The following is a 243,767-nucleotide window of genomic DNA, read 5'->3' on the forward strand; positions in this document are numbered from 1 at the left end:
AACAAGGGACTATGTACCCTCGGGGCAGGAGACCATTTGCCCTCCTTACGTCGGGCAAATGGTCACCTACCCTCGGGCACATAGTCCCATGTTTGGGCTATAATATATATTATCAATATTTTTATGCGAAATTTTCCAAAAACCATATTTTCTGTGCAAAACATGCAATTTCAAGACTTTATGTCGAAAAGTTTTCAAATTGAAAATAGTTCCGGTTCACTTTCAGTCCAGTGATGACTATGCGGCCCGCGACGTCATCGGCGAGTTACCATTGAATCCTATGGAGCGCGCGACGTTCGATATACGAGGCATGTATAAATAAATAACGGGCGACGCGCTGACCATTAACGTTTATTTGTGGGCAAGGGCGAGAGGAAAGCCAAAAATTAACGGGCGAGGCTTGCCGAGCCCGTTAATTTGGCTTTCCTCGAGCCCGCGCCCACAAATAAACGTTAATGGTCAGAGCGGAGTCTGTTATTTCCATTATATTATCAGCAAACCCAAGAAAACCGTCAAAATTTCCGAAAATTTCAGGAGCGAACGACAACTGGGCCCCAGAAACTGAGCAATACGCGACGCACTGTCACGCGCGCTGTAAAAAATTGGCAAATCCGGGGATGTTTTTCAGAAAAAGTATCTCAACTTGACCTACAAGTGCTCTATTTTATTTTGTGATTGATTTTGATTTACGTTTCAGCTGTAAAGTTACGATACTTTGAGTTGTTAATCTTATTCATATTCACGGGCATGTAAACAGACCATAACTGTGTATTTGTGGTCAGTCAAGTGGTTCAGCTCGACCAATCAAAATGCGACGGGCAGCGCATGGTAATATAGTTTGTAAATGACGCATCATTCAACATCCACCGACGCACAACAATGAAATACTACCCTACTAGTATGCTATACCATGTCCCGGAAGAGAATATGTCCTCAAGTATGATGTCGGATGGCGACACTTACCATGAAGGATCAAAACGGCACCCTGTGTGTTCATGATACAAGACCTATCAGTTGCACAACACGATTGTAACTTTATTATGTCATTACATAATTCGAAAAAAAATTACGGCTGGTAGTTTAGAAGCAAACAAGAATATTTGCCGAATAATAACTTCCTTCAAAAACATGAACGAAAAATCTTGATATTTTAAGAGAAAGAGAAAATAAATCTAGCAAATTTGTTTCGTTTCATATCACCATGACATTGTCCCGAAATAGTTCAAATCGTGTTTTGAATGTTATAAGCATGAGACTATGTTCGTCTTTTTATCCTGTTATATCCGTGTTTTCATATTATCGCATACTTTTGTGGTGATCTCTAAGTAATATATCATAGACTTCTCTGAACGGTTCACATGCACACAATACCTGCACAACGTTCACGCTCACGTGAGCTTTGAACCCGGAAAAATCAGAAAATTCAGGCGAAACAAAGAACTGGCGTAATGTGCGATGACTACTGCGTATATAAAACTGCAAAACTGTCAACGCTTTGAAATATTGTCAAACTTTTCAAATATTTATAAATTTCAAAGGTATCTGCGCCGAGAGAGTAATCCTGCCTACCTTACTTCAATACCAGCCGGCTTTCGTATTATATTGCGAGTTATCAATTTTTATAAATTCAGAGTGCACCGCCAACTAATATATATTCAACAGACAGGAAGGAGAAAAAAGTCTTCCCTCGCCAATAACATGCGATTTTTCATTTTTACGACCTATAAGCAACGGGCGTAAATGATAGGTAAGCGTCAAGGTGGCTTCCATCAAATGGGGTAACCTATGTGTGTAGAAGGAAATACTACATGCACAATAAATGAAATAAACAGAAAGTCCCAGATTTGTTTACTAAGAAGTAGGGAAACTAGTAAAAAATGGTAATTAAGGAAATGATGGCGAGCAAGGCTGAGGGCCAAGGGAAACAGACTGTTTGTGGGTAACACTCATACGCAGGGGGAAATAAACATAGCTGTTACCTGGATATGGCAAAACTAAGATGTGTTGTATAACATACCTCATGAAATTTCTCATTAAAAAATCAAGAAAAATCCCCCCCCCCCCAGTAGTGGTCTTGGTTAAACTTCAAGACGATACCATCTCTTTGTGGAGGAGATAGAATAACAACTTTAAGAATTAGTTTGGGAAATTCAAGGCAAATGACTTTTGAATAAGCCGAGTTTCTTTGAATATTTCGACCCAAATGTTTTAGGTATACAACATATGTTTCGATTCAGTCATTTTAACACTGTCCATGTCGTGTCGCATGTATTGCATCTCGCTCATTGTGTATTTTTAAAGATTGTTTCAGAAATAAAAAAGTCATTTACATGTAAGTTACGTGATAGACCAAACAATCCCCTCTGAATGATTGCAAGTTCCTTTATATAAATCTTCTAATATGATATTTTATTACCATCTTGCAACAAGAACATCTAGATTTTCAACTACAAGTGAATTATGACAAAATAATGTCCTGTCTGCTTAAAATCAACGAAAACCATAGCTAGTCATAACGATAACGTTACCAATCATGTATGCCTGGTATATCGACTCATATGTTTAAGAAGTGTTGCCACATGCTGACCACACCGATCTGTTCAACTTGTTTATCAATTCCATGCCACACTGAGCCTCAGTAGAAGAATTTTACTCCAAGAATATCATCGATCAGCACAGGCTGTATTGTCGTATCCTGCATTTATGCCTTAAAAGTTTGCAAAGTAATCCATTAATTTGTATATAAACATTTCGTTCTCAAACTTACACATTCCATACGCTCCCGGAAAGTCCTTGAAAGTCTTTGAAATGTAAAGCATTTTGGAACGTCCTGAAAATTCATTGAAAATGACATTGAGTCCTAGAAACTCCTGGAAAATTTAAAATCCACCGATAATTTTCAAAATTTTACAAGATGATCAGTCATGATATTCTAAAAATTATATAAAAAGAGATAATACCAAATGATATGTCGTAAAAACGATATCTTGAAATGTTATTTGGGACCTCAAAATTTATTGAAAATTATTGAAACTTCCTTGAATTTTAGGGAACTTTGAGTGTATTGACCCAAAACGTACATGACTTGGGCCTACATAGATTTAACATAAGCGTAGGTACGGATAAGTCAGAGAACATATCGCAATGGGTCCCAAAGTGTACATGTATAAGTACACTGAGGCCAATTTAGTGGTGTGAATGTCATTGATTTCTTCAAAATTCTAGAAAATCTCATTGAGTCAAAACAAATCCTAATCAACTGAGTGTCGATCACCATCAAGGGTTTAATTTAAGTTTTCCTTAACGGAAACATATCTTAGGGTAACGACTGATTCTCCTTAATCCTCTTAAATGAAGAGGTAAACTGTTAAAATCTTTGGCATCTGTGGCTTGGAATGATTTTCTGAAAACATCTGTTCTCGCTCTGAATAATATTGAAACCGCCTATTTCCTCATCGTGTAACTTTTTACTTGCGCAAATTTCCATTCAAGTAATTCGACTAATAATAAAAATATGAAATACGCGGTAAGTGTAGATTGAAATTGATACACAATGGTCTCTCGTAAGATTCCATGCTGATATTGCAAACTAGTACAATACCATCTTTGTACACCGTAAACTCTCATGAACGGGTAATATCCGCAAAAATCTACTCTCTACATCTGATTCTTTTTCACTCTAGGTGACAACAGGAGAAAGGGGTGTCTCAGAATGAATACCCTCTACTTTACCGCCAGTTTAACCAAATATCTTTGCCCATTCTTCCTGCAATGGTTTTATTAGCTGTTCACATAAAAAAGCATTCAGTTTGTTCTTATCTCTGAACATCCAGTATATCTAGCCCATTGAATAGAAGACGTGACCTGATTTCATAAATACAATCAAACAGCTGGGTGTCAAAGGTCTTCCCATTATTCTCCAGCGAACAACAACTTACTCTGACCACTGACACCAGCTGGTCTTAACGAACTGAGAATAATATTTGAAAGGTGTGCTCCAAATGTCACATTTTTGATACTCATCATTGGCAATATTGAAAGCTGAAGATACACCGAATATACAGCGGGGCCACGTGTTGTACTTTGGAAATTGTGCACGTTCTGTATACAGTTACTTGTCGATACAATGCGACCACTCAGTGGAATCGTTTCATGTTACTGTCTCTGTTCGGTTTTCCGTACTTTGATGACACAAGAACCAACATTTGTTAATACTCCAAGCGGCTCTACGACCATATTTAAGTATGGGGAAACGCGAACAGTAAACATTACTATGTACTGTAAGGTAAGCAACCTACAGCCTGGTCAGAAAGTGTCATGGCTGAAGGGTATGGAAGATGTAGTTATAAGTGACAATTACACGCTTCGTACAGCGCATGTTAGTCATTTGGTTGACAATGCTAGATACTCTATCATCGGAGACGAGACCAGCGGAGAATTCGACTTAAGCATAAAGATGGTCAGTTACCAAACTGCAGAGTTTGACGATGGACGTTATCAATGTGCAGTCTTCTATGATGATCCGACTATTCTACCAGCTGTCTTACGATCTAACGCTGTACAACAAAACATCTACGTTGTTCCTCGTATGATCTACCCACAATGTTTCGTAAACAACACTGGTGCTACCCTTGTAAGCGACGCCATTGAAGGTGTGGCTACGACACTTTCATGTCAGTCTGACGCTGGTTATCCTACAGTTACCATGGCATGGTACCATGGTAATCCTGCTGTACTTGTAGCTAATAGTGTCAGCGTACATGATAATGTTGCATCTGTTGAATACGTATGGATTCCTACTGTAAATGACGCATCGGTAACTTTCACATGTTCAATAGGCCATCCGGCTTTCACTACTCCTGGGGGTGAAAGATCACGCAAGACCTGCTCTGTTGGGCCATTCAACATCCATCGACGCTCAACAGAGGAATACCACCCTGCTAGTACGGTAAACCATGTTCCTGAGGCGAAGATGTCCACAAGTATGATGTCCATTGGCGACAAAGACCATGAGAATACAAACCCTACCCTCCCAACCATGAACACTATTAGCATTATTCACGACAAAAGTAACCGATGTTTTTGTTCTGGCGAAAGCTTCTCTCGATCTATTATTGCGGGAGCTTTCATTGGTGGGTTACTGCTAGGCGTTGCAATGACTATCATTTCCGTACTAGTTTGCAATTATTTGCGTCATAGGAACACGGAAAAATCTGACAAACAGGCAAGCGCCTCAACAGCAGCTCCCGAAGCAAATCCTATGGTAGAGACGCGTTGTGCACAGTAATCATCAACCATAGAGAACACAGCATACACACTGTCAACGTTTGACTGGCAGACCGCACTTTTCTCTAAAAGGCATCACCTTAATATGGCTCGTATATACATGTCCTATATTCAATGGATTATAACTTTCAGTTACCACAGAGCAATGATGCGCAAAACCCATCTGGCATAAACCTGCTCAGTATTAACACTGAGTTCGAGCTCTGCTTCCTGTTTCAGAATGTCTGTTGACATGTAAATTTGCGAGGTTCGTCAGAGAATGGAGTGACTAAGGACGGGCCGGCATTAAAGATAGTCATGCTTATATTTGTAACATATGCATTGTACGCAGGAAATGTAATGGGCAGATGTACAACCTGATAACTCGACAGAGTATGGAAGTAAACTGTATCGATGCACAGACACTATACAACTCATTTCAACACTGCGATGTTAGTCTGTCGACTTTCTCGTTGATTTGAGTAGAGTCGTGTCAAAATTTAACAAGGATAGTTTTCTAGGTTTAAACGCAAAACAAATTCTCACTTAAAAATTTTGATAAGTTAGTTCGATGTTGTTAATATCTGGCAACAACTTACATTTAGATTGCAGATTCATAAAATGATAGAATTACTAAATAAGAAAGTCTTAACTTTAATGCATTTCCGGTAGCGATGTTCTATAGTATTGTACAGTAAAATCAAGGGAAAGAAGAGAATAGATTTGTTATGACAAAGGAAGAAACGAAAGGTAGGCGAAAAAACTTGATTGATAGCATTTTAGTGTGGTCATAATCAACCGTAACGACCATAGACATAACAGAACGCTGCAACTGCATAGTTCTTCAAACTTAACAAACGATGTATGAATGAAATTTGCTCATCTGCGGATGACGAATGCAGCCATTTTGGTAAGGGAGCCTTCAGTAATTACAGGGGGTGGGTCGGGGGAATTCCGAGCGCACCTGTACAATATATTATAGCTCAAACATGGGACTATGTGCCCGAGGGTAGGTGACCATTTGCCTGACGTCAGGAGGACAAATAGTCTCCTGCCCCGAGGGTACACAGTCCCTTGTTTGGGCTATAATGTTTTTATTACATGCCTCTCTTACACAGTTTTCATTCCAAACATTGGGGTCTATTGGTAATATGCTTATTCCCGTCTTAGACAAAAATCCGTTAAAATGGAACTATTTTCATCATCGAATGACGCATTGATCTATTTAAATTACTGTTATGCGGTTTATCAAATTTTATATGCAAAATTTTCCCCAAACCGGATTTTCTATGCAAAACATGAAATTTCAACATATTTATATCCAAAAGTTGTAAAGTTGAAAATAGTTCCGGTTCACTTTCAGTCAAATGATGACTATGCGGCCCGCAACGTCATCGACGAGTTACCATTGAATCCTGTTGAGTTCGTGATTCGTGTTGTCAGTTATTTCTTTTAAAGTTTTAGAAAGTCAATCCTTTTGTTTTGAGCCCTAGCTGATAAACAGCCCTCTGTAAGTTTAATCATTGTTTGAACTTTTTTCTTTTATTGCATTCTATGATGTATTCAAACACTCCATTACAAAACAAATAAGCTTGAGAATTCTGTTGCATTGTTTCCAAAAGTCGTACAGAAATATCACATTCAGTTCAGTTCAGTTTATTTCGCTAGAAATATAAACGTACATTCACTCAAAAGACACACGAAAAAAAATAAAGATAGAGAATTGGTACAATATTGCTAAATGTATGTTCTATAATTTAGCAGGTATTTCTAGCGGGACAACAATATAGTTCTTCTGAACTAGTCGAGTTGTGGCCCCTAATGTTTATACTATATAAATAACATAAGGTGTACATCAGCGGATATGGACAGAAAATTTATGGTAATAATTGCAAACTATATTTCATATCAGGTACAGATCAAAAAATATATTACGGGAAACAAATGATATGAGACAGATAATAAAACAACAAGACAACGTGACCAGAAAACCCCACGACTTTTGGGGAAAATAGTATCAACAGGCAAGTAGCCAGTCTTTTAAATGGCGTTTGAAATGCTTCTTTGACTTAACTTTTTTATAGAATCTGGAAGTTTGTTCCATAGCATAGTTGCAGCATATTTCAAATTATGTTGGCTCAAAGTAAGATTAACATTACGGGGCTACATGTTTTTGAAGAATAGAGACTTATAGAAATATATTGGTTTTTCTGCAGCTTATTGATGGACACATATTAGAGTTTTAACCCAAAAATAATCTCATGCGAGGTTTACAAATGTAACGCAAAAACAAATCTGTGTCCTTATTTGTTAGACAATGCACAATTTTAGGCCAATGAGTGCTCTCTATTCATGAGAATCATTACATGTTTGTTTGCATACTCAAACAATAATGGCAATTGAACTAATTTACTTAAATAAATGGATAGATAAATTAATTGATTGATTGATTATATAATTAATATAAATCAATACATATATGAAAGGAATCAAGCATCAGATAGATGTTGTATTTTCTGTAGACCGAATATTTGTCGACTGTGTTTTCAATGCAGTTAAAGTCACTTATAGTGCTTTTAAAGTTTTGAAAGTTGCATTTTATATTTCGACAAAACTGTTAAACATACGATTTCTCAAAAGTAAAGGCCTTTTGTACAGATGTCGTCAATAGTTGTATATTTTAATTTGTTTTATAACAAATCTTTGATGTCACTGTTGCAGAATCGCGCCTTACCTCTTTGCTAAAAGCTCGGATTTACTAGTCCAGACAGTGATTTAAAAAACCTAGTCACAGCATCGCATTTTCCTATCAGTATTTATTGAAGTATCTTTTTGACCAAGCAACGGTGACAACAATGATATAACGACAAAATAAATCAACTTGTCGTCTACAACACTAAATGAAGTGTTTGAAGTGTTTTCCGTCGTTCTTCGGTGAGAAGCCATAAAGTATTGATTGCAATGTTGTCAAGGAGAGAAAGGACAGGTTTTCAATATCGACCGTCTTGCAATCCAGCACCAGGTAGTCAACTCGCAGAAGTTAATGTTTCGACTCATGAATTTGATCCGCAGACGGTATTAATCGACTCACTAACGTTACTTATTAGATAAAATGCGCCTATTTCCAGCTGTTGTTTTGCATGGACGAATGGCCGGCAGCCTGTGGTCTGACGTCGCAAGAAATGACTCCCATCTTCTCGATCGAACCAACGGATAGTACGACAATATTTGAGTACGGCGATGGTACAGTGACGACCGTTGAGCTGAAGTGTCAGGTGGACAACTTACAGCCTGGTCAGAATGTGTCGTGGATAAAGGGAGTTCATGATGTTGCCATCAGTGACAATAGCGTAATTCGTGATCAAGCGGATGTCGGTACTTTGGTTGACAGTTGTAGATACTTGATCGTTGGTAACCAAACATACGGAAACTTCAATTTGCAAATACGGAAAGCCAGTTACTCAACGGCTGCGTTTGACAGTGGACGATATCAATGCGTCGTCTTCAACGAATATTCAACCTTAAGATCCAGAGTAGCTAGAGTGAACAACTACGCTGCCCCCAGTACGATATACCCACAGTGTTCTGTCACTAATACCGAAGGTATGTTCACAACTAGCCCCACGGAAGGTGAAGCAGTGACGGTTTCGTGTCGGTCAGATGTGGGCCATCCTACTGTTAGCATGATGATTTTTTCGGGTAATTCTTCGACTATTTTAAATGATAGTTTATCGATTCAGGATGGCATCGCTATTGTAAGCTATGTATGGATTGCAAATGCGAGTCAGGAGTCAAATATATTCACATGTACAATATATCATCCCGTTTTCTCCATACCTGGAGTGGGAAAGCCGCGCAAGAATTGTTCCGTCGGACCGTTCAACATCTTGCGAACTAGAACACCGAGCACGGATATGGTGGCAATTTGTATGCGACAACAGACTCCACCTACCCAACCGTGACAGATACCTACAACACAGAGAATCGCGAATACAGGGAAGTTTTCCACGTCTGTACTTGCAGGGACTTTCATTGGTGGGATTCTCCTCGGGGTGGCACTCGCCGCCGTTTCTGGGAAAATTAGTATATCCTTGTACCGGCAGTGTGGGAGAAAACCGACAGAACCACCTTACGTAGACATGCAACCGATACAACCGATACATAATTTCCTACTTGCTCGTGCCAGTCGGAACACAGAGGAAACACAGTATGAGAATTTGTGTGATATACCAAGAAGCCCGAATACTTCTCTCCAAAGGGATCAAAACGGCGCCGTTCGTGTTCATGATACAACAACACGTACAACCGATGTCTAACAATCATTACACCATTATAACTCTATTATACGATAGTATTACATAATTCGGAAGAAAATACTACTGCTAATTTAGAAGCAAACAAAAATAATCGCTGCATAATAACTTCCTTCAAAACTTAAGGGAAAATAATTGGTATTGAGAGCACTGTATTTTGAATTCTTTGTCTCATATAGGTCCAATAAGAAAACTTCTCGTCCTTGTCTTACCTTACATCTTACATCGTGTTCCATAATTATGACTTAACGTAGCCCTGACCTTTCGCTCTCTTCTTGGAGGGAGTGAGATACTTGAACTAAACGGGCATGCCTGACAAATTTCTCGCATACCGATTGAAGAAAACTGTCAAGAATTCAAAGTAATTGAAGCTTTCACTTGCTGATTGCACACCGGTTGCTTTATCCATTCTCGCAAAGGTGCCGTTTTGCTGCATGAAGATTGCGATTGGAAATGTTTAATACTGTTAAATGTATTATGGTAGAATGCACCTGGGGGACAGATATACTCTATGACCTACCATTTGTGAGGGTTCATTTTGAAGCTTATGGAGTAAATAAAGTTTTTAGCTAGTTAGTTTTGAGAAAATCGGGAATTTTTCGCCAACAGAATTGAATTTCAAATATCGTTAAATATTGGGTAATTTTTTTCTCTTGTACCAAAATTTGCACGGTCACCACGATTGTATTCTTGATTTTGAACGAAAATGGCTGAAAGTTTGCTTGTGGAAAGTGTGAACAAAAGTTTCAGGCTGTCATTGTCTATGCGCGAACTATCTTAAAGTGACCAGGAACGCTGATTTTTGAAATAATTTTACGCAAAGTTTCTGGTAGGTCTCCGTTTGACGACACTTACTGTCTGTTCACAGCAAACACAGCATCGTTACCACCAATTTCAAGTTGGCGCAGTAAGATTAAAACTCAACGAGTCAGCGATGAGGGATATAGATAAAAGTGCCAAGTCTTATATCACAGAAATATAGGAAACTGGCTGTGTTCATCAGGGAAAACGATCTATATTATACACTTTTGACAAATGCCAATGTTTAAAACTGGACGGCACAGGCGTGAAGTGTTCCGTGTATTTATGGTGACCGTAAATTTTAGGTGATCCTCCTCAATGGTAGTAAGTACACAACAACAAGATAAGAAATCTCTGCAGAGTAGCTTGTAAACGTTACTCAGAACAATGCATCGCCGACAACAGAAAAGCTCGGCCAAAGGCAAGTGTTATTCATGATGTCAAAGGTTTTCCCATAATTGTAAAACAAACAAACCACCCCTCTGACCATTGACAGCAGTGGTAACAAAGTAGGGAATTTGACTTCAGAGACAGTGTGCCTTTCACACAATGCCAGAACTCTGATGTAAGTTACATGGAATACGCTACGTGCTAAGTAATTCGAACATTCCATACTTTCTTTCACCGACACCTTTCGATGAAATGCGACTACTGGGCGTCATCGGTTTACTTTCCCTTTTTTGTATCGACCATTTCTGGGTTTGTCGTGCTTTGATAACACAGTCACCGACGCCTACTTTTCTCAAAGAACCTAGTGGTCCTACGGTAATATTTGAGCATGGAGAAACGAGTTCAGTGACAACTACGATGGTCTGCAAGGTAAGCAACCTACAGCCTGGTCAAACAGTGTCCTGGCTGAAGGGAATGGATGATACAATTATCAGTGACAATCACACCGTTCGTACAGAGCATGTTATTCATGTAGTTGACAATGATAGATACTCTATTTACGGTGATGAAACTCGTGGAGAATACAACTTAAAGATAGAAATGGTTAGCTACCGAACAGCTGCGTTTGACAGTGGACGTTATAATCCGTGACAAATTACGTCCACTCCTTCTGATGTCGTGATTCTTGATATATCATATTCTAAAACACTTGTTTTGACATTTTCGATTTGAAATTTCGATAATCTAAGTCATGACAATGCCCCAGTCCTCAAACGTTCACAGTGAATAAAACAGAAGGCAGATGCACGACATCCTTCTTTTTATATATATCAATACAACGGCACCAGACTTTAAATCAAATAAGTCAAAACGTCTTTTTAGCGTGACCAATCACGTCCAGGTGATGTGTCATCTTTCAGCTGTTCTGGGCTATCATCGTGCCAACTATATCATTGGGCACATTGCTTTTATTCCTTCTGGCCTATACAAATTTAATATTCGATAAGGTACACTTCTTGCATATGAGTTTGACCCCAGGTTTGACCCACAGCGCCCTCTATCGTTAGTTTGATGGAAACGGGGCAGAATATACAGGGCAATCATGAAAAGGTTTTGCTAGAGAGTGAGATTGTTTAATGTTTCTTGTACCGTGGACGAAAACGACAATTCTCCGCACTGTGTCAATATCTTCGCACTGTGTAATAATCTCCGCGCTGTGGGAAATTTATCTCCGTGCTGTGTAATCTCCCCGATGTCGGAAATTCTCCGCGCTGTTGAAGGGAAACCTAAGTCTAGGGAGTGCCACCATTTATCCCTTGTAAAATCCACCTTGAATAAAATGCAGCTCAAATTTGCCACATGTTTGCACCCGCCAGCGACTGCGGCGCGACGAAGGAGACTTTGAAGTAGACGACATTTACGAAAATAACTCGAAATCCCATGGGGAAGGGCTCATGGGAGGAGCGTGCGTGACGTCATCGGCGATACATGAGCGTGTGTGACAGTAAAAAAACAGAGGATAAAACTGCAACAAGTTAAAACAAATGCAGTAAAATACTGACCGACCAGCGGGAAATATAACACTTGCAAAGCACAGAGAATAAAACGCAGACGTTTCGAGTGCGACACTGACGAAGGCACCCGAAACGTCTGCGTTTTTATTCTCTGTGCTTTGCAAGTGTTTTACTTCCCGCCGGTCGGTCAGTATTTTACTGCATTTGTTTTAACTTGTTGCAGTTTTTATCCTCTGCGTTTTAGCAAGTATTATCTCTCGCTGGTCGACCTAATTTTTTACTGTATTATTTTTCACTTGCTGCAGTTTTAGCCCTCTTTTGAGGTCGTTTGTAATTTTTATCGTGTGTGACAGCTTACCGTAGCATTGGAGTCTATGACTGTCTAGTATAGTTCTGCATGTTACAACTTTTTAATGCTCAGTGGAATGAAGAATGAATTAAGTGCAGTTGGGTGCAAATACGACTAAAGACAGAACAAAAACGGTGTTAGTTTTTACCGTTTTCCCACAGAGCAGCTCCTTCGAAGACAGTGGCTAAAGAAAGTCCGGCGAGTCGGAGGTAATAGGGCCTAAAATGTTAAAAACTGTCAAGATACTAAGTTATTTTCTACACCTTTCAAAGGTCTGCAAAATCGCCGATATAAACCGATAAATATGGGCAATTTCGGGACTACACCTCAGCCTAGAACGACTTCTTGCCTATCGTTTCTTGGCACGCTGAGAAATAGCTGATATTTACCCTATAAATATCGGCAATTCCGAGACTCTAATATCGATACCAGATTTTATTTATTTTTTTATTTTTTATTTGGCTTTATTTAATGAGGGTAGCCTGGTAAACTCTAGAGAGAGTTTATCTCCCCCAGGGCCCTCGACATTACAACAAATATATACCAACCACAAAAACATTTTCAAGAGGGAAAATACAAATAACCACATATAACAACTGCCACATTTAACAGGAAAAGCAAGAAAAAATTAAATTCTGCCCAATATTGTTTTAAATAATTTCTTTTAAAAGAGACAAGTGTCTCAGAAGATTTGACTTCTGTTTTCAACTTATTCCATTCCATAGCTCCCTGTACTGACCATGTGTTTTTAAAAACATTCAATTTGGCTCTAGGGATATCAAGCTTATTTTGGGAGCTAGCTCTGGTCACACGGCTATGACACTGACTGACATATTGGAACATTTCCGTCATATACAATGGGGCTATACCTTTCAAGGATTTAAAACTAAACACATATTTTTGTATAAAATTCTATCAGGTAAAGGCATAATATGTAATGATCTAAAAGTCCATTGGTCGGATAATTATACTTAGTGCCCATCATAACACGCACAGCGCGTTTCTGTAATTTGAATAACTTGTTTATATTTGCACTAGTTCCCCATGCACTACAACAATAGTCCAAATGGGAAGTATATATGCATTATAATATGTTCGTCTAGTAATTAATGGTAAATATTGTATTATACGTCTAAGTAGAGCTATACGTGAATTGACCTTTTTATAATTGAATCAGTATTTGACTTCCAGTTCAAGTGTTGATCTACCACTATACCCAGAAGTCTTTCTTCATTTACAGACTCTAAATATTCTGACCAAGTTTACAATGAAGAACATTTCTTGGTAGACGTGACAATCTCTGATGTGTGGTCATAAGCATGGTCTTTGTTTTACTTGTATTTATAACCATTTTATTTTGCATACACCAATGCCTTACTGATTCAAGATCATCATTGAGTGTTTTTTTCAATTTCTGCCAGGTTCTTTCCTTTGCCATGATTGTAGAATCATCGGCATACATTTCAATGGTGTTGTTGACAGCTAAAGGTAATCATTAATAAACAATATGAAAAAAAGGGGCCCAAGTATGCTACCTTGAGGAACCCCAGTAGATATCGGTAAAGCATCAGAAATTTGAACTTGAAAACACAAACTTGTTTCCTATTTGAGAGATATGAATGAAACCAGACGATCATACTAGATTTCCTTGCACTGAACTCGGCACGCCGTGTCTTCAAAATCACCAATATTAACCCGATAAATATAGGCGATTTCGGACTTTAACTCTGATACTAGACGATACTTTGTCAAATCGTGGTAAATATCCAATGTATATCGGAGATTTAACCACCTAAGGGAGCATTGGTTTTTACGGGGAGGGGGTCGGTGGAATTTGAGGGACAAATGAAAATGTAAGCTACCCCCCTCCAAATCAAATTTCTAAAATTTAACCCCCCCCCCCTCAATTCATCAATTGTAAAATGTGACCCCTCAAAAAATCATCAGATTTGATTCATTAAACCTTCGCACCCTATGGCCCTGGGCTGAAAAAATTAGGCCCTTCAAAAGTGTTTGCAAGAAAAAGAGTTACCCACCCCTTGAATTTTCATGCACAAAAAAACAGCGACCATCCCCCAGATGTCACAGTCCGTATCAATAATATCTTAATTGAATTATAATTTCCCATTTGACCTTTGACCTTTCAAAGAATCCTTTTTGAACTTTACAAATAATCACTGGGTTAAATTGTCATATTGGTTTTTCAGATCTTCTCCTTTAAATATAATATTCTCGTCACGTACATTTATATCAATTGTCAAACTTTTTTAAAACACTGATTTTAATAGCTAGTTTTGTATAATTGTAAAAAATATATTAAAAGTTTCCTCACATACCACAATTTAAAGAGAATCAACATTTTTGGTGACGTTCCAAAATCAAATTTCTTGCACACACATGAACTTGTAATCGCCCTAGTCTAATCAAGAACGTTAATATCAATAATCAAGAGTCTATAAAAACACAGATTTAGCTAGTTTTGTATTTAAAGGAAATTATTCATAGCTTCTCATAGACTACTCATAGATTTTGTATGAAGGACCAAGTAACATTTCTGTGAAATTCAAAAGTCAAATTTTTTCCATAACTCCATACAAACCTTTGTAAAATTTGACCCCCTTCCAATCATTGATTGCAAAATTTGACCCCCCCTTAAAAACGGTTTCGTAAAAGTCAACCCCCCTGATTTCCACCGACCCCCTCCCTGTAAAAAACGAATGCTCCCTAACAGATCTGACCACCCGACTACCTCTGTCCGACTCTTAGTTCAAAAATAGCATCCATGGCCGGTAGTCAAGAATCCTGCATGTTTTACATTATTAAATTTATTCATGCAAGAAATACATTTTTACATTTAAAGCATTTGTTCATTAAATGTCCACACGAAACTTCCTACACATAATTACTAGCGGGACTTCGTTGAAAGGACCGATCGGATAACATCGTGAGTTTCCGGGAGGGCCTTGCACGAAATACATTCTTTACAATTAGGCTTTAAAAAAATTTACTTGATGATCGGGACTTGGACAGAGGACCGATTGGACATCATCGGGAGTTATGGCTGGTCTTCCACGAAATACAGTATTACAGCGATAGACGATACTCATTACTGGATTGTCCATATCGCGGGTAAATATCCAATATATGATTATATCGAAGATTTCATCACTTTACAGATCTGAGCAAGCACGACTTCCTCAGTTCGACCCCAACTTCGAAAAACGAACGATACTACAGTTTTTTCAAATCGCGGTAAATACTTTCCGATATATATCGGGGATTTCGCAACCTTAAAGATCTGGCCAAGCTCGCGCGAAAACCAGCCTTGCAAACAAATGAACATCGCGATGTAACAGTCTATAGTTAACATTATTTCTAACAACCACTCGGCTATTTACTATCGACGATGAACATTTTCTATCCTGTAAATATTTTTTTTTTTCTCATCAGATTTGTTACATATTTCATAATTTTTTCTGGTTGCACTCCTCGATGAACGTCGACTTTAGAAGTTCGATATCGCGATGCTCTTTTGTTCATGTTGTTTGCAGGGCTGGTTTTCGCCCGAGTGCTCATGGGTTGAATCAGATTACAACCATTTTCAGTAATAGATATCGAAGCCACTGCAGTGAACTGCAATAAAACTGCTCGCACTAATTACGAACGCTTCCCCCGCATAAAAGCCTAGAGAGAAAATTGGGCTCTGCGTAAATTTACAAGCGCAGCTAAGCACATCATGTACCTAAGCGAGGTGGGTGTGCTCGAAAAAGTAGATCAACGCAAGTTTTGGATTCAAAATCGGCTGTTTCGGCGGAGAAACTGCGGGCCGTATTTCCGAGGTGCTACCAGCGATTTTGTCTATGGCAGTCAGCCGGGCTATGGTGGGAGGCCGTAGCCATGCAGAGCTACGTTAAATGCGGCCGTAAGCTTATCCTCTTTATATACACCCGTCGTCCTGACATTTGTTTAGCAGTGCTGTTTCGTTTATGAGTGTTTTCTTTCGCTGTTTTCGCATTCTGGTAGCTAGCAAGCATATAAAAACTGGAAACAACACCGACCGCACAACAACTCCGTGGATACGTACAGCTACCCTGTATCCCGCACGCGAGTACGCGGGTGCTGCCAATGAAAGCCGGTCAACAGCTGCAGCTGCGACCGGCCGCCCGTGCTGGGTGATCTCATTACCGTGCTCGAGCTTGACTGGTACATTTTATAACTAGCGAAATTTTAGTTTTTTCAAAATCTTGATGGTCGTAATGTGACGTTCATAAAATAATTTGTATATATATGACATCTTAACAATTTGAAAAAATGAAAGATTAAAGTTGGTGCTGTAGCAAAACCTTTTTAGCAACATGAAGTTGCCATGTATTCTGCCCCGTTTCCATCAAATTAACGATAGAGGGCGCTGTGGGTCAAACTCTGGGTCAAACCAGGGTCAAACTCACATGCAAGAAGGGTACCTTATCGAATATTAAATTTGTATAGGCCAGAAGGAATAAAAGCAATGTGCCCAATGATATAGTTGGCACGATGATAGCCCAGAACAGCTGAAAGATGACACATCACCTGGACGTGATTGGTCACGCTAAAAAGACGTTTTGACTTATTTGATTTAAAGACTGGTGCCGTTGTATTGATATATATATAAAGAAGGATGTCGTGCATCTGCCTTCTATTTTATTCACTGTGAACGTTTGAGGACTGGGGCATTGTCATGACTTAGATCATCAAATTTCAAATCGAAAATGTCAAAACAAGTGTTTTAGAATATGATATATCAAGAATCACGACATCAGAAGGAGTGGACGTAATTTGTCACGGATTGTTATGGATGTGCTGTCTTCTATGATGATTCAATTAGTCGAGCACCTGTCATACGTTCAAGAGATGTGCAACAACACATCTTTGTTGTTCCTCGCATGATGTATCCACAATGTTTCGTCGTCAACGCCAATGTCACCCTTTCAAATGACATCATTGAAGGTGAAGCTGTGACACTGATATGTCAGTCAGACATTGGCTATCCTACCGTTACCATGGCATGGTACCAAGGTAACCCTTCTTCAATTATAACTCATGATGCGTTGGTAAACGATAGCTTGGCATTCATTCGATATGTATGGACCCCCAAAGTAAACGACGGGTCAGTGATTTTTAAATGTGCATTAGATCATCCTGCCTTCACCATTTCTGGTGGTCAAAGGTTACGCACCTGTTCCGTTGGACCGTTCAACGTCCGTCAACGTACAACAGCGGAATACGGTGACTATATTTCGGAAGAGGAAACATCAAGTACAACATCGGATAGTGGTAATGACCTCGACGATATAAACACAACCGAGAAAACTGCTACAACATCCGAGATCAAAAGACAACAATATTTGCCTTCAAGCGAGAAGTGTTCTGCGTCCGTTATTGGGGGAACTTTCATCGGTGGTTTAATGCTTGGCACGGCAATAACTATCATTTCAGGGGGAGCTTATATCACTTTGCGGCGATTGAAGGTAAACAAACCTGGCGAACGAAATACGACGAGCGTCATAGCAGCAGGCGGTAATGCGAATGCCATAGAAATGGAGAGGACATGTAGACATCAGAATGATACAGAGTATGAAGATATACTGGAGATTGTACTGGGTGCACACTATGAGACTCTGACCGACAGACCACAAACCGTGTACACGTCTCTCCAATAACCATCGTAATATTGCTCGCATGCTTCACAATTTATTCCCTATAACCATCAATAATCATTTTAGAGTTTATGTTGACGGTAGTAAGCGGCGTAATCCGTGACAAATTACGTCCACTCCTTCTGATGTCGTGATTCTTGATATATCATATTCTAAAACACTTGTTTTGACATTTTCGATTTGAAATTTTGATGATCTGAGTCGTGACAATGCCCCAGTCCTCAAACGTTCACAGTGAATAAAACAGAAGGCAGATGCACGACATCCTTCTTTATATATATATCAATACAACGGCACCAGTCTTTAAATCAAATAAGTCCAAACGTCTTTATAGCGTGACCAATCACGTCCAGGTGATGTGTCATCTTTCAGCTGTTCTGGGCTATCATCGTGCCAACTTTATCATTGGGCACATTGCTTTTATTCCTTTTGGCCTATACCAATTTAATATTTGATAAGGTACCCGTTTTGCATTTGAGTTTGACCCAGAGTTTGACCCAAAGCGCCCTCTATCGTTAATTTGATGGAAACGGGGCAGAATACATGGCAATCATGTTGCTAAAAAGGCTTTGCTACAGCACCAACTTTAATCTTTCATATTTTCAAATTGTTAAAGATGTCATATATATACAAATTATTTTATGAACGTCACATTACGACCATCAAGATTTTAAAAAAACTAAAATTTCGCTAGTTATAAAATGTACCAGTCAAGCTCGAGCACGGTAATGAGATCACCCAGCACGGGCGGCCGGTCGCAGCTGTATACCGGCTTTCATTGGCAGCACCCGCGTACTCTTGTGCGGGATACGGGGTAGCTGTACGTATCCACGGAGTTGTTGTGCGGTAGGTGTTAGTTTCCAGTTTTTATATGCTTGCTAGCTACCAGAATGTTAAAACAGCGAAAGCAAACACTCATAAACGAAACAGCACTGCTAAACAAATGTCAGTACGACGGGTGTGTATAAAGAAGGGTAAGCTTACGGCCGCATTTAACGTAGCTCTGCATGGCTGTGTGTTACGGCGTTATACGGCCTCCCACCATAGCCCGGCTGACTGCCATAGACAAAATCGCTGGTAGCACCTCGGAAATACGGCCCGCAGTTTCTCCGCCGAAACAGCCGATTTTGAATCCAAAACTTGCGTTGATCTACTTTTTCGAGCACACCCACCTCGCTTAGGTACATGATGTGCTTAGCGGCACTTGTAAATTTACGCAGAGCCCAATTTTCTCTCTAGGCCTATATGCGGGGGAAGCGTTCGTAATTAGTGCGAGCAGTTTTATTGCAGTTCACTGCAGTGGCAATTCGCTATCTATTACTGAAAATGGTTGTAATCTGATTCAACCCATGAGCACTCGGGCGAAAACCAGCCCTGCAAACAACATGAACAAAAGAGCATCGCGATATCGAACTTCTAAAGTCGACGTTCATCGAGGAGTGCAACCAGAGACAATTATGAAATATGTAACAAATCTGATGAGCAAAAAGAAAAATATTTACAGGATAGAAAATCTTCATCGTCGATAGTAAATAGCCGAGTGGTTGTTAGAAATAATGTTAATTATAGACTGGTACATCGCGATGTTCATTTGTTTGCAAGGCTGGTTTTCGTGCGAGCTTGGCCAGATCTTTAAGGTTGCGAAATCCTCGATATATATCGGAAAGTATTTACCGCGATTTGAAAAATCTGTAGTATCGTCCGTTTTTCGAAGTTGGGGTCGAACTGAGGAAGTCGTGCTTGCTCAGATCTGTAAAGTGATGAAATCTTCGATATAAGCTTATATCGGATATTTACCCGCGATATGGACAATCCAGTTATGAGTATCGTCTATCACTGTAAATAATGTATTTCGTGGAAGACCAGCCAAAACTCCCGATGATGTCCGATCGGTTCTCTGTCCAAGTCCCGATCGTCAAGTAAATTTTTTTTAAAGCCTACATGTAAAGAATGTATTTCGTGCAAGGCCCTCCCGGAAACTCCCGATGATATCCGATCGATTCTTTCAACGAAGTCCCGCTAGTAATTATGTGTATGAAGTTTCGTGTGGACATTTAATGAAAAATTGCTTTAAATGTAAAAATGTATTTCTTGCTTGAATAAATTTAATAATGTAAAACATGCAGGATTCTTAACTACCGGCCATTGATGCTATTTTTGAACTAAGAGTCGGACAGAGGTAGTCGGGTGGTCAGATCTGTTAGGGAGCATTCGTTTTTTACAGGGAGGGGGGTCGGTGGAAATCAGGGGGTGACTTTTACGAAACTGTTTTTAAGGGGGTCAAATTTTGCAATCAATGATTGGAAGGGGGTCAAATTTTACAAAGGTTTGTATGGAGTTATGGAAAAAAATTGACTTTTGAATTTCACAGAAATGTTACTTGGTCCTTCATACAAAATTTATGTGTAGTCTATGAGAAGCTATGAATAATTTCCTTTAAATACAAAACTAGCTAAATCTGTGTTTTTATAGAATCTTGATTATTGACATTAACGTTCTTGATTAGACTAGGGCGATTACAAGTTCATGTGTGTGCAAGAAATTTGATTTTGGAACGTCACCAAAAATTTTGATTCTCTTTAAATTGTGGTAGGTGAGGAAACTTTGAATATATTTTTTACAATTATACAAAACTAGCTATTAAAATCAGTGTTTTAAAAAAGTTTGACAATTGATATAAATGTACGTGACGAGAATATTATATTTAAAGGAGCAGATCTGAAAAACCAATATGACAATTTAACCCAGTGATTATTTGTAAAGTTAAAAGAGGACTCTTTGAAAGGTCAAAGGTCAAATGGGAAATTATAATTCAATTAAGCTATTATTGATACGGACTGTGACATCTGGGGGATGGTCGCTGTTTTTTGTGCATGAAATTCAAGGGATGGGTAGCTCTTTTTCTTGCAAACACTTTTGAAGGGCCTAATTTTTTCAGGCCAGGGCCATGGGGTGCGAAGGTTTAATGAATCAAATCTGATGATTTTTTGAGGGGTCACATTTTACAATTGATAATTGAGGGGGGGGTTAAATTTTAGAAATTTGATTTGGAGGGGGTAGCTTACATTTTCATTTGTCCCTCAAATTCCACCGACCCCCTCCCCGTAAAAACGAATGCTCCCTTAGGTGGTTAAATCTCCGATATACATTGGATATTTACCCACGATTTGACAAAGTAGTAGTATCAGAGTTAAAGTCCGAAATCGCCTATATTTATCGGGTTAATATTGGTGATTTTGAAGACTCGGCGTGTCGAGACACAGTGCAAGGAAATCAAGTATGATCGTCTGGTATCGATATTAGAGTCTCGGAATTGCCGATATTTATAGGGTAAATATCAGCTATTTCTCAGCGTGCCAAGAAACGATAGGCAAGAAGTCGTTCTAGGCTGAGGTGTAGTCCCGAAATTGCCCATATTTATCGGTTTATATCGGCGATTTTGCAGACCTTTGAAAGGTGCAGAACATAACTTAGTATCTTGACAGTTTTTAACACTTTAGACCCTATTACCTCCGACTCGCCGGACTTTCTTTAGCCACTGTCTTCGAAGAAGCTGCTCTGTGGGAAAACGGTAAAAACTAACACCGTTTTTGCTCTGTCTTTAGTCGTTTTTGCACCCAACTGCACTTAATTCATTTTTTCATTCTACTGAGCATTAAAAAGTTGTAACATGCAGAACTATACTAGACAGTCATAGACTCCAATGCTACGGTAAGCTGTCACACACGATAAAAATTACAAACGACCTCAAAAGAGGGCTAAAACTGCAGCAAGTGAAAAATAATACAGTAAAAAATTAGGTCGACCAGCGAGAGATAATACTTGCTAAAACGAAGAGGATAAAAACTGCAACAAGTTAAAACAAATACAGTAAAATACTGACCGACCAGCGGGAAATAAAACACTTGCAAAGCACAGAGAATAAAAACGCAGACGTTTCGGGTGCGACCCTTCGTCAGTGTCGCACTCGAAACGTCTGCGTTTTTATTCTCTGTGCTTTGCAAGTGTTTTATTTCCCGTTGGTCGGTCAGTATTTTCCTGCATTTATTTTAACTTTTGCAGTTTTTATCCTCTGTTTTTTTACTGTCACACACGCTCATGTATCGCCGATGACGTCACGCACGCTCCTCCCATGAGCCCTGGGATTTCGAGTTTATTTTCGTAAATGTCGTCTACTTCAAAGTCTCCTTCGTCGCGCCGCAGTCGCTGGCGGGTGCAAAGATGTGGCAAATTTGAGCTGCATTTTATTCAAGGTGGATTTTACAAGGGATAAATGGTGACACTCCCTAGACCTAGGTTTCCCTTCAACAGTGCGGAGAATTTCCGACATCGGGGAGATTACACAGCACGGAGATAAATTTCCCACAGCGCGGAGATTTTTACACAGCGCGAAGATATTGACACAGCGCGGAAAATTGTCGTTTTCGTCCACGGTACAAGAAACATTAAACAATCTCACTCTCTAGCAAAACGTTTTTAGCAATGATGATTGCCCTGTATATTCTGTCCCGTTTCCATCAAACTAACGATAGAGGGCGCTGTGGGTCAAACTCTGGGTCAAACCTGGGGTCAAACTCACATGCAAGAAGTGTACCTTATCGAATATTAAATTTGTATAGGCCAGAAGGAATAAAAGCAATGTGCCCAATGATATAGTTGGCACGATGATAGCCCAGAACAGCTGAAAGATGACACATCACCAGGACGTGATTGGTCACGCTAAAAAGACGTTTTGACTTATTTGATTTAAAGACTGGTGCCGTTGTAGTGATATATATAAAAAGAAGGATGTCTTGCATCTGCCTTCTGTTTTATTCACTGTGAACGTTTGAGGACTGGGGCATTGTCATGACTTAGATTATCGAAATTTCAAATCGAAAATGTCAAAACAAGTGTTTTAGAATATGATATATCAAGAATCACGACATCAGAAGGAGTGGACGTAATTTGTCACGGATTTAAGCGGCGTAATATTGGCGATTTACTTTGTCTTGTTTATGGTTTTACAATTTCTTACACTTTGTGTACCGCTGCTGGCACGTATATTCTTCAACCCGAAGATTGAGTGCGGCAAAGGTGGCCGAAGATGATGACCAGCAAACGTGCATGTGTGGAGAATCCGTGACAAATTACGTCCACTCCTTCTGATGTCGTGATTCTTGATATATCATATTCTAAAACACTTGTTTTGACATTTTCGATTTGAAATTTTGATGATCTGAGTCGTGACAATGCCCCAGTCCTCAAACGTTCACAGTGAATAAAACAGAAGGCAGATGCACGACATCCTTCTTTTTATATATATCAATACAACGGCACCAGTCTTTAAATCAAATAAGTCAAAACGTCTTTATAGCGTGACCAATCACGTCCAGGTGATGTCATCTTTCAGCTGTTCTGGGCTATCATCGTGCCAACTATATCATTGGGCACATTGCTTTTATTCCTTTTGGCCTATACAAATTTAATATTCGATAAGGTACACTTCTTGCATGTGAGTTTGACCCAGAGTTTGACCCAAAGCGCCCTCTATCGTTAATTTGATGGAAACGGGGCAGAATACATGGCAATCATGTTGCTAAAAAGGCTTTGCTACAGCACCAACTTTAATCTTTCATATTTTCAAATTGTTAAAGATGTCATATATATACAAATTATTTTATGAACGTCACATTACGACCATCAAGATTTAAAAAAAACTAAAATTTCGCTAGTTATAAAATGTACCAGTCAAGCTCGAGCACGGTAATGAGATCACCCAGCACGGGCGGCCGGTCGCAGCTGTATACCGGCTTTCATTGGCAGCACCCGCGTACTCGTGTGCGGGATACGGGGTAGCTGTACGTATCCACGGAGTTGTTGTGCGGTCGGTGTTAGTTTCCAGTTTTTATATGCTTGTTAGCTACCAGAATGCGAAAACAGCGAAAGCAAACACTCATAAACGAAACAGCACTGCTAAACAAATGTCAGTACGACGGGTGTGTATAAAGAAGGGTAAGCTTACGGCCGCATTTAACGTAGCTCTGCATGGCTGTGTGTTACGGCGTTATACGGCCTCCCACCATAGCCCGGCTGACTGCCATAGACATAGCACCTCGGAAATACGGCCCGCAGTTTCTCCGCCGAAACAGCCGATTTTGAATACAAAACTTGCGTTGATCTACTTTTTCGAGCACACCCACCTCGCTTAGGTACATGATGTGCTTAGCTGCGCTTGTAAATTTACGCAGAGCCCAATTTTCTCTCTAGGCCTATATGCGGGGGAAGCGTTCGTAATTAGTGTGAGCAGTTTTATCGCAGTTCACTGCAGTGGCTTCGCTATCTATTACTGAAAATGGTTGTAATCTGATTCAACCCATGAGCACTCGGGCGAAAACCAGCCCTGCAAACAACATGAACAAAAGAGCATCGCGATATCGAACTTCTAAAGTCGACGTTCATCGAGGAGTGAAACCAGAGAAAATTATGAAATATGTAACAAATCTGATGAGCAAAAAGAAAAATATTTACAGGATAGAAAATCTTCATCGTCGATAGTAAATAGCCGAGTGGTTGTTAGAAATAATGTTAATTATAGACTGTTACATCGCGATGTTCATTTGTTTGCAAGGCTGGTTTTCGCGCGAGCTTGGCCAGATCTTTAAGGTTGCGAAATCCTCGATATATATCGGAAAGTATTTACCGCGATTTGAAAAATCTGTAGTATCGTCCGTTTTTCGAAGTTGGGGTCGAACTGAGGAAGTCGTGCTTGCTCAGATCTGTAAAGTGATGAAATCTTCGATATAAGCTTATATTGGATATTTACCCGCGATATGGACAATCCAGTTATGAGTATCGTCTATCGCTGTAAATAATGTATTTCGTGGAAGACCAGCCAAAACTCCCGATGATGTCCGATCGGTCCTCTGTCCAAGTCCCGATCGTCAAGTAATTTTTTTTAAAGCCTACATGTAAAGAATGTATTTCGTGCAAGGCCCTCCCGGAAACTCCCGATGATATCCGATCGATCCTTTCAACGAAGTCCCGCTAGTAATTATGTGTATGAAGTTTCGTGTGGACATTTAATGAAAAATTGCTTTAAATGTAAAAATGTATTTCTTGCTTGAATAAATTTAATAATGTAAAACATGCAGGATTCTTAACTACCGGCCATGGATGCTATTTTTGAACTAAGAGTCGGACAGAGGTAGTCGGGTGGTCAGATCTGTTAGGGAGCATTCGTTTTTTACAGGGAGGGGGGTCGGTGGAAATCAGGGGGGTTGACTTTTACGAAACTGTTTTTAAGGGGGTCAAATTTTGCAATCAATGATTGGAAGGGGGTCAAATTTTACAAAGGTTTGTATGGAGTTATGGAAAAAATTTGACTTTTGAATTTCACAGAAATGTTACTTGGTCCTCCATACAAAATTTATGTGTAGTCTATGAGAAGCTATGAATAATTTCCTTTAGATACAAAACTAGCTAAATCTGTGTTTTTACAGACTCTTGATTATTGACATTAACATTCTTGATTAGACTAGGGCGATTACAAGTTCATGTGTGTGCAAGAAATTTGATTTTGGAACGTCACCAAAAATTTTGATTCTATTTAAATTGTGGTATGTGAGGAAACTTTGAATATATTTTTTACAATTATACAAAACTAGCTATTAAAATCAGTGTTTTAAAAAAGTTTGACAATTGATATAAATGTACGTGACGAGAATATTATATTTAAAGGAGCAGATCTGAAAAACCAATATGACAATTTAACCCAGTGATTATTTGTAAAGTTCAAAAAGGACTCTTTGAAAGGTCAAAGGTCAAATGGGAAATTATAATTCAATTAAGCTATTATTGATACGGACTGTGACATCTGGGGGATGGTCGCTGTTTTTTGTGCATGAAAATTCAAGGGATGGGTAGCTCTTTTTCTTGCAAACACTTTTGAAGGGCCTAATTTTTTCAGGCCAGGGCCATGGGGTGCGAAGGTTTAATGAATCAAATCTGATGATTTTTTGAGGGGTCACATTTTACAATTGATGAATTGAGGGGGGGGTTAAATTTTAGAAATTTGATTTGGAGGGGGGTAGCTTACATTTTCATTTGTCCGTCAAATTCCACCGACCCCTCCCCGTAAAAACGAATACTCCCTTAGGTGGTTAAATCTCCGATATACATTGGATATTTACCCACGATTTGACAAAGTAGTAGTATCAGAGTTAAAGTCCGAAATCGCCTATATTTATCGGGTTAATATTGGTGATTTTGAAGACTCGGCGCGTCGAGACACAGTGCAAGGAAATCTAGTATGATCGTCTGGTATCGATATTAGAGTCTCGGAATTGCTTATATTTATAGGGTAAATATCAGCTATTTCTCAGCGTGCCAAGAAACGATAGGCAAGAAGTCGTTCTAGGCTGAGGTGTAGTCCCGAAATTGCCCATATTTATCGGTTTATATCGGCGATTTTGCAGACCTTTGAAAGGTGCAGAACATAACTTAGTATCTTGACAGTTTTTAACACTTTAGACCCTATTACCTCCGACTCGCCGGACTTTCTTTAGCCACTGTCTTCGAAGAAGCTGCTCTGTGGGAAAATGGTAAAACTAACACCGTTTTTGTTCTGTCTTTAGTCGTTTTTGCACCCAACTGCACTTAATTCATTTTTTCATTCTACTGAGCATTAAAAAGTTGTAACATGCAGAACTATACTAGACAGTCATAGACTCCAATGCTACGGTAAGCTGTCACACACGATAAAAATTACAAACGACCTCAAAAGAGGGCTAAAACTGCAGCAAGTGAAAAATAATACAGTAAAAAATTAGGTCGACCAGCGAGAGATAATACTTGCTAAAACGCAGAGGATAAAAACTGCAACAAGTTAAAACAAATACAGCAAAATACTGACCGACCAGCGGGAAATAAAACACTTGCAAAGCACAGAGAATAAAAACGCAGACGTTTCGGGTGCGACCCTTCGTCAGTGTCGCACTCGAAACGTCTGCGTTTTTATTCTCTGTGCTTTGCAAGTGTTTTATTTCCCGCTGGTGGGTCGGTATTTTCCTGCATTTATTTTAACTTTTGCAGTTTTTATCCTCTGTTTTTTTACTGTCACACACGCTCATGTATCGCCGATGACGTCACGCACGCTCCTCCCATGAGCCCTGGGATTTCGAGTTTATTTTCGTAAATGTCGTCTACTTCAAAGTCTCCTTCGTCGCGCCGCAGTCGCTGGCGGGTGCAAAGATGTGGCAAATTTGAGCTGCATTTTATTCAAGGTGGATTTTACAAGGGATAAATGGTGACACTCCCTAGACCTATGTTTCCCTTCAACAGTGCGGAGAATTTCCGACATCGGGGAGATTACACAGCACGGAGATAAATTTCCCACAGCGCGGAGATTTTTACACAGCGCGAAGATATTGACACAGCGCGGAAAATTGTCGTTTTCGTCCACGGTACAAGAAACATTAAACAATCTCACTCTCTAGCAAAACGTTTTTAGCAATGATGATTGCCCTGTATATTCTGTCCCGTTTCCATCAAACTAACGATAGAGGGCGCTGTGGGTCAAACTCTGGGTCAAACCTGGGGTCAAACTCACATGCAAGAAGTGTACCTTATCGAATATTAAATTTGTATAGGCCAGAAGGAATAAAAGCAATGTGCCCAATGATATAGTTGGCACGATGATAGCCCAGAACAGCTGAAAGATGACACATCACCAGGACGTGATTGGTCACGCTAAAAGACGTTTGGACTTATTTGATTTAAAGACTGGTGCCGTTGTAGTGATATATATAAAAAGAGGATGTCTTGCATCTGCCTTCTGTTTTATTCACTGTGAACGTTTGAGGACTGGGGCATTGTCATGACTTAGATTATCGAAATTTCAAATCGAAAATGTCAAAACAAGTGTTTTAGAATATGATATATCAAGAATCACGACATCAGAAGGAGTGGACGTAATTTGTCACGGATTGTGGACACCCCTTCAATCATCGATGTTTGTTGACCCAAGACATTACACAGCATCAATGTTACATATACTTTCTAAATGTCACAATGGGATGAAGTGTACACTAACCATATATTCGAACAATGTTATACTGAGTCGTAAATCTACATATTTGCATAAAGGCAAAAATCATTTCTAGTTATGGAGCAAAACAACTTAACATAGAAATATTGAGCGTATTTTGGTGTATCGCGAGCCCGCCTAGATGTCAATGTTACCAATGTTTATACTATAATCCAATTGCAATGACTACATGTCCAATATATGACCAATTTGCAGGTTGGCAAGAACTAATACTCACCAGCAATTTAAGTGTCAAAATTATACTGGCCAATTTATCACAATGATCAGAGAGAGAGAGAGAGAGAGAGAGAGAGAGAAGAGAGAGAGGAGAGAGAGACACGGATGTAAACTTCGCAGGGTACTGCCTTACCCACTGTCTTACCTTTGTCTTCATTGTCGCTGCCACAGATGCCCACTAACGAATCAATCTTAATGACAGAACTCGAATTTAGGAGCCCAGTTTTAAGGAGAAAATGTCGGCGACAAATTTATGAACAATATGTTTTGAATTTCACCCTTAGTGTCATTTTACTAGACAAAGTAAGTTATATCTATGCATTTATATATGTTGCACAATTGATATGAATGTACTTCGATAGAATATGGTGATTAGAAGTACATATGTGAACAAGAAATTTGATTTTGGGATAAAACAGACGTTGTCACGCAAAGTTAGTACATATAATTCTGAGATATTATATATCATTACATCGATTCAATACTTATTCATTGAATTTTTCCAAATGGCAAAATACGTGTATTTCGGAATCCCTATAGAAGGAAAGTAATGTATAAAGTATACGACTGTCTGCAAATTTCGGACGAGCAAAACATTGGCAAATCTGAAAAGATCTTGTCGAGGCATTATTGATAACTGCCGGTAATAGAAAGAGCCTTCTTGGCAACCAGTTGTCTTCGTAATGCATCGTCGAATGGTTTAAACATTTCTTATTTCGAAGATTCTCAAAGGCAGCAAAGCAAACAATTATTCAGACTAACTTATGCAAATCAATACTTCGAATCGGCGCAGCCTTAAACTGTCGTCCATTATTCGCAGAGTTTCAAGCAACTCAAGTTGGACCAATCTTTAGAACAGTATGGTGTAACATTGTTACAGGAAGATAGAAGTAAACTAAATACTATGAGAAGGCGATCGTGGCGATAGAGAAATGAAGGTTACTGTGCACAGTAATGCATTAGTGGTTCTCTGTAACGAAGTAATGTTTGCATTTTTCACATCAAACTTTTATGAAGTCATATTTCTCTAGGGTGTTTTCACTGGGATGAATCACTGGGATGAGTCACTGTAATAGTCAAAGCTGGAAATGCTGTCGTTAATAAGTCATGGTCTGTTTCAAGATTGCATGCTGATATTGTTTATTTTGGAGGACACTGTCATAATATGTACCATATAAAATCGCATGAATGAGTGCTATCAGGAAAAACGTCTTTCATTAGTGGAAAGGGTTATCTCAAATTAAATTTTATGACATCTCGATTTAATATACTATACTTTATTTCAAGTTAAATACGGCCAAGTATCTTTGTTATTCTTCCTGTTTGTGGCTGTTGACGTAAGAGACATTCAATTTATTTCGACCTTTTATAGCATTGCTAGGCTATTGAGGTAAACACGTATCCCGATTTCATAAGTACAGGTAATGACCTGGATGTCAAAGGTTTTCCTATCGTATCAAACATAAACAAAACAACTTACACTGACTACAAATAACTTGCCGAATTGAGAACTGTCTTGAAAAAAAAATGCTTCAAAGTATGATGTTGATGATATTCAATATTGACCAGTTACATTCAATAGACGGACCCGGTATTATAATTCGGGCATTGTGTAATCAGGGTAATCGTTTCATGCTGCTATATATCTTTGTTTGCCTTGTCACAGAAACTGGGGTCAATATTTGTTGCTGAACCAAGTAGCTCCTCGACCATATTTGAGTACGGGGAGACGAGAACACCATCAATTGATATGCGGTGTGAGGTACCTACAGGTACCTACAGCCCGGTCAAATAGTGTCACGGCTGAAGGGAATGGATGATACAATTATCAGTGATGACCACACCGTTCGCAGAGAGTTTGTCAGTCATGTGTTTAACAATGATAGATACTTCATTGTAGAGAGTCGTGATGAGTACATACTAAACATAACAATGGTCAGCTACCAGACTGCAGAGTTTGACAATGGACATTATCTGTGTGCTGTCTTATATGACGATTCGACAATTTTATTTTGCTCTCATAAGATTTAAAGTAGTGGGAGTGCGCATCTACGTTGTTTCTCGTATCATTCATCCCAAATGTTTCGTTAACAACGCCCGTGCTACCCTTGCAGCCGACGTCATTGAAGGTGAAGGTGTGATACTTCCATGTGAATTAGAGGCCGGTTATCCTACTGTTACTATGACATGGTACTATGATAATCCTGCTGTACTTGCAGCTGATCGTGTTAGGGTTCAGGGTGGTGTTGCATCTGTTGAATACGTATGGATTCCTACTAATGACGCATCGATAAATTTTACATGTGCAATATTAAAACCACCCCGCACTCACCACTCCTGGAGGTGAAAGATCACGCACTAACTGTTCTGTCGGGCCATTCAACATCCATCGACGTTCAACAGCGGAATATTACCCTGCTAGTACGCTAAACCATGTACAGGAGGAGGAGATGTCCTCAAGTGATGTCCATTGGCGACAATGACCATAAGAATATAAACCCTACCCTCACAACCACTCTTGACGACAAAACTAACCGATGTTTGTGTACTGGCGAAAGATTCTCTCAGTCTATTACTGTAACTTTCACTGGTAGAGACGCGTGGTGTAAAGTAATCATCAAGCAGAGTACGAGGATATATATACACTATCAAAGTTTGACTGACAGACCTCACAACGATGTGACCACTTCTCTACAAAAGGCATCACCTTAATATGGCTCGTGTATACGTGTCCTATATGCCATCGATTATAACTTTCAGTTACCACAGAGCAATGATGCGTAAAACCTATCTGGCATAAACCACGTAAGTCTTTACACTACATGCATGAGCTCTACAACTTGTTTCATGCTGTCTGTTGACATGTAAATTTGCGAGGTTTCTCAGAGAACGGAGTGACTTAGGAGGGATCGGAATTTAAGATAGTCATATTTACATTTGTGACATATCAATTGTACGCAGGAAAAGTAATGGAAAGATGTACAAACTGATATCTTGAGAGGGTATGATGTGCTTTTTTGTTAATTCACAACACAGACAATATACATCTTATTTGAACCTTAAGATGTAAATCTGCTGACATTAAATATTACTCGTTGCTTTGCGTAGAGTCGTGTCAAAAACAAGGATTTAAGTTTTCTAGGTTAATAAGCACAAAACAGCTTCCACACTCAGAAATTTTGATAATTTCTCTGTTTTTAATATTTTTCAACATAATTACAGCGAGATTACAGATTCATCGAATGATAGTAATACTAAATAAGAAGCAGTCTTTACTTATATGCATTTCCAGTAGCCATGATCTATGATATTGCAAAGTAAAATTAAAGGAAGGAAAGAAAATAGACTGGTTATGACAAAGGAAATATCGATAGGTATGTAAAAAAAACTTGATTATTTGCAGTTTTAAATTTATGTGGTCAAAATCAATCGTTACAAACTGTAGAGAGTTACCATAGACATTACAGGACGCTGTAACTGCTAAACTCTTCAAACTTAACAATTGATTGCATGTATGACAATTTGCTAACGTGAGGATTAAGAATACATATTGGTAACAGCTTTGTCGATGTGAAAAGTGCCCAGCGTGGTCTGTATATAGGTGATAAAAAGTGACCCTGATGCAAAAATTTATGCGTCAGTACAGTGAAGGATTTGGAAGAATTCCTGTTGATTTTAAAGTGAAGGCAATCGCTAGTATTTAAAACCGCAGCCATAAATCCGCGGTTCATAGATTAATTATTCATGACACTGAGGTTTTATAGGTTGTCAGATAGTTCTTTTGAAAGTTTTACAAGCCAATCATTTGCTTTGAGACGAAACCGACAGAGAACCAGCCTCAGCAAGTTTCATCCTTGTTTAAACTTTCTTCCTCTATCGTATTCCATGTTGTATTAAAACTTTCCATAACAAAACCAATAGACGCTTCAGTCTTTGTATCAATTGCCGTTGTATTGTGTGAAAAAGCCAAACCAAAAATATCACATCAGGAGGCTACTTAATAGACATATACAAAAAATTGTATCGGATTTTCTTAATGCGGGTGCAGTTTATTAATAGACATCTGTCAAAGTTTCGACAAAAGACAGCCCTTGAGAGAGGTTGAAAATGTCACATAGAAAAGAAACCTTCGTCCCTTTGTATTAGATAATGCACGATTTAAGCCAATGAGTTATCTCCATTATTTCATGACAAGTTTGTTTCATCTTCAAATAATTATGACAATTTCAGTAATTTACATACATAATTATTTTAATTCATTAAAAGTTATTTAATTGTTAATGTAAATCAAAACACGTATTAAAGGATTCGAGTATTGTAGAGATGTATTTTTCTATAAATTTAGTAGTTATCGACTGTGTAACCATAGTTACAGTTACTGTCACTTATTTTACTTTACGGGTTGTTGAAGTAGCATTTTCATATTCCGACAAAGAAAGTGTACAAGCTGCAATTAAGTACGAAGAAGAGAATTTCTCAAAATTAAAGGTCATTTATACAGTTGTAGCTTATAGTTGTACATATTCATTTTTTACACCAAATATTTGATATCACTGTAAGAAATCGCTCTTTGCTTATTAACGTATGTCATCCAGACAGTCTTCACGAGAAGCCAATCTTTACCAGTGTACATTCTGGGAGTAAAAAATCTGATCACAGCATCGTATTTCCCTATTAGTATTTAATGAAGTCAACGATGACAACAAAACATAACGACAAAACAAATGAAACTGTCGTTTAAAGAGATGATTATACAAAAAAATGTTCTTTCAAGAAAGTAATTTCTATCTTATACCGTGTCAAAAGTTTACTCGACTGTCTTTCAGTGAATCTCAGCGCAGCGCAAAGGATATAAATAACATTTTATGTATGTAAGAGAAAGTGCTTTCTTGTTGTTTTGAAGACAAGTACCTTTGCAAACTAAAGTTCACCTCCTTGGTTCATCAAGCTTGTCAATCAGAGTGACGTCATTGACAGCAAAACTTGATTTGTAAGTGTTTCTCGTCGTTCTTCGGTAAGAAGCCATAAACTATTGACTGCAATGTTGTCCAGGAGAGAAAGGACAGGTTTTCAATATCGACTGATGTGAAACCCAGCACCAGGTAATCAATTCGCAGAAGTTGAAATTGCTACTCATAAATTTGATTCGCAGACGGTATACATTGGCTTACTAACGTAACTTCGTGAGATAAAATGTGCATGTTTCCAGCTGTTGTTTGGTTTTTCATATGCATGGACGATTGGCTGGCAGCCAGTGGCGTGACGTCGCAAGAAATGATTCCCACCATCTCGATCGAACCAACGGATAGTACGACAATATTTGAGTACGGCGATGGTACAGTGACGACCGTTGAGCTGAAGTGTCAGGTAGACAACTTACAGCCTGGTCAGAATGTGTCGTGGATAAAGGGAGTTTACGATGTTGTCATTAGCGACAATCGCGTAATTCGTGATCAAGCGGGTGTCGGTATTTTGGTTGACCATTGCAGATACTTCATCGTTGGTAACGAAACATACGGAGAATTCAATTTGCAAATACGGAAAGCCAGTTACTTAACGGCTGCGTTTGACAGTGGACGATATCAATGCGTCGTCTTCAACGAATATTCAACCTTAAGATCCAGAGTAGCTAGAGTGAACAACTACGCTGCCCCCAGTACGATATACCCGCAGTGTTCTGTCACTAATACCGAAGGTATGTTCACAACTAGCCCCACGGAAGGTGAAGCAGTGACGGTTTCGTGTCGGTCAGATGTCGGCTATCCTACTGTTAGCATGATGATTTTTTCGGGTAATTCTTCGACTATTTTAAATGATAGTTTATCGATTCAGGATGGCATCGCTATTGTAAGCTATGTATGGATTGCAAATGCGAGTCAGGAGTCAAATATATTCACATGTACGATAGACCATCCCGTTTTCTCCATACCTGGAGTTGGAAAGCCGCGCAAGAATTGTTCCGTCGGACCGTTCAACATCTTGCGAACTAGAACACCGAGCACGGATAGTGGCAATTCGTATGCGACAACAGACTCCACCTACCCATCCGTGGAATACACTAACAGCACAGAGAATCGCGAAAACAGGGAAAAGTTTTCCACGCCTGTGCTTGCAGGGACTTTCATCGGTGGGATTCTCCTCGGGGTGGCACTCGCCGCCGTTTCTGGGAAAATTAGCATATCCTTGTACCGGCAGAGTAATAGGAAATATGCTATGACAGACCCAGTACAAGAAGACCCAACTTACGTAGAAATGCAACAGATACAGAGATATCAGAATGTCCCACTTCCTAGTGACATGGTTGCGAGTCCGAACACAGAGGAAGCACAGTATCAGAGTTTGTGTGACAGACCAAGGAGCATATATACTTCTCTCCAAAGGGATCAAAACGGTAACCTTCGTTGTCATGATACAACAACCAATGTCTAGTAGTAATTACACCATTATAATTCTGTTATACGATGGGATTACATAATTCGGAAGAAAATACTCCTTCTAATTTAGAAGCAAACAAAAACTATCGCTGCATAATAACTTCCTTCAAAACTTTAAGGAAAATTATTGGTATCGTAAAAGAAAGAAAAAACTTGTCCATTTTTCGTTACTTATCACCGCGACATGGTCTTGAAATAGTTCCAATTATTTTTGAAATTGTTACCATGACACTTTCATCGTTTTTATCCTGTTGTATCCGAGTTTTCATGTTATCGTACGCTTTTGTAGTAATCTCTTAGTTACATCATAAAATTACCTGAACGGTTCACTTGCACGACTCATGCAACAACGTTCACTCTCACGTGAACTTTGAACCCGGAAAAGTCGAAGAAAATTCAGACGAGACAAACAACTGACTATTGGGCTGAGACCAAATTGCGCGAATTCACATGCAAAAGTGTCAATTTAAATATTTACAAAATCCAAAAGGTATTTGTACCAAGACAGCGATCCTGTCTACCTTATTCAATATCAGCCTGCTTCCATACTATATTGAGAGTCGTGGAATCATTAAAAATTCGGAGCGTACCGCCGAGCAACAGACAGAAATAAGCAAAAACGTCTTTCTGACCAATAACACACGATTTCTCATTTCTTACAACATATAAGCAACAGGCGTAAATTATAGGTAAGCGTTAAGGTGGCTTCAATCAAATGGGGTAACCAATAATTGTTTTGAGAGCCCAGTATTTCGAATTCTCTGTTTCATATCGGTCCAATGAGAAAACTTCTCGTCCCTGTCAAGATGTACTACCCTGCATCGTGTTTCATAATTATGACTTTACGTAGGCCTGACCTTTCGCTCTCTTCTCCTAGGGGTTAGATACTTTGAACTAAACGCGCATGCATGACAAATTCTCGCCTACCGAATGAAGAAAACTGTCAATAATACAAAGTGAGTTGAAGTCTTTCACTTGCTGATTGGAGGTCCAGTTAATTGCTTTAGCGATGCTCGCTAAGCTACCTTTTTGCTGCATGAAAATTTCGATTGGAAATGTTTTTTGCCTTTATTTTTTTCAGATGACCAGAATACTGATTTTTTGCAACGTTTTTGCAAAAGTTTCAGGTAGGTCACCGTTTGACGACGCTGGCACTGTATCCACTGTTCATGGCAAAAAAACGTAGTTGCCAGCGGTTTGGCGCAGTAAGGCAAAAATGCAACGACTCGGCAATGAAGGATATCATATTGGATAAAAGTGCCAAGTCTGATCACAAAATATGGGGAACTGACTGTGTTCATCAGGGAACACTATTCAAGTTTATAGATACTTGACATATGCCAATGTTTAACAACAGACGGCACAGACGTGAAGTGTGTCATGCAATTATGGTGACCGTAAACTTTAATCGATCCTCCTCGATGGTAGTAAATACAGTACAACAAGTTTCTTAATCTCTTGAGGGTCGTTTGTAAACGTTAATCGGAACAATGCATCGCCGGCACCTGAAGAGGGCAGCCAACAACGAGTGTTATTTGCAATGGTGTCATCACTTCGACTCGGTCAGTTGGACCACAGTCGCTCGTTTGTCTAACCACTCTGCGCCTACGCCATAGACGTGTGTAGAAGAAAAAACGCTGTTCCTCTTATGGCGCATAGGCGCCGTGGAGCGAAATTACAGAAAACGAGCGACTGTGGTAGGGCAATCTGATATTCGACATCTAGGTAGTGCATCGGCGTAAAGGGAAAAGTAAGCGAATCTTGGTTTGTCAGATATTCAACAACACTATTCCATGCGTAACACAATTTTCAAACATGGCCCTATATAGGAGGACCGAGATTTAAAGAAAGGGCCGCTTTTCATGTATCGCTTTTCATGTATTTGCTCTGCGTTTAGAGGAGTGGTACGGGTGTGCGGCCGCATAAAAAAAACCTGGCCCATTTAGGACCCAACCTCTATGACCTTCGAAAGTTTGCAAAGTGTTATGGGGTAAAAGTCAAGCATTTATATGACTGGTTTACAGGCAAACACTACCGCATATTTGTTATTGCTAGCCAAGCCATGATTTGCCAAAACATTTCTGGAAAATTAAATACTAATTATTTTGGTGAAAGAGCATATCTTTAGCTTCCACTAAATTTGGTCCAGCTTCTGAAAATCATCAGTTACCGTTACAGTCTGGCTGACGTTTTGTTAAATTTTGAACCGCAAGAAGCCCAGCCAAGCATAATATGACAGGTTGTCGGAAAAGGGAAATATACAGTCTATAATGCAGAACGTTACCTCAGACAATGTTTTACTTACTTTACTTTGTACAGGAACTCTGTGCTTGAGAATGGAATTCCTGTCTGAGTCACAATGTTACAATAACCTGATAGATAGACTCTATACAGTCGCTTTTGGCATATTGGCTTTTATCGATTCTCTTTCAAGCGGCGTTATATTTTGGGAGCCTCTTGTACCCGGGAGGCTCTTGTGTCGCCTACGGTCACGGTACTCATGCGAGTAAATACATTGAATTCGCACCTGTTCTATGGCACATCAGTATGACATTGGCTACGTCGTTAAGTTAGGCGTATGACGTGAGTGACAGGAGACAGTCGATCCCAAAGCTGCGTCTTTTTAGTTGCCCGTCCGCATTGTAATTCGATTCATGTGATCTCGTCAAAAACATCTCTCATAAGAGACTATAGATAGATATTACAGGGGAAGGTAAGCGTTTATGGGGGATGGGTCGCGCGTCGTTCACTATACATTTACTGTGCATTTATAGAGGTTTGAGAATTGAAATACATGTACTTATATATGGTTTCGAGTGCTTATGTGTCCAAGAAATTTGATTTTAGAACTTCATCAATAATGTTGATCCACTAACATGGTAGTCTATGAAAAAGCGATGAATAATTTTTCTTGTGAAGAATTCTTTTCCAATATAAGACCAGCAATATCTTTGCATTTATAAAGTTTGATAATTGACATAAATGTACTTAATCAGAGTAGGGTGGTTGCAAATGCATAAGTGTACAAGAAATTTTATTTTGAAATTTGACACAAATTCACACTGTTGATGGTAGTCTACGGAAAAACTGTGAACAATTTTTTCCAATATAAGACTAACAACATCTTTGCATTTATAGTTGTTTAATAATTCATATAAATGTACTTGATTAGAATGGTGGTTACAAATGCATATGTGTACAAGAAATTTGATTTTTGAATTTTACCGAAAATGTTGATTCACTATACACAGCAGTGTATGGTAAAACTATGAATACTTTTTTACAATACTAAACTACCTTAATCTGTGCTTTTATAAGCGTTTATTAAGTGTTTGACACATAAGTACAAATGTACTTGGTTAGAATAGGCTGTTTGAAAGTGCAGATGTGAACAATAAATCTGATATTGGAATGTCACCCTAAAATATCAATTCACTGCTCATGGTAGTCTATTGGTAAACCATTAAACATTTTCCCGACAAAAGATGCTACACCTGTGCATTATGCGTAAATGTTGTTAAATATTGGCTTTTACAGGCTGTAATTAGTGTCTGACAAACAATAATGTAGCTCTCTGTACAATTACGGACCAAATTGAAACTATAAGAGAAGGTAAACATTGCAGCTACGTGTATTGTCCCTTTTGATTTTGAATAGCCAATTGCACTGCAAGTAGTTGATAGAATTATTCATAGTGAAATGTGATCATTTTTCGTCGAATTACTTGAAACCCTGCATATAGGTGACTATTTGTAAATGTTGAAAAGAATTTGCTGAAAGTTCAAAGGGTCAAATGACAAATTATATGCCAATGAAGAGATCGTTTATATGGACTGTGACACGCAGGGTAGGGCCACATTTTTGGGCATCAAAATTAGGGAGTGTCACTTGTTTTATCGCAAACATTTTTTGAAGGGCCACTATTTTTCACGCAGCATCATTTTGAAAACCATCGCCACCACCACTGTAATTTCTGTCCAGTCCCTAAGACGAGCAAAATGCAAAAAAAAAGCTAACGGGACATGAAGATCAACACGTCATAATGTGGTAACGATTAATTCCACACTGTTAAGCGCCTTGCCGTACGCCACCCTCCTCCCTCCGCAAGAGCTCTCATTTCCAAACGTTTGAAAAGATTTCCTGGAAATGGAAATGATGACTTCAATAATATTATAATGAACCCGGATACGGTGTGGATGTGAACGAGGATAATTAGCATATGACAGACTATAAGAATCGTCTCATTCGCTGTCCATCGCGACTTCGAGACGGTCTTATCTATTGCGTTTCATATTCTCATAAAATGGACCCGCTTCATGTTATTGCTGTGTGGTTCGTCCTCTGTGTGGGCTGTTTTCGAGTTTGCTTCGGTGTGACAACACAGATGAGTGCGTCTCCAAGTATTGTTGTCGAACCCGACAACACTCCAATCATACTCGAGCACGGCGAGACGCGGACGATTGACTTTCACTGTAAGGTGAGCAACTTGCAACCTGGTCAAAAAGTATCGTGGTTGAAAGGGTTCGCTGATACCATCATCAGTGACGATTACATAGTCCGTACCGAGCATGTTCGTCATTTGGTCGACAATTACAGATATTTTGTCGTCGGAAACGAGACTAGCGGAGAATACAACTTACGAATAGCAATGGTCAGTTACCAAACCGCTGCGTTTGACAGTGGAAGATACCAGTGCTCTATCTTCCCTATCGACCCACCAATTTCGTTCGCTGTGGTAAAGTCCAGACCCGCATCAGTGTATATCTACATTGTTCCTCGTGTGATCTATCCAAACTGTTTCGTTAACAATGTCAATCCTGCCCTTGCTATTGACGTCTTTGAAGGTGAACCTGTGACACTTCTATGTGAGTCAGATGCCGGCTATCCTACAGTCTCCTTGGCTTGGCACCGTGGTAACACCTCCTCAATACTGTACAATAACGTCTCCGTTAGGAACGATATTGCATCCGTTGAATATAAGTGGGTTCCAACAGAAAGCGACGTCTCAGTGACTTTCACGTGTTCGATAGACTATCCCGCTCTCATTTGGCATGAGAGATCACGCACGAGGTGTTCTGTCGGACCGTTCAACATTCACCGAAGTACGACGGCTCGCTATCCTCCGTCTAGCACCCCCAAATATGTTTCAGAGAAGAAACCGTCGCCGCACACAGTGTCTGACAGTGACAATGACCCGTTCCAGACAACCATGCTCACGACAAGCAGCTCAGAGACCTCTGCACACCAAAACCACCAGTGTCCACTTTGTGGGCAAAATCGCTCTGCTTCTGTTCTTGTGGGCATTTCCATCGGCGGATTATTACTTGGGGTTATAATAACAGTGATTTCTGGGCGAATCTACATAAGTTTATCGAAGCGGCATGTCGAGAAACTGAAGTGCGTATCTCTACTGTAGTGGGTAACACTAATTCGTTACAAATGGAAGACGTGCCCTCATATTACAATGTTGGGCATTATGATGACGTCACGGAGAGAACAACACAGGATAAGCACTATCAAAATTTGACTGACAGTCAGCAAAACCATGTCTACTGTACTCTAGAAAAAGAACCCGAGTAATGCCTACTGTCCACGACCAATCAACTATCATCTTCCTTCCTTCTAATCATGTAAACCTTAAAAGCACTGAGATTCAAACACGAAGTCACTTCTCCAAAACCTTTCCCCATTTTGTAGACCATTACATATATTTCAAATTCATGCTATCCTTTCCACATCAGTTCTTTTCATACCGCAAAGTATTTCAATTACAGTAACTATGCTTCAATTTTTCTGTCACATCTAGTGTGGACATCAAAGAAGAAGAACTCAATTGAAGTATTTTAAATGAATGTATGCTTGTTTACCTAACTTAAGGAAGTGAAGGCAGTCACGATATTTTGCTTGAAACGGTGTAGTGTTATTCATTCACGAGTGACCGCTGAACCGGTAAAATGAATTGAAGAAAATACAGCGAGGAGAGTGTTTATTGTTCTGTTGAAAAATAATTTGTGTACCGACAATGCCATGTTCGCGGAAGAGACCATGTGAATCCAGTCTGAGTTTAACGTCTACCTTGGTTTCGCTCAAGCATGTTTAGTGGGCACAATTACGTCATAGACAATGTAGTAGGAATGAAAGCGCAATCATGTATGAGTCTGGTATCCGTGTCCGGCTTCTGTTTCACGTGTTCTGGCGGCCATCCCACATTCCACACTGGTGGATGACGACCGGTTTTTGCAACTCAATCTCTGATTGATGGAGGTACAACAGAGAGAAGTGCAGTCATGACATCGACATGTTAGAAAACCCAATGAATGAACCCAATGAACGGGCGCAATTTTAGTCTTGCGGCCGCCATGCAGAAATGAAAGATATTTAAATCGCAAACGGGCGTCGTGACAAGAGAACAGAGCCTGAGATGTGTGTAATAATAATAATAATAATAATAATCTTTATTACCCTTAATCATAATAATATTACAATTCAATGATGAATGTACATCTGAGTTGTGCTGTGATAAAGGGTAAATGGAAACGGAAAATAGCAAATGCTAGTCTAGTCCGTTCCCAAAGCCATTTGATGTTAAAGCAAGGAAACGAAGAAGAAAAAAGAAAACTGAAGTATATCGTAACAAAGTAACTAAGTGAATAAAAGAACAACTACATAAATAAATATATAACTAAATAGATACATTACGAGTAAGTAGAAATGCGTAAAAAAGAAAACGATAAGAGAGAGAAAAAAAAACGTATATAAAATATATATATATTTAAATATGATATACATATATGTAAAGTTGAATATAACTCTTCATCACTTAAAAAACAAAAACAAAAAACAATCGTGTAAAAGTAGACTTGAAAGTGCTAAGTAACTAACTAAGTAAATAGAACAACTACATAAAATTCATTACGAATAAGTAGAAAATATGTAAAATAAAATAAAAAAAACAAAACAAAATGTATAGTGAAATATATATATTTATATATCTATGATATACATATTTGTAAAGTTGAATATAACTCTTCGTCATGTAAAACACTAACCGTGTATGAGGAGACTTGAAGGGAGTGTCTGAACGAATTTCTAGTGGTTTTTGTTTTAATTTGTTTAGGTAATGTATTCCAATAGATGCAGCCTGTATATGATATCGAGAATTTACCCAAGGAAGTGTTGACACTTGGGACATAAAGGTTACCATTAATTTTATGACGAGATGAGTGTGTGATAGAAATATCATTCGATAAATAATGCCTGGCTTGGATTCGATAACACTGGTAGCTCAGTAGCTACGTAGAAACGATTACTACTTGATTAAGAACACCAGTCTTTTACGGAGTGACAAAATCAACGTGTTTCAAATGACCAAATATGATAGTTAAGAATTTCATATTAGGATAAGACAAACTGATATTTCTTTATGACTAACTCTCTAATTCTAACGGAAATAAATTACTGAACTTTTATTATTAGTTGTTGCCTATTGTAAGTTTTGCTGTCGCAAAGTCCGATGTTATCGCTTCTAATATTGTAATTTTCATGACTTAAATAATCACGTAATATATTAAAGCACTAGTATATCCGTTTTCATGCAGTATTTTTTCGTTTCACGGGATATCATTCGGTTTTAAATTACACTTTTTAAGAGCTATAAGCTGTGTGGGTGTTGATATATCCGTTACATAGTGACCCATCGACCTTGAAAACTTCATGCAAATTCAAAAACAGACATTTGAGCAGCGATGGTTCCGTGTAATCTGCAAAAAGGTTTTACTTCGAAGTTGAAAGACTTAAAACTTTTATGACTCAGTCTCAGACATTCTAAAATTGGACACGAGATGAAACACGAGTTTGAGGATTTCCTCATCAGTGCATATGTAAGCAAATTAATTGGTCACCGTGTCTAGGCTGACAATAGAACCATCACTACTTTCCATTTTATGTGACAAGATCCGACTCGCAACAGAGCCTATCCTTGCTCGTCAAGATAATGCCATTCAATGCTATGTAGACTTCTGTGGTTTACAATGAGCTATACGAGATTTTGCGTTCCGTTACCCGGATCCTCAATCGATTAACACCTACACTACATCCATTTTTTTTATGGCGCCTTTGCCTTTGCCTCGTCGTAAGGAATACATTGACGTTATAATGACCAACCTACCTCTCTTGTGTTGATCTGGACTCCTCAAACCCCCGCGTTGATTATATGCAAGGTACACGGACAGCTCTTGTCCTGATTTTGGGCTAATAGGGAACAAGCACCATTAACGGCAGGGGGCGGAAGACAAAATGGATGTTCAAGGGAGTCTTGAAGATTCCAGAGTACCATACAGTGGGGTGTCTAACTTTTCACTCAATGCAAATATCATACCAGGACAGAAGACAAATCTTTCATAACCAGTTTTCTGAGGCTATTCAATGAAACAGCTGTGTTTCATTGAATGATGATCATCTACACTTTGTGCTTGTGAACACTGTAACGCTGAATGTAAAAGTGTCGAAATGAGAAATTCCAAAATCAAATTCCTTGTACACAATTGCCCTCACAATCACTATATTCTCGCGAAGTACATTCACAACAGTTTTCAAAGACACCAAAATGCAAAGATATCGCCATTTTTGTATCGAAAGTTCATAGTTCACACCTTAGACAACATGTATAGTGAAATGACACTTTTGGGTGAAATTCTCAAATCAATTTATTGATCAAATATACACCTCTAATAAACAATATCCCCGTATAAAACATTTATATCATTTGTCAAACATGTATAAATGATGTATAAATGCACAGATATATGTAGTTTTGTTGGGGACAACACTGATCATAGTTTTCACCAAAGACTGCCACACAATGAAAATGACCGTGCTTTGTTTGGTGAAATTCAGTGACCAAATTTCTTGTACACGAATGAGCTTAAAATCATCGTTCACTTCACGCAGATTTATGGTTAAAGTAAGATTTCTATAGATAGACAGAGATATATATATATATAGATAGATAGATAGATAGATAGATAGATAGATAGAAGATAGATAGATAGATAGATAGATAGATAGATAGATAGATAGATACTCAAATTTCATGTGTATAGCTTTGTAAGCTCCTGTTGTGTGTCTGTGTAGTGCATACATACATACATACATGCATACATACATACGTTTATCTAGATATCTTTACACACTCATGTCTATCTATCTCTGTCGTGTGATATATATATATATATATATTATATATATATATATATATATATATATATATATATATATATATATATATATATATATATATATGATGAAATTTCTTTTAAGGCCCGCCTGCCATGAATGATGCTCGTTCCCTTAGCATAGACCGGCAAAGCTAGCATGTGTACCGTAGCTGCAGTACTGTAGCTCTAAGTTTTGCCTGCCGTCCGACCCAAATACTCAAAACCTCGAGCTACAGTACTGCAGCTAGTATAACCAGTGCCTGCACGGATTGGTGAAAAAGTCTTGAAATTCGAGGCTGTCCAGCGAACCTTATCGGCCACAGAAGCTTTGAGATACTATTGATAATCGATCACGGAAGATTGCAGTGAGATGTGATTGTATGAACATTTGGTGTAAATTTCGTACTGCATAAATTGTAGTAGCAAGGCTTATACGTTACTGCATATATACAATATACCTACAGTATGCTGTGCAAAAACCTTATACATTTAATATTTTACAATGAAAATGGCTCAATATTTTCGACAAGCATAACCAAATAATACTCTTTAAGGGTCAGTAGCTGTAACTTGTGATGAGTTTTCCTTTAAATTCGTTTCCATGTCACTTGCAAGTACGTGATTTACCGAACAAAGCATGTCAAAACCAATTATCTAGCATGTAATTGCAACATAGTGTGCATACGTGTAAATTTACATTTGAATTCGACCAGAATTCACCCATAAACAAAAAACAATGCAGTCTGCACATGTACAGGCTGCGTTGACAAGCTGAATTCTTTGTATCTCAACATGCTTTGGGCAGAATGAAAACTAGATTGATAGACGCATAGACAAAACACGAAAAGACAAAAACGACCTTTTATTACAACACATTCAAAATAATGATGGTGATATTCTACAACGCACAACATGAAGAATACGACATTGATATCTAGTTCCATACTACAAACTGTACTAGGGAGGATGTAGACGTGTGGAGAATCGATGAATTTGCTGGTCACGTTGCTCGTCATTTTTGACGAGCATGCTACTGAATCTCCACAATTTTTACTTGAACACATCGCATATTTTATGTACGCAGTCACGGAGACGATATCAGGGTATCTTTGCTAGCAAAAAACGTTCACATTCCTTGACAATCAGACGAAAGTTGGTACGATGCGCGAAACGGTATGTAGTCTGATGCAATAATTGCTGCAAAGCGACATAAGAGAAAGATTAATTTTTGCAAACGGATATATGAACTGAATTGTGATATCAGCCTCGACTAATCGACTGCCAAGGTCACTGAAAGATAGAGGATAACTTTGTTATGCTTTAGATCAGTCCGCAGGTGACACTCTGAGAAGTTGACGACCTAGTGCCCTCATGTGATTCTGTAACTACGCGTCCTGTATCTGTGGTGTTGTCCTGATCGCCCTCCACATCATTGACGCTTTTACTACGGCTGTGACCATCCTCCTCCGGTGAGTGTAAATCGATTCCGTCTGTTGTGCTTGTGACGACAGTGTTTCCGTCCTTGTCTGTATGTAGCTCTACAAACTCATCAGAAGCTACACCTTTGTGTCTATCAGACACAACAGAGCGATCTTCGTCAAACTGTCCCTGTTCGGGGCACGCTGCTTTCGATATCGTTGGAGTCAGATAGTAATCTAAATCGCAGAACGTGCGACCAACATTTTGCTGAACTGAATTCTCTATGCCGTCACCTGCAGTTTCGCCCTCCGAAGTGTATCCGTTTTGAGTCGGTAACTTCTGCTGTCCACGTCCATTTACCGTTGCCATGTCATCGCCATGACGTTCAGAATTGAGGAAATGTGTTGTATATCGCACGGCGGACATTGGAAAATCTTTCTGATACACTTCTAAATCTTCCCTGGAAAGACGGCGAACTGGTTCTCCATCACTGTTTGGTGAAAGGAGCGTCCCTCCTTTAATTTCTGGACAAACTTCTGTCATTTTAGCCACAGATCGGGCATTTTGGTGTGGTTTTGGTCGTTCGAATTTCTTTTGAAGCCAGTAAGTTTTCATCTCGCCTTTACTCTGCAAATGAAATTAAATAAAAACTTTATTCACTCATATTTAACATTGTACATTCGATAGACACCGACATATTGTAAGTTGTCTTTTTTTAAGTTGGTAGTTTGAAAGCTACGCGACACTAAAATACATGTAATTGCACACGTAACAAATGATGGATGTCGATACAAGAGCCTAAAATGATCGAAATAACAATCCATGTCAGATTGCGGCATTTTGGTATTAAGATTTCTATTACCAAAATAAAGAGGACAAAAACTGGAGGAAGGAAAGTAATATCGTACTTTAACTTCTCGCATTCCTCTTTCTATTATGAGGTAGGGGGCGTCCTTCAGATAATCTTTCGTCGTTTGACTGATATGTATTTTCATAGCCTCCCCACTGGATTCCATGCGTGATGCTGTGTTCACAGTATCCCCGAACAGGCAGTACCGCGGCATTTTGATTCCAACGACGCCCGCTACGACCATTCCAGAGTGAATACCTGTTCATAACATGTGAAACAACCGAAATATTGAATAATAATATTGTGATGAAAGCCCTAGGGGTGCAACTGAATCTCTGTTCAAAACGGCGGCATATTTAAATTTCGGTCGAGGCAGTACGGGATGCAAGTTCATTCTACTAAAACTGATATAGTCTTGCTGCAATATAATGACTTTTCATAGACAATTGATCACTTTGACAAGTGTATTCACGTGCAGAAAAAGCGTACGTACACGAAATACATACATACATACATACATACATACATACATACATACATACATACATACATGCATACATACATACATACATACATACATACATACATACATACATACATACATACATACATACATACGTACGTACATACATACATACATACATACATACATACATACATACATACATACATACATACATACATACATACATACATACATACCAACCTACATACCTACCTACCTACCAACCTACATACATACATACATACATACATACATACATACATACATACATACATACATACATACATACATACATACATACATACATACATACATACATATCAAAGGTCATAGTGTGAATGAATATACATTACGTCATGCACATTGAGACTTACCAATTCTTATTTTCATGGATTGTCCCGAGGGATCCTTCAGTCCCAGCATGCAATCGACCATATCAATGGCCATGTCGGCTATGTGTAGGGCGTGGTACTTCGATTTGGTTGGAGCACCGGATACTACCATATATGCATCACCAATGGTCTCAACCTACGAACAGGACAAAACAACAAAATTTGGACCGCAAGGATTTGTGTGCAAATCTTCACAATAAGATGAGTACAGATAAGTGTACACTTACCTTGTACACTTTATTTTTCTCGATGAGCTCGTCGAATTTGCTGTAGATTGTGTTCAACATCGACACGACCGCCATGGGCGTGATGGCCGAACAAATCTGCGTGAATCCTACCACGTCGCTGAATAGGATGCTGACGTCTTGGAAAACCTGAGAAATTGACAAATCGTGTCACGCTTCACTCCTAAATGTACAATAATTCAAGATTTCTCATCTTATTCCTAACACACATCATCACGAACATATTCCGGTTGGTGTAGTTCTTGTCAAAAGTTGTGACCATATCAATAGACACATTGGGATTTGAATTCTTCTTCCATAGAATTTTAAATTTTGCAGAAAATCTGGTAAGTTTGGCGTGCAATATTTGAGTGCATGCAATCAAGACAATGCCAGTCTCAGAAGAAACTCTTTGATGGAGTAACGATTATAACTCGTCTTGGAAAATTGTAAAAGTTATTTATTTTGCAGGATTACTTTTCCCATTGATCAAGTGACGTATAAAATAGCGAAGTTCATAAAAGCATGACAAATATCTAGCCTTCGACGTCTGTTGTCTCGAGCTAATACAGGCCAAAATACAAATATGTTTTTTCCTTTATGGGCATAGTTTTGCAGGTTACATTCCCCTTTGGACTCTAATACTTTCTGTTTGGAGAAGTGTATTTATTACTGTAAGGGATGACAGGTAGCCCTTCATTAATGACTCTCAGTTCAGTCTTTTCAGATATAGTTCTACTACCAGTAACATTTAACTTTTTCCATTGATTTTATCCGCTTAATTTAAACAGTTAATAACTGTTCCTTGTCCTACTCAATTAAAACGGAGTATGACTTGCATTCTTCTTGTCAATAGGGCATGTTTAGGCAAAATAAAAAAAAATACGTGTGTTTCTGGTAATCGACCAACGTTAGAAAAAAACCGCCTATACTAGACATTTTTCGTACTTTTAAAATATTTTGGAGTTCTCTAAATTTTACCGAATTTATGTATCTCAAACTACAAAGAGAAAAATAAAAAAATACACCGACCTACCTACCCTAATTTTTGGAGATATGAAACATATTTTCCATGGCCTTAAATGTAATGTCTATTTTCTATTCTTGACAACTAAATTTTAGAAGTTGGTGGAATTCATTTTTCAATCAACAATACATCTTCTCGTCCACACTGCTTGGTTAGGTCGGCAAGGCATAGTTTCAAGGGACCCTGTCCGAGGAAACACTCTTGGATACCGAAGTTGTAGACAATATCACTGCATATTGTAAAAACTGCAATTTGTTTGCCGGACTAATTACTTTGTATTTAAACATATTTTGTTGAGAAGAATTTACACCTAAACATTTTTCTAGAACGAACACGATGAAGGTGTTTTAAAAGTTACAACTGTTGTCTCCGTCCAGTGACCTTTGACCTCACCTCACATGTATTCATCGCAGGTTCTCCTCTACGCAGTCGGTCAGCTACCTGTTTCGGTATCATCTGGTACAAGAGAGAGTCTGTCTTCTTCATCTCATCGTCAAGTTGTTGCATACTCTCCTCCAACTTTGCACTTTTCATTTGTTCCTGTGGTTTTGAACATGGTATCCTCAGTTGTTACTTTTGAAGTTGGTTAATCCATGATTGCTATCGTCTGCAACTCGAAGCTATTCGATGTTTTTCATTTGTTAAACTGTTTTTTTAAGTTTTAACTCTTCATATAAGCTTATCCTTTTTTACGAAATCATCGTGGATGCTTCGGTTATTTATGGAATGTCTGGCTTACTTTGCGAAAATGAGTGTCCAGCGAAATGTGCTTTGACTTTCTTGTTGATAATTTTTCAAAGTAGATAGTATTAATTTTACACCGAGTCTATTTCTTTCTGATCAAAATCGTATTTGGTTTGTTCAGGGTCACAGAGTAACCAGAGTAAATAATTGACGAAATCGATACAACTGTAATGAATTCACAGCTTACTTGATCGAGTGCCAACTTAAGCTGTGCCGATTGTTGAGAGCCGACCAAGGCCAGGGCTCGGCTGGAGTCGTGTAAACTCAAATCGTTGATGAAGATCCCGGTCCTAAACATGGCCTCTAGATTTGGCATGCTTGGAGAAATATACAGGAAAACGTCAATTTTGAGGACAAAATGACAAAACTGTAGACGACTCGGGAATGAAATAAGAATTGTTGAGAGCATGAAAAACGCCTCGAAATTGAAATAATTAAACTTTGGCTCAAACTTTCGTTATGGGAACTTTCAAACATTCTTATTCGAAATTCAGTAGTAAAAATCTGGAGTCACTGCAATTTTGGTTTCAGAAGATTGAAACAAATTTTGGTACATTATCAAATTACGGATATTAGAAATTCAAATTGGCCCTCACCCTGTGTTAACTCTCTGTGTGAACTCTGTGAGAGAATTAAATTTACAAAGACAAGACAGTGAACATTTTATTTACCGTAAGAGCTTGAAAATGAGCCAATACAAGTGGTAGTTCAGAAGTATTGTTAAAATTTGCTACTCCGAATATCGTTTCCTGGGGCGCATTCTGTAATACAAATTGTGGTGCCACATCAACCTGGCATTATCTGCTAAATTTACATGGAATTCTAGTCATTTGCTATTCAATACAGCATTCTCTTAGCATAACACTTGTCTGTGTATCGGGGGAAATGTCTTTTTGGCGTATTACAATAACTTGTCATTCATTAAAAGTAAAAAACACAATGAAATATGTATTTCGGCTGAAGATCGATAGTACGCTTTACAAGTGGCCATTCAGCTCTACTTGTCAGAATCTTAGCTAGAAAGATAAAGCTTGTATTTGTTGGCGAACAAATTATATGCAGAAGAGCGACCCCCCCCCCCCGCCGCCGCCGCCCGCCCCTCCATCGGATTAACACACCTTTTGGTATCCGAAACTGCATTCAGATCATAAACATATCATGACAAATGTCACCGTAATGCAGTAGTGCAAATGCAATGCAATGCTGACGAATAAGCTTACGGCTCCCTTTCAGCCAGTAAGGCAATCACAGAGTCTTTAAAATCATTCAGCGTCTCTGTCATTTCGAGAGATCATTGTTTGCCAATCTAGCTTACTGTAGCTCAAAACATTTTCTGCGTGTAAATTTAGCTGTAAACTTTGTTGTATTTTCCGTTTTGTTCTGTTTGTGAAAACAGGTTTCTTGTCTTCTCTCGAAACCATTAGAAGCGGCTAGTTGTTGATGGTATATGGGGAAAAGTCCATGACATTATTGAAGTGTGAAGTTTAGAATTCTAGCCAGACAAGTGCAGAATTCATTTGTCCACAATAACTTTCAAATTACGTATTGTACACAAAGCGTTGTGCTTGCAACAAAATCATTATCAATAGTTATATTGACCCTGTAGTGCGGTCACCGTCTAAGTATGCGCTCACTTATTAAATTGGTTTGCACGCATACTTACAGCGGTGCACAAAGGTAAACCATACAGTTCCATGTCTCTATGTATTTCATCTGTCCACGCAGAAAAAGACGACGCGGCCTGAGATCGCCCTCATCTTCATCATGAGTATCTGACGTCAGAAAAGTGTGATACCATAATATAAAAATGATTTTTAAGCAATTTCCCACAGTGGTTGATACTTCTCTGTCAAGAATGCATGATTTGTCGAAATAAAAATGATATCAAAGCGTCCTCTATAATAAACAAGTTGTAATTAATTTTTCGATTACAGTAATATTTTTCAAATCATGTTTTTTGGCAAAAATGAACGACATGCATTCAAAAACAAACAGTCCTACCGGCGATCATGTTGTCTATTACATGTGATCTTGTATCATTGCTAATGTGGTCAGGCTGCTTTTCTTTGCTCCTGGTGATTGTAGGATCTTCGGTTTTAGGGATGTTGTCCTGGAGTTCATCACCGCCGCTAGATGGCGCTGTTTGCAGTCGAGCATAAACAGCCTTGGCGCTGACTCTATCGATGGACGCCAGTTCAAATATGTTGTTGGTATGAACAATGATCTGTAAGAGACAACTACAATGACTATTTGATAGAGTATAGAAAATAATAAGCACTCTTGTTTTGAAATTGCATATTTGAGTAATTTTCAGGTATTTCATTCTACGTTTATCAAACCGTTATCCAAGTAAAATGCAATTAGTCCAATCTCATGGCTACTCGGTTTTGCGCTGACGAGAAAACACTGAATCATGTATGTTCATGAAAATACAAAATACCGTCCCATCTACGACATCCTTTTGTTTGCACTGTGAGATGGTTTCAAAACGACGCCATATATTTCTGCATCGTTCATTGCACGTTTTCTTTTCTCTCATCACAGAATCCAGTGAAGTTGCACAATTATATTTACTCCCGTAATAATACCTACTTTCCGCTCTAAATGTTTCCCTCATTCAGTAGAGATCGTAAAAACTGCGTGTACGATATACTGGTGCTGTATTTGCGACGGAAAGACCCGCCAAAAGTTGTAGTGGGTGATCTTTGCATTTTTGATTGGACATATCTTGATGATTGATGCGTTGGAAAGCATAATCGTTAATATTTTTGACGAACGGTTTGGTCTATACCAGTTTACACATAGAAAGTACGCTTTTTGATATGCTCTCTGTAATATCACCGTAGTCTTGCATCAATACCAACATATTAGAGCAATATTGTTCGTAGAAAGAAGGCGTAAAGGAGACGGTCGGGGAGGAGAGGGGAGAGACAGACAGACAGAGACAGAGATAGATAGACAGACAGACACAGAAGAGAAAGGGGGTAGGGGAGAAAAGGGCAAAAGGCGAAAGTGACACGAGATAGGTGAAAGGGGCCTTCTATCGCTTCATATTGAGGGAAGAAACGGTATTAACTCCTATGGATTGAACTCATCCAATGTCGTCTGTCGTCTTACACTTTGCGTTCGGCATCAATGCGTGAGAGACATGCTTGTCTTATGTTGTTTGCTTTGAAAATAGAATGTGAACTTTCTGGGTCAGCAGCTTCACGAAGTCAATTCATTTGGGTGATTTACGATCTTCTAAGTCGTCAAATAACTATAAAATATGTGTCACTTCGACCAGAGTCGGGGTAATTTTAATGTATTCACTGTAATCGAAATCGATCGCTGTTTACATAACAACCGCTTTGTTTACATTCACTCAACCGAGAAACGTAAAAGGAGGTTAGATGTAGAAGTAGTTGTTATCTATTTATAACTGAGATCCTTGTAAGTGTGATGGCCAAGACGAAGGCAAATCTAATAAGAAAAGGAGATGAATACTCCATTACACAGAGAAAAGAGTTATCATGGTACGTTCATATAAAAAGACAGTACAACCCGCAGGACAGAGCTTCCTGCCGTGCCAGATTGACAAATGTGGTGAATTGTGAAACAAGGTCTATGAGTTGGACGGGTACAATCGTTGATTTATCTAATGCACGACGGGACTGTCCACGATACATGTAGTATGTCCAGTGCTCCCGGCACACTACGAACCTGACTGATAACGAATTAACGCGAAGCTTACCGATTGCACTTCCTATCCTAATTGTAGCATTATGACTTTGGTTAACTGTCGATGCAGTTTGATGAATGTGGGCATGAAATCGACCCTTTTTATTGGATCGACGAACTTCACAAGATACATGCCCCGTTCACGCATAAACCAATTTTAATATCGGATACAGATAAATGACAGTTGTCTGGTAACAAGGATGTTCGAAACAATTATATTACATAAGTTTGAAAATGCGAAGCGCTGAGATTAGCAGTGAAATTTCCCGGCGTTCGATATATGTGCGGAACAACTGATCAGTCACCGTCATTCGAGCCACTTTCCGAAACGATGGCATAAAATATCAACCTGGTGAATAGTTTACGGAAGAAGTATTCACATTTTAAAAATATTTTCCTGCTTTTTCCTGTTTTTTTCTGCTGGTTGTGTGAACTCATTTTGTTGTGGAGACAGTAAATTTTTCACCGCCTTGTATTTGGAAAAGTTGAAAATTTAATTTTTGCCAATAAAGTTAATGTAACTCTATTTTACAAACTTTGAATGGGTGACCCATGATTATGCTTGACCATGAAAGAGAAAGCTTCGAGGTTTTTCGGGAGCAAAGTGGGAGCAAAAGCTTAAATTTTCTGGTTTTGCGATTAATTTTTATTTTTACCAGAAACAATCAAAGTGGTACGTCACGACAACCAATGAAGTGAGAAAATTCTTGACTCGTTCTGGCGAGGACCATGCATGGAAATTCAAAACGAAACTAGTATACTCAAGTCTACGACCCTGACAAAGTAGATATACGGTGGCAGTGAATTCAGATTCCGAATGTGTGAGTGGTCAGGAGACAATCGTCCTTGGCTACATGACAAATACGAAAAAAATGTATGTCCAGGTACAAATCGTACGCAATACATTGGTTTCTTGTTGAGTAAGTATGGCTTCATAATTGCGACAAACATGGATCGTATCATCTTATCACATATAGTATTAAAGCTTTGTCAATGCCAGTGAATTTTGCGATGTCATCCCCCAGATTATTACTGATAATTTTATCCGATTATCCATCATTGTATCCCCAGATGTTTTCTACATCTTTAAATTCACTGTCATTGCCAAAACTATAAAATAATAGTGATAATGTACCTCCTCCCGGCCCACAATGGATTCAGGCAAACTTTTCACTCCATAATGTACTCTACTTAGCCGTGTACGTGCTGTGGGTCGAGAGGGGGTACATTTTTGCTTAAATAATTGGTCGCTTACCAATATACAAGAGTAACCAAAGGGCTGATATGTATAGGTATTCTTTTGCGAGCTAAATCGTTGGGTAACTGGTATGGTGTAGTTTGGTGGTAGGTTGGGTTGATGGGTAACTGGTATCATGGTGAAGTTTGGTGGTTGGTTGGGTTTTGACAGAGTGAAATTTGGTTGCAGAGCGAACTTGCGAATTCGCAGTTCTAATAGACCAGAAGGCTTTGCGCATCAGAAAGGGTGCAACATTTTCGTGTCTGTGTTTTCGTGCAGTCGTATCCAGTCAGCGGCGCGTTTCATTTTCTACGCAGGGAAAGCGGGGCTAAACTTACGTCATCCCACGTGAAGGTGACAATCGGCCTTGTCAGGGAGAAAACCTGCGTCATCTTCTTGCCGATGATGTTGGGCAGGACGGCGAAGATCTTTGGACCTATGCACAGAACCAAAAAAGGGTCCACAGTGAGGATAAATTTCAATGCTGCGATTATGTTGTCACGGAGATAGTTTATCTTACACAAAGTTAATGCATCTATAGTTAAATAGTTTCACACAAAGTTAATACACCTAGCTGCTATCGATACCAATAAAATTATCAATTAAAACAAGAAGATCTCAATTACGTACGTCGATATGAGTACAAACCATGTTTGCGACAAATGCACAAGGACGCCAATTACGTTTTACGGGGATGTAGAAGAAGCGTTGATGCAATATATGTTCGAATGATATTAACATGATGAAAATAGCTAATAAGCTAATAAAAGGGCCAGTAATGCTAACTTTTTGGTGATTTTTTCCTTATTTTTTATTTTGTATGTCAATGGCAACTTCTTATTCTACTCCCCAAAGAATGTTGAAACACCCACTATTTAGCTTGTCAACTTATCGTCTATGTGTAAAATGCATGGTTATTGTTTACATTTGAATTCTAGTCCGGACCAGAAGTCACTTTTCAACAATAACAAAGCAGTTTACACGTGTACAGTCTGAGTTGACAAGCTGGATACTGTGTATATCAAATTTCTATTGGGAGAAGAACAAGGAAATATGCTTCACATTCAAAACAAAAATGGTGGAAAAAAAATTAATCAAAAGTTAGCATTACTGGCTCTTTGAGGAACATGATAATTTCGTGTGATGAGTTTGCATCGTGTCAAAGTGACGTTTAAATATTAATTGGGACATGTAAATTTAAGTTCAAGACCTGTATTAATGTTTTTGATTGGATGTATAATTTTATCTTTAATTCATATCTATCGTGTGATCAAAGCTACGCCTGAAAGGTAACATTTATAATCCCATTCTAAAATAATACGAGAGAGATATACAATGAGGGGAATACAGCGGATAATAGAGAAAAATACAACAGACAGGGCAGGAGGACAGAGCGACCAAAGAGCAGTCCAAGATATTTAAACGATGAGAGAATCGTATCTTGGGTGACGGCACCTGTCAAGCTTGTCTATCGAGAAATAAAGTCCATGTAGTACCTATACGAACTCTAAGTGTCTCGTGTAGTTAATACTTTGAAGATTTCCGATGTATCTCGGCAAGCCCAGGCGAGTCAAGAGGAAAACCAACAAGGTTAGGCCAAAAAATAAATAAAATGTGTGGTTCCGATAACATGCTTTTTTTAAAAAATAGGGTAGGAAGTTCGTCATTTTTTTCACCACAAAAAATCAGTAAAGCCTGCAAGTAAATTGCAAGCGTTCGCGCAACTTAATTTTTCCCATATGGAAATGATATTAGAAAACACACTGAGCTTGTTACCGCGTGCAGAATAGCTCGCCATGTCGCTGATGAGAATAGGCTGGCGCAGGCTAGACTTTCTTTGAAGTTTAACGATGACGTCATATCGCTCCAACTCTCGTGAGGTTTTACTTTTTTCCAAGGAATTTTCTAAAAATTATCGCGGAAAGTACATTTTCTGTTACTTCGGTGTTGACGGACCCATAAAAAGTTTAGGGTCGGGCTGTTTAAAATAGGGTAGGTCGGAACCTACATTGGCCTTATAATAACAATGTCACAATGCTAGACGATTGGTTTTAAAAGCAGATTGTAGTAAACGTATACATTATTGGCGCCATAATTAATCAAATTACTCAAATCTCGCCAAATTGTGAGTCGTTTCGCGTGGCAGACATGTCACTATCGCTGGTTGGGCCATGGAATCAATCTCATAGGAATTACAGATATTAGGTCTGATCAAATACCATTAGATCGATGTGAAATTTTCTCTGTTATCAAATTGACACGTGTGTAGTCTATGTGTCAATTGGATGAACCTGGCGACCTGACGAGTTCCGTTTTTAAAAGGGACAGACAATGTGCACGTTTTCCCCATTGACCCCTACGAAGCTGTTACCATGACAACTTTGGCAACCCATACCCTGCGAGAGCGACAACGCAAAATTGAGCATGTGTCCTTGTCCATAGCAGACAGCAGCTGCAAGTTACGACAATTTAACAACTTTTTTTTCAGAAGACCAACTTTACAAGTGGTCTGTGATGATCACTCTGCACAGTTTCTTATCAGTTCGAATCTTATACATGTTATACCAAGTAGACTTTAATTTATGACAATAATAACATCGTACCTTGAACAAATAAAGTTTATTTTCTTTGAATTTGCCGACAACATTTCAGACGGACATTTTAATTAACATTTTAGCGTTACGAAAGTTATGTACTTTTTCACGGAGTAAGACTTACATAAATTACAAATTTTCTGAAAAAAACATGAATATATTGTTAAGCCTTCATTGAACTTAGATACGCTAATCTCTGCAATACGTCACTTTTTTCAAAATTGAGAAAATAAGCGAGAGGAAATGATCGATACTAGGTCAGTTATATCGCTTTCATGTTGCTTTCGATTTGAAAGAAAATTTAAGCAAAGAGGTTAATAAAAGTAACCCATCCGTTTTATTTCGGCTTTTGATTTGTCGAAAACTCGTTATTTACGACTGCCCCCTGCGTAGAAGTCGAGGACCTACATAATGCATGAACGTGATCAAGACGGCATGGACCGGAATTTCAGATTTAAAGTGTTCTTGGCGGCCTGGGGTCGTTATTTAGGGAAGTAGTCGACAACGTTGAAATTAAAAGACATAAATCTAAGACTGTTGATGTCAATGAGTAGCGCTAGTGTTCCGACCAAGGTTTGGCTAGCTCTACAGAGCAAAATCTCTTAGGGAGCGTTCAGTTATTATGGCCGGGGGTGGGCCGGCAAAATCCAGGGGGGGGGGGGGTCACCTCAATTTGAAAACTGCAAAGGGGGTCATGTATTTTTCAAACAGCTCGGGGGGGGGGGGGTCACTTAATTTTCATAAGTATCCGTCCCGTCAAAAAGCAGTTCCAGTGTTCAGAAATATTCTGGGAGATAAAAATGATTCCTTGCATGATTTCATTCTCTGAAGTTATTCACCTGTAAATCTGAACAAAAGTGTAATTATCTGTCACATGAACATCTTGACTTGACAACTCTGAGGCTTGTCTTATTGTAAATCAAGCTCACTGCACTGAGGGCAATGAACAATTCCTATTACTTACATATTAGAAATAGCAAGTTTTGTCAGGGAATTATTTAACAGTTACCTGTACTGAGACTACTAGTACCATGAAAAGTTAAATAATACTTTTAGGTGAAATTCCAATATCATAATTGTTGTCAACATCTGAACTTTTAAATACCCTATTTGAATCAAGTACATTTGTATCAATTATCGAACACCTATAAAAGCACAAATTAATTTAGTTTAGCATTGTAAAAAAATTATTCTTAGTTTTCTCATAGACTCCAATGCATAGTGAATCAACATTTCGGTGAAATTCCAAAATCTAATTTCTTGCACACTATCAACCTTTAACCATCCTAGGCTAACTAAAAAAATGAATTATCAAATGTCTATAAATACACAGATTTTGGAAAAAAATTATTCATATTTTCCTCATAGACTCCTATGTACAGTGAATCTACATTTTGGTATAATTCCAAAATCCAATTTCTGGCGAACACATCCATTTGTTACCACCCTAATCTAATCAAGTACATTGATATCAATAATCGAGAGTACATAAATACATGGGTTTACCTATTTTTGTATTGGAAAAAAGTTATTCATACTTTCCTCATAGACTCCCATGTATAGTGGATGAACATTTTCAGTGAAATTCCATAATCAGATTTTTTGTACACATAATGCACCTTTAACCATCATATTCTAATCAAGTACAATTATGTTGATTATTAAACGTCTGTATATGCACAAGTATATTAAGTTTTTCATTGGAAAAAAAATTATTCACAATTTTATCATTGACTCCCATGTGTAGTGGATGAACATTTTTGTGAAATTCTAAGGTCAAACTTTTTGTCCACATGCCAGTTGTAACAACCCTATTTCATTTAAGTACATTTATGTAAATTATCAAATATCTATAAATGCATAGATATAGTTTTGCATTGAGAAAGTATTACATAGATTCCTCATACATGTATGAGAAAATATATGTATACCATGTATAGTGAATCAACATTATCAACAGCTGATTTTTAATTAAATCCAAATATCAAAATATGTACACACACGCTTGCGCAAAAATATTGCGATCCACCAGTAATTTCTGTCCAACCCCTTTGATGGGTAATTTCAAAATTATAGCAAGTCAGAATGGGAAATCTGAGCATTAACACCTTTTGAGTTTGTAAGGAAGGTTATTTGAAAAAATCTAAGCTCTTTTTGGGGGGGATTCTATCGCTCCATACCCCTGAGGTGTTTGTGTGTGCAGCTAATTTACTCAAGCAATGGGGGGTCATGAAATTTTTGTCATCTTGAAAAGGGGGGGGTCATCAATTTTTTGGTACAATGGGTAGGGGGGTTCACTTATTTTGACTGATGCGCAGGAAGAATTTGCCGGCCCACCCCCGGCCATAATAACTGAACGCTCCCTTATCAAGTTCATGATGCTAGGCGTTGACTGATCTAGATGAAACCACTTTGCATTGCTCTCTCTCTCTCTCTCTCCTCTCTCTCTCTCTCCTCTCTCTCTCTCCTCTCATCTCTCTCTCTCTCTCTCTCCTCTCTATCTCTCTCTCTCTCTCTCTCTCTCTCTCTCTCTCCTCTCTCTCTCTGCCTCTCTGTCTCTGTGTCTCTGTCTCTCTTCCTCTCTCTGCTCTGTCTGTCTCTCTGTCTCTGTCTCTCTGTCTCTCTGTCTCTGTCTCTCTGTCTGTCTGTCTCTGTCTCACTGTCTCTCTCTCTGCCTTGCCCTCTTGTCTCTGTGTCTGTCTGTCTGTCTGTCTGTCGTCTGTCTGTCTGTCTGTCTGTCTGTCTGTCTCTCCCCTCTCTCTCTCTCTCTCTCTCTCTCTCTCTCTCTCTCTCTCTCTCTCTCTCTCTCTCTCTCTCTCTCTCTCTCTCTCTCTCCATAGTATCGTCTTAACACCCTTGAAGATAGGGTCCTCACCAGATCAGATATTTGAACTGAGGAAGTAACAGAGACAACTAAAAAACTCGATGAGCTTACTAAACGAGATGATGTAATAAGGGAGAATTTGTTGTTTTGGGTTTTTTTTTTCCGGGAGGGGGTCGATGGAACTTAAGCGATAAATGAAATGCAAAAAGTGATATCTCTCCAAATTATATTTCTAAAATTTGACTTCCCCCATCGAATTCATTAATTGTAAAATGTGACATCCCTGAAAAGAAAACATCAGAGTTGATCATTAACCCTTTGCACCCTATGGCCCTGGGGTAAATTGAGCCCTTCAAATATGTTTGCAAGAAAAAAGGGTGGCCCTCCCCAATTTTCAGCACAAAAACAGCGACCCTCCCCCAGATGTCACAGTCCGTATCAATAATATCTTAATTGACATATAATTTCTCATTTTACCTTTGAACTTTCAAGGAATCCTTTTTGAGCCTTACAAAGAATCACTTGGGTGAAACTACAATATCATATTTGTATTCCACATCTGATCGACCAAAGATAATATTCTCATCACATACATTTATATCAATTGTCAAACATTTATAAAAGCACAGATTTAGCAAGATTTGTATTGTAAAAAAAAATATTCATAGTTTCCTCAAAGACCACAATGTATAGTGAATCAACATTTTGCTGAAATTCCAAAATCAAATTTCTTACACACCATGCACCTGCAACCACCCAAGTCTAATCAAGTACATTAATATGAATAATCGAGAGTCTATCAATACACAGATTTAGCTAGTTTTGTATTTAAAAATTATTCATAGTTTCCTCATAGACTACAATGTATAGTGAATCAACATTTCGGTGAAGTTCCAAAATCATTTTTTTGCCATAACTCCATATAAACCTTCGTAAAATTTGACCCCCCCCCCAATAATTGATTGCAAAATTTGACCCCTCCTCCTAAAACCAGTTTCGTTAAAGTCAACCCCCCCGATTTCCGCCGACCCTCACCCCCCCGAAAAAAAAACGATCGAATGCTCCCTAACAGGTGATGGCTAGAATGTTCATATCAATTCAGTAATTTCATCGAAACGGTCATTGTGTGTTTCATTAGTTGTTTTGTTTACTGTTACCCGATTAATTTGTAATAAAATATGTTTACTTTACATACTATAAACTAAACCAATATGAAAACTTATCATGATTGATTACGATGTAAGATCAACGATATAATGTATTCGTTATTGTATGAGGATTTTGTGACGTCATTTTTCGTTAAGATAGAACACGCCTCGGGGACGATATTCGGACTCTCAAAATTCTACAATATCCGTTTGATCTGTACAGCTTGTTTTGAAGCTCATAGCCTGAATTAAAAGAAAGTTTTTATCAGCTTAGTTGTCTGAAAATCGGAAATGATTTCGAAAGGGAATAGTTTAATGTTTCCTTGCGGAGATTTTCAGCAAAAGTTAAGAACTTAAATTTCGAGGTGCATACTACCTTAAAGGTATACTGTCACCTGTTCCAATTTTGCCACAGTTACCATGGAAAGAGAAAATCTTACCAATCACAGATTTTAAGCTGGTGGCCGCTTTTTAAAAACAGCGCCCTCACATAGACATTTTCAATACCAAGGAACACCCCTTTGACCATATATGGGCATATTTAGATTACAGGTGACTGTATACCTTTAATAAGTAGTTGATTTGTTCGAAAGTCTATTAGCCAGTTTGATTGATATAACCAATTCGCTTTTAGCTCACATTTGGTTTCCCAATGTGAGTTTATCGTATAGGCTGAAGTCGATGGCGTCTGTATGTATGTGTGTATGTATGTATGTATGTATGTATGTATGTATGTATGTATGTATGTATGTATGTACGTACAGTATGTCCGTCAACATCAAAAACACACAAACCGCTGCATGTTTCAGCTTGGTATTTGGTGTGTGGATGCATCCTGGGCTATAGATGGGATTTTGTTCAAATGAAGTCTGCATTGCCAAAATTATGCAAATGAGCTTACAAAATGTGAAAATGGTTAAGAATTAATAACTCAAGAACCGCTTTTTTGATTGCTTTGAAAATTTGTGTGCAAGTACCTTAGGTGAACCTTATACAGTTTTATGAATATTGTGAAGATATCCTTAATTTTGTATTTTTGCTGAATTTTTTTGTGATTTTCTCATTTTCAGTAAAAATTCTTCTTCTCTGAAACCGCCGGCCCAATCGCTCTCAAATTTGGGTTGTCTCTTTGCAAGGGTGTTACTCTTCTAATTTGTTGAAATTATGACAAAATTGGGAAAATTACTATTTTTGTGCAATTTTGTCATTTTTGGTCAAAAAATCTTAGACAGTGTTTCCTTTTTAAAACCCCTGGACAGACAGCTTTCATATTTGGTACACAGACATACAGAGATGACAATAGTTAGATATGTGGAAATTGTCCTGAAATATAAAAAATTGTATTTTAAGACAATATTGTCATTTTTGGTCAAGAAAACTTTATCTCAACATTACTTGTTTGATAGCTTTGTAATTTGGTATAAAGTCCCTTGTTTGATAGCTTTGTAATTTGGTATAAAGTCCCGAAAGATGTTATTAGATAAATTTTCTGCTCAAAGTGTTGGGAAACCCAAAATTTGTATATTTTAGGTACTTTTCTCAGTTTGTGACCTTAAATGACCTATACCAACCCAGGATATGTTGTGAGACAATTTTGAAGGCTGTGAACATAATTTTGTCATATTTGATACCAATTTGTAGGAAAATTTGATCCAGAAAACAAAGCTGAGGGATTTTTTTCATTTTGGACCAATTTTTGCAACTTTTCTATAAGACATACAAGAACTGATGAGAAATTTGGATCCAGGATAATTCCAGATGTTGTAATCACCACCCACAGTGGAAGGCATTTCACTATCTGTAACTAACTTAAGTGCTGTTTACATTAGAATGATAACACTCATGGCATGAATTAAAAATCTTCAAGGTTGTAAATGTACTTCCTGTCATTTGGTTGAAGTAATACCAAGGGGTGGAACATTTGATATGCAGGAGGGGGTAGGGTTTAGAAGATCAATGATGTAGCATTACTTTTTACCAGATCCCTTGTGCATTTTTTGCCCACTCCCACCTTTTCTTTTTATCAAGCCTTCTCTGTTTTTTGTTGTTGACATTTGCTTATGTATTTAGGATCTGCTTCTCCCATTGCTATAGAAGTTGATATGCATGTTCCTAAAGATGACCTCCAGTACCTAGTTGGAGACCTTATTTGCTTTTGTCATTCTTGATTTTCGTGGTTTAAATATTTCTCGAATGGACCTATTCAAACCGAATGTGAGCACATAGTGTCCTTGACGTATTTTTTTCATTATTATGATTTACACCGTGACTTTCGATATGTATGTATATATGTATGTATGTATGTATGTAGTAATCGAAACAATGGTAATATATATTTATATATATATATATATATATATATATATATATATATATATATATATATATATATATATATAATAACACCAGTAATAATATATGTTACTTAAGTTTCATGCATCCTGTATTCATCAGACAGAAGAAGAGTATGTATGTATGTATGTATGTATGTATGTATGTATGTATGTATGTATGTATGTATGTATGTATGTATGTATGTATGTATGTATGTATGTATGTATGTATGTATGTATGTATGTATGTATGTATGTATGTATGTATGTATGTATGCATGCATGTATGTATGTATATACACACACTCGCACACAGAACGGAGTAATGCTTAAAATGCTAAAAATGCGCGTTACACATACTTTAAATCTACTTTTACAGTTTTACTGTTTCTACGCTCTTGCATCGAGGAACACGGTAGTCATTTAGGGAAAACACTTTCACTGCTTTCAACTCAGTCACACACGGTTCCTATCCAACCATCGAACACTCACTTCAGTCCACTTCATGAACAATATATCTTATATCAAATTTGGGAAGTTCTCACCTCCGTGTTGGATGATCATATCTGGATCAAAGACGAGACTGAAGGGAAATAGGTCAAAAATTCGTTACTCCGGACGCTCAAGTTCTCCCGAATCGTAACCCTTGACCCTAGATCGCACTTGAACGCCGTGTTGTCGAAGTGGAGTCGAAAGACCGCGTAAAATGTGTTGTTGGACTTCATACCCCTGGAAACGATCTCAACATTTATGTTCACGCTGTAGAAAACCCTGCCGACTTCCTTCAGCTGACCGATGATGTATGGTATGAAGCCCTGCCGCTTGCTTCGATAGAGCAGAGTTAGACCGTGACGAGTTTCCTCGCTGGCGAAGAAACTCGGCGGCCTTATAGCAGGGTAGCTGAAACGCATATATTCGTGCAGGTTGTCCAGACCGTTGAGGAAGTCTCGCATATGCCTACCGAGCACGCGTAGAATTTGGCCGTAGCCATATCTGCCGGTAAAACCTACAAAATACACGCCGAATTTTTCAAGCAACTCTCTCTTGTCGACGTCGACGACTTCGCTGGCTGCGGTGGTAATCTGAGGAATGTATTTCTCGTCGTAAACCTTGTGAGTGGAGAAACACAGCGTGTTAATTCCAGCTTTTTGCTGGATCAGTAACCAATACTCCTCGCCAAACCGTTCCCGGAGATACTCACACACTCCTTCGATGAGTAAGCCGTACATTATTTCTAGTATCTGAACATCGTATTACCAGGGGTTACGCGTTGTCAAGAGCTTGCGACAGCGTGTTCGTACAGCGATGCGGCTAACCATGTCTGAGAGTGTTGAGCCTCAAAACACATGCAAATCTAAGTGTTTCGAGCACCATGCGGGTGATGGTAGATAGTCGGCAGTGCATCACACAGGATCTCTCCGACACAGAGCTGAGCAGGCGTCCTTCGATCCTGACTTGAGGCTGCCAACATCCAATCGATATCGACCAAACAGACATATGCAATCATTGGGCTGTAAATTATCTCAAGTCGATGCAACCAGCCGTAACCACCAGTGAATAGACCAATTACTGTCGAGAGGTAGACAAAATGAACATAAGGTGAAATTGCGTTTTTTGTAAGCTTATTTAATGAGTGAGCAAAGTTTGCCAAGAACGAAGTTATTTTTTTAATGTTTTATTCTCTCTCTCTCTCTCTCTCTCTCTCTCTCTCTCTCTCTCTCTCTCTCTCTCTCTCTCTCTCTCTCAATTTATTTACTATATTTTTCATGGCGCACAAACATAAGTGAGCGACAATAGTAACTTTATTAGAATCAACGATTCTCAAACGTTTTAGGGGTTTACCAGACACTTTAAAAATTGCTTGCAGACGATGGCTGTCTTCGAGGGTGCTGAACGAAGGTGGATTAAATATGTGTGAAGAAAAACAGCAGATCTTTTTTGAGTGTGCGTGTTTTAAAAAGCAAATATTTCGTTAAAGTGAGATGAATACTAAAATTCTTGAAAGGAAATCTATAATTTTTCTCACCTGAAACTCGATTATTGGACTCCAGTAGCATCCATATCGGCTACCGAAACGTCACAGTCACCTGAAAAGTGTTCTATAACAGCCTACTTGTAAATTCTGCAGAAATTTACAACTTGTACATCGTGAGTCGAGTCACTGAAACTCATTATTATGTAAAGTAAGTGATTTATTATGCGCTGTTTACATCTTGCTTTTGGCAGAGATACGATATCATCTCGCATACAGTTCGGCTGATATAATCGTCTCGATAGATGACTATATGGAGAGTGATTTGAGTAGACTGAAAGATCCGTCGTTCGAGGGCGCTCTCTACGCCCCCCCCCTCCTCCGGCCCCCCCTCGAGGGACTGATGTTCCAGTCTATGATTTGAGGTGATATTCCTAGAGAGACAAGAGTGGCAACTTTGAAGTTATGTTTTAAAAAACAGACGAACGACAAACAGAGCTAATAAAACACAAACATCGCCGCTGCAATGTCCTGAGGGAGAAAGCTATATTCCACTCGCCTCGTTGGTTTTGTTCAAAGAATGCCGGGCATAAGATCAACTGCCAAGAGTTCATCGTAAAAAGCGCCCCTTTCAAAGTCTAATTGTTTCCTTTGCTCTACCGTGAAGATTTATACATTAATAGTTTGTGTCTTGTCGTCTAATCGTTTCTCTCTTGTCTCCAAACACTGAAACTATCAATTGCCGATTTGAAACGGTTGTAAATTATCAACAATAGCTCTCTTTGAATCGCTTACAGGGACTTAGCTCACCGCCTACGGTTCTAATAATCATTAGTCACTCATCCGGGGTCTAAAGGGGACACTCTATTTTAGGTCTCACTGTTAAGTATTCGGTTGATGATGAAAGGGTTAACGAAGCCCAGGAGAGTTTTGATCTTGGCACTTGGTACTGTAACTGTTCTTGTATAGTGACCAGATTTGCACTGAAGATGACGTCATTAAATAAAGCGCTTCTTTGACACACAGAGACGATTGCACGCAGGTACAAGATATGCGGCAGCTATTAATCTGGTAGATTTGTAAATTTATGTAACGTATAGCTTTTTTTTAAAAAGAAGAATTGATTGTTCCTTAATCATAATGACACGGGCCTGGAACACATACGGCATTGACATTAAGATGCATTCTTCTATCTCTCTGTAATCTTCGTTTATTTTTGACAAAACGGTTAGTCATTATTTCTGATTCACGAGACGGCACTAGCTCTCATTTCTATGCGATATTGTACGCTACAATTATCAAGCGTACTGCCATGCACCGACGACGCGACGTCAAAGTCATTAAAAGCACAGGTTTCAACTATGACCTATATCAAAACAACTTGATTTAAAAACTGAAAGACTGAACATGTAATTCTCGGTGTCATATAGACTACACGCGAGAACCAGATGAGAATAAAGTCTTTAAAGCGTACGAGCCAAGTGAAATGGCAAATTTTAGTCTTTGTAGTTTGTTCTTAGAGCAATTCAAAACCAATCCAGAGCCAAATCAAAAGAGGGTGTAGTTAAAGATGTCATGTGGAGTGGAGACCTTTGTGTTTTGTTTATTTAACAGATACTGACCCCATCAACCATCACAATAAAAAAAACCCCGTAAATCAAGTAATGTGTAATTCAAGGGTCTGTGATTAGATGGTCTATGTACAGACATGTTTACCCTATAAAACAATGTCTGTCATATTTGATTGTCCGCTTTCACCACAAAGAGTTCGTTCGTTCGTTCTTTCGTTCGTTCTTTCGTTCGTTTGTAACTCACAGTAACCACGGAAACATAAACGAACAAAATACCAAGATTTAACTAGCGGATGTACAATGGTTTACAAGGGTGACATGAGATATCAGTGGTTCAAAAAGAATACAATTCAGCATAAGGTTAACACCTCCCAGCCATAAACACAAGTCAGTGTGTCAGTTTATTTTGGGTGGGCTCTATTCGCCCCCTTTTTACACCGTGCTAGTCAAACTGTTTGCGCATTCTCAGCAAACTCCTCTCATCCCCAAGGACACTGCGTACTTGTCGCTGGTTTCCGCGGTTCTTCGGTGGTCGATGTGCCCGTCAAGGTGACGTGCTATCATCCCAGTCGTCCATTTGCCGACAGCAGTGCGAGCAAAGCCATATATTAACCCGAAGCTTGTCCGGATGTACACGTATAACACGTTGTCACCCACGAGAAATGCGGGAGACTTTCGACCCACATTTTTCACTGCCGTCAAGTCACAATGAAAAATTGCAATGCACCGAGGGGAGTAATGGATGTACTTAGATTCGGTAGTTTTTCAATCACAGCAAAGACGGTCAGTATTCTTCTCCGCTCTTTCACCATTTTGATGTATGAGCATGTACGATGAAAAAGGCTGGGTAAATTTTAGAAAGCCTCGTTTTGATATTCCTACGAACCAATAATTATTTTCGTAAAGATGTAAATTATCATCGAAAAAAGTAAAACTGCGAATTGAGAATGTCACACAATGTGATGAAAAATATTTCATTGTTGGGAAGACCATCATGCAAGTCTTAAGACAGTTTTAGAAGTTCTGCTATCTGAACGTTCAATATCTGAAAAGTGAGTGTGCGTATAATTACAATTCTGAGATCCGCAATACTGGGCAAAGACAGCATCATGTGGAGGGACCGTGTTTTAGCGAAAGAAAAGCGATTGATTTATGATATAGAATGAGCAAAAACCGGCAACATTCAGATACATGTACTGACAATATTGTCAGTCAAGTGATTTGTGCGTCAGTTTCGTTTAGAAGGATCGGCTGTTGTCGGTGTGACTGAGTTGGTGTAAACTTTCTGTCAGAAGAAACACTTTGACAGAGTGATTGTTGCCCGATGGCGAAAGACCCATAAGCGTAGGGTAACTGCTGCTTACTTTAAGTCCTAAATGAGGGTCAACTTCCTTGACCCTTACTTAAATTTCTAACTCATTGAACCTGTTTTAACCTCTTTATTGACACTTGTGTATCTTTTTTCGGAGTAAAAGGCCTTTTAACTCAAAGTCAATGACGCTACTATGGTGTCATGTTGATACAAGGTGACCCACGCAGGTACGTGTCTCTCATTAACTCAATGCATTAGTGAGGATAGCCCTAAACACAAAATTGTAATAGCTTCACGGTCAAATTCAAACACTGCGCTGAAGGGTCAGTTAGTAACAAATTATGCCACTTCTTGCAAGAGCATGTTTGACAGATATTTTCAAATGGCATATGCAGATGACAAAGGTGTCATCAGAGGTTTATTTTAAAGCTGTTGTTGTAAGAACACTTTTCACCGGCTTAATTTTCGAAATTCGAAAATGTTATTTTTCTCCTTTGAGTAAATACAGGCATGGCGGCCATTTTGAAGTTTAAATATCGGTAAATCTTGGGTTATCATTTCTCTGTTACCAACATTTGCACGGTGACTCCTATTTTTATTCTTGGTTTGAAAGAGAATGCTTGAAAGATTCCTCAAGGAAAGTTTGAGCCAAAGTTTAAGTCTTTCACTTTCGAGGCGCGAACTACCTTAACTGAAAATTTTCATCTTTTGCCTAGTCTTTCCCTAAGGAAAATTCAACAGTGTCTTTAAACAACAAAAAATGTGGATCACTATGGAAAGATTTTGAATTATAAACACAATGAAAATACTTAGCGATATTTGAAATTCAAAATGTTCCTTGTCCTCATGCTAACTCTATGGGGAAAATTAAATTTTCTATTTACAAATTTGCAGTTGCCCCAGAGACGTTAAATGAGTCTACAGCTGCGGCAGATCTGCACAAATGTTGTAAAATATTTAGCGTCAGAAAATACTCCTCAAAAGCATTCTACTTTAAAGGAATTGGGTCACTGATATTTATAGGGGCCACGCTGAAAAGTGCGCCACCAAGATTGCACGAATCTACCGATGTTCCGTTGGTAAACATTGCTCACTTTCCTACTTATGGATATACGCAAATCCGCTGTAATCTAGTAAATTTGAATACCGTTATCACCCTTTCATATGAACTTCCTATCCTACATCCTTTTTCCTACCTCACCTTATTTTGGATTTATTTAGCCAGCTATGATGATTGATGTCCAAACTCTCAACTCCGCTGACGTCACGAAAGCTCTTTTAAATACCCGCACAGAAACAGTCAGTCGAAGGCAGTTCATATTTTTCTCTCCTTTTCCCGCTGATCAAAGGTATGCAATCAATGTCAACAATTAATGGAGCTGGCCAAGTGACCCAATTATTATGCATTGCCTGTGAAATTTTTTGTATCGAGGGAAACGTAGCACGTTAAAAGACACCGTTTTCTTATTAATACATTCGCACGAGTACATTTAGTATTGTCTCAATATTTGCATTCAGGACATGAATATCCTGGTTTATCTCACAGTTAGCAATGGGCGTGTTAACATTCTGAAATAAAGACAAGCATGTGGTTACAAAAATAATGACTGGAGATAAATACATGTCAACAGTACCAAAAGAGATGACAAGCTAAACATATCCGAATGGATGGTATGCACAAGCTGTTCAATTCTTCATTTGTTTCCGACACTCATTCACTTACAGTATAGAATTTGACGATATTTTTACGTTATTCTTAGAGGAAGGGGCATTTTTGTAATGTGATAATTCAGCTCAAAATTATCACCATATCCCTCTTTATTGATAATAGATTGTCTGCGCTTCAAACCACCTTTTCAATAATTCATTCCACGAATTTATGCAAAATTAATCAAAATAAATAAATAAATGAATAAATGACTTTTCTTTCACGCGTGTAGTCAAATTTTTATCGATGCTAGACAATTTTTTAGGTCAACAATATTATAATTTTATACATGTCTCCTTATCGGAATACTTAGTTTCTCTACTTAATGGTGCATTAAATTGTACTTCCGTTGACTGTTTAACCGTATCGATGCTATAATGCTATTGTAAGATGCAAAAACAACCAGGGTTTCAATGTTGCTTCACACAAATGGCATATCATGGCTGTGCAAAATTGATCAAAATGTTAACAAACATATATCAATCAATCAATCAATCAAATAAATCTAATACTGTTATGAGATTTATCAAGGCCGTATTTTAGAAATTCATCATAGTGAGAATCATGGCCAAGTTTACAAAATTTGACAAGTTTGAGAGTTAAATCTCAGGGGAAAAGACGAATCGAAGGAACTTCCCATTGTATATGATACATATAAACATGATTGGAACAATTTGGGAGAAAATGATTTTTAACTGTTCCAATTTATCGAAAATGTTAGGTGTCTTATAGCTGAAAGTTGCAATATTACAAATTACCAATAAAAACAAGTGAATTGCAAAAAAAGAAAAGTAGTTGAGCTTAAATTTGCTGATTAAACCGATATTACTACAATATTCTTTTCTCCAAAGCGTGTTTCCACTACATTTTCTCCAGCCCTTTCATAAACAGGGATCAGTTAGGGGCTCTCTAGACTTGGTTCAAGTCTGTGATTTGTGAATGTTTTAGTGGACGCGATGAGTAGGGTGAACGCGATGAGTGGAGTGAACGCTATACAGCGGAGTTTCACCTGAATCCGGCAGAAACTAACTCACTACTGCGCAGACTCAAACGTGACGCATTCAATCGCTGGGAAAACCTAGCGTGAGCTGCCAAATTCCGGATAGGTTTGTACGAAGTAGGAGAGACACAAGAGAAACTATTATAAATGACTTTATTTTTTTTAAATTCACCGACTTGAACCAAGTCTAGGGGCTCTCATGAAACTGACAAATACGCCATCTTTAACTATTATGGGATGTTTCACACTCAGTTGCACAGTACTGATGTACGGGTTGGTGGGGATACAAAATATAAATTTTGACAATATTGCCTTTATTTTAAACTGTGAGACAGAAACTTTCCTATTCTGCTCCATAAATCAAATGACTTGTTTCATATCCCGCTACCCACTTGTTTGAATCTTTAAAAATGCAGGAAAAATTCTATGGCGGCTAGCCTTAACCCTTTCACCACCATGGTTTGTCTTGTTTTCTATGGTAAAGTTGGACCTGTATACAGGGAACTGGGGGTGAAAGGGTTAAAGCACATTTTGAAGTTGGTACGTGGTTGTCCTCGTTCACACGCTGTCATAAAAAAATCGAAGACGATTTTTTTCTGCAGCTCAGAATCTGTGGATCTAGTGCACAGCGCTACAGTGTTACATGCGTGATACATCTTGTTGCTTTTAAAGGGAAACAGTCGTCGGAACTGCGCCTGTGCGAGTTTCTTGTTTACAAACAATGTAAATTATGACAGATATGTTTTAACTTTCATCAATCACCATCGTTCGCACCTTGGTTACAGTGTGGGTCCCGTGCGACCTTTGAGCGCAGTTCCGACGGCTGTATCTTATCCCTTTAACATTGTTGCGTGCAGAATTTTCCTCATGCGCCCGTAGGTATGGCTTTCGATCGACATTATTGACTCGAAATAACAATTGATCTTGAACGCTGTTATTTCAAAATTTATGAAAAGTTATGTGTAAGAAGGCAACATCCATAGAACCACAATCTCTCACCTAAACAGAACGCGGTACTTCCATGAGACTGCGCAAAGGGTGCCAGGTATCAACATTAGTATTCTATTTACAATTCTACTTTAAAATTAATCTTACTATTGCTTGTCCAGTGTTTACGGAGAAAGCTGTAAGAGTTATTGAAAAAAAACGTTATCCTGCCAATTGCCGTACTCATCTTGACAGCTTTTATATTTGAAACGACATCTCGACATTTTACTACAGGTATTACCATTTATTTTTAATTGTATTATATTGATGTGTCAGGTACGCAGATGCGTCGTCGGACTGGACGATCGCGCTTTCGCCGACTGTGGTAAATTCAAGCGATAAACTACTAAGGCAACGGATTAGTTACACACGTATACCATGCATGAGCGATAGTGAAAACATAGATGGAGTGAACTGGTCAAAATGTCGTGGTATACCCGTTGCTGAGGTGGTTTATTGGTTGAATACAGTATATCGAAATTCTGAAAAGTGAAAAAGGATGTTCTCTGAGAGAGAGATAGCGCGAGTCCCAGCTATGTGCCATGTGTCAAATACAGTATTATTTTCATGTCTCGACGAATGAGATCGATGTATTTCATAGCATTAAAGTAAGAACATAAGTATATCTGTACCACAACAGGCCCCTCAGCTATCATAGAATGCTAAACAAAGAACACTTTAATAGGAAACGGAAAAAATTGTGTCAGAAGAAAATGAATAATTAAAAACATGGAGATTATTTCAAAGGCAGCGTGGTAATGATTCGCCATACTAGAGTAGTACTTTTTGTCGTTTGCTTCACTTGTCACAGCTGAATATGCAAAAGCGAAGAATCCCCATTCTTTACGATGCTCGGTCTTGGGCTAGGGTGTTCGTCTAACGACGCCCCCAAATTTTCAAATCTGCTCCCTCCCTCCGCGTGCTCGAAATACGGGAGAAACACGCTTTAAAACGCTAGAAACACATATGTCGATCTGTGTTGTAAAAAACCACTTCCGTTGTTGGGTATGCACTATAGCACAGTGTGGAGGGACTGTGGCTATAGACATTGTAGTGGTTCTTGCTATATGTCTCCCATTGTACCAATGCAAATCTCGTGTATACCAGCCTGCGGTAAGGTTTATTGCTAGTACTGTATACAATCATGACAATAGTACATACGTGTGTCCTGTGTTGTAATAAATGCCTCCAAAATGAAAATCTGGACTGTTTTTAACAGTTTTAATGAATTTTTAGAGAAACCGCTGGACTCATGAAAAAGGTCCCGCTAACAAATGTTGGTCAATGTGATCATTCTCATCCTGGTACGGTGAATTGGTATTAAAGATTTTGATAACTATTTGTATAAATTCTATTGACCTTTGAGTTTGATTGAATCAACCGAAATCAAGGAAATGAAAGACTAAACATTTTAATTTCTTTTTAGATGTTCAAATACGCCCGACAAGATGTGGTACAACAAAAATATAGTTTCAAATATCGCTGTCATGACAACGTATCGTGAATAGCTGTCTCTATAGTGTTACTTTTATCGTTTTCCCATCCACGCAATTTTAATGTTTCTCATTGCCTGTTAAAATACAGAGCAGACCATAGACCCTCCAAACACGGGTCTATAGCAGACGAACAGTGTCCCCCAGGTTTTAAGCCCAAGCACATTTCAAATTTTGACCAAAGGTTCGAATTTATTCTATCATTGTAGTGGCAAAAAAAATGACAGAGACGAGCAAAATATAAGTATGATCACGATGAACCTTACTTGCTTTTAATCCAAATGCATTGTTGTGAAGTGAAATTAACTGCTGGCCGCTATTAACATTCCCGCTATAAAAATATAGAGCTGTTCACCCTAGTTGAAGTTACAAATTATTTTTAAATCAACTAATATTTGACAGCAATTTTTCGTCACTCTCTATCCGTCCACCTTCAATGTTCTGTAAAATTTCTGTTCTGTAACCGATAGAAATCGCATCCGGGAACACTACTTGCTTTCCGCCCCTTCCACTTTCCATGTGACTTTCCATCGGTTTGCATCGAGTGTGGCTGATCAGCAGAGCTGTGAGCAGCACGCCGCCAACGCCGACCAGGAGAAAGAGTGCCATTCTGGCGACGACCGGCATGTGGTGGAACTTCTCGCAGATAATTTTGATTAGTCTACAAGCCTTGTTTCCTATCTGTTCCATGTGTTGACAAATCCCCTGCGGAAAGGAAAAATGCGATAAAGCAAGTTACCATCGCATCGTACTTCCCTAGATCAATTAAAGACTTCCTGTCTGTCACTACATCGATGTACTTGGCTCACTGATTTTACTTGGGTGACCAATCAAAAACCATCCTGAAGCGCCGACACAGTAACAGTGTAAAGAACCACCGACTAAAACATTGCCGAAACGCCTCTGTTTACCATATATGGATATATGCTAATTTGTAGTGAACGATTAACTTTGACTGACAGTTCAAAAGGATGTCGTGCAACCAGACAATTACTGAAAACTATGGTGCGTGTATAACTGAAATAGATTTCCAGCATGAAATTTGTAATGGTGTTTAAGAGCTCATAAAAGATTATAAATTATCCTAACTCACTGAATACAATTTTCGGAAATAAGTGCAGCATTGAATTATTCGGCCATTGTGCAAAACCATACAGAACATTGAAAAAACCTTTAAATTTTAAAGTGTCAGGATTTTTCCGAGCAACAATGTTCAGGGTGCTTAAAGAACATGTGAGGGCTTGTATGTTTATCAAGTTATCTTTACAGAAATAACTGTAAAACCTACCATTATAGTTGTTCTTTCAATATCCTCGGCCAGTGTCGGATTCATTTCGGTAAATTTCGGCTGATCACCCGCCAATGTCTCTTGTTGTATCAAAACGTTATCGGGCGACAGCACCGACGTCTCGTGTTCATTGGTTGTGCCTGATCGTGACGTTGACGGCCTGGATTTTGATTGGTCAGGGAGAACATCATCGGTTTGACTTTGCATAAACTGTTTCACCGTCGGTGTTCGGCTCGATTTATTTTTGTTAAATTGTTTTTCAACTCTCGGTGACACGACTGTTGATTCTGTGCTGTAATGTGTCGTGTTTGATGTCTGAAAGTAAACAAATTAAGGCCGTTAAAATATCAACATACACGGTAAGTCGCACAGTGAAGACACGTGCAGGGCTGGAAACTTGCAAGCAAGAATGCAACTCAGCATTAGACATTCGGACACTCTAACCATTCGTTTCTGATATACAACTTGTATGGGCTTATTCGGCGATAAAGTTGTCACCATGTCATTTTGAATTTCAAATAAATTTGTTTCCATAGTAAAAAATTGTTTACGGCGACCCCAAATTTTTATTTTTGATTGTGAAAGAGAATGGTTGAAAGATTTCTTTACGAAGTTTGAGCAAAAGTTTAACTCTTTCACTTTCGAGGTACTTTCTACCTTACATGTAATGTGAAATGCTGCACTCAATTGGCGAAATATGCGAATAAAATGAAACCTTGTAATTTGTCTAATTGTTGTCAATTGCACGTTGATAGTGATCACCTCGAAAACAAGTCGCCAGAATATTTCATTTCCAACAGGTAAATTGTTACCCTCCCCCCGATAATATTTGTATTTATATGCAATAAATAAGACATCTTGTACATCAACAACGTGACCAGCGAAATATTCTTTTCCCACGGCAGGCATCATCACATCGGGGAGTATATTTATGAAATATTGAATCTAGTATGAACAATAAAAAATACATGTCTGATAATAAATACAACACAACATTAAAGCTTGGGTAACATTCAAGAAATCTTAGAGTTGATCAGACACCAACAAATGAACTGGTTTATTACAGTGTGAATGCTAGGTAGGTGAGCGACCAGCGCTCCTATAAGGGTATATGTAGTTTTGTCAAAGGTATCGAGTTATTTTAAGTAATAATAACCCTGTTTCGGTCTTCGGTTTGTGGTGTGTAAAATGCTTCAGCAGAAATATTTTAAACGGAATTGGGGCAGGCCACTACCGCCTATATGCCGTATAGTCAGGTGGCTTAACACAAATATCGTTACACGAATGACAAAAGTACCAAATTTGCTACAGATGTTCGCATATATGTGTAGATCAAAATTAGCTATTGCTCCAAAAATTTGGGCCACCGGAAAGGCTTAATGACGTCATAAATTCAAAATGGCCGCCATTATATCGCTTAAAATGGTAAAACATGGTTTATTCGCGCCAGTTTTCAATATTTTTTTGAATAAACTGACATAAACATTCTCAATTATAAATAAAACATTAAATTGATGCTAATCAATTATTGTGATGACGTCATAAATCCAAAATGGCCAACCAAATTCAAAATATCCCCATAATATCGTGTGATAATATTCAAATACTGTTAATTAAGCCTGTGTCCAGCATTTTAGTCCCTGAACTGAAATTAACACTCAAAATTACGGACAACACATATAATTGATGCAAATTAATTATTGTGATGACGTCATAAAACCAAAATGGCAACCGAAAATTACAAAATGGCCTATTATGAAGTTCACTATGCTCAGTACAATAGCCCATTTACGTGACAAAATGATAGTTTAGAGGGAATGTACTATTTGTCTTGATGATCCATAAACTCAAAATAAATGATAAATGTACCAAAATTTAGCCAACTAGCTCAACACAAGATACAAACTATTATGAAATTATTGATTATTTAACAATGGCCTCTGTCTGAAAAGTGAATCAATGTAGGCTAAAGGAAATGAGGGCAACTTTACCCATCGGATCTACCTTTATACGTGTTACGATATAGTCAGTGGTTCAATAGTAGTATGATTTCATGATAAAGACCCTGGTCATGTAACGTTGGTCCCCGAAAAAAGGTTTTATGTTCGTGATTTGGTCATTTGCTTCCTTTGTTTGAGAAGCCTGTTTCGTTTGTTGAATTTTCTGGTTTTTTATGTCTCGACGTGTCGTGACAGACACATAGTTTTGTGCTACAGTAGTTCTCTTTTTGGAGGATGTGCTGGCCTTAAAAGACCGTTTGGTCAGGGTTTTGTGAACAAAGAGAAGATTTTTTGTCTTTTAATTTGAAGCTAGCTTATCTTGCTTTTTGCAGCTTTCGTGAATTTTATGAAAAGCGTCTTTGCCTTTCGTTTTTGGTCTCGTTTTGCTGTTTGGAAACTAAAGACATAAAAAACGCCAGGAAGAATTTAAACAGAAATTCGAAGATTAAACAAAAACAAGAACTCAGAAAGATTCTCAGATTCATCAAAAATCTTGCAAATCAAACCTTACAAAATGTTGAAATCAAAGCATTAAGCAAAGGCTTGAAATTTTTTCCCATTCCGAAGTTCCTGTACAGACAAATTTATTCGCATCATAAGATTGTGCAATATCATGAGAAACAAACTTTCAATCAATCAATCAATCAATCAATCAATCAATCAGACATCTGTTCTGAGATAAGTCCAATGTCGACACTACTAACAGCGGAAAACCCAAAATTATAAAACTGTCTCGAAGCAACTTAGATCGCTAGAGGAAATTCCATTCGCAACCCACATCAGAAAGAATATAACTCTAACAGAAAAAACTGCTCTGAACAAGCTCTCTGAAAACAAACAAATCACAATAAAACCCATCAATAAAGTAAGAGGCATAGCAATTGTGAATACGACAAATGACATTAAAGAAAGTTATAGACAGCTGCGAAATGTACACTATTACTGTACATTAAGGCAACACTTGGCGACATTAGCTATACGGTGGAAATTGTATATGAAATCATTTATCTGCGACAAGAAGATCACTGACAAGGTGATTTACAGTTACCATTCCCATAAGTAGAATAATTTGTACACCACGATGGTATCTCCTGCCAAAAATACACAAAACCCAAGCAGAAGGAACAATCATCATCCAACGTCTCAATAGAAATGGCTGCTCGAGCCCAATAAACCAAATCTCGGAATTTCTAGACTTTGTCATAAAACCAATCGTGCAAATTAAGACGACTTTCATATGTCAGGGACACAAAAACTTCATTAACTAGTTAGAATCAATAAAAATACAAGCAAACTCTATTCTGGTAACATTAGAAGTAGTATATAATGTAGAAAAACATGCCAAAATTGAAGCCATAAATGAAATCAAATAAAGCGATCGTAGCGTTGGACTCTGAAACAGTACCAGCCAACTGATACGATACAAAAATACCACACACAACGTACATGAAAGCCTTACTGTCGATTATTCTGAAACGCAGTATATTTTAATTCAACTGAGAAAAATACAAACAAATCTATGGATGCAACATGGGGTCACTAGAAACAGCTGATATCACATACCATGAAACGGAGAAAGTTATATTAAATCCCAAACGTCTAAAAGGTGACATTTTCATGATTTACTCAGGAACAAAACATCAACTTATAACATTCAGAACATTTGTCGAGGAGTGCAACACCCTGTACCCTACCTTCAAGTTGGGAATTCATAATTGAACATTCTATCGACAAAATCTCATACCCCCTGACCTTGTGGTCTTCAAATGCCAGAGACGCAATTGAGAGAAAAGGCTCGACCGTAAAACCCACACCAAACCATCTGACGATATTTCTTTGCCACCAACCTTCAAATGCTTCATTAAAGGTGAATTACTCAGATATGTTGGCACATGCAACAACAATATGGACTTCATAAAGAAGGTCAATTTCTCAACGCAAAAACTTCAACTACGAGATTACAAAGTGAAAGACACAGTTTTTATCAAAAAGTAGTTATGTAACAAAACGTCAGCCATCCTTCATTAACAAAAATAAGAGTAATGATGTAACAAAAAACTTGTCAGCACAACCTCATCAAAACCAGCCTAATCAAACCATGTGATAAGAAACTGGAAAATAATAAAGGGCGACTATACGCTGGCCATGGTTTTCTAGAAAACCTATAATAACGTGTAAAAGGAAGAAAAACATACAAGATATCCTCCTTCAAGCAAAATTCAAACACAAGGAGAGTACAAATGAACGGTCTGAGCAACAATTCACGCAACAATCAGACCACAACATAATGATCTTAGCATCTCTCTTTGATGGCTACCATCAAACTAAGCATGTTGGAATACAAGACCATTCAAGTGACTGAAGTAGGACCCAACTTTGGCCCGAAACGCCGCTAGGAGGAATCACCAACGTAAAAGCTTTTTTCTGGGACCAAGGTCACATTACGAGGGTCAAAGCACTATCGATTCACTGGTTTCTCACCATGTTTCCTATCACGAAATCACATTGATCTACTCACTATACCGTATCATAAACAAGGTTGAACCAGTGTGTGAAGTTGCCTTCATTTCCTTTTATATCGATTCGATTTTTCAAACACAGATCATTGTTTAATAATAAATAATGTCATAAGAGTTTGTTACTTGTGTTGAACTTATTGACTAAGTTGGTACATTTATCTTTTATTTGAGTTTATGGTATACTAATACAAATTGTACATTACCTTCAAACTATCATTTTGTCACGTAAATGGGCTATTGTACCAAGCACAGTTAACTTCATAATCGGCCATTTTGTAACATTCGGTTGCCGTATTGGTTTTATGACGTCATCACAATAATTATTTAGCATCAATTATATGTTTTGTCTGTAATTGGGGTGTTAATTTCAGTTCAGGCGATAAAATGCTGAAACAAGCTCAATTAACAGTGCTTTAACATTTTAGAAAATGTTACGGCGGACACTTTGAAATTAGTCGGCCATTTTGGCTTTATGACGTTATTTAATAATTGATTTGCATTAACTTAATGTTTTATTATAATGAGAAGGTTTATGTCAGTTTATTCAAAAAAATATTGAAAACTGGCCGAAATAAACCGTATTTTACCATTTTTAAGCAATATAATGGCGGCCATTTGAATTTATGACGTCATCGAGCCTTTCCGGTGGCCCAAATTTTTGGAGCAATAGCTAATTTTGATCTACACATATATGTGAACCTCTGTAGCAAATTTGGACTTTTGTCATCGTGTAACGATCTTGCTGTTTTTGTTGCTAAGCACCTGACTAGTAGATGGCGTCGGTCTTAAGCGCGCATGCCCACGGTGTTTTAGCTCAAAAAGAGTATGAAATCTCTCCAGAATAGTATAATTCCACTGCAGGGTGATAACGCAGGTTTATTCCACATCTCATAATTTCTCTATTTGTCTCCGTTTACAGTCGTTCGGTCCGTTTGTTCGTTTGTTTGTTTGCTTACCACCATTAACTATCAGTGGTTCAGGATGGTCCTACTTAAATTTGTAAATCAACAATTGTCCCATGGACCTTGAATGGAAATGATTATTGGAGCAGTTTAATGCTTTGTTATTTTCTGTTCCTTTATTTAATTCTCTTTTCGTCTTCCCTTTATGTTTTTGTTTGTTTCTTGTTATTTTGTTTTTACTTGTTTGTTATCCAATCTAAAGGCCGTATGATCATGCAACGGAAACAGATAAGATAAGTTGCAGTACAGAAAGAGCAGACGGTAGCTATCAATGCTAAGACTGAACGCGCCTCCAGGACAGATATTCAGACCCTCAAACTTTTACAATACTTTTTGGTTCTACCGCTCATTGAGGAGGGGGTGGTCATTTTAAATCATAAAGTAAAGTTTTCGTCGACTAATGTAACGAAAATCGAAAATTTTGTGTACCCTATAGAATTAACACAGGGATGGCGGCCATTTTTAATTCTAAGTGTCGGTCTGCAGAATGGCCATTTGTTTCTCTAGGAGTAAATTTTGCACAAAAAACCATGATTTTTATTCTTGATTTGAAAGGAATAATTTAAAGTTTCCTTACGAAAAGTTTGAGCAAAAATTCAAATCTTGCAGTTTCGAGGCGCGAACTACCTTAACTAAAATTAACAGAATATATACAAACATCGACATCAAAATTAATCAAACGGCATAGCATGACAGCAAATACTACGAAACAACCCACCCACATATAAATATACACACGCATTTACACGGCACGGCACGACAGTACTAGTATAAGGCGCGACATGTGCCAAGCGTTATTTAATGAGAACGAAACTATGATGTCGTATGGTGATTATGATGTCGTACTTTCTGATAATGCGATTTTCATACAGCTCTGTCAGGTCAGCGAATACTATCTATCTCTGTCTGTCTGTCTGTCTGTCTGTCTGTCTGTCTGTCTGTCTGTCTGTCTGTCTGTCTGTCTGTCTATCTATCTATCTATCTATCTATCTACTGTCTGTCTGTCTATCTATCTATCTGTCTATTATTTTATTTTTATCCGTCTCTAAATAAAAAATAGATAAATAAATATACTGTTTATATATATTCTTACACTTCATCCTATATATATTTTTTAAGAAGAAAATATATTAATGTATGAATAAGGTGTAAAAATATATATATATATATATATATATATATATATATATATATATATATATATATATATATATTATATATATATATATTATATATATAAGTATACATTTGTCCTCGTTGGCAATTACAGTAATCGATGTGTTTTCGCCGGTTCAAAATTTCTACTTGTACTAGAGCTTATCGTTTCCCTAGCCATAGCCAGTTGATACACGCGACATAAACTTTAAGTACCTGTTGCTTCTTGTGGTTCAATTCAGCAACACAAGGAGAGCTGATAAGCATATTAAACGAGATGCAGTTATATCGGAGCCAGACATTGTGTCATAATGCACAATGCTATTTATTTGCAAATCGTAAATACAATGTAAAAGGTAAAGACATAATTTGCGTCTTGCTATTTTATAATAGTGCAAACAAGTGTAAATGTATGCAAGTGATTCTGCTACCGATGTTACAATATAGGCCCTATTGCATTGCGAAATGCTGGGAATATAAAGAGAGCACAAGAACATTAATCGTTAGGAAAACAAGCAAAAATCGCAATATAAGCTTATAGTGTTAGCAGGGAAAATGACAACGTGTTGCGCTTTCAGGGACGCCAGTGTGTGTCAGAGAGAGAGAGAGAGAGAGAGAGAGAGAGAGAGAGAGAGAGAGAGAGAGAGAGGAGAGAGAGAGAGAGAGAGAGAGAGAGAGGGGGGGGAGGGGCTTGCGACTGGCAAATCGGGTTGTAATTAAGCATTTTGTCGTGAACAGATGTTGACCTTTTTAACGATGGTATGTTAACGATATCGATATTGTCCATGCAAATAAAGAACAACCATGTCCATATATTCGTATTGTGGCTATAAACTAATTTACATTAGACCGACTAAATAAAATTCTCGTAACCTTTTGGTACTTACCTGCCCAAGTATTCCTGGTTTGGCTTCGGTGTTAATTATGACGGCTAGCGCCAACATAATGACGACTGTCACCACCATATTTTCCATTTCATATACTTTAAACCATCATAGCGGTATATGTGTGCGTGCTGCTGGGATAGACTGGCGATTGAAATTATTGAAAGAGGTCGCACAGCTGACTCACGTGTTGCGTGTACAGGTCTCGTTGGATTGTTTTAGTGCGTTTGCACACGTTACGTATGTATATTGTCGTCTACATTGCAACACAATATACGCTGCACTCTAAAATAAATTTAGAAACGTAATAACTCCACAAATTCTCCAACTCGCTCATGTGCAGCAGCACGAGGGAACAAATGCGAAAACACTTAGGGACTGGACATAAAATACAGGGGGGGGTGGGCCGGTGTTTTTCGAAAAACGCTGCGTAAAAAATAGTGACCCTTCAAAAGTTCATGCACAAAAATTAGTGACCCTCCCCCTTATCCGTGCATGAAAATAAGTGACCCTCCCCTGTTACTCAATACCCCCCAAAAAAACCGCAATGTGTTAAAGACCCCCTTCTGACTTGCTATACTTTTTAAGTCGCCCTCCCGAAAGGAAGGCAAAATGTGGCCGATATAACGCGTTGTCCAAAAATATCAAATCATATGTGTTATTCATGTAAATGTACTTTGCTTGAAGTGGCAGGTAAAAAGTGCATGCCTGTACAAAAAATGTAATTTTTAGATTTTATCGATAATGTTGATTCACTATACATGTAGTCGACTATAAGAAAACTACGAACGTGTATTTTCCAGTATAAAACTAGCTATATCTGTTCATATACAGATGTTTAATAACTGATATAGATATACTTGATTAGCATGGGTTGTTACAAGTGCACATGTGAACAAGATATTTGATTTTGGAATCTTCACATTGATCAATAATGTTGATTCACTATACATGGGAGTCTATGACAAAACTGTCAAAAGATTTTCAGAATTAAAAATTTGCACTATTTGTGCATATATGGACCCTGAATAATTGACATAATTGTGCTTGATTAGAAGAGGGTGGTAAAATGTGCATCTGTGTACAATAACTTTGTTTTTGGAATTTCGCATAAAATGTTGATCCACTATACATGGGAGTCTATGACAAAACTGTAAAAAAAATTTTCAGAATTAAAAATATGCACTATTTGTGTATATATGACCCTGAATAATTGACATAATTTGCTTGATTAGAAGAGGGTGGTAACACGTGCATCTGTGTACAATAACTTTGTTTTTGGAATTTCGCTAGTAAAATGTGGATCCATTATACATTGTAGTCTATGAAGAAACTATGAATAATTTTTTTTAAATACAAAACTTGGCAAATCTGTGTATTTATGTATGCTTGATTATTGATATTTATGTTCTTGATTAGACTAGAGTGGTTACAAGTCCATGTGTGCAAGAAATTTGATTTTGGAATTTCACCGAAATGTTGATTCACTATACATGGCAGTCTATGGTGAAACCCTATGAATAATTTTTTTCCAATACAAAAATAGGTAAATCTGTGCATTTATGTACACTCAATTATTGGTACTAATGTTCATGATTAGACTAGAGTGGTTTCAAGTCAATGGTTGTGCAAGAAATTTGATTTTGGCATATCACTTAAATGTCGATTTACTATACATGGCAGTCTATGATGAAACTATGAATAATTTTTTTCCAATACAAAAATAGGAAAATCTGTGCATTTATGTACACTTGATTATTGGTATTAATGTTCATGATTAGACAAGAGTAGTTTCAAGTCAATGGGTGTGCAAAACATTTGATTTTGGAATTTCACTGAAATGTCCATTCACTATACATGGCAGTCTATGATGAAACTATGAATAATTTTTTTCCAATACAAAACTTGGTAAACCTGTGCATTTATGTACACCTAATTATTAGTATTAATATTCATGATTAGACTAGAGTGGTTTCAAGTCAATGGTTGTGCAAGAAATTTGATTTTGGAATTTCACCAAAATGTTGATTCACTATACATTGTAGGCTATGAGGAAACTACAAATAACTCATAGGTTATCTGATCCTAAATTGTTATTCAAAAGTTGTTCGACCTGAAGCTTCCAGTTGTTATTGATGACACTATGCACTATTCTGAACAGTTTGTATTCTGTCAATGTCCTCAAAAAATTAAAAAATGTACATACAGCGACATGAACGTTGACACCGACCTATACCCAATGTATTGTCAATGGGAGAATGATGTCAAATAAGTAATCTCCCAAATTGTTATTGAAAGAGTCATTATAGGGGACAGTTATGCACAACAGTGTTGAATAAGTAGAAATCATGACAACTTAAATCAATGTGGCTGCTTGGATCATCAATACATTGTTTATTATACCTGAAATTTGCGCCCGAAGGGCGCGCCGAAAATGGTAATGGCAGAAAATGAAAGTGCCAGGAGGTATTTTTTCTTTTTTCAGTATTCCATAACGTGCACATGCAATTTCAGCTTTGATGCATGAAAAAAGGTGACCCTCCCCCATAGGCTTGCACAAAATTTTATGACCCTTCAAAAATGCTTGCGCGAAAAATGGCGACCCACCCCAAAAAACACCGGCCCACCCCCCCTGTAATTTGTGTCCAGTCCCTTACTAATCAATGGATCTGTCTCCCACCTTCTCTAATTGTAACTGAGACCAAAGCTTTGAAATTTACAAACAATCTCTCTCTCTCTCTCTCTCTCTCTCTCTCTCTCTCCTCTCTCTCTCTCTCTCTCTCTCACACACACACACACACAAACGCGCACACACATAAGCGCACACTCGGAGCTGCAAACATTTTCACGATATTGCGAACGAATTAGACAAACTGAAGGAATATTTTTTTATCAATCGATCAATCAACCAGTCTGTCCATCTGCTTATCTGCACTTTCAGTTTCTATTCATCATTTTTAATTTCCAAATGTGAAGACGAAACATGGAAATGAAACACAGATGTCACTTTAATTTGTCCATTTGAAATGTCTACGAAGCGACAATAAAATCAAAAAAACGAATTGTATTTTGCGATGAATGTCGACTACAAATTGTCTTTCTCTCTTTGCACCAAAAACTGGGTTACGATAACTTTCGGCTGATTATTAGTACATTTGTGGTACACCATAATTTTTAATCCTCCATGCAACCTTAAAATATGTTCTGTCGACGCTTACTTTTAGCTTGCTTCAAGGCTCAAAACACCTGGAGAACTAACTTCTTAACGATAACCAAAATTACCAAAGAGTAAACTTTCATACAAAATAGAGACATTGCTCAGTTTTCACTACTTGTGTACCGTTCCTTATCCCTGACAACTTATAAAATGTTGCATGTCCCTAACAAAGCCTCTCTATCCTCATATCTGCTTACCTTACCGAACTAAATAAACTTTATTTTACTAACTCGGAACGTTATTTGTTGTTGCTGTCATTCACCATTTCCAGAGACTGAAAGATAGAAAGATCCAGTCGTGTAGGTGTATTCCGCAAACCCAAACACTAATTCCATTGCAACATACCCACACATGACTAAGTCTATTAGTAGTCTACTACTTCCGTGCTGTTTTGCTTCTTTATTTCCATTTCCAAGTTCGATGATCAAGTTTATCACCACGGTAAAAATTTGAGATAAAGCTGATATGCAACCTCCGGCGCCGATGACAATGCTGCAAGATACTGCCAACATTCTGAGTTTAGAGAATTTTTATCATAAAATCGGCAGGAATTAAAACGTGTCTCTGATTTTCAAGCCTTTCTTTGTCAGGTTTTCTTTTGTTACTTGTCGGTGAAATCTTATTTCAGTGAGATTTGCATGGAATATTTGATGGAATATTTCAGATGATCGACCAAAGGAGTGCTATAAAAATCCTGCAAATTACCTTCCAATATCATAATGACATCTTTCTCTGTCGAAACACTTTCAGCCGGAAGCTCTGGTCTTCACACGATAAACAAGAAAGAGCTTGCCAAATTAATATTCTTTGAAATGTCTTTTAATGTGATTCTTTTGTAAATAATAGAAAGTCTGTGTGACATGACTTTTTATATTTCAACAATCTGCATTCATTCTCTGAGCTTCCTTCTTGCTATGGCACGGGAGTCATTTTCCTTGTGGCCAGAATCTGTTTGTTATCTTGCAAGGGGGCTGGACACCCCCGGGGAGCTCCATGTTGCCCGCATTAACGTTCTTTAGAGCTTTTTTCCTCCATTGGAATTAGTCTGGGGTTGTTTTCCATTATTGTGAAACGTCAACATTGATAACGTCAACATGAGTAAAATCTCTGTGATATGCAGGCTTTCCTTACGTGGGCACGTGAGTCTAAATATAGCTCTGGTAGCCCAAGGGTAACCTTTAGTTTTTAGAAAGTTTGCTATTGAGCCTATGGGAAGTACTGGTATCGCAATTCTGTAAGTGCCATTGCATGTCCTTGAAATGTACTGCTGTTTCACTAAACCATTCAAAAGGATTGACGCTAGCAAGCAGTCTAAGGGAAGTGTAAACACTGTGTCCTCCTCACACCGTCTACCCCCCCCCCCCACCCCCCCCCCCCCCCCCCCCCCCCCCCCCCCTCCCGATTTCTGATAAACAGGTCCACATACACGGTTGATAACAATACGTTTGGGCCACACCATTTGAGAGAGGATCGATGTCTTTGCATATCGTCAACACAAAAACCTGCATGTTTTTTGTTAATTCCCACTACATAAAAAGACAGCTGGCAAAGCAGAGGGGTGAATGACCTCACTGACTGCTTTCACCGAGATCTCTGGAAAAAAATTGTTAACAAGAGGTCACTGTTATAGGTACAGTATAAAGGATCTCTGGAGTAATCTTGAAAGCAAAAAGTGGCCACTTTTAGAGGTACAGTATACAGCCCATGCAGTGTCAGCAAACTGCCACGCTGTCCAGTCAGGGTGTTGAGAATTTGTGAAAAAAAAACCCAATAAAACATGATCCAGGTAGCTTATATCAATTCATACACACTTTATTACATTATACAAACAACCTTGTTTTTCCATCCCACAATCAGTTATGTTCAGAGCAGTAACCACACATAGAAATATTACATATCAACACTCAACAGAGAATACTGATTACACTTGGAATGTAGATTTTTTTATCCTTGGTGTTTTCCCATGTAAATGCTTGTTAGTAAATTTTTGCATTTTATCCAATTGTAACGACGGGCACACAAATGACACACAAATGACCCCCAACCCCTTGTGTCTTAAGATGGTGTAATCCAATTTCGGTCGATTTTCTACGGGTGCATGATATCCAACATATCATATCAATATAAAATGGACGGATGAGATAAAATATTTTCAGTACCCTTTTGTTTCATACTGATAATGGTAATATGCTAAAAATAACTCCACTGCATTCCAGGCAAATGGAGTGGCCTGGGAAATGGACCATACAGTAAAAACAAACTCAGTTTTGCTACAAAATGCTGTGGAATGCATCACATCAACTCTGCCACCCCTAGATTTGGGAATGGTTTGATCCGAAAAGAGGGTGAATCCACTATATTCATAGGGGTGGCAGAGCAGCAAACAAAAACAAACAGTGTCACCTAAACACTTCTAGACTTCGCCGTTTCTAATTACCGATAAAAGTTGTTAGGCAAATTGCACACTCTTTTTGTATAACATGATGGGCAGGAATAAATGCCAGGCTAAGCACCACACATGTACTAGTAAAACAAAATAAAACTTATTTTGTTTGCTAGCAGTCTCCGTGCTGCTTTGTCACAACACAGTTTTAGTTAAAACACACATACATAAAAACTAAGAATAGAAACAATATCAAAAAATGAAATTTTAAACCAATATATCATAAATACAATACAATACAACACAGGCAGAACATCAATATGGCAAAAAAATTAACATATGTGCAAATCTTTTGTAAACAAACATGCATATTACGTCAAGAATTTTATGCTCTCATTTCTGACTGAACCATACTGTGTATACACAGGTTCATCTTAAACGGAACCAGCTGGTGGTAAGCCACTGGTTTCCTGGTCTCTCATTCATGTCTCCAATTTCTGTATCAAAAGTGGACGGAGATGATTGTAAAAAACTTACACACAAAAATCTTGTGTTTCTTTCATTCTAAAACCCCACGGTGATAGCAAGTTTGGTGTTATATTCTTGCACAGGAATGGAACGAAGTCCACTTCACAAGTTCATTTTAAAAGTTCATCTCTCAAGTCTCACAGACTAGTATCACTCCAAAATATCAAAATCAAGGTCAGATAAAATCATTGTCTGAAATCTCTCAAGTGCGACTTCTCATGCTGTTACACCACGGATCAAGATATTTCCTACAATGCAGAGACCAGCCTGAAGACTGACACGGAATATCTGTGCTGCTTGAAAATAACACAACATTGACAGACTTTCAAACTTACATGATTAAGTTATACATAACCATAACACAATCAAAAGATCTTTATTTACATCACTACAAGCTGGATTAATGTGTGACTGTAAGTAATTGGAAACTGAAAAATGTAGAAGCCGCCAAGAGTTCAGCGATTTTTTTTTCAAATGGCGCGTGCAAAGAAAGGTTGAAAGTTCCATAACACATCCTGTACCAAGTGAATGCCTTGTCACAGAGTAGGTATTTACTTGGTATCGCATAGCAGCGCGACACCACGTAAGACCCAATGGTCGGGATGCTGAACGGTGCGCAGGTACAGTGGGAAGATGTACGTGAGATCGGTACGCTTGGGTTTCTTGTAGACAGGGCATTCGTACAGTTTGGGGTCCTTGGGTCCGACATTGTTGATTGCGTAGACGTGGGCCACCGGTAGTGGAGTGAACAGCACCTTGGGGGCCGGTTCAATTAGCTTACAGTTACGCCTATCCCAGCCTGCTCCATCTAAGTACAGCCCATGGATGTAGACACCTGGGAATGCAAAGCAGACATTTAAATAAATTAGCATATTTACAGACCACTAGGAGAGCTCTATTTCCCTAATTTGCATATTACGGGAAGTTTCTCATATATATTCTAATAACAAAGTGGAGCTGAATTTGCATGAATTCAGAAATACTGCATGCACCAACTTCCTTTTGAGAGAACAATGCTTTGTTACTATAGAAATTATCATAGCTCACTGTTAAGACAGCTGCAATATTTTTGAAATTTACATGAACTTGCTAAAAGTTTCCTTGAAATTGAACCAGGTTTTTATCAATGTCTTACAGCTTGTCTGAGACTGTGTGGGCTAAGCGGCTTGTTCAAGACAGCTCTTAAAAACATTTTATATGACCAATAAGGTACAGTTTAGAAGTTACTAAAGTGAGATTTGAATTTCTAGGCAATGCAAAACAACCATTTAGCATGAAGCAGATGAGGTAATCATTGTCTTAACCTGTTCACCCCCGATTCCCTGTAAACAGGTCTGCAATCACCATTTATGACAATGGGTTTTGGGGCAAACCATTGTGGTGAAAGGGTTAAACTGATACAAAACTTACCCTCAGCTGGGGGTCCACTGATGTCTTCTTTCATATGTCTTGTCATGTCATTGTGAAGGACGACACTGTCCAGGGCCCATCCTTTGTGAGCTCTGGTGATCTCCTGTCGCATAGCGGTCAAGAAACCCTATGGAAAAGACACAGAAACACACTTTGGAATTAATGCAATGCCCCAAAGCCAAGCAACATTTTCAAAAGAATGATGTGTTTCTTCTATTAGAGCTTGCTGAAATATTGGCATGCTCTTTCATAAAACATTGCTTTTGTATAAGATATTCTTAGAATGAATAATTGCTTTCTGAAATGTGCGTGAACCCAGTTTAAACCACAAAGAATTTCATCACAGCGGTAAATCAAAAACATTTACAATTTACTGTTGACTTTAGTTGACAGAAATCCCCTACATTTATTCATTCTGCATATTTTACATCATGTGTATCTGAAATTTTCCTCATTTGAAAGGGACACTGGCTGTAACATTTCATGAGTTTTTCATTTTTGGTTTTCAGCCAATTCAGCCTGTACATGCCTAAACTGCATTCTTATTGCTGATGATTGAATTTAGGTTTGGACTAGAATTCAAATGTAAACAATAATGGTGCATTCTGCACAGACACAAGCTGCCTTGTCTAGTAGTTGATAGTTTAACAAGCTCTGAGGGGAAAAACAAGAATGTACGAGAAAACACAAATGTTGAAAAAATCATCAGAAGTCATGGCTACTGGCCCCACAACACTCTATTCTGGTATATTTCTTACCTGTGGATTGAAGAATCCGGTCATCCAGAAATAATTAGGACGTCCCTCAAACAGCCAGGAGTGGAATTGGTTATTCCTTTCGATCAAATCAGTAAACCAGAATCCAAGTGTAGTGGATTCCCAGGAAACCTGCATGGCAAAGACATGGAAATAATTTAGTTCCATCAGGAGAAATAGCGCTGATTGCAATTGCAGTTTGTTACTAAATATAGCTGCATGCAAACATCATGGACACTGCTGCTAGTTTTGTAGTTGCGTTGCATGCATGGCTGTCGTTGACGCTTGTAGTCTGAGCCATCAATATATCTTTCACTGTTCATTGTAACATTAGCAGTCTCCCTTCAAGTAGCATTTTTCGCCATTCTGGCATGTGTAATTTCCAAATATGTAATCTAAATATTTATTTTTGCATATTAATGAGAGACCAATGACATCATTTGCAAACAGCCCTATTAGTGTTATATTCTGTTCCATCCCTCTGCGGTAAATAGATATAATAATAGATATTAATTTATTTCTCAACTAACATAATAAGCACTGTGACCCCTACGGTTTAAAATTTTCCGTGGACAAAGTCTGATCATAAGTTTGAATCATTCAGTACGTAATATCATAGCTATTTGACATAAATGATCCTGAAACATCCATATAGGTGTGGTCTTCATTGAAATTAAAGGGCTGCTAGCTGTAACCTTTGATGAGTTTTTTCACTATTTTTCTTTTTTTAAGTCAACTACAGCTTCTTGTTTTACTCCCCAAAGCATGTTGCAACTATTTAGCTTGTCAACACAGCATCTATGCCTATAAAATACACTGTTATTGTTTACTTTGAATTCTAATCAGGACCAGAATTCACTTGTCACCAGTAACAATGCAGTCTGCACACTTACAATCTGAGCTGACAAGCTGAATACTGTGTATCTCAACATGCTGTGGAATTAGAACAAGAACTTGTAGGTGACATTAAACTAAAAATAGTGAAAAAAAATCATTATTTACAGCTCCTGTTCTTTTAATACACTCATCCTTTACTAAAGAATGTTTTTGATTAAATTTCAGCTATCATTGATTGTTAACTTACCTTCTTCCATAGTGCAGGCACCCTGGCATCATACATGTTGTCTAATGCATCTCTGAGATTCTCACTCATGATGATGGTACCGTCGATGGCCAGTTTCAGGTCAGTCAGTGTGTTTCTCACAAGGGTGATCACACGCTGCATACGGTCAATTTCTTGACGCAGGAAGATGTTCATGGAGCTGAGGGCGCCCATCTTCTGGAATCTGGCCTTGACCTAGAAGGTTGAGTGTAGGACAGATGTTGCGATCAGTCTGCTTGTCCTTCGAATGTCTGATTCTCAGAATTCAGGTTTCAATTTTCAAAAGACGTATTCGGAATCCAACACTGACAAAGTCTTGTTTTATAAATTATACCAGTTCATTTGCACTGATTGGTTATTAATAACTGTACATCTTGTTTAAGGATTTTTCATCAAATTGTAACAATTACAACATAAAGGAAACGTTGCAAAAGACTTAAATCAAATCTCTACACAGGCTTTTGTTTTTCATCACAACCGTACGTTGATGTCATGTATTGAAAGGGACTGTAGGACATGAACTGTTTCAAGCTAACAATGACAAGATACACCTGTCCCATCACCACTACACTGAGCTTTCAACAACGCCATGAACTAGATGGTCAAGTCCAATGGGAGACTAAGTACTATCTACATCATACAAATTTTTGTTTAAAATTCTATTAACTAGCAGACATGCATTTTGTTTGGGAAATGATTGTGACAACACAAATAAGATCTGATGTCACTGTTTTTTCACCTGTTAATTGTGGTATACTTACCTCATGTGGTACATAATCTTCTGGCAGTTTTTCTAACATTTCATTGGCTAATCTGGCCACCACTGATTCTCTGGTTTCTCCCGAACCACCACCACTTTCTTTAGGCTGAATGCTGACAATGGTGTCCAAGCACTGTAAATAAAGTACATATTGAAGTAAATTCAACACTTTTGTGGCGTCCAGTATGGCCTTCCTGTTTAGCATCCTCACAACTGAAGAAGTACTGTACATGTTTTATCATAGTAACAGAGAAATCAATCTGAAATCAATCTGATACCTGCTCAGAATGTGAAAACTTTGAGCAAGATCTACCTCTACAGCCTGCACTACTGTGATGGTATATGTGCCACTGGATTCTGACACTTGAACATACATCTATCTGTTCACTCATTTTCCAATGTTGTGCAATTGAAGAACACTGGACCCAATCTTCTAGGTGAAACAATAAGGTTTTCTTAGGGGGCCCTTCAGTAGATTTTTACAGCAGTGACCCCCTAGGATTATGTTGATTTTTGAACTTTTTTAGTGTGGGCCCACTGTTCTGTGGTCTGTTTTGCTAGATTTGTCGACATTACATGTACATAACATTTATAAAATTTGAACAAACATGCCTTTGGAGGCAAAGGAAGGAAAGTACTCTACATAATGTTGTGAAAGTCTTGGAATAATTCAATATGGCTCTGAAGTCAGGAAAAACTTTTATTTTGGGGATGTTGAGATTGAAGCTCTCTGTTAGTTTGGTATCTCATATACACTTATGGGTTGCAGGTTTGATTATTTTGAAGTTGAGGAGTTTCTCACTCACCTCTGTGGCCATGTTGGTCTGGTATGTGATGTCAGCATTAGGATGGAGTCCAAACGCTTCAGGAGAATCCACCAATGGCATGCTCTCTATGGAGTTGCGGTATTCGTCTATGGTACGACACTTTGGAATGATGTAACCTAGGTAACCAAACATAAAATTTGCAGGTCAGAGATCAGAAGTCCGTCACATCATTTCAGTGGGCATTGTGATGAATGAGGAGATAATGAAATTTTTCTGATGTGGGGGTTACTGCTTAATTTTCAGCTTGTATTGCAGTATGCTAAAATGCTTCTAAAGGAATTGATAAATATAATGTATCTTCTGTGAATACATTATTATTTTGTGTGTGAGTTTGAAAGCAGTCAGTCTCTAATTTTGATCATCAAAATGGCATTTTCAAACTGAACTTATCTTTAACCTATTCCAACCCCAATTACCTGTAATCAGGTCCACACTCACCACTGATAACAATGGGTTTGGGCCAAACCATAGTGATGATGGGGTAAAACTTGTCATTGACTTTGATTTGAAGATTTTCACCCTTCCTTGAGGAGTATCACATTACCCACTTGAAAGAAAGTCAAATTGTCTTCAGAGATGCATTACTGATGCAGAGAAATCTTCACGAGTGGCGATGGACAAAACTCACCTGTGTAGAATTTGAATTTGTCACTGAACATGTCTTCAGAGAACCAGACTCTGGCGTATGTGTTCAACAGTCGTTTGTCCAAGTCATCGGTGACACGACCTCCGTACTGCACTTCACCAATCATGTAACGCACTGTGTTCCATGATACACCCTGGTTGACAAATTTGCACAGGAAAATGACAATTATTAATCAGGGGGATGAAACACCACTGCTTGGCATTGCTGAACATGGCTGGGCACTGACTTTATTTCACTAAATTTACTTTTTCATAGTCAAACTACTTACAATGGATTTTTGAATGCTCAGTTGGCTCACAAAACAATCTTGACTGCTGTCATTGCGACTGTATGACATACATTTGCAGGATATAAGAAATCTGACGACTGACAATTTAGCAAGTTTCAGTGAGCAGAACAACATGAGTGGTTGCTCACATGAAACCAATAAACTGAAATCATTTATAAAGATAGAGTCAAATTAATCCTAACAAGGTCAAAAGGTGAGAGGTCAGCAATGAGTCATTTGAGGTCAGATTTGCAACTATGTCAAAACAGATACTCATGATGAACTACAGGGAAAGCTTATACACACCTTCTTGGGGTCCATGTCATCAAGATGATTGTTGACAAACTGTACTGTGGCTGTGAAGTCGGCCTGGTTGAATTCATAGGGAATGTTCCAACCCAGAGGTCCAAACTTACGCCTCTCTTGAACAGTGGTGTGCAGGAATGCCACGGCATACAGCAATGGTCGCCACTGTGGCATGTTACTGATGTCAAGTTGATCCTAGGGGAGGTCAAAAGGTTACAGGTCAGAGATGGGTCATTTGAGGTCAGATGTCTGAAGATAATATCCTGAACACTTTCAAAATATCAAAAACTGTAATATATGTAATCTTCATAACCCCATGTTCCTCAAAATAGGTCAATCCATTCTATCAAACCAGCGGGGGATGCACCAAAGGCTGATATTGAAAGGGATAAAAATTTATTGACAAAGAAAGAGCTATTGCTCGAGTAAACTCTGATAGTATTATGACTGTGAGAACTGAAAATAACACTAGAATATATGGTGACTTTACTGGTCAATAAATTGTTGTTGTATGATAAAGTGATATTCTCAAAGATTTGTAATGCTGGCTGTGAAATGGCAGATATAAATAACTGTGCTGTAGATTCTTGTGTAATCCTTTGCATCATGGCCTTACCTGTGTTATGCCGGCATAGGTTCGTTTGAGACCAGCTTTCACACCCTGTGGAGGCTCATTTGTGAACTTGATGGATGTCTGCAGGAGGTTGATGGGGAACTTGGGATGTACCTCAGTGGTGATCCATACACGGAATGAATCATGCACAGATTCCGTTGTTTGAGTCTGAAAAAAACAATACATGGAAGTGAGCTACGTGTGTGAGATCAGTCCACTATGTGCAAAAGAGTTGATTGATTGATACCAAACCAGACACAAAACGGTGATCAATGTTTCCAACGCTGACAACCTCACGCGAATTTTTAAATATTATCTTGTGTCTATTGTTGAGTAAACATTGTTAGAATATGTCCGTCTCCTATTTTCACATCTCAAAATGCATGATCAATTACAAGTCACCATAAAAATGCAAAGTACAGGAATTTTATCATTTCTACTTCTCGTTCTTCACAAAGTGAATTCTGTCCACTGAAATAACTGATGATTATTTATTTCTTTCTATGTAAGATTTGACTACAAGTTTTCATAAAGTGCTGTATTTCAACAGTACATGTTCCCCAGTGTGTCAGAGTTTTATAGTAACTGTACATTAACAAGCAAAGGTTGCACACAGACGAGCAAAGTCAAAATTGCAAAGTCTGATAATATAGGATAATCCTACGCTGTATTGTGAGTCAGAGGTAGTCTGAAATTTCTGATTATGGCTTTACCTAAACAGTTAGTTGTATTATAATACCTGTATTTCATCAAGTTTTGCGATTGCAAATTCTGAAACAGTTATCCTAAAACTGTAAATATCACGTTATTAACCACATGTAGATAACAGGGTACTGAGAACTAACAAAGAAATTCCTAAAATGCTTTCTATATTAAGCAGCTGTGTCTGGTAGATATTTTCCAGCACTCACCACATCCAGGAGTTCGTCCATGTACTCCAATCCTAAATGACAGTTCTGCAGGAGAACCCATCCACCTTCAGCCATTGAACTGGCTACCAGACGGCGGGCGTGCACCTCCTGTCCCTGGCCCATACTGATGGCACGGCAACGTGTGTTCATCTTCTTGGCCAATCTCTCAATGCTATCTGTAGGATCAGATCCCATAGACAGTAGACAGATCATGGGTGTGCGGTTATCACTCTCATCCCACATGTCATCAAGGTTGAGGATGACACTCTCTGCGTACTGTTGAAGAAACAAAAGACAGGGACCATGTCAACCAGGCATCTATACATGCAGAAAGCACTGTTATTCTTCAAGAGTCACATTTGAATTCCAGACCTGAGCATGGCTCTTATCAACAATAACAGTGCAGTCTACACAGGTACAGGTTGAGTTGACGTGATCAATACTGTATCTCAACATGTGTTGGGAAGTAGAACTAGAACAAGTTGACTTGGTGTTTGATACCTGCCAGGCACACTTAGCCAAAGTGACCATGTGACCAGTCTAATTTGTGAAAGAACAAAGTGTAGAACTCACAGCTTAGGAAGTGCTGGTCCAGTATTTTGAAAACAGTGTCAACACTATGCTCTGCGTATGGCAACTGTCCATATATAGTGATTGTATTTTGACCTGTTCGCCCAAATTCCCTATAAACAGGTCCACACTTCAACATTGATACAATTGCTTTGGACAAAACCATTGTGGTGAAGGGTCAAGTATAACACCAAGTTCATTACAGATAACTGTAATTCCTTGAAACCCTTTGGGTTATCCCTGTGATTGCTGGCAGGGGTTTAGATATTCTGTGAAGAAGCAGACGTGAAGGGATAAGTCTCAAGAAATCTTTGCTTACCCTGGCACCGATAGACTCAGCAATGTAGTGTCTTGCTTGTGCTATAGTTCTATCAGGGCACCAAGACCTCACTAACAGTAGTCTTCGGAACGTGTCCAGGGAAGTGGAATATCCATCCGGAATGATGGCTTCCTCCGGGGCGTCCTCATCAAACCAGTTCTTCCAGGCTTTGTCGTTGCGGGAAATCTGGCCAAGAATTTGAGAGAACTGCGGCAGTTTGCTCAACTGCACCAAGTTCAACCAGGTCATGTCTAGGATCCACTTCTTGGGTTTGGCTTCAACAGAATTCAAATCTAGGGCGGCACCACCTAGATGTAGGGATGGAGAAAAAATGATCAGTATTTTTACTGGTTTGACAACAGATGTTTATTTATTTATTTCTCTTTAAATCGGACATCAATTGTCCATAGAAACACTATTACAGAAATGAAAGAAAAACTTAAAGACACGTGGAATAAAGCACCGGTGAGGGTGCTGACAGCCAACCTTATCTCACTAGAAAGAGAATCAATCCAAAACTTGCGTAATTCAGATGAGAAATTCAAGCACTGATTCACTTGCTAGATGTAAAAGATTATGGACATAAAGTAACATTGTGACCATCATATAATATGCCTGTTTGATAAGACCATACCATATTTATCCATGTAAGCACCATGGGTCTGCAGCATGTAATTTTCTTCAGAAACTGGGGTGGGTGCTTACCTGGACCCCATCCTTACATATTCATTGTCATCAAAAGAAGGCCGAAAAACTTAGGCACTTAGGCTAGGTTGTGCAAAACAATGTTGTCAAATTTGATATCAAAACAGTGCTAACGTTAACAGCCTACTAGTATTCACAAAAATCCGGGTGGGATGCTTGTCAAATTTGGGGTGAGTGCTTACACGTAAAAATATGGTACAAATATTCCTACATGTGGTCTTCTTGCACTGTGTTGAAATGAGGGCGCATCTAAAGAGCACTGGGCCCAACCTTCTATAAAGGCACCAATGGAGTTTTCTTAGGGAGTCCTCCCATAGCTATTTGAAGCAAATGATCCCATAGGATTATGTTGATTTGAAAAATTATTCAGAGTGGGCCCAGCTTTCCTCAGTCTTGCTGTAGAGTATAATTTCATTTATATATCAGTCTCAGCTTTCCTTTGGTCACTAAGGGTGCCTGGTGAGGGACACCTAAGAGTTTGAAAATCAACATGCAGGGCTGCTTAACTTACCCTTGATGAGTGTCTGGAACTCTTCATGTTTGATTTTGCCTCCTTGAAGGTCAACCTTCAAGGTGAGTAATAAGGTGAACAAGAACTTGTGGTTCTCATACAAACCACGGGCAGTGTACTTGAAAACCTCAAAGGTCATGTACTCAATGATGTTCACAATACGTTTACTTGTGATTGGGCTTTTTTGTGACCTAGAGAGACAAAATCATACATTTGACATTAAGTGATGCTCAACAACAAAATTAATAAATTTGATTCAGGGTTGGGCGATCTCTTGCACAGCTGTTGATGGTTGACACTGGAACACAATACTGTAAAATTTGTGTGATCTTTTGCAGGAAATGACTGCAAGTTAACTCAGAGAAGTAATATTTAGAAGCATTGAACACAGACACATGAAATCCAACTGTTTATCCCTTTTGCTTCCAAATTTGATGTGGCTACAATGTTTTGTGTATTGAAATGATGATTTTTTTTTATGAAAGAAAGTATGGGAAAATTTAAAATTTTTTTGTCAGAGGAAGAGTAGAATTAATTTAGGCTTTTGGTGGCTTTGATCTGGCTGCTCCCACACAGCATGCAGAGATTCCATTCAAAACTCTCTGAGCAAAGATGGTGCGATACAGACAAGAGCAATGCATCCTGGGAGCAACTGATCCATGATGTTAATTATCATTTGAGACAAAGTCACAGAAAGTAAAGGTTCAAGGTTTTGATGAAGTGGCTTTCAAAGTTCTATATTGGTAATGATTGGGAATTATGATGGATGAGACTCACAATTGCAGTCTGGGTAACTGAGACTATGTTTGTTGTTGATCAACCATACATGTACATGTCCTAAGTTAGATATGAGAGTTACCAATTTTTTGAAAGACATGACTGTATATACACTATCAGTATCTGGGTTTGGATCCCGTTGATCAGTAGATTAAATGGTCTTACCTTGCCATGGACAACTCAAATATGCCCAAGAATTGTTTGAGCGCTGTTTGGTACATTACGTCCACCATGCTCATCTCAACTATCAAGAAATATAGGATACTGCCACGAGTTGCAACTGTAAGTGATATAAATTAAAACAAAATGAGAATGTAGTAATCAAGTGAATGTCTATCTGTGGTGTAAATTACTTTGAAATCTGCATGTCTGATTATTTGTTTCTGTGTCTTATGATTTCCAATTTTGCTTCTGTTATTGTCTTTGTATATTACTTTCTCTCTTACAGGCTGCTTGTCTTTGTTCTATTTTCCATGTTTAACCTGTTCACCCCAAATTCCCAGTAAACAGGTCGACACTCTCTATTGATATCAAAGGATTAGGGCCAAGCCATTGCAGAAAAAGGGTCAAGATAATGTAACACCAAATATGGTAGTGTTCATTAATATTAATTTTGTTGAAAGATCATGTTGAACTATTTACAAAAGCTACATGTAGTCTCTCAAGGGCAAAATATGACATATGCTTGCCTGTTCATTGTGTTTTTCTGTGTTCCAATTTACACTGCCATAAAAGCTTATGGTTCGTGTTTGTCTTTAGCAGAAACCACTGTTTCTACAACTGTTACATATAATTCCAAAAGATATTGATCCCTACTAATGCTTTCCTTCATGCTCAGAGAATCAGGCTATTCATTTTTGATTGATCTATCTTTACCTCAATTTGAAAGAAGATTATTGATAACAAAGCTGGCATATTTGGCAACAGCTTAAGCTGATTTTACTATATCTGCCCTCTAATAAGCTTCAAAACCACCACAAAATGTCTACGAAAAACAAAATCTCACCAGGTCTGAACTCTTCTCTTGCGGTGTTGATTCTGACTTCTGTCTCGGCTGCGGTGGTCAATTTCTCGCTGACCTCCTCAGCGGTGGTTTTAGTGACCTTCAGCACTTCAATCAGTGATTCGTCCTCCACCAGTGAGCCTTCCGTGCTGGTCAAACGGAACAGTAAGTTGTCTCCAGTTCTTGCATCTTTCTCTTGTTGGCTGTTACCTCTTCCATCAGTTTGACACGCTCTGCCTCCAGTTCCTGTCAGTTCAAGATGTGTAGACGGTAATTTTTGTTCAAAAAAGACATTTAGAAGAAAGTAGCTGTGTAGTAGATGTGACATAATTTTTGTTTCAAAGTGGGAACTGAACCACCCTTGTTCACAAGCGATACATTAATTTTGAGATAAAGGAAACTGCACAACTGACAAAAACTGGACCTAATTATCCTTTAGGAATATGAAAAAACATTCTTAGGGGGTCCTCCTATACCTTTAGAAGAAACTGGACCCCTAGGATAATGTTGATTTGTGACACTGATCAGTGTGGGCTCAATGTTCTCCACCCTGGCCAGTGAAAATACCACCCAGTTATTCTCACCTGTTTCTCTGTAAGGATTACCATGCCAAGCAGCTGATCTTCAAGACCTTTCATGGTGACAGTGAAGTCGATGATTGAGGTTCTAGCACTGACTTCAGGGGTGTATGCTGGGTTGGCTAGCTTTGTCGTGATGAACATCATGAAACCAGTCATAACATCAACCTCCTTGTCACCTACTTTCACCTGGGGAATCAAAAAAATATCACCATCAATCAATCATGGTTACAAAACCGTCAATTATGGTTACTAAACCCCCAATTATGGTTACCGAATCACTCTTTTTTAAGGTTAGGGATTTAGCCGAGCAGTTTTGACTGTGATGTCTTCACTAGGTGACTTGGTGCTGTGTGTTGTGAGTTGAATCTGATTGAGAATTTACTGAATTGCTCAACACATGCAGGGAGTCGAGTAACGCAAATATTGTAAAGCTAAAAGTTAAACAAACAAAGTTGTTTGAGCTGCTGTGTAAGAGAAGGTACTACAAATATATTCCAAAGAGGTAGATAATCCTTATGAGTAAAGATGCAGATGAACTTCTATCTTTCATTCAAGTCAGCAAAACTGAGAGTTTTTTTTTGAATTGATATTCTAACTAATACTATCTGTAAGTTGTGATCAGATATTCTAAGTTTTGTTTGTAACTTCAGAAAGATAATAATTTTTACATCTGAAAATGAAATTCAAAAGTAGTCTTGTATAGTCTCTATGCTTTCAGCTGCTTTCATTTTTAAACTGTTTCCAGAAAAATGCTGATAAGCTCTACAGGGACATGTTGGGATGAAAATAATAACCCAACAAACAAACAAATAAACAAACACACAAACAAGCCAAACAACAAGTCAAATAAACGAAAACAAAACATTACCAACCTTGAACGTACTGCCAGTTTTGATGAAATTCTTCTCCAGGACATTATCCAATGCTGGATCCAGCTCTTCACCGACATCTTCAATCAGGAGTGGTCTGCCCAGGGACAGACTGTCCTCCAGATGGGTACGGAAGTATTTGTGATTCAAGCTTGTCAACTGTGTGAAAGAAGATATTTCATTTTGAGAATTCCTCTTAGAACCAGGAAAACATCATTTTAGGGGATTATTTGAAAATGAAAGGTTCATTTGAAATTTGATTTTGGTCAGATAATGACATCATAAATCCAATATGGCCACTATTATACATTAGATGAGTCCTGCGATTTGACTTTGTCCATTCTCGTTACATAGGAATGTATGTGACTTTGTCATTCTAATATATGTACTCAATGATATATTTCAATGTGATGATAATGGACAATGAGAGAATATGTACGAGAATGAAGTGATTAGATTTTAATTAACAGTTACAATTTTTCAAACATGTACCGGTAACATTTTTAAATACAAAATTATATAGTACAGAAGTGTTTGTCAGAAGACTAATAAAGTTCTGGTATAACTATTATCATCAAGGTTATCCAAGATCACAGCTAGGATTTTAATGATTTCAAACACCATACATTGTACACCATGAATTTGCTTGTGCATTTGATAGTCTGTAAAACAATTAACATACGATCCAAAACTGTCCCATGGGAACATGCAAATTGCACTGTGCTATGGACATATCAAAACAGACAATGTTATGGAACTGGCACTCCAGTATTTCTACACAGGCTCAGCATCTTAGTGAGTGAAAAATTGTACGAGGATGTACAACGATCTGAGTATGTCAAAAACAAAACTAAACAAGACAATTTGACTTACTTGCAGTTCGTTGTCCTTCTCCTTATTTTTCAGCCATGCTTTGCCCTGACCCTGAGGGTCAATCATCAGAGGATATCTGGTGGCCTTGGTAACAATAATACCGTTCTGAATGGAGAGCTCATCGTTGGGCAGGCCTTGTAGATTCCACTCTCCTATAGTGGCAGCATCAGTAAGCATATTCACCAAATTCACATCCTGTAGATAGAGGGCAGTATTTGAATTCATCCTCAATATTTTTGAGCTCTTAAAGGTAGAATGCGCTCAGGGGACAGATATTCAGACTCTCAAACTTTTACAATACATCTTGGCCTACCATTTGTTAGGGCTCATTTTGAAGCCCATGGAGTAAGTGAACTTTCCACTGGCTTCTTTTTGTGAAAATCTAAATTTAATTTTTTCCCGTAGAGTTCAGGTAGGGATGGCAGCCATTTTAAGTTTGCACAATTCGATAAATATTGGGTAAATTATTTCTTAAGTTCCAAGTTTTGCACAGACCCCTGCTTTTCATTCTTGATTTCGAAAGGAAAGCTACCGGAAGTTTGAGCTAAAATTTAAGTCTTTCAATTTTGAAGCACCCACTTGAACACTAGAAATATTAGGCGTCATAATGGATTTCTATATAGGTGTCATAATGGATTACTATACACCTTGAGTGTAAGAAATTTCTGGTGCCCCTTTGCGTGTTCACAATGTTTGGTACATGGTATAATATAGGTTGTATTAGTCAAGGAGTTAAATCAATCGAAAAACTGAAATTAGACAAGTAAAGTCAAATGATGAGTTCCTTGAGAGCTGCACGATTGAGAAAAGTAATTCTTTGATGGTAAAGTTTAAGTATTTATACCCGCTTGAACTGTGTGGTTAAACTTTCCATGTGTTCATCTAAACCATCTATTAACATAGACATATACAAGTTCTGTGACTGATTATCCACCACTTACATCACTGAATGGGATCTTTGCCGATACCATTTCTCTCTTCCAGTTCTTCTGGAGCAAGTTACGGAATTCTTGATTGAAAGGTCCGGAGTAAGACAAGAATCCGGTAGCTAGCAAGACATCACCAACAAGTCTACATAAAAAAGAATGCGATACTTTCAGAATTTTGACAGCATTGTAAGTCTCTCAATATCAGAGTACAATATGGACATTGAGTGGTTCTTTTCCATGTGACCACCTATGCATACTATCTATCTGTACTTGTACTTGTTTTATCGAACAAAAACGATGAAAATATCATTAAAAGTAACAGCTATTGTCACTAATATACGCTATCACATAATTTTCCATTTATCGTGTGGTCTTTTACTTTTATGTCTGAGCTTTCCTTTAAAGGACCAAATAATGCGCATTTGATCCACATGTTGGTATGTTTCAGTCAAAGGTTAAAAGAGCTAGGCTACCTTGAACTTGGCCCATTACCTGTTAATTTGGTCTGCAAATTTTTTGCTAGCTTCAGTCCAACGGATTTTCTCTCCACCCAATCCTTCGATAAGAGCTGTGGCGTTCTGCATCTTGCGCCGACAGCTTTCCGCGTCGTCCAGCAACGTCTGCTTTTCACTCATGGCGGCATCATATTGGGCTTGAACAGCGTCCAACTCTCTCTGTTTGTCGTCCAGTTGGGCTTGAGCTTCCTCTAACTCGGCAGTGGCCTTTTCCAGACGTGCTGCCTGCACTGCCAGATTGGCCTGACAAAAAATTATAGACACATAAAAAATGTATTATTCTGAAAGGAAAACTGTGCTGCCTTCAAGCCAAGCACAAGATGGGCACAACTCTATATATTTTTAACATTTTAAGGACTAGAAGACAGAATACTTAAAAATCCTGTACCTTTCGAGGTGCGCTGGTACAAATTTTTTACACCGATATTGTACTGTGACCTTCTAAGCATATGAGGTGTTTAAAAGGTTCCTTGAACGACACATTTAATCCTATTTGAGTGCAAAAGTCTTTAAAATTGCTAAAAATGTTGCCCTAATATTTTGGTAGGAAAAATTACAGCACTCAAATGCTTAAAGAGAATGAATAAACTGCTGGAAAAAACTCACTTTGACAGCAGAATGAGTGCAAAAAATCCCCCAAAGTTACAGCTACAGGCCTTTTCAAATGACAATATACTTTGTATTTACCTTGAGAGGGAGTACTTCTCTGTTGATTCCGTAGAAGACTGCCATGGCAGCTGTCCAGCTGGCCAGACCAGCAACGTCACCACAGACCTTCCGGGCAGTCTCAATGTTGTAATCTTCCATTTCCAAATATGGGGCCATCAACTCGACTGTCTCTCCAGTGATGCTATCCTGAAAAGCCAAATTAAAAACGGATATTGTTAGTGTGGATCCAGATGGAACAAAGAGTTCACTGGTAAGCTGAGTTCAGGGTTTAAGGTAGTACTAGTACACGCCTTGAAATTGAAAGACTCAAACTTTTGCACAAAGTTTCTGTAAGAAAACTTTAATTCATTCCCTTTTGAAATCAAGGACAAAAATCCGGGGTCACTGTACAAAATTTGTATTAGAGAAACAAATTACCCAAAATTTACAGACATTTGAAATTCAAACAAGACGCCAACGCTGTGTGCAACTCTGGCGAAAAATTAAATTTCTAAATAATAATCCAGTGAAAAGTTTATTACTCTATCAGAGCTTCGAAATTGGATGTCCACAATTGGTTGACTGCAAAAATATTGTAACAGGGACAGACATTCAGACTTTTATTATACTTCTTTGGTCTACCACTTGCGGGGGCTCATTTAGAAGCTTACTGAGTAGACTAAGTTTTCACCTGCTCACTTATATGCAAATCGAAAATATCATTTTCCCATAGAGATAACACAGGGGTGGCAGCCATTATGAATTCCAGTTGTCAGTATATATAGGGTTATTTGTTCCACTAGTACCAGATTTTGCAAAGCGACCCATGATTTTCATTCTTGCGAGGGAACGGTTCCAGTTTCCTTACAGGAAATTTGAGCAAATGTTTAAGCCTTTCCGTTTTGACATGCGTTGTACATTAAGGTAGTATGCACCTCGAAAGTGAAAGACTTAACTTTGGTTTAACTTTCCTCAAGGAATCTTCAATCATTCTCTTTCAAAATCAAGAATAAAAATAGGGGGTCACCGTGCAAATTTTGGTACTAGAGAAACAAAGTACCCAAGATTTACCAATGTGTTAACTCTATTGAGAAAAATGAAACTTTTCGAATTTCGAAAAACTAAGCCGATGAAAAGTTTTCTTTCACCAAGAGCTTTAAAATGAACCCCCACATGTGGTATATCAGAAGAGAATTGTAAAAGTTTGATAGTCCGAATGTCTGTCCCCGAGGTGCATTCTACCTTAACATCCAACATTTGTGAAGCATGACTGACTCTCTGACTGGTGAAAGCAACATCCAAACCCTAGGGATACTCACCTTTGGGAAATTCATCAGACCCTGTAAGAAGCCGGAGCTGCTCATTAACTTCAAGGATTCACTCCATGAAGGTTTGACGCATGGCCTCTCGGGATCCATAGTCACTTGGTCCAACCTCTTTTGGAAGAGAAGGAGCACACAGTCCATGATTCGCATGATGAGATGCGGTGGCTTAGCCAGCTTACGTACTGTGGAAATGTGAGCTGGCTTTATCGTCTCCAGGGCTCGCTCAGCTTCTTCCAAAGCTGGCTTAGCTGCCTCTAATTTGGCCTCTGCGACTGTTTTGTCAGCCTGTGTGAAAAAAAAGGAGCAAAATATCAGTATTACGGCCAAACTTTATTAACTACGACCAATTCAGTCTTTGTTCAGCAAGAGGCATCTTTGATGTACGATATTTGCAAAGTAACTGCTTCATGAGGTTTTAAGTTGTTAGCAATCCTAACCTGTTCACCCTGAATTCCAAGTGAACAGGTCCATAGTCACCTCTGATATGAATGGGTCTGGGCCAAACCATTGAGGTGAAAGGGTTAAAACTGACATTCATATTACAAAATTAACATTTTGGAAGGGAAAACAGGAAAGTCCAAATTAAAATTCATAAATTTAAATGAAAGCAAACTCAGACTCTTGAAATTTTGATCCTTCCACATCATGGACCCTTCATCCCCCCATTTCTGAATACAAATGCTCAAGCCCAGTGATCAAACAATGCAGTTTAGAGTGAACCACAGCAGAGTAGGGGTGTGTGATATTACTTACAGCAATTTCATCCACAATTCCCTGAGCTCTGTCCTTGACTTTCTGCACCTGAGCTTTGACCTTCTCAGCTGCTTGTGCACTGACCGTCACCTCGGCTAGCACAGCGTCGGCCTTCTTTGAGGCCACAGCAAGCTCTTTCTCCTTCACCACCAGTTCTTTGCTCAGTTCGTTGACTGATTCTGTGGCTTCCACCAATTTTGCAAGACCTGGTCACAGTTGTACGGGGTCAAGAAAGCAATAGTGTGTTTAACTGTCGAAACTGTACTTTTTATACTGCACATAAATGAACTATATCATAGACTTTATAGTGCTGATCACAAATGACATAATTTTTTTCTCTAATTAATATGCATAAATAAATATTTGTCTGCATTTTCCGCATAAACAACAAAATTAAATCTGCTACTATTACAATGGCTACATAAAGTCACACTAATTCATATGAATTTATGGATCAGACTACACGCTGCAACAACAGCTGTGCATGCAACACTGGCTGTCCAATGTCGCACGTATGCCGCTATACGTTTAGTAACAAACCTGAACGCTATTGAACCTTTTTTTTCCAAAATCAAGAATAAAAATATGGGTAGTGGAGAAACAAATTACCAAACATTTGCCAACACTTGAAATTAAAAATGGCCACCATCTGTATGTTAACTCTCAATGGAAATTTTTTTTTTATGAAAAAATAATGTCATGGAAAAAAAGTTTCTCTACTCAAAGAGCTTTAAACTGAACATCAAAAAGCATTAGACCAGAAAAGCATTGTAAAAATTTCAGAGTCCGAATATCTGTCCCTGAGGTGACATGCTACCATATAATTATAAACCATGCCTACCGGTGTCCATTCTTTGGGCTAGAACGCCAATAGCATCTTTCTTCTCCTTGTAGATGGTCTTGTACCCCTCTAAGAATGACAGATAAGATTTAGGTGTCACATGGGTCTGGCGTCGGAATCTGTTGAAGTACTCCACGCAGGTTTCTGCCACCATGTCCTAAAAAAGCAGGGGAGAAAATATGTCAGATCTGATTATGTTGCGGTAGTTTTAAGCTGAATTAACACCTTAAAAAATTAAATTCATCAGTTATTTGTTTCTTTAAAATGTTCACGTTCTCATGAATTGGAAAACAAGAATTGGCTTTTTTATTCCTGCCTAGATATCCTTACAAAATAACTCTCAAATTAAGTAAACAGGCTTTATAAATGTGACCAAAGTAGGCTTTATAGATTTTGAAAGTTTAGATTTAAAGGGACAAAGTCGGCCATTTTTCATGAATTTTGTTTGATACGAGATACTACTTATATTGTTTGACATGTTGAAAGATAGTGAATGAATGGGTGACCATGCATATATTCGACCCTGGTTTTAGAGACGATAAACGAAACCATTGCGAAAATGAATTAATGGTCATGACCATTAATTCATTTTCGCGATGGTTTCATTTGTCTAAAACCGGGGTCGAATATACCGGTATGCATGGTCAACCATTCATTCAGTATCTTTCAACATAAGTAGTATCTCGTATCAAACAAAATTCATGAAAAATGGCCGACTTTGTCCCTTTAAAGCCTCATTAGCTGTATCATGAACGATGTATCTAGGGTACATTGGCGACTGATGAAATCTAACAACATGTTTCTTAAGCTACTGAACTTATGTAGCAGACAGGATTGAAGATTCCTCGGCAACAAGCTAACCTATGACCTTTGGAGGATTGAATTGACAAACAATTAAATGCTAGGCAACATTGTTACCTGGAAAACACCCATGGTATTGATCACACTCTTCTTGACGGTATCACTGCATACAATGTCATACTTGGACAGGAAATGGTTGGAAACAGCAATCAGGGCATCCTTTGGCCAACGGCTGAACCAGTCCATTGTACATCCGGATATCAGTCCAGGGAATTTCAAGGAACGGTTTCGGAATTTTTCACCAACCTACAAAGTGAGAAGAGAGAGTATAAGTTGTTCTGAGATGGACTCCTGAAATGAAATAGAGCTCGTTCTTGACAAATGGAAGTTATTGAGGAATCCGAATTACAACCTTTGCAAGTGTCACTTATTTTGATCTCGGGGAGTGAATCAAGCTCCATAATTGTTACTCATATTATAGTTCTGTCTATACCAGTGAATTTCATGACGTCACCCCCCCTCACCCAGCACTATTACTGATAATGTATCTGATTGTCAAGTATTGTGGCCCAGATGTTTTCTACATCTACAAACTCCCTGGCATTGCCAAAACTATGAAATAATAGCAATAATGGACCCCCCCCTCCCTGCCCAAGATGGACTCAAGCAAACTTTGCACTCCATAATGTACTCTTCTCACATTATGTCGTACATTATGTCATGCATTATGCTTTTGTCCATTATGGGCTGCAAGGGAGGTACATTATTGCTTAAATAATATTGTCCAGATACAGGCCGAGTATTTATACACATGTTACCATATATTTAATCTGAAGTGCTATTAATCACATCCATTCTTGCAGAACTATAGTTAGATTTACCTTCAGTGTTTGTACGAATTACTCTCTGAGACTCATTAGCTTTGGTATTGCCAAACATGATTGACACATGCCCTGAAAATTGTTACAATGTGTACACATACTCTGCTCTTGTTGAGGAAAAAAAATTGTAAAATTGATACTTCACATTGACTGAGCACAGCAGAGAGTTGAGTGACTCTGAATTACAGATGATGGGTGTTATATATGGTAAGTATAGAGTGAAACAAGTATATGAACACTCGGTGTCACTCAAAACAGTTACTTACTGGTGAGAAACACAAGACTACATGCAAATTGTTGCGGACTCTTGTCAGGAAGTAGTCATAGAGGTTCTCATTGGTTGGTGGTCTACGTGGGTATTCCTTCTTCATCACCGGGATCAGCTCTCCGTTGATTTCATCAATCTCATCACGAGCGAACAAGTTGGATACCTGTAACACAATCACACGGTCAGAGTAATATACCTTTATCAAAGAACTGCACCTACTTGATAATCATCTTTCGAGGAAACTAATTAAAGCTTATATTTTCTCAATCTCTTATTTTGTTTTCTCTATCTCTCTCTACCAATCTTTCCCCATTTGTCTTACTTCTTCTGTGCAAATCTAGTCTTCTCTTCATGTGTCTGTCTATCTGTGATCACTCAAAATAAGTTTCTCTCCATTTGTTCGACTTCTTATGCAAATCTATCGCTTATCATTCAAATAAGTCTCTCTCTCTCTGTCTGTCTCTTTCTCTCTGTAATCAGCTCAGTTTCTCTCACTCTCTCTCTCTCTCTCTCTCTCTCTCTCTCTCTCTCTGTAATCAGCTCTCTCTCCCTCTCTCTCTCTCTCCCTCCCTCCCTCCCTCCCTCCCTGTGATCCACTCATCAAATCAATGTAAGAATCTGTAATTCAAACTTACTTCTCCGGATGACAAGACATTGTTGAGATATTCCAGGAATGCCTCATCCTTGATCTCATTGTCAGTGAAAATGAAGGTCATGCCCTGACCCTGCTGTCCAGCCACTTTATACAGTATTTTCAGATCCTCCATCAGGTTGGAAACATTGTACGACCTGAAACCATCAAATATCAGCAAATTTGTGTCATTTTTGTATAATAATAAGTTGCACAACAATAAATCAGTATGTTTGTTCTGAGTGTGTATATGGTATTTGATACAGCCACAGCACTGCACTGTGCGATAGCCGGGAAAAGGTCTATTCATGAAGATTACTATGAACAGGACTGACACACTCACCTTGACAGTGTTATTTGAAAGCTCTTGTAGCCAGCAATGTAACTAGCCAGTCTGGTCAGACTCTGCTTTCCCGAACCACCGACACCGACGAGGAGTGCGTTGCCTCGTGGCGTACGGATGATACGGGATATCTTCACCAAGTGAACCATGGCGTCCTTGAAGAACACGAGATCCATATTGGCGCCACGGATACTCTCATTGTACATCTGCATGTACGACAGCAATCGCTCTGACAGCTGCTCGTAGCTCTCGATTGGTTCATAGACTTTCGGAGCTTCCAAATCTGCGTCATCTGGTTCCTCACCTAGGTATCGCATAACAGGAGGAAATTTGTGTGAGTGCTTTTTCCATCAATATTAGAAGATAACAACAAGGGTTACATTTATGGACTTTGCTTATTAATTGCAAAAGCTATTTCAAAATCATGCATTGTTGCTGAATACTGCTTTTAAAATCCTATTGACTAAGTAATAAGGATACAAATATGCATACACATAAAAACTTAGACTGCATAACGATTTAAATCCAGTGACTTTTTCATTCTTATTAAACCGAGGTGGCGGTTTGGGAAATATGTAATATAGATACTAGCTGTCACAATGAAATTTAGCCACATGCAAAAGTTTAATAAGTTGTAACACTGTATCAAAACTTAACACACAAATGACGCAGATTACTATCATTGCAGATAATATTCTGAGATACCCCTGCACTTTGGCAAAGATTGAAAACTTGTATGATAAAGACGATAACTAATATATATAATCAATACACTGCCTCCTGCATCAAGTATACTATGAGGTTTTGACCATATATGGAGTGACTGGTCAAAACCAAATGGCATACGCATGGCTGAGGTGGTTTATTTCAATTACATCATACCAGTAAATTGATATTTTGGTGTGAAATGTTTGAAAAGGGAATTGTCTCTGGCTGAGAAGCTTGTGTGTGTTTCAAGTGTGCTATATCCCACTACATCATGAATACAGCACTGTTATTTTCACTTCTCGACAAATCAGGTCACTAATTATGTGCCATCAATATACTGATATGATATGTTTGATACTTTATAATAAATATATCAAAATCGATAACATATTCCAGGCATACTGTATTAAAATATTTGTGTATTGTAAAGGGAAAAAAAATCAGAGTTGATGATACAGAACCCAAAATATTTTGTCTTGCATTCTGCAAGCGCTGAATAATGTCAAAAATAGACAATAATTCCAGCAAAGATTAACAGAGTGTACTACTAATGAGAAAATATAGCTGAAGAGAAGAAAATTAAAATTAAGAGAAGAGTGATTATAAAAGATGTAGTCAATTTTATCCACTTCTAATTTAAGCAACCCACTGACTGGTGGGTTGCAAACATAGCTACACGTGCGTCATGCAGTGCCTAAAGCAGAATTTGATGTCAAACTAGATGTAAATGTATTTGGAAAATATCGGTATACAGTGTTAAAGGCAAAACACCAAAGATTTTGTCTATGAATTGTCTTGCAATTGAAAAGCTTAGCCAATAAAGTGTATTAAGGTGGAATGCTTTGAATATACCAGAGATAAAAACGGTTGTGGCGTAATTCTTAACAACTGAAAAATATGGTAATTTACGTTTCAAAGGTGTGATGATACAAATACGGTAGATACTAAACTGAACAAAGTTTTGCAATGTTGATTTACAGGAGATTTCTCTATTACACCTGTTGCATCATAATTATGCACGATATACCAGTATTTCATTGAACTCAGTGTTTCCAGGTACATTTGTCAGTATTGGGACAGTTACTCCCCGAGACATCCACTTTTCCGGAAACTTCCGCCCACCGGTAGGGGTAAGTATACAGTGGGAAAGATATCCAGGGAGTGACTATCAAGAATCTTTTATGTCTATAAGCACTAAAATTCTTTATATGATTTTCTCAGAGAAGAGCATCCCACCTTAATGTCAATGATAATGAAATGCGTTATGGTAATTCTGGATGAGAAGTACGGTCATGCAAATCGCCCAGAGTCAATAATTTGAAATTTTTTTTTCAGAGGTAGTAGTGCTTGCGGGGTTTTTTCCAGTAAAGAACCAACGACTCACCAGTGAATGGTAGCAGGTGATAACAGTGTAAAGGATAGACAATGAGTGCAAAAACAAATGCAGATTAGCTTTTTTTTGTGGCATTCATTTTTTTAATACAGCCTGGAGTAGTGTGGTGGTGGGTGGTGTAATGCTGGTGGCAGTGATGGAGGTGATGTTTGATGAACTTTCTGAATGTCTACAACTTTTAATTCAAACAGTTTGTCTCACATTGACGACAAAAATGACATGGAGAAAACTGGTAAAAGGTGAATTTTTTTTGTACTATACGGTACCACACAAGTTTCTTCACTTCACATCTATATTCAACAATATTCCCAGGATGTGAATTGTCCCACATTTCTCTGATAGGATTTGAGAACTTCTGCAAGAATGATGCCTCGGGCAAAGCAAAACATTTTCTGACTGCCAACGCTTCATACTTAATTGAAAAGCGCAGAATTCTAAGAATATTTTGACGTGAATTCATAGACTTTTATTGAGAGTATATTAGCTAGATGACAGGAGGCCCAACATTTCTTGGGTGAAGGCAGTGTAGAAATAGCAGAGGTAAGACTGAAGATGACCAGTAACTCACCAAATTTACAGGCAGAGAGAGAAAAGAGAATAGAAAAACAGCGAGAGTATGACAGGGAAGGGGGACATAAGAGAATAAGAGAATTATCGAAATGTAGGTGATATACTGTGTCTCTATCTGAGGCAATTGAGAGCTGGTTTGGATATACAATGTTCAAAGATGCCTCATTTCTGAAAGGTCACACAAACTGCACACACACAAATTGTAAGAATGTATCATATCTATTAGGACCACCGAAGTTGGGTTGACATACGCAAAAACTGCATTCCCATGTAATCAACATGACTTTTGAAGAACACTAATGAAAAATGATGATAGGGAGAAGAGTACTTCTTTGGCAGACATTGGGACGGCAGCTAAATGTAAATGCTAATTACTCAAAAATACCCTGAAATGATAACCTGATATAAAAAGTGCAAAGTTTCACATTTCCAGCTTAAAGGTATACTGTCACCTGTTCCAATTTTGCCACAGTTACCATGGAAAGATAAAATCTAACCAATCACAGATTTTCAGCGGGTGGCTGCTTTTTAAAAACAGCGCCCTCACATGGGCATTTTGAATACCAAAGAACGCCACTCTGACCATATATGCGCATATTTAGATTACAGGTGACTGTATACCTTTAAAGATCCAGTAACTCTAACTTTTCGGGATTTTTTTCACTATTTTTTTTGTCAACTACAATTTCTTGTTCTACTCCCTACAGCATGTTGAAATAATCTTTACGGCCCTGATACGGCTTTTGCGGCCCGAGGTCGTACGGCGGAAGGGCCCGAGCGTGCGAGGGCCCGTACGCCGTACGACCAAGGGCAGCAAAAGCCGTATCAGGGCCGTAAAGGTTTTATCATATACCTTATGGAATTATAAATGTGTAGTTTACATAATATTCAACATTGTTTAGGCAATAAAAATGCGTGCGATATCAAAAATTCATCATTTGTGTCACTTTTTCATAAATACGATGGCCGCTTCCCCGTCGCGCATTGATATACACGATGACGAAATTTGTTTACCTGCAGAATTCTAGAACGCGCAAAGCAACATTCGTACTATACCGTGACCAACAGAGATCAAGGCTGAAATTGAGGTGTAAGAAGGACAAAAGCGTGATGTCAGTTTCTTGCAATTTATACTGAACAGGCACGCACTTAGTATACATAGTATTTCACTAGAATTTAGAAATAAGAGCTCATGTCACCTGCGCAGCTCCACTTTCGCCACGCGCAACTACTATCTTAGCGAGCAGACGTTTTCCTAATCTCGCGCTGGCTTTGTGTACGAATGGAACGTTTGCGGATAGCAACGCGCGTAGTAACAAGAATCGAGATAGTTCAGAAATGCACGCGATTGCCCATATTTGGGCACCGGGCCGGGGCGTGATACGTAAAAAAAATGCACGGATCTGAGGGCGCTTTCTCCCATAGCTTTACACAGGCACGTGAATGTAGGTATATGATAATAAATAATATTTAACTTGTAAAAATCATCCTGTATGTGTGAAGACGACATTGTTATTGATAAATTCAGGTCTGGATTAGAATTCAGATGTAAACTATAACAATGCAGTTCACACGTCAATACATTTTACATGTGATAGATGCTGTATAGACAAGCTAAATAGTGAGTATTTTAACATGCTATGGGGAGTAGAACAAGAAACTATACATGACATTAAAGTTACAACAATAGTAAACAAATCATTAAAGTTATGGCTGCTGCCCCTTTAAATATTACCATTATTTCAGAAATCATCCACTCAAACTTTCACAGGAAAGCAATGACAAGACCATGCATTTTCAATTGTGAAAAACATAAAAAACAGAAAAAATTGGTGGGCCAAAAAGTTTGGAGCAAACCCTTCACATATTGGCTAATGCTGGATACTCCCTTTCAAGGTTCTGACATCACTACTTTTTGTGTTGACATACTTTGGAGTGACATCACTGGCTCATGTGTAGTGACATCAACATTTCTTGCTAAGATGTCATTAAGTAAGTGGGTGGTCTACATCTTCTTGAGAGAAAGATCAAGTGCTAACAACTCAGAAAAGTAATTTATCAGGCAATCGAAAATGTATTCACCAAACACATGCAGCAAGACCAATGCTGAAGTAACTATTACTTCCCGACTGATTTTGAAAACTGCAGTATCAGCAGAGCTATCAATGGGGTTTATCAAATTGTGACAAAGTCATAGAGGCAGGCATAGAGCGTAATATGCTTCATTCTTGGGGTAACAACAACTCAAACTTGGATTGTAGGCTGCATTCATGGAAGAAAGGTGGACTAGGCTTTCATCTCAGACTTGTCATGATATTACCTTTGCTACGAGCTGCTAATTCCTCCACTGATGTACAGTAAGATATGAGGCAACCAAAAGTAGAAAACTTAATGCTTCAAGATGGTACTGTCTTTGAAAAGTATCAAGTTTCATCTCTAAGAAGCTTGGAATTGGGCACTGATATGTGAAGATACTCAGTGTGTTACATTGTGTTTGAGTGTGTGCTTTTGTGTCTGAAGCCAAAGTTTACATGAACTGTAAGTATGTGTGAACAAAAGTGCGCATGTATATATGTACACAATATAGACTTGTTCAAGATACATGGATTAATGCTACAATATTTGAGTTGCTTTCTGAGTGTATCATTACCTGTAGCTTCTGGTGCTTCACGGAGGAAATCAACAAAGAATGGTTCTTTGTCCATCTGTTCAGTAATCACTGATCCTAGATCTTCTTCTACAAGCTGGTGAAAAATGATGATGAGAAGATAATTACTCTTCCATTTTTGTAGGTCATGAAAGATGTAATGTGAAACATTAATTTTTTTTCAAGACAGTTGGTTCATGGAGAGCTCATAACTGTTGATCTATTTCTCTCTGACCGACAACGAGAAAGAATATATGCAAGACCTAAACTCTCAGCCAATCAGAACTCACCAAAGGCCCCTAACTCAGCACTCATATGCATTAACAAAATTATTATGCAAAACTCTGCTGCCAAGACAAATAAATGTCTTACCTTTACTAAGCTTTTCTCAAACCAATCTTTGTCTTCTTGATTGGTGAATCTGTCTGCAATGACGCGGGTGCACTCGTGTTTCCATAGCGCCATCAGAACTTTGGTGTTTGTGACGACTTCGTCGTTAGTGATCAACATACCCTGGAAAGTGAAAGTTTGTAGACTTGTAATTTCTCATAAATGAAACAAATAAAAACCGTTCAAGTATAGAGACTTTCATAAGCATGAAAGGGGTGTACCAGCCAAATGTATATAATATAGAATAAGCACTGACGATTGTTTTTGGGGACTTATTTTGAGTGTTCTAACCCCTTACACCAATTTTGATATGTTATCAGTGGTGCAGCCATTTCATTAACAAAAGTAATGTAGGAAGCTGGTTAATTCCGATTACAGAATGGAGAATATAAGTTGGTTTCATAACATTGCCCTCAAACAAGAGGAGGGTGTGGTTATCTTGAGGGTTTGAAAGGAACATTGGTAACACTGGGCTTAGGATGCAGCACATGATAAGTGGTAATATTGCCTACGGAACTGAATATGTAAAAGTCTCCATTAATTTGAATTTGATATGCATATGATGAGGCTGTATCAAGCGTGTCTTTTTATGACCAAAGTCTTGCCACCCGTTCATCACACTAGGCCTGGGAATGTGGATATGTCCTGTTCTGATGTCAGTTCTCACCACCCGAATCCCTAATATAGGCCTGGGAATGTGGATAATGTATTCCTCTCATCTCAGAACACACTTTGATACTTAAATGACGATATGAGGTCAGTATTGCTTTCCTACCTGCCAAATTCTACTCAGATCTCTTAAGTTGAAGATGTAATGAAATTTGGCTGGAGTTGGTAACATCTTGACCTTGGTGCGTTGCCATAGCTTCCTGGTGATAGGGACCAGGTTGCCAGCAAGTTCACACACCTCATCAACAAATCCACGCTCCTGTGAATAAATAAACAAATTCAAACAAAAGTAGATAAGATCAAAGTTCAATATCACATGATTGGAAATGTGTTTTAGTCACTCCAATCTTTTAGTCTACACTGCAGTTGTCAGCTGATAGCATCAAGGTATATGACACCGCAATGTCTAGTCTATACACATGATTTATACAATTGAAAGTTGGGTTAGATCAAATGTAATCTGTTGCATGTTTCAGTAGCATTTTCACAATGTTTGAGTGCGATTTTAGGACCAGACTCAGTCAAATTTTTTCACTGTATTCTGTTTACACTTTGTCAGAATTCAGCTCCTCTATCAAATTTTTTTTTTCATTATACGTTTTGTAGTAGAACTTCATCATGATGTAAAAACCAAGTCAGTGATGAAAAGACACACAGACTGATCTAGAAATATATTGCAGCTGGTGGCCAGTCAGCATGGCATAGCAATAAAAGCAGAGTGAGAAAACAAAACAATTGTTACCTTGCAGAAGTGTCCAGTACCAACTGTTCCAAAGATTTTATCAATGGATGCGTTGGATGGCAGAGTACAATTGAAGACGTTGAAATGTCTCTTCAGACGTTGTGGAATGTCGTTTCTACCTCCACCAGGTTGGATCATGGCGGCTAAAAATTGAATGTCTACAATGTTGGTGAATTCACCGGGTTTCTCCAAGTTGTAGAACCCTCTCATCTCAATCAGTTGACGTACAATCTCATTGGTGATCTGTTGGAATGGAAATATAAAAGACAAATGAGTTTTCATATCTACAGTAACAAATTTCTAATACGGAATTATATTGTGCTAGTATGATGGTGCTTTTATAAGCCATACAGACTAATGCTCAGAATGTGGATAATTGTTGTCTTAAATCTTGAGGATGTCTGAAAATGCTACACTGAGAATGTTTTTCCGATCTACACTTGATGCTATGTATTGTGATAATGTGTGCTCTGACGTACATTAATATATAGAAGTGTGTACCGGGATAAAATGTCATAGTGACATCCACTTAAACGGGAAGTTACAGGACCGCAGGTGCACAATACTGGGATTACTGATGAAGTAGCCATTTCCGTACACTTGAAGGGAGGTTTTGAATTCTCGTAGCATTGCCTAAAACATGGCAAAATTATGGGATTCTGGGACCAAACACGGCATGTCCGATCAGTAGCGTGGCTTTTTTTACATTTGCATAGATTTACGATAATCCAGCTTTTATAGTGGAAGTTCCTGTTTAATAACTGTGGGTGATATTGATGCACCTGAAAACATGCATATTTTTAACACAATTCGGCAATTTGCTGTGTGTAGCAAAAATCAGATTCCTAGCATTTTGGCTTTGAAATCCTAGTTAAAATGACTGCATATGAAAAACCATGCCTCGAATGGGAATCAGAGAAAGTGCTTTTCAGAAAAACACAGAGTGTGGAAATACAATCACAGAGATTGCTGCCAGCCTTACCTGATCACCCCACTCATTGATAACTGGCATGTTGACGTCATCAATGAAGACCGTCATTTTCTTGCCGGCCGGTGGACCAAACGTGGTACCAACTCGTTTGTCAACATAGCTCTCAACAGTACGCTATGAAAGGAAAAATATACAGCCAAATTCAGGATCTAGTGACGGTTACCACATTAAAGTTTTGAAAGGTCAAGTTCTGTCATTCACTGTAATGAAGTCATTACCACAGACAATATACATGTAAATGGGCAGAACAGAAAAGTAACTGTCTGTCGTTATGCAGAACTTTCAAACTATACACTGCATGATGCGAGGTAGATGAATAGTCCACACTGAAAAGGAATTAAGTTAAATATCAAATTTTAATACCAAATCAATGCTCATTAATATAATTTGCCTAAAAGAACACCTATCTGCTTCGCATCTCACACTACAAACACTAAACTGTGGACTTCAGACTATATCAAAAGCATCAGTGTGATTCATTAATTTTTTTTAATTTTGTAAAGTCCTACTGGCAGTATAAAGTATTCAAAAATGAAATAGACCGGTATAATATCAGCCTCTTGATGGGATGCAATCATACCCCAGTACTGATCAACCAGCCTCTGCTGTTTCCCTTACTCCAATTCAGAGTCTGAACAGTTAGTGACACCTTGCTGATGGTGGTTGTGTCATGGTCTTTTTTTGACCTTTGACCCATGACCCTTGCTTACCTGGTACATGTTGGGAGTGGTGGCTGATGAGAAGTTGAGGCTCTTTGTGAGGTGAGCTTCTGGGTCGTACTTGGAACAATAACCTTGGATCATCACTGTCTTGGCTGTTCCCTGTTCACCTGAAGTGGAAAATGAGATACATTCAGAGAACTTGCATTTTGCTACATAACAAATGATACGGATTGAATTTCGTAAACTGTTTTTCGTTTCACGTCTTTGTCCTGCTGACTAATCATTTCTCAAACATTTACTGATAAACACACTATGAAAATCACAGTGGATAAAAAAATCAAGTGTTGAGTTCCTTAACAAGAAATATCTATATTGTGAATTGTTTATAAAAATAAAAATAACAGAGGACTGATTTCATCAAACTGCTGAGATTAATCCATGAAAAGAGACACAATGGTGTCACAGTGGTGGTGGAAAATCATATGAAATATTGATGAAGTAAGTACAAAAATTTAGGTATTTGAAAATTGCCTTTCCTTCATGGCTTATCTGCACAGAAGATGAAGTTATATGGTAAGTTGACAGAGTGTCTGAGTGACTTACCAATCAGCAGTACAGCTTTGCTTTGCTTTGCAATGGTGTGGATCAGGAAGTCTGTCCTGATGTTGTCAACGTTAGGCACCAGAATAGAGGAATACTCCGGCGTGTGGTCTGTCGGGTACACGTATTCCGGCACCTGGAAGGGAGGCATTTGGTGGGGGTCAAAGGTGAGAACTCTCACTAAGTACAGATGTTACATTCAAACACTGAAAATGGGCGACTTAGCTTGAACACCAAGATGCATCTTTCAAGTATATGTGCAAACACATGGTGTGTTGACACACTTGTGTTTAAAGCTCCTTGCACAGCCGTAATTTCGATGTACTTTCCATTTTTTTATTCCTTAGGGCAGAATGTGCCTCGAGGTCTGATATTCCTTCTCTCAAACTTTTACAACATTCTTTTGACCTACCACTTGTTGGTGGCTCATTTCAAAGCCTATGGAGTAATAAAGTTTTCACCAACTTAGTTTGTGAAAATCAGAATTCCATTTCTCCTTACAGCGATAACAAAGGGATGGCGGCCATTTTGAATTTCAAATGCCACAAAAAGTTGGGTAATATGTTTCACTAGTTCCAAACTTTGCACGATGACCCCTAATTTTTATCATAGATTTGGTAAGAGAATGGTTGAAAGTTTCATTTAGGAAAGTTTTAGCAAAAGCAATAAGTCTTTCACTTTCGAGGCGCATACTACCTAAAATGAATTTTGGGAAATCGTCAGACAGGTAAATAAATAATAATGATTCATTGAGTGCCAGTGAATAAATAATTACAGTAGAGAAATCAAATATTTGACATCCATGTACAGATGGGCCTTCATTCGTTTCAGACTGCATACAATTTATTGGCATGAGAACACAAAGTAACATAATATGGAGATATCATAAAACACTGTTTACCCTTGACAACCAGTGTTCCCATTTGCCATTCTCATCCACCACATATTCAAAGATGGTCTCTCCTTTTGAAGCGTCAACTTTAGGCAAGTCTAGTCCGCCCTTTTCCACCAGGAATTCTTCCATCTATTAAAAAAATCACAGTTGGAGATAACTCTCTTGCAAGAATTTTTCCATTCCTCACTGCATAATTTCAAAAAACCTCATAAAAAAATTCTGACAAATATTTATTTTGCATATTATTGATGGATCTGTGAAAATTTACCTCTTTTTGCGAAATAAAAATCACACTTCATAGTATGTTGAACTGTAATACATAGGAAGCAATGGTAATGGACTCTGACTGCAAAACTGAAGAGTACTGACCCTGCTAAACGCTCTCATTGGTCGACCTCAGTCACATGATGATATGCTAATAAAAAATCTATTTACATAATTTTCCATACATTCAAGCAAATTCAATACAAATTTTTATGTGAGTAAAACAGACAAAGCAGAGCAACTGGGGTCATTCTGATTATATATAAGTTTACTGAGTGGAAATGAACAGACAGCAAAGCGAAGCATTTGTAATGTGTAAAAAAAGAGATTGTTTATTGCAACAGTGAAATAAAGTGCATTTGAAATTTTCTGTATTTCCTTGCTGTGTCAAATTGACTAAATTTTATCAAAACTGTCATAATAGTAATGTGAAATGTGAAGTGACAGATGTTCAGTAATTGGTTTACACAGAGATTTCACTTTTTTTGAATTTTATCAATGTCAAAAATTATTGTCGTGCATTTATAAGAAGAATTATAATTTCACAAAACGTGTCTGTTGCACTGACACAACAAATGATCCTCTAAAACACTGACCTTCTTTCTATCATCAAGTTCAAGGATGGCACCAATGGACCACATCAAAGCGAACACAAACAGCCTTTCCAGGTGTTCCCTTGTTGCGGGCTTGGCGCCGTCCTCGCCTCCCGGAATGAGTCCCTCCAGGATGTCGATGGATTGCCTCACGTACATGCACTCCAGGAGGTCCATCTTCGGGAAGAGGTTGTTCCAGACGTGGTTCAGGAGGTCCTTGTAGTGGTTCTCAAACAAGGGCATGAGGATTGCCTGCTGGTCTGGTGGTCTGTGCATCAGCCAGCCCTGTGAGGGAGTTAGAGTAAAGTAAGATGTCATGGTCAGGTTATAAAACCACCAAATCAATACATTCAGTTGAGGATGATCAGTACAGGGAAAAATTTCTGAAATACTACAACCACACAAGCAGATCTACAGAAAGGCAAGTTTGAAAATAGGCTTTTGACAGTATTATCAAAAGATATTATCTATCTAATAATGAAACAATAAATTATCGATATACTAAATTCCATGTGCAGTTTTAGTTTGACTGATTGATTATTTGGTGTTTAAAAATTCCAACTTGTGCTTAGTGTGGTAATACCTGACACACTCCATAGTAATACCTGACACACTTCAAAGACATGTCGCCACATTATTAAAGGAGCAGACTGTTCATTAGCTTCATCGGGAAGCAAATTGACCAATAAAAATGTCAATGGCAAAACAACGGACTGACACCATACGAATTCTCGATGTCAACAAAAATTAATGGGAGAACCCTGGATTGAGGACTGCATCTTTCAGTCAGGCCTTTTAAACAGAGTGGAAAGGTTGGCAGACATCAGCAGTCTAAGTTAACAAATTATTTATTAATTCAAACTTTGGATTTTGATGAGCTTACTTCACAAGCCTTAGAACACACTATAATATTGCATTGCACAGCCAGACCTCTGTCACACTATGTGATCTTGTCACATCCATTAGATATTCTGCATCTTCCACACTGAGTTACTGACTTACCTGAATGATTGGATACCAGTCCATGATTGAGGAACTCATGAAGACCATGCCGTTTCTGGACACAGTGGCTGGTGATGCGTTGTCGATGTTGTGCACTTCAAATATGATTTTACAAGTGGGAGACATGGGGATTCTGTCACCGTTGGCCAGGGTCAGCGTCTTGTTGTCGTCGAGTACACTGTTCAAGTTTTCAATCCAGATGGCATCTACCGGACCATCAAGGATCAGCCAGATGTGATCACCCTGCAAGGAAAATTATATTATATATGTCAGCCATTGAGGAAGCATGCATTGGCACACCTGAAGCACACTAGGATGAATCCCCTTTGTGAAAACAATTGGGCTTCCCTAAGGGGGCCTCACATAGCTTTGTAAAGTAAGTGGACCCCCTAGAATTATATTGATTTGTTAAACTGTTCCGAGAGGGTCCAGGTTTCGTCAGTCTTGCGGTCATATCAGATTATGCATATAGTGATACACTAACCACCTTACAGAGTTTATTCTCTATTCATGTTTTGCCAGTGGCAGAACATACATCATCGAGATATATGGATAAGGATATACAAAGACTGGGAAGAGAAGTTACACACTGCAAAAGGCTGTTTTGTTTCACTACTTATTCTGCAAACTAAATGATTGCCTGATATACCTTCTTTGTTTTCAGTGTCTTCCTCCATAGTGTAGAGAAAATACCATCCGTCCAATCGTTAGTGGCGACATCCAATCGACCGAACATCTGTGGTGCGGTGATGGCTTTTGGGTTCATTCTCATTTCCTTGTGCGGTGCGCCGCAGTCAGTCATGGCTTTCATCAGCACACTGATGCACTTGGTCTTGCCGGCACCGCTGGGTCCCAGGGTCATCATGCCGTGACGGACACGCTGGGTTTCGTACAGCTGGATCAGTTTGAGCACCCACGCCGGATGGTGCACCAGGCCAGACTCCGCAACCTGGTGCTCGATGGCCGCTTCCATCTCTGGGTAGCCGGCTTTGTCCAGTTGCATTCCTGGGAACAAGTCATCGATCAGTGACAAGAACAGAGGTTCATCTTCATCAACCTATTGCAAGAAAAATACACAGAGTTAATCAATGGGTTAAACCAAGAATTTGAATTGACCGTGGGATAAAAAAACTATGTGTGCAAACGCCCACAGAAATATGTGTATAACATACACAACCAGATGATAATTGTCAAGTTGTCACCCATGGCAAAATGTTTAGCGTCAATGAAACAGATAACTCACCAGTTTGGACAGGTTCATGTCTCTCAACACTCTCATGACAATGGTCTGTTCACTGTCTTCTGGGTTAGCTCTCTTGAAAGCTCCCAGTGTACGCAGTACAGATAGAATGTTACGCAGACCAAAATCGTAGTGGACCTATAATGAAAAGAAGTGAGTCAAGTTAACACAATTTGATTTTCGTGATCTGTTACATATCACATGATGCCTTCACTTCAATTTATATTTTAATGACTGAAAACTAATAACAGAACTTGATTCTATTTTTTAATGGCTGACAATGAATGTTGTTTTGTAATTACTTCATTTGACAACATTCACTTTTCTACAGAAATAAACAGTCAAAATCCCTAAGTCACATTTAACCAAGTCTTGTATTTGAACATGAAACATTACAGAAACCTAGACACTTTTGTATCAATGATGATCTTTCCATCGCTGTCTTGCCTTGTATCTCTATGTATCACTACATTTCATTGTGTCATACAATAATCTGCTGTGTCTACTGTCATGAACTGAAGTGTCTTGCAGAGTGCATCAATGGCAGTGTTATCAATTCTTTCTCTTAGTTTCTTAACAATTCTGGTTTTGCCATATCTATCTGTCTGCCAGCATATTTGGCTATCTACCAGCCTGTTTGTCTGTCTGTCTGTCTGTCTGTCTGTCTGTCCAACATTTGTCATTCCCTTTCTGTCTTTTCCATTGTACTCCGCATCAAAACAAACTTGCCATCATTGCCATGGCAACACTGAATATGAAAACAATTACCATGACAACAAACTCCATACCTGTTTGGTCAGCTGTTCTTCACAGAGCTTGTAGAGTGTGTAGAACTTCCTGGCCAGCAGCACGTTACCTTGGAAACCGGCACTAGCCAGTTTGACTCTCATGATGATCTGTCTGTCTGGTACCATCATGGCGACGGTACGGAACTGAATCTTCAGATTCTCAGGTAACTCTTGACGTCCTGCATAACCTGGGTTCTGAGAACAAAATAATGGAAAAATGAATGAGTTTAGCATTTTTCATGGTTCAGATTGCATTTTTATGTGGTGAAAAGGGGACTGTTTATCGTTTGTCTGTATTGATGACGTAATTAAGTTTACAAAACTGATAAAATTTTGAAGGCAATTTTCACTAGTTTTGAAAATGACTGTGTCATTAAAATATGAAAGTCTTGCTAAAACACTATATGAATTGGAGTAGAATAGGGCTTGAGAACAGATTTTCATAAATCTCACCAACACCTTGTTATTCATAAAGTGACAGAAATATGGGTATATACTATTTGACTTTCACGGAAAAAAAATTCTCTTGCCATTGGAGTGAGCAAAGATATCAATCATTGCAGTCATTTTTAAAGGTCTGGTGAAATGCCCATGTTGCAAAATCACAGAAATACAGTTGATGGTCTATAAAACATTTACATTCATTTCTTTTTTCGTTTAGCGCGCATGATTATGAAATATGGCAAAAGAAAAATGCAATGTGGGCGTGTCCCCCGAACCTCTCCAGTCGACTTTTTTCGGCTTTCCGAAGTTTGCCCGACTCCGTATCTCATAACGGGAATTAAAGTATTTCACACCTCCGTAAGCTCCCCACGGGGGGTAACTTCTAGGGTTTCCGCTTACATGATCAGGACAGTGTCCTCCTTCACTATGGGAAGACGTTGTTCTTTTGGTGGCTGTGACAGCGGCAAAAACATTAACGGCTCAACTGTAAACTTTTTCAGTGTTGAGTGTTTGAACCATAATGTGCCTGTCTCTTCTGGTTCGTACGATCGACCACGGTCCCTCGGCTGAGCCTGCCTCGCCACTCGCTACACAGAAGGTTGGGACCATAATGCAAATCAACTGCATGAACACCAACACTGAACGTTGTGACTGCCACTTATAAAATGCACTAGTCTGAACGTCGGGACCACAATGCAAATCGACAGTAACTTAAAACGTAAATGGGACAGTGATTAAATTAAATGGGACCGCGATGCAAATCGGCTGCATGAACAGCAACACTGAACGTTGAGACTATTAAAACGAACAACAACACGGAACGTAGAGATCGCGATACAAATCATGGAGGTAGAGTCCTCCCTGATACAAATTGACAGCAACACAGAACGCGTCGTTGGGACGGCGATTAAATTGAAGAACAATGGGGAATACCGGATCACGAGGACTGGACCGCGATGCAAATCGACCATCAACATGGAATTAAAACGCACACACAGAACATCTAGACCGATATTAGGGATTTTACATGAAATTGATAGACAGCTACAATAATAATAAATTATATATCAAAAGAAAGCTCTCTTCAAGACCAATTGATTGCATTTTGTTTGATGAAAATCGGTTCAGTACATGCAGAGATATGTCCTGTTGAATTTGAAAAAAACTTCTTCCTATTTAGAAATTATGCCATGGTAGACACCTGTAGTTATCATCACAACCAGGTGACCCCATTTTGAACATGGTATGAGGAAACTAGAATTGCAATTTCTTGTGCTTTTTGCAATAACTCAAGCATTTCTTGTTGAAAATTGATGAAATTTTTTGTGGATATTGCTGATGAAATGTTCAATGGTTTTTAATTTTCATAAACGAAAAAGGTTATTTAGAATGCTGTTTACAAGGTAAACAAATAAACAATACCTGTAAAAAATCAAATGATACCTGTGACATTGATCGCTGTATGCATTATGTATTGTGAACATCAACAGAAATATGATAATCATATTCCATCATATTTACTTTGCATATATGAAAAAAGTTATTTAGATTTATGTTTACAAGGTAAACAAATAAACAGAAATACCTGTAAACAATCAATTGATACCTGTGACATTTTAGAACTTGATTAAATTTAACAAAATATTTTTTTAGATTTTTTTAAATTTGAACTTCGAAATTTTTTTTACAGTTTTTTGTGTGATTACAACTTTTATTAAATGATTATGAAATATGTCTGATTAATGTAGATTTTAAGTTAAACAATTACAAAGAACTTTTCGAAAAAGTCAAAAAAACTTCGTTCTCAACCCTCTGTCAATGCCGTAAAACAGCAACACGCATTTATAGAATGAACAACTGCATTAAACTGGATGCAAAGTTAAGCTGCCCCGGAAATACCATAGACCCTCGAACATGTCGAAGTCAGCGGTCCGAAATACAAACCAGTATAAAAACCAACTTTTCCAAAGTCCGGGACACCATCAATGAGGAAAGAACAAATTGATTATCTATGGCCTTGTTCTTCAGAGAGAACCAAAATAGTCCCCTTCTCGGGAACTAAAGATCGAAACTAAAATTTCAGTATAGTATCGGCAAAGTGCGGTGCACGTGCGTATGCCTACACTGCAGTGCATTGCTGGCTTGACAACTTCTCAGTGTCTATCGTAAAATATCACCGGTCCCGGAAATCAAACTATATCGAAAAAGATAACGTTTGGAAGGGTAAAGTATAGAAATATATATCTCTAGATAATAAATCAGACAAATCTAGCTGCAAAATCGTGGCCCTGCCAAAGAAAATAATACAGAATATTGTTATCGGCTTACCATAGTGATGAAGAGACCAAACTCTGGGTCGAGGTCGACCACGTCTCCATCTGTGAAGATAAACTGTGGTTTTCTCTCTTTTTTTGCAACCAGTACAATGGCAATCTGTTGGGCTGCGACTGATAACACAGGCAGTTCAATACGGTTGAACTCATCAAAACAACCCCAACTTCCAGACTGGGCCAGACCTGCGTGAATACAAATAAACGATATTCAAAGTAAAACAAAAGTCAATAACTAAATGAAAGGGGTCAATATCAGTAAATATAATGATGGGTCTAGATTTCATGCGATAAGCAAATAGACAGTACACTGAATGAATTCTCTGGGTTTGGATGTTATATAAAACATTGACAGTAAATACAAATAATTCCCAGTTACTGTTAACTTGTAATTTATGAAAAAATTTTGTCAAAGAGCAAGACTCTCTAAGTTTATGAAAACAGAAAATATACATAAAAAATTTATGTACATAGTGAAATTCACCATGACTTCTTCACTGACAATGGGAACAGACTTCCGGTAGATTTGAACTTGACACGTTCATCCCCAATTGCCAGTTATCAGGTCCACACTCACCATTGATAACAATGGGTTTGGGTCAAACCATGGTGGTAAAAGGGTTAAAATGTACACTTTAACTTACTTTCACTGATACATAAAGTCTATCACAGTCCATAACATTTTTTTTCAACAGTTACATTCCTGCTGACTTCTAACACTAGGGGGCACTATAAGTGTGACATGGTGTACTTACCTTTGTAGATACGGCCCAATCCACGGAAGTCCATCTGATCAGAGCAGTTGAACACAACTACATACTTTCCCAATGCTTTGCCCATATCTTTGGTGGTTTCTGTCTTGCCTGTACCTGCCGGACCAGCTGGGGCACCACCCATACTCATACCAAGTGCCTGGGCTAGTGTGATGTAACATCTGAAATGTAATGGAATCCCATATATGTATTTTGCAAGTCTTCAAAATGGAAATGTCATCTCTTAATTTTCAGCTTTTTTGCAGTTCCATTTTCTTGTCAATATTCGTATATCTTTTTCATCTTTCTTAAATTTGTAGTTAACATCACTGCGTGGATTACAGAAAAGTGAAAAATTATTGTCTACGCAAGGGCGAAAAAAAATATTAAGTTTAGCTGCACCATGGGTACACACAACTGGCAATGAATAGTCTGACAGGAAATGAAATGACTGTCCAATATTTGTTGTTTTTTAATTTCTGTGAGCTTCATTGAAATCCAAAAGAGAATGATGTTTATGGGTTTGCTACAAGATTAAAACGAATGGACAAAATCATGGTCTCATCGCTGCACCCCTTTTTTGGAAGTTGACCCTGATCTAATTGTAAACAATGGGGTTGACCACACTTTGACAGGGGAGACAGCTATGAACTGTACCTGTCAGTGAGGGGCGTGATGACTAGACGATCAGTACATCCCACAGGCTCATTCATGTAGTGGAAGTCAACATCCGTAATCGAAATGAGACACTCATCCGTGTCCTCTTTGAAGTAGAAACGGGACTGCTTCAACCACTCAAAGTCGTTGGGCGACTTGATGTGCATGCGCACCAGGTCATCAAAGATGTCTCTCTGATGGACGTGAATCGTGATCAGTGTCTCGTATTTGGTTCTTTCATACTTGGTCAGTTCCTGCGTTGTCATGTCGATGAGAATATTCAATAGATCCAGGAAATACTGGTTGGTTGTTGCCATGATCTGGGAAAGAAACGCAGTTTTATCAGTCAATTCCTGGTTTTTTATCAAGCCTATCTAGGTGGTTTTAATGGGATGTTTAAATTCTTCCTAATGATAGGAAATGATAGGATGGATGCAAAATATTTCTAGATCATACTATTTGTTATAGCTTAACTCTCAAATAATCCTTAAATTCGTCTATCATCACTTTATAACTTCATTTTTGAGAATACAGCCTGTATCCATGGTTATAGTTGCCATGGTAACAGTTGTCATGGGAAGCACATGCTAGGGTTACTTGCATACCTTTTTGTCTGCCCGGGCATTCTTCAGAGCTTCTTCTGCATCTCTGGTCCAAATCATCTGTATGCCTAGCAGACCAACCTGGGCCGGGTAGGTGTTCTCAAACTCAATGATTTTGAAGTTCTCCTTGTCAGAGATAGCAATGGCAGCTGTGCGGATGATGGAGTGGATGGAACGCCGGACTGTCGCCAGCAGCTCACTCAGCCATATTTCCACATTGCCCTAAAAGCAACGGAGAATTTCAAAACGTGAACTTTCACAGACAGTAAGAAAAGTGAAGGAAGTCGATCATGATAGAACCATACAAACTACCTCAACAGAGGGATAATACTGCAACAAGTAAAGAAATTGATACAGTTACTACAAAATTTGAACTGACCAGTGGGAGATAAAAACACTTGTACATCGACATTTTGGGTACGACCCTTTGAAAGTGCAGATGAAGGTTTGTACCCATAATGTCTGAATTCGATCATGATAGAATAGCTTGTGATACATTTTATGGACCATTCAACTTGAGATTCCATTGCACACTTGTGTGTGAAATTGTTATTAATTTATGCATCTTGGATAAAAGGCAAAGAGACAACTCTTTATGAAAGACATCAGTAACAGTTCATTCTCGTATAAAAATGACAGTATCAGCTACCTGGGCATTGACAAGCTTATCCAGGTCAATCTTCTCTTTTTCTCGGGAAGAGATGGCGAGTATGTGGTCGTAGTTCTTCTCATGGAAGACCACGGTCTTGACGTTATCGAAGAGCCCTTCCAAGTGGGCCTGGATGGTGTGTGAGTCTGAGGCCTGACCCAGGATCTCCAACAGCGCCGGGTCGGAGACGAAGAAGAACCTGGGGAACAGGAGACGTTTCTTCTCCAGGTAGCCGGTCAAGGATTTCTGACAGATTTCCAGCTGCTCCAGCAGATGGGGAAGGAGCTGTCCCAGAGTGTCGTCACCCACGCAGCAGATCACTACGTTGGCGTTCTCATGGGCACGTTGCATGATCTTCACCCACGACTTGTCGATGTTGGAGAAACGTTTGGCTTCCTGTTGGTGGAAAGCAGAAGATTAAAGTTTTGGACAAGCTGTAATGCATATCTTTTCCATAATAATGCCCACAATCTCTCACCTTGACAACTTTGACTTCAAAATAAGACTACCACACACATTCACTGCAATATTAAACAGTGAGCCCTCCAAGACAAATGACATGTATTAACTGACTCAAAAAAGTTAAAATTGATTCTGAAATTGACCAGGAGAGGTTGGAGATATACAGGCTCCAAACACTCAAAGCCACTTAACATTCTAGGACTTATTTCAGCAATTTCTAGGACTTTTTGAGGTCCAAGATACTGCTCTCCAGATAGAATTTTTACAATATGTTATTTTTATGTATGATTTTACATCATCATATTTATGATATCATGACTGATTATCTCGTTATTTATGAAAACTGTGGGTAGATAATCAAGTCTCCAGGACTTTCCAGGACTAAATTTCATTGTCAAGGACTTTTCCAGGGTTTTCCAGAAAGAAGGCATGAAAGTGCAAGGATTTTCAAGGACTTCCCAGGAGCATATGGCCCCTGACCATAGTATGAATATTACACAAAGTACATATCTGCATAAAAACAAAGGGAGTTCAAAATCTTACCTGCGGCAACTGCTTGGCAATGTCACCACCAACAAACACAGCTTCTAGGTAGATCCAAAGGTTCTGCACAACCATCCAGTTCTCAATGATTTCTGTTGTGCCGGACAGTTTCTGGACCCACTTCTGAATTTCTGGCTTGAAAGGGGCATTGTATCTGTACAGGTGAGAAACAGATTCAAATAAGTCAGAAATTGTTGTTGTTCCGGTCTCTACAGAGACTGCACAAACCACTGATCAGTTCTGTGTTTACTTTATTGACAATTTTACAATCAAGGGAAAATTTATGAATTGATGGTACTTTCATCGCTGGCATCAAAATGCTGTTAACCCCTAATTCACAGTGAAAAGGTCAACAATCACCATTCCTAACAAAGGGTTTGGGCCAAACCATTCTCGTAAAAGGGTTGACAAGGTTGGAAGAATGAGGATGAAACTGACAATTTGTGGTTTTGATGTCAGGATGAGAAAAAGTAGCAGAACCTTTCTTTCCATTTTCAGTGTGGTATTAAATTTTAATGCCGGGCAAACCAAGCTTGTTGACCCTCAAACCTAAGCCATCCCTGTGTAGAATTCCAACTATGAATTTGAAGACGGATGGTTATCTGCCACTGATTCTGTGTATATAGGGCAAACTAGTAAATTTATCAAAACTAGTGTTGTTGGAAGATGATTATAAATGTTGGCATGGCAACAATCTAAGGAGGCAACAATCTAAGGAGGTAATGAAAGCATTGCATTCTTCTCCCATTTACTATTAGAACACCCCATTTTCTATGGGACTGTGCCACTAAGTTACTGATCTGAGGGGTGGATGGGTGTAAGACTCACCTGTTACTCATCAGTGAAGCCAGCACCATCAAGCTGTCTTCCATGAGTGAGATAATTTCACCGGTGTGATCGCCCTTCAGGAGCAGTTCACCGCGCGCTTTGAATGTTGAGAACTGGAAGTTCTGGGCGTTCCATTCAGCGATGACCTGCTTGAGTTTGGCTTCAATGTCCTTCTCTTTGACGGCTGAGATACAAATGTCCTGCAAAAAGGGGATGTTGCCATGGAAACATGAGTGACATGATTGGATGACGACTGGAGGTGGGTGGTTGTTTTTTCTGGGCTGTGAAAACTAACACGATGTATACCCATTGGGTTAATGTACCCTGAATGGGTATGGGAAAACATACATGTACCCACATTGATATCATTCATTGTCCTTTTGAAAGATTGTAATTTTGAAAATAAGACAGAAACTTTTCACTTAATTGGCTAGCCATATCTGTCAGGAAATATATGGAACATCCTCCCCTACGGCAAACAACATTTTTCACATTTTTAAAAAAATTCCTGAGGAAAAACATTCTCGGGGGACACAGAGAGAGTTACACGATCAGGAGAATTTGAACAGAGAAGTGAAATATTAGTACATATGGAATGCATTCTGTTAAGAATGAGATATAGAAATGAAGGAAAAAAACAAAAGAGTAAGATGACCTGATGTACTGCAAAATGAAAGAAAATGTCATAAATTTTAAGAAAAATGACGTATTTTGACCCATGTTATGGAATGTTTTGGAATAGCCGAAAATTTGTTAAATATGGGTAACCATGGTAACATGAACTGAATGTGGAAGAGCCGGGATGAAGAGGATAGTGTCTCTTCACTTCAAGCAAAGTGATGAGAAATGTGTCACCAGATGGGGAGGGGGAGGTGATGAAAAGTTAAAGATAGACAAGATGGGGAGGGAGTGTGGAATTATCCACAAGATTGCCAAGAGATCCATTTCAGACAACCAGGCCACAGCATCCACTGACTGAAAACCAATCTGTAGATTAAGAGGGCGTGTAAGTATTAAAGATAACTGCCGGACAAACCAATCTATAGTTGGGGGGTAAGCACAAAAGATAACACAGCCTGGATGAACAAAAGTGTCATGCAAAACCAAAATCATGTAGCACTCAAAAATACAAACTGAAAAAGACCACCTTTTCAAAAAAACAGAGTATTCAGTTTCACAAAATGCAAGAGACTTTCTGTAAGCCATGCATACATGTAGGCCTGTTTACGTATCAGTGGGTGATTTTGATTTTGGACCTTTTGATGTTTTGAAAGAAATGAACATCTGCGAAACAAGTTTGTTTGTGAAAATGAATACTTGGTTAGGTAACTGACACAGTTTGTTTTTTGTTTGACTTCCCGTTTGTGATATGAAAAGGACAACATAAAGTACCGTTTTATTTCATGAAGAACACTGAATAGATAATATTAGGAATTTTGTAAGAAATTGAAAACAGTAGATGTAGAACTGATACTTGTAGGCCTAATGTAAGAAACAAAGAAAAGTGATGAAATTCAAATCAACTGTTTGTACAACATGCTTTGTATTTGACATTCAATTAGGACAATATGGTAAAAAAATTTGCGGTGAGTGGGCTGGGTGGGGTAGAGGAAGCCACAATGATCTGGATATAAGTCCTGTTACCTCGATATCATCTTTGTATTTAAGTAGGAAGATTCTTCCCGGTTTTTTCTTACTCTGCTTGTTTGACACAAAAATTGCAACAAACGAGATGATTTGTGTGAAAAACAAATTTAAAACAAAAAACAAGATTTCTTCGGGTCCAACAAAATAAACCAAAATTAAAATTAAATCACAGACTTTTTGAAAAGTAAAAGAGGAGTCACTTGGCAAAACAGTAAAAACACAGAAAAACTGGGGTGAAAACAAGCAGACTTTCAAAAACAATCAATGAAAAGTATGAGCCTGACATTTTGAAAATGGCAAACCCAATATGACATAACTGATTTGGGATCAACAGAAAAACAGTTTGAAGACAACATAGACACTGAAAGAACAAAAACGCCATGCTGGATCTCAGATCACCATATGCTGACAGACAGTCATGTTGAAAAACTGATCTGAAACTTTTGATTGGTCTATAGTCCTGAAGTGTCAAAGATGCACATTGAATACAGGATTATGTAAAGTGAAAGCCAGCTGTGATGAAAACCCTTGAATATAGACATGTTCCTTTTGTTGAAAGGGGAGGTGGTTTGTAATAGCTAGATGAAGTTTGATTCAAACGGCACGAAAAATCTATTCTTCATTGAAACAGTCCTTATAAGAGAGGTGTCCAAATAAACATTTTTACATATATTTGGCTTGATAGCGTGTTTCTCAATGACTTTGATATTTCTTTTGGTAATAGCTACACCATTTTCACAAACTATTTATACGTAACGTCTCTTGTGAGAATAATATCATGAGATTGAAATATGGTACTAAGGGAGTGAGAAAAACGGTGGGAAGATTTGACTGCTCCTTTGCGCATCTTTGACAAGTCAGCGATAGACCCTCTGGCTGACCTACCTCTATGTCCTCCTTGTACTTGAGTAACGGCGCCATCATGATGTTACGCAGGAGGAACGACTCCGACTCCACGTCGAACGTGTGTCCGGTGATCTGCGCGATTCTATCCCAGTGGCGTTTCATCATAGCTTTGTTGGCCATCATTTCCAACAGTGGACACGTCTCGTTGAAATCATCGATAGTCTGCTTAAGGTCCAGGAAGGCTTGCCATTCTTTCAATGCCTTTGGAAGTTTACGACATCTGAAACAGAACAAGAAGTACATCCCCATTGTCAAATATGGAGTAGAATACGTACATATATACGTACAAACATACGTACATGGATACATACATACGAATGCACATACATGCATACATAATTCTCTTTTGGAAAAACATATACAGATATATATTTATCTCATATATATACAATTTAGATATATATATTTTTTTTTCTTTTTATCATTTTGTTGCTGTTGTTGTTTTGTTCCACTGTAGTGTTGTACCTTTATTGTATTTATATATCAAGATTCCAAGGGGGATACGATTTCATAAAGGCTTTACTTTACTTTACTTTAATTTACTTTACTTTCCATACATGCATACATACCGGTACATGTACATATGAACATACATACACACATGTATACACCCACACGTACCTACCGATCTACATACGTACATATATACATACATACGAACACACATGCATAAATTATTCATCCATTCATCCATCCATCCATCCATTCATCCATCCATACATACATGAGTACGGATGTATACATACATGTATGCATACATACATACATACATACATATACATAGACACTGTATCAAACTAGTATTGAATTTGCTAGTTTCTCCCATAGACATAGGGGCTTGGCTGTTAACACATTATGGAAACCAAACTGCTTCCATAACTCCGTGTTAATCTGATGGGCAAAACTAAAGAGTACTTTGCCACTGCTCAGTGGTAGTACAATTCAACACCATCTTACGGGGTATGTTTGTATTTATTTAACTATGAAAGGTATCCCCAGGAAAATACTTCTTTACAACAGCAGGCCTGAACACTGAGTTATTTATGTGTGGCATCTAAAGACCATGTTTCTTGATCATTCATAAAACGGGGTGAATGAAAAAAGGATCAATTTGCCCTCTGTAACAGTGTAAGTGCATCTTTACCATCTGGCAACAGAAGCAACAGCAAGGGCTAGGTGCTATTTTCCAATGGCTTTGTATTTAAACTTTTACTTTTTTTCACACAGCAGAGTAAACAGAAATCCGTTGGAACTCACCTGTTCTGAAAGTCTGTCAGTTCTTGGTTAATTTTCTCAATGTCCACTTCTACCCATGGTATGTCATAATAACCGTTGACTTTGTCAATGACATCGTTGTACAGGTTGTACAGCTTCTGCAGAAGCGCAAGCTCCCTCTTGATGCGCTGCAGGTTCGGGTACTCGGTCACGTGCAACCCAAACAGCTCTTCGCCGCCTGAGTAGGTCTGGAATTTACGCCATAGTTCATCGAAACGTGCCTGGAATAACTGCAGACGGTCGCTTGCTTCTCGTGGTACAATACCCTGTACCATGGGTCCCCTGTGCAAAAAAAAAAGTAAATGAATGAAGAATCAGTAATCACTGACAGCAACTTTTAAGATAGTATGCGCCTCGGAGACAGATATTTGGACTCTCAAATTTTTCCAGTTCTTTCTGATCCAACATTAGTGACGACTCATTTTAAAGCTCTTGATGTAAGAAAAATTTTCGCTGTCTTAGTCTTTTGAAAAATGATAATTTTATTTTTCTCCAAAGAGTTAAGGATGGCTGCTCTTTTGAATTTTAAATATGTGTAAATCTTGGGTAATTTGTTTCTCTAGTACCAAAATTTGCATGGTAACCCCCGTTTTTTTATTCTTGATTTTGAAAGAGAATGGTTGAAATATTCCTTCAGGAAAGTTTGAGCCAGAGTTTAAGTCTTTCACTTTTGAGGCGCATACTACTTTAAAGGTAGACAAGTTGTAGTCAACATAAAAGAGTATGTATCGAACACCATGAAATGTGACTTAAGGTAGAACGCATCTCAGGGACAGACATTCGGACTCTCAAACTTTTACACTTCTCTTCCGATATACTACATGTGGGGGTTCATTTTAAAGCTCTTGGTGAAAGAAAACTTTTCACCTCTTAGTTTTTCGAAATTCGAAAATTTTTATTTTTCTCTATAGAGTTAACACAGGGATGGCGGCCATTTTGAATTTCTAATATCCGTAAATCTTGGGTAATTTGTTTCTCTATTACCAAAATTTGCACGGTGACCCCCTATTTTTATTCTTGATTTTGAAAGAGAATGATTGAAAGATTCCTTGAGGAAAGTTAGAGCAAAAGTTTAAGTCTTTCACTTTCGAGGTGCATACTACCTTAAGGTAGAATGTGCCTCAAGGACAGATATTTGAACTCTCAATACTCTTTTGGTTTACCAATGGGGGAAGGGGGAGGGGGATTAATTTTGAAGCTCATGGAGTAAAGTTTTCACCACCTGATTTTTGTGAAAATCGAAAATTTCATTTTTCACCTCAGAGTGAGTGAACACATGGACAGCCGCCATTTTGAATTCAAGAGCCAATTAATATTGGGTTATTTCTTTCTCTCATACCATATCTCAGTATCCCCTGATTTTTATTCATGATTTCGAAAGGGAATGGTTCACAGTTTCCTAGCGGAAAGTTTGAACAAAAGTTTAAATCGTCCAATTATGAGGTGCATACTACCTTTAGTGGGATCAAATTTCATCAAGACCTGAGAAAACAATAATTACTGATGAAAAATAAAAAATATTAATCATATTATGAAAACTTACTTGTCATTGTAGTCATCCACAAAGAAGTGGACATCTTGTATGTAAACTTCCACGCCCTTCAATAGATCTGCTTTCATACCAGGCTGGATCTTGAGCAGGTGTGTCTGGACTTGCTGGGACTAATAACAGACACAGATACAGAAGTGTAAATATTTTTATGCTGAAGGGGACGCATATGGTAAAAAAAGTATCCCCATGATGGACAATCATGCAGTATTGTAGCAGGAACATTTTATCATACACGAATATTTCAACAATAAACCACAACCAGCGACTTTATACCACAAGATTTTGACCAGTTCACGATACATATCGTGAGCGATAACGAGTGCATATATGAAGTGAACTGGTCAAAACTGAGTGGTATACCCATTGCTGGGGTGGTTTATATCATAACAGTATATTGCAATTCTGGCGTGGAACGTTAAAAAAAAGGAAATTTTCTCTAGATAAGAGCTTGTACCCGTTACAACCGTGCGATATCTCAAAATAGCATGGTTGTTTTTACGACTCAACCAATCAGATTAACTTTATTTGTGCCATCAATATACTGGTATGATATAATTACCCAGTATACAGGGGTCAAATTTAGCAATTGAGAAAACAAGATTAAACAAGTGGAAGTGAAAAGATTGCATATAAAGGACTAAGCTACCACACATTACTTGACCGCCATAAAAAATAACACTAGAAAATCAAGATTCATAAAGTTTTCACCTGCCAGTGTTTGCAACTGGACGATGGCTTTTTATCCTACCGTATGTAGCTGACAACAGTAATTACTCTTTTTGAGTGTGAGATAAAAATTCACTTTAGGCTCTTGTGATGTTTCACAAACAGTCTTTGGTTCAGTCCCATAGTTTTGAATAGGCTGGTTGAACCCATAGATGTACAATGGGGGTGAAAGGGTCAAAAGACTGTGAGGGGAATTCAAAGTGCAGCATTTACCTGTGCAGTGAGTTTCTTCCAAGCATAGGTCAGCCCATCTACTCTCTCAGCATTGCCATCTGGGAAGGTCATCTCATATCTGTTCAGCAAGGCGTAGGACTCCTCAATGGGGCCGATGGTCATATCGATTCGTATCTCAGCTTCGCGGATTTCCCCAAGTGACGCCATGGCAGCTCTCACATCGTCCAGGTCTTTGATTGGCCGAGCCAACCTCTTCTGTAAGTTGTCAATGAAGTCGAAGATCTCCAGCATGTCTTTGCTGGCTTTGCCGTTGAGCGCTTTACCGTAGGCAAGTTTCCAGGCTCTGGCTTCCGTGATCAGAGCCATCTGTAGTTTCTCGGTTAAAAAGATGATTGCTCCAACTCGATAACTAGGCAACATCTCCTCAATGTCTGTCTCCAGAGCCTGAAAAAGTGACATGATATAGAATACAATACAATAAAACAAAATAAAACAAAATTTAACAAAACAAAATTAAATAAATTAAAATGAATAAAAAAAAATGTAAAAGATATACAAATATATAAATCAACAATATATTTCAACGGTAAGTAGACATACAGAAACAACAAAATGCTTATTAAAATGAATCAAACATATTGATTGGCTGCTGGTGTCAAAACTTGAACATTCCCTATTTTCTTTGCCAATCAGCAGTTTTGTACCTTGTAGTATTTGACTTGTGCTTCTATCTCAGTTGTCAGTGGGTTTCCTTCCATGAATTGCTTCACTTTCTCCTCAGGCTCCTGTAATTTGAGGAAAATAGAATATTTTACTTTTTTTTCCTATCATAAATCTGTATTTGCTGTAAGTTTTGATTAATGTTCCACTACTTTTGTTTGCTTGTTTGATACATTTGTTGATCTATCAATTATAATCTCGCTGAAACACAAACTATTCAACTTGTCAACAAAGACTTTATGTTGTATGTGGATAACGTCCTATGTTATTGTTGACGACTGAATTCTGATCTGTACAAGAATTCATGTAATAAAATTGTAGTAATAACATTATTCATTTTGTCGCAATGAATGAAAATACAGAAATAACAGAAATAATAAAAGAGGTTAATCTCGTCAGATATTGATATCATCATTGCATATTGTAGATTTACTGTTTAGAGCTTACATCCTCAGTTTGACTGACAGAAATCAACTTAAAATTTCACATAATCAGTTGACCCAACAAAAGGGGGCTTTGACTGACTCTGACAGCTTCCTAAGTGCTGTTGTACAGGGGAAAATACTTATTTACACACACACTTACATCCACGCACACACCGTACACACACATGCCAGGTGACGATATCAGCTTACATTGTCATATAGTCACAGAAAGCATGGAGCAAAATATGTGCCAATGGTGTAAAGAGGGGACACTTGGAGCCACTTAGAAACACAGCATACCTCATTCCAGAGTTCGGAATACTGAGTAAATTGATCCAACACTTCTTGGCATTCTGTCCGGAATGAACTGATGATGGTATTGAGGACGATGACCACTTTGATCACGTCCTTGTGTTCACTTATCAGCTTGTGCAGAGGTTTCTGGAAGTTGGTCGGGATGGCAACTTTGTCATCCTTATCATCCTTGCTTTCTTCCATCTCCTGTCAAGTCAATCATCAATTTTTTGTGTGTTAATAACAATTCTGATGCAGTGCCCTGTGAGAGACACTACCAGTGATCTCTATTCAATAAAAAGGCTATGTAAAGGGGTGGGGGTTTTACACAGCAAACCATGCATTCACAATATGTGGGTTCCACAACCAGTGAGTTGAGTGAGAAGGGAAATCCCAAGGAATGAGAAAATCTGTGTGTGATAAAAAAAACCTGTGTGTGATAAAAACCAGGACACAGTAAGTGTGGGTGGGTGGGTGGATCAGATCTTGATAGCATTCACAATACACACACAACCAAGGTGGTGCACAAACCCATTAAACTCTACAAATTAGAAAGCTAGGTTGAAATTCATTGTCATTTGGATGTAACAAGGAACATTGTTCTGAAATATAATAGCTCTACATGAAATATTTCTTGTAGGAATAAACCACGTCTAAAATAAGGTGGTAAATGATGCTACCTTACTAAAAAAGAGTTTCTTAACACTTCACACAAGTAAGAAAAATATAAATGACAAAACTGAAATATCTTCTGAAAACTAAAGATATCTTGGTCAGATTGTAGTTTTCTCTGCTCTGATACTTAGCAAATTCAGTCAAAGGAAATGTATCAGAAATTGGTGAGACTAAAACATATCTTCAGTCATAATCAAGATTAAATCTTAGGTGTCAATGCTCAGTTTAGAATTAGAGAAACAGATCTGACTAAAATTAAATGATATTCCCTATGTGAAGTTTATTGGGAAAGATTAAATTTTGATTCTCATGAATAAGACGACGGAAACTTTACCTATTAACAAAGCTGTTATTTCTTAACATGTCTAAAAATTAAATGGCAATGTGATCAAAGATAATTATGTAAAGTAGCTCATTAAAATTTGCATAAAATTTAAAGGCTTCTTTACGCTGTGTTCATTTTACATTCACATAGTAATTTCTCTACACGTGATTACCATTAACATTGCTGAAATATTCCCAATTATGGACAATCAAGAATAAGCATTATCAGGAAAATGGCAACATTAATGATGGATTTCCCCAGGTTTTACATTTCCAAAATGTGGAAAAATGCATCTAAAATGATTTAAAAACCACTTTATTACATGTTCATGACATGATGACATCACAGAGATGAGATATGAAGTCAGCTTATTGCATGGTGCAACTTAAATACTGCATTTACATGAAGGTGCTTTATGTATTGAGTAATGTTACGTTTTTAAACAGTGACAAACAATGAAATGTGTATAATACCACAACACAAATTATTTTATATGATGAGATTTACAAAACCAAATTTCACCCATTTTTGATCTCCGTTTACACACCTTCACATCGATAACAGGCTAAAGTAGTTGAAGATTGCGAACCCAATGCATATATGGGAAAAATTGAAACACAAATGTTAGTGACTTTTTCTTCTATGCATTCTTACCCATACTGAAGCGTGTATCTTTACGCCTTTACTATGCAAGCTGGCTGCTACCTTGTACTCCTATGAATACATGTGAATGACCACAGCCTCAAAACAATTGCTTTTTCTTATAAAAGCATTTTTGCGGAGCAGATATATCCCCCCTGTGCTAAAACTTATCATGAAATTTGGACAAATGCTGAAATTTGCACAATAGGGAGCATGTGAAAATATGACACTTATTACACATTATACAACATGCTAATATTTCAGTGTGTTGGACCAAATCATGCAAATAGTGCTATCGGGAAAGAAAGGTCAATGGGGCTAGAGACCGTCTGAAATAAAAAAATTAGTAACATATTTTTTTTCGAACATTGTTGTTTTCAGGTTGTTGTTAGGAGCTTAAGAAATGTGTCATTCATCTATCTGTGAATACCTGGTATTCTGCTCTCACTGATGAACCAGGTCAGTTTGCTGCAATACACTCATAAGTCAGTTCATTAACCAGTTGTCATCATCAATTCACACACTGAAATTTTTTCATTCTCGTTTTCCAGTACAGAGGGTGAATTTTGTCCCCAATGGTATTATAATATACTGAATGGTTAAAGGTAATGTATACACATACAGCATTATGTTACTACCAGAATGTTTCTTTCCACCACCGAATGATGTTCACATCAGCTGCAACGTGAAATGCTCTAATTTCTATGGCACAAATTCCTAGTACAGTTGTTTCATAATTTTGGAAATGTTCATACAAAGTCTATATTGAATTTGTTGCATATTTTGAGGATAAAAAAATCTTTACCAACATATGAACATTTTAAATAAGACCGCAGACTAAAATGGAATTTCACTATGGCATAATAACTGGAATGAAATTCCTTTCAATATTGATACTACAGGTATTGTTATTGAGATCCTTATATGAATCTTGAGTTGCTATAAATATAGATATACAGGCAAAGAAATAGAGATGTATGGCTTTACCTTTTGCAAGGCTTTTTGAATGGTGACAGTGTGTTCCCATAGCGGGATATTCTGTGCCATTTTCAGGATGGTCTGAACAGCTTTGTTCAGACTCTGTTGGATGTCCTCCAGACTGGGTCTCATGACGACTGACGGAATGGCCAAGACGATGTCTGCTTTGAAAAGCGGCACCTTGGATTCCTCCTGTTTCTCATTGCTCCTTGTGTACTTGTTGTTGACGGACTGTACCCGGCGTTTGATGGTGTCTAGAGACAGTCGTGTGCCTGCATAGGAAACAGAGCATGGTGGAGACTTCTTTCAAACAAGATTGGAATAGATGCAGCATTTAAAAAGTATGACAGATCAAAAAATACTAAAATTAGAGCAAAGTCAAGACATATCAGAGCTGTAAATCTCTGCATGTCAGAGGTCAAATTGGAGGTCAAAGTTCAAAGAGTTAAAGTGACACATAGTCACTGTCTCCAAGCATTGTTTTCATGAGTTCTGAATTATTTGTGAAGTTGGTTGTGCTGCACTCGTCGGATCCTTGAAACATTGATCATCAAAACAAGCTTTCAGCCTGTGGCTGTTTTATCAAACTACAAACATCCAGAATACAGTGAAGTACAGAGATATTATAAATGACATGCATCATGATTGACATAATTTGAGTCAAGAGCTTGTTTTTCCAAGACAACATCGAAACAGTAACTTTAGCCTCTAAGCTTCATGAAACATAAGCTTCATGAAACAAACACAATTGAGTCGAAGTTTGCTTCTTTTTTTTCAAGATGCTTTTGGTATATCGTGAATCACTCCATGAAATTATAACAAGTTTGGGTTCATTGTTAATAAAGTAAAGCGCCTTTTGAAAACCAGAATCTCCAACATTTTCTTTTTCAAGAAACCAAGGACAACAGAGTGGGTTAATATTCAGTTCTGTGGAATAAAGAGGACGATGAGTCACACACACACCAACAGCCACATGGAATGTTCAATGCTATTGCAATGAATAACGTGTTTAATGTACTATGCAGACAGCACATAGGAAAAACACTGCAATGACACATGGACTGAAGCTGTTGGAAGTGATGACTTCGGACAGACAGACAGACAGACAGACAGACAGACAGACAGATAGAGTTGAAAACTTTGTCATCCCACACATTGTGCAGACTCACATTTTATCAGAGCGTCAGTGTTTCTCTGACTAAATGTTGTCAGCATAATGTTGTAGCTGCAAGCAAGACATTCAAGGCAGCGTTGTTTTTTGTGTCTGGAGTCCGGATGGACACAGGCGTAGCTTCCGTACAGGCCTTCTTTCTCATTCTCCTTCAGGTGGCTCTTCAGGGTGTCCACCAGTTCCTGCACAGCGCCCTCAACGGCTTTGCTTTGTCTGCCGTGTAGAAAGAGAGAGAGAGGCTTGGTTTATTGGTTCTGCCACTGTGTTTAGCAGCAATGTAGACTTACATATTGCAAAACAGAGACAAAAGTTCATTTTCTCACATTTTTTTAAGGATACTTTATCAGAATGTTTGTTAAGCATATCTTATCAAGTTATTCTGTTTTGTGGACACATTTAGTGAATTTTCCTTTAATTTCAATTCCGGAAAGTTTTGATCACTCTGCTGTTTTCTTCACTTACAGCTCGACCTTTCACATTTCACAACTTCTTAAAGGGCAAAGGTCACTGAGCAGATGACACTCACCTGGCCAGCTGTTCTGAAGCTTCACTGACTGCCGCCTCTGTCAGGGACAGGAACTCAGCACACGTGATGGGGTCGTGTTCCGGCAGGTCACAAAGTGGTGTTGTGGACATGTCTTGCAGTACAGCTTCAATACGACAGTCCAGGAGATCAGCAACTTGCTTGATGAGCCTCTGCAGGAATCCCATTTCTTTGTAAATATTGACAATGTCTGTTTGGGAAAAAAAAGAAAAAGAAAAAGTGAATTAAGTTGCTGCCAATTGCACTTTTGCATAAATGTTGTTTGAGAATGTTGGAGGTGGTCAAAAATGTGTATTTGACCCTTCAATACTAATACTGTAACATGTCCATGTACCTTTGTTGGAACTTTTAATTATCACTATTATATGTAATAAAATACTTCCACAGAGAGTACATGCAGAATGCAATACACTATCACTGATGTATTACAAAGTCTTATATTTGAATTAAGACTTTTCCAAAACTGTTTTTCACGCTGTTGAAAACAATTTTATTTCTGTTCTGTTTATGAACAAAATATGTAGAGTACAGTTTACTGGAACTGGAAGGAAACTGGGACCATACACAGTAAAACTGTTGTGACACGGACAAAACTCAAAGTACACCCTTTGCAAAGAGTGTCTATGTGATTGTTTACAGTATGCATTTGGAATATTGAGAGGGTAAATATGTCAGTTTAAGGTAGAACGCATCTCGGGGACAGACATTCGAACTCTCACACTTTTACAGTTCTCTTCTGATATACTACTTGTGGGGGTTCATTTCAAAGCTCTTGGTGAAAGAAAACTTTTCACACGGCTTAGTTTTAGAAATTCGAATATTTTTATTTTTCGCCATAGAGTTAACACAGGGATGGTGGCCATTTTGAATTTCTAATATCGGTAAATCTTGGGTTATTTGTTTCTCTAGCACCAAAATTTGCACGGTGACCCCTATTTTTATTCTTGATTTTGAAAGAGAATGATTGAAAGATTCCTTGAGGAAAGTTAGAGCAAGAGTTTAAGTCTTGCACTTTCGAGGTGCATATTACCTTAAGGTAGGTAGTCAACGCCTCGAAAATTAAAGACCTTAACTTTTGCTCAAACTTTCCTCGAGCAAACTTTTAACCTCTTTTTCAAATTAAAGAAGAGAATTCATGGGTCACCAATATTTTGCATGAAAAGTGGTCGCCATCCCTGTGTTGTCTCATTTGGGGGGGGGGGGGAATATAAAATTCCTGATTTTCACAAAAAACCAAGCTGGTGAGAACTTTATTTACTACATAAGCTTCAAAATGAGCCCCCAGCAAGTGGTAGGCCAAAAGAATATTGTAAAAGTTTTGAGAGTCCGAGTATCTGTCGCCGACGCACATTCAACCGTAACAAGTGTACAGTTTGTTGCAGAGCAGTTGTTGCTACTTACATTGGTCAATTGTAAGGGATGACCAGTTGAGAGCTGTAATTCCAGGCTTGAGGGCGTCTTCTACCCTATCTCTGTATGGCTTCATCAGCGGAAGCAATACAGATGGAATAGTGCCCACAATCCGATCATACTCACTAAGCACTTCAACCAATCTGCAGTTTAAAAAAACACATGAACGGTTTCAAACACTTGAAAAAATGCTGAGTATGTCTTGAACTTCAAACAATTGTCATGAAAATTACACAACACCCTGGCAACGTGACTATCACGATCAGTTTAGGCAAGTCTGAATATAAAAAATTTTGTGAGAATTTGATAGAATTTTTACAATATAAAGAATATTTTGGTGATTGAAAACAAGAAAAATATACATAGTAGTGAAACAGGTACCAGTAACCCTATTGACTGCAACTTTGTTTCCATTTATGAATTCACTGCTTGATTTCAACGGGGCAAATTTCATAGATTCATAGTTCACCATGGGACAAAGACAATAGGGTGACACTGAGTCACAAAACCATATAAAGCATTGCAAAATTAAAACACTTGGATGACAAAATGACTCTTTGTGTATACAGCAAACAGCTTTATCTCTGTTTCCATTATCACATGCTAAATCTAACTAGCTGAATGTCACAGTCATGCCTTGGAGACTGTATATGTACACACCACTAAATCACAGTTCAGATTTCATTTTGAAATATCTGCTGTGCAAACATGTATCAGTTGTGTAAACTCCAAACATCTTATATCACAAATGTATCATAATATTTGCAGGGGAAGTTCAAATACTTTTGTCATGAGGTTTTCACACTTAAAAACTTTTATGTCGGGAACGGAGGAGGAGTTTGAGGTCAAGTGCAATAAATTTTGCTTGCCATGTGTGTGTACAGTCATCATCCGTTGATCCCTAAGCAGTAGACAATCGACACAGGTACTTAACACAGGTTTCAGCTACCTGCGTGTTAATTGCAATCTTCTACTTACGCAACATGGTTTTGTTTGATTTCATCTTCCTTCATACACATAACCACAGCAGCTTCAGGTATCTCCAGGTTCATCTTTCGCAGGTATTTAGCCTCCGCAATCAGCTCCAGGATTTGGGGGTCAAAGTTGACAAAGAGGTCCTTCGTCTCCGGGTGTCTGACCAGGAGAGAGGAGTTCATGCCAGACTTGGCAGTTTCCACTGCCCGATACCAGCCTCTATGGTAAAGCATCTGTCAGTTGACAAAAAACACACCAGTCACAAAAATACCCATGGAAAACAAAGTAGTGAATCCATTAGTATGCTTTGAGGGTAAATAAGTTTAAATATTTTCAGAAAAATATGAAAAATCCCCTTTGACTGGCATTTATTCGGTGACCATCAATAACTACCACCACCCAACTCTTCCTCCACTTTTCTTTGTAACTTAAAAAAATATGGTTGAAGGGTAAAAATGTTATCAAATATATGTTCTTATTGTATCTCACTGCACTCTCTGATAGTGCCTGTTGTTTATGAACAGAAATACTGAACTCTGTAATCACATTTCCAAGCATTTCCTGTCATTTTGGTGAAAAAGATAATATACAAAGGTTAACATAAAATTGTAAGCTTTTTTGTTGAAAGTTGTACACCTTTAATTCTTATCTTGATTACAGACATTTTTTAAATGACTTTGATCTCATCAATCTCACATAGTAGCTCACCTCAAACTCCATGAGAACTGCAGCCATTTTGTTGAAGTTTTTGATTATTCTCTTGGCCTCTGGCGTCTGAAACCAATCAATCAATAAAACAATATGAAATCAGCTTTCATGTACAACAAGAAATGTACACTCTTTGTGACACCTTCTCTATACACACATTTTTCAAACATCCCACAATGCTGACATCCTGCTTAGGTTAACGGCGAATGCTTGAGTTTTTTATCATCCGAAGGAACAGCTGCAGAATCCTGGGGCCCAATCTTCATTGTGAAAACAACTTATTCTTAGGCTTTATAAAGCATCTTGACCCCCTAGTATTACAGTGATTTGTATAATCGCTAAGTGCAGGTCACACATTCTTCAATCTTACCTGACCTTACTTTCTCGCTACATTTCACACGAAAGTACAACCTATTGCCTCCCTACGTCATGACCACCTGTTAGTCAACACATAGGGTAACACCACTGACCTAGGTAGTCAAACTGTATTGGGATACTGGGGATTAAGCTAAGGGGTACTATAAAGTGGTAACCATGGCAATGCCTACCCTGAGCACTTCTTGTTTCTTCTTGAACACTTTCATGGGGGCATCTATCTTCCTGTACAGTTGTCTAGCCCAGGTGATCTTGCCGGCAACTGGTGGAATGTTTCTCGGTAATGGGGGATCTTCTTTGCACTTCTGGTAGAGCTTGCGCACTGTTTCCAGGTCTTTCCCGTAGTTACTCAACACTCTCATGTATTTTTCATGCAGGTTGAGGTTGCAGCCCTTGATCCTCTCAAATTTGCTGAGGAGTTCCAGTGCTTTTTCAGTCTGGCAATGGGGAAGGGTTGACTTTGTTAGCCACAAGTTTTGAATGAAAAGTTGTGTGATGAAATTAGAAAAGTCTGCCTGGCTGAAATATAATACTACATGCATAAGACTGTTCAGACTTGATAGGTCACGTTGCAAAGCGGGAACTTTAAAATCACTTTCAAAAATGGTTTCTGAAGAAAACAAAGACATGCTTGCTATATACTGTAATTGCAAAAATATGGAATTAGCTGGTATGAATGCTGATAATCCACCATGACAGAATAAACATTGTTGGGATTTACAGTGATAACTTTCAGGCACAGCACAGGTAACAACACTTTTGGGATAATACTGCCCTCAACAATCAAAAGAACCTATCCTTTTGTTTTTCCATCAACTATTTCACAACTATTTAGTAAAGTTGTGTAAATTTACTTACAGATAGGGATCGTTCAAACCAAGAGTCTACAAAGTTCTGCAACTGGTTCTGCAGACTGTCAATCTGTGATCGGAACTCTATATAATCCTGGTCAAACTGTGGAAAGAAAACAAAAGATACAGCTGAAGGTCAGTGTTGGGATTTTTGAACCCTATGTTTGAGTGGTATTAGACAATCAACAAAATTCTGAATCTGAATAAAGTCTTATGTGCCCGTTGTTCTCAGGATTTGTAAAATGCAAGTGAGTAACACTTTCTTGTTCCATGACTGAAGTATATGAATGAATGAATAATGAAAATTAAAGCTGTGATTCTTTATTATTTTGTCAATTGCATTTAAGGTAATATGCACCTCGAAAGTGAAAGACTAAAATTTTCCTCCAACTTTCGTAAATTGAAGTTTCAGCCATACTCTTACCAAAGCAAGAATAAAAATCAGGGGTCACCGTGCAAAGTTGGTACTAGAGAGACAAATAACTTGCGATTTCTCGATATTTGAAATCAAAATGGCCGCCATCCCTGTGTTGACTCTATGGGAAAAAATAAAATTTTCGATTTTCGAAAAACTAAGACAGTGAAAACTTTTCTTTCGCCAAGAGCTTCAAAATGAGCCCGCACAAGTGGTAGATCAGAAGAAAATTGATAAAATTTGACGCCCAAATTTCTGTCCCTGAGGCGCGTTCTACCTTAATTGAGCCTCACAACAATAGACATTGCATGACCCCCCTTTGTGACTTTACATCCTGGCATTTTTGTTGGTATATTTCATGTGTTTGAAAATTCAGACTTTTCTCTCAGAAAAATGTTGAAAATTGGCATACTTCATATCAAAAGAAGTACATGGATGTAAGGTCATGTGGGGTCACAAAAATGGCCCACTGTGTCATCCAATGCTCTGTTTCCATTTCTGCAAATTGTACTAATGAGCAGTGTACAAGTAAGCAAATTTACTGATGAGTCATTTTAAACAGAAAACATTCGTTGGCCTAAAATTTAGTATTATGCACATTATGAAGCCAGAACCATACACCTGGCGACCGGACTCGAAAACAGTTTTCCATGCAGGATAAAATTCACTGTACCTCTCCCTTCCTGTGGTCCAGTACATCATAGTTCTTCTTCTTGTAAGTGCCGACAATGCCTTGGAATCTGACACTGATGGATTCTATTCCTTCTATCTTAATGTCAGATAAACCAGACAGGTTCTCCATGGTGTTCACCATGTCAGCAATACGCTCAAGACGTTTGCAGAAGGTATCAAACTTGCCAAAGATGTAGTTCTCACTGAAAAACCAAACCGATACAGATGTCATTGTAGCTTGTCTTGGGAGTAAAACATGCTGGCTGACATATATGAAGTATAGATCTTCATGTAAAATATCATATTATAGCAAAACAAATGGATGTTGTGTAGCATTGGAAGATCAGTACATCAGTACGTGGACAAATTCGAGTGTGAGGGCAGTCACTCCCTGAACACATAAACCTCTGCATTTCTCACCTACTACTTTAGGCTGGGGTTACGGATAGAGTTAGGTACATGTCCAGTGGGTAAGTGGGAAAGTGTGGGGATAACGGTCCCAGAACATATATTTTGTTTACAGAACACATCTCTGATATTCACTGGAACTATGTCTCCAATGAAAGGAATCCACACTAAATGGTTTTATATTGAGAAATTCAAAGTAGTTTTAAAAGCCACAGACTGAAATAATTAAAGCAGTTCTCTGATTTACCTCAATGCAGGTATATTATATATCTAGTTCTGATAATTCTACCATTCTTCACAAGTTGAAATCTGCTACAATCTTTGACAAGACTGAGAGACACTTGGCATATACTCAACAACTTTACAAATCTATACAACCCTAAGGGGTTCACCTGCTTCACAAAGCTATGGGAGGGTTCCCTAATGGAACATGACTGCTCTCACGAGGAAAGGCATGGCCCAGCACTCTTCAGGTATCCTCGATTCTTACCTAAATTCAAACTGTCTTTCGTTTGGATTTTGCTTCAGCTTCTCTTTGGTTTTCTGGAAGTGCTTCTGGTATTCCTCGTTCAAGAAAATGCACTGATTGAGTCTCTTGAGCAGCTCTGGTCTCTCATGCTCCCAGATCTTGCTCACCCCGTCCAGGATGTACGCCTTGCAGGTGGTGATCATCTGGTTGGTCACTTTTACAAAGAGTGAGGTCATGCGCTCGGAAGTGTTGTAGTATTGGGAGATACTGTAGATCATGCGTATTGCGTTCATCAAGCTTGGTAACAAATCCACCAGTGTGGCCTGGATATTAAACAATCAAACAAAACATTTCAATTTATAATACATCATTTTAACATAGCTCTTCTGAGAATGAAAACTGTACACATGGAACAGAACAGGCATCCTTTACCCTTGAGTGCCAAAGTCAATTTTTGTCGTCTTTACAAAATATAACCCATACAAATTTTTCAGATCCAGACATTTTTTTCCAGATTTTTCCCAAAACCATGATCAAAATTGTAGCCAATGAAAAGTTATTTCTATTTGGTCCAAAATTATACAAACAATTACAGAAAAATCCACAAACATTGGTAATGTTGCACTAAAATTTTGGTGGGAAAAATTACAGCATTCAAAGGGTTAAAAGAGTGGTGTCCAGAAAGAAAGATTTCTCTGTATGTATACCAATTGCTGTTTCCTGTAATCTACCATATATCATTTTAAAATATTTGTTTTTTGCATCAATATTATCATTATTAGACTGGACACTTTGCTTAACCTTTGACAAGGCTCCAAGCAGAAGAGAAATTCATTAAAAGTCTACAACATTTAATCAAACAGAGTAGTGTTTACACTTAATCACACTGAGTTTTGTTTGTGGTCATAATGTTGACAGCCATTTAAACCGATAACCAAACAGAGCAAATTGCTTTTGTTTCAGTTTTTCAAACATAAACATCTGAATAAGGGAAACATCAATTATTATTAATTTCTTAATAACAGAACACGGACTTGCAGAATACAATTTTCAAAGACATCAACTTGATTTCTGCACACATTGTTGAACCTTTCAGACTTCCTAATTTTCCTTATCTGCTAAACACGAAGAGATTATACTAAACCTGGATAAGAAAAGTGTGAAATTACGCATCCATCTCAGTGTTTTATCAAAGGCAATAATTTCAAAACTGATTTCAGATGAGAATGATACTCACAGGATCACTTTTGACTAGAGGTCCAAAGAATTTATCCAATGTGTAGAGATATTTCACGTTGTCCTTGGCTTCGTTGGCTGCATCTGTTATGCGACCATCCTGTATTTGAAAAGAAGTCAAACAAGATCTGTTATGTGACTATATGTATTTGGTGAGAAACTCAATTTAATGTATCAAGCCCATACATTTTAACTGCAATGTGTGTTTTATGTTCATTCAGAGCATATTGCTTGGATCACTAAAGCAGTTTTAATATTGTGAATTATCAATAATTCTATTTTTCTAGACTGGTCAAGCTACGGTTGATCTTCATAAAATTCAATATCTCATTAAATACATTATAGATCTAAAATGCAAATATTTATTTCTAGAATATACGTGTCACTCATGGTAACGAGCTGAAAATAATCAAAATAATTTCTGCTTTACTTTTAGCCTACCTTGTACAATAGAGACATCATCATTAGTTGGGAGAATACAGACATTTGCAAATTAATAAAAGGATCTCTATAATCTTTATATTGTAAGTTACTAAGTTATCCACATGTCTTTTGGAACATCTATACATTTCTGTGGTGCATGAACCAGGGACAGAGAAAGAAAATCTAAAATGGTCTCACCAGTTCTTTCCAATGCTTGAGCACTTTGGACTTTGCGGCGTGCAGAACGCCGACCACAGCCTTACAACGAGAGCTCTTGATCTGTTCTAACAGACTGTTAAACTTAGCGGTCCTCTTTTTCCAATGATCCAACTCTGCAGCTGGTCCAATGTCATCAGCCTCTTTCCTCATCTGTTCACTCTCAGCCAATACTTGTTCTATCTGCTTGGACCACACAAGAATCAACTCCTCCAGCTTCTCAACCGTATCTGGACTTGATGCTGCCATGGATCAGACAAAACATGAGAGGTACGAATTGAAAGTTAGATCAAAATAATTTATCTGTAGTTGGCTCTACCTGTAAGTGACATTTCAAAAAAATATGCAATAGGAAATTACTGTAAATACAATAGGAAATTATTGTAAAATTATAAAAATAGCAACATTTTTCTATCTACATCTATGTGAAGTATCATTAACATGTACATTCTTCATAAGAAGCTGTAGTGAAGGAAAAAATATACATTTGGAGATCATTGCATCGTTTAGGAATAAAAATATACCAAAGTCAAATGAAATCATTGCATTCAATCTTAAAAACCTTCCCTAATACAAGTTTGAAAGTGCAAAATATACTTTGAACTTCAAAAAACACGATAAATTGTAGATGAAATAGGTTGTTTGAAGTTTACACTGATGGCTCCTGAACAACAAATATTATGAAACAAACTCTGAGAGGAGTGATTAAGAAAATTATATCTATACACGGTTTCTATGACGTTGATGTGTCATTAACCGGTTGTTGTTGCAAATTTGCACTTGATGACCAAAATATAGCTACTTACTCCCACTAAACATAATGGGTTCATAATGGGTTTCCTATGTCATTTGTATGTTTTTATTATCCATGACCCGTCAGGAATATGTTACACCCCATCTGAATGCTAGCCACCCACTTCAAAGAGCCTATATCTTTACCTGCTGACTGGTAGTCGCTGGGTGTTCGTAACCCATCCAACAAGGATTCCAAGTTTTCGTGTTCAGATAACTGCACACGACCGTCCATGTTGGTGCGAGCTCCGCTCAGACTTGCAACAAATTTGTCCAACTGTTCCAAGAAGTCTCCGATCTGGGCGTTGTTACTCAGTTTGCCCCAGCTCTGCAAAAGGTAGGATTAAGAGAAACAGAATGTATGATGGAGCCTGCAAGCGTACAAGCTGTTCACTAAACTTTTACTTATACTGGAAAAAAATAATCACCAAAGTAACAGAAGCAACACAGATGCTGGCAAGCAGGTTAAGTTTTGTTAATGTTTAATCAAGACAACTACTGCAAATGAAGGAATCATGTGGTGATGGCGTGTTTCCATACACACAAATGACATACTGACTTCATGTTAAGACAGATGACATAATCACGAACAGCTTTCAATTAAGCTACCACATGGGTGCATGATGCGGCATCTTTTGAAAGACAAATGACAGAGTGATTGTCAATATTTCACTATTTCTCTATAAAACAAGGAATAACCCATTTTTATGGTGTTTTAATTGTTTTACTTTACTCACATCCATTGCCTTGATGGCAGGGACAATGATGCCGGAGAGATACTTCTCGCATCCTTGCAGAATCCTGCCGTTGGTGGCGTCGATGTATCCAAAGTTGATGTCTTGCGCGATGTTCTGTATCTGAATGGCCTTGTTCGTAGTCCGGATAAAGAAGTAGCACATGCCATTGAGACCTTCAGAGGATCCCGTGGTCAGGAAAAGCCTCTTTTGCATGGGTGCGTTGCCAACACTGGATGTTTCTGCAATCGGAGGATAAAGCAATCAATCAATAATTAGCAAATTGATTAACTAATTTGATAAAATTTCAAGCAAATTGATATGGAAATACATCATACAAACTGATTATTGGTTTAAAGGTTGATCGATTATCGAATCATGTCACTTGACAGAATCATGTAAATCAAATGACTGATTGATTAACTGTGGTTGGCTGATAGTGTTCACATGATCAAAATACAGGCTGGTGATTGGTAAATTACTGAGATGGACACCAAGACACCCAGTGGGTATGATACATCATGTAATCATGCTTGATTCTCACCTGTTCTTGAAATCATGGCTTCTCGTCCCGCTGTCTCTTGATAGTAAAACATCAATTTACGTGGCCCATCAGCGGCAAAGAACTCTTCAATCAGGTCAAACTGAAGACAAAGAAATAAAAGAAATAAAATAAGCTACACTGATGTAGATTTAATACCAAGTAAATGGAATGTATTCACTCTTCCTGGCACAAGTATTAACTGTTACGAAAGCTAGACCACAACACAGAATAAATCTAGACTTTTGTCAATCCAAGTTCTTTAGCTGTGACCCTAGGAAAATGATGTGTTGAAATAATGGTTCAGTAATGTGAAAGGATTATATCACCTTGAAAATATATAAAACATACAATTCTGACGATGCAAATGAGTCGTTCTTAATACAAATAACATACATACCATTCAATGATATATGTCATTGTACAATAAATTATAAATTTTCATGTATAGTATATAAATACACATGATAAATGGTTTCAGAAAAATCATAATCGACCCTTGGCAATACTGTATGGAATACACTCCCCGTACCTTGTCGTCTCCTAGGAGAAAATCTTCAACTTGTGTTACTTCAATGCCAATGCTGTGAGCCAGCTGTGGACAAAACAATACAGCAATGTGGTTACAGTTTGCAGTTGATGAGTTCGATGTGGATAAAATAGAGGAAATGGGAAATAGGTCAGGGGTTAAGGCCCATTAGCTGTAACTTTTGATTGAGTTTTCAATATTTTTGTTTTGTATTAAAAGTCGATTGCAAGTTCTTGTTCTACTCCCTAAGGTATGTTGAAACATCCACAATTTAATTTGTCAACACAGCATAGATCTACTTAGTGTGAAATGCACTTTTATTGTTCACATTTGAATTCTAGCCTTGACTAGAATTCACTTGTCAATAATAACGATGCAGTTTGAGAACATATGTACAGGCTGTCTTGACATGCTCAATACTGTGTATCTCCATATGATTTGGGGCGTAGAACAAATAACTGTAGTTGATATTAAACACAAAACTAGAGTGACTTAATTATCAAACGTTGAAGCTACCGACCCTAAATGAACTGATAGCTGTCATGGGGACCAAAAGGGACCGTTTCATGGAAGAAGAAAATGAAGACAACGGTAGAGAGTGTTGATGATAAACTTACCTTATCAAACAGGAACTGATGTCTTGCATCCATCTGTAAGAAATCAAATACAAAGTCAATAAGATGATTATTGACTTTCATTTTCAAGGACTGCATGTCCACACATTTTCATCAAAGGCCAAACGGTAATTTTTTGTAAAGGGTGCTGCATTGAATGAAAGATTTGTCTGGAGAGCATTGTTCTTGAAATACGATACTGTCTAGCTGCTGTGTTGAAAATCTTGGTAGCATCATAAAATTTACACACCCCAGACATTAATGAGCAAATTAAATGATAAAAATCAATTAGTAATGCAAATAATTTTATAAATATGATCATTCATATATTATATGTTGTTTCTAAAAACATCCTGTTTATGACATTGTACCTGTAGTTGCTAGGGGAGGGTAACGAGTGTTTGTCATGACGTAATGACCATGCTACCACAGCATAAACAGCAACACACTGTGTTTCATGGTGGAATGGTCAAATAATTACTCTACACCGCTTGACTGAGAGTTGAAGCTGTAACTATTGATGATTTTTTTCAGTATTTTTGTGCATGTCAATTGCAAGGTCTTGTACTGTTTCGCAAAGCATGTTAAAATACCTACTATTTAGCTTGTCAACACAGCATCTATACCTGTAAAATGCACTGTTATTGTTCACATTTGAATTCCAGTCTGGACCAGAATTCACTTGTCAACGATAATAATGCAGTTTACAAATGTACAGGCTGAGTTGACAAGCTGAATACTGTGTATCTCAACATGCTTTTGGGAGTAGAACAAGAAACTGTAGCTGACAGTACAGTAAACTCAAATACAGTGAAAAAAGTCATCAATAGTTACAGCCTCTGGGCCTTTAACCCTTTCACCACCATGGTTTGTCCCAAATCCATTGTTTTCTATGGTGATCTTGGACCTGTATACAGGGAACTGGGGGTGAAAGGGTTAAACTTTCACAGAAAAGCAACTGAACTAATATAACACATGTATGGATCTTACCATAGCCATGTTGTTACTATACTCTGCGGTTAATGGTCTAACCTCATCATAATCTACAGGTGTCTCCAATATAACATCCGCCGCATCCATATTTCCCTCTCACTTCAAAAAATATCAATTTGGCACAATTTTTTTTTCACGAAAAAACGGGAGGGGTGCGAGACTTGAAACTACATGTAACTAGAACTGACTCTCAAACAAGAGGAGTACTAAACCGCTATCTTCGGGTAAGTAGGATTTCTTGAGTCGCCGAGTCATGTTGTCAGATCAGCGGACTGAGCAGTAAGCCAGCAGTAGAGAGGAATCTTGTGAGACTGGAGTTGGTCAAGATGGCAAATGGGTGAATTTTTTTTTTTCACCTGTCACCCAACGCAAAACAAAATCACTTGGGGTCTATTTGGCAGGTTTAATGAAACAGCTGAAAACAGGATACTGTCAGTTACCATGCAAGACTGAACTTTTTGTTCACTTTGTCAAGAATATTTATTAGCAAAAGGGTATTTACTAGTCGCTAATGAATGCTAAACTCATTAGCTTTGTTCTTTTTCATAGCTTTTTCCTTCTTAAAACATATTAGATTGTGCTTTTTAGGGGGAAGGGAATTTCTCAGCGTGTGGCTTTGCACACAAAACAGCTGCATCAAGAAATAATTTCAATCTACCCTGTACAGTTACTGCCTAATGGGTCATTGTCCTGTTTGGTAAATTTTCAAACTTCACAACACACTCACTCAATTTTTTTTACATTTTCTTTTTGTGAAAAATCACGGAAAAAGAAAAATATTCAAAATTCCTTCACTTTTTCACATCAAATATTTTTTTCATCAGTGGCATTGTGCATTACAGGGTTGTAGCTGTATATGGAGTTAATGTCTTTCATCAGTTGCCAATTGGCGGCTTACAAGTGAGTTGTCAAAAGAGCTGTAAAACCTTTGACAGTTTTCATAAATATTTCAAAGTTGAAGGAAATTTGATAACATTTGAACAAACATTGTGCGAGCTCCAATGTAAGCGCGGAGTTCTACTATGTCTAGACACGCATAGTTTAATAATGTGAATTTTCATGCAGATTGCGAACTTTTTTCGTCTACAATTTTTAAAGGAAATGCTAATGATACAAGATGAGAAATCATGCTTCTGCCAATCAAATTCTTATAAATAGCTGACTTTGTGACTGCCGTCCAGGCACACTCATTAATCAATTCTGATTACAGAATTCATTTTCTTAACAAGGTAGTACTAATGATGTTTTCCCCCTTTTCAGCTGATGATATATTTTCTCTGTCAGACAGGTTTCATTAGAGTGGTCGAGCACCCAGTCCACATTCAATCACTCACACTGATGTCCATGAAGGCTAATGGAACAAAAATCACTCCAGGAACGCAACCATGCTGGTTGATGTTTACAATGGTTGCCAAGGAGATCGCTACACCTGAAGGACGGAAAAACATCTGTTCCCTTTCAAAAGCCGTTTCACTTTCCTTTCATAGTGAACACTGGATGATATTTTCTTTACATCTGCATGCAATCAAAAGTAGGTATTTACATAAAAGTTTAAAAATCTTTCTTTTCGACAGTGAATGTGATCCATCTATGTGAATAATTATTTTTTAATTCGTCACATTTTCAACATTCATCAACAGCGTAAAATTCAAGGTACAGATTTTAATCTGATTTTCAAACAGCAATTGATACTGACCGAACATCCACTGGTATGGATGAAAATTTTTGATACACTTCTTTTGACGCTCTCACGGCTTTGATGAACGTCATAAGGGAAGAGAGATTCACAGGTAATCGCCTTCTTTACAGAAAGCTCATGATACCTTTAAGGGTCTAGACATTTGAATAAATTCAATATTCCTAGCATTGTGTACTTTCTGTCTGGCTCTATCCAATTCAACATACAGGAGAAACTAAACTCTATTATTAGAAAAAAACGTCAATTAACTTTTTTCAAAAAGTTAACAAGCTAGTTTTGTTGAGAGGCAGTAAATCTTTGAATTTTATGAGTAAAATCTGATGAAGTGTATTGAGGGAATATAATCAGTACAGCCATGGGGTAAATGAAACACAGCTCTAGATTCACCAAAGCCACCCACGATACCTAGCAACAGGATTTCCAGACAGTTGTCGGCAAAAGATTCCTGAAATATGACTTCCAGCATTACATAGAAAAAAAACTGCGATGTTTAAAATGAGCTTACCGGTACTCTGTGCTGATATGGCTATATATAAAGCAATCTTAGCAGGGCCCTTATTATACTTTGATTCAACAATAAAAATGCTTAACTTAACGCAATACACTACAAGGAATAATTTCTCATCCGACATGCTACCAATCAAAAGCCCCTCAGAAGAAAATACGGGGAGCTAGAGTTTTTAGTGCATGCATGTGTTGGTAATGTAAATAACATCATAAAAGCAAATGATTTTCTGGGTTCCATCGGCTGTGATAATTCACACATGGCAATGACTAGTCAATAATTATTGTACAATATCACTTACTATCTGCCCATGCTATCAAAGCTACTCTGCACTGAACAGACTATAAACACCTAACTCACACAGTGTTGATAAATATCAATGTTTCCAACCTGCCAATGTTTACTTGATACTTGACAAAATTTCATCTTTGCCGTGTGATTTTTAACACATCAATAGCTGTAACATTTGATAATGTTATTTTCACGCTGATACAACATGGGAACATGTAATATTGGGTATTATATCATACCAGTATATTGATGGCGCAAACACAGTGATCTGATTGGTCGAGACGTGAAAAGAACCGCGGTATATTGGCGATATACCACGGCTGGCATACGTGCGAGCTCTCTACTTGAGCAAAAATCGGTTTTTGACGTTCCACGCCAGAATTTCAATATACTGTTATGATATAATAGCAATAAATCACACCCAGCAACGGTATACCACTCGATTTTGACCAGTTCACGACATATATGCACTTGCTATCACTCGTGCATATATGTTGTGAACTGGCCAAAATCTCGTGGTATACTCTCGCTGGGTGTGCTTTATTGCTTAAATAACCTTTTATAAACTTTGACAATATGGCATATTGTGTACAATATATGTATCATCATTGCTAGAAAATTATCTCTTTTTTGGACTGACATTAAGTCGTCAACAAAAATGTTATTTCACACATACAAACTGTGTCACATTTTGACTTGATGTAAAATAACTGTATTTTACATAGCAATTAAAATAACGGTAAATGCATCAGATGATACAGCTATTGAACCTTTATAGTGGGTTTATACCAACCTGAGTTCTTCTTTCATCTCTGTTGGCCTTGGCCTGTTTGGCCATCTCCTTCATGGCCTCTCCGGACAACACTACATTTTTCTTCGCTACCGACTGTAATGTGAAATGAAGTGGAAAAAAAACCAAACTTTGTGAGGCAATTATTGTTTACGACATACTACATCACTATCTGGATTTCTTCCTACATGTAACAGTCACTTATATTTGCCCCATCCTACAGTCCTTATTTATTTTCATTTTAGATTGAATTTATTACTCTACTTGTACAATACAAAAGATTTTTGATTTGCTTTATCATTTTCTGTTCCCTATACATGTATGTCTTACCAGATTTTGATGACCAGAGAGAATCTAAAGTTTTATCTTAAAATCAACCATCTAGAAAAACCATGTATGACTTTGTCGTCAACTAGAATGAAATGTGGTGTTTTGCTTCTTCATAATCTGAACACTGATGTGACCGAGAACATTTCAAGAGCCCTCTAAAGATGAAAAAGAGTAAATATTCGAGAACAGTTTACACCCCACCACTCAGAAAATTGATACCCATTATAACTTAACCCAGGAGAAAAAAATTTCTAAGGTTAGGTACACACGAACAAACTCCTTCACCTCATTGCATTATGAGTACGTGAAATGAAGAAGGTGGGAAAGGAAATGTGAAATATGAAGTCCACACAAGCTATAAGATTACAGATTGTGAATGTATAGTATAAGCACTGCATGCATAGTATGGGGACACAAAATGGAAACAAAAACAAAACAATAATGGAAACAAAACAAAACAGACAAAACAATCAACAATCAACAACAACAAATATACAATAATCCTAGCACATTATCAACATGGTGACTTGAATTTTAGGATAAATCTATGAAAGGAAAAATGTTCTTGGGTTAATGTAAATGTTAACATAGAGGCCCATGTCTTTATACAGGAATAAGTCGGTTGAGTGTTCCCGTCAGGTCCTGTTACAATGTCAGATTTCAAAATGGTGGATTAATAATATGCTTCTCTTTACACCAGCACCACAATAGAAAATGTTGAAATGAAAACCTGAAAAATGAAAAGACAGGTTGAAAAGTCATCCACCATGTTATTCTATACTGCTGTCCTTCTATGTCAGTGTAATCCTGCCTCCATTATTTGGCAAACATTTATTAAAATTTCTCGTTCCTGAACAGAACTGGCTTGAGGGATAATGAGTCGAACTAAAAAATTTTTGCAATTGTTTTTCAGGTCTTGAACAAGTGTGGACTGATTTTAAAAAACCTGTTGAGGAAACTTCATGTTGTGTGTCAATTACCGTAATTATTAAAAAAAAATCAAAATTTCGATTTAAAATAGAAAGTGGTAGCCAAGTTACTAAATTCGAATACCAGCGGAATTGTGATCACACAATTTTGCTTTTCTTTTCAAAAATTTGCACAGTGCCCCTTAATTTCCATTCTTGATCATAAATGAGAATATTTTAAAGCGTCTTTACAGAAAGTATGAGCAAAATAGTTTGACTTTAAATGTCAAGGTATTATTACAGTAAGAACTATGTAATTTAAACTGTGGACTATTAAATTCTAGTGGTCTACAGACACATAAGAATTATGGCCCAAGTGATAATTTGTATGCGGTTGGTTAGACAACAATTTTTAATACAGTAATTTCAAAATGTATTATCTTGCTGGTAATTCAGAATGCTAGGTGTGATAATTAAAGCTATCAGAGCAATTACCACAGCAAGATTTCAAAGATTGGCAGCTAGCTGAGTTAGTTCATTAAGCGTCTGCATAGACATTTAAAAATGATACGGTAAGTTTGATTCAGGCTTTTTGAAAATTTTAGAACTTGCTAAATTTATAAGAGCAATTACTCCTACGAATTTGTATGTATTAAGCAGCATTTGGACATAGTTGATGACAGATATCAAGGTTTTCCAAACATTGCCTTAACATATATATGGATGATGGAAAGCAGATGGGATTTTCACCTAGAATGGCGAGTTTTTAACATGATGGATAGCAGAAGAAAATATGATGGTGAGAAGAAAATTCATGCATTATAGAAGAGTCTTACAGCATGCATCATTGTAATCCACCGTGAATGAAGAATGATTAATACTCAGAGCAAAGATGCACCATGGCTTAGCGGAGAACTCTGGATTATATCCAAGGATGGTTTAAACTATCTGCATCTGGGGCAGACACATATTGTCATATGTATGTTACATAATTTATGAATAGGAGGATGTTCCATTATAAATAAGCAGGAAAAATATCAAAGTGTTAGGCTGATAAGAACTTTGCATTTTGGGTCATAAAATACCATTGGAAAATTTTTCACATTCAGCTACGTGGTCTTCTAAAAGTATACTTATGTTTGTAGTTTTTCCACATCACCATAGCAACTAAAAATGCAGCTAACAAACAGAAAATGGCAGAAAACAAACAACTTGTACAATTACTGCTCAGAACTTTGACTCATTTTTTTAGTGTTAGATTTTTCACAATATCATCGGAAAAGGATTTGATCAAATGTTTTCTTTTGCCACCTACTAGACGTTGCCAGAGACCGCCTGCTCCTCCACCAGCAATAGGTTTCAAAGCAATTTTCTGTCTTCGACGTTTTGGCATTTTAGCTGGAACCTACCGCAAGCATGATCAAAGTTAATCAGCATTAATAAGCATTTTAATGAAAGCTGGATGAGAAAACAAATTAGTAGATGTAAATGGCTTCCTGGAACTAAACCAGCATACCATCGCACAAAAAGAAATTATTTTTGTGACAGAATTGTCGCCTTGAACAATAATTTCAGCCAGAAATTCAATTCTGAGCTTCCAAATAATACTTTTACAACATGACACTGAAAGGTAACTGTATAGCAGCTTCTGATATAAAAAGACATGCTAATTATGGCCTTTTAAAGCACAGCTACAATTACCAGATTCTGCAGATCACTCTACCAACCTGAAACAAAGGAAGATGTCTTCAAGATGTTACAATTAAATCTGAATGCATGCTCAGCTGTTCTCGAAAAAATATGAGAATAGAAAAGGTTAACTATATTTAGAGCTGCATACGGAATAAAAGTAGTATTAAATGAATGTCAGATATGAAAAGGATTGTTATGGGAAGACTTGAAACATTCTCATTGAAACTGCATGGATATTGGGGAATATAACCGCTAGCCGCAGGCATCTACAGGGATAGATGTAGGAGATGAATTATGTGAAAGGGTGTACACGGTGGAACACACGTCAAATGATACCTGTACGCTCATAGCTATCTGTACAACCTTCGCAAAACAGGAATTCTTTGCCCTATGATCTCGAAAAGCAGCCATGCTCGTTAGACGCACCCTCAGCGCTCCGCATTTTACGGCAACACTGAGACGATGGCCGAGTCAATTGGAGCCTGGATGGCTTCTATCTAGCTGAGAACCCTAGGGATTGCAGAGTGTCTTCCTCCCACACAAAGACAAGGAAATCTCGCTGAAATCCACAATGTATGTTTTTTCTATCATTTCGGAAGTTGAAAGGAAGCAGACAACGGAATACCGCATACAGAAACTATCAACTTTACATTAATATGAGAAATTTATTACCCAGAGAGGAAGAAATCGATGTAGAGTTTAAAATATTTAATAGCTCGGACAGCTGCAACTAAACATTTCTTCTGAGAGACTTCCTATGAGATTTGGACCTTGATACACAATATAATGAAAAAATCCTTCTATGAAAATTCACTCTTTTTTGAAAAGTGAAGATATGATATCATATGGAAGAGATGAATTTTTTTAAGTGCTTTGTCGGACTACATTCAAAAGTAAAAAATTAATATTTTTCAACCGATTTAGAGTTTAATCAGCTGGTTGCAAATAAATATTTCAGTTCGTTTTACACATGTACAGTTCAATATGTTATTTCTCCCCCTGAGTGGAGAAATAATCTTATTGCTTGATGTTTAAAATTGGAGGCTCCTGGAAAAAGAGAAATACGAAACCCATCTTCACCAAAACTTCATTAATAAATCAAAAGCAATGCTACTCTGTCTGGGGACCCAATTAAGTTTCAGCTATTTTTAAATATATGCAGTAACCCTGGCAACAGATAGTGATATTTGCATCTGAAAAGACATACTGTATAATGCTACACAGTGTTATAAAACTGTAAATTTTATGGACTGTGGCGATCGTTTTCATAGACTGCTTTGATTTGCCGATTCTTGACAGCTTGGTCTTGTTTACATTACCATCTTAATTTGACACGGCACACTATTTATTGGCAAAGGAAATAAGTCTTGAATGGCTGACACAAATTTCTGTCAGTCTCTCTCATGGCAAATATATTGATAACTCTAGTATTAGACCAGTACAGCGTTTGAGTTTAAGTTGCTGTGCTGTGATGCTTACACACACGTTTGGGCTTATAAATAATATCTACATTGTACGACTTGCGGATTAAACCGATACTTAAAAGACAGAAGCTTTTCGCTCAATCCTGATATTGAATGATAGTGAAAGTAAAATATTGATATTTCACATCTCCACAAATCATCATCAATGACAACATGATTACAAACGGAGATCTTGATCATTGTGTTGTCCTTTCCAATCAAGCCCATTCCACTCGCAATACTGTCATTAAATACAGTGTTTGTATTGGGACATGACGGATCAATCAGTATGCGCAAACCAAGATCCTGTATCTTGTACTTGTATGCCACTGAAAACAGTCTAGTTGAACATCTTTCCAGGCACTACAAACTGAATTGACATTAATTTGTGGATTTTTAATTGATGACTCACAAGTCCAGAAATGTAGCGATATGTGTGTGAATTCGAATCAAGTGTTTTGTTTCTGTCATAATATTTTGAACCTTTTAAAAACTCATCTGGCATTCACACTTCTCGATTTAAAAGCCTTGTCATAGATTTCTATTGGCTGTTATGACGTACATTTGAATACCAATTAATTTTCAGATGTGATGTTTTTTCAATTTTCAACAGAAATACACAATTGATCGCCTTATCTTGAACATTTGAAAATCAAAATAAAGTCTGTCCATGATATGTAATTCACCATATATTTTACAGGATTTATTGGGTTTGCTGCATATGTTGTTGTCAGATATGTGAGTAGAAAACTGTAACAACTGTGTTAATAATACATTGAAATTTATCAGGAAGGGTAAAATACATTATTGACTATAATCCAAATGTTGACAATTCTTTTCTTAGGTAGGCAGGGATTTTTTTCCCAATATATTTTGATTTTTAAATGTGAATTTCATCTTGCGCGGAGCTCATTTTGAAGCTTGTGGAGTAAGAGAGATTTTCACCACTGTTGATTTTTGAACATTATAAATCTTTATTTTTTCCAATAGAGTGAACACAGTGATGGTGGCAATTTTGAATTTCAAATATCGGTCAATGTTAGATAATTTGATTCTCTATTACCAAACTTTGTGCAGTATCCAAATTTTATCCTAAGTTTTGAAAGAGAATTGTTACAAGTCTCACTGTGGAAAGTTTCAGCAAAAGTTAGTCTTTCGCTTTTGAAGCTTGTACTACCTGATATGTGAATTGAAGCGAAGTCTAGGATCTCTTGGCTGCAGTAATGTGACCTACGGCTTTTAACGATGTACACTTATATGCATAGGGGAAAGGCATACCACACAAAGGGCTTAATCACCGCAGCTAGAAATTGTGACCGTTACTTTGTGTACAAAATACGTTGAATATTTTTTTAACAGGATTAAATTCTTAGCTTTAAGTCGCTATTTCTTTCAGTTACCTTGCCCATTTAGAATCACTTTTACAATAAATCAATACAGATTCACTTCACACTTTCATGGTTTTGTTCACTGTAAGCAAGTATATTGCACTTTTTGTGCCACTTTTAACTTAGTTTAATTATTAACGTTTATATTACATGAAAATTTCAATGATTTTTTATTATGGGTGGTTCATTGGATTGTGATGCTGAACATTGTAACATTGCTTGGCTAATTGTTGTTATTGTTGGCAGTTTACTGTGTTAGATTACCCAATTGAATTTTCGTTCAAAGCAATAACAAAAGGCTTGTCAATCCTCAGTTGTTGCATAGATGCCCATCAACACAGATATTCCACGGTGAACAAGAGACTTCAAATTGTCAAAAGTCTTCGCTTTGCCGAGATGCCAACAAACTGGGCTATTTTGGGAATAGAAAACTGATGAAGTGTTGAGACAAATTTCACTGACAAAATTATTGTAGGAACAGATTAAGTATTCCAATCTTGCAAACAAAGGGCTCATATTTTCAATATAGGTGTGTAACTCCAGATATCATCAAATGACAAAATTTTTCATTTGCGATTGATGTTTGCACAAGAAAAGTTATTATGAATCATATAAAACTAGGCTGTTTTCGGTTAAGTAAATAAAACAATTCCTGGTTATTACAAATAAATAAACATATTACTCTCAAAATTCTGGTCTTTTAGTAACTATATCTAGATATTAATTTTCCCTTCTGGATGATAAACATGCATATGGCATGACAAAATATGAGGTCTGATTCATGTAATTTTTCTTCCATTAAACGTTGGTTAGATATAATAGGGACTTGCATAAAATTATAATATATACTAGTTTTGATACATATAGTTATTTACAAATACTCTGGATGGAAATTTGAAGATACAGCTGTCTAAATGTTGACAGCCTAAAATTTACAAAAGGGACATGACATTTTAGGTCTGCCTGATATTTACAGTACGTGAATCCACCCACACAAGTTCAAGTCATTCTAGGTCAATCATTCTACAATAGTCAATATTCAAATGCAAAAATGAGAATAATGGTGAATTGGTTTAACAGCAACTTTGTCAGAGAAAAATATCACACACTGAAATCACAAAATAAGCCACACAGTATTTTGAATAGGTTATATCTTTCATTCTATGTAGTGCAAAACTGCCTGAATTGGCAAAATCAATATTTCGCCTGAGTGCATAAAATTGATACAGTAACAGAACCACTAGCGAGTTGTACAAATATTTAATTCACCGATCAATCATGTCAATTATATTAACAAAATCTACAGTCAAAATAATTTTGTTTTAATGATTTCACTTCAGCGATATTGATTTTTCATATCGAATATCATTTTTCATATCACAGGATTTTCCTCTAAAGAGCTAATTGACCCCTCGATCCCTGACCTATGACCTTCCTGACTATACTCAACAGTTTGCTGTTAGCACACACACAGAAGGAATTTTAATTTGAAATTTTCTTTTAATTTTTCTTGGTACTATCAGGGATTATTGCATGTTTTATCTGATATTAAACCTGATATAGGTCACAGTACAGGACAATCAGAAATGTAGGTATTTTAGTTATGGAGCATAAAAATTCTAAACTTTACACAACAAATGCAGTCACTGTAAAGAAAATCGATACAGGAAATAAATACATATTGACTCAGCCCATTGATAACTTTTTATTGAATGTTTTCAATAAAAATTGTGCGTAGTGAAGCAGGAAATTAGTTATCTTTCTATTAATGTTAACGTTATCCGAGTGACTTAAATGTCCATACGGAATACTATCCCCCCTGAGGATGAAGGAAGCAAATTAATTTCCAGCAAAACACCTTCCCCCGTATTGAAGTGTTTACCCAATCACCAAAATGGTTTGGTCAAAATCCATAGTTATCAATGGTGAGTGCAGACCTGTTTACTGGCACAAGGGAAGAACAGGTTAAATATCTTGTTAAAACTAACTTTAATGAATACAAACGTGGAACAATTTTGGTCAGGAATATTTTGGGGAAATGGGGGAAAAAATTGAAAGTTTTGATTTGCTTGATTTTTAATTATGATATCAAAACAAAAAACTAATGGAGCTAAGAGTGAAATATCTTGTCTCTGACTCTGTGAAATAAAAAGAAATTTATGTACTATAAGTTTTAGCTTTCAATTCTCATTGAGAAAAATATCATTGAAAATTTTAGTTGCAAGATATATCTTTGACTACTGTAAGCCAGAGTAAAGCTGATATTACCAAGCTTTGTACAAGGTATAGACTTGGAAATCCCACACGTATCAAGATACACATATAGAAATGACAAAAATATTTTTGTTGCAATTATTACCATAAACTTTATACATAAATCCATTTTCTAATATATTTGAAACAGAGATTATGGATAATATCAATAATGAAAATGGATTTTATGATGATTATCATTCAATTACAGATAATTGAGAAATTCTTCACAAGTCACGATGCGTGTTTAAATTTGCTTTACCACACTACAATTTACAGATAATTTCTAATTTCAATTTTACTGATGAAATAATATTTCTGCTAATTTTTCTCATGAAATATGAAATTTAACAGAATTGAACAAGGTTCATAGAGGACTTTGGAATGTTAGGAATCTGGTACTGTTGCCATGGTTTTTTAAATCTTGATCAAAACTCAAATAGACACAACATTAACATTGTCTGATGGTTCAAAGTATACACCTTTTGGTTTTTGTATTTGAGCAGAATGGACGAAACCAGAAAATGTTGCTGGTTTTTGTTTTGAGACACCATTGAAAAGAATAAAGCAGAATGTTAATGTTGACAATTTATCTGTCCACCCTAATTCCCTGTCAACAGATCCACAATCACCATCGATAACAAAGGATTTGGGCTAAACCATGCCGGTGAAAGGGGTATTTGATGGCAACTTGAATTCAAATGTCATGGGATCAGACATGCATATAAAGTGTACAGTATGTGTTATAGAGGCATGGGCAGCCAAACTTATTATAATATGAAAGGTGGTGACACGGTCTGTTGGCGTTGCTGGGGAAGTGTCTAGGGTAGGATTTACACTGCCTGGCCTGATTTCTGAACTGATAGGGATCATCTCATATCCTGCATAACACTTCTAATTTTATTCATAGTGTGAGTTTTCAATGATTGCACATTCAATATTGCTTCATTTTTTGCCCAGTTGCTTTTGAACTGTATTTTCATATGCTCTCTGAAGGAACACAAGAAAATTATTTTTCCATATTGCAAAATTATCTATTTGGTTTACGGTTATAAAAATGGTTTTGCATGACTAATTTTCATATTGTAACGGAAAAATTTCTCCCTAAGATTTTTTTGATATATGTAACTGAAATTATCAAATGCAATTATTTCTTTATGCATAAGGGATAATCTCTAATTTTAGCAGATAAAATACACTATTATTATTCAATCAATGCATTCTTTCTTTTTCAGAACTCAGGTGTGCACTTTTGAGACAACCCCTACATACAAGGCATGAAGACCTTGTGTACTAATATACTGAAAGGTCTTTACAACATTATAATAGTGTTATGATCCTGTGTGGTCACCCTGCAACACTACCTATTGTGAAATTATACCACAACACACATCTCCACAATGTTTGACACACTCATGATGTCTGTTCTGGCAGAGATTTTTTATGGGTGACTTCAGAAATCAAAAGCCAAAAAGCACCATTCCATTTTAAAGGCGAATGTTTCTCACACTATGTTATACTATATGAGCCATATAACGAGAACCTTCTTTGTTGATTCAAGGTGAAAAAAATTTCCTGAGAGAAACAAAATACAAAACTTTTGGAACATTTGCTTGTGGTATAGTCGTTTGTTTATAATTTCTTAATATACATGTATCCCAAGGCTTGTCTTTCAGATGAATCAATCTTGCAGCCCACTGAGGTACATCAATTGAAATTCTTAATAGACTCTCCAGGTTTCATGGTGAATGATAGTTTCTTTGTCACCAACTGAGTGTTAAGTTTCCCATGAAAGTAGGTTTTTAGTTTATATTCTGTAGCAGTTATATCTTCACACTGCGACTTAAATGGCATATTGCATAACTTTGTATAGTCTGCTGCACTTTGCAAATATAGGACAACATTCCTATTTGCTATTACTGACCATTCCTTTTACCTAAAACTTATTTTAAGTACTCGTTGTTACTACAGCCAATCTACTCATATCACAATCACATGAAATTCACACCCTTAGACACAGACTTAGTTTACACAAACAATTCTTCTGTAATATTTTGGTCTAACGTGGGGTACGCTGTTTACTGACTGGTCTCCATGGCAACGGGTAATAATATACCCGGCTGGACTTTGGCCAACTGTCCTGCAACTCTACATCACAATGTGGGCAGCTTTGTGTTTATATCTGGTGACAATTAACACCTTGTCAGGTATGTCGGTATGGATCGATAAAAAGCAAAGTCCAATTCACATTGCCGTCAAGAAATGCGTGTCATTTTAGATGCAAAATTAGATTAAAAAATTACAAAATTTTAGATACAAGATGTCAAAATTCCCTACTTTTGCTGGACTATTTTATGTTTTCTCTTCACATCTGAATTCATAAAATCTTTGAACTGTATCAAGCAACAAGGACAGACATCAAGAACTTCAGAAGGGAACAGTAAACAAAGGCAAACATCCCTGCAAGCAAAGTGAAATGAAAAGCCGGGCAAGCCAGCAGACTGCCCAGGTTCACAGTGTATGGTGATACTGGCAGCACAACGGCATCCATCCTGCAGACTTGATGTTACCATCTTAAGGGGTCTTCCTCCTCACTAACATAAATTGCATTTTAAATACTGTAAACAAATCTTTTTCCTGAAAACAGCAAGGCTTCTACCAGGAAAGTTTAGTATCCCCTTTCAATCAATTTAAACAAGTGAAGACTCGTGGTGTTTGTGGGGCAACTTTTAATCATCTGATTCAAGTATTATGCTCGGACTTAAAATCCAAAACCGTGTGCTTTATCGATATATTATTGTTATAACATCTAGTATTTGAATACTAGAAATCTGAAAGAAGGAAATACGTTTGTTGTTTGGCACAAATGCTGGCAATGGTAATTCAATAGATGCAATGGAATAGTAGAAATGTGGAATATGACACGTTTTTTTACATCTAATACAGGATGAAAGTATCACTGTACTGTAAAATGATATGTCTAAAGACTTGCTCCTGCAAGAAAAAAATAGTTGTGCATTTCCATCAAGTGCACAGTACTTTTTATACAATCTATCGAGGTAAATCTGTGAAAGAATTGTCATGTCTTACTGAAATAAATAAAACTGTAATAAAACATTAAGACTATACCAATTCCCTTTCTTGGTCAATTTACACCGATAATTTGCCCCAAGAACAAATTCCGAAAACCCCAAACTATTATGCAAGTGCTTGAGATGATGGTCTGTGGAGGGTTGTCAATATGTGACACTCTCTGTCCTTACACCAGTAATATGTCCTTGTGGCAAGCCAACACCAGAGAAAATAACAATGACATTAATACTTCATGAAATGGAGTGTGAACCTTTGTTGTCAAAATGTGCATGGGTTTTTATGCTGAAATGGGTGACAGAATAAAAACAAACTATTGGTTTGTTCACGTCCTAGAACGCAGCATTTTAACATTAAAACAGTGCCATGTTGATGCAAGTCATGTCAAATGTGCAGATAAGGAATAAATAGTAAAAATTTTGGTTTTTCAACACAAAAAGAAATAATTGACTCAAACTTTACGCTTGTACAAGGCATTGTTTCTTTGTTAAATTGATGGATTCCAGGACAACTTAATTTGCATGTCAAATGATGTAAGGTGCGCTATTGGTGGATTCGGGGGATGACACCAGTGGGTGACCTTGTACCCACAACCAATCAGCAAACGCACTTACCAATGCACCTTTCTGTTGAGATCCCCATACAAAAGTGGAGAAGGACAAGAAAAAACAAGAAAAAAAAAAAGGAGACGAGACATTTACACATCGAATCAACATGCAACAGAGCACACTGGATGCAGTGTAACACATAGATGAAAAACAGAAGATGTGCCGACCTTAAATAGAGGCAAATAGTAGCGGGAAAACAGATGAGCACAGAATGAGGAACAGAACACTAGACGAGTTAAAATGGTCACGTCAATTCCTATGTTAGTGGATGCAGAGGTGAGCTATTTGGGCAAAAAGCTTTCCAAGAGGCTTGAAGCGCTGGCATGACATTGATACAGCATCAATGAAACACACTCCTTTTTTTTTTTCTCTTTATACAACTAGGTGCCCAGTGGCTATGGACATACAGTACTTACAGGCTGTGGTTTTTGAACCTGGGGTTAAATTGTGATCATGTACGACATGGAGGGAAAACAAGTGCAAACAAAAAAATATGTCAACATCCACAGTGTGATGAGATGACCAGGGTACACACGTACGCTGATGGAGACAAATGAAAATGTTGTGTACTGTGTATGTGCACAATCATGTAGGTATGTACAAATGAAAACAAATGAAAAAAAAGCTTGAGGTTTTTGTCTCTGACACCAGTGTCAAAATACATGCCAGCTACATGTCAGGCCGATTTGTATACATTCAACATTTCAGTTTTGCCTTATTAGTTTGCTTTTGACATGAAACTTTATGAACATTTAGCATAGTTATGGTTTCATTTTGACTATACCATCCACAAAGGTTTTTGCTATTCCTTCTCGGTTAATAACAGAAGATTCAGAAAACAAGTCACTGATGGACTCGAAGTCTAACATCCCCTGATTGGTGATTGTGAATAATTCATAAGTTACAAACTTATCTTCATATTTTTCTTTCTGTTTGAATGGTAAGTAAAACATTGTCAGTTTTGGTATGTTAGTTGTTTGCTTACCGGTTGAGGAGCCCCTCTTCTGTAAGTTGTCTTCTTGCGTTCCTTTTCCTTTGCTTCTCCGGCATCTTTTGTATCCTTCTCTTTCTCAGCTGCAAAATGGCAGTGACACAAAAAAGTTATTGTAACAATGTATCAATGAAAGATACCATGTATCATTGGCTGTAACAATGTATCATATGTTGCTACAATGTATCACTCACTGTGTCAACATATCTTTAGTACGTTCAGACTGACGACTTTGCGTCGGCCCAGGTCCCGACCAGGGCCGGGGCCGACGTAAAAAACCAATGTGGACACGCTGAGTCGGCCCTGGGCCGACTCAGTTTGGTCCCGGTTAGAAGGGGGGGTTCAGGGCCGACTCAGGGCCGACGCAAAATTTGGTCCGACGCAAATCGCCAGTGTGACACGTTACGTCGGCCCTGGTCCCAGTTGACCAGGCCTCCGCTATGGATCGAAGTTGAACTAGTCACACTATTCGCACAAAACAAACGACGTTTGAAACTAAAGTTTACACCTATCGAAAGTTTTCAATCCAGTCTTTACATTTTAATATCATCCCATGTACGCTGAACTTCCCACCAACCTTTGTTCCGCAAACAAGACCATGTCATTCGATTCCACAGTGCACGTAATAGACTAGAGAGGCATGTCAAAAATGCCGCGCACTGGTTATTTCTCCACCGCGGTCTTATATATACCATATGCTCATCCAATAAATGGTGAAGATCTCTCCGATGATTAAAAGGGTGAGTGGTAGTCATATTTGCCCTTCTTGTGCGTAAAAACACAGGAAAATCATGAACAGTAGAAACAGCATGCCATATTCAAATGCGCCATTTTGAACTTTGACAGGTCAGAGGTCACAAAGGAAGGTAAAGTTACGTCGGCCCTAATTCTGGTACCGGTAGGTGTGGACACGGACCAAATTTAATCCCAAAAGGACAATTATTTTGCGTCGGCCCAAATTTCAGTTGGGTTGCCAATGTGAACAAGATAAACATATCACTAGCTACAATTTATTGGTGGTTTTAACAATGTTCAGTTATTATTATTTGATTGTAATCAAATGTTCAAAAAATGCTTGATGATTATAATCAAATCAATGAATCATTGCTTGTTACAATGTATCACTGACATAACATGAGTGTGAAGTGTTACATATGGCACTGACTATAACAATAGATCACTTAGCTGTTACAATGTACAATTGGTTGCAACAATGTATTGCTGACTGCAACAATGTATTATTGACTGTAACAATTAACATATCACTAATTATAAAATTTTATCATTGACTGTAACAATCTATTGCTGACTATAACAATGTGTCAACATCATATAACAAATATGTATAAAACTGTACACTGTATAAAGTTGTACAACAATCTGCCATATACTGTCACATAACATATGGTGTCATTAGAAATATGTATCATGAATAGTCAATATTGTTTCAATAACTGTGAAAAAATATGATGATGAGAACACTTCGGAAAATGGAACCGGAGGGAAATTCCTCTAAAACTGTTAATGGAAGTAAATTTAGTAAATTCTCGAAATACAGCTCCAAGTCACTAACCAGAGACATCACTATCAAAATTGCTTGGCTAAATGGCCACACTTAAAAAGAGTGACTCATTAACCCAAGCAACATTCTTACATTTTCTCTGACCAAACAATAACGTAGCAGGAGATCTCAGCAGGTATATCCTGCTTAGCTTAATGTACTTTTGAATCCAACGGATAATAATGGTAGCAATACACATTTAATTTGCAGAGTGCTACTCCAAATATTCAAATAAAAATGATATCTGAAATATTTATGTAATATAAATAAAACCTGCTATGTGTTGTACATATTAAGATGTTTCAATGACACTATATGTCCTAAAATGATGTTAATAACAGTACTTTGGAAAAATTCTGGAGGAAAAAATATTATTAATATGGAATGTAACAGTATGAGTAATGAATATATTTTAAATGTTTTTAGTTAGTTTCACAGTTTTATGAAATGTATTGAAATTGATAGAAAAGAAATTTGGGGTACAGTTACAAATTTGAAACTTCTTTTCATATCAAATTGCTAGAAACATGAATAATGCTGGCTTAAATTATTAAGAGTTTATAAGGAATAAAAAGGACTAAACTATGATAGGACTAAATTATGCCACCTGTTGCAGTTTTGAATGAGTCAGCGCCAGAAATTGTTGTTGTTTGAAAAATATGTAACAAATATAAAGTAATCTTGTTTCTTCACTAACCGTTTGAAGATCTGTACAGAATTTCAATGTACCACATGTAATTCTTGATAGACAGCTAAACCGGGGCACAAAGTATTTATCACGATGTATTGTGTATCCATGGTTGTAGTTGTTTAATCCAAGCTGTTTTTATTTGCTCAATATGCAACAAATATAAAGTAATCTTGTTTCTTCACTAACCGTTTGAAGATCTGTACAGAATTTCAATGTACCACATGTAATTCTTGATAGACAGCTAAACCGGGGCACAAAGTATTTATCACGATGTATTGTGTATCCATGGTTGTAGTTGTTTAATCCAAGCTGTTTTTATTTGCTCAAGGCTACCGTTTTCAGGTTTACTTGTTAATATACACATTAAAGCTGACCTAAGGTCACTAGCTACGCAAAAATATTTCTGGTTCAGGGTTGGAACTGTAATGCCGGCATTTCTCGGTCTCCCTGTCTTTCTAGTGACTTTCAGATTGCTACGTCAATCCATGGCACATTGGAATAACCTGATCCTTCCATATGCATCTTTGTTAAATGGCACAGACAGACTGCCGTACAATAGGGGTGTAGGAGTATGAATTGGTTCCTAAAAACTTCACAACTTGGAACTGTTCATCACAATGCAGTCGCACTTAAACTGGAATTTTTGTCTCAGGACAGGCATGCTGTATATGCATACCACAGGAATTTCGGACGATTCCAATGTACAACTTTGGGAAACCCAAGGTTTGAATGTGTAAAATATGAATTGCAGAGCATAAAATGCATACATGATGATGCTGGTAGGATTCTTAAACAAATTTGCTTTTTGCATATTCATGGGTCAATGAGATATCAGGATACACACACTGCTGCAGTTTTTGGAAAGTCCCAATATTTGGACAAGAGATTAAATGACCTTGGATTATTTACTTTTCCTTCAGCAAAACCACTTTTAGAAGTCATAAGACTATATGTACAATTGGGGTATTCAGGGATGGAGAAAATAGCCAGCAGCCGGTAAAAACAACCGGCTGTCATCTAAAATTTGCCGGCTGTGAAAATTTAGTGTACGTAAAAAATCAGGACATTTTGCAGAAAATTTATGTGCAGATATACCACTTGTAACCGCCTGTACTTTAATTTTCGCCACCTGTAACGAAAATTTTCTACATCCCTGGGTATTGCATCGTTCTGTAGTTTTCTATTAAGGGCTAAAAAAGTGGCACTCATAAAGAGATCATGAAAGCAATGTTAGGGATTTTAAGAAACTTTCAATTTATCAGTAGAATTGCAAACACGCCTTGAATTTGTCTTTTTCATAGCATACATGTACTTAGAGTGATCTTATACAATTTTACACCATTTATACAGATAGTCTATCATTTCCTTGAGAAAATATGTGTAACCTAATATTTGCTGAGCAAAAGTTTTCAGAAAGCTGAAGGATATGTTGCATGTTTGGTAATTGACAAGGGGTCCAATAGTTTCACATATCAAAATCTTGACAATGAATCATACATAAAGTATAAAATGAAGACACAACTGAGAGGTATAGAAAATCACATCTCGAAGCATTTCTACTGGGGTTTGGTATTTTCAAAATATTCAAGATTACCACAAATATCTAAGAGGCTCTACAGTGTCCTATCATAAATTCAGAGATCAAAATTAATACACCCACAATGTAGAGTTAACAATTATTGACTTCTAATCTCCTAAACTACTCTTTCTGTCAGGTCACAGCATCTACACAGAGAAATATAATTACTGTAAGAACTATAACAAGCCTCTGTAAATTTTGCCATTTATTCATTTGTATTCCTCAAATTTTGTTAAAACTATTAAAACTGTGGCGACAAGTGTGTATATGAATTGCACAAAATTGAATATTATGTACGCTATTATTAAGACTGATTTAAGATGTGTAAGTAGTACCATGATACATTTTTACCTTAAAAAGTCAAGTTCAAGTTTCAGACTGGTTGCGACTGCGTCTACCATTGCCATGGCAGAGCGTCTGGTTTCCTGGCAACGAGACGCCTCTGTTGGAATTTTGGTTAAATTTGTGGCAATTGTTTGGTTTTCTGTCTTCATGATACCATCGACACCTCGTAAATATCCACTTATCAACAGAGGAACATTCGCCGTGGTGTCGCACTCATTAAACTGATGTTATCGTGACAAACACACCTGCTATTCACGGCTACCATTTCGGACAACCGGAGCCGAGATTTAATATCACATAAAATATCTGTTTAACGCTCGTTTCCGCTCTTGTAATCACATACCCACACTACAAAACGATTCCACTGCTGGCAAATCGACGTGCACATTGTAGGACACGGCAAAAATAATCATGAATGAGATCATTAAAATACTGCAAAGTCCACTATTTTAGGGACAGTGTTGAAGGAAATCACTAGCTTTCGCTAAAGCAATTTGACCTACTGCTGAGGAAAAAGCGAGAGTCCTCAAAAAATCGCCGCTGCGTCGGTGAGATTGAAATCTCGGCGGCCATGTTGTTGCTCGTTTCTGTACACTTCTCAAGTAACGTTCTAAGTCATGTTCGAGTCGGCGACCCATAATCACGACAAACATGCAGAATGGGTGAAGCAGTATTGGAAAGAAAATACAGGCAGGTACTTACGTTTTGCAACCGATATAAGAGGCGGCGCGACTTCTTGATCTGGTTTTGGGGAATCCGGCTTGTTGGCTTCTTTCTCGGACGGCCCGCCGTCTGCTCCGGGACTCTGTCGCTTCTTGTTGTCGTCGTCGGCCATGGCTTCGTCGCTTTTCTAATACATGTAAACTACTAAACGACGACCGGCGGGAACGTGCTGTCCTATCTTAGTGCAATACGTTCCGCTTCTGACAATTCCTGAGCGTATAGGAGCAGATTTCGCTACTTGCCTGAAATTAGTATAAAAGTTTCTAAACTCCTGTACCAAGAGAATCAGTCGGCGATAATCTATTATGCAAATAAGTAATCTTACTAAATTCTTCCACGGGAAGTAGTCCGAGTATATCACTGAAATAAAGGAATATAACCACTACACGACATCGATAAAATCATGACATTTACTGCTTTTTGCAATTTTTTTTGAAAATGCACCAGTTTTCTCGGAAAAATTGTAAATGTTGGCTAAGAGTTTACTTGCGGCGGAATGATTTGTGAGGTGTAATTCGTCGCAGTCCAGCGCCAGCAGTCACTATAGAGACAGCAACCTGTACACAAACTATTGATCACAAGTGTTATGTTCGGACCTGCTATTGTAGTCGCAGCAATTGTTCGTAGGGTTATTGTCACCGCTCGAAAAGAAATTACGATTGGCCCTTTTAATGATGCCTTCCAATGCCAGGCTGCTAGAACCCCATAGCCTTTGAATTTATCGATTCATTTATCGACCACTGATTTTACGAATCAGTCTTTTTGGCCAATTTACATGAGCCCATGGCCAGGGCCCGCCTGGCGTTGACTGTTTCGTGTAGTGGAAACCAAGATTGCCTCAACCGTCGGCATTCGTTGACTTTAATATACTATTCGTGAGCTTTTAAGCTTACTTGAATCGGTATACAATAATCTATTGTAGCTGTCTGGCTGCTCGCCCAAAGCAAATACCTCAGTAAATACGTAAATAACACCTGTCACGTTTCTGCTGCAATGAGAAGTTTGACCGTCAGAGGGCGCACTCACGCGAAATGCTCGTGATCATCACAGTGTCGTAATCATACAGTTTTACTGACAATACATCTCTTACAAATAACCCTGAATTCAGAAGAGATGGGGGACTGTCCTGGTGGCACCGTCAGCAGTTTTCATTGCTAGATCTGAAAGTTGAATTTCTGCCAAGAACTCGCCAATTAAAAAAAACCATATTGATTTGGCGGATATAATCTAGAAACCGACAGAAATATCATTCATTTATAACCTCATAATATCAAACCCTGTTGTAAAGAGGTATAGAGGACGTTTATATGAAACAATAAATGTACCAAAAATTTCAAATTACAACAAGTTTGAAAATGTGTCTGATTCTGATAAACTTAGCATAATGTACGGTATTGCTAAATCCAGTGAAAGGCAATATTAAAAGCGGGTTCTGGCACCAATTTAGAGCAGTTTTAAATTACCATCTAATAATTATTATAATACATTAAGAGAATGCCAAACAAAAATACCTACAAACCAGCCATCTAATGAACAGAAGAGACGATCCAATTCTAACAGTTCATATGTTTGTATGTTTACTTTCTTGGGGCTTATAATGTACAAATAATAACAGCCATTTTAATTGTACCTTCAAGGTAAGCACACATTTGCAATAATCATATCATATCTTGTATTAGAAATCTATATGACTATACCGCATGATTAACATTCAGGTTGATTTCATTTTTTTTCGACATGAAGCACCACAAACATACAATTATATCCCTTCAATAATTAAGAATGGGGATATAGATTTTGTATTTATTATTTACATGTTTAATTTTAAATTTATTGGCAGGGAAGTAAGGGAAGAAATTTATCAAATTTGTGATTATTTTGTCTTCCTTAATTCCATCTTGATATGAGAGAAATCACATAGACATTCACATATACAAAGGGTTTCAAAATGAATTGAAATAACTTTTACATCCCCCCCACCCAAAAGTAAATACATTGGAGAAAACAAGGAGGTACATCATTGAAGATGATGCACAAAAATGGGCGGTGTTATCCGCCAAGGTGAAATTTGTCATTGTAAGTCAGAGTTGTGTTATTCCTTGCAAGACATGTCCTTGTGGAAACTTGAGACATGATTAGAACAACATCTGCCCAACTGTAATTCTGTTTGATGAATAAAATATTTATTGGCATATACATATTGTATCCCATGAATTAAAGTTGTGTTTGATCTTTGTCGTAAGAAAAGGAGAAATCTATCAGCGGTCTTTGGAATTTAGATTATTGTTCACAAGAATCTATGAAAAGGACTTCCATAAATGTTGCACCAACTTGTGGACCACTATAATGTGAAGAACAGAGACATCAGATTGAATTGGTACCAAGATAAATTACTATTATGCTGCTCTAACTTTTAACCCATTCACTGGGTTCGAAAACAGCGTTATACTAACCTGTGCATGCATATGAGACTGCATAAACAACATACTCCTACGATCGTTTTGAATTGAACACTGAGGGCGCTATACTTGTGGCCTTCAAAACCTCGAGACCAATAGCATTTATATAATAGAAATGTGTGAATAAGTCATATGTAATTTCCAACATAGTTATAAAATGATTATCAAAAGGGGAAATGTATGACGTTAGGCTAATTCTGCATCACCGTGTAACCCAGTACATTTTATTTTTCGACATAGACCCTGGAGCGAGACCAGAGTCTCTGTTTTGAACAATAGATTTCATATCTGCAACTTACCACACTTGCATAGTTGTGCATGTAGAGCACATGTCACCAAGGTGTGAAAAATTGGTCTGGCGCAGTTACAAACTAACATGTTAGGGCCTACTTCAAACACGGCATGAACTGGAATGACAGTAGGTATTTGATATGGTGATGGATCCCACTGAAATAAGGTGTGCCACTGAATTTACATCCCACACCCACATTCCCCGGTAAATATACAATGATGTAGGACTGGCTAGGTTCCTTAAGATATGCAAGTAATGCTACATGAAATTGCTCCATCCTTATTGAGTTCAGTGGTTCCAGCGCACACAGCTAGAACAATTCATGAGATTTCACACAGTAAATAGTCAAAGCTGAGCACATACAGGTTACTCCAATTTATTGTCACATCATACAAAAGGTGTACTAGTACATACGTCTTTTAAATACATATGACGACAAAGTCCAGTAAAAAGAAATTGCTTACGGATAATAAATTCAATAATGGCAAAAAATTCACTGGGATAATATTGTATGTCAGTCAGTAGGTCTGTTCCATCCACCATCGTGAATGATACAATTTGACCTATGAACTTTGAAAGTTTGGTTACATGTAGTATATTTTAATGTAGCAAACACATCTCCCTGAAATGCATTATTACTGTTTCTTTAACCTGGAGAATGTACGGTAAGTTTGTAGAAAAGAGATTTCAACTCTCAATTAGTTTGATGATGGCATGACAAAGTCTAAGAAGGTCTACTGCAGTCTTCTAGAGAAGATTGTATCTCAGATGGAGCGTTTTCCTACGAGGCAAATCCCCTCTCTCGTTGCAGTCTGGTGTTGTAGGTTCTTGACACTGTGTTCCATGCATCCATGTATCTGTCCATACACATTGCCAAGCATTTCTGTCAGCAGGTTTATCAAAAAAAGAGAAAGAGAGATATATTCATTTTATATTGGCCTAACTAGGTAAGTTAAATGTTTTATTCAAAATGTTGTGTATATGCTCATGTTTACAAATTCTCCTGGCTTATTTCATGAATGTAAGTCATTCATATTTATCACTGCAACTCAGTTACTCGAGATAATGAAAGATGTATCTCACACACATGTCATTCTTCACCTGCTTTGTTCATTTTGAGTATCAGGCATTCAGTGGAGGTGAATTTAAAAGGCCAGACGCTGTAACTTTTGATGACTGTTTTCTTTTTGATGTTGACTTCAGTTTCTTGTTCTACTTCTACAAAAGCATACTGAGATACAGCAGTATTCAACTCCTCATCTCTGTCTGTAAATGTGTAGACTGCATTGTTACTGTTGACAAGTGAATTCTTGTCTGGACTAGAATTTAAAGGTAAGCAACTACGGTGCATTTTACATGTACAGGTGCTGTATTGGAAAGCTACATGGTTGGAGTCAACTATGGCTATTAGACAAAGAAAGTGGAGTCAACATTAAAAACAAAACAAAAATCATCAAAAGTTCTAGTTGCAAAACATGCCTCACCTGTTCTGAGTTATCCAAGGTTGACCCTGGTCTTGGAATACACTTCTTGTAACATTTATCAGACATTTTCTGTGAAGTGGGTAAAACAGAAGAAAGGCAAGCTGAAAAACAGATATTATACAGCTGGAAAAGATACCAGTCTTCAAAGCTCATGGATGTGTATGTGAAGTTTATAGATGACATTGTGTACATAACTTGTTAAAGAGCTTGTAAATCTTGGTGATTTTGTTACTTATTTTGTTTTTTAAATGACAACTACAATTTCTTATTCCACTTCCCCAGCATGTTGAAATACACTATGTTGAGCTTGTCAGCTAAACCGTACATTATTGCACTGTTAATTTTGAAAGTGAATTCTGGACCCGACTAGAATTGAAATAAACAATAATAGGGCATTTTAGAAATATAGATGCAGTGTTCACAAGCTAAATAGTTTGCATTTTGACAAATTTAGGGAGGAGAAAAAGAATTTTCAGTTAATAGATACAACAAAAAATGATGAAAAATTCATCAACAGTTATTGCGCACTGGCTATTTCATGCATATACTGATTTGGAAACCTGCTAGTGTTTCCACAGGCCATTTGGATTTCAGCATCATTTTAAAAATTTTGGACACCAGATTTTCACAGTCAATGGAGGCAAAACTAACAAAAAGCGTGTAATTTTAGCATTTCAAGGTAAATGCATGACTTTGATTTTACATGAATGTGAGCCAAATAAATTGCTGAACCTTGATGATCTATTGAAACCACTCTGTCAAACACCAATTCAACCCAAGATAATGGTATGTAACTTCATCTCCAGCATGTGGAGCAAAAGTATTAAATTTTTTAGATCCTTTAATTCAGGGCCTTTAAAAGTCATTGCTCTCTCTTGGACTTACATTTTTATTTCCCACCATAAGCTTATGATCTTGAGTTGATCCTCACTCTAAAATTATGTTACTATGTCTATGTTACAATAATTGTAGATGCAGCCTCCAGTGCCTCAACAATAGTTGTCTTGTATTTACTGTAAACAGCAGTGTTGGGAAGGATCATTTTTGGATGAAATTATTTGGGTCACAGTGTTTCATCTAGACATTAATTTGTCAAGAGGGGACCAGCCCCCCATAAAATGGTGCCAGTCACACCTTAGACATGAACCAGTGAAATGATTCCCCCTTAAATTTTCTGGTAAAGGGGAAAATCCTCCCTGTTGTTGATGCCATCCTGGATGAAACACTACAAAAAGTTTGGCAAGCACTAAGGGATGAGATGGCACTGGTAGTTCTGGTATTAGGTGGTTTTGGCATAATTGCAAGTCTTGATCAGTAAAGCGCATATCCAGTGTCTACTGTTCACATTTACCCTGCTACTAGGTCATTTTCACCATCAGGTCAAGCCGGATAACACTACCAATACACAACAGGTCCCATATTGCATTCTGACTAAAAATGAACATTCAAAGGGCCCCTGAAAAACAGATACTGTTTAAAGCATAATTTTTTTGCTGACTAAAGCTTCTATGTACCAGGCCTAGTGGGTGAAAATACTCTATGGTTTGGGTCAGTATCTCTTTTCACTGACTTGGCAGATGGGGAAGTCATACTATCTGATAGGAAAAGGGTTAACAGCAATGTTGGGAAGGATTATCTATGGATGAAATTATTTGGGACAGTTTGGCAAGCACTAAGGGTAGTCCTGGCATTAGGAGGTTTTGGCATGAACTGACCACTTAAAGTCTTTGTGCCGTTGGAAGATCACATTATTTCAAAGAAGATGTCCATTTGGCACATCATGGATACCATGAATCATTGAATGTTCTAAGTTCCCCTTCTTTGCTCCATAAATGGATTTTTTGCATCCAAAGACTAGAGTTCATAGATTGTGTGAGCCTCCTTGCTGTGATCTATAGCAAAAGTGCTTGTACAAACACAACACAGCCTCACAATAGCTGTGCGTAGCAGGGCTGTGTGTTACGGCGTTATACAGCCTCCCCATGGTGGGAGGCCGTATAACGCCGGTAACACACAGCCCTGCTGTATGTACGCAGAGCTAAGCCTTACACCATCTACATGTACAAGTATATTCAACCTCTATGTGTGAACCATTGAGGTCGTAAGAGAGACCCTCCATGTATGGACCAGTGGCTGAGGATTGCTGCAACCACAAGTTGCATGTAACCATGGTTCATGATGTAACCACGGAGCTAGAATTAGAAACGGATGTAACATATAATGATATTATAATAACGAGTTGTGCAAGCTTTTTGGGTTACTTGTTTATGCTGTACGCTTTTACACTAGTTCGATGGCGCTGGAGACATCTGAAGCAAGGTACCACAATGATTATTTTCCCTACATGTTACTCGACATTATTTCTTCACCGGTTTTAACGACCATCACCCTTTCCTGTCTTTATGTTATCACACACGTGTTTATATCACAAGCTCATTCACGCCGTAAAGGGGTACGTAGGCAGCGGGGCAGAACGTAACGACGTTGTCTGGGCCTTTGAAACACCTCACTCTGTTTATGTAAAGATAACCTCATTGGGTTCTTGGTTTTAAAGTAAACTGAAAACATGTCCGAAATGTAACACTTGTAATGATATAAAGATGTTATTTAACCGGTATATGATACAAACATCATCCGTACTGATGGCCGACGGTGGCCGTGGCCGGCCGCGGTAGTGTGGCGTGGTTGTCTGAACACTGATTAATTATACCTGTAATAATTCTTGTGCATTGGCGATCGCTAGCTGTGACTTGACTTGGTCTATTAACTGATCTCTCTCACCGACTCCAAGTTTACCACCTGCGGGCGGCGATGAATAATCCATTCTGGCGAAACCTTTACCTGATTACGGATCAACTTTGGAGTATCAGAACGCGGACGTGACCACCTGCGTGTTGGTTGACCTGCGGCATCAGTTCATTGCTCATGCGTAGTAGCTTACCAATAATTCCTTGCACGCTGACAGTTTTCTACAGAACCGACAAGGCTGCTCCTCTTGGCATCTCAAAGGCTTGGAAGCTTTATAATTATTGCTTTCTTTTAGTTAATTAGAAGGTTAACAGTAGAAATGAATCAACAAAAGAAAATACTTGTGTGCCACAATTTTATTGAATAACAACAAGACTTTAATAGACCAGATGTCCTGGGGCAAGATGTACCGTTTATGACAAGCGCCCCCAGGCTCTGTTAAAGTGCTACAAAACCAATATACCATATAACTACCTGCTTCCATGACATTTTGAGCCAACTGAAATTTACACGCTCAGATTCCTTGTTTTTCTCTTTTAATAACGGTTTCCAGAATATTTAAGTAAAACCAGGGTAAACACATGAAAGCTGCTGTACAACTTAGTGTACCCCAATTTAGACCAAATCTGAGTGAATGTGTGTGCCCTACTGTGGATAAAGTCCCTGAACACTAGACCTAAAAGGGCAGCAGGTCTATACCTATGTATAGTTCAGCCCTAGTATATATATTCAAAGGAAGTTTCCTCGTCCCCAAGTTGTACGGAGCTAAATCTCCTTCAACATTGACTCTTCCATGTCCTAATTTGCTGGCCAAACACCATGAACGATAGACCCAAATCATGTTGTAGTGGTATGCACTGTATGCCAATGATATCTGGGAATTGCGATGAAATCATACAACTTCATGAAAAAACCACCCAACAAAATACTACTTTAAAATCATTTTTATTGTTCCCCCATGAGGGTGTAATTTCCAGAGCAAATTGTATATACAAGTATTCATGTACATTGCCAGTATATATCTACAATAAAATAATCCAGCCAATTCGTTCAAGAGTCACTAATCGATACAAAAAAAATATCTATTCTCTCAACTTCAAAATACCATCACATTCACTGGTCGAGTATACACTTAATCTCAAAGAAAAAACAATCTTTGGAGTTGTCTTACTTATATACTGTGGTCTGCCAGGGGATAATTTTCTTTATTTCTCTCTACAGGAAAATGGCACGGAAATGGAAAGTGGACTTGTTGCAAACGCAGCAACTTCCTAAATTCAAAAAAAATAATCGAGACCACACGCGATGAAAGATATGCCATTCAACGATACAACGTCATATGAGACTTTGCATGTAACAATCTTAAGATAAGCTAGCAATAGAAATAACATTCATATCATTTTACGCAGCAATAATTCGAATAATCAAATAAAACTAAGAATCTCAAGCGCATTCTTTCAATATTTACAAAAAAAAGAATTTTTAAGATTTAAAGTGTCTTACTTCCCAGATTTTCTGATATAGCACTACAACCATAAGAATGTACAGAGAAAAAAGTACAAAATGCGTAAGTACAAAGAAACTTCATTGAAATAAGATAAAACTGAAAGGAACCGTCGAAAATATTTGTTTTCAGGTGGAAACAATATTAGATCAGTGAAGCATGCATGCTAACATAACATGGACAAATACTTAAAATATAATTTTATACAAACTGACAAATACTTCTCGTCCTCTGATGATTTCATTTCATACTTTACGATTTTTTACCAGTTACTTTATCCACTGAAGGCAAGGCGAAAACAACAAGCTATCTTCTTTTGTACAGACACTAACAGTTCAATATTTTATTAGAGGAGATCTATTGGAGTTAAACAGAATCTTAAAGCTTTGAGTGCCAAAGTCGATGTTTGTTGCATTTGTACTACACAACACCAACAATTTCTTTCAGATCAAGACAAGTTATTCAGATTTTTCCATACATTTTGGTCAAAAAGTGAAGTCCATAAAAATTTATGTCCGTTTGGTCCAAAACATGGAAAAAATTTCAAAAAAATTCATAGAAATTGATAAAATGTTGCCCTGATATTTTTTTGGGGAAAAATTACAGTGCTCAAAGGGTTAAAAGCTGAAGAGAGTAAAGCTTGACAACACAGCATTTACGGATGTGATATTTATGAATTGTGTTGGGAACAGTCTAATGGTTTGAAACTGCAGCGTCACCTTTACACTGGCACTCCTTGGTTTAATCACATTGTTATCAATGCTGTGATTGGGACGCATACACTCAGAAGCCGGGGGTGAAAGCATCAAAGTTCCGCTGAATTTTTTTTCTCCTCTCTTGGTCAATTGAAGCTTACAAAATGGCACAACTCTCTAAAACTCTCCAAACCAGAGTCAAAAATGTAAGCATGCCCATTGAAGATACAGGTAATGGAGAGTACACATGCAAGATTGGTTTTGCAAGACACAGAGATAAAGACAATGTTATGGCTGAAATGATCAAAAACAACAACTGTAAGAAGACGCCTAAAATGGCTTGGCTGATTGGTTGAGAACAAACTGTTTGACATATACAGAGCTAAGTTTTTATAAAAGATAAAATTTGACTAAATTACTAGCCATACTTTTGTAAATGACAAAATTTCACATAAAATAAATACCGTCATCTTGATTTTCTTTTTTATGCTATTAAGTCATGCCCTCATTCATTCAGAGATCAAGAAGGAATCTTACTTTTACAATTCAATCAAAAATAAATCTCAAAATAAAATTCTAACTCTTGGAATAGATAAATCAGCTAAAATATTTCATACGATAACTCTTCATGATAAATGTTAGCACGCTATCTGGAAAACAAACATTTTTTTCCGACAAAATCAACCTAGAGAATAGTTTACAAGATTATGGACGATAAAGTGTAACTTATCACTTCAAGAAAACAACTCTATACTAGAATGGCTTATTATAGAGGGATCATTTTAAATATTTGCAGAGAATTTGTAGAAGTGAAGAATACTATACGTGATGCAAAAACTGAATGGTTACAGACAGATGTATTGTGGTCCCTCCAAGAAAACCAGAAAATATCTGAAGAATTTGACTGCCTGGCAGAAAAAATGGGCCATTCTATGAATTTGGTTCCGAGCCCACAGTGCCAGGGAGCGATATTTGAGGAATGTTCGGAGTGAAAGCTCAAAACTTGAAAATTGTTGTTCCCTTTTCATTGGCTGGTCTTGTTAGCAAAGAGTAGGAATGTTTAGTTGCTGTGAAACTTTCATGAATATTTGAGATTGGAATACAAGAGTATGACGCTTTTGTGAGAGAAATCATAAACATATGAAAAACATTGATTACATGCAGATTACCACATGACCAAGGTACAGTTCTCCTGATGACCGAGATACAATTCATGTAATTGTCCCGTCATCACTCAAGCCATTGTACATAAAGAAATAGTTTGGGGTTAAACCATGCTCTCATCACTCATTTTAAACAAGCATCTTGTAAGTCTAAAAGTAAAGGACATATTACCCCTTTGAATGCTGTAATATTTTGCACCAAAATTTCAGTGTAACAGTTTACTGATTTTTATGATTTTTTCTGCAATTTCTTTTAGAATTTAGAACCAAATGGATGTAACTTTTCATCAACTTTTCATTTTGATCACCATTTTGTGAAGAATATTTTAAAAATACTGACTTGACTTTGTTTCATAAAGGTGACAAAAATTGACTTTGCTACTCAAAGGGTTAATAGCACTCCCAGTAAAATAGCATTGAAAAGTATCTTGATAACAAGGCATGCATGAAGTGACATGAAACCATAGAATACTTTACATGCAGATTACACTCATAATCAATCTATTAATTTTCAAAATTTTTACATATCATTGATCTTTGTGATAAGCTGTAATTGACTTTGACATTTTCTGGCATTTTCAATAACTTGACTGAAATGTTATGAATTCAAACACATGAATAAATATAATGACTTATACAATACTGAATATTGAAATAATAGATTATTGTAAACTACAGCTCATAATTTCTGTTCTGGAATTTTATCGTTCAAGTGACCAACATCGTTTTTTTTTTCATCTTTCAGTTTATTGGAAACTAGCACGTAGGTCAGTGTATGGAATTGAATTCTCTCCACTCTAATCAAAAAGAAATATGTAAACAATGTGTAAACTGTAAACACTCTGAAACGTTTTCATCAGTGTTTGTACAATACTATATACCAACTCCCTAAAGTAAGGTGAACTTTCTGAAAATGCATCATGTATCTATTAACTGTGTTGCCATGGCGAATCGAAACCACTTTTGGAGTTATGTAAGTCAGCAAGTATTATAGATAACAGTGGTGCTGAAAAAATAATTACATTTAATAATAATTTTCTTCGGTTACGTAGTTTTAACTGCTACAGTTGCTGGTCTATAAAAATCTAAAACTTTTGTCTTCCTCTTGATCTTTTTCATATCAGGAACATAAACTTAAAGTATCTTTGCAGAAATGTAAACTGAACTCTCGAGTAGCCATGGTGATCCAACACAACAATGAGAATGGCGTATTATTCACACATTTTTTTGACTGAGCACAACTCATGCAAGATTACACAAGAGTACCTTATGCTATGATAAAGACATGATACAATGCTCTCAGCATAGCGCATTTACTACTCTCTCATAGCTCGTTCGCTATGCAGCTCTGTCCTCATCCCCATGGCGATGTGTCATCAACTGTCTTTCTAGCAAGCAAAGCTCACTGAGCTAGCCGGGCTTGCTCTGCTCAACTGCTGAGGGCAGTATTATGGCAAGCCAGGGGCTGTGGGAGAGTCTATGCACTTACAAGCTTTCTGCCATTTCAACTGGTGCTCTCTCACCCGAGAAAATACATAGATGAAGCTAAAAGCTACTCTTGGGTGAGGTATACATACAGCAATGAAATTGGAAACCATAAGTGTGGTTGAGATAATGTTGACTCTACTCATAGACCCTCGAGGGTCTATGCTCTACTCAAGGAGGTGATTTCCTCTATTGCTCACTTTCTAGACATTTTAAAAACATGTAACATCACTGTGTAAAAACAGTACAATTATAGAATGACCAACTGTTCTCTGCAAGAGGAAAATGTATTAAGTTGTTCTCCCTTGGTTTAATTCCTACAATATCTAGTTTTTGTTCCATATGGGGACGGTATATTTTATTAGAAGTTGTGTCACTGATATTAAGTCACAGGATCTGCCATTTTTGAAGTTACACAATTATAATTATTGAAGTGCATTTTTGGTTTACTATCCAATTTTGCCCTTAATCTCATGGAATGTTTGCTTATCGATGGTCTGTGTCAAATACAGTAAGTTCAGGGGTTCCGTAATCAAGAATTTCTTAAAATACTTTAGGGATTTCAATTATAGAAACATGGTCTAACTTCCAAACTGAACACCCTAAGGGATCCAAACATAACAAACTCAGAGAACTTAGAGGGTTCACTCACACAAACACTGAAGCTAGAGGGCTTCTTTGGATGACAATTTCTGGGAACCTGAGGGAACTTGTAATAAGGATCTAAGGCACTACTGATCTGTATCCCTGATTTTCAAGTTGCTATAGGTATTTATCATTTGTCAATGTTGTTCTCTAAAACAGTACTGAGAAAATTTCATATGGGCAAAATCTGTCAAGATTTATGTTATATGTCTGTTGATAAAATGAAACGCTGTGTAAGTATATTTGTAAAAACAAAAAGCTGCTAGTTATGTCAGTCTTTATAAATATTTTCTGAGAGTAAAGAAAAACCTTCTTTTGCTACATACTTCACTTCATTATCAATTATTTAACTTTCTAAATTGTAGATCCAAATTTCATTTTTTACAAATTATTGAACTACAAGATCTTTCATTTTGTTTCCCTGCGGATAACACACAGTACACCCCAAGAAGATCTATAGCATGAAATAGTGTACATCACCCATACAGACAATAAATATGCCCCCAAACCATCCACAGGACGTGTTGAGTTTCAAAAAATTCTGAACCCCGCGCAGTAACATCAGAGATTGAGATCACCCAGTTTTGCATAAGTTTCCGACGGAAGCACTCATTTTGTTGAAGATGCTAAAATGCTGATTTCTACTGGCTAAGTTTTCCATTACTTCATGACCATCTTCCTGAGTCTGTCAATTTCAACTTGCATTGTCATCCGTTGCTTCTTCTCCTCGTCGATTTCTGTCATGAGTGTGTTCATCTCAGACTTGAACTCTCTCCGCAAGGCGTCCATCGCTTCCCGCATGCTCCTGATTTCCGCCCGCAGATCTTGCACAAGCTCCGCGTCCATGCTGCTCTCCGGAATACTGTTTTGCCGGTGTACGTGAGTGGAGATCGGTCGACTATCTGGCCTGTTTGGTTTTCTCTTCTCAACGTCTGCATTGTGCTGGAATTAAAAACATAACACAAACTGCTAAAACTCCAAGCAAAAAAACAGACCTGGTGTGCAATATTAGAAAGAAAAAATTTAAACATTTTTTCTTTTCATTACTCATCCAACAGGCAAACCCAATTACGGGATGAGGTACCCATAACCCACTACCCAATGTAGCACTGAGGAGTAAAGTGCCTTGCTTAAGGTCACAACACCGTGCTGGACTCTCGAGAACTCACCATCCTCTGACAGTGAGTTCGTTACTCTGGACTTACTGGGTCTAAAACTCACCATACTCCGATAGTGAGTTCGGTACCCTTACCACTGCCCCACTGTGCCTCCAAAATTTGCTCACACTTTGCATGATGAAACAGTAAAATACGTATCAGTTATCAAGTTGCACAATTTTGAACCAGAAAAGCAAAATACCAGGGTCCCTTAAATTGGAAATATAGTACATATGCTACATAGAAACAGATAATGCTAGGAAGGGAGCTTCTTAGCACGTCTTTCCCATGGCTAGTACAGAAGGTGCGGGGAACATTTTTGAAGCGAGTAAGAAAACCTGCAAAAGATGTCAGAACTTTTGAATTCTGAACTGTGATCATCCCTGGGTGAGTTGATGGATGGCCAATGACTTACATTCACCAAGGTATCTGGGATTGGTGGTCGTTTGGGCACGGATTTCTTATCTGGATGCCATGGGATGGAATCGTCACCGTTGGAACTCTGTTGTGAAGTAACATGGAATGACAAGATGGCTGTGAGTGGAATGTCAAAGAATGGGGGAACCGGATACACCATAAGATGACCATCTTTTTACCATGGCAAAATGGTACACTATAAAACCAAAACTACATTATAATAATTATTGATGGTAATTTAGAAATCAATCCCAAATTTCACCTTTGTTATACAGATATATTTATGCTAAGCAAGATGTAGTGAAAGGAAAATTATATATTTTTACAATTATTTTCGTTACAACAGCTTTACGGTATTTTCTTTTAAAGCATATACAATGGAGGTCACACCCTTCCCAAATATTCATATTTGCAATGCTAATGAATGTGACTTTTGCAATACAATGCCTGATATTTGGGAAATATGGATCACCATGAGATGACGGAACTGTAAAACAATTTGAAAATATTGCGACCAAATACATAACAAATTCTTACATTATCTGCCTTCTTGCCGTGAATTGTGGGTGGCCTTCTGTCCGGATTCGGCGCTCTGAATTTTGTTAAGTGGGTCAGTTTGTCCGGTGATGCCTCAACGCTGTCAAAATCTTCTGTAATACAACACAATTATCCTTATAAACCACTAGTCTATCCATGAAAATGGAAAGATGCAAGTGTTTATTTTTGCATGGCATTAGAGGAAAGCAAAAACGTTTAGCTCATGATAATGAGTGCAATGCAATCTACGTGTATCAAAAGAAATACGAGGCAGAAGTCAACAAGCTGAACTTCTCCCTTCTCCCCCTGATTGTCGGTCTGCCTGTCTGTCTGTCCCCTAGCTGCTTACCTCTCAGTCTCTGTCTGTCTGTCATGTCATTAACTGCCTCTCCCCTCTCTCCCCTCCCTCCCCTCTTTCTTCCTCACTCTCTTCATTCTCTCTCTTCCTCCCTCTGTCTGTCTGTCTGTCTGTCTGTCTCTCTCTCTCTCTCTCTCTCTCTCTCTCTCTCTCTCTCTCTCTCTCTCTCTCTCTCTCTCTCTCTCTGTCTCTCTCTCTCTCTCTCAGTACCTGTTTCCTGTATTTTGTAAATATCTTTTTGTTTGCTGGTGTCACTTGGTTTCTCCAACGGAGCTGGTGGTGCCGATTTCTTCTTATCTTGTTTTTTGGGCGGGACATTGTGAAGCTGTGGAAGCACGGCTTTCCCTCCAACAGGAATTGATTTATCGTCTGCACGGAAAGATGAAGACAGAAGAGGTCATTTGAATTTGGTCAAGGATAACTTGAGAACCCTTAACTTCTTGAACAGTTGCTTGACTATAAGGGTGGTACCACAGACAAACTTACTTGTTGGTTGAATGACAATTTGGCTATGACAGAGTTATTGGGGAAAACTGCTTTGAAATAGTCTCCTTTGCGTTACAAGAACTTCTGGTTTTATGACCTATAATTTTAGAAACCTACATCAAATTTTGTTGCCTACAATACATTTTGAGCATTGATTCTTTTCTAACTATGTAACGTTATGTAATTTGATTGGGTCTAACTGCCATTTGGAAATGTAAAAGTGAATTATAAACTGTCGGCAACAGTAGAATTATCCAAGTCAAATGAATTACCAATAATAATACTCCTGAACATTCCCTGATGTTACAAGGCAATGCTATGACGTGTGTGATTTTATGCATGACAGCGCCCTCACAGCTAAGTTAATGTTCTACATCCATGAGCCTCCTGATGAGCCTGACTGCTATGCGTTATGGGACGTAATTGTTCAGCATTGTCTGGTAGTTTCTGTACTTGCATTTTAAAGTCAGACAAGACCCTATAATGGCTTGTAATTATAGTAAAGTAAATACACTATTTGGAGAACTCAAGACATTAATTTCCCACTAAATACCAATTTAGATCAGTACTTAGAGCATAAACCACGGCTTATTGACATGTTTTCCTACAGAAAGGAGAAGTAGGTCATATTACAGTTGACAGGGGATTAAAGCAAACCCTTGTAACAATGAAATGATCAGAGTCAGAAACAACAGAAGTAGCAAGCATCAGACGTTTCTGATTATTTATGTGGGATAAAATAGTACCTTCACTCTGACGACTTCCTGTTTTTGTGTTTGAATGAGATACTGCACAACACAATAGCTCATTTTTATGACAGTTGCCAACTATTTCAATGATTATTCTATATAACTCCTATTTTTGTGTTTGGCTGAGATACTGGACAATACAATAACTCATTTTATGACATTTGCGATAATTTAACAACTATTTGCTTATCCTATATGAATGGGAAATGGAAATGTATACATATTCGGTGGAAACACAAAACTTTTTTTTTGTTGAAAGGCACAGGGTATGATTTCACCGTGCGCACACAGCACATATAATGGCATACAAGTACACAGAGACTTGATTACACCTTGTAAATTAGCTTTTAAAAAGGGAACATAAAATTTGACAAAACCATAAATTAACACAATCATTATAATGGTTTGGCCCAATCCTATTGTTTTCTCTGGCAAAGTTGGACCGCTACATATTATGGAAGGGGGTGAAGGAGTTGATGGAGTAAAGTTGCCATCTTCTTTAAAACCTTTTGATGATACTGATGAAGAATCTAGATTTCAAACAAGAATGTCACTTTATTCTGCTTATAATTGTTGTACTGTAAATCAACAACAAAAGTTGAATTCACTGTGAGTCATCTGTGTATTTTGCTACAGATAGTCAGACTGGGAATCTTGGTCCAATGTTGGAAGAATCATGCTAACATTTCTACTGGTCTAACCACAGGCAGTTGACTGGGGTTTTTTTTTGTGTAAACGAAGACTACAATTCTGTTATCATCTAACATGATTATTTTGATACAACTGCGACAACTCTGGTATCAGCACTGAGAAAACTTGAAGCAAGTACCACTGAACTGTAACAGTGGATTATTACATATATAATTTGCTCTCAGTAGAATTCTTTAAACTAAAACTCAAGACCCTTGTATACAGAATAAATGATGTCAAAATTTCAAAAGCGTTGGAAAGTGACAAGGCAGCACACACTGAATACAGATATGGCTACTTTGCTCCTTTAACCCCTTCACTAGCAGACTTTGGTACATTCCTATTGTTTTCAATAGGGTGGCAGGACCTATACATGTGGAAATAGGGATGGAAAGGTTAACTGTGAGCTATGAAGCAAGCGTCATGTGGGAAGCATGATGCTGCCAAACTGAGCATGGTAACGTACATGACACAACAAAAAGGAGACAGCAGAGTACAAACAAGAACGACAAAACATGTCAAAACAATAAAGCGTTGAAAAGTATTTGCCTGACAACATTCATTCATTACAGTGAGGAATTTTTTTCTGTGGAGTATGAATCGGCAAACTGTAAAAGGAAATATGAACTGTGGATTAACTTCATGCCACTATCTCATGGTGAAAAGGGAATTTCCTTATTGACAGTCATACAATAACCATGGTTTAACCCTTGAAGGGCCCCTTCTATGACTATTTCTCAAGAACCAATACGGAAAACATACTGAATGAATATTGCTGCAGACTGAGAAGTTTTTCATCATGGAGGTACACAACTCCATCTCTTTGTCACACATATCTAGTAGGCCAAGTGGGAAGAACTTGTCCAATATCATTAAACTAAAGAGTCCATTTCAGTATCACTGGAATGAAGGTAAACCAATTCCTAACTGAACTATGAAGTGAACCCCCTCAATTCATGATATTTCCAAAGTACTTCCTCCTGGGTCTACTTGTCCTAAATATATGTGCTGATCATTGAAGTCCAAAATTATGAGTTTGATGCAGATGTGGAAAAGGGAACTGAGCCAAATGCTAAAGGTATTGCCATTCTTTAAGAAATAGTCTGAAGAGATTTTTTAAAGGGTTAAATTAAAGCGAGCGAGCACTAATGCATGCAAATATATCTGTAGATGGGGTGGGGTGGGGGTACCATGCAAATGAAAACCTTATCTTACACATATACGAACACAAAAAAATACATGGTGGGACAGTGTGGAGTTTCTCTCTGGCCACGTCACCGATCTTACCTTTATTTAATGAAAGCTCAACAGGCTTGATAGGTTTTTCTGGTTTAGGAGGCTTTTCAGCTAAAAAAAGCGTATGACATTGACAGTGAAATGCAAAGAAGAAAACGTAAACTCATCATCAGCTAAAATATGAAATTTGCAAAAGCAGGGAACAAAAAAAAAGTGACATGAGTAATATTAACAGCTTTACAAATAAGTTAAGAAGTACATGTATATTATTTTAGATGTACTTCACTTCTAGTCAAAATACTGGTGCCTATATCTGTACCGAAATATTTATAAACAGGGCAACGGAGACGGAACATACAAAAGTCGTTACAGATACAAAGTACAACTACACAGTTGTCAATTAAGGTAGAACACGCCTAGGGGACAGATAGTCGGACTCCCATATTTCTACAAATCTTTTCTGATCTACCATTGTGGAGGCTCATTTTAAAGGGATATAGTCGTCCGAACTGCACCTGTGCAAGTTTCTTGTTTACAAACAATGTATTTCGTGCACGATATCAAGATGCACCTCATCATCATAGCTGCAACATTTAAATTATACGATGATAGATCATGACAGACATGTTTTAACTGTCATCAATCACCTTTGTGCCTTGGATACATTGTTGCCATGGGTCGTATGGGTCCCATACGACCTTTCAGCGCAGTTACGACGACTATATCTCTTTAAAGCTCTTGGAGAAAAAAAATTTCATTGGCTTAGTTTTTCGAAAATCGAAAATTTATTCCCCCCCCCCCTAGATTTAACACAGGAATGGCAGCCATTTTGAATTTCAAATATTGCAAAATGTTGGGTAACTTATTTCGCTTTCAACATGTATAAGAACAGGTATAAACAAAGTTTATCTAACTCAATTATGTATTTTGATATCAAAATCAATGGAACTTCAGTGTTTTGTTTAGGAAAAAGTTTAGGTCTTTCAAAAGTCTTCACAAAAGTTTAGGTCTTTCAATTTCAAGGCGCATACTACCATAAACATAATTTTAAACTCTATTTTTCAATTTGTATGAACATGGAAGTCTTCAATTGATTACTCAAAATTGACATTGACAGCAAAAATGAGGAAAACATTGTTTGTACGTCAGAAATTTTGCTCTCTGGAAAAAAAATCAACTGGGACACACAAAAGATTCAGGTTTCTAGAAGCTGGAAAACTTTGATGACAAATGGTAGCATTTTAGAGGCTTTGTAAGAGAAATAAAAGCCTGCGTGTCACAGGCATGAGGTACATGTATGCTTGCATGAAAGAAAACACTGCATGGAAGCAGGTTTGATTGGTGTTAAGAAAGCATATGACTGTGGGAGAAACATGACTGCAAGGCAGTGACAGATTGATATATTTGCATATTAACAGCAGGGCTCACCTGGTGCTGGCTTAGGTTTTGATGGAGGTGGTGGCTTCTTTGGTTTGTCTGGATGCTGAAACTGAATCAAATGAAACTCATTCAGCAGAATGAAACTTATGTGTATAAGTATCATATAATATCTGTGGAAATTTCACACTATTTTGACGTCAACAGACATTCAGCCAATTCACTATAAATCTGTATCAAGCATAAACATGCTTCCTGTAAAAACTTTGAGAAGAAATTTTTTATTTAGAACTGCGTCAACACAAAAGTTACAATGTTTTTGATATCAAAACACATTCGTGAGTTGGACAGATATTGTCTCATTGCAAAAACCATTATGGTCATCACTGCATAGATTAATATGGAATAATTATAGAAATTATAATATGCAGATAATAATAGTATGTCTAAAGAGAACTGGAATAAAATTCATGAAATTTAGGCTGATATTCACATTAGATATTTGGTAGTCCAATCGAATGAGGAAGTATCATGGCCCAGTGGTTACTTTACTGGACTCACCATCAAAGGATGATGAGCGCGAGACCTGGGTATGATAAAAGTAGCATACACACTATCAGAGGTTGGCGAGTTCCAGACTCTGGCATGAGTGTAGTGCCTTTGAACAAGTCATTCTATTGCTAACTTGCTCAGTTAGGATACTGGGTTGGGGTATGTGTTCCTATACATGGGGTTCCCGTCCATTGGATGACTGAGTTAATAAATCACACGATGAAATAAATACTTACATGTACATGGTGTGTTTCTGGTTCCTCTTCGATGAGTTTGACAAAGTTATCTGGGAAGACGCCAACCTTGCCGTTAAGTTCGCCTTTCCACCAGCCATGGTCGCCTCCATCCTGTGACAGCACTGTGACAATGTCACCTTCATTTAAACCCAGCTCATCTGGGTTCTCTGGTGTGTATTGAAATAACACTTTTGCACGTTTCACTGTGTTTACAAGAGTGAGAGATAAGCAAAGACATTGATAAGTAAATTTTTAGATTGTACTGTAAATAATTTGAGGAATTCTCGTATATTTATGATGAGTTTTTGTCTCTGATTTTGTACAAGCTCACTATCACTTTTCACAAAAGGTTCTACTCTGGAATAAAAGTTCTACAGACTAAGTACGCCCAAGAGATCACATGATGGCAGTGCAAACAGACCCATGAGTACCAAAGGATATGGAAATACATATATTTCTATGTGTGTTTGTGCACATGGTTTCCTTTATACTGTGGTTCACTGGAATTCTGAGGTTTCACAAATTTGCTGCCATGTACATCAAAAGTACAATTTCAAGAGTTTATTTCTGTTTGGATAGCTTTTCTGGGTGTCTCTAAAAAATACAGGAAAATTACAATAAAACTTTGAGGAAAAGCTACAGGAGGTGGTCACAGTAAACAGAGCAACCCTTGGAATAGACGAAAAGATTCAGTGGTGTGCTCCAGGTCAGAGGTCACAGAGTGTTAGAATGCCCGTGTGTAGGTGAATCTTTATACAATCCCTTCTTAGAAATGCCTTTTTGAGTTTGATGGCAAGTTTTGAAATATTCCATCTTACCTTTTTCTTTCTTGGATGCATCCGGTACCGGAGGAGGGGGAGCCCCTCGCTTTAGTGAACCCTGAAAGAAAATCAGTGTATTAAGGAACCGCATCTTTCATTTGATTGCAAAACTAACGGACTACGAGAGTATAAACCGTGTCAATGAGTAGATGATTACGTGAGTTAATAATCCATCACAATGAAAAAGTTGAAACACACAATCAATTCAGGGAGACAAGCAAAGCACTCAGAGGATACCAGACTGGATTAATTTATAACAGTTTGCATTATTTAGTTTCTCTGGCTTCTTTAAATTTTGAGAGATTAAAAAACCTTTTACGAATGAGACTGTGACATGATTTTTACTGTGCACTTCATTTTAGACTGACAACACTTCCTTTACTGTAATGTAATGTGTGTTGATAATATCTTTATCCACCAGACGCAAGTCAGGTTATGCTATATTTTTCATTTTAGTGAAGCCTCACAGAATATGCAGCAACAGATGAGACCGAAGAGTTCTTTTTCTTTTGCTGACAACCATTTTTGAGTTACAGATGCATACAACCTTTCCTATTTAACCCTTTGAGTGCCACAGTCAAGTTTTGTTACCTTTATAAAATATAGCCCGGTCAATTTTTTCAGATCTTTGCTAAAATTTTGATAAAAAATCGTAGCCAATGAAACGTGATGTCCATTTGGTCCAAAATTTTCAAAAACTTTAAGGAAAAATTAATAAAAATTGGTAAAATGTTGCATTAAAATTTTGGTGGGAAAAACTACAGCATTCAAAGTGTTGATAACTAGTAGCAGGCTTTTCACAGACGTTGACATTGAATTTGCATGGCGTACATGTCAAGAACCTAATCACTGAGAATATCATACGTTTGACAAAGAAAGAAAACCAACAAAGCAAAACAACAGCTAAAGATTGCTATACTGTTATGTGAAAGCAGGAATGACTACGTAAAACAATTTCTTGGAAAAGGAAATGGAAAGTTTATCATAAATATAATCCTCTCATCGTTTTGCCAAATTAGTCAAAACATGATATTTAAATGATATTCAAATGATCTTTACCCTTAGTGAGCTCAAAAATGGTTGGTAGAATAAAGACAGTTTTTCTAAGACATGTTTATTAATTCAAGGAAAAAGAAAGGAAGCTATAACCTGTTAAGTATCAGTTGACAACGACAAAAGTTTTTTATGAATATTTATTATTACAATTATTTTCAAAAGATTTAATGAAGTCATTGGATACTACAGAAAAATTATTTATTTTATCAAATACAATCTTTTAACCAGATTATTTAAACTCACACTAGCTGTAACTTTTTTCTTTCTTTAGAAGAGAAAGATAAAATTTCCGTTTCATGACACCTGAAGTCGTTTGAAGATGAAGGAAGCTAGGAAATTCTTGGGGAGATTAATTAGGGGTCAGAATCAAAATCATGACCTTCAGATGATACATGATTCTTTGATTCTGTGATGTCTACAACAGACATGTAGGTTCTAGACTTTGCAGGGCTATTATCATGAACGATAAGCAATACCTGTACTGGATGATGATGTAATGTACAGCTGATTCTAAATCTGATATGAGAGGTGTTGAAGGGTGACAGCAAAGGACATTAATTACCAACACTGAAGCTACTGTGCATGGTTCAGAACAGTTACAGCTCACAAACATGTGATTAACCTTTTGACTGCAGCTGTAAATTTTCCCGCCAAAATTTTTGTGCAAAATTTCCCCAATTTTTTATGAATTTTTAGTAATTTTTTTGACAATTTTGCACCAAATGGACATTACTTTTCATTGGCTATAGTTTTTTATCAAAATTTTGCAAAAAATCTGGTTACATATTTTATAAAAGCGGCAAAAGTTTACTGTGGTGCTTAAAGGGTTAAAGCACCTTAACCCTTTAAGCGCTATAATTTTCTCCTGCAAAGATTTCAGTGCAAAATTTTACCAATTTTTATGAATTTTTCAATAATCTTTTGATAATTTTGGACCAAATGGACATCATATTTCATTTACTACAATTTTTTTTTTGAAATTTTGGCAAAAATTGGAGAAAAATTTACTGGGGTTTATTTTATAAAGGGGACAAAAATAGACTTTGGCGCTCAAAGGGTTAATATGACTCATAATTGTGAGCTTGTGATCTGCACGTGTTGGTATATTCCTTGCACACTTCTGCATTTTGTGATTTGTGTGAACAAATGAATCATTGTTCTTGTCAGTAGGTTAAAGATCCAATTGCACAATTGCATCGTGATAAGATGTGGTAATAGTATGCCGAACACACACTGCACTAAAACCAGTGCACAGTGGAAAGAGTACCCATCTAAATTGGGAAAAATTGGGGAAATTGTAGAAGAAACATTTTCAACTAAATTCAACTTGGCAGTTGTGAACTGGGAGATGTACAGAATTAACAACTTTTGAAAGCATACTACCAGTGCAGTAGTTGTGCCAGTAATTCATAACATGACGGTGTGTGATCATAGAGACTGAGTGTACAGAATCAGTGATTGGATTGTTTGTTTTGAACTATCTGTGATCAAAGATAGACAAACAAACAATTAAAAAAAGTTACAGCTACTGTGTGCTTAAATAGTGACTGGAAACTCAATGATACACTGAAACTCTTTCCTCTCTTGCAGAGAAATGACATCACCGGTAAGCTATGCATGCACATGAAGCAGGCCAATTTCAGAAGGAAACACTTTCCCAGTGTTGAACAGTGACATTGCCATTTTGTAATTTCTTTTGAACATGTTATTTTATTATGATTGGTTTGTATTTGACCTTGAAAATCGCACCAATCAGACAAATTGATCAAAAACTCACGACTGTTTTTGAGAGTTTTGAAATGTGTTGGCCCAGTGAATATAAATTTTGAAAATTGAACCTTCCTCACTGGCACTGCTGAGAGTATGGGCTTTGAGTGTACTGACATGCTCTAAAAATAGTTAGTGTACACCACGGCCATAGCCATAGTGCAGTGGCTTATGCACTACTCCCGGTCAACTCCCCAGAACAGCCTGAATCAGAACGATAAGGCATACTATCTTTGGAGTACATCAAAATTAGAAACTAGTGTGAAACACTTGATTCCAAGGGTCGTGCCCAAACTCCCCGTTTCTACGCAATTTAATGCGATCAATAGTTTTTATAACAAATATTGACTGCTGTCACTAGAGTAATATGTATACAAAATTTGACAAGAAGACAATGCCTTTTCAATATATATGCTATGATTACTCATTCTTGACTATTTATATCAGACAAATAAAATCTATTCAAACTATCAAACTTTGAACACAGTGCTCATTAAGAACTCACACCAACAAGAAAATTTCCTGTTTATCTGGCATGCAAAATATATCTGATTTAATACAGTAATTTTCGGTTTTCCATGTAAAATTCCCTTTCTTGGTCACTAACTTTGCGACAGAAAGCAATAAACAGTGTAACGTTCATAGAAGGAATCAAATATATCAAAATATTATGCTCTGCCCTGCAAAAATATAAGCAATTTCAGAATCTATGATGTTTTATTAGAGCAGTTGCGCAAGGATTGGGGTTTGTATTGGATATACAAGTATTCAATGACTGAATGTTGCCAGCTGCTGCAAAGCTTAAAATTTGTATCATTTCATCACTTTCATGTAAAACATGCCGTAGAGGATGATGAAATATGCTTGTAGACACTATTAAACAAATTGTTCACAGTATTTTGCTAGGAAGAAATATCTAGTTTGCAAAAAATATGTGTAATATTGTAAATTGTGAAGTTAAATATTAAAACAGAGCAAATGCTCATTTCTTGTGGTTTGAAAATGTTATGGACAATCATCCACACGAATAATATCATATACTAGTCATATACTATGGTACCACAAATGCAAAAGACTGAAAAATATGTTTAAAACGTGATGGTTAGGCAATCACTCTGCACAACTTCAACAAGTGAGCAATGCACAGCAAAGTTTGTCAAACTCAGAACGCACAGAAAGAGTTTCAGTCTACCAAGTGTGGTTAAAGAGAAAAGACAGAACAAGTTCACTCAAGACAGGTGAAAGTTTCAGACTCTGAGAGTCCAAGATTCCACAGATATTTGAGTTTTGCTATGTCTGTCACATACCCTGACTGCTGGAGGTAGCACAAAGTAATTTTCCTTTGGAAGAAACACACAAGAAATGTTCCTTCCATTAGAAATTTTGCAACATATCATTAAAAGTATGCACAAAGTATGGTTTTTGCTTTGAAAAATTACATAATGATGACATGAAAAATTCTGGTAATATGCCTTGGTCGCTTGAAAAGCATCGGAGGTTGTAATTACTCGAGTAATTACGGTAATTGAGATATTAACATTTTTATTTCAATACACTTCTGGTACAGGCTGAAATCTTTACAAAAATTTTTCAATAGAATGAGGTCAATAATTTGTTAATTCCACAGAATACAGACAAATTACACTAGCTCCACAAAGACTGTTGTGTCACTTTTATCCTTAACCATTTGACCATATGTTGTTGTAAATCACTATATGATGTCATAGGTCAACTGGGGTCAGAGTTCATAAGGTTATTATAAAGATGATGTCATTATTAGTTAGTTGTAGTAACCCTTTCACCACCATGGTTCGGCCCAAACCCATTGTGATCCATTGTAAATGTGGACCTGTTCACTGGGAACCGGGGGTATACAGGTTAGATGTTCCAATGCTTCTGGACCAGCTGTCAATTGGATTATCAGAATGAAAGATACCATTTGAGTCCCCATACCTACCCAACAAATATCTTCACTTACTTGTCAGTAGAAAGAAGGCACTTTTAGCAAAATTGCCGTTAGGCAACTAACTTTTGTAAGAAAGGATGCAAAATATTGAAACAAAACTCGATGTCAGTGACCCTTACAAATGGGTTCAAGTCATGATGTTTAGTGCGATCTACCAGACACTAAATATAGATCACTGATAGTATACAATCATGTACATTATTGATACTGAAAACTTACAAAGTATTACAATTTACACAACAAATACACCAACAAGCAAAACCACTATAGGGACACAGTTTTCAAGATGACAAAGTTTTGAAGAAGAAGAAATAGGCTGGCAAGACAGATGACTTGTAAGCGGCAAGAAATAGCCTACAATGAAAATAAATTCTAGCTATAGGCCAGAAGAAAGAGACAGAACTCCTGAGAACACTCAAACATGTTAAGGTTGAAGTTGGAAGGATTAATTCATATTACAAAGATATCTATACATCACATTTATGTCTTTTTGTTGGATATATAATCACATACCCTTATTGTTGATGGCAATTCATAGATTGTTTCCTTTTGGGGAGAAACACAAATCATGATCTATTAGGAAGGAAATGCTATACATAGCATTCTGGTAGAATGCGTCTCAGGGACAGGTATTCAGAGTCTTCAACATTATTCGTTTTAATATGTCACCTATGGTGTTCATTTTGAAGCTTATGGAGTAAATAAAGTTTTCACCTGCTTATCATTGTGAAAATCCAAAATTTAATTTTGCCCCATTGAGTTAACACAGGGATGGCGGCCATATTGAATTTCAAGAGTCTGTAAACATTTGTTTCTCTACTGTCAGAATTTGCACCGTGACCCCTGACTTTTTCTTCATTATTTTGAAAGGGGATGTGTTAAGGCTTCTTTACACAAAGTCTAGGCACTTCTTTCAGTTTCGAGGCGCAAACAAATTACGTAAACTGTAATTTTCTCAGTTTATAGTTCCTAAATGTTGACTTTTTGACCTTGTTTATGTCAGCTATTCTCATGATGAGAAAACTTTAGTCATACTAGTATCTCATTTGTTATATTTTGTCAGTGTCAAGAAATTCCTGAAAAGCTCTTTGCAAAATCTCGTAACAAAAAACATTTTAGCAAATTTGTTCCATCGGGTGTTTTAAAACAGGAGATAAAAAATAATTTGAGAATGATTGGACAGGTATGCTTATTGAATACTCACCTGTTTCTTAGGTTCAAGTGGTATTGTTTTTTCTTCTGACGGCGAGTGTGAAGAAGGCAACATTGGCGGGGGCTGTGTTCCTCTATCAAGAGTGTTACCCGTCTTTTTCAACTTCGGGGGACCGTTTTTGAAGATGTCGCCGAAACCTACCCCACCTGGGATCCTCTTCTTTGGTGGCGCGTCAAGTGAGGTGGTGGGACTGGTGTCACCTGTGAGGATGAAAAAATGTGGCATCAAAATGATTATTGTTGAAAAGCGGTACAGCTTACTTTACTACAATGCTAACGTGCCCATCTTTGCCAGACTGTGTTGTACATGTGCTAACAGAAAGTTCATTCGCCTTTTGTTGTGTCCTTTGATGACCTCATTGGAGGGTACACTGGATTTCGTATTTTTAAAATACTGACGTAGAATAGGTGTGCCTCAGGCCTGTTGGCAACTCTAGACTAATCGACAGCGAGTGTCCTACTTATAACTTTATGAAGATCGAAGTTTTCACTTAAAAACAAAGATGCTTAACCTAGATGTAAATTTGATAATTTTTTCTGTACAGTTATCAGATATAATGCCCTTCCTATTGTAAACATTGGTATATTCCCAGAACTTTTGATTTAATATCAGAAATGTGCATCATATCCCTTGCTTTTTGTCTTCATTAGTGTGAAATTTCCAAAGTTTCAAAATTTCCCAGTTGTGGTGCATATTCTTACTTAAAACTGACATTTCTTTTCATATTTTTCATTTGACATAGAGTGTAACAACGGCCAAAAAATGAACATACCAACAGCATAACTTGGTGTTTTTTGTACATTAATTAAGAGACATCTTGGGCTATTGATAGAGTCTACATACATTAATATTGGCATGGTACAAAAAGAACTTGAATATTTGTCTAGAATATTCTGACGCAGGGACAAATTTGTGGTCACAAATCAGGCAAATCCTTTTGTATCAGAAATGGTAATAAATAGTAAGGAAAGAATTGTACCAGAAGCATAATGATCATTTTGCTGTAACACAATTTCTGTAAATATAAATTTATTATCAACAAACAGAATTATCAAAGCACGAATTCATTACTGTTTTACAGTTTGTCTATAAATACAAGGTTAGTAAATGCATGCTTTAGTTATTCTCTATTATAATTAACCTAGGGGGTCCATGCATGTTAAGGCTATGATTAGTTTGAATGCAAGAACATGAGAGATCCTTAAGACAGTGTATTTTGATCATTATCTTTTATGTTTCCATAAGAGCTTCTATTACTGAATGTTTGAATTTTAGTATGGAATCAGTTCGTATGCAAATCAAATTTTACACTCTCTTCAAAACATGCAAATGGAACCATGTACTCTGTTCCACATTTAAAAGTTGCATTTGACCCTTTGAAATTAAAGATTAGATTTAAACAGTGGAGTTCAAGTTTACGGTGGCAGATCACAATATTGACAAACATTACATTTACATACAAGTATGGATAGTAACAATAGAAGTATTGACAACTGACGACACTATCATATTTTCACAGACAACATCTGACAGTTCTCCATTTCATAAACATCTATAAATATTCATACGTCAACATTCAGAATACCCAAATTATTACCCACACGGCAGAAAATATTTCCAGCATAAGGTATTAGCAGCATGCACAGGTTAACAAGCTTTTCCTTGTTACTCTGTTACAATTCCGGTTAGTGCTTAGGCTATCATATTGAAATATGGGAATAAGGAACTTACAGTGTAATGGTAGACACACACACACACAGCTTACATCTCTCTCTCCTGTAGCTTTCTGACCCTCTTTTCTCACCTTTGGCGTCCTCCTTTTTTACATCATGTCCTTTCTCCTCGATAACCTCGACAAAGTTAGACGGGAACACTCCCACTTTTCCACCAATTACACCCTCCCACCAGCCGGGCTCTTCCTGTTTCGTGACCTCCACAATGTCACCTATACTTAACTCTAACTCGTCCTCGTTCTCTGGGGTGTAACTGAAGGTCACCCTGGCCCGTTTTTGTCTAATTTTGTCTGAGCTGCCTTTGGAACAAAAAACAGAGCCAAAAATCACAAAATCTTGTTGCTGTTTTCAACAGTAGTTAGGTTCTCTGAATAATATTTCCGTTGACTCAAAAGATTTGGGGAGAACACAAATGTTGCATAAAATTGATTTAAGACATGCCAATGTATACCTAGCTGAAAACGGTGTTCTCAAAAGTAATTGGAGCACACATATAGAAATTCACAACTGTGTTTCAGTATTCAATTTACCAATTTTTACCAGAATCTTTTTTTAAATGTCTTTAACTAAAGTCAAGATCATGAATTATCCTTTACGTAAACTGTGAACACATGCTTCCTTCCTTGTAGTCAAGGCTACAAATTGAAAAGAGCAAGTGGATATATCAGTCACTCATATTTATGCTAATATATGCCATATTTAAATGAGCTCCCCTCATTAACCAATTACAGTGGAGAACACTACAGTACAGCTCAGGTCATGAAATGTCAAAAAGCATATTCCACCTTACTGCCAGCTTCTAATGTATGGCATCCACTGGTACAAGTCAGGAATTGATGTGTTTAGACATAATGTAGTCTTTCATACAACATACATGAGACATAAAACAGACAATCACAAACGGTGACAATATTTGACAAAGAAAAAGCCAGGATTTTCTGATTCTGAGCTGTGACATAGAAATGGGTCATTATGAAAGCATGTACATGCTTGTTGTTGCCAGCAGATCCAAGTCAGATGCGGACATCACAGAACATTAATGCCCAGTATTTAAACGGTGCAAGTCACAATGTGTGTTGGTATAGGACAAAACAATGATGAACAAAATGCAAATGATCCTCTTTAACTCTGATTATAGCCATAATGGCTTCTGTGACAAAGTCACACATCTACAGAAAACAGGTGGTGATGAGCTCCTTTGTCTACACGAGCTGAGTCAGAACATCGGATTGTATGAAATCCTGGACATATATGTGAATAGGAGTGGCTTTCATGATTGGAAGCTCAATTAACAGTCATTAAAGAAGGTTATTTAAAAGTTATTTTTCAACTATCTGACTGTTTACACAGTGAAGCCTAAATTCTGGAATGAAAGCTGAAACATCAATGGAGCATTTTGTAATAGGATGGAGGTACAAAAGATAACAAAACTGCCTGTCTTCATATATTTGAAATGTAACACAGTGCCATGTCAGCACAGAAGACGCAATGAGAGAGGAATCAGTTACTTCAAGGATGTATGGCAGTAACTTTTGATAATGCTAAAACAAGAACATTTTCTCGATTTTTGACCTAAGAGTGTGATGAAACACAAAATCTAGGACTTGTAAAAACTATGCATTGTATGCAATATGAATGAAACTGCTTCTAAATAAATTCTCATCATATTAACATTTAGCTATCAATGATAACAGTGGATATTTTCACATATCCAGGCAGTGCTGATAAGTAGACCACTAGGAATTTTGATTTTGGGGGTGAAAGAAAAAAACGTATTTTAAAATTATGTAAAACACACCAAAAGCTAAAGCTAGTGGGGCTGGAACCAGCCTGTCAGGTCTGATACACTTGCCAACTGAATTGAATGGCTACTAAATTTTAGAATATGGGAATTAGAATTTTTTTTCATTTGGAAAGAAGATGTTAATAATGCTATCATCAGATTTATTTTTGTCCCCATCCAGTCCATATGAGTACAAGGTCTAGCTGACATAAAATAGTATAAAATTGGGTACCACGACATGCGCCGATTGAACAAATCTGAGTGGCTATGAGTACCGCTCCCTCTATTGCTTGTTAGAGTCATTGTTATCGTATTGGAATATGTGGGTGTTTTCTATAAAGGGCTGGTGCATGATGGGATATTCAGTGTAAATTTCACAGATGACTTGAAGGCTGACAACACTGATCATGTTTTAGATGAGGCCACATTGCACAGTACTAGAGATTTCCCATAATGCATCATGATTGTACCAACGTAGATTCCCCTGTGAAGTCTACCATGTCTCCCATGTGTAGACAAATTCTTGGACTAGTTGTAAACATTCTGAAAACGTACTTTTAAGGACACCTTTCTTCTCAATTCCCATTTTAAAGGATTAAGAAAATTGTGCTTGATTGAGAGAGGAGATAGGATTTTTGTAAATTTTCCACTGATTGTGTCCTCAGCCATACAGAATAAAGTGATGGAAAATAGGGAGACTAGTTGCACCTGTTTTATGAAACAAAAGGATATTGATTTTTTCCAAATAGAAAAGACAAAGGAAATTTACAAGCTAACTTTTTTCAGAGAATAACCCTTTCAGTTTGTCATAACTTGCTTCCCAAAACTGTGACATTGGTAGTACCTGCAGAATGTGACTTTTATGGTTAATTGACGGTTTCTTTGAAATTCATACTACAATATGTCAACGTACTTTTAATAAATATAATTAATCAATTATCATGAGACTTCAGATTATTGTTTTTATGCAAAACTGAAAAAGTTATAAGAAAACTAATGTTGTTGGTACAAATCAAATAGCATTGTGAGTAATTTATTGTACTGTGCATTGGTAGTTTATTTCACAAATGCACACTGTGATTAAGACAGCAGACAACTCTCAGATACCACAACTGTGGGCTCTCAAAGGGATGATGTCACCACCACTGCAGTGCAGGCTCACAAAGTGATATATTGCCATCACCAAGGCAGGCTCACAAAGTGATGATGTCATCACCACTACAGGTCCTCAAAGTGATGTTGTCACCACCACTGTGGGCTCACAAAGTGATGATGTCACTGCCAACAAACACAGTGATTTTTGCAAATAATCGATCCATAAAAGCAAATGGGTATGTTCTGTGAAATCCTTTATGCATAATTGGGACCAGCATATCACAGCATAACAGGCTGTATTAATTATCAGCACAACATCTAGATACCTCTTTTTGTAACTGAAGAACTTCTTTCTGTTCTGGTTCTTTTATCCTCGTCCGGTGATAACCTGTTGTTTTTCGTTGATGTTGTTTCATTTTTTATGACCTACACAGGAAATATAATTGAGTAGGAAAGAGCAAAATAAAACAGGGAAAATGGAACTTATTAGCTGTCAAGCATAAACGGAATATATTTAAAACGACATGACAGGTTTCTGTTGTCTTGCAATCATTCTTTGCCCACAGTTATTTGTACCTGGCTTCACCTTTTACACTGTTCAAGGTTATTGTTGGATCTGCACACTTGGTGTTGGGGGTGGGGAGGGGTTGCCTACACACTTGATGTTGGGAAGGGAGATTAGAAGGTTTTAAGTCGGTAAAAACTCTTACTGTGAAATTTTATTTTGACAATGTTCTTTCCTATTCTAAAAGTGATTTAATGGATGGCAATGTTCCTTGTTTCTTTTAAGTTCCTCATTTCAAATATGCCCTTGATGACATGAAGAACGTGCGGTTAAAAGTGTAAAGTGCTGCAGTGTCATACATGTACTCATGTACAGACTTTCAACTGGTAAATTGGTGAATGCTATCACCTCAGCCCATAGTTCAAGATGGCTGGATGCCTCCACAGAATAACACTTCGAGTGTGAACCATCATTGCCAATCTTGTCACATCTCATTGGCCGATTTTGAATAATAATTCTTTCTTTAATGTAAAATGTTCAATGTTATAATAGTTATACGATAATGACAAGATAACTGAAATTGAAAACGTCACTCCAGATAAATCAGACATGATTTTCATCAAAAACCATCTATGAAAATATTCGACATTATTTCTGGCTACATGTAGCTGCAATATATCGGTATATTTTCCACTGTCAACAAGAATAAGCCATTGAAGATACAGTAACAGAAATGATAGCTATGACATGAATTCAAACTATTTGCTGAAAAATGGATCTCTGGTAAGGTGACGGACACTGCAAAGGTATTCAAAATGCCCATATGATAACCTCCATTATTGGCATCGACGGTTAGATACATAATGGTTATATGTTTTTCCCATTTCAATAACCGACTCACCTTTACAAAGTTATCTGGAAACACTCCCTTCTTGCCGTTGAGCTCTCCCTCCCACCATCCTCCATCCATCTGATCTATATTCTTGATGACATCACCGACCTGTAGAGTCAGCTCATCCTCTGCTTCAGCAGCGTAGTCAAATTCAACGACTGCTTCCACTGCGAGGGGTAAAAAAATTCAAAATACATGTCAAGTTGCAGCCGCCAAGATCCATTGTTTACAAGGTCATGAACGTTGTCACATGCTTATGAGTGAACAGACTGCAAGGAGAAGAATATATGACGATATGGACAATTTTTCTGATATTGGAAAAGATCAAGATTTTCACACTGCAGCATACCTGTCATCTTTCTGATTTTTGAAATCAGAAGTATGAAGCAAGACTGGCAACTCATTGGTGGTGAGTTGAAACTAGAGAAACCGTACGACTGCCTGGATGTCATGCTTTCCTGAGTGATTTGTTCATCAGATAGGAAACAGTCACAGTTTTGACACGCTGGACAATCAAGGACAATCCATCTGAAGGCTACTGCCAGATCTCAATCATGAATAGTCAGGCTGGTTTCGATCTGGCAACACCCCTCGCAGAAGTTTGTGAAAGTCTTTCACCCAAGATTATATAAAACGGTAGGTTTCACTACCATAATGTTCATAATGTTATCAGCTTTAAACAAATGACCAACATATACTGAACAGTGCTTCAAACAGAAATCATACACATTATTTTTCAAAATACAAACATACCAGTAGATATACACAAAAGACTTCTGCATTGATGTGGGATTGACTGGGAGCTATTTTTTCTGAGACTGGATCAAATAAAGTACAGTGAAACCTGTCTAAACTGAACCATTCAGAGACTGAGAAAATTGTTTGGTTTGAAGAGGTGTTCGGTTTATAGAGGTTCTTTTAACATAGAGTTCTATTGGAATGTGACTGGGAAAAGGGTTCAGTTTAGACAGGTTTCCAGTTCAGACAGGGTTCTGTTTAAACAGCTTTTCCTGCCAGACGGTAATAACTGTATCACTTCCCCATCAGCCAAGTCAGTAAAAAATGGTATTGAGCCAAAACATGATGTATTTTCACCCACTTGGCTTGGTATGCTATAGCATCTTTTGTCCAAAAAAAGTCAAATTTACAGTATTATGTTTTCGACAGCCTTCAAATGTACAGTATTATGTTAAAATACATCATATGGAATACGTCGTGTTTCATTAATTTTAACCATCTTGACCTGGTAGTGAAATATGGACTTGGCAAGAAAAGGGTTAAACAGGTTTCACTGTATAAATGGTTGCAGAGAGAATGTATAATAATCTTTATGAAATTTAATGTAAAGTGCAAGTATTGTATATTGCTGCTGAGGTCACAACCACAAGTTCATGAACATGACGATTTTCACAATGCAATAATGTACTTCAATTGTAGTGTACATGTAGTTCTGCACTGAGACGCTTGCTGACTGAAATCAAATACAGATTTCTTTTCATACTCACACCAGTCAGTATATAGAATTTTTTCTATCTTAAGAACAAATCTTATTATGTATTGTCAATAACCTATGGGATAATAAGGAAAATTACTCCACAAAGGCATGTTTGAATATGATATATCTGAGTAAAATGATGGAATGTATTGAATTCCTTTCCTTTTGTCATAATATTGTTATTAAATGTAACGAGAAAGGCCACGGTTGTTGGGTATTTTGTGTGATCATGGAAACATTGAGATGTTCTGTATTGATGGAGCACGTGTTCAAGTAGTCTGCACATTAATTGACAGAACGTTAAAGTAATAGTGTGTGAGTGTATGTATGTGTATCATATGGCTTTGGAATGAAAAACTACCAAATAATTGTTATGAAAATGGAAATGCACCAAGAAGCACTAAGATATGCTTGTTGGACAAGTCTGTGAATATGACATACCGGTGTGCTGAATTATTTGCAATTTCAGCTGACAAAAATTATTGGTATTTGCAGAAACAAGTATTCAAGTAAATCACTCCTTTGTAAGGAAATATACAGAATGTAAGAAATTTCTGAGTCTACAAGTCACATTTGACATGGGTGGGTTTGCAACAGCATGCATATATACAATGCTTCAACTTTTAGACCCTTTGCTGATGGAAGGTTTCATTCCATTGGAGGAGAAAGAAATACAACTTCCAAACTGGGCCAATGAAGAGTGGAGACTCATTTGTGAATATGTGCGACAGTTGAGATTTTGGAAAAGTAAATCTGAAACTGATAGGTTTACAACAGGAGTCAAAGTTCACATACACAATCCTGGGATTTGCAAGCCTTCACTGATGTAAAGCTTCTGTTCATTGGGTAAGAGGAAATGCTGTATTAACTCCACGCCAATTAAAAGTGATTTTATGGAGATGCTAGAACATGTACGGTACATGTGAAAGAGCTAAAAATATTCATGTCTGTGTGGTATTGAAAGAAATAAGTTATAGTGGTTCATATTTTTGTTATTTACAATATGTGCTCCCTGAGAAATCTCTAATTTTTGGAATACAATACATGGACTGTCGGTTGAATCAATGACAATTGTGCATATTACAATGCCATGGTTGGAGCAACCAGCAGGAAGGTAGAGGTGACTGAATCATGTATTCATATTACTTCATAGCAAACAACCTTGATCAGCGTATTTTAAACGTGCCGTCTTTTGATGACATGTTATCTGACGGGATAAGAAACAGGAAGGTACGGATACGATTTCAAAGTAAGGTCACGGAGACCTTTAAAAACTTGATAAACACACCGTCATTCAATTTAACACTTACAAAGTGCTGACTGTAGCAGTACATTGGCAGCAGATATATCAATGCTCAGAGGAAACACTTACAAACAGTTTTACAGTACTCTGTGCTTATTTAAAACCATCGGTTTAGACCACAGACAACCCGCTGTGTACAGTAAGATATACAGAGTGAGAGTGAACGAAGGTTGTGGACCTTATATGGCATATGAGATATCATGTCAAGGTGTTCTTTTGAATCACTCTTTCTTCAAAATTTGAGTTTTGAATAACATTCAAGATGCTATAGCTGAAACTCTTGATAATATTTGCATTATTTTTGTTCTATAGAAACAAAAAAGTTGCCTTACTCTTGCCTTAAACTATATTTGACTTCGACATATTCGGCACCTTCCCAACACAGCACAGCGTGTGCCTGGCATTTCCCCAAGGTTTGGTGAGTGGAACAAGAAACACTGTTTTTTAACATTATTTTGTTATATTCATATTTTATTATTGCACCATTTACTTTGACGTTATTAAATACTCTCAATACATTCAAAAACATTCCATGTAAAAAAGTTCTACATTTTTTAAATCTCCTGACTGCATATTTCTATTTCACTGGAACACTTGAAGTTCTGACTAAGACCTTAAATTGAAATTGCATGGTAAGTGCCTTACATATGAAATCTTTTGCTGCTCTCCAACCAAGTTCATTATGTCCTTAATTTTGATTAATAAGCTACCCTGTTTATGTAAACATCCTGGGAAACTACTGGAATTACAGCATATTACACATTCATTTTAAATTCTACTGAAAGTTTCATTTTTATTGCCTGTTTATGGATGGTTAAAATTACACTTCTTTCAATTATTATGAAACGAATTTCATTTTTTACAGCGTTTTTGCACAGAGAGGTATTTAATATGATTTAATGGTTTTGGCCAATAGAGAATAAAACAGTTTTTAAGTTAATATGATTACTATCCTTAAAGATCAACAAGTTCTTAACAAAATACCAGTATGTATACCACTCTGGCTTACAACTCATCAGATTTAAATGGTGATTAATAATATTCTCATCCAAGAAAATTGCACTCTATAGATGTACAGTATGATATGATAACTTAGCGATACCATCTTTACTTGTATCTGTACAGGTGATGGAGGGGACTACACCCCTCTCTCTTGCAGTGTTTGGTTTCACCCATTGTTTAATGTGGTGTAGATTGTTGTACAGTATGAACTGGAAATTGGGGAGAATACTATATACAAGAAACTGGGCAGAACACAAACTCCTGGGTAGGATTTTATAAAGAGAGAAGAAAATTCCAGCATTCTGAACAGAAATCGCTAGTGTCTTGAAATCTCAATGATCTGTAAACTGACAGCAGCAGAGCCCTCTAGGTGCTGAAAAATACATGGATTGACATCGGCAGCTGGTGTCTATCTGTCTTAGACTCAACAAACAACTAGACAAGCCACTTTCATACTACTTCAACAACTGTCTTTCAGCAAGTTACATGTACTCCCAAAGCCAAATCTCCTACATGACAGATGAGCAATCTTGCATCGTTGTACGCATTACAAAGAAAGCCACATCTATTTCTGTGTTTACAGTTTCCTCATTTTGTTGTGATGTATTGTATCAGATTTCTGGTGCTACTTCAATAGTTACATGCTCAGCTTATCAACACAGCTACACACTGTAGTGCATGTGTCCTGATTATTTATCAGTACAGTGCTCGTACACACATAAAACAATCTTTCCATTTTTCACAAACTGGTAGCTTTCATGCAACGGAAAAAACTATCACCTTTTGAAGTGCAGAACGAATTTTAGTGTTAATTTTCATAATTTCTAAATGTCTGTTTGACTTTTCAATACATTAATAAAATGTTTGATATTTTGTTCACTATTATCCTATACATAACTGATCATTGATGTTTCACTACAGAAAAATTTGATGAAAGTGGGTTGGGATTATATGAGAGCAGCTTTTACAATGAACGACCATCAAGGTGTCCTGCTGACATAGTCATCATAGCAATTTAAATGTAAATCACTGAAAATTACCCAATTTCATTTACAAATGGCCATAAAGCAAATCTACTGACAACTCCTCTGGGAGCATTTGAAGTGGCCCCAATACATACGGTAGATTTCGAAAGTACCAACACATTTTTGAAATTCTCTAAAATTGCAGTTTCCACCAATAAAAATTCCCAAATGAACAAGCATTTTGTCCAAGGAAATTTCAATTTCACTATTATTTGTCAATTGTCAAATAATTTCTTGATTTGGATTGTTTTACTATGCGTGCAAGTGAATTTCTATGATAATATTTCATTACAAGATGCAGGATAATTCAGTTTTCACCATGTTTTGATTTGAGAATATACTGTAAAACACGTTGAATTACGATGTAGCTGCATGATTTTTTAGCGTTTTTGAATTTTCATTGCAATCAGGTTTTTTAATCAGCTGAAGAGACATCCTAACCGTGATAAATATACGAAAAAGTTTAAATCAGCCGAATCTTAAATAAGCAAATCGATAGACTTAGCTAAATTCACTGACAAAAGATGCTAAAAAGAAATGTTTTACAGTAACTCCATGCTAAAGTTGATGAACATGTCTATATAATCCTACTCATATTTCCATAGTACACTTTCATTTTTACACTTCATTTTTTCAAGTGAACATGAAAACAAGCGACCTAGCGGCCGATATAGCTCCGCTGTGTTTATGTACAGAATAACTATTTTTGACACATGTTGATGAAGAAGGTGGAAATCTTTGATAACTCAATGCAGTGGCCAGAAAAATGTGGCTAAAATAAGCTGCAAAAATACAAAATTGAAGATTTCATCATACTTTGAATATATCACATCCGATCATCCCTAAGAACATGTCAACCAAAGCTATCTGATGAGTAGTTTTTTGAGAATAAAATATTCTGACCAAAAATGGCAACAATTGCCCCCAAAAATAAAAATTTGCAGATTTCATCGTAATTTCAAAAATATCACACTTAGTTATACCAAATTTCAAAGCTGTTAGACCAGTACTTTTTGAGAAACGCATTTTTTGACCAAAAATGGGAAAAATTGCCCCAAAAATTCAAATTGCAGATGTCATCATTATTTCAATAAATATCATTTAGTTCATCTATGGAAACCTGTATACCAAATTTCAAAGCTATCAGATAAGTAGTTTTGGAAATACACATTTTTTGACCAAAAATGGCAAAAATTGCCCCAAAATACAAAATTACAGATTTCATCAGAAATTCAATATATATTACTAAGCTTATCTGTAGAAACCTGTATACCAAATTTCAAAGCTATCAGACCAGTACTTTTTGAGAAACACATTTTTTGACCAAAAATGGCAAAAATTGCCCCAAATTACAAAATTGCAGATTTCATCATTATTTCCATAAATATCATTTAGTTCATCTGTAGAAACCTCTATACCAAATTTCAAAGCTATCAGATGAGTAGTTTTGGAAATACACATTTTTTGACCAAAAATGGCAAAAATTGCCCCAAAAATACAAAATTACAGATTTCATCAGAAATTCAATATATATTACTTAGTTCATCTATAGAAACCTGTATACCAAATTTCAAAACTATCAGACCAGTACTTTTTGAGAAATACATTTTTTGACCAAAAATGGCAAAAATTGCCTTAAAAATGCAAATTTGCATATTTCTGCACAATTTGAACAAATCTGAAATAGATCATCCCTAGGGACATATGTACCAAATATAAAAGCTATCTGACCAGTAGTTTTGAAGAAGAAGATTTTTAAAGATTTTTTTACCAAAATGACAAAAATTGCCTTAAAATACAAATATGCAAATTTCACCACCATTTGAACAAATCTGATTTAAGTCACCCTAAGCAAACTGCATATCAAATTTCAAAGCAATCGACGAGCGGTTTCAGAGAAGAAGATTTTTTTACCAAAAACACCAAAAAATGCCCCAAAAATACAAATATGCAAATATCACCATGATTTGAACAAACTGAAGTAACGTCACCCCAAGTGAACTGCATATAAAATTTCAAAGCAATTGGACTTGTGGTTTCAGAGGAGAAGGCAATTGTTGACGGACGACAGACGCCGGACGCCGGACGACGACGGACGCCGACGGATAATCAACCTATTTGATAAGCTCCGCGTCGCTGACAGCGGAGCTAAAAAGAAGCTGCCACTGCCTGTCTGGTTCGATGCCTGAGGATGAGACACAAACACCTTTCCTTTCTTGGCCTTATTGAGTTTTATAGAAAAATGGTAGGATTGACTAATACGGCCACAACAACATCTGCTGTTGGATGAACTCATGATCTTTTTGATGTGATCTGTTACCCTGCAATTGCTTCCCCATACAACACAACTAAAATGGATGTTGTGAAATCATTACATGTGAATCAATCAGACGATGGCATAGTGTTCAGAACCTTGGGTGCATATGAATGCTCATCGACTGGTATTTATGGAACAATTTAAAGTTTACTGCACAACCTGAAATTCAATCTCATTGTGTTAAAAATATCTGATGACTTACAGTCAATCAAAAAGTAGTATTGACTTCCGCTTTTCAATATATTTTCAGAAAAAGCTTAATACCTTGGAATGCTAATTATCTTGTCCTGTCAACATTCACTTGGACTGTTCCATTATTTTCCATAGGGATGAAACATTCCCTTTATTTTAATTAAACACTACCTTAGGGGATATGTTTGTATTTACATGTATTCACCATTGCAGCTGTCTTCAGCCAAGTCATAGAAGGTGTGGCCTAGTGGGTATCTACCTTGTGTTAACGTAGAACGCAACTCGGGGACAGATATTCGGACTCTCAAACTTTTACAATTCTTTTCTGATATACCACTTGTGGGGGTTCATTTTAAAGCTCTTGGTGTAAGAAAACTTTTCACCTGTTTAGTTTTTCGAAATTCGAAAATGTTTATTTTTCTCCATAGAGTTAACACAGGGATGGTGGCCATTTTGAATTTCTAATATCGGTAAATCTTGGGTAATTTGTTTCTCTATTTTCCAAAATTTGTATGGTGACCCCCTATTTTTATTTTTGATTTTGAAAGAGAATGGTTGAAAGATTCCTTGAGAAAAGTTAGAGCAAAAGTTTAAGTCTTTCACTTTCGAGGCACATACATGTACTACCTTAAACTGCACTGACAAAACTATACATTGTAATCAGTTTTTCTTTTCAACTCTTTGCAAATATATGTTGGTATCTTGGTCAATTATTTTTAAACCATATGTGATTTGACTTTAGCCAGAACAGACATGAAGGTATTAAGGGAGTACAGTAGAACACTGCACTGAAGTTCAGAACAAAGTACAGTAAAAATATCAATTACGATTAACAAGTCAGAGAGAACATGTTGGATTTGTTCTGTCATACCATGATTAGTAAGGTTAAAATGACAAGTACCTGAGCTACTAAGAAATCAACTTATGTGATGCAAAATACATATACCAAATACCATTCTTTATTTGCTAGCTGTTAACTTCTATGTTCATGTGCTGGCATCATTAAGTCTGCTGTAGAAGAATACTCTATTTATAGCCAAGATTTCAGTCAACTTCCCCAAAACTTCCCCCAACTTCTGAACAGGAAATGTAAATGTGAGGTCATGATGGGACTCAGGAAGTATAGAGTACACTTGTCTGAGGTCAAACCAAGAACACTCAGTGTTTGACTGCTTACAGCAAGTTCAATCACAGTGTTTTTGCACAGGACCTGAGGACAACATTCATAGTTTTAATAGCAAGAGTGCTATTATCACAAGTATCAAACATTTTTGTTGTGCTGTGAATAGAATTGCTTTGATATGTACAAGAGAAGCAAGCTTAGACTACCCCTCCTCTGCTGATGTGCAGTGTCCTCGGAAGGTTGTATCTGATTGGTTGATTGTCACTATTCACAGCAACTTAGGGAGTCTATTCGTACTGCTCAATTATAGCGGTAAGATTCAGCCACCTAATTGGATAACAGCTTCTGAGATGCTGCACATCAGCCAAACTACCATGGAAGGGACTGTGTAGACTGCACAAAAAATCCGCCAAGTGGAAGCTTCTGGGACTGTGCTCCATACAAAATTACATGTTTCTACATGTACATTTCCACGTCATAAACCCTAAAGAAACAAGGGTCTATGCTTATACATGTACGGATTGGCATTTCATACATTTCATAGATACTGCAATCAGTGTAACACTAACAGTATTGAAGATGAAATGCACTTTATATTAGTCTGTCAGAAATACAAAGTTCAACAAAAAACTTTTTCAGAAAAATTAATCTCCCAAATGATACAACTGAAAAGCAGCTTATTTCTCTACAAACAAGAGTTGTCTTTCAATGAACAACTTGCGGATCATATTTTTACTTTATACAAACAAAGAAATACCTAGTTATATTTATTATTAGCTACTACTATCATACTGTATTACTTTATTTTTATTGGAGAAAATTTGAACTTACATTTTTGTATTGCACTTTTATTGCCACAAATGTGATGTAAATCCTATATTTACAAGCAGGCAATAAAATATTATAATTATTATTATTATTATTACATACTGAACCAGGCTGTTTTATGATTTTGTATCATTTACAATCAAACCAGACATGTAGTTCTCCTCAGCTTTAAAAAACAGAGGGCTGCCAATTTACATAATTATGCATAATCTGCATATCCTTTTGTTGAGAAAATGTATTCTTTAGTACAGTTATTAACATATGACTACTGATTGCTCCAAAAAACAGAGGGGTGGCTGCCACCAGAAAAACCTTTTTGTGGAGAACCTTAACTTTATATTAATTGTTTTAAAAACGTTCTTCACGGTAAAAAAATGGGCAAAAACAAAATTAACTTGTCCAAGAACAAAACAAAAAACAACCGATTTCCTGCACTTTCTAGACTGTTCCGCTATATGTACAAAAGCACTCATGGCAGATGCATGTACATTGTATTGTCAAATGCAGCAAAACATTACCTGAGTGTTGGATGGCGTCTAGGGTGGTGAACCAGTAAATTTTACTTCATAACCGAGTTTCCTGATCTTTACCGGTACCGGTATTCCCCTTTACTGCACATTTATCAAAACAATCTATATTGGAGGAAAGCAGAAATGCTGCCAAGGGTTCTAAAACTATTTATCATGGTTCAGTGACCTTTGAAAAAAACATGGATAGTAAATCATGATTTGTCCGTACGTACAAATGTATGAACGTTATCTTGGGTAACTTTGACTGAAACAATAATGCACATTAGCACAGGTGTAGCTGCTTTTTTAGATAAAACTGCACAAGCTCAATGCATCGGACACTGCTACACTGCTGCTAGAAATTTGGAAAAATTTTGATCATGTTGCTTGTACGGCTGTTGTTAAGCTTGTACTTTGGGCTGTTAATATGTCTCTCTGGTGCATCAATCGTTGTATATTTGGTTTTTTTACGCAGGCATAATTTCAAACTATGTACTGTAATTGAAATTTTATACAGACTTATACTTATTTTTGCATATTAATGAAACAATTATGTCATTTGTGAACATCCATTTACCTCTTTTGCCACCATGGTTTGGTCCAATTCCATTGTTATCAATGGTGAGTGTGGACCTGCTCACCGGGAATTTAGGGGTGAACAGGCTAAATTATGATACGTGCATGTTCCCCGACCAAACTCCAATGATAATTCAGGGAAATAAAAAATACCTTAGCATTTTAGGGTTATATGCAAACATTTCGGAAGTCAACTAACTCCACTGTAGCTTTGTACTAGAGATGGTATAGAAACAATCATACATACGTAAGATATTATCACACAACAAAAACACAACGTACAGGTTTCTGAAAAAATATATTCTCTATTACGTGATGATATGAATAATTAGAAAGCATTATCACAATCAAGAGTAAGAAAGAGACAATTCAAAGGGACTATCAAAGAAGCTGTCACTGGAGGCACTACCTCATGACAATTTATAGTATACTGAATTTAAAGCTGAAATAGCAGTGTTTCATCTAGGATGCTGCACCAGGGGGGGATTGGTCCCCCTCTACTGGAATTTTTGAGGGGGATTTTAAAATTTTGGGGGGGATTTAACTGAAACATATAATGACATCTTTATACGTAAGTTTTAATGTTGCAGTGATGTTACTTGTGTTATACATACTACAAGCCATAAATAACTTGCTTACACAATCCAAGATGCTGGCTGCAAACACCATCCTCTATAAGATTTTTTTCAAAAGTCAACAAATTTGCGTATCACTGTTGTACGTTATTCTGTATGCTAAAATATTCTGTATGTTTGTTTGTACATATTCTGTATGTTTGCTTTCTTAGGGCTTAATGTACATTCAAACATAAAAATTAACAATAGTTAGCCATTCCCACTGTACTTTCAAGGGATATTTTTTCATTTTTCACTGGACTGTCTCCACTACAAAAAGTAAGAAAAAAGTCTTTTGTAGTTATAAAGGAATGTGTTGTAGCTTCTGACAAAAATAATGTACTTGTTTGTCACGTTTTTACTGTGCTTATATCATCCCTCACTACTGTAAGTTTGGATCAACATTGCTCTATACAAACCAGTTAGCTGTATTTTTCTAGTGACCTAGCTGGTCTTGTAGTTTTGTGCGCAGACTCAGTGGAGTTAAAACGAACAACTTAGAGGGTCGGACCTTAGTCTGCCGTATTTTGAATGCAGAGTTTCTCGATGTCAGATTCGCACCAGTTGCTTTTTGTCAGTCATTTTAGAACAGGAAAATAGAAACAGAAAGGTTGGTTGTCACCAACAGTTAACTTTACGGTTTATTTGCCCGAAAAATAAGTCAGTGTCTGTTCACTGAATTCAAAAACCGGACCCATTGACACCACAGCTTGCTTCATCAAGTTCATGCTTGTGACTTTCATTGCATGCAGTCTGCACTGAACACGTACGTTTCTGTGTCAGTAAAGTCCAAATTTTAGTGTCAATTTTGCTATCAGAATTATTTTCAGAGTGTTATGGACATCCATACGATGCATAAAAACTTCAATTTGTCTCCTTTTCTCAATCGTACAGAGATAATGTGACACAGAAACCTTATCGGGCTAGGGCAATGAACTTTTGTGAACGTAACTCTCAACTCGCTGACAGGCTTTCATATGCAAAACTTGATCAGCGTACGGAAATTTACGCGTGGTATTGTTTCAACAGCAATTTATTGAAGCAGTTCAAAAAGTATAAAAATCGAACTAAAATTAGTCCCTTCCATGTAAATGTTCTTGCAACATTATACAATGCCTGTTGCCGTAGTATTAACAGGTGTCAATAACGGGTCAAATGCATGGAAGTGTGACACTTCATTCCAGCCAGCTCAGTGCAGTGCGCGATGTGGGTCGCCCCTTCTACCTGTGATTGGCGGCGCGCAGCACACCAGAGAGGGGGAATCGCGCAATCGCGCAGCCTAGATGAAACACTGAAATAGTGATAGTTATTACTTTCGATTTATTTTCCAGTACTTTGTTATGCTTATTCTAAAACCATGTTCAAGTTCCTATACAATGTATGTGAGTACTATGCTGATGTTATTGGTGACGACTGAAGTATAGTCAACACTTGGATTAATTTATACACAATACAGTCTATCAGTATATAGGCCGCCACACTGCATTGTGACACAAAGTCACATGACAAATGAGAATTTACTTATTTTTCCAGGACAAACTTCATCAAAATGTAATATATCAAAAGCTTCCCTTCCACAGGTAGGTTAGTTATCAACTACTGTAGATGAAGCTCCATGAAAAATGTGGAAGATGAAATCAGTGGAGCGTACAGAGAAAGTCACAATGACACAATTTCTCAAATCCTGGCATTCTGGTACATATCAGTGTGAATTAACCAAGTCTAACCCGATTCCCTGTAGATAAGTCCTCACTAACAATTGTTTAGATGAGTTGATGGGCCAAACCATGGTGGCAATAGGGTTAAATTTAACACTTTTCAAATACTGATCTAATACCATTCTTTGATCTAACAGAACATGCCTGTTTATGAAGACCCCTTCAATGTTTCTGCAGGGGTTGATAAACAAAGGAAAGGAATTGGTTTGGGAATATCGATACCATAGCTTTGGATGAAAATACAGCAATATTGACCTGCTTTATATGCCCCTCAATGACAAATACTGCCCTCTAACATCTAGAAGGATAAAACCCTCACACAAGAACAAGACCTGAGATCTGTATTGAAGGCTGATGGTAAAGTTGGCACTTTGCCAAGAGAATAATTCTCCTGTGAAAGTGTGTTTCCTCCATAAATCAACACACTAATAGCAGGGGCAATGTCTAAACTCTGGAACACACACACACACAAACCTGGCACATGAACGCTTTGTATCAGAATTAATCAAAAGAACTTTGTTGACTTTGTGTATTTCACATTTATCATTCTGACAGCAGATTAATGTTACTGTTGCCACACACAAGGAAATGACGGAGAGAAACCCTTATTTACAAAAAACACTGAAGAAATCAAAGTTTTGTCAAACCACTGCCACAATCTCTGTTGCAGAATTGGTGACAGGAGGAAATTTGGGAGGTTTCTCAAAGCTTCTCTATCATCCTATTCTTTTTACACAGCAATATATTGATATTATTGTGTGAAAGTACAGCTACATTAAAATTGTCAACAGAAGCTTTTGCCGCTCCGGCTTTTTGATTTGATATTGACATTCAGAATGATCACAACATATTGCACCAACAAAGAATAAAACAAAACACACTGGTTATCATAACATACATTGTAAGTCGAATGATCAAAAGTTCTAGCTGCAATATTAACCCTTTGAGAGCTGTAATTTTTCCAACCAAATTTCAGTGCAACATTTTACCACTTTTTTGAATTTTTCTGTTTTTGTATTTTTTTTTGGTAATTTTGGACCAAATGGACATCATATTTCATTGGCTACAATTTTTTATTAAAATTTTGCCAAAAATATGAAGAAAACATTGACTGGGGTATATTTTTTAAAAAGGGACAAAAAATTGACTTTGGCACTCAAAGGGTTAAACCTTCCACCCCTTTGTCTCTATAACTACACGTCCATACATCCTGTTGAACATGAGTGAGGTGTACCAAAGTCTGGTACTGGAAAGATTAACTTGTTCATCCCCCAGTCCTTATAAAGAGGTCTATAAGCATCCCCCAGTCCGTATAAGAGGTCCACAAGCATCATTGATAACAATGGGGCTTGGGCCAAACCATGGTGGTGTAAGGGTTGAAATACACTGAAGTCATACAAATAATACTGACGGTGGGTAAAACTGCACAACAGACAAATGTTCATCCCTGCAGCCTATGTATTCCTATGATAACACTGTAATCGGTATTTTGAGAGGCCATACCTCCCATTTCACTTCATTTATTGTGCTTTCATAGGAGGTTAACTACTGCAATATAGTTTTAATACCTGAGATAAAGCTTTGTGGATGATGATGATGTCACAAAATTATGAAAGTGGCCTTCCTATTAAATGTCATAAATTTCAACATGGAGACCTTAGAGGCACGATAATTAAAATGTATTGGAATTTGATGATGCACATTTTATAATATTTTATTTTGTGAAAGTACTTGAAGACTGCCAGTAGTGGCAATGTTATAGAGTACTATGATAAAATGTCAAGCCTAAATTTGCCAGGAGGAAAGTTGCCCAACGCTCTCGCAAAAATTATGCAATCATCAAGATCCCAAGTGATGCATAATTAGTATTGACCTCAGTGAACTTTCAAGTGATGCATTGACCTCAGTGACCTTTAACCCAGATATCAGTTTCTATTTGCCATTTACAAAAAATAACATTGTAAGCCTCTTTTTATAGACATGGACCAGTGCTTTTTTACATTTCTTGCATGTTGCGTCACATTTCGATAAATGTCACAAGACGGTCCCTGACGTTCATTCTACACGATGTTCATCTGTAATCATGATAATCTAGTCATAGAAAATCATTTCTGCTGAAAAGGATGAAAAAAATGAAAACACTGCAATACTTGGGAAATGTTCTCCAAAGCGCGGAAAAACAGAGTGATGGCCATAACACTGTCTAATTTGCATATTTTTTTGTTATGAAAATGTATTCTTTTTTACAGTTATTATATATGAATACATTACTCCAAACACAAAGGGACGACGGACCCCTAAAATTCCCCTTGTGGAGAACCCTGCATTCAATGATGATACATGTTATCTTGATGGATGTTGTTTGTACCACTGTACTCATTGGCTTTTCATTGGGTTATCATAACTTTTAATTGCATTTTCCAACGAGTATTGTTCTGTTAATATAACAGACAGTTTCCTGTTCTACATGTACTTCTCAAATCATGTTGAAAAAACCTGATGTCCAACTTGTCAACACATTCCATACACCATGTCTTTTATCAAACGTTATTGACAGATGAATTTCATTTGACAATAAGATAGTAATTATGAAATGTCATCAAAGTTACTGTATTTGTCTCTCAAACAGTTACAAAGATCCGGACATTATTTGTACTGAGTTTTCATGACATGCCATTCCAGCTAGCTTTTATTAATTAATTGAATTATACGTAATAAATTCATAAATTCCTTGATAGCAACATTTTGTCGTGTCATAAATAAGTCATACCTGACATTCTTGTTGAAAATGCCTTTCTTCTGGAAATGACTTTGAATGATTTGTTTATTTACAGTTCATTCTCTGTAAAATCTCTGCATAAGACCGTTGTTAAATATTCATTAGTGTACATTTCACATTCCTACACCAACGGTTGTTTTCACAAAATACATGTATATGTTGCGCGTACATCTGGAAAATGAAGAAATTTGCAGATACAACCCACTGACAATGATATCATGATTTGTGATAAAGTTCATATTGCGTAGATTGTTCTTTATTTCCCATAAAAATTTAAGAGTCGAAACAGAATTCAGCCCAACAGCTACTTTAATAACTTATCTGTGTAAATATCATGTCAATACATGATCCTAAATATTTACTTTTCAAAACAGAATTACAGTCGGTACATTACAGGATTTCACTTCCTGATACGTCATGCAAGACTTATTTATCACATCATTTATCTGAATTAGACTCACATTTTGATGACTGTGTGCGTTTCATTACATCTACCATGGCCATATTGTGAAAGTGGGTGTTGATGTATTCATTTAACAATGCACATAACTATATATCACATTTCAATATTTTAAAATTTGAAACTTTATACATGTGCATAAATTGGCAGACACTTGACAAATTTCCGATTAGTATCAAAACCTAAATATATGGTTTAATACATGCATGTCACATGTACTATGGAATATTTGTGTACACTTCTAAAATTCTACTGAAAGAAACGGGGTTACTTGTGACAAAGCATCTTGGTACAAAGAGGTTAACCCTCCCATCAAGTGTTTTTACAAGAGTCTCTACCTCTACCTGTTCTTTGACTGCAAACTTGTGAAACAATTTTGGAAAAACTTTACTGACAAGCTTGGAAGACACAAAGGCCTAAGAATTCCACATCTTGGCAAGCGGTTCACACTTGTAAGGTCAAGTCATTACAAATCAACATAAAAATCATGGCACTCAAAACACTACATACACACGAGACCCTCTGTCAAAAAGACCTATGAGTAAAGTCCTGTTATTCAACATATTTATACATAGGTTTCTTAGCAAGAAATATCTGTGACAATGCTTGCCTTTTCAGTATGTTTTCAGGGGTTCTTCAAATGCTATTACAGGACTGCTTTCCACCCACTTGACCTGACAGATGACCTGCCATCAAATTCCATGTATGTTATCATTTCCCCATTGGTTTAACCCTGTCACCACCATAGTTTCACCCAAACCCATTGCTATTAATGATGATTGAGGACCTGGCTGTTCATGGGAAATCAGGGATGAGCAGGTTAATTAAGATCAATAAGGTTGCATTAGTCAAACCATGTTACATGATGGATCTTAAGAATTCTGCTGAGCTAATAATGTTTTTTCCTTAGCTGTTGCCACACAGGAGAAGCTGGTAGAGTTTTCAAACGGCTAAATGTCAATGTATGCCTAACAATCAAATACTTAGCTGCCTGTATTTGTCAGTAGTGTACAACACTAGCAGAAAACAGCAGCTGTACGCACACATTAATGCGGGAATTACAGAAATCCCCTCTTTCAGAATATACAAATCAAATGAGATGCAATTTTTCATACACCTAAGTGTTGATGAAGATTTCACTACTGATATTGTATCTACTACACTAATTTACCCTTTTACCACCCTAGTTAAATCCAATTCTATTGTTTTCAATATTAACATTGGACCTTCACACAGATAAATGGGTATCAAAGGGTTACAAAGAGCTGCCTCCAAGGAATATATCATCTCTTTGTTACAACATTATAAATTTCAAAAATCGGATGCCTTTTCTGGTCCCCACCACACTAACAGAACTGACAGAATGTGAAAACAATTTAACCCTTTTAGGGCTAAACCCCTTATACATACATGTATATAGGGGTAGCTCTGGTAAGTTACCGGAAAGTCAGGCCTGAAAGGGTTAATGAGGCCAATTCTCATCATCTAAACACTTTCATTTTTTATCATAACTATGATGATCATAGACAATCCACAATGTCAGTGTGGTGGTTCTGTTTACAGTCAAATTATATCACATCAACTTCAGTTTTATTTCTACATGTAATCAAATAACATGTTTACCAGGATTGAATATCAATATGGTAACTGTACACACAATGTGAAGCAGAATTGGTACTGATTTACTCTGGAAAACGGTGGGGAGGACCTTCTCTACATGTACGGCGGTTACAACTTAGTGTAAAGGCAAATTCATTTACCAATTCTCCGCTTTTGGCCTTTATCCATACTCCGGAGTGTGGCCGGAGGCACAGAGGCAAAATCGAAGAAATAGGGTCTAGGCTAAGGAAAATGGAAGGCACGTCTTGGTTCACTAGTACTCGAGGTAGCATGCTATTTGTACATGTACCGGTACATGTATATCAAAAAGTCAAGAATCTCTCTAGGTTTTGGTACCTCAGAAACTATCTGAATGGTTTTGGTTTGTTGCTGTTTTGTACAGGTATAACAGATAAGATATGCATCATCTTAGTTTCATGTTGCATAGGGTTAATTATGGTTCTTTACACGTGCCCAATCTCTGGGATATTGGTTGCAGGGAATTTCCATGCAACACTAATATCCCAGAGATTGGGCATGTATAAACACAAATATCAATGAGGTAATGCCCATGGCATTCATACTATAGCCAATCATTTATGGAGTTTGCAAGTTTCATAGGCATGACCTGAAAGAAAAACCTGGGCACATTGCTAGACGATATTTTATTGGTACCAAAATATCAAAGAGATCCTACATGTAGGTTATGGACATTTCCTACTGGATCATGAACATTGACCGTGAAAACTGCTTTGAAAGTGATATCAGACAATGCAGGGATATCATAGACACTCAGTGTTTACAAAAATATAGAGAGAAGAGGAAACAGATGCTATAATCTCAGTCTTCTAATCTTCATGTTTTTGGAGATACATGAATTTACCACATATACATGATAGACACCTAAATCCTCTAAATTTACAACTTGCACAACATTTCATAAGCACCCATTAAGATACACTGACTGACACACAAAATTGGGAAATCAAAATTTTTACACAAAAAATTGTCAATGGACATACACTTTCTCAATTTACATTGTGTGTGTGGAATACCATCAAGTGATGTATACAGCGAGCAGAACACAAATCAAGAAATCTGAAAAAGCTCCTATCCGAGACAAATTGTTGTATTTTATTTTATCAGAGCCACTCTCAGGTTCAGGGATAGAACCTTTTTATAAATATGTCAAATGGGGAAGGCTTGAGGTTAAAGTTGAAGAATTACTTGTTTCCAATATGAATATTTTGATGCTGTCTTTACCATGAACTCCAGAGACTTATGAAATGAACCTCCATGATATGAAAATAAACACACTTGGTATTGTGTTGCTGAAGGCTAACTACTGGTTTAACCCTTAGGCTGCCAAGTTCATAGCTACTCCACCATAAGATCAAGTTGGTTAAAACTGGAGACGCATATAATTAAATTATTCCATTTTAACGAAGATTTGGACATTTGAAGGGCACTGAAAACAGAGAAATTGTAAACATGTTTCTTTAATTATTTAAAGCATCACTCCTCTATTCCTGATTCTTGCGTCAGTGGGTGTTGACATTGACTGTTTGTGTGATTTTAGTCCTGCGTTCTCCTTTGAAATTTGTGCACACTGTAAAAGTCTGTTATTCAATTTGCCCAAAGATTATGACGATAAAAAATCTGTCTGTTCCACTTGCTAACACAGACTATGCTGAGTGGGTGAAAACATGGTATAAAATCTGGCTCAAGACTGCTTTTACTGATGTAGCAGATACAGAAGTGACACGCCTGTCAAGAACAAATGTGAGAACCAGGGATTCAGGACTGCCAAGTTTTTAAGAACAAACAACAGCTGGTCCATAGCTACATATACAAAAGCACTCTCTATATCACCTACATGTACAATGTAGTGTGTGCTGTCCTATTCCGATATTACCAGCAAATAGGGGCTTTAAACCCCATAAATCAAGATGATTCACACAAATTCCAGGACGTCATCTTTTCAAATGCTAAACACCAGTCCCTCCACACACCACTGAGGCTAAACCAAGGACCATAAGAGGATTACTGACAGAAATATCCATTCAATACAACTGACTAGCTCTTGAACCATGCTGGCAGACAAATGACGTAAAGACTCCATAATGAAAACTTAACGAATGGAATGCACACACATACTTCCCTGTTCACTGCAGGTAAACTAAAAGGAATTGTGCCTCACAGGGTGTTGGGGAAAACAAATTCAATTAAAATCTCGTTTCTTGACCTACTGTTAAAGTGTGCATTTTCTGCACAACCATTGTAAACATTCGCACATCTTACTGATTAGTTTTGTTTCACACATATCGTCTCCTTCTTCTGTTCTGTTCTCAAATTTACAACTAGAAAACAGCAGTTCTTTTATACCTCAACCCCAATCAATTTGTGTCCATTGGATATTTCATGGAGTTTTTACTATCACTACTTCGGAGAGACAACGATGACAGTCGTAAAATAAAATATACTGGATATTGCTTCTGCAAATGTCAATGTGTCATGTGCATTACACAACATAAACAAACAAAATCAGAAAGAAGTCAACAGATCAACAGAATGATGCATACCAGTGCAATCTTTTGCTGCACTGGAATGTCTCATTTATGACCGTCATGCTTGAAATGGATGTCTCGAACTTGGACTCCCTGTTTAAAAGTTATCATGAGGTACACTTCGCTCAGTAACCAACTTTAGAACCTGAGATGAAATGTCATGTACATAACACAGCAGACTTAATTATTTTTCATAAAAGATATGATGTACCTCAAATTTGAATATGAATTTTACAACACAAAATCAATGCATTCACCGATTGATTTTCACACACTGACCATGGTGGAAGCAGCAAGGTCCTGACATTGCACTGACTGACTCATTTTATAGACATCATGACACAAATTCCATCAGCTTCTGAAATGGCTTAGCCAAAAACCAATTGTTTCAATTGTTAGACTTTAATTAAAGCATGACTAATTAACGAACTGCTATTTGTTTCGTCAAACTTAGTAAGTGAACCACTGAATTACATTTGGCTATTTTAGCCCCACTGTTTCCTTGTCATGAGGTTACTCAGGTACAAATTTGGTTCCAATACATTCAATGATTGACTTAGTAAGTCGCTATGTTAACTGTAAACTTGCTAATTATGATCTGGACCACTGTGTTTGTCAATTATAAACCTGAATCCTGATAAAAAACTGCCATGTCCTGATGTGATGCACAGGAAGTCGATAGTGCATAGTTCACCTACTTTTGAAAGGTAGCACGCTTGATATTATCGTACAGTAACCGTCCCATGTATTTGCTGTATGAGGGTAAGCAAGCAGAATAGCTGCATACCTGTGTGCATTCCACGGCATAGGTATATCGGCTACCTGGTTACTGACACTGGGACAGAAGCCTACCAAGTCCCCAGGACTGACACAGATGCATATCAAACTCCCTAATTTGAGAAATTTGAAGTTGGTTTTTGAACATAAAAAGACAAATGGCAAGGTGGATTAAGTTCATTTGTCGATAGTGGCAACATAGGTATGGGAGAATTTAGCTAAATAGGCCGGGTCGACTGGTACGTGGGTTGGGCAGGGCGCCATGTAGGTCTGTCACGGTGCGCGGTGACACTCAGCGATACGCGATGGGCACCTCACCCTTCGCAAGACGCAGTTTCCCTCCCGTGTCACCTCCCACTACAAAGTGATAATGTGTCCTTGTCACTAATATTGAAAATTACCGAAGTTTAAGTCGTGCATGATGAGTTTTCACGGTGTAAGTGGAGCAGAAAGCCGCTGCTGTTGTTGCGACGCGCGATCTGTTGTCGAGGTACACATACATTGATCAGGGGTTGTGCATATTATTACGAATGTGTATGTACACACAACAATATTTCAGACGCTCTGAGCATCAGTATATTGCTGTTTCGGTATCGGTCATTAATATATGCCCAGTTTAAGTCGATATCAGAGTTACCAAAGAGATGACAAAATTATGTAACACTGTAATCATGAACTATGGTATGTTATTTGGCAGCCTCCTACACATGATTCCGCGCCGCTAACTGAGAAGGTAGCCAGTTCGAGATTTGGGTCAACGTCAAAGCATTACTCTCGAAATCGATCCTCCTGTTTCTTGTCAACTTCCAAGTGGCAGAACTGGCATTTTGTAAACCCGCATACAAGAATGACTAAAGACTTACCCATTGCTGAAATATTCTGTGGAAAGATAACCGTAGATGGAGTTTTGACCTCAAGCTCACTTGAACGATATTACATTACGCCGTAGCCCTCAACAGGTGAGCAAATACCAAACATGGCGTATATGTCACGTGACAAGAAACTCCCCAAGTAACTGATCGTTATCGAAACCATCAAACAAGACCCCCAGGGTATACCAAAAGAATTCATTGTTCAGATCCCAGAGGGCGACATTTTACAAACCTGCTCTCAGCGATTACAGCTTATCGCTTCGTCAGAAAAAAATCCCGGCTTCATGAGAAATTAAATATTTACTACTCGCAACTGAAAAGTTACTTTGCAACTGAAAATTTACATTATTTCATGAGCACAAAGTTTGAGCTTACAATTTATTGAATCGAAAGTACAATTTTTATCCCTGTTTGAAAGTTTATGAATATGAGCTAGAAGACCCTGTGTATTCTCGTGCCATTCTGGATGTTGCTACAGCTTTCACCACAAGCAAAGGAAAGTTCTGCTTCTTTTCTCGCCTCAAATATATCAACACAAAGTGACCCCCATTCGAACTAAATCCATAGCAACCACCCCACCCTTTATCGAAAATTCATGGGTCAAAGGTCGTATTATACAGTCATTGTACAGGACATATACAGCACAGCAAGACTGTGAACAAAGTACTGCCTGGTACACGTGAAAGAAATATATACGGACCTCCGGGAAAACAAACAAGAAGTAATGACAGGTGTTTCGAAAGGATAATCGCCTCATGTCCCACCTGTAGCCACCGCCATATGCGATACGAACTGCGTGCTCCTGCATATTACGAATGAACTGTGCTATGTATACTCCATAGACTGGTGAGAGTAGAATGTTTCCGACTAGCTGAGGAAAATTGATGATAGTAAAGTTGAAATCGTTCTCATGTCGTTCTGTCTTGTTGAAATGTGACTATTAGAGTAAAATTTGACAAAAATGTCAACATCGAAAATTATGGAATTAGTTTTAATGAACAGAATTGAGTCCTTTCTTGAAACTTCACATTACCAATTTGGGTTAAAAAGGATCATTCAACTGACATGTGCATTTTCATTCTGAAAGAAATCATTCACTATTATAAGAAATATGGTAGCAATGTAATTGTAACTTTCATGGATGCTTCCAAAGCATTTGATCGTGTTAATCACAGGACATCGTTTAAAAAGTTGATTGTTCGTAAAGTGCCTATTTGCTTTGTCAAGTTTCTCTTTGTTTGGTACAGGTCGCAATATATTTTTATCCGTTGGAGCTGTTGCATTTCAGAGGGTTTCAACGTGAAAAATGGCGTTAAGCAGGGTGGAATATTGTCACCGGAACTATTTAATATTTATATTGATGATTTAAGCTATAGACTTGAAACTTCACGAACAGGTTGTAATATTGGTGGCATGTTCATCAATCACCTCTTTTATGCTGATGATATTTGTTTGATAAGTCCCTCTGTGAAAGGGACACAGAAATTAGTCATCATTTGCAGTATTTATAGTGATACTCTGACATTGTCTTCGATACGAAAAAGACCGAATGTTTGTGTGTCACACCAGATAGTTCTAAAGTTAAGCACATTCCCGCTGTTTACCTCAATGGTGTCAAAATTGTTTTTGTCGAAAGAAAGAAATATCTTGGGTTTTTGTTAACACATAACTTTAGAGACGATAGTGATATTGAGCGACAAAGAAGAGCATTCTATGTCTCAGCAAATATGCTGCTAAGGAAATTTTCCTTGTGCTCTTTTCATGTGAAATGTAGAATATTTAAAGTGTATTGCTCTCAATTGTACGGTTGCCACCTCTGGTTCAAATATTCTGCTGATGCCATGAGAAAACTGAAAGTTGCCTACAACAATGCCGCCCGTATTTTCGGGGTTATGAGAGACGAAGTAGTGCCAGCTCCATGTTTGTCACAAATGGGCTATGCAACTTTGATGCTCTTCTTAGAACTTGTATGGTTTTATAGTACGTTTATCACGCAGTGGAAATACGAGTGTACGTCAAGTTTATGATTGCATGTATTTTATTTCTGATCTCCGCAAAATGTGGATAAAATCACTTTTCCATTGAGTGGTTGTGGTGTTTTTTTTTTTGCATGATAATGCACCACTAAAATCACTTCTTCAGTATGTATTATAGTATTTATTTATCTGTACCTTAATTCATTACAGAAAATCTATAGGGGCCTACCTGAAGGGTCTGACATCGTGTACGTGAATCGTTTTCACCAGAGGGTAAACTGAGTAGGCCTATAGTTGTCGTACAAACGTATATAGCAAGTAACAATCCTTTACTATTACTATATCATGAATCAATACAAATAACATTTCTAATCTTAACTCCTGGCGCGACAACAAGCCCTATATAATATTAGTTTGCACGATGAATGTATTCAAAATATGAACTATCAGCATTATTTGCTAATAGTAGTACTTTTATAACTTTTCTAGCCCTTCGTACAGGTCTGTGTGTTCCCGGCGTTATACGGCCTCCATCACAGCCCTGCAACGGTCCATAGAGGTAACTGGCGAGATTCAAAAATGGCGATTTCTATGGGTAAGGGGTGGACCATTTGATATCCTGGGGGCTTGGAAGATTTGGGGGGAAAAAAAGATGCCAGGTGGAGTTGCTCGAAAAAAAATCATGGCTTTAAGTGGCTGATGGAAAAACAATTATGGACCATTGCGACTCGGAAACAAAAATCTTGGCAATTGTTCGATGCACACTGCAGCATCAATAAACATAGGGCCAAAGTCCCTGAAGCTACTATAGACATGGATACAAAATTAAGTATTTCCTGACTGTATGAAATTATCTCACTAAGGTCATCCTAGGGACTTGTAAACCAAATATTAAAGCTGTCTGACCAGCGGTTTTGAAAAAACAAGCGACTCAACAGTTGACAGAGCTCTGCTGTGTTATGTAGAGAATAACCTTTTGTGACACATGTATTGATGAAGAAGGTGGATATCTTTGATAGCTCATTTCAGGATGGCCTGACCAAAAATGGAAAAAAAAAATTCCGTAAAAATACAGATTTGCATATTTCATCACAATTTTAACAAATCTAAGTTGGGTTATCCCTAGGGACCTGTATACCAAATAACAAAGCTGTCTGACCAGTGGTTATGAAGAAGATTTTTTACCAAAAACGCCTTTTTGGGTGCTAATTTGCATATTTTCAACAATATCAAAAAATTAATAAAAATAGTTTCTCAAAATCATATATTTTATCCACACAACAAATATCAAATCAGTAAGTACTGCAGTTGTCAAGATATTTGAGTGGACGAAGGCCTAACAAACGGACATACATACATACATACATACATACATACATACATACATACATATATACATACATACATACATACAGACTGACGGTGCACGCCGGACGGATACCCATCGCAATAGCTTTTATAGACTATATTAGTCTATAGTAGCTAATAAACGAGAGTTAATTACATTCTAATTAAAGTAAACAAGACTTGCTTAAATCAAGATTTACGTCATAAAAAACAGCATATATGTATCTGTCAGGTTATAAAGAATCTTAAGCTGGTTATCTTTATCAGTATTTCCATCCTATTAACAAAGCACATTTTAACTTTCAAATTAACATTGTAAGTAAGTTCTGTTGAATAAGTTGAGACTGTACGTACTCAGAGAAAGCACACTGAAGAGACAAATGTTTGAAACTTAAGAAGTTCAAGGTCATCAAAAGCATTATAAGGAATCATGTAACACTTTCATTGCACTGTTTACACAGATTGCATAATTGCCATAAATAACACATGAGGAATCTCACAGCCCAGCTTTACCATAAAAACCCTTAGTCACTTTGACCACTCTTTTAATTGACCACTCTATTTTTTTCCTCAAAGAGTAATTTTATTTTATCCTTACCAAGTCAACCATAAATGGAAATTAGAACTTTCTCTATCTCTATTTATTTGACCACCCTATCATGACAAACTATTATGAGCAATTTCTTTTAGATAACATACAGGGCACAATAATGACGGTTCAAAATATGTGAAAGTTGGGATTCAGGAAAGTTGCCTTTACATGTTTTAATCCTCCAAGATGGTAGGCATTTCACTATGAACTGTCAAAAAAAGTTGAACTTTCTGATAATTCTACACTAAAATTATTTTGGCTTTGATGTTTTGCCAATTAATTCAATTATTTAAAATCATATTAATTATTTTTTTCTGGGTGAATCGATAGGGTTTATACTGTACAAGAATTACATACAATGTAAGTCAAATTTGTACCAAAAATGAAAAAAAAAAATCCTTAAAAATACACCTTTGCATATTTCATCACAATTTTAACAAATCTAAGTTGGGTTATCCCTAGGGACCTGTATACCAAATAACAAAGCTGTCTGACCAGCGGTTATGAAGGAGAAATTTTTATCCAAAAACGCCTTTTTTGGCATTAATTTGCCTATTTTCAACGATATCAAAAAATAAAAAATATAATTTCTCAAAATCCTATTTTTCATCTACACAACAAATATCAAATCAGTAAGTACTGCAGTTCTCAAGATATTTGAGTGGACGGACGCCTCACAAACGGACATACATACATACATACAGACTGACAGACGGACGCCGGACGGATACCCATCCCAATAGCTTCTATAGACTATAGTCTATAGTAGCTAAAAATCAAGCAGTAGCTCTGGAGTTTTATAAAGCATAAACCATTTCAAGCTTGAGGAACAATAACTTAGAATTTATTAAACGAGGAACTGAAATAAATACACAAACAAAAACACTGAAAAATTGTCAAAAGTTACAGCTACTATCACTGTAGCTTTCAGCAACTGAAAACAAGAACTCGTCTGGAACAAAACCAATAAATATTTGTCAAAAAATAAAGCAAAACACCAAAACTTTTATAAAGTCTCAAGGACACTGTGCTCGTTTGGTTTGAATTGGTAATAGTACATACAAGTTCTCATACTGATTGAGTTCAGCAGACATCTGGTCAGCCAGGGAGCAATATGTCATATGGAAAAGTTCAATCATCAGTATTTTGTATGAAGTCACACAATCATTGTTCCTTTTCAACTATAGTGTCAACAATGTCATTCAATATTTCTTTTGCAATCATCTCTTCTTCAGAGAGATGTAAACTTAGATCTGTAAACTGATATTTTTGTAAAGTGAATCAAAAATGTACATGTATTTACATATCTTTATTTAGTTTCTTGAATATAGTGTGTGTGCGATAGAACAGCATCTTGTTACTGGGTGTGAAAAACAAAGCAAACAAACATTGCACCGAAATTGGTAAAAAAAAAATATACTCGAAGAAGGAAAGTGAAAAAAAAGTTGCCAGCATATCCTGTGGCAAAAAATAATTCATGGTGAAGTAGGTGGGAAAAAATAATGGCTCTCCACCAATCTTCCAACCCCCCCCCCCCCCCAGGATATCAAATGGTCCACCCCTAAACAACTTTTCGAGTACGTTATGTTTCAGAAAACGAGCGGTTTTTGGACGTTAGGAGAAATTAATCGCATCATTTCTGGGGTCGGATAGGAGGTAAAGGTAGGCATGGAAAGGGTTTTGCCCCGATAGACCGTTTTTTCGTTGCGGTTCGGATCGGGACCGCAGAGTCGCCAGTTATCTCCATAGACCGTTGCAGGGCTGTGGTGGAGGCCGTATAACGCCGGGAACACACAGACCTGTACGCAGGGCTATAAACCTTTGCTGCTCATTAAACATTGATAGAATGTTCGAGGATCAACCATGGCTAGACTCACGCGTGGGCTAGACTATTAACTATACCCAGTATACCCTGTGTCGCGTTTAAATGTATGCTCTGATACTAATCTGATTAAAATCAGATGTAGAGTACGGCGACGTCTACTTACGCGTACAAGGCGACAGCAAGGGAATACCGCGTACGCGTGTGTAGACGTCGCCGTACTCTACATCTGATTATAATCAGACTGGCTCTGATAGGTTCAGGCGTACATTTACAATATTAGATGATTATTAGATGATTATTAGATGATAATTAGTGGTACATTCGCGAGAATGTTCTGGATCTCATCATATATGAGCATAAAGACAGTTCAGGACAACGTAATACCATCCCGCGACGTAATCGAAAAGGAATGCAACAGTCTTCACCAGCGAAATCTCGAAAGTTCGTTGTGTTTTTAAATATGTGTGGCAGAAGTGCTAGCGGGCAGACAACCGGAAACGAAAGCGACTCGAAGAAGAAGAAGAAGAAGAGACGAAGATAAAAGAAGCTATCCTAGAAGCTGTACTATATACTGGAAACACATAGTCCACTTCATCGTTCACAGAATCACACATTACGCCGCGCTAGGCTGACGACTATGACCGCAATCGGGATCGACCTTGGCACAACATACTCTTGCGTCGGAGTATTTCAACACGGCAAAGTTGAAATCATCGCCAACGACCAGGGCAACAGAACGACACCGAGCTACGTCGCATTCACCGACACCGAGCGACTGATCGGCGATGCGGCGAAAGGCCAAGTGGCGTTAAACCCAAACAACACGATCTTCGATGCCAAGCGTTTGATAGGGCGTCGGTACGACGAGCCGTCCGTGCAGGCTGATACGAAACTATGGCCGTTTAAGGTCATCAACGATGGCGGAAAGCCGAAGGTGAAAGTGGAGTTCAAGGGCGAGGATAAGGTTTTCAACCCAGAAGAAATCAGTTCCATGGTTTTGACGAAGATGAAGGAAACTGCAGACGCGTTCTTGGGACACGATGTTAAAAACGCCGTGATCACCGTTCCAGCGTATTTCAACGACTCGCAAAGGCAGGCAACCAAAGACGCCGGCTTGATCGCAGGGCTTAATGTTATGCGAATTATCAACGAACCCACGGCGGCAGCATTGGCTTACGGACTTGACAAGAAGCTCAAAGGCGAGAAAAACGTACTGATCTTCGACTTGGGCGGCGGTACATTCGACGTCTCCGTTCTCACAATCGACGAAGGCATCTTCGAAGTGAAGTCAACCGCCGGGGACACGCATCTTGGAGGTGAAGACTTCGACCAGCGGCTTGTCAATCATCTCATGCAAGAATTTAAACGAAAGTACAAGAAAGACATCGGTGGCAGCCCTAGAGCTCTGCGAAGACTGAGAACAGCGGCCGAGAGAGCGAAGAGGACGCTGTCCAACAGTACACAAGCCGCAATTGAGGTAGACTCTCTTTACGATGGGGTAGATTTCTATACTAGTGTTACTCGGGCCAGATTTGAAGAGCTGTGCTCCGACTTGTTCCGCAAGACGCTTGAACCAGTGGAGAAGGCCATATCAGACGCAAAGATGAGCAAAGCGCAAATTCATGAACTGGTACTCGTCGGTGGCTCGACTCGCATCCCCAAGATACAGAAACTGATCCAGCAGTATTTCAACGGCAAAGAGCTGAATAAATCCATTAATCCTGACGAGGCTGTCGCCTATGGCGCCGCCGTACAGGCCGCTATCCTGTCGGGTGATAGCAGCGAAGAAGTGAAAGATGTCCTATTGGTGGATGTGGCGCCCCTGTCTCTTGGCATCGAGACCGCCGGTGGCGTGATGACCAACTTGGTGGACCGCAACACCCGCATCCCTAACAAGACATCCAAGACCTTTACAACTTTTTCTGACAACCAACCAGGTGTCTCTGTTCAAGTCTTCGAAGGTGAGCGCGCCATGACGAAAGACAACAACTTACTCGGCGTCTTTGATCTGTCCGGTATCCCTCCAGCTCCGCGCGGCGTACCCAAAATTGAAGTCACCTTCGACATCGACGCCAACGGCATCCTCAACGTGACGGCGAGGGAAGAGAGCACAGGCAAGAGCAACAAGATCACCATCACCAACGACAAAGGAAGGCTATCAAAGGAAGAGATAGAGAGAATGGTTTCGGACGCTGAGAAGTACAAAGCAGAAGACAACGAACAGAGGGAGAGAGTCGCCTCCAGAAACGCCCTCGAAAGTTACGCCTTCTCCGTGAAGTCGGCTGTGACTGATCCCGCCGTTGAGAATAAACTCAGCCAGCAAGACAAGGACACAGTGCTTGCCAAAGTGAAGGACACCTTAGACTGGTTGGAGAGTAATTCACTAGCAAGCAAAGACGAGTTTACTTACAAACAAGAAGAGCTGCAAAAAGCTTGCTCACCGATTATGGCCAAGCTGCATGGTAGCCATGGTAACCCGAGTCAACAGAGTCAGGGTGGTACAGGTCCAACTGTGGAAGAGGTTGATTAGAGTTTTCACTAGGATCTATGATTTAAATTAGAATGTGTTTTGAATACTAACGTTTGAAAACTGCCAATTAACACAAGTTATTTGCAAGGGCTGTCAGTACTGAATAGAACGTCGCGTAGTTAGAACTTTGGGTTATTTATCGCGAGGTTTATGGCCCTATTAGAAATTTAAACTGTTGAAGGGAGGGGGTCGTCGGAACTGCGCATGTGTGACTTTCTTGTGTACAAACAATGTGTATCTTGCATGACATCTAGATGCATCATGTTGACACAGCTGCATCATTTCAATTTTACGGTGTACATTCTGACAAACATGTTTTAACTTTCATCAATCAATACATTGATCATACGGGTCCTATACGACCTTTTAGCGCAGTTCCGTCGACCTCCTCCCCTTAACAGGTAAGGTTAAAAAACTTATGGTCCTGAAAGGTGAAATTGTACAGTCACTGTACGGGTGACATCGTTGAGGATAACTCTATGAGAACAATGTGTGTATATCTATTCACAGCAACTGTTAGAATATTTTAATTAATTATTTAGATATTTATTTATTTTATTTATTTTATTTTTACATTGTAATTATAAATTCGTTTTTCTTTCAATATTGCAAATGGTGAGATGTATGTTATTTTTTGATTTGATAACATGGATTTTTTCACCGTGATTTTTCCCGACTTGTTGGAGTGAAAATAAAGGCTGCTTGAAAGTGTTCAAAGTATTTTCCGAAGTTGTGTGTCTGATTCACGTGACTAAAAAAGCCATGTCTTGAGCACGAGTGGAACAATTTGGTGATATTTGCATAGAGTGGAATGTAGTATCTTTGTTTACACTGTTAATGACACTTGTAAAAGAAAAAAAATCACCACCTTCATCCAAAATGCCATGCATGATAAAAATAAAGAGAAAAGAAATGATAGATTTGTTTCTTATCTTTTGTCGCAATGAAATGTTTCCAAAATAGTTTCAATCGTCTTTCAAAAATTACTTGATTTCAATGCAGAGAATCAGTGAATTTATAGGTGTGCATTTTTCCAAAATAAACTCCATTCATGTGTCACCATCGGTCACGATTTTAACGACCCCACAGAGTATCACTCGATATGCCATACCCAACGCAGAGCTGCCATTTAATCTGTATAATGCCACCTGACTCCATGAAGCCAAATGGTCCACGCGCATAAAATAGATTAATTGCATTTAATTCAACCTCGACCCCATCCCCCGGAGCGGTGCTGTAGGAAGGATATCAATACTTGTGTCTCGCCTTATGTAGACGCTTGATCAAAGATATGTTAAAAACATGTACATTTTTTGACCCTTACTTTTTACTCTTCGACTTAAATTTGACCCTACATACTAGACACTGTTATTTTGCGAGGCCTTGCCCTGCATACTATTAAAAGCGTAAGCGCATATATATACATTGACTCAATAATGTAGTAAAAATGAAGATTTTAGCATTAATATTTAGCCAAATTTTAATTTTTGACCCCTCCCCATGGACTTGCAAGTTTTTAAGTTGTGCCTCATATATGCAGGATATACCAAAGTCGGGAGTGAGTGCCCCCTACTCCCCGACTCAACTCCCTGTTCGAATTCCCTGAGGAAATACCAGTACTGACAATCTGACAACTAGATTACGATGTGTATGTATGAATTATTAGGCCTGTTACTTGAATTTCCTTAAAACATCATAAACTGCCGAAATAGGTTGTTAGAAGTTGTCAACATGTATTTAAACAATATAGCATTTTAAAACAATATGTTGACGATGATTTACTATGGCGTATGATATAGTGTAGATTTTTGAACGATAGAAATCGAGCCAAATGAACACTACCTTCCCCTAATGACGCAATGAATTTCGTTTGTCTTGAGCGTTTCAATCATCGACGACCGCTGTAGGAATACGCGATGCGACCATTTCAAGTTGGGGAAGAGGGTCAACTTGCATTTTGCTTCCCTTTTAAGAATATGCCGGCCAATAGAAGCCTTTCCTCTTGTGAGCACAAGAAGAAGAAAAATTAAAATTTAAAAAAAAAAATCCAACAATTTAGCTATCTATGAATATAAGAAAATATTAAAATTATTCAATCTTACTAATAAACAGCTAATCCTGGTTTTTATGCATCCCAGCAGTTTTACGGATAGCAGACTGGGTAATGGACACTATAGATGCATTGTGTCTTTATGTTATCAGGAGTGTCCGTCGAAGTTATAAAATCAGTTCGTTGCCGGTGTCCGACTTCAAATGATAGCTATCGTCTTCTGTCTGTCTGTCTGTCTGTCTGTCTGTCTGTCTGCTCTATCTGTCTGTCTGTCTGTCTCTCTCTCTCTCTCTCTCTCTCTCTCTCTCTCTCTCTCTCTCTCTCTCTCTCTCTCTCTCTCTCTCCATGAGTGCACGCTATTTTGCCAAATGGCATAGACTTATTGTGACTCTCTGTGTGATTATCCCACTCCTAGCTCTGTGGGTCCACAGCTGCGGTGATGGTTTTCTGACGGGTCATTTCAAAAGTCTCTCGGTGACGGAGTGAAAAGTCGCCAAAGCCAAAATCATCGGTAATCGCTCTTAAATCAGTGTAAATGACTTTGGTTGCACAGTCATCTTTTCCCCCTCATGAAATGTGTGTATGGCTATGCACCAAAATGTCCAGATTAAATCGAAGGAAATTTTAGGACTTCTGACCCTGTTCAATTCTCCACAAAGATGCTTGCTGTTCAATGTATGTGTGCGTTTGCATCATTTCGCATAAGCTCTGCGAATGACAGGCGAGAACTATACATAATGGACAATTTTGCTTTACAGTCTGAAAGAAGCTGATAACTGTCTAAAAACAAAGTGTATATGATGACGACATAATATTTGACATAAAACCCGTTTTCTACTTACCACTGACATAGCTATAGGTCCATATCCCAGAAAAGTATTCGGAAGCCTGGGTTGGTCTTTTTCAAGAACAACATTTTACTAATCCGTTTTGACCTTCCAGTAACCGAAGCAGTTTGTGTGAGTTACATATCTGCCAAGGCCAGAGATGCATTTGGCAAAGGCCTGATCAAACTTGGACTTTGGAATTTCTATTTTTTCAGATTGGTGATCTTATAGAAGTCCTCCAAATCAGAACTGTGTCAAAATGTTGTTCATCTTTTTATGTAGTATCTGTGAGAAATCCATTGTCTACTGCTTGAGTGATACTTTGGAAATAAGCTGCTATACTGTCATCTTTTAACGGGTCAGGTTTTTTCCGAAAAAGTGCTCATTTTGTTGAAAGTGTTCGGACTGACCGTAATATTGAACAAAAATCCGTCAAGGTCATTCCACAGGCGGCCAAGATGTATTGAGTTTTTCTCACTGTTTTCTCTGTCAGTTCCTCTCCTTTTCTTCATACTCTGACTAATCGGAGTAAATAAAATAAATGATTATATAATCTAACATAGCCTCATTAACCCTCAAATTACAGAGGTATTACTATCAGTAGTTTTGTAGAAAAACTTTTTACCATTATTCTGAATAACAGAGCTAACAGTTTTAGTATTCAAAGTAAAATTTGCTCAGTTGTGAACAAATTGGTTTTCAAAAAGGATGTCGTACATCCGACCACATTTTTGTTTTAAAGTCTTTGATTAATTATTACAAGCGCCAGGTAGTTCAAAGCATTTGTTTACATGCTTTGTAACCTACAGAAAGCTTTTGACTGTGTTTGGCATCTAGGGTTGTTTTATAAATTATCATACAAGGCTTTAGTAGTAAGTTTTTAAATATTGTAGAATCAAATCATGTATCAAATTGTCAACTGGTTATACCAATTCATTCCGTTCACATGTTTGGTACCAAGCAAGGTAAGCTACATAATCTCAGTCCCACTTATTTACTTTAT

General features: G+C 37.6%; 6 protein-coding genes across 16 annotated transcripts; 1 reads left to right on the forward strand and 5 right to left on the reverse strand.

Annotated features, from left to right (window-relative positions):
- Positions 1-44,847: 44,847 nt before the first annotated feature.
- LOC139141932 (soluble guanylate cyclase 88E-like) lies at positions 44,848-64,728 on the reverse strand. The gene is made up of 10 exons (XM_070711697.1): positions 63,843-64,728; positions 54,737-54,834; positions 51,443-51,665; positions 51,105-51,213; positions 49,629-49,758; positions 49,091-49,237; positions 47,674-47,820; positions 47,429-47,582; positions 46,608-46,807; positions 44,848-46,326 (listed from the first exon to the last, which is right to left on the reverse strand). Exons 1-10 carry the CDS (start codon positions 63,859-63,861, stop codon positions 45,601-45,603), a joined length of 1,953 nt encoding a protein of 650 aa, XP_070567798.1. The 5' UTR covers positions 63,862-64,728; the 3' UTR covers positions 44,848-45,600.
- Positions 64,729-72,939: 8,211 nt separating this feature from the next.
- On the reverse strand, positions 72,940-82,310 carry LOC139141412 (uncharacterized). The gene is made up of 3 exons (XM_070711036.1): positions 82,152-82,310; positions 74,629-74,943; positions 72,940-74,045 (listed from the first exon to the last, which is right to left on the reverse strand). Exons 1-3 carry the CDS (start codon positions 82,236-82,238, stop codon positions 73,725-73,727), a joined length of 723 nt encoding a protein of 240 aa, XP_070567137.1. The 5' UTR covers positions 82,239-82,310; the 3' UTR covers positions 72,940-73,724.
- A 4,842-nt stretch (positions 82,311-87,152) lies between these two features.
- On the reverse strand, positions 87,153-177,057 carry LOC139141933 (dynein axonemal heavy chain 5-like). The gene is given in 76 exon segments (XM_070711698.1): positions 87,153-89,111; positions 89,687-89,813; positions 90,445-90,573; positions 91,526-91,738; positions 92,305-92,436; positions 93,110-93,246; positions 93,759-93,909; positions 94,351-94,545; positions 94,967-95,131; positions 95,875-96,150; positions 96,764-97,071; positions 97,980-98,170; positions 98,922-99,036; positions 99,763-99,933; positions 99,936-100,005; positions 100,344-100,526; positions 101,213-101,368; positions 102,083-102,277; positions 103,024-103,153; positions 103,504-103,769; positions 104,214-104,381; positions 105,494-105,784; positions 106,253-106,458; positions 107,094-107,250; positions 108,012-108,200; positions 109,042-109,206; positions 109,679-109,832; positions 110,018-110,321; positions 115,339-115,432; positions 115,708-115,848; positions 116,501-116,653; positions 117,137-117,379; positions 118,119-118,241; positions 118,838-118,956; positions 119,393-119,525; positions 120,291-120,413; positions 121,145-121,426; positions 122,144-122,386; positions 122,793-123,200; positions 123,387-123,521; positions 124,172-124,366; positions 126,944-127,131; positions 127,701-127,879; positions 128,355-128,674; positions 128,960-129,178; positions 129,606-130,001; positions 130,611-130,764; positions 131,439-131,638; positions 133,971-134,211; positions 135,249-135,548; positions 136,810-136,928; positions 137,758-138,162; positions 138,423-138,503; positions 139,164-139,364; positions 140,812-140,871; positions 141,787-142,049; positions 142,947-143,161; positions 143,475-143,682; positions 144,894-145,045; positions 145,881-146,110; positions 146,586-146,651; positions 147,134-147,397; positions 147,819-147,914; positions 148,900-149,101; positions 149,797-150,098; positions 151,013-151,111; positions 151,633-151,892; positions 152,590-152,770; positions 153,180-153,418; positions 153,721-153,820; positions 154,250-154,312; positions 154,864-154,896; positions 159,142-159,234; positions 161,692-161,781; positions 171,856-171,944; positions 176,740-177,057. Coding segments are annotated over 76 exon segments (14,061 nt in total). The 5' UTR covers positions 176,873-177,057; the 3' UTR covers positions 87,153-88,827.
- Positions 177,058-179,871: 2,814 nt separating this feature from the next.
- On the reverse strand, positions 179,872-183,917 carry LOC139141936 (mitochondrial import inner membrane translocase subunit Tim13-like). The gene is made up of 3 exons (XM_070711711.1): positions 183,706-183,917; positions 180,996-181,064; positions 179,872-180,394 (listed from the first exon to the last, which is right to left on the reverse strand). The coding sequence occupies exons 1-3, from the start codon at positions 183,817-183,819 to the stop codon at positions 180,293-180,295; spliced, it is 285 nt and encodes a 94-aa protein (XP_070567812.1). The 5' UTR covers positions 183,820-183,917; the 3' UTR covers positions 179,872-180,292.
- Positions 183,918-187,840: 3,923 nt separating this feature from the next.
- LOC139141935 (SH3 domain-containing kinase-binding protein 1-like) lies at positions 187,841-231,745 on the reverse strand. Of its 11 annotated transcripts, XM_070711699.1 has the most exons (15): positions 231,609-231,745; positions 209,871-210,028; positions 208,791-208,890; positions 205,658-205,885; positions 203,845-204,053; positions 203,154-203,186; positions 201,982-202,014; positions 197,849-197,909; positions 197,031-197,233; positions 196,294-196,354; positions 194,917-194,976; positions 191,915-192,073; positions 191,347-191,459; positions 190,808-190,894; positions 187,847-190,177 (listed from the first exon to the last, which is right to left on the reverse strand). In XM_070711699.1, exons 1-15 carry the CDS (start codon positions 231,610-231,612, stop codon positions 189,896-189,898), a joined length of 1,791 nt encoding a protein of 596 aa, XP_070567800.1. In that variant the 5' UTR covers positions 231,613-231,745; the 3' UTR covers positions 187,847-189,895. The 11 variants fall into 11 exon arrangements, with proteins under 11 accessions (XP_070567805.1, XP_070567800.1, XP_070567808.1 ...); XM_070711707.1 differs by lacking the exon at positions 205,658-205,885; XM_070711700.1 differs by lacking the exon at positions 203,154-203,186.
- A 6,169-nt stretch (positions 231,746-237,914) lies between these two features.
- Positions 237,915-240,012, forward strand: LOC139141937 (heat shock 70 kDa protein 1B-like). The gene has a single exon (XM_070711712.1). The coding sequence runs from the start codon at positions 237,995-237,997 to the stop codon at positions 239,885-239,887; it is 1,893 nt and encodes a 630-aa protein (XP_070567813.1). The 5' UTR covers positions 237,915-237,994; the 3' UTR covers positions 239,888-240,012.
- Positions 240,013-243,767: the final 3,755 nt, after the last annotated feature.

This window comes from Ptychodera flava, chromosome 10 (assembly GCF_041260155.1).
Source record: "Ptychodera flava strain L36383 chromosome 10, AS_Pfla_20210202, whole genome shotgun sequence".
Lineage (NCBI taxonomy): Eukaryota > Metazoa > Hemichordata > Enteropneusta > Ptychoderidae > Ptychodera > Ptychodera flava.

What these genes read in the sequence shown, in the direction of transcription:
- LOC139141932 (XM_070711697.1), bottom strand. An exon ending in TCACCTTCACGTGGGATGAC is followed by an intron (nt 51,666 to 54,736) that starts GTAAGTTTAGCC and finishes TGTCTCTTACAG; the next exon opens with ATCATTGTTCATACCAACAA. An exon ending in AATAGACAACATGATCGCCG is followed by an intron (nt 51,214 to 51,442) that starts GTAGGACTGTTT and finishes TTCTGACGTCAG; the next exon opens with ATACTCATGATGAAGATGAG.
- LOC139141412 (XM_070711036.1), bottom strand. Translation starts at nt 82,238, where the DNA reads ATGGAAAATATGGTGGTGACAGTCGTCATTATGTTGGCGCTAGCCGTC. An exon ending in AACCAGGAATACTTGGGCAG is followed by an intron (nt 74,944 to 82,151) that starts GTAAGTACCAAA and finishes GTTTACTTTCAG; the next exon opens with ACATCAAACACGACACATTA. An exon ending in TTGAAAGAACAACTATAATG is followed by an intron (nt 74,046 to 74,628) that starts GTAGGTTTTACA and finishes TCCTTTCCGCAG; the next exon opens with GGGATTTGTCAACACATGGA.
- LOC139141936 (XM_070711711.1), bottom strand. Translation starts at nt 183,819, where the DNA reads ATGGATTATTCATCGCCGCCCGCAGGTGGTAAACTTGGAGTCGGTGAG. An exon ending in ATGCACAAGAATTATTACAG is followed by an intron (nt 181,065 to 183,705) that starts GTATAATTAATC and finishes CCCACTTCACAG; the next exon opens with AAAATGTCTGATAAATGTTA. An exon ending in CCTTGGATAACTCAGAACAG is followed by an intron (nt 180,395 to 180,995) that starts GTGAGGCATGTT and finishes ACCTGCTGACAG; the next exon opens with AAATGCTTGGCAATGTGTAT.
- LOC139141935 (XM_070711699.1), bottom strand. An exon ending in TGCTACCTCCAGCAGTCAGG is followed by an intron (nt 197,910 to 201,981) that starts GTATGTGACAGA and finishes ATTTTCTTTCAG; the next exon opens with GGTTCACTAAAGCGAGGGGC. An exon ending in TCCCAGATACCTTGGTGAAT is followed by an intron (nt 190,178 to 190,807) that starts GTAAGTCATTGG and finishes TTTTAATTCCAG; the next exon opens with CACAATGCAGACGTTGAGAA.
- LOC139141937 (XM_070711712.1), top strand. Translation starts at nt 237,995, where the DNA reads ATGACCGCAATCGGGATCGACCTTGGCACAACATACTCTTGCGTCGGA.